Source organism: Aotus nancymaae, unplaced genomic scaffold (genome assembly GCF_030222135.1).
Source record: "Aotus nancymaae isolate 86718 unplaced genomic scaffold, 86718_ANA_hifiasm-v0.15.2.pri h1tg000015l_1, whole genome shotgun sequence".
NCBI classification, from domain to species: Eukaryota; Metazoa; Chordata; class Mammalia; order Primates; family Aotidae; genus Aotus; species Aotus nancymaae.
Genome location: NW_026988427.1, coordinates 11,689,485 through 11,974,320, shown reverse-complemented (window position 1 = coordinate 11,974,320; position 284,836 = coordinate 11,689,485). Strand labels below are relative to the sequence as shown.

The following is a 284,836-nucleotide window of genomic DNA, read 5'->3' as shown; positions in this document are numbered from 1 at the left end:
GCACCGGGGGAGGCCGGGGTGGGAGGCTACACCACCCAGCACCAGGGGAGGCTGGGGTGAGAGGAACACTTGAGCCCAAGCGTTTGAGACCAGCCTGAGCAACATAGTGAGACCCCATCTCTACAAAAGACTAAAAAATTAGCCAGGTGTGGTGGCGCACACCTGTAGTCCCAGCTACTCGGAGGCTCAGGTGGGAAGATTGCTTGAGCCCAGGAGGTCAAGGTTGTACTAAGCTGAGATCATGCCACTGCACTCCAGCTTGGGCAATAGAGTGAGACCCTGACTCAAAAATAAATAAATAAAAATTGAGAAAGTCGCACAGGGTTTGCACATTCTGTGAGGAGAGCAGGGCACGCATGTTTCCCAAAGCCCCTTCCCACGGTGGTTCCAGGTCAGGGCTGGCCTGGACTTGGGAAGAGGAGCTAGTGTGGTGTCTGGAGGAGGTATGGGCCCCACAGGGAGGGCCTGCTGGCCGTCCGGGTGGTACAGGAGAGCAGCCAGCGCCACCGGCTCCCGCAGGCGTCACCCCGCAGCCCTTCTGCGCCCTGGGCTGGATGCACGTGTGCGCCACATCCAAGGCCCCGGCTGTCCTGCGGGGGTCTGGCTAAGACGGGAGCAGCAAGAGAGAGAGATGGGGACACGCCAGGTCCTCTCAGGGCCCAGCCTGACTCCACTGTCTCCCACTCCATGTCTCCTATAGGCTGGATTGTGCCCCCAAAATATCCATATGTCCACATTCTAACCCCCAGTCCCCCGAATGTGACCTGATTTGGAGACAGGGCCCTCGCAGATGTGACTGAGGGAAGATGAGGCCTCTGGGGGCCCCGATCCGGTAGGACTGCTGTTCTCACGGAAAGGGGGAATCTGGACCCAGAGAGGAACAAGCAGAGGGAAGAGGATGAGAACAGACACAGCAAGACGACGGCCGTCCAGAAGCCAGGGAGAGGGGCCAGGATGGGGTCTCCCTCCCCGCCAGGAGGAGCCTGCCCTGAGACACCAGGGCCCTGGACCTCTGGCCCTCAGGGTGTGAGAGAATCAATCCCTCAGAGGCCCCCAGAAATCCGCCTTCCTTCTCCGCCTTCCATTCCCACGGGCCACGCGCCTGCCCCTCGGCCGCTTCACTGCGCCCAGGCCTTCCTGACAAACGGGGACCTCACATGGCTGAGCGCCGTGTTTCCCATCAGAGGAGTCCTAACGGCGGGGGCGGGAGCTTTCGGGGCCTCGCGCCTACGGTGGCAGGAAGCATCGAAAGCCTCCCTGTGTCTCTTTTAGGAGAACAGCGCCGGCAGCCACCGTAGGCTTCAGGGAAAATGGGACCAATGGGGCTGGACCCCCGTGTCCCTGGGAGAAGTGCGTGTTCCGGCTGCCTCCCGCCCTGGGCACGTGTTTCAGGGGACTCAGGGGCTGCGTGAGACCCTCCGCCGTGGCCACTGTGGCGGAGCCTGCATGTGCGACCGGGTGGGGGCCCACAGCACTGAGTTTTGTTTTTTTTGTGATTGTTTTGTTTTTGAGATGCAGTTTCGCTCTGAACCCAGGCTGGAGCGCAGTGGCGCGATCTAGGCTCACTGCAACCTCCACCTCCCAGGTTCAAGCTTTTCTCCTGCCTCAGCCTACTGACTAGCTTACAGGCACCTGCCACCATGCCCAGCTAATTTTTGTATTTTTAGTAGAGACGGGGTTTCACCGTGTTGCCCGAGCTGGTTTTGAACTCCTGACTTCAGGTGATCCGACCACCTTAGTCTCCTAAAGTGCTGGGATTACAGGCGTGAGCCACCGCGCCTGGCCTCACTGCTCCTTTTATCACTTTAAAACACACAATTAATTCAGCCATTTCTCCTGACCCCAAAATGTCTGAGGAGTAGAGCAACTAGATGAATTATTCCTATTTGGAATCCATACTTCAAACACATGCATAAATAAACTGGGTTTTCCTTCTACAACAGGGCCGATTCACCTGGGGGGCTGCAAGGGAAAGGCAGCCCCGGGGACCAGGAAATGCCGCCATCATCTCGGATCGTTTCGGACACTGGGGGGACAGTGACCCGGGGGAGGTAGACACAGCGAGGCTGGAGTGAGGCCGGGGCGCCAGATCCCCATGCAGGGCAGCCGGGGGGTGTCCTCATCCACCGCCTTCTGTAGCGTGAGCTTGCTGAGCCGGATGGTGACGCAGGGCTCCTGAGACTCGGCCTGGAGTCTGTGACTCTACGTCAGAACTTGCCCAGCGGCTGTCCTTGTGTTCATCTGAGGTGAAGGTCTGGGTCTCTCATGCATGAATCTCACCCAGCGCAGGAAGTCTTTGCTGCCCTTCTGAGTCACAAAGTCCCTCCCAGAGGAACAGCACCCTTCAGGGCTATGGGAAGGACCAGGGTTTCCCAAGGAATCTGGTTTTGCGAGGGAGGGAGGGAGGGAGGGAGGAGGAAAGGAAGAAAGGGAGGAAGGACAGAGAGGGAAGGAAGGAAGGAGGGAAAGGGGAAAGGAGGGAGGGAAGGAAGGAAGAGAAGAGGGAAGGAGGGAGGGAAGGAAGGAAGGGAAGGGAGGAAGGAGGGAAAGGGGAAAGGAGGGAGGGAAGGGAGGAAGGGAAGAGGGAAGGAGGGAGGGAAAGAAGGAAGGACAGAAGGAAAGGAGGGAGGGAGGCAGGAAAGGGAAGGCGTGAGGGAGGGAAGGTGGGAAGGGGCAGGAGGGACTGGTGCGGTCAGCACTTTTTCTCTGGCGTCTGATAGCCGTGCAGTGCCGCCTGATTGTAGCTTTACTTTGTCTTCCTAATGGCAACTGATGTGAATCAGCTTTCCACGTGCTCCTCTGCCGTCCGCGGATCTCCTCTGACGAAACGCTGGTGATGTGTGGACAGCTACTCTGCCAGGCTCTGTGCCAGGCTCTGAAAATCTATGACAGAGACAAACAAGACGCCCTTGCTCTCTTCATGGCGTTTTCCACCTCGTGGGAGAGGCAAACACGTAAATAAACACGGCGCCTCAAAGGTTTGGAAACAGAGTGACAGAGCTTTGGCAAGGGCCGAGTGGGCCGATCCCTCCCTTTTTGGCCCCTGGGCATGAGACCCAGCGAAGCTCCGACTCCTCGTCTGTGAACTGAGGGTGGGACCAGCACCATCTGCGTCAGGCGGCCCAGTTAGAGGCACCAGGGGCCAGGACAAGGTTCGTGGACCTCTGCTACCATTGCCTCCGCCACAAATCACCCTCTGCCAGCTCTGAGGACCCCCAGAGACGGTGCCCCTCCCGTCAGGTTCCCAGGCAGTGACACAGGATCGTCTGCACCAGGCACCACTTCCAAGCATTTCAAGTTAGCTTTGTTTTCCAGAAAGCCAGTTCTGGGGCCAAGGTAGCTCCAGGTGAGACAGGCACTGGGGGGGCTGGGCTGGCCACTCATATCCGCCATCCCCCTGCCAGTGGGCAGGGAAAGCCCCCCAACCTCCGTTCCTAGAAAGCAGCACGCCCCATCTAAGGGAAGCCTTGAAACTGGAGTGTGGGGCTCTGGTGAAACGGCCACGGGCAAGTGCCCTGGGTGGGGGCGGGGGGCTGGTCTCTGTCCCTGGAGGAAGAGGCTCCTGGACGTGCATTGCTGTCCCCACACACCCAGCTTGGGAGGGAGATTACCCAGCCAGGGCCGTCTGAGCAGAAAGATAGAGAAACTCTCTCCCTCAGACCAGGAAGCAATGTTTGGGGCACAATCACCCAGGTAACCCAATGAGGGGCCCCGGGAGGTCCCAGCCCTGGACCCGCACTGACAGGTGCTTCTCCAAAGGAAGGACTTGTGATGGGGGCAACGACGGGGACGGGCGGACAGCCCTGGGAGTCGAGGCAGGGGCAGCTCAGCCAGGCAGTGCCAGGAGGTCAGGCTGAGGAGCAGGGTGGGGCAGCATGGGGGACAGGACATCCGGTGCCTCCACACCCACCCCGGCGAGGACAGGAGGTGCCCCCGGCGCCCGAGTGCCTGCTGACCGCAAGCTGTTATCTCCCTATGTACGCGTCTGCCCCTCAGGGCTCTCTAGCTGCCAGCCTCCCCGAGAGACCCCAGGCTGAGCCCACCTGTCCCTTCCAGGCCCTGAACACCTCATCCCCAAGCAAGGACTCTCTGCCCAGACCCCTGGCTTCAGGCCAAATCCAGGCTGCTGCGGAGCCCAAGCCCAGGCCTGGGGGGGGTGGAGGAAGTGTCAGGTGCAGGCCAGGTCACTGTCGTCTGATTGGCAGGAACGGAGGGCCAGGCAGGGCCCCTAGGAGGGCAGGGAGGAGTCCAGGTGGAACCTGGGAGAGGAGGCAGCCAGCCAGGGCTCTGGGGAGCCTGAAAACAGCCCCTCTCCGAGGCCAGGCACCTTCCTTCCTCTCCCCTCAGGCCATGGGCTCTCACAGAAAGGCCAGGTCAGAAGGCACCCGTTTACGTGTGAGCTGCGGATCTCAGACCCGCCAACTGGGGACAGGTTCCCCGGAGCTGCAGGAGCTCCAGAAAGGAGTGAGGAGGAAGGCCGCGGCGGGGCCAGCCTGGCAGGACACAGGCACTCAGTCCCGCTGGTCAATTGCCTCCAACAGGCTCTGAAGAGCGGCCGGGCCCAGGAACGCCCCCTCCAGACAACGGCTCTCCTCTGAAGACCGACTCTGTCTAACTTTTAAAGATCTGGACACTGACAGTGAACCGCTCTTAGTAAGAATCTCTCTCTCCTCCTTCTTGTGTGCAGCTCATCTGCAGGGCTTGGTGCCTCTGCGGGGGCAGGAGAGAGGGCAGCCCTCCTCCCCTCCCCATCCTCCCTCCCTCCCTCCCTCCCCACGGCTAGGGCCAGTCCTGCTTCTTAGAGCCCGCCCGCCTTCAACAAGCACTGCCCACACGCTGGTCCTCCTGCCAGCTCACCTTCCCTGTGCTTCACCGGCATCCCTTGCTGGTTCTTGGGTTCAACAACCCAAGAGCCTCCCGAGATCCCACTAGACCAGATCACGGGCCCTTATGGACCCTCCCCACCCACCTGAGAGGCAGAATACCCTAGAGATTAAACACTCAGAAGGGCCAAGTTCACATTCTGACTCCTCCACTTACAAGATTTGGTGTAAGATCCTTCCTGAACCTATGCCTCAACCTCTCCAGCTACGAAGCATAGGTCTTTGGCAGCACCCACCCATGGGTGGCTGTGAGAATTAAAACATAAAGCATTTAACATACCATCTGCCCCCAAGTACTAGTCATTGCTGTCATTTTCCTTCCTGCGCTTACTTCAGTCTGCAATTATGTTCATTTGCATGTATGATTAATGCCTGACTTTTCCTCTGAATGGTTAGCTCCAGGAAGGCAAGAATTTCATGGTGTCTGGCAGAGTGACAAGTCCCTGTTAGGTGTTCAGGAACTTAAGTTGGAAGGATGAAGGGACAGATGGATTGATGGTTAGATGAAGGATAGTTGGATGGATGGATGGATGGATGGATGGATGGATGGATGGATGGACTGGTGGATAGTTGGATGAATGATAGATGGCTGGACAGAGGGATGGTTGGATAAATGGATAGGTGGATGGGTAGGTGAGTGGGTGGATAGTCGGATGGGTGATACGTTGTTGGATAGATGAATGAATGGATGATTGGATGGATGGGTGAAAGGGTGGGTAGATGATGGGTGGATGAATGGGTAGGTGAGTGAGTGGATAGCTGGATGGATGGATGCATGGGTGGATGAATGGATAGTTGGATGAGTGACAGAAGGTTGGACAGACAGGTGGATGGGTAGGTGGGTGGATAGTTGGATGAATGATAGACGGATGGATGGATTCATGGATGGATTCATGGATGGGTGGATGGATGCGTGAATGGATGGATGGGTAAATGGATGAATGGGTGCATAGTTGGATGGATGGATAGATGACAGATGAATGATGGTTGGACACATGACTGACTGGATGGATGGATGGATGGGTGAGTGGATAGTGGGACAGGTTGACGAGTGGATGGATGGATGAGAGGATCTAGGACCAGAGGGAAGGTTCCACCTTGTCCAGCCGAGGCCCCTGCAATAGGCACCATCTGATTTGAGGAAGTATCTCTGCTGGAACTGGCCGGTACTTGCGTCCTCACTGTGGAATTTGGGCTGAGTCTGGGAAGCTCCTCCAAGCCATTTGCAGAGGGGTCCCAGCCTTGGATCCCTAAGGGTTTCCAAAGAGAGGCTCCTGCGGTTCCCCGGGAACAAGGCGAGCTCTTCCCTGCTTCATGTCAGTTTCTCAGACAGGGAGGACGAGGTACCAACGTGTGCTTTGGAGGTGGCTGGGAGGCTCAGAGACTGCAGTAGGCAGGCGCCCGCCAGGCCCGACGTGGGGATGCTCACTCAGGGCCTCTGGGGCAGCGCAGGGTCACGGGCGATTTGATGAAGGGGTTAAGTGCACTTCTCTTTAAAAGCTGGAACACAGACAATGTGAGGCTTCCTCCCTCGGACCCACCACATCGGTGGGCTTTACTTCAGCCCTAGGCCCTCCCTCTGCCCCCTCACCCCTCCCAACTCCAAAACCCCCTCCCCGGACTACAGAGGGGCCGGTTCTTGCCAGAGTCGCGCTTAGCCGTTCTGTGAAAAATCCATTTATTGTCTTCATTGCTTGGGAAGTTATAATCTTGGGGCTGCAGCTTCCTAAGGCGTTGCCATGGAGATGAATTTTCTGTCATAAATAAAAGTATTCTGGGGTCAGGAGATCTCAAGCATAACTAGGACAGATTTTGAGGGGGAAAATGCCAGAATTTCTGAAGCACATGAGACGATTTGGGCTGCGTGTTCCGGAGGGTGTTTTTCAGGCTGTCACGGATCTGTCCTCTGGATGTGGGACCGACCCCCCCAACTCCCCCCAGCTGACACCATGTCTGCCTGCCCCTCCCCTCTCCCACCTGCTCAGGGCCAGAGTCTTGGGGGCCTGGCTTGGAAATCCAGGTTGGGGTGAGGGCTGGGGGTGTGCAAAGACAGGCTGGCTCCCGGCGTGTCCTCAGACAAGCCTTTCTGTCTCTGGCCCTAGACCCTGCCTGGGATGAGGGCCCCACTCACTCAGCCTAGGATTTTCAGAACATTCCTCACACGCCTCCTACGGGCCAGGGCTCACTCAGGTATTTCCCCTTGGGCTCGGGGTGGGCAAGGGGACGCTCCCACCCCAGCATGACTCCCTGCTTCCGAGGGCTCTGACCCCACCCCCACTGCCGCTCACTTCCCACCAGCCCCCATGGACGTTAGCTTTAGGGATTTCCTTTTGTGCAGGGTCACTGCAGGTCAGTGTTCAAGAAGGTGGGGATGGTGGGCCTGGAGCCCGGGAGGAAGGTACGCAGGGCTGAGGGGCCTCTGGACGCCACCCAAGCCGACAGCCTCCGCCAGCAGTCAAGGGCTGTTTGCCAACCCTCATGCACCCCCGCATTAGGTAAACACAGAGTCCTCCATCAGTACAGGGCCCCAGAGCCATCCCTCGCACAGAGGCGCCGGGGTCCCCAGTGCTCAAGGGCCCCCCATGACCCCTGGACTGGGACTACGGCACCCTGGGCCCTTCCTCCCAGCGCCCCCTCCAGGCTCTCACTGGAGGCCCCATCTTCCAAGGCCACCCCAATCCCAGGAGGCAGCTCCCGCCCCCAGGCCCAGTCGCTCCAAAAAAAAATGTATGGGGAGGTAAGGAGGGAGAAAAAGAAGAAAGGAGGGAATGAGGAAAGAAGGGGTCTAAGAGGCCATCCCTTTGGAATTTGGACCTCAGACTGGTCCGCTCACCCACTCCCCAGACAGCACCACCCTCCCCTTCCCACCTGGAAGGGTCCCTGTCCCTGGAGAAAGCCCACAGAGAGTCATTCGTGAAGATCCCTAACCCTAACCCTTGCAAACACTAGCAAAACACGGTCTTTTGATGGTGGAGAAACAGGCTCCCACTGCTGCCAGGGGCTGAGGTCCAGGATCTCAGGCCAGCAAGCCACGGCTTCCAGGCTGGGGGCTCCGTCTAGCCTCCCCAAGACCCGCTTCTGCCCGGGGTTCTCTGCCTCCTGATAACTGTGACACTGTTTGCCCACACCCCTCACTGAGCAGCAAAATCAACACAGGGCAGGCTGTGACTCGCCAGGCCTCGAGGAACTGCGGGACGTATACGCTGCATCGCACACACTCTGTGGGGCTGGAACCGCTGCAGGAGGGACACGGCCCCAGGAGCCTGCAGGGCATCCCATGGTGAGGGCCCGTCGGTGCCAGCTCTCATGGCATCTCACAAAGGCTGGTCCCAGCTCAGCGTTCCATCACCACAAGCTTGTGCAGCTCACACATGCCACCAAGAAGGGGCCAGGTGGGGATGCTGTGGGAGGGAGGGGTGGCTGGACAGGATAAGGGCCGTGGAATGCACAACCCCACCCCTGGAAGGCTGTGTCCTCGTCCACAGAACAGGGACAGGGCCACAGAAGGGCACTGTCAGAAGGCAGGCTTCCTGTACCCCAGTGACTCCTGGGAAGCAGCAGAAATCATGGTTGTGAAGGATCTGTAATCGGGGTAGGGCTCTTCTCAGAGTAGGAAAACCAGACGGCTTCCAAGGAGCACCCCACACTGTCCCGGCTGAGAAATGAGCACAGGTGCAGACCACAGCAGGGTCCTCAGTGAATCCAAGTGCCTGACTCCACGTGGGACTAAAGCATCCTTGAGGGTGTCTATGTGAGCCTGCGTGTGAATGTGTGTGTGTGTGAATGTGTGTGTCTCTGTGTGTGCCTGTGTGAGCCTATGTGAGCTTCCCTGTGAATGTGTGTGCCTGTGTGTGAGTGCATGTAAATATGTGTGAGCCTGTGTGTGAATGCTTGCATGGTGGACCCCTGCCTCACGCCACATACAAGAATTAACTGAAAGTAGACCCAAGACCTACATGTGAGAACTAAACTATAAACTCTTAGAAAAAAGTCACAGTCCTCCATGAATGCATCTTGTGTACAAAATTCTGGGCAACTCTGGGCTATTCTGGTTTAATTCATCCAACAGTTCAACCACCTTCGGATGAGGAAACTGGCTCAGAGAGGGTGAAGCTCTGCTGAAGCTCACTGACCCACCAGGAGCGGAGCTGATCTTCAGAACACCCCTCCCTTTCCCACACCAGGCCAACTCACTGAGCCATTTCGCTGTGCGACTCTGCTGAGCCAAGAACGAACAAACAAATTAACTTCTTGGCACGGTACAGTGGCTCACGCCTGTAATCCCAGCACTTTAGGAGGCTGAGGCGGGAGGATCCTTTGAGCTCAGGAGTTTGAGACCCACCTGGGCAACAAAGAGAAACCCTGAAGCCATAACAGTCCCACCGACTCAGAAGGCTGAGGCTGAAGGACGGATTGGGCCCAGGAGGTCGAAGCTACAGTGAGCCATGATCGCGCCGCGCCGCTGCACTCCAGCCTGGGCAACAGAGAGAAATCCTGTCTCAAATAAATACATACATATAAAAATAAACAAATGAACTTCTTGAGACCCATCAGCCACCCGGCCTCCCTGCTGTCCAGAGCGTAGGGTCTGGCCGTCCCATCCATCAGTGCTGGAGGAGGCCTGGCAGGCACAGCTATGTGGACGAGTCCGAGCTCTTGGTTCCTGGGGGAGGGGATGTTGGGAGCCGACCCTGCTGAGTAGCACGAGGCTGTGCCAGGGGGTCCGGGGAGCCCAGGACGGGGCAGAGCCTGGACTAGAGACAGGCAGGTGGTCCTGAGGTCAAGTGGGGTTCACGACTGAGTTATGAGTCTCTGCCTGACAAGCTTGAGAACCCTCCCACGCCAGGTGGCAGCTGCCTCTCTGGACCACAAGCCCCGGCACGCCAGAGCGGCTGCGTTCCCTGCTGAAATGCAGCTGTAGGGAAAGGCCCAAAGCTCCGACCGCTGACCCCTCCCTGGGGATCCAGCAAGAACTCAGAAACCCTGGGGCAGGCGTGCTGGGGATTATGTGTGAGGATACCTGCACCATTCCCCAGGTGCCTCTGGGGACCTGCCAGGGCTGAGCTGGGACAAGGAAGCCTCAGTGTTGGGAGTACCTGGATGGAAAGGTTCCCAGCCAGGCCTCCTTGGTGAGGAGCTATGGAAGGACAGCAGGAAGCACCAGAATGGGACTCCCGACCCAGCCTCTGCCCCACAGCGGGGTCTCCTGGCCCTCTCCAGAAGGGGTGCCACAGGTCCTCGCACCAATGGATCTAGCGGGCGGACAGGGGCTGTGAGGCTGGCCCTGCCCCGTGTGTGCTCTGGGTTTTCTCCTCCTGCTACTCAAGATGCCGTGCAGTCCCCTGAGGAAGTCCCCTGAGGAAGACAGATGGGGTCACAGCAGGCGCTCCATGGCCAGGGGGCATCTGCTGGCAGTGGTTCCCACAGCCTGGATCTAGGGCCTGCAATGGACTCCCCTGCCTTACTGGGGGTGCCTAGAAGTCAGAGGGGAGGGTGGCCGCGTTTCTGTCTGTCTGTCTGTCCTGAAGACCAGAAGACTCGGGTCACCAGGCTCCAGCTCAGAAGCCAGAAGGGCTGGGGATGGCTTCCAGACCCAGGGAGGAAGAACAGGGGCCTCAGCTGCCAGATGCTGGTGCGTGGCCGGGTAGCCGGGGGCTGGATCATAAATACTGCACATGTTTTTGGCAGCTCAAAGGCCAGGGTGGAAACAGTGGCTGTTTTATTCCGTAGAAACCACACACTTTTCGTCTGAGTACCCTCGGGAGTGGGGGTGGACACCAGCTGTGCCAGGCCAAGGTGGGGGTCCAGGGGATAGGCCAGCTCCCACTTGCTGCAGTCACCTTTGAGGCCACACCAGATCCTGACTCCCACCCCAGGGAGAACCGGAGCAGCCTCGAATGCTGACAGAGAGGACCCAGGGCCCCTAGATGTGCAAGGGCCTCCCTCAGTGCCCACTCGGGGCCAGGGCCTCTGCTAGGTGACCTGGTGTACCCAGAAGGAACTCTGCCTCCAGCCCTGCCACCACAGTCCTCAGGCTGGGGAGGGCAGACAGGGCCCCACAGCCACAGCAGCATATTCTGGCCTGAAGGAAGGATGGCCTGGGAAGTCCTTCGGGGAGAGCAGGCAGGGATGCTTCCAGAGCCTGGCATCTAGAGGCCACCTGGTCCTGGCCCACCCCACCGAGGGCAGCGGTGCCACCCAAGGTCACAGTAAGGTCATCCAATGTCACACAGCCGGGCAGAGCCCAGCAGAGCCCAGTTCTCTCACCCCACGCTTGGCCACACCCGGGGGTTGGCACCTGTCTCCCAAGCAGTCTGCCTCGCTGACCCCAAACCCAGACCAGGCCCACCAGGGACCTGCAGTCCAACTCACACCCAGGCCCTGTCGCCAGGCACGCTTGGAGGCCTGGGCAGGGGCTGTGGTTGCCAAGGCCCTGCAGACGGCCATCCCATAAACAGCCCTCCCCGGCCACTCACTCCATTTTCCCCGCTGCTGCCCCATCAGAAAAGTCCTGTCCTTTGACCCTGTTCCTTCCGCCTGGGCAGCCCCAGCTGCCCGGGTTTCCCCATGCCACAACCAAGCCAGCTCGGCTGAGGTCATGAGGTGGCAGACAGGGGACAGGGTGCGGCTGGGACAGTAAGGGTCAGGCGGGGCCCGGAGCCCTGGAAGCTTCTCAAGTTCATTCTGAGCCTCCAGAGCAGCAGGGGCCCTAGGAGGGGTGGGGAGGGCAGGGTGGCCTTGGGTTTGGGGACCACGACCCTGGCTCTCTTGGGAGAGCAGGTGGCTGAAGATGGCATGCAGATGGATGGGCTACAAGGTTGTCTGGGTGAGAAGGGGCCAGCTGTGGAAGGCTGGCACAGGGTCCTGCACAGTGGGGGCCATGCATACGTGTGGTCTGGACTCAGGCAGATGCACCCTGCTGCCCACCTCTGCCCAGCCCCTGCTGCCCACCTCTGCTCAGCCCTGCTGCCATCCAGCTTCTGCCCAGGCCTTCTCCAGCGCCTCTGGGGGGATCCTGGATCCTCCCGGCATTCATGCGTGTGCAGGCTCTGGGTCCTAGGAGTTGGAGCCCTGGACCAACTAAATGAGGCCTCCCACTTGACCATTTCACACCCCGGCCCCTCACTGTTCCTGGGATCCACCCTCCCGTAAACCATATGCCCACAAGTCTGTCCCTCAGGCTCTGCTTAGGGGACGCCCAGGCCAAGTCACCTCCAGCATCCCACTTAGTAGCCCCATCTGTGAAGGGCACACTGATTTCCTTGGGAAGCCCTGTCCTCCCCCATTTTCTGTCCTGTGCTTCTGATGGAAATCTGTCCAACAACAGAAACAGTACATGGGACCCAGACCCAGCTGATCCCAGGACTCGGCAAAAGAGCCAACGTGGAAGGTCACGTTTATCATCCCAGCACCTTGGGAGGCCGAGGCAGGAGGATCACGTGAGGCCAGGAGTTCGAGACCAGCCTGGCCAACATGGTGAAACCCCGTCTCTACTAAAAATATAAACAATTCGCCGGGCGTGGTGGCCCAGGCTTGGTGGCCCACACCTGCAATCCCAGCTACTTGGGAGGCTGAGGCAGGAGAATTGCTTGAACCCGGAGGTGGAGGTTCCAGTGAGCCGATACTGGCCACTGCACTCCGTCCTGGGCGGTAAGAGTGAAATGCCATCGAAAAGGAAGGAAGGGAGGGAGGAGGGAAAAGGAAAAGAAAGGCGAGGCGGGGCATTCGGAACCCTGGACGGCGGCGGAGGGTGACCCTGAGGCGGGGCTGGGGGGATTCACGACTCCCCTGGATCCAGGAGTGGGGGGCACTGGGAAGCGGGACCCCAGGGGAGCCCAAGCACTGCCCCGACGGTGGTCCCCCCACTTCCCCGTGCTGGCCCTTCCGACCCCTCCCAGGTGCCCCTCACGACTCTCCTGCCTCACCTCGGGGCCATGGGGGTGCCAGGTGGGGGCCGAGGCGTGCCCACCTCCAGGGTCCCCATCACCGGAGCCCGCCCTGCCCTCCCAGCCCGCGGGTCCCCAGGGAGCGGGAGCCTGGAACCGAAGGCGACCCCGAACACGGCGGAGGCGACCGTCAGCTCCGTCCTGGGCACGCAGGGCCTCACAGCGCTCCCGGGGCCTGTCACCTCGCCGGGCGCCCCGGACCCCGCGGAACCCACAACTTCGGTCCAGCCTCGGCCACCGGCCAAGTGGGATTATCAGGAGCCTGTCAGGAGCCCAGGGTCCCCGTTCTCAGGATCGGGCTTGGGTCCCCTTCCCCTGCCCATCCCAGGAACCCCGACACCCCAGGAACAGGACCGCTGAAACGGCTGTACAGAGGGAGGTGGGGATCTGTGAGGACACAGGGCGGGGGGATCTGTGGGGAGACAGGGGATCTGTGAGGGGATGGTGGATCTGTGAGGGGATGGGGGATCTGTGAGGGGACGGGGGGATCTGTGAGGGGACGGGGGATCTGTGAGGGGATGGGGGGATCTGTGAGGGGGTGGGGTGATACGTGAGGGGATGGGGTGATCTGTGAGGGGACGGGGGGATCTGTGAGGGGATGGGGGGATCTGTGAGGGGGTGGGGGGATCCGTGAGGGGACGGGGGATCTGCGAGGGGGTGGGGGGATCTGCGAGGAGATGGGGGAATCCGTGACGGGATGGGGGGATCTGCGAGGGAGTGGGGTGATCCGTGAGGGGATGGGGGGATCTGTGAGGGGATGGGGGGATCTGTGAGGGGATGGGGGATCTGTGAGGGGATGGGGGGATCTGTGAGGGGGTGGGGTGATCCGTGAGGGGACGGGGGGATCCGTGAGGGGACGGGGTGATCCGTGAGGGGACGGGGGGATCTGTGAGGGGATGGGGGGATCCGTGAGGGGATGGGGGATCTGCGAGGGGGTGGGGGGATCTGCGAGGAGATGGGGGAATCTGTGACGGGACGGGGGGATCTGCGAGGGAGTGGGGTGGTGCGTGAGGGGACGGGGGGATCTGTGAGGGGATGGGGGGATCTGTGAGGGGATGGGGGAATCTGTGAGGGGATGGGGGGATCTGTGAGGGGATGGGGGAATCTGTGAGGGGGTGGGGGGATCTGTGAGGGGACGGGGGATCTGTGAGGGGGTGGGGTGATCCGTGAGGGGACGGGGGGGATCCGCGAGGGGACGGGGGATCTGTGAGGGGATGGGGGGATCTGTGAGGGGGTGGGGTGATCCGTGAGGGGACGGGGGGATCTGTGAGGGGACGGGGTGATCCGTGAGGGGACGGGGGGATCCGTGAGGGGATGGGGGATCTGCGAGGGGGTGGGGGGATCTGCGAGGAGATGGGGGAATCTGTGACGGGACGGGGGGATCTGCGAGGGAGTGGGGTGATGCGTGAGGGGACGGGGGGATCTGTGAGGGGATGGGGGGATCTGTGAGGGGATGGGGGGATCTGTGAGGGGGTGGGGTGATCCGTGAGGGGGTGGGGTGATCCGTGAGGGGACGGGGGGATCCGTGAGGGGACGGGGGAATCTGCGAGGGGACGGGGGGATCTGTGAGGGGACGGGGGGATCTGTGAGGGGATGGGGGATATGTGAGGGGGTGGGGTGATCCGTGAGGGGACGGGGGGATCCGCGAGGGGACGGGGGGATCCGCGAGGGGACGGGGGGATCTGCGAGGGGAAGGGGGGGATCTGTGAGGGGACGGGGGGATCCGTGAGGGGACGGGGGGATCCGCGAGGGGACGGGGGATCTGCGAGGGGGTGGGGGGATCCGTGAGGGGACGGGGGGATCCGCGAGGGGACGGGGGGATCCGCGAGGGGACGGGGGGATCCGCGAGGGGACGGGGGAGCTGCGAGGGGACGGGGGGATCCGTGAGGGGACGGGGGGATCCGCGAGGGGACGGGGGGATCCGTGAGGGGACGGGGGGATCCGCGAGGGGACGGGGGATCTGCGAGGGGACGGGGGGATCCGCGAGGGGACGGGGGGATCCGCGAGGGGATGGGGCGATCCGCGAGGGGATGGGGGGATCCGTGAGGGGGGGATCCGTGAGGGGACGGGGGATCCGCGAGGGGACGGGGGGATCCGCGAGGGCACGGGGGGATCCGCGAGGGCACGGGGGGATCCGCGAGGGCACGGGGGGAACCGCGAGGGGACGGGGGGATCCGCGAGGGGACGGGGGGAGCTGCGAGGGGACGGGGGGATCTGCGAGGGACGGGGGGATCCGTGAGGGGACGGGGGGATCCGTGAGGGGACGGGGGATCTGCGAGGGGACGGGGGGATCTGCGAGGGGACGGGGGGATCCGCGAGGGGACGGGGGGATCCGCGAGAGGACGGGGCGATCCGCGAGGGGACGGGGCGATCCGCGAGGGGATGGGGGGATCCGTGAGGGGATGGGGTGATCCGTGAGGGGGGGGATCCATGAGGGGATGGGGGATCCGCGAGGGGACGGGGGGATCCGCGAGGCGACGGGGGATCCGCGAGGGGACGGGGGGATCCGCGAGGGGACGGGGGGATCCGCGAGGGGACGGGGGATCTGTGAGGGGACGGGGGGATCCGCGAGGGGACGGGGGATCCGCGAGGGGACGGGGGGATCCGTGAGGGGACAGGGGATCCGCGAGGGGACGGGGGGATCCGCGAGGGGACGGGGGGATCTGTGAGGGGACGGGGGATCTGCGAGGGGACGGGGGGATCCGCGAGGGGACGGGGGGATCCGCGAGGGGACGGGGGGATCCGCGAGGGGACGGGGCGATCCGCGAGGGGACGGGGGGATCCGTGAGGGGACGGGGCGATCCGCGAGGGGACGGGGGGATCCGCGAGGGGATGGGGGGATCCGTGAGGGGGGGGATCCGTGAGGGGACGGGGGGATCCGCGAGGGGACAGGGCGATCCACGAGGGGATGGGGGGATCCGCGAGGGGATGGGGGGATCCGTGAGGGGGGGGATCCGCGAGGGGACGGGGGGATCCGCGAGGGGATGGGGGGATCCGTGAGGGGGGGGATCCGCGAGGGGACGGGGGGATCCGCGAGGGGACGGGGCGATCCGCGAGGGGGACGGGGGGATCCGTGAGGGGGGGGATCCGTGAGGGGATGGGGGGATCCGTGAGGGGATGGGGCGATCCGTGAGGGGGGGGATCCGTGAGGGGACGGGGGATCCGCGAGGGGATGGGGGGATCCGTGAGGGGGGGGATCCGTGAGGGGACGGGGGATCCGCGAGGGGACGGGGGGATCCGCGAGGGGACGGGGGGATCCGCGAGGGGACGGGGGGATCTGTGAGGGGATGGGGGGATCTGCAAGTGGATGGGGGATCTGTGAGGGGATGGGGGATCTGTGAGGGGATGGGGGGATCTGCGAGGGGACGGGGGATCTGTGAGGGGATGGGGTATCTGTGAGGGGACGGGGGATCTGTGAGGGGATGGGGGGATCTGTGAGGGGATGGGGGGATCTGTGAGGGGATGGGGGGATCTGTGAGGGGATGGGGGGATCTGTGAGGGGATGGGGGATCTGTGAGGGGATGGGGGATCTGTGAGGGGACGGGGTATCTGTGAGGGGATGGGGGGATCTGCGAGTGGATGGGGGATCTGTGAGGGGATGGGGGATCTGCGAGTGGATGGGGGATCTGTGAGGGGATGGGGGATCTGTGAGGGGATGGGGGATCTGTGAGGGGATGGGGGATCTGTGAGGGGATGGGGGATCTGTGAGGGGATGGGGGGATCTGTGAGGGGATGGGGGGATCTGTGAGGGGATGGGGGGATCTGTGAGGGGATGGGGGGATCTGTGAGGGGATGGGGGATCTGTGAGGGGATGGGGGATCTGTGAGGGGACGGGGTATCTGTGAGGGGATGGGGGGATCTGCGAGTGGATGGGGGATCTGTGAGGGGATGGGGGATCTGCGAGTGGATGGGGGATCTGTGAGGGGATGGGGGGATCTGTGAGGGGATGGGGGGATCTGTGAGGGGATGGGGGATCTGTGAGGGGATGGGGGATCTGTGAGGGGACGGGGTATCTGTGAGGGGATGGGGGGATCTGCGAGTGGATGGGGGATCTGTGAGGGGATGGGGGATCTGCGAGTGGATGGGGGATCTGTGAGGGGATGGGGGATCTGTGAGGGGATGGGGGATCTGTGAGGGGATGGGGGATCTGTGAGGGGATGGGGGATCTGTGAGGGGATGGGGGATCTGTGAGGGGATGGGGGGATCTGTGAGGGGATGGGGGGATCTGTGAGGGGATGGGGGGATCTGTGAGGGGATGGGGGATCTGTGAGGGGATGGGGGATCTGTGAGGGGACGGGGTATCTGTGAGGGGATGGGGGGATCTGCGAGTGGATGGGGGATCTGTGAGGGGATGGGGGATCTGCGAGTGGATGGGGGATCTGTGAGGGGATGGGGGATCTGTGAGGGGATGGGGGATCTGTGAGGGGATGGGGGATCTGTGAGGGGATGGGGGGATCTGTGAGGGGATGGGGGGATCTGTGAGGGGATGGGGGATCTGTGAGGGGATGGGGGGATCTGTGAGGGGATGGGGGGATCTGTGAGGGGATGGGGGATCTGTGAGGGGATGGGGGATCTGTGAGGGGACGGGGGATCTGTGAGGGGACGGGGGGATCTGTGAGGGGACGGGGGATCTGTGAGGGGATGGGGGGATCTGCGAGTGGATGGGGGATCTGTGAGGGGATGGGGGATCTGTGAGGGGATGGGGGGATCTGTGAGTGGATGGGGGATCTGTGAGGGGACGGGGGATCTGTGAGGGGTGGGGGGATCCGTGAGGGGACGGGGGGATCTGTGAGGGGACGGGGGGATCTGCGAGGGGGTGGGGGGATCTGTGAGGGGATGGGGGGATCTGTGAGGGAATGGGGGATCTGCGAGGGGACGGGGGGATCTGTGAGGGGACGGGGGGATCTGCGAGGGGGTGGGGGATCTGTGAGGGGACGGGGGATCTGTGAGGGGACGGGGGGATCTGCGAGGGGGTGGGGGATCTGTGAGGGGATGGGGGATCTGTGAGGTGATGGGGGATCTGTGAGGGGATGGGGGATCTGTGAGGTGATGGGGGATCTGTGAGGGGACTGGGGGATCTGAGAGGACTGGGGATCTGTGAGGGGATGGGGAGATCTGTGAGGGGATCGAGAGTTCTGAGGGGATCGAGGGTTCTGTGAGGGAATGGGGCTCTGTGTGTGGGTGGGAGAGTTCTGTGAGCCCTGCCACTTGAGTTCAAATACCTGCTCTTCCTCTGGACCTGGAGGCCGTGCCTTTCCTGGGGTCCGCATCTTGGCCCTTCCTGAGCCCGTTAACAGGGAGCATGCAGAGGCAAACCTCTCGGTGAATCTTGGCCCTTTGTTGATAGGTGCAGGCTGAGCACCTGCACAGACACAGCCCAGGAAGAGCCCGGCTGGCCCTGCTGTCTGCAGGCACAAGGGGAGCTCCAGCCTGGATGCTGCTCCAGAGTCTGGGGCCCAGCTCACACCTGGGGCAGGGCACAGTCAAGGCCCAGGAGACAGGAGGGTCCCTGGACACCCAGCCACAGCGCAGGTCCTGCCACTCCGTGTCCTGCGGCCCTTCTGCTTGGGGCCCCCCAGGCATCCAGGGCATGCTAGGGGCACAGCTCCCTCATCTTTAAAATAGGAGCCACACCCTCAACTTCCCTCCCCCAGAACCCTTGGAGAAACCCGTGGCTAAGTACAAAGCTCAAAAAACCCAAGGAGCCCCGGGGAGGATCATGGCTTCTTGTGCCCGGCCAGAGGGCACAAACCAGGAGGGCCTCTCTCCAGAGCGGGGTCTCTGAGCCTGGCCCAGCCCAGCGACTGCTCTGTGTTCAGGATCCAGGTGGAGACCCACACCTGCCTGGCCTTGGGCCTCAGACTCCCCTGCCACTGGGAATCCCAAGACAGCTGTAGGGGCCCAGGGCTGGAGACCACCGGCAGCCACAACCCTCCCAGCCAGGTCCAACCCCCTCCCCAGCAAGGATGAAGAAAAGGAAACGCTCCCAAGCTAAAGGAGGAGCCCAGCAAAGGCTGGCCCCCAGCTCTCCTGACACCTGGCAAGGGCACGGGTGACCAGGTGCACTCAGCTGTCCAGGCAGGTGCAGGAACCTCATTTCGACACCATCAACGCTCAGCAGTCCCTGCAGCCAAGGGCTTGGTCCTTCGCAATGCTGGGGCCTAGAAATACTACAGGCTGGAGTGAAGTCCCAGCAGGAGAAGGCAGCAGCCAGATCCCACACCAGGCATGTCAGTGGCATGATATCCTCACCCTGCCTCAGTTGCAGCTCCATTTCACAGATGTGCACGCCGAGATGCGGACAGAGGCCCCTCGGTCAAGGTCACAGAGCTCCCAAGACATGAAATGCTGACCCTGGGCAGAAAGCCGTCTTCCTGGGCCCCAATCCAGGTGAAGCCCAGGGCTAGGGGCCGGGGAGGGGGCCCAGGCAGGAGCAGAAATGCTGGGAATGCAGGGCAGAGCCGAAACAAAGGCTGCAGGCCCACGTGGGCGGATCCTGGCTCGGAAAGGATCCAGCCTCAGACCACAGCCTCCGCCGAGCTGCAGCCCTTCCCGGCTGGGGTAGCCTTCATCCTACCTGCCCCTCTCCAGGGCTCTCCTCATGCAGGGCAGGAGGGGCTGGCACCAGAGCCCTCACCTGCATGAGGGAGGAAAGGAGGGAAGGAGAGAGGGAGAGAAGGAGAAAGGAGGGAGAAAAGGAAGGAGACCCGAGTTCTCACCTCCGCGGCTACCTTTGCACCCCTGGACTCGATACCTTTGGTTCTTACAGAATTCTCGCTTCCCCAACAGCACACCTGGCTTTTCTGCCCATCGCTTTATTGGACACAGCATTACACCAGACAACTTTACACAAAAAGGCAAAACGGACCATTGTCACCAGCATCTCACGGAAACAAATACACGTTATATTGTCACAGGTCACATCCAAAGCACGTTCCTGGGCAAGGCGCTGTGACCAGTGTGGGGCTGGACAGCAGCCCACAGGCCTAGGCAGGGCCCCAGCAGGCGTCCAAGGAAAGGAAACCAGGATGCAACTGCCTGGCCCTGAGCTTCCCCTCCAACCTCCAGGCTGCCCTGATGAGGATGAAAACAGCAGCACAAGGATGAGCTGCGAGGACAATCCTTCTTAAGAACTTTCCATCAGCACATTGCCGGCCCACGGATGGTCCTCAGAGAATGTGGGGTCAAGATTGAAAGCGACCTCGATAGTCTGTCTCGTGGGCCTGGAGGCAGTGGAGGGGGCAGCCCGGGCAGGGCATGGTGGGCACTGCACATGGACACACAAGGTCAGGGGGTTCCCTTCTTGAATGAAACTCTTCACGATCTGGCTGCCCTGACGCTGTGGACTGGCTCGTCTGACCCGGGGAGTGGAGCCTACAGGATGCCCTCGGCCTAATCCCCCTACGTGCTTAAGTCCGAGGCAGGCGGGCATCCCACAGGTGCCTACCATGGAGGCAGGTCCAGGGACCCCGCCCAGAAAGCGCTGACCTCCATTTCCATCCTCCCCTCACATCTGCAGAACCGTGTGACCTGGTAAACGGGGTCTAGACTCGGTACCACAAAACGCTTCTCATGGGCATGGGTTTTGTTGGTGGTATTTTTTAATTTTGGATCAACAAAAAAAGAACATAGCAGGTTCTCAGGTATATAAAACAGGTAATATTAGGTAAACATACAAACTTCACCTTTACAAAAAAAACAAACCACACACACACATTTCTGTTAATACACGTAAAGCACAATATATTACCAAAAATAAAGCATCTGGGTTCTGTCCAAACACTGGCAGCAGAGGGAGTGCCCGCCACCACGGCACCAGGGCACGTCGACAGCACAGCAGTGGCCACGCACCGCACGTGCCGCGTGGGAACGCAGCGTTCTAGGTGGGCGCTGCGGGAAACAAGGTGTCACCCAGCCACAAACAGGGGCTTTAGGGCAGGTGCCGCAGGGACGGCACACGATTGGTTGACGCATATTTCTTTCCAAATGGCTTAAATTAAAAATAAAGCAGGGTGAGGGAGAAACACAAAGCCAGAAACATTTAGGAAATGATGCATAGGTAGGTATACCATGTTTATTTTAATACATCTCATTAGTTTGCATCTTGCTAGGAAAAATACCGTCACACTGTCCTGACAGTTACAGCAGCCTGTGTGTTATCGGTGTAAATGTCATCCAAGAGATAATTAAAAAAAAAAAAAAGCTAGGCAAAGAGTAAAAAGGAAAGCTTAATAATCACTTCATGGTGTAAAAAAAAATCCACTTAAGGCTCTCAGGAAGGTTTCTGTATGGGCTTAAATACTACAGCGAGGAGGTGTGGTTTCTAAAGTTCGTGTGGCGGTTTCCGAGACGTTCCTGCTCTCTGTGTGCCCCTGCGGAGCCGGCCAGCATCCCTCTGGAGTCACTCCCAAAGCAGCCTCTGCATCCTCGGCAGAGAAGCCCGTGTGACCACCCGGACAGAAACGCAGTCTGCTGAGACCTCTGCACTTCCATCCCGCGGGAGCGACCCTCCACCCCGTCGAGGCTGGATACGTTTGTGAGTCCGTTTCGCTTTTGTCATGTTTTGTGGTTTTGTTTTCTCTCTCTCTCTCTCTGTGACAAGGAAGCTTCTCACTGCTTCACCGAGTGCTACAATAGTTGCTTTGATGTCACATTAAACAAATGTGCGCTGTCTCTTTGTTCTCCAGGGTGTTCTCGGACACAGTTTTTCACGGAGGAGAACAAAGACCGCACGCTGGCAATAGAGCACCGTACATAGTAGGTTCAGGAATGTAACACGCCATGTACATCCATGTCCCAGGAAAGGGCTGCGGCTCATCCTCACCTCACATCTGCAGGAAGACGGGAGAGACAGACACTGAGACCACCGACCAAGGGAACCACCCAGCACACACATGGCCGTGTAGGAGGCAAATAGGGTGAAAACATTTAACCCAGTCAGGGGCACACAGGGATTTCAAGTTTTCATGAAATTTCCAGAATCGCATTTGCCAACATTAGCCATGTTGCAGTACCCTGACCGGAACTGGGATTAGCCTCACAGCATCTCACAGAAGAACATGTCTGAAGACCAAGCCCCATTCTCCCATTGTACAGATGGGGAAAACTGAGGCCAAGAATGGTTCATTTGCCCTTCTCCCTGACTTTCTTTCTTACAGCCTAGGGCCTAGATGTGATTTCTGGAGCTCCAGCAGCCGCCTTGGGCCAGCAGACAACCCTGAGGTGGAGGCCACCAGCCAGACAGAAGAGTCTGCAAACTAGGCAGACGTATGCTGATTCTTTAAGAACTCTTCCCCATCCTATGTGGCCCCTCCATTGCACACTCCAACACGTGGGCCGCCTACAGGCTGAGCGTAAGTGCCAGCCAGGCATGATTAAACAGGGGTACCAGCCTCTCACCATGGGGTCTGTCACCAGCAGGCCCATGGAGGCCAGAGCCTAATGCTCTGGAGAAACAGGACCCACAGGCAGGCACAAAACCACCCACCACGACACATTTTGGGTAAACAAAACCAAGGCTGACCAGCCGTCCTGGACTGCTTCAAAGACCCACCCAAGTGGACAGTTTCCTCCCAAGAGGCTCCCCATGAATGGACGTCACCCGCAGGCCCAGGTCCCACATTGCAAACAGGAGCCAGGGCTCTCAGACACCCTCTCTCTGAGAACCTCCTCTCTTCTAAAGAAAGTATGTGTTTTGGCCGCCATGGAGTCCCACATGCCGGGAGGAGGAACCAGGCCAGACAGGGCTCCAACTTTCCCAAGCCAGGCGGACCAATGCCAAGGACCGGGAAGGCTTGAAACTGCCTCCTCCGTGATGGCGGTAGCCGCCTAGGTCCCATTTCCACCTGGGAAGCAACGTGTCTCGATAGGAGACTGTTTCCCAAGCTCCCTTGCAGTGGAGGGACGGCAGCCCAGAAAAACACAAAAGTCACTGGGAGGGATTTCCAGGATAGCTCTCTCAGGTGTTATTTTGCCCTTTCCCCCCCCCCCCACTCCTTCTTCCATCCTGGAGCACAGATGTGATTTCTGGAGCTTTAGCAGCCACCTTGGGCCACGAGGCAACTGAGGACGGATGCCATCAGCCAGGCAGAAGAGGGACCCCAGTGGTACCTCAGGACTACCCTCCCTGCTCTGCAATCCCACCTTTAGATGAGTGTTATGAAGCTCGACCTTATCTCGATCCCTATTCAATCTGGTGTTATTAGCAGCCAAATGCAATTTCCAACACAGTAGCCAACAGCCCTGCATGCTTAGAAAGGGTTTCCAGATCTATTCAGCCTCCAGCAGTCCTTGTCTGTAATCTCAGTTAAGCCTCAGTTTTTTCATCTGTCAAATGGGGTGGGTGATTCCGAGTGGCCAGGTGGTCAGAGCTGTCCCACCGCTGCTCAGACTGCCCAACCTGTCCCATTCGCGTGTATAATGCTCCTGCACCCCGATCAATGACAAAGAGAAGGCAGAGCTAGAGGCAGGCTCCCGAGCAGGACCAGCCGCGGGCCAGGGCGTTGTGTGAGGCAGGAACGGACGGGGAGCGAGGAGACCCAAGCCCAGCAGACACCATCAAGGCCAATCAGGGCCACGTCCCCGCCGCAGCCGGCGAGGCAGGAAGCGTGATTCGCTGGTGTGATCGGTCGGTCGCACCTCCCCGCCCTGCAGGACTCAGCGTGTCTGGCGGACGGCTCCTACCTGGTTGGCCGCTTTAGGTGGGTTTTAACCTTTTTCTTTTCCGTTTTTTACCTGACTCCCTAGGCCTTCCTGTTAACAAAAGGGCAGGGCGGTGAGTGGACTGAGGGACGGCCATCAGGGTGAAAAACCGAAGCAACACATAACCTAAGGCTTTTCTTTGTCTTTCCAGAAGAGAACACCAGCACCCAGGCGTGGAGAAACTTCTGAGCTCCCTCGTGCTCCCGGGGCTCCGACACAGCAGGGCACAGAGGCCACTCCGCCCTTAGGTGGAGTCCGCCCGTCAGGGTGAAAGAGACCCCGGCTGGCCAGCCGACACGGCTGCAGTCCTTAAACCCGTTCCTCCTGCCCACCCCGGCAGGCGCCCTTCTGCAGACTCTTCTCAGCTCAGTCCTGCAGCCCACCGATGAGTCGGGCGTCTCAGGCACTCCCAGCCCCACTCAGTGAGGCCTGAACCTCCTCTCCCGCCAATGCTGCGGCCCGAACCACCCTCCCCACCGGACACCTGCAGGCAGGGAATCTGCCTCCCCAGCAGACATCTGGCCTGGGAGCCAGCCAACGATCCTTCAACAGCAGCCCAGACGCTCACAGCAGCGAGCATCGTGCTCCAAGGGCCACCTAACACACCAAAAGCAAGCTTCCAAGGACCCGTTCTCCAGCATAGATGCCGATGAAGGCAGCCACTCACCCGTGTCCTCTTCCCGATAATCCGGATTCAGGCTGGTGGTCGCGCAGGCGCACTCCAAATGCTCCTCTAACCTCACCTGGACTTCTTTTAATTTTGGCTTCTTCCTGACGTACTCCACCTTGGCCACCTGCCCGAGAGAACAGAGCCCGGCCATGAACGCCTGCGTGGAGCTTCAGATGACACGACACGCTGGAGCCGGGGACAGGCCGGCAGGCAGGAGAGAGCAGCCTGACCCCTGACTTCTGACCTCCTCCCGGGAACGCTACCTTATCGTGGGGCATGAGGGAGCAGCAGGTGAGAAAATGACAAGCTGCAGTGCAAGAGTGTGTGTGTGTGTGTGTGTGTGTGTGTATGTGTCTGTGTGTATGTGTGTGTCTGTGTGTGTGTGTATGTGTGTCTGTGTGTGTCTGTGGTGTGTGTGTCTGTGTATGTGTGTGTGTCTGTGTGTCTCTGTGTGTGTGTGTGTATGTGTATGTGTGTGTATGTGTGTCTGTGTGTGTGTGTCTATGTGTGTGTGTCTGTGTGTCTATGTGTGTGTGTCTGTGTGTGTATGTGTGTGTATGTGTCTGTGTGTGTATGTGTGTGTGTGTATGTCTGTGTGTCTGTGGTGTGTCTGTGTGTGTATGTGTGTGTCTGTGTGTGTATGTGTGTATGTGTGTGTATGTGTGTGTGTGTCTGTGGTGTGTGTGTCTGTATGTGTGTATGTGTGTGTATGTGTGTGTGTGTCTGTGGTGTGTGTGTCTGTATGTGTGTATGTGTGTGTATGTGTGTGTCTGTGTGTGTATGTGTGTCTGTGTGTCTGTGTGTGTCTGTGTGTGTATGTGTGTGTGTCTGTGTGTGTGTCTGTGTGTATGTGTGTATGTGTATGTGTGTGTGTGTGTGTGTGTGTTTTAGTTTTTTTGAGTAGGCTCTCACTGTGTCACCCAGGCCAATCATAGCTCTCCGCAGCCTCGAATTCTTGGGCTCGAGTGATCCTTCCACCTCAGCCTCCCACCTGTATCACAAGCCACCACGCCCAGCTAATTGTAAATATTTTTTTGGTAGAGATGGGACCTCATTTATGTTACCCAGGTTGGTCTTGAACTTCTGGACTCAAGCGATCCTCCTGCCTCAGCCTCCCAAAGTGCTGGAATTTCAAGCGAGAGCCACCAGGCCTGGCGTTGGAGCATGATATTTTGTAGCTTTGTCCTATTTTTGTTTAAAATAAACCCAAAGGTTCACATATGCCTGGGGGCCTGAAGGAGATACACACAGGCAAGGTATGGGAGTTTCAAACACATGGTGGCTCATGCCTGTAATCCCAGCACTTTGGAAGGCCAGGGTGGGAGGATCACTCAACTCCAGGAGTTCAAGACCAGCCTGGGCACCACAGTAAGACCCTGTCTCTAAAAACAATTTAAAAAATTAGTGAGCCATAGAGGCACCTGTGTAGTCCTGGACTACTCGGGAGGCTGAGGTGGGAGGACGGCTTGAGCCCAGGAGTTTGAGCTGCAGTGAGCTGTGATCACACCACTGCACTCCAGCCTGGATGACACAGCAAGAATCTGTCTCTATTAATGGAAAAAGAAAAGGAAAAAATGTGGAAGCCGTGGCCCAGCAATGGGGCTTGTGGCTGTATCCTAGCTCGAGCTTGCTGTGGACTTAAGAGTCCAGGTGATAATCCCAGCTACTGGCCTGATGAGGGCCCCACCTCCCCACCAACCCCCAGGCAGCAGGGCCAGCAGACCCACACCCAGCGTCCCCTCATGGTTCCCCCAGGTCTGAGGCTCTCCTTGGGCTCAGAGAGGCCTGACCTGGGAAACCTGGGCCAGGGACTCTGGGCTGTCACCAAGGCTGCACAAGGCGACCCAGGAGCATCACAGCCTGGCTGGCAATGGCTGCCAGGCACGGAGAGCTCAAACGCGAACCAAAGCTCAGCTGGGCGCCCATCTTCCGACTGGACTGTACCTGTCTGCCAGCCACACCGGCCCTCAATTCTCCAGGAACAGAACCACAACCTGGGGGTCCTGACTCCACAGCCCCTTCCAGTCTAGTGTCCAGAGAGGGGAACTTCAGGCGTTCAAGAAGGGCGGCGAGAAATCACTCACACACACACACATACACGTACAATGCACACACAGGCACTGTCACGGGAAGGCAACTCCGCCCCACACACACGTATACACATGTACAATGCACACACAGGCCCCGTCACGGGAAGGCAACTCCACCCCACACACACACATACACATGTATAATGCACACACAGGCACCGTCACGGGAAGGCAACTCCACCCCACACACACACATACATATGTATAATGCACACACAGGCCCCGTCACGGGAAGGCAACTCCACCCCACACGCATTCATGCATGCATAATGTACACATGTGCCCCATCATGGGACTCCTGCTACACACACACAGTGTGCACGCACACACACTCCTGGCATCAGCAGACCCCTAATGCATGGCCAGGAACCACGGGGGTAGAGTATCGGCTCTCCCAGCCCAAACCCCAGCATTCATTCAATCCCCCCAACCACCCGATAAGGAGGCAGGACTGGCACCTCCATTTACAGGAAAAGAAACTGAGGCACAGGCAAGCCCTAAGCCTGTACCTAACCGCTGGGGTGTCCCGCCTGCCCCCTGGTGCACATGCCAGGGAACAGCCACCACCTTCCTGCCCTCCCAGGCCCTGGGGAACCAGGCGCCCAGCAGGCACTCCCTCTGTGCCCACGCAGGGTCTAAGTCCAAGATCAGCCCCTATAGATCACCCACTTCACCCCTCACTGTTCATGGGGAAACTGAGGCTAGAAAGGAAACAGAGGCCGGGTCACCCCCTGAGCACAGGGAGGTGGGGGAATGCATGCCACCAAGTGAATGAGGAGACCCCAGCCAGAGGCCAGACACCCACAGCCTAGTGGCGCTGCTTCCCAGGCCGTCGGGAGGAGGGGAATGTTTCCTGCCCTTCTTCGGAGGGAGGGGGCTCTGGAGACTGGGCGTCAGCAGGAGCCCCCATGAGAAGGTCAGCTCTGCACCCTGGGACCAGGCAGGCTCCGAAAGTAAGCCAGCCCCTAAGGCACTGGGGACCAGGCCTGTCCGAGGCTGAGTTACTGAGTTAATGGTTAACCCACAGTGCAAAGGGTGCCTGCAGGCGTGTGAAGTGGTCTGGACTGCCTGGGGCGTGTGCACACAGCCAAGTATGAGCTCAACAGGTGCAGGGCGTGGGGCGCCTGGGGTCAAGAGCCAGCTCAGAAACACGACCTGGCCTGGGAGGTTTCACTGCGTCACAAAGCGTGAGAGAAAGCGGCCGGGACACCGCTGCTTCCTGGATGGGGCTGTTCCAATCGGGAGGCCTTGGACCGGTCCACCAGCTCCCTCAGCAATCTGCCCCTTTCCCCAGGACAGAATCCTCCAGAGAGAGAGCTCTGCAGACCGTGCAGACACCTCCACCTCCCATCTGTAAAAGGGAAACTGATCACACCCACCCAGGGATTGTGGCAAGGAACAAATAAGGCTACACACGCAGAAGCGCCCAGAACCTAGAACAGAGAACAGAACAGAGCCTAGAACAGAGCCAGCCTTCAGGAGTGGGCTGCTGCCGGCATCTATTCTAACACAGAGCCCCGAATCCAAGGCCGCTCCCTGACTCCAGAGCCAGCCAGAGGCTATGCCTGCAGGCCCAAGGCCCCTGTCCCCCAGCTCAGCACAGTACCACCCCCAACCCTGGAGTCGCGGCCATCAAGCTCTGCCTTCGCTCCGCGCACGGCCTCAAGCCTCAGCTCCGTCCAGGCCAGACCCCTGCCGTCCTCGGCTGGCATCTCATCCCCATGGTCCACGTCCATGCCCACGCTCCTGTCCTACCGCCCAGGCTTGGGTCTGGAGAAGACTCGGGTGTCCAGGGACCAAGCACTGACCACCACAGGAAGAGAGTGGGTCTAGTCACCCTCCCACTAAGGGCCTGGGTTGGGAGAGGCCCAGCCTGAGGATGAACTTCAGCAAAGTCCTAGGAGGAGCAGCAAGGCCACCCTGGACCTCAGCCACCCCCAGCCCTCCAAGCATGTCCTCGGCCCTCTCTGAGTCAAGAACTGCCCAGGTGGGAAGGAACCAGGGATTTCAGTGCACACAACCAGGCCCAGCCTCCCCTGCCTCTGCAGGGGCCGAGAGCCTTCCTCCCCTCCCCTGGAGGCCCTGGACACGGGTCCCAGCAGGTGAAACAGCACCAGCCTCACATTCTGCCATCTCCCCAGCTCAAAGCACCCACACTCTGCTGCTCCCGACCACCCCGATCTCTGCAGGGGCTGCCAGGTGAGGCATGGGGCAGGTGGGCTCTGAGATCTGGGCTCGTGGGGATGGGCTTGGGCAGGGCACTGTGTTCTGCTCCCAGCCCTGACCCTCCGGGTGGCACAGCCTCTTTGGTCAACAAGCGGCCTCACCTAGTTCCCTCGGCAGGGCAGATACCGGGGCCCGGCTCGGCAGGGACGGCCCGTCTGGCCAGACACCAGATGCCCAAGCGAGGGGCAGGCTCGCTCTCGTCCACTCGAGACGGCCGGCCGGCGAGGGCGCGTGGGCTCCCAGGACACAGCAGAAACACTGCCCCTCTGGGCACCGTGTGAAACGCACACGGCACAGCCGCTTGTCTGGGAATCCACTGTCTCTTCAGACAAGCCTGTTTTTATCAAACAAAAACAAACAGCGATTTATGATTGCACCTGTTTCTGAGTATGCCAGGATTCCAGGCCGTTCCGCCACCTCTGTCTGGCCAGGAAATAGCTACATTTTTCTCCCAAGAACACATAATGAATATTGGATTCTCACAAAAACCTCCTCCATGAAAGAAGGTCAAGTCCAAAGAACAGAGATGATTACGTCCTTAGGACCCCCGGGGGGTTGCCCTGACCCCCAGACCCTAAGCTGAAGCCCAAGTCGTGGGGGGCCCCATGGCCCTCCCGCTTTTTCCATCCCAGAGATGTGTGCTGTACCTTATCACACCAGACATTCCGATCCCCGAGGTGAGTTCATCTGGGACATAAGCCACCCCAACTCAACACTCCTGGGACGATAACCCAGAGATGCCGTCATCCCTCTAGGCCCGGGAGGCTGATCCCTGCTACTACGAAGCAGCCCTGAGCCTGCAGAGACCCCCTGAGGAGGGGTTCGGACGGCCACTCCCTGTGGGGGAAGCCCCCAACTCCAGGTTACGGCCTGACCCTTTCAAAGCTCCAAGACAACGTGTTAGCCATGAAAGAAATCTGACTGACCGCACGTGCCCGTCACTGTAACCCTCACAGCTACCCCGTGAGGACACCATCATGGTCCATTTTAGAGATGAGAACACACAGCAGAGACACGGTAAGCCCCTTGCCAAGGGTCACCCAGCCTGGGCTGCCTGTTACCTCTTTCATGGAAAGGAAGCCCAGACTCCAAAAGAGCAGAGCCCTGGCCTCACGGCCCCGGCCGGGGGTCTCTGGACAGAGTCAGAATGTCACTCAATCTGGATGCTGACTTGGGTCAAGAAAATCCTGGCCGGGTGTGGTGGCTTGCGCCTGTAATCCCAGCACTTTGGGAGGCCAAGGCGGGCAGACCACCTGAGGTCAGGAGTTCGAGACCAGCCTGGCCAACACGATGAAATCTGGTCCCTACTAAAAAATACAAAAAGTAGCCAGGCGTGGTGGTGCGCGCCTATAATCTCAGCTAGTCAGGAGGCTGAGGCAGGAGAATCACTTGAACCCAGGAGGCAGAGGTTGCAGTGAGCCCAGATTGGGCCACTGTACTCCAGCCTGAGTGACAGAGAGAGATTCTGTCTCAAAAAAAAAAAAAAAAAAATCCCTCAGACCGGTCAAGGGGACTCACACCCGTGATCCCAGGAATTTGGCACCAGCCTAGCCAACAAATCAAGACCCAGGCTTTATAAAAAAAGAAAAAGAAGATCCTACCTCCTTCAGCACCAGCCCCACGTCCGCTAAGAATGGAAGCAACGCCCCGGCGTCAAGCTCGGGTAAGAGGCCCCCACCCAGCCTGGCTCAAGAGGACCCCCACTCTGCCCACCTAGAGACTACTACACCAGACCCCAGAGAGTGATCAGAGACGTGGCTGGGAGCGCCTCACCCGGCACACCCCAACCGCTCTGTTCCAGCGTGCAGAGGCCCATCCCGTACACCAGGTGAGCGCACATCTTCTGGAAGCCTCCGGCCCAGCAAGGTGGGTTCAGAGCCAGCTCCGTCCCTGACACCACAGCAGCTCCAGGGCAGGCAGGCCATGAGTCGCAGTGGACGGCCCTGGAGTCACGGCCACGAAGCTCTGCCTTCACTCCGCACACGGCCTCAAACCTCGGCTCCATCCAGGCCAGACCCCTGCCGTCCTCGGCCGGTATCGCATCCCCATGGTCCACGTCCAGGCCCACACTCCTGTCCTACCCCCAAGGCTTGGGTCTGGAGAAGAGTCAGGCGTCCAGGGACCAAGCGCTGACCACACCAGGCAGAATGCGAAGAGACACCCACCCAGCTGGGAACCCCGGCCATCTCTCCCCCGGGCTGCCGGTCAGTTTCATCCTGGTGATCCCAGCAGGGCCTGAGCTGGGCAGTGACCACTCCCAGCTTCACTACTATCTGCTAACAAGAGACCTCTGAATGTTGACCAGAAGGGCATAAAACTGAAAGCAGGAGGCGCCATTCCCAGCGTGGGTGGACAGACTGCGGGAGCCCCTCCCGGCCAGCCCCAACTCTGATGACCTCAGCCGACCCGACGCCCACGCACGGGCACCAAGTCCCAGGCCCTGGGGCCCATCTCCTTCTCGCCGGGTTGACAGCCACCCCCATCCCCAATGCGGCAGGACCAGCCTCCTGGCTCAGCCTCCACAATGGGCCTCCTGTTCCCTCTGACCTCTGTCCCCTCAGCCAGAGCCCCCCGTGTCTGAAGCTGGATGTTTTCCTCCAACCCTCGGATGGGTGGGCAGGGAGAAGACGCCTCCCAGAAGGGGGAATGTTGCGGGGGCTGGGTCTGAGGAGGTGGAAACCAGGCCGCCCAGCTCTGCTGCAGGACCCAGCCCTGAGGCCTTAGGACACCCTGTCCCCTCTTGGGCTGACCAGGATCCTGTCCCGGCAGATGAGACCCAGAGGCAGAGGCCTGGTCGCGGCTCTACCACCGCACAGAGCAAAGCGGGAGCCCCTGCCGGGCCGGGGGCGGGAGCAGGGAATCTGGCTCTCACCCCACCCAGCCTGCTCAGGGGGCCGGGGGAGGGAGGGCTCAGCATTGCCCAGCGGGGCCAGCCCCACCTACCCTCACCCCATGACAGGCAAGGTGGGAAAGGCGGGGGCTGCCCAAGGCTGAGCCCATGGGCCGAGACCCTCTCCCCACACCTCCAAGGCTCCCCCCACACCCAGAACCAACGTGAGAATCCCTCATGAGAATAAGCCACAGGTATCCCAGACTCCGAGTTCACAAGGGCCTCCGACATACAACCAGGGAGGACGCCAAGACCCACAGAAAGGCAGAGTCTGCACCCCAGAGAGGCAGACAGGATGGGGGTACAGTGCTAGGCTCATGTCCAGGGGACCTGGGGGCCCGAGTTAGACCCTCCCTTCCCTGACCCCCCAGCGGTAAATATCCTCTGAGGACAGAAGGCTTCCCCAGATAAACACGCGGGGCTTTGAAGGGGAGCGCTTGGCCTTGGGGATCCCGGGCAGTAAGATGTGGAATCTGCTTACTCAGTACCCAGGGCACCACGCAGGACCAAGTCCCCAGAGGCCAAGATAAGTCCCAGTTATGGGTCTAAAGTGCCCGGTCATGTGACAAGGAAACGGCCCAGAGTTGGCTGCAAAGTCCTTCACAAAGAACCCTCTCCCCCCGTCTCCCGCCGGAGCCTGGAGTCACAACAGTGGGGCAGGGAGGATGTGAAATAATTCTTTTCTAAAGTCAAAGAATGGTTACTAATGTAGCCCCCAAACTGAAATCGTCAAACATCATTTCAGTGACCGCATATTCCAGGAAGAGCAGGCTCAGTCGTCACCAAATCCTCAGCTGACTTGAGCCCAGGGGGTCCAGACCAGGCAGACCAGGCTGGGTAACACAGCGAGATCCCAGACTCTACAGATAATTTAAAAATTAGCCAGGCATGGTGGCATGCACCTGTAGTCCCAGCTACTTGGGAGGCTTAGAGGGGAGGATCGTCTCAGCCTGGGAGTCCGAAGCTGCAGTGAGCCATGATCGCACCACCACGCTCCAGCCTGGGCGACAGAGCAAGACCCTGTCTCAAAAAAAAAAACAAAAACAGAATCTTCAGCTGAGGCCAAGCCAGATGACTCTGCGTCAAAACAATGGCCTCCTGGACTGGGGGCTGCGCCCGCCTCTGCCCACCTGCACCTGCTGCTCAAACCCATGGGTCCTGCAGCCCAGGTGGGAGAATTAACAGCACTTTAACCCCACTGAAGCCAGTTTCCAGGGAGAGGAGCCCTAGGAGAGCCCACCCTTCCCAGATGGGAGCTCTGGGGACATGCCAGCCCCAGGCCTCACGGAAAGCAGAAGACACCCTGCAACCCGTCCCAAAAACAGGAGACCAATGTTCCCATAGGGACTGACCCCAGACGCAGGGAACCTCCCTTGCGAACAGGACGGCAGCAGCCTCGGCTCTCTCAGACCCACTGCACAGGTGAGGAAAATGAGGCCAGAGAGGAGCAAACACAGGTTAAAGCCAGCCCACCCAAGATGCTGCACCCGTGGGTCTCCGGGCACACTTCCCTGAATGCAGGGGGAAGGGGCCCAGCCAGACAGCCCTGGTCCAGGACCTCAACAACTCAGAACGCTACGGCGAGCTCACTCGGCTGCTGTTCCTCCCACAGCGCAACCCGGGGAGGAAGGCCCTGCTGTGGCGGAACCCCAGTGCCCCCAGGATTCTTCCGCTGAAATCCCAGCTTTAGGGGATAGCATTAGGAGGCGGGGTGTCTCGGGGAAGCCATTAAGCGCCCCACCCCCGGCCATTTTTTCTTTTTAAGAGAGAGTCTTGCTCTATTGTTCAGGCTGGAATCACAGATCACTGCAGCCTCAGCCTCCCAGACTCAAGTGATCCTCCCACTTCAGCCTCCAGAGTAGCTGGGACTACAGGCACGCGCCACCACGCCCAGCTAATTCTTTTTTTTTTTTTTATTTGCTAATAATTTTTATAAAATCCTCTTGTGAAACCATGTGAGCTTGATGTTTGGATGTGGGCTCGCCCAGCTAATTCTTGTATTTTTTGTAGAGATGGGGTCTTGCCATGTTACCCAGGCTGGTCTCGAACTCAGCGACCTCCAGCCTTAGCCTTCCATGGTGGCTGGGACTGCAGGTGTGAGCCACCTCACCTGGCCTGATCAGGTCCTAGGAGTGGAGCCTTCATGAATGGAATTAGTGCCCCTATAAAGCAGCCTAGGGAGCGTGTTCACCCCGTCCCTCACTCTGAGGGCAGAGCAAGAAGCCATCATCTATGAACCCAGAAAACAGGGCCGCAGCAGAGACAGAGTCTGCCAGCGCCTTGATCTTGGACTTTTAGCCTCCAGAACGTTGAGAAATCCGTTTGTTGCTGATCAGCTCCTGGTGGATGGAATTCTGCTACAGCAGAGCCAGGCACCAGGGCTGCTTAAAGAAAGAGGGGCTCACCCTGGGATCCCGCGGAGGGAAGTCTGGACTCGAGCCCACCCCAAGCACTCTCTCTCCTTCTACTGGGTTGCTTTAGCGGGGCAACTGGGGGGACCCCGCAACAAGTCAGGCACTTCAAGAGGTAATGCAGGCTCTGAATGCCCCCCACCCCTCCTGCCATGAACCACGGTCCCCCACTGAAGAGCCTGCAGAGGACTCCCAGGGCCCAGAGATGCCAGACACCTTCTGGCTAAGCAGCTAGACACCCTGCAAGGCCCAAAACGGCCCCCCGACTGTGGTCTGGAGCATGAAAAGAAGGTCTGACTCATCGCTAGAGAGCAGAGTGGAAGCCCCAGCCTTTCCCTGCACCCCCAGGCACTCCTCTCCTCCCTGGGCCTCAGTGTACCTGCCAGGGAGATGGGAACACAGCCGTGCACCCCCCACCACCATGCCAAGGGCACCCTGTGGCCTCCCAGGAGGGACCGTGGCTGCCTGGCAGGGGCGGCGCTCGGGCCTGGGGGGCAGGGCTCACCTTGACGCTGCGGTGGTGGACGCGGGAGGGCTGACACTTGACGCTGCTGGTGTTACAGCAGCCGCTGCAGCGCTTCACCTCCACACACGGGGGCCAGATCAGGAAGTTGGCAGACGTGGGGTCCACCTGGCTCCGAGGAATCTCATAAATGACCGTCCTGGTCTTGCAGACGGCGGGGACAGCTTCCTCTGCAAAGGCGGAGGCACAGTGAGCAGCGACCCAGCACAGTGTGGCCCGGCGTGGGCACCGGCCTCTGTGACCACTGCCCCACCCCATGGCTGCGGCGGCTCCAGCTGGGACTGGGGGGCAACCAGGGTGAGCCACAGGCCGGGATTCTCCCCAGGCAGCAGAGGTGCAGAGGCGGAGACGGGGACTTAGGCCAGGTGGGGCCGGTGGCTGAGGGGGCAGAGGGGAACTTAGCAGCAAATCTTACAGCACTTTCTGGGGTACTCTGGCCTTCAAGACTTGTCTAAAGGGTGCAAAATGCAGAACCCCCACAGCAAACGTCACCTGGGAGGACCAGTCACCCACACGTCACACTTTAAGGTGGAGGATACCAAAATCCATCTTCCTGGAGGAAACCACAGCTCACAGAGGGGGGTCCACTTGCTCAGGACCACACAGCCATGAACACCACCAGGGCTCAACCCCAACAGGTGGGACCCCAGAGGACACAGGACTGGGGTGTCAGACCCCACCTTGTCCCAGGCAAGAAATCAGGGACTGGCCCGGAGCCTCCCGAACCCGCTAGTTCCTTCTCAGGGGGCTGCTCTGTAAGAAGGGAGAAAATATCCCCCAAATGGGTGCCTGGGAGGAGCCCCGGAGCCAGCCATGAATGGGGTAGGGCACTCGGGGTGCAGCGAGGGCTCTGGGGTGGGTGGAGGGGGCAGCCCCTGGGCACGCAGGGGCACAGTGCCTACACCGCAAACTGGAAATTAAGCACAGCCACGTTTCCAGCAAGGCTCCTGGGGACAGGCCCCAACAAGATGGGGCACTTAAGGAATTTATGATGGCTCGTCTCTCCTGGAAGTTCTCTTGGCCCAGACTAGGACTCCAGGAGGAACAGGCAGGCTGGAGCAGGAGACATCCCCGAAGGAGGGAGACCTCCAGAGAGGCCAGAGCCACAGGCACCAGGGCCAGGCCTGTTTTAAGGAGGAGGAAGCTGGTGGCTCGCTTGAGGCTGCGAAGCTGGGAGAGTGGGTGGCCCCTCCCCACCCGGCCCTGCCCTGCCCACATTGGCCTCCTGGACTCACCGATACTTCTCTTCCTTCGAATGGGCAGGGGCCGCTTCTCAGGTGCATGCTTGGTGGCATGGACCCCGTGAGCTCTCAAGCTGGTGTCCAAAGCATCCTCACTCCCTGCAGGCAGAAGGAGAGCGCCGTGACTGCTCCAGGCCTGTGCGCTGAGCCCAGGGCCTGCCCAGCCGTACGTCACACAGACCAGCTTTCGGAGCCACTGGGGAACAGGGATTGGGCAGTACAGCCCCCCTTCTCCACCATGAGGGGCAGAGGAGAACCTCTGTTCCCACCAGGGCTCTTCAGATATGCAGGATATGAAGCTACAGAAAACGCCCCATTAGCACAGAGGTCCCCAAATGCAGGGACCTGTGACAAAGCTGAGGGCCCTTCAGGGAATGGACCGTAGGTGGTCTCCTCTATGGCGCCCCCTCCAGGTAGCCCAGGTGAGGGCTGCACCGGGTCAGGAGAGGCCGAAGGCCGCCCAGCTCACCCCACCTCCCTGAGGGGCGCAGGGCTAAGCAGAGGCAGCTTTGGTTTCTGCAGGTGCCTGAATGTCTCCCTCCCTCCCCGTCTGAAGCGCTCCTCGAAGAAGTGGCTTAACCTTTAAGGGGCACTGGAAGCCGCCAGACTGGGCTACGGGCCAGACCCTACTCCTCCCTGAAATGAGTCTACTCTAGGGCCAGTGGCCGTGAGGAAAGGCAGGAGGGCACGTGGCCTCTCATGGAGCCTACAGCGAGGAGTCCCCGGGGCCTGACAGAGGGAGGCAGCCTGCGGAAAGGGGTTGAGAACGGCCTGCATCTGCCAGGCGTGTTTACAGCAAGGCGGCCAGGTGTGGGTGGGGCAGGCGCCCAGAGCCAAGACCAGCACTGACCCGGGAGCAGCACCAAGAACCCTATTCCCCACCCCCACCAGTGCACACACCTCCCGCTGACAGGCGCTGACCGCCCCCCCACCATGGTGCACGTGCCCCCCCCCCACCGTCACGGGCTACGACAGACAGGCTGGGGGAGTCTCAGCTCTCTCTGATTCCAGCAGCAGGAAGAGGACCCACAGTCCTGCCCAGGGACAGTGCGCGAACCTGGGCACCGCAGGTGGTTCTGGGCCTCCTTGCCTTGGCCCCCTGACACCAGCTCAGGGGTTTCTTCCCATCTCCCTCCATCCTGCCTCCCCAGTATATAACCGAGGGCAGACAGGCACTGAGACGGTGAGCCTCACAGCCAGGATGTCCCAGAGGCACGCAGATCTCTCCAACCCCTCCTAGGAAGCTCAGGACGGCCCAGTCAGCAGCCCAGATGGCTAACGGGCTCTGCACCTCCTGGGTCCGGGACGAGCAGCCCGAGGCCTCTCTCCCCAGCCCACCGAGGCATCCATGACTGTCCAAAAACCCACCGGAGAAACCTCAGCTTCCTCCACGTCTTCCCAAGACGCCGAGACCTGCAAACCTCACATGAGGTGTGAATGGCAAAGACGAAGCCTGCCCGGAGCCTTTTTACTGAAAATGACTCAATGTTCCGATGTCACTAATTTTGTTTGAGACCCAAAATAAGATCAGAACTACTCACGCAATAAGAATTTCCCATCAGCCAACTGTTACAAGCAGCGGTTTTTGTTTTTTTTTTATTAAAAAGTGACACTTCTGAGTCACATCCTGGTGGTGGCCACCTTGCCGTGGCCAAACCAGAGCGACTGGTCCGCTCTCCAGTCGAAGGAGAAAATTCAGTAGCAACACCTCTGCGTCCGCTGCTTTACCAATGAGTCAGTTTCTACGTGTGCGGGGGCTGCTATCACTTCTTTCCATCTGAGGAAACTGAGGCCCAGAGAACTAGAACAGGACAAGGAGGAGCGGCTCGCAGGAGCCTCCGTGGTCTGCGTCCACAGCGCACAGGCCCCACGCCCCACCAGCCTCTAGCCCTGGCTTAATAACCGGAGAAGACAGCACCCCTCCGAGTTCACTGACCCCTTGAAAGCCTGAGCTGGCGAATTTCTTGAGACGAGAGACAGAGGAGGAATAGCTGCCCCCGCTTTGCCCTGGCTCAAGATGCCAAGAGTGGACCACGCTTTCCAAAGCCGCCCTTCCGAGCTACGCCGGCTGGGACGTCGCTCATTGCGGCAGCCGCTCACAGCTCACCAAGCACGGCCCTGAGCAGCCCAGGCCCAGGCGGCCTGGCCAGCAAGAATCACTCCTAAAACTGCTCCCGGAACAGTTAACCAGGAGGCTTTGCCTTTTGTGTTTTAGGCACAGACGTCCCAATGAGAACTCCAGGACAGGGAGAATCTTCCAACCATCAGTCCTGGTCTGACACCACTGGCCCGAGAGGGGGATATTTATGTTATCAGTCCCTCAATGATCCACGGGCGGGCGCCAGGCCACACTGCTCAGGGGAACAGAGCTCCCCAGCTGCCCCTGCACACAGGACGAACAAGCCCTAAATGCTGGCTGCCTATCATTAAAAGACCACATGCTGGCTTCTGATCTACAAGCCACAGGCGAAAACCTTCACCCTTCACTGCAGCACACCCTCTGCATAAAATGCTCCGGCTCTGGCAGGATGGTGAGGAATCCCAGGACCCCTGCTCCTCCAGCCACAGCCCAGGAGGACCCAGACCCCAGCCAGTGCCTTGCTCAGTGTCCCCAACTGTACAATGGGACACAGCCTGCAAGCTTGCAGGAGCCAAATGCCAGTCACAAAGCCCCACCCATTGGGGGAGGAGTCAGCACAGCTGGGGAGCACACCTGGGGTTCCTGAAAGCCTCTTTTCTGTTTCCTACAGCGTAGGCCTCAGAGGCACCCAGAGTCAAGCATGTCGGCCTGGAAGCGTCCTACGGGAATTCCAAGGGAAAGTTCGTCACACTGGGTTTCTCCCAGCACCCAGTCGCTTCCTCATGAGCCCTGCACTGTCCCCGGCCCGTAATAGACCAGAAGCCCTCTAGATCTAAGAGGGAGTCCAGGAACCGGAGGGACACTTACCCCACGAGAACTGACCACAAGCAGTTTACAACCCTCCCTGTGAGAGAGCAGGAGGGGAGGAAAAGACACCCCTACAGGCTCAGGCCAGAGACCGTGGGTTCCTCTGGTCCCGTTTCCCGCCAGACCTGGGGAGGGGGCTGGACAAGGATGAAGGCGACGCCCCTGAGTCACAAAAGATCTCCCACCAGGGGCAAGGCTGGGGGCGAGAGAGGAGGCAGATGCCACCCCCATGTCCAGCCTCCCAGACACAAGGAGAATCCCATTCAGACCCCAAAACATCTCACGGAGACCGGAGGGCTGATGAGATATGCCCTCTTCATTCCCTGGGGCAGGAGGAAAGCGCTCCCGGGACGTGGCTGCAGGGGGAATTTGAAACCGGCCGGGAGGACTAGCTCAGGGCCTCCTGGTTGTTTTCAGTTTGGACCCCACGACCTAGAAGTCCCCGGTCAGGAATGCCATCAGCATAAGCCCACGGAGCCACAAGGCTAAAGGCGATAATGGGTGGGGGTGGAGGAGGCGGGGCTGCCGAGACCAGAATAAGAATAGTCCCAGCGGAAAGTGAATGGCCCATTTCCCTGCGGCTCCCAAAGACAGTCCCAGGAGGAGGCTCATCTGCGAGCACCACCCCCGCAAAAACCGCCCTGAAACCTTCTCCGGGAAGCAGTCTCCCACTTTTCCAAACCCATCCCAGACCAGGGAGATTCAGACAAGTGTTTCCCCCCGACCCACAAACCAGAGCCAAATCCTTCTCCCCAGAGTTATCCACGGAGGGACCCGATCAAAATCCCCGCGCCCAACTGCGCCCTGGAGTGAAACACACCGCCCCCGATAAGGATCAGCCCAGAGATTTCCTGGGTCAAGAAACTACAGAAACCATCGGCCTTGTTAGAAAATGCGTTTGGCATGAAACGAAAATAGTTCAGGCCTCTCCACCACCATAATTAGGTACAAATTTCCAAATGACTAGACCATGTGATTTCACTTAATCCCCCCCACACACCCCCCCTTTTCCAGAGTCCTCTGCAGGGAGAGAGAAGTCTTCATTTCACGTAACTTCTTCCAGTTCTGCCGCCTTTAGCTGCTCTTCTTAACAAGTTTATCGAGGCCCCCTTTGGAAACCAGCTAAGGAGTTGTGCCACACGAGGCTTTCCCTAGTTAAAGCTCAGATTGGAGTTCCCCGGCCAAGCGTGCATTTTGGAAAGGGCGCCACGAGGACCTGGAAGGAAGACCTCGCCTTCTGGGAAGGGGCTATCTAGCCCTGAGGGGGCGGGCGGCCGCCCTACACCCTCGCCCCTCCCACCCAACGCGGCCCACCGCGGCCCCCCGGGTGTGAGAAGCCCCTTTAACCCTCGCCAACCCGGGTCTAGTCCAGCTCTGCAGCTGACACTTGCTCCAAAACTCTGTGCTTGCAAATAAACTGTTTTCTTTAGTGGCTCGGCCTCAGGGCCTCAGGGTGAGACGCAAAAATAGCCGCCAGGCAGCAGATGCGTCCAAGGCCCGGCTTTTTATTAGGTAGTGAACACAGAAAGACACCGGCCTCCCGCAGCCACAAAGGCCTAGCCCTGCGGCAAGAACGCGGCACCAGCTCCCAGGGATCACAAAGGGGCCGGGCCCTGATCCGGGGCCGTCTCCGCCCGCCCGTGGGTCCGGGAGCCGCGCCTGCCCTTGGGGCCTCGCTCCGCGGGCTGCCCGCCCGGCGCACTAGCCAGGGCTCTGCGCCCAGGGCCTGGGCGGGCTCCCGACGCTCCTCCGGCCCCAGGGCAGGCGCGGGGCCGGCGCACCTGGCGAGGGCGCCGCGGCTGAACTTTGTGTGACACCCGCGGGGTTTTCCTTCAAGGCGAAAACAGTCCCCGGGCGAGTGAGCAGCCCTCGGCCGCGACTGGGAGAGAAAGTGGCGACTGAAAGAGAAACTCCTGACTCATCCGCCCGGGCGCTTAGGGCCGGGGATTGGATTCTGACCTTTCGATGCGCTGCGCGGCGCCCCGCCCGGCCCCAGCTCCCGGCGCACGGGGTGCACAGGCCGCCCGCCCCGCACCTCCCCGCGCGCGGAGGGAAGGGGCGCGATTTACCTACGGAGTCTATCTCCAGGAGTCGCTGGAGGTCCCGGATGCTGTGGATCTGACTGTGCGCCAGCCTCTCGATCACCTCGCGGGGGATCTCGGCTTCCTGCAAGCAGAGACCACACGGTCAGCGCCCGCGGCCCAGGGCCCGAGGAGACCCCACGAGCGCCGGCCGCAGCCCCGGCCCCGGACCCCGCGGAGCCCTCGCCCGGGCCCTGGAACCAGAAGCCGGGGGTGGGGCTGGAAGAAGACCACGAATTCTCCACCCCCATCCATGGTCTGCCCTTGGCAAAATCAAAGTCCCCCCCGCGCTTTACATTTTCAGACAAAAGCCCCCGCACTCCGGCCCCTCCGCCCGGGGTGTCAGTTACAGAAGATCTGGGGGCAGCTATAGGGGGCCGGGAGTTTCTGATTTAAGAGTGAGATCAACATCTAGAGAGATCAAGTTAAAATGCGTCACGGATCGGCGAGGGTCACGGCAGCCCTCACACTTTAATCCAGGCCGGGCTTAAATTTCACGCCCGGAATCCCGGGCCGAAGCCGCGGAGAGGTCTCTCCGTCTCACAAACACACGCGCGCGCGCAGACACACGCGCACACACGCTCGCACACACATTCACTCACACACTCGCCCCACCCCGGGCTCCGGCCCAGCCGCGGCCCTAGCGCCGACCGAGACGCCCAAATCCAGCCTGCGGGCGGCTGGGAGAAGCCTTCAGGGAGAGCGAGGGTTAAACTTCCACCTCGCGCAGCTCTCCGGGCCCCGCCGAGACCACGCTCCCCTCTGGCCTCCCCCACTCCCCTTCCTGATCTTTAAGGAGAGTCGGGGGTCGCCGGGAGCCTGAAGCACTCAGTTCCCACGCCGGGGGCTGTGGAAAGTCATTCATCACAGCAAAGCTCCGGGGGACGGGGACGGGGACGGGGACGGGGGTGGGGGGGCGGGGACGCCGCGGTGGGAGGGTGCGGGCGCCTGGCCCGGCCCCAGCTCTCCTCGCTCAGCCACCTGTAAGCAGGCCCGGGCGGGCGGGACTGCGCCGGCCCCGCGCCCCGCCGGGCTTGGGCACCGGGAACCGGGGGCTGCGGCTCGGCGCTGCCCACCTTTCCTGGCCAGGGGCTTCCGCAGCAGCCGCCCCGACTGGTTTGCCGGGCGCCCTTCCCTCCTCCCCAGGCTCCGGCGGCTCACACACACAGACACACACACACACACCCCCTTCCCCGCTCCCCGCACCCCGCTGCTGCGGCGCTCGCAGAACCCCAGCTCCCCTTCCCCGGAGAGGCCTCCGCGCCCCCCGAAGTTTCTCCCCACTCGTCCACCTCGCTGATCCCCGGTTTCCCCCGAGGCAGAGCGACGCAACACGCTGGAAACTCCCCACACACACTTAGGCATGGCAGAAAATAGGACCCCGTTGGGAAAATTTAAACACCGACCACCCTAGCAGAAACCAAAATGCTCACTGCAGAGTCCGTGGCGTCCCAGCCGGTGGGCGGGCGGGCGCGGGGGGTGTGCGCCGGAGAGCCGGCGCAGAGACTGGGCGCGGGGGCGGCACCCACCTCAGCCACAGCATGGGCGAGGTATCCGCAGCCGAGGAGCAGCAGGCAAGCCCAGGTCCTCATCGCGTCCCGAGGCGCTGGCGGCTCGGCGGAGAGGCGAGGCCGCGGGGCGGGCGCTCCAGCCGGGCTCCTGTGGCGGCGAAATTCAGTACCATCCCTTAGGGAGCGCGGCCCAGAGGAGGGTGGCGCGGGGAGCACGGAGCTGGCAGAGCGCGCCCGGCGCGAGCAGCGAGTGCGGAGAGGCAGGCAGCGCCAGCCAGGAGGAGGAGGAGGAACGGAGTGCGCGCCCGCCGCGCGGGGAGCCTCCTGGGCCGCCGGGTAGGGGGTGGGGACGGAAGGGGCGGAGGGCGGGGGCTGGGCTTCTTCCTTGGTGCGTTCCCGGTGCTGGCCGCCGCCGCGCTCGCTCCCCGGCGCTGGCTTCAGGAGCGACCCGGCCGGTAATTCTGCATATTTGCGGGCATCGGTCCCCGAGAAGAACTCCGGAGGGAGGCTGGGGCCGCCGCGGCGCCACCGATCACCTGTCTGGACGCCCGGCCTGGCCCCGGCTGCGGGCTCGCGCTCTCCCTGCGGGCTGCCGGCGGCCCTGCGCGCCCACCGCCGGCCCTGCGCTCGCCTCCGGCCTCCTCTCGCAACCGCCGCCCGGCCGGGCACAGCGCGGCCCAGCACGGCGCGGCCCGGCGGCCTGCGTGCGCCCCTCCGCGGCGCGCCCTCGGCTCCGGCGCCGCGCTCCGCCCTCCGCCCGCCGGGGCCGGGCAGCGCCCGCGGCCGAGCTGCCTGGCAGCCGCCACCCGTCCGGGACCTCGTTGCGCCGCCCGCGCGGGCCTGAGGGCGGGCGCAGGGCCCAGCCGGCGCCTCCGCCGCTGCAGCCGCCGGGAGAGGAGGAGGAGGAGGCGGCGCAGGCAGGCCCGGCTCGCCGGAGTTGGGCGGGCTCCGCAAGGCGCGCGTGTGGAGCCGGCCGGCGGCGGGGAGAGGGTTATAGCGCCGCCGCCGCGCCCCTCCCCCGCCCCCGCCCCCCCCCGCCTCCCCCGGATTCCGGGCCCCGGACCCGCACCTCGGAAGCACGCGGGGTTCGTGCGGACCCGGCAGGGCCCGGGCGCCGCCGCCGCGGCAGGGAGCACACACGCGCTCGCGCAGGCAGCTAAATCCATCAAAGCCCCGCGCCCGGCTCCGCGCCGGGGCTCCGCGCCCCTCCCTCGAGCTTGCCCACCCTCCAGTGCCAGCTGCAATCCTGCGGCACCGGGTGGGGAGGGAGGAGGCCGCCGCAGAAGCGCCGCCGTCGCCGGCTCGCCTCTCTCGGGCCCCAGCGGCGGCAGCGGGCAGCGCCCAGAGCTGCTGCGCCAAAAAGGGCGAGAGCGCCGGCCCCCGCCCCCGCCCCGGCGCTCCGGCCGCGCTCCACGGTTGGGATCCAGGGCCCCAGCCTTCCCCTCGCCATAAAAGGAGGGGGAGTCAGTCGTTGGGGAAGGCGGGGGACGGGTTTGGGGCACTCACCTGGCGGCCGCCACGCGCCCCCGCCCCGGATCCGAAGCCCGGGGCATCTGAATGAGGACCCTCCACCCACATTTCCACTTGGGAACAAACCCAGGTCGGGGGAAGGGGCTGCAGCCCGTCTCGTCCCCACCCTGGAACCTCGCGCCCCCCAGACCCCTACTCCCGCGCCCAAGGCAGGGGCACGCTCTGAGCTGGGAGGTCGAGGGGGTGGAAGAAAAAGGAGCCACCGGTGAGGGTCCCCGGGTTCTGAGCCTCCCGCGTCGGGATCCGCGGGACGCGCAGAGCGCCACCTCCGGCCGAGGCGCAGCTCAGAGCGCTATGCGGGGGAGGAACGCGCGCCGAGGCCGAGGTCTGAGCGTGGCTAGACGGCTCCCACGCCGAAAAAGGGCGGGTGCGCCGGGGCGGGATGATTTCGCCTCCCTAGACCAGGTGGGATTGGACCCGAACTCCGGGTCTAGATGCCCGTCAGTGCCCTGCCGGGGGGTCTACGCGCCCTGGTACCGGGTTCAACACGGAGGTTGGGGGGAGCGCGCAGTGCAGACCCTCAAGCTAGACGGCCTAGGCCCCTGGAGACTAGGAGACGCTCCCGTGGGTGGGCAGCCGAGGAGAATTACGCCCGCCCCAGCCGCCACCCCCAGTCCCGTGGATTAAGCCCCCGCCCCCGCTGCAGCCGCCCTCCCTCCAGACAAAGGCGGTTAAGGCGCAGCCCCGCGGGCGGTCTTTCATCCCCAGCTCCGCCGGTTCTAGCATTTCAAAGGCCGAGTCCGGAGGGCGCTTCGGGGGCGCTCGCCTTCCCCCAAGTATGTGGCAGGCGGGGCCTCTCCCACTGCTCCCAGTCAGTCGCGTCTGCTTGCGCCCTTCCACACACCTGCAGGCCGCCGCCCCAGCCCGCAACCCCCTCTGGGTGGTCAGGACCCAGCGGGACCCGGACAGAAAAAAGGGAACCTTGGACACGTTGAGAAGCACCTGAAAGCCGGGTCTCGTCCCTCCGGGGGGACCTTGTGCGGCTCGGGAGGGGACACCCACTGGATGGCTTCTGGGAGGAGCCAGGCCCGGCCTCATTCCTCCGTCAGTTATTCCGGAGTCGCACGCACCCTGTCCTGCTAGGTCTCGGACCCCTCGCGGGCAGAGGGGGACGGCGTGGAAGGCGCGGAGGAAGGTCGCGTTGTGTTGGGGATGGAGGACCCGTCCCAGCTGGCGGGGTCCCGGCGGTTCTCGCCGCCTCTTGGGGGCCTAGATGGGTGCTTCCCTCGGCTCCCCTGCCCGGCCTGGAGCTACGGGTGTGCACAGCTCGAGCTTAGGGCCACCTGAGGACGTGGAAGGGGCGCTGGAGCGACGCGGGGGCTGGGGTGGGGCTTGGGTGCATCACCCGCGGGACGCAGAGCTTAGGCGAAAGCGGCGCAGGCATCTCTCTAATCGCCGGCCGCTATTAAAATAAAACCGCGACCCGTCGCCATGGTGACCACGACAACAGCGGCCGTGCGAGGGAGGCAAAAACTTGTGCAGCCGCGCGACAGCCGCCTTCGAGGGAGACTTGGGGCACCGCGCGCCCCAGAGCCCCGCGGCCCACACGGCGTGGGACAGGGACCCCCATCAGACCCGCCCCATTCTCCGCCGGGTCCCCAGAAAAAATCAAGGAGACATGGACCCCCACAGGCTTTTCTCGGGGGCTGGGCGTCGAAACCGCAGGACTGACTTAACCAAGAGGTCACTGGCTTGGATGAAACCCGCGCCAACGTGGAACCCCCTCCCCGGCCTCCGTTTCCATTCACACTCCCAGCGTCCTCCTTTCAGCCCCGGGAGAGCGGGGCGGAGGGAGGAGGTGGGTTTCGGGCGCCGGCCCAGGAGGGGACGGTGCGACCCGAGCCCGGCCGGCGGGTTTCGCGCGCCGAGGCTGCAGCACCTGCCCCGCCCGCCCCGAGCGATCCTTGCGGATGGGGGCGGTCACATGCCTCTTTCTGGCTGGGAATCGAGTTTCACTTCCAGCCGCTATTAGGCGGTTCACACAGTTCACTGCAAACATTTGATAATGAGGCTAAATATACTCCCGCGTCGGAGGGGGCGTGGGTGGCCGCGGCCCGAGCGCGTGGGCACTGCGCTCAGGGCTCCGCGGAGCGTCCCCGCCCAGGCCCGGGAGACAGAGGCGCGGACCCGGGGTAGCTGGCTTTGTGCAGGAGGGAGACGCGCCCCGAGCGCCTCCCCCGAAACACTCCCGCCCCGGGCTGCGGCGCGCGTCTGGGAGGCCGTGGGCGCCCCAAGGTGTGCCCGGGGCCCCTGGTGGAAGTGGCGGCGCTGCGGGGAGCTCCCGGAGGGGGTGCGGGGAGCTGCTGGTGGGAGGCGCGGGGCACCTGGCGGCCTGGGATGTCCGGTCGCCCCCGGAGCCGTGCTTCCTGCCTCTCCCGGCGCGCCCCGACGTGCTCGCGGGTCCGTAATTACCGTGAGTCAGGTGACCCAAATAGGCCGAGCGAGGGGGCCTGTCGCGCGGCCGGGGCGGGTGGCCGGACGTCTGCCCGTGACTGGTTCCCTCCCGCCCTCCCCGGGACCGACCCCGGCACCCAGGGAGGGCGGGAAGAGCCTTGGCCATTTCTCAGGGTAGGGGGCTGCAGAGGTTTAAGAGACTGTCGCCGAGCCCAACCCTGCTCCCTCGTACCCACTGAGGCTGCGCGTCCGGGGCCGTCCCGGGCTTGGCACCAGTGGGCGCGGAGCTGTCGCCGTCGTTGGGATTCAGTAGTAGTCGTAATGGCTGACATTTGCTGCGACTTCGATTGCAGCAGGTGCTGAGCTCTTTCCTTGTGTAATTTCATGGACACTCACATATCAACGCGAAGCGCAGACTTGCTGCCTCTCATATCACCGAGTCCCAAGCAGCGGGGCTCAGCACCCCGGGGCACCTCTGCAACCTCGATGAACAGATAGGACCCTCAGTTCTCAGGGGCGTTTATACCTGGAGTGGACACTCGGGAACCACGTAGCAGCCGACACTGCCCCCCATCCCAGTTCCCTCTGCTCTCTGCCCCTTGACCTTGGCCTTGATGAGATCTGTCCCTAGACTGCCCTGGGTGTCCGTTCCCTCCTCTGAAACATGGGAGGCCGACAGCCCTCACCACGCGCAGCTGTGTCCTCTGCCAGGAAGCCTTCCTCCCACCCACCCGCGCAGGAAAAGCTTCACTGGGCCGCCCCGGGTAAGGGCACTCCTGGCCACCTGCCTGTCCCTGGGGTGGGGGTGGGAGGGCCAGCTGGGCGCCCGAATCCAGGCCCCCGTGCCAGAGCAGATTTCAGAACAATTTGTAATGACGAAACCCCACGTTCCCCTTTATCTCTGGGCAAGGCTTTCTTCCTTCTAGGCAATTAATTCAAAAGCAACCCCAGCCGTGGGCTGGACTCCTTGAAGATCAAAACTGTCCAGCGCGGGCGTTAATTAAGTCATTATCTCAGGCCCCCAGCGACTAGGGATCAGGCCTTTCCAGTTCACACTCCCCAGAAAGGGAGATAACCCACCCCACCCTCCCTATTAAATCATTTTATTTTCTTTTAAATACACAAACAGAACTGACGTTGAAAATAGCACACGAGCCCACAATCATTTTGTGAACATTCTGTGAATGAAGACATGTATGAAAGGACACTCGGTGGCTTCAAGAAATGAAAGCGCAGAGTCCAGCTAAACCAGGGCCATTCTGTCCAGGAGGGACGGCCACGCGTGGCCGCTGGGCACATGAGACGTGGCAGGTCCAAACTGCACAGTGGCAGCGTGGTTAAGTGCAGGATGCACGCCAGCCTTGGAAGGCTGAGTAAAGCATGCACAATTTCTCGTTGGGAATGATTGTGTGAATTGCAGCTTGAAATAGCATTTTGGATATAAGGAGTTGGATAAACATGATTACAATTAATTTCGCTGTTAGCCTCCTGGAGGCTCCTCTTGCTCCTGCGGGCCACAGCCAGCTCAGAGGCTTGCTCTAGGAAATACCCACATGTTCTTCAACACACGTGTATGTGCCAGGCATGGTGCCAAGTGCTGAGGACACAGTGCTGAGACCAGGCCCTCAAGGAGCTCTCAGTCTCTGCGGGGAAGCCATAAGTGAGAGACAGACGTACAGGTAACGGACTTCAGGCCGAGGTCAGGGAGACCTCATCCGAGGTGTCTGAGAAGAAGCCACTGAGAACATCTAGAACAGCTAAGTCGGGCATTCCAGGCAGACGCGACAAGGCAGGTGCCGAGGCCCCGGGGTGGAAACAGCTTGGTTTGTTCACAGACCAAGGAAGCAGGCCACCTGGTCTTGGGACGAAAGAAGGGCTCTGGGTTTTATTCTAGGAGCAGTGGAAGCCATTGCAGGCCCTCAGGCAGGAACACGCAGTGTAGTTGCATAAAGGAAGAAGGGGCCAGGCACGGTGGCCCACCCTGTAATCCCAGCACTTTGGCAGGGAGGCCAAGGCAGGAGAATCGCTTCAGCCAAGGAGTGTGAGACCCGCTTGGGCAACATAGCAAGACCCCGTCTCTACTAAAACGATACAAATCAGCCATGGTGGCATGAGCACCAGGTCTCAGGTTCGAGGAGACTAAGGCAGGAGGGTCGCTTAAGCCCAGAGTTTGAGGCCGCAGTGAACTATGGCACCACCGCACTCCAGCCTGGGTGACAGAGGGACCCTGTCTCTAAGAACTAAATAAGTAAAGGAACAACGATCAGTTATTCTCTATTTCTCACATCTGGAATTCAAGATGGGCTCAGCCAGCAGGTTCCGGCTCGGGATCTGTCCTGCAGTCAGGGCTGGTGGCTGGAGCTGTCATGGGGAGCGGTGGGGTTGGGGCTGGCCAGCATCCCCCATGTTCAGGTGGGCTCAGGACTCTGTCCCATGGCCTATCGGGGGCCAGCTTGAGCTTCCACACGGCATGGGAGTCAGGTTCCAAGGACAGGCTGCCTCTAGGAAAGCAGAGGGCTTCATGTGCGTGCTCCTGCACCACAGGGGAGGTGATACGCTCTCCCGATCCAGCAGTGTAAGTCTGCAGCACCACGCCTCTGTACGCTCTCGGCCTAAGCTGTCCCCAGCCTTCCTGGACACTGGAGGAGGGCACACAGAAACTCCATCCCGGACAGAGGGAGTGCCAGGGTGTGCACAGGCAGGTTCTAACACTGCTTCGTGGTTTCACAGCGATCCCTCGTGGAGAAGGGGCTGGAGGAGGACAGGGAGGTGTGCAGTTGTCTGGATGAGAAACGAGGCTGGTGGACTCCGGAAGGCTGCAGTGCACGAGGTCAGACTTCTGAAAGGCCCAGCAGCTTCCTGGGAGCTGCAGACACTGGATTCTTAGCACTTGCCAATTGCTGGGGTGTAAACACTCCCACCGTCACTATTTTAGGCTTTGCTCCTTGCCTCCACTGGGTCTGGCCCTTAAAACAGCAAGAAAACAACTCGGAAGCTGAGTCAGCCCTGTCTCCCGGTCGTCCCCACAGATCCTTTCCTGTTCCAGAGTTCCCGTCAGCAGCCGCCTTGGTTCACAGGGGGCGTCCCCAGGTCCTGTGCAGTGACAGGAAACCAAGGAAGCACCTTGATTTCACCTAGAAATTAAGGTCATCACATCTGACACCTGCATTTCACAGGTGAGGAGGCTGACATTGCAAGTAGTGATGGTGGTGAGATTTGAACCCGGATCCCTGTTCTCTGGGAACTGCCGTTTGCCTGAGAACTGTGGGGTTCTGCAGAGAGACACAGAAATACAGACCCAGATGGCTCCCTCGGAAACAGAGTCACCCCCAAGGGCAGCTGGAAGGGAGTGGGCGAGGACTGGTCTTCAGGGACCTCCACTCTCCCCGCCCCTCCCCCCACCCCATCCTCTCCCTTCCTGTCTCCAACCCCTGCCGTCCCTTTGCGGATCCTGCTTCCGGAAGCTTTGATTTGATGCCTGGGTGGGGAGCGATGTTTTCTCGGTAGATGTTTTGGCTAGGCAGACTGATCTTTGAGAAGCAGCTGTGGCAGACTGGGGCTAGAAAGTGAGGGGGTTAGAGAGCCTGAAGCTTAGTGACCACCGCCCCTCCCAGGCCAAAGCCACAAACCCCTCCCACCCCCAAGGGCTTCAGACTCAAGGCCCAAGTTCCTGCATATTGGATGTGAATTCCAAGTTCCAAGGTGGGGCAGGCATGGGCCTGAATCATCCAGCAGTTCACTGCGGTCACTGGGGTCACCCAGTTAAAGCACAAGCCAACCCCAGAGCTCTTCCCCTGGGCTCTGCCCACAGCCTCTGTCCCCCTTGTGACCATGGACGGGTTGGGAGCAGCCTGTGGTCCCTCATTCCATCCGGTTTTGAGGGCCTCACCCCCGTCAAAAGGTACAGGTTAGACATGGGGAGAGACGAAGGAGCCAGGACAAGCCCCTGTGCCCCTGACCTTCCTCGGCCTCTGCTGAGGGAAGAGGATGAGAGGCCGACCTTTCCCCATGGAAGAGACTCCACACCAGGGCGACCAGCACCTCCTTTGAGCAGAAGCACACATCTGACCTTCACCAGCAGGGCTGAGGCAGAGGGGACCCCAGCTCATGGAGCACAAAGAAGTGGCCTGTCAAGGCCAGACAGAGAGGCAACCAGAAAGCCACAGCATGTGTGCATAGAAAGCACAGAAACTTCTAGAACAAAGAAAGTATGGGGGAGGAGGAGGAGGAGGAAGGTTAAGCAAATAGTATTTTTATTTACTTATTTGAGACAGGGTATCTCTCTGTCACCCAGGCTGGAGCGCAGGGACACGATCTCAGCTCACTGCAGTCGAACCTCCCAGGTACAAGCAATTCTCCCACTTCAGCCTTCTGAGTAGCTGGGATTACAGGCATGTGCCACCACGCCCAGCTAATTTTTATATTTTTAGTAGAAACAGGTTTTTGCCATGTTGGCCAGGCTGGTCTTGAACTCCTGGCCTCAAATGATCTGCCTGCCTCCACCTCCTAAAGTGCTGGGATTACAGACGTGAGCCATCACGAGACCGACCATATTTTAGAGCCACGATAATCAGAATAGTGTGGCATCGACATGACCAGAGACCCCAGAAAAGGCTCTGTTGTAGATGAAGAATTTTAAAAGATACTGAAAGGATTGCATATTAAATGCAGCTGAAACTGTTCTTAAAAAAAAAAAAAATCTGATGAAATCCTCACTTTACCCCACACTAAATACACTTCAGATGGATTTAAAAATTAAGTTGTTACAAAAAAAAAAAAAAGCTTAGGGATAAACTTGGACCACGTGAAGCAAGGATAGGCACACATCCCCTGCTGCGATCCTGCCAAGGATGTTTAGCCCTGATCTGACCTCATGGAAACAGGGAGACAACCCAGATTGAGAGACATTCCATTAACACCTGGCCTGACCTGCAAAAGCATCATTGCCATGAGAAAAACACCAGAGGGCGACTGTTCTAGGCCAGCAGGGACTTAAAAGGTCTGACAACTCAATGCCACATTCCATTCTTGATAGACTCCCACATTCAAACCAGCAGACAACTCAAAGTCTGACTGGGACCCCTTGGGAAATATCAGATACTCTGATGGTGGTGCAGGGGGACCTCCTTGTTCTTGGGTGATGCCGTGGCAGTTGGGGTAAAGTGTCATGATGTTTGCAGCTTATTTTCAAATGGTTGGGAGGGGAGTATAGATGACGGATAGATAAATGATGATTAGATCGGTGACAGGTGGAGGGATGGCTAGATGATGAATGAAAATATGATGGATGTGTAGGTGATGAATGCACGGAAAGGTGAATGGATGGATGGTGATGGATGGATGGATGGATAGATGAGGCAAGGATGATATATGGAAAGATGATGGATAAACAGATGATTGATGGATGGATGGATGATTAATGAATGGATGAACCGATGACGGATGGGCCAGGCATGGTGGCTCATGCCTGAAACGCCACCACTTTGGGAGGCCAAGGCAGGTGGATCACTTGAGGCCAGAAGTTCGAGGCCAGCCTGGTAAACATGGCAAAACCCCAACTATACCAAAAATACAAAAATTAGCTGCGTGTGGTGGCACGTGCCTGTAATCCCAGCTACTTGAGATGCTGAGGCAGGAGAATTGCTTGAACCTGGGAAGCAGAGGTTGCAGTGAGCCAAGATTGCACCACTGCACTCCAGCCTGAGTGATGTAGTGAGACTCCATTTAATAATTTTTTTAAAAAGATGATGGATGGATGGATGATGGATGGATACATGGATTATGGATGAATGACTGATGGATGAATGGATGGATAGATGATGGATGTATAAATAGATGATGGGTGGATGGATAAAGGATAGATGGATGGATGATGGATGGAGGGATCAATAGATGATGGATGGATGATGGATGGATGATAAATGGATGGATGGATAGATGGATAAGTGATGAAGGAATAAATGATGGATAAATGGGTAGATGATGAATGGAAGGATGGATGGATGATGGATGGATACATGGATTATGGATGAATGGGTGATGGATGAATGGATGGATGGATAGATGATGGTTACATGATAGATGGAGGGATTAATAGATGATGGATGGATGAATGCATGGATGGATGGGTGATGGATACATGACAGATGGAGGGATTGATAGATGATGAATAAATGGATGGATGGATGGACGATGGATGGATCGACAGATACATGACAGATGAATGAATGGGTAGATGATGGAGGGATGGATAGATGGGTGGACGAATGGATACAAGATGGATTGATGGATAGATGATGGATGGATGGACAGATGATAATGAATGAATAGATGACAGATGGATAGGTGATGATGGATGGACAGATGCATGATGGATGAATGGATGGATGATGGAGGGATGGATAGGTGATGGATGGAGGGATGGACAGATGATGGATAAACAGGTAGATGAATGGATAGAAGACAGATGGATGCATGAGTGGATGGATGAATATTTGATAGATGGGTGGATGGATGGATGAGTGGATGTATAGATGAGTAGATGATAGATGGGTGTATGGCTGGCTGGCTGGCTGGATGATGGAGGGATGGATAGATATGGATAGATGAATGGATAGATGATGGATGGATGGATAGATGAATGGACAGATGGATGAATATATGATAGATGGGTGGATGGATGGATGGATGAGTGGATAGATGGATAGATGGTAGAGTGATAGATATAGGTAGAGATAGACATGGATAGAAATGAGAGATAAAATGGGGACACCTGGTGAATGAGGTGAAGGGTATACAGCTGTTCGTTATACTATTCCTATGACTTTTCTGTAATATTGAAGTTTTGAAAATAAAAAGTGGTTTAAAAAAAAGCACTAATTCCTATTTCCTAGTTTTCCCGTAGTTTATCAAACTCTAAAATGGAGAAAACTTTCAGAACGTAGAAGGCATAGAGCAAATCCCGAATACAAGACTAGAAGGAGTGTTAGGTTTCATGTTTTCAGTTAAAAGAAAACACCATTGGCTTCGACAGTATCATCAAAGGACCTAGTAAAAACTTTGAAGCCTAAACAGATAGAATCATTCAGTTTTGTGTTACATTTAATTTCCAGTGTCCCTGTGTTCTTATCTGTATATATAGAATGATAACATTTGCCAAATTTTTAAAGCACATTCATCTATCGGGATCTCTGCTCATGCCCAGAAAACTGCTGACAATACATGAGAGAATCACAGCTGGGAGGAAACGCAGGAGGACGTTCACCTTCACCACCAACCACAGGCTCCCCTGGGGAGGCCTGGAGCACGCGCTACGTTCTGGGCTCCTGTCAGTTGCAGGCCAACCTGGCGGCAATCTGGCACCAGGAGCCATCAGCGTGGCCTCGGCCCCTGACCCTGTCATCCCACATCCGGGCGTCCAGCCTAAGAAAATGATGCATTTGCTCCAGAAGCTCAGAGCAGCAAGATTTAAAACGCAACGACTGGAAACAACCTAAGATCCCAGGTGCTCCAAGATCAAGATGCCAGAAAATATGTAAAATAAAGTAAGATCCCGGGCACAAATGGCCCTTGTTTTCTTACCCCTTCTCCTGGTGTTGGAAATCGAGGCTCCATTCGTGGGTGGACAGAAAGGCAGCCTCCTAGCGCGGGGCTTGCAGCCTCCACGTGCTGTTCTCCCCGACTCCCTCGCCTGGCGCTCCCGTCCTCTGTGCAGGACACAACGTTGCCCACCGAGGCGTCAGAGCGCGGGGCTGATCCTTGCGTTTCCTCCGCACCCGGTGTCCGGATGCTCCATGACGTGTTCATGTTGCTTCTCTAAGAAACGCCATTGCTTCTGCTTCGTAAGACGTGCTGGGGCGTGAGAAGCCACGGCTCTGGCGGGCTGCCTACCCGGCAGGTCCTGCCCGGCTCAGGAGCCCGGGTGCCCTCTGAAAGCTGCCCCCACCACCATTTCTGGGCCAGCAGAGCTGGGCTTCAGAGTTCACCTCCTGCTGACTGCGTGCCCTCAGGCAACTCACGCTGCGGCCGTGAGCCTCAGTTTCCCCGTCTGGGATGTGATGACTTCCATTCCAGTGCTGCTGTGGTGGGGAAACCCTAAGTGGCGCTGAAGACTCCTGGGCCCCTGCAGACTTGCCACCGGCCTGGTCCGTGTTCCCCCAGCTCTGGAAGCGGGGCCCTGCAGGGGCAGGCGGGGCTCAGCGGGCGGGTCGGTTGATCGGGCGTGGCTGTCCTGTGGCGGTGCCATACCTCGGTGGGCCAGCCTGTAGGGGAGGCCGGAGGGTCTGGGTGACTCCTCTTCCTGGCTGAGAGAGACTGCTTCCTTGGGGGCCAATGAGGTGTGGGAGTAAATGGCTTTCTTGTGAAACAGACTCCGAACACCCCCGGGGGTGGTCACCAAACCATGCTGAGGAAAAAGGAGCGGAGAGGTGGGAGGGAGACGAGGAAAGAGGAGGGAAAGGAGGCGAGTGGGGAGGTGAGCCCCAGGCAGGGGGTAAAACAGAGAGAGGAGGTGAGGGAGGAGTGAGCTCGGGGTGGGGTGAAACAGAGAGAGAAGATGGGGTGAGAGAGAGACAGGGAGGAGGTGAGAAAGAGAGGAGGTGAGAGAGGGAGGAGATGAGAGAAGTCGGGGAGAGGTGAGAGAGAGAGGGAGGAGGTGAGAGAGACGGGGGACAGAGTGAGTCAGGGAGGGAGCCCCCATCCCTGTGCCAGCTCCGTGGCTGCCTGGTCTTTTCCCTCAGCCCACGCAGGGAGCAGCAGGGAGCTGGTCCTCCTCCCCAGTGCCCGTCAGGACCACGTTCAGGTCACTGCAGCAGATGGGACTGCGTATGGCACAGTGCCAACCACTGGGACATGGAGACACCATCTCTCTAACCCCCAAACGGGACCTGATGCGTGCAGGGGTTCTAAACCAGACAGGACTCCCCAGTCAGCCCTGCGGGTGCGAGGTCAAGCTCCAGTTTGCAGCAGGGAGCAGGTGAGGAGACCCATCAATGTCCGCGCCCCTGGCAACCTGGCCTGGGAGCTCAGGGGAGAAGCCAGATGGGGGAACTCCTGAGTCCTTGCTTCTGAAGCTCCACGTTGGGAGCCGATGGCCTGAGTGCTTAGTCTCGTGCAGAAGGACCCAGCTGCCTGTCATTCATCTCCATCTGTGAGCTTCCAGACAGAAGAGAGAAAGTCACAGCCCACCCCACCTGGGGCTATCCTTAGACAGCATGACTTGGCTGTAATGACAAGAACCCAATGCATTCTGGCCCCAGGAAGCAGGAGAATGCATCAGTCCACGTACCTGTCAGGCTCAGGAGTGAGCAGCTTCAGGCATGGCTGGATCAGGGTGCCCAGCCCATGTTTTCAGAGCTGTCTCCTGCCCTTATCTCCCTTTCACAGTGGCAGGACCGCAGACACTTGCTGCCCCCAGACTCTTGGAGCTGCAAGGCTGCATCTCACCATCTATGTCTGGGCTTATGCTGCCGCAGGTCAGTGAGCATGATCAGGGAGAATGCTCCGATTGGCCAAGTCTTGACACAGCGCCCGGGACTCCCAGGGCCACCAGTGAGAAATAACCCCCAGCCCTCCAGGCAGAGAGAGCACCACGCCCTCCCTTCCCAGGCCTGTCCAAGCGGACTTCTCTGTCCTCACCCAGCTGCAACTCCTATACTGTCCTGGCTGGGTGACCTGTGACCCCTGGCGACCTGTGACCCCAGACTTAGCTGACAAGCACTTAGCTGGAGCACTAGGGAATGGGATGAGAGAGACCTGGGGCTCAAATCTCCCCTCTGAGTGACCTCAGAGCACCCTTCGTCCTTGGGGTCTCGGCCCTGGCTGTTGGCGAGGGTTTTGGTGAGCAGTGGGTGAGCTCTGAGGTCCCTCCCCATCTGGACCCCTGGAGAAGCCGTTTTAACCTGGGGCTGTTTTTCTGGACAGCAGAAAGCAAAGTACATCGTAAAATCTTATCATCACCTCGCTGTGACCCGAGGGGCACCTACGGGCTGTGGCGAGCCTGTCGTGGTGTTACCGTAAACAATTCGAGGTGTCCCTCTGTTGGGACAGCACCGGTGAGGGGCACGCAGACCCCTGCCCTTCGTGGAAGTGCCACAAAGCACACATCCCCAAGCTCCCACAATGTCCAGTCCCACTGGGCGCCGATGTGGGTGGAGGGAGGGAGATATCAGCTGCGCCCTGGCTGGCTCTGCACCTCGGACACAGACACGTGGCGTCCTTCTCTGAGCCCTAGCGGCCTAGAGGTGACAGGGCGGAATGCAGCCCACATGGCTGATAGTTAGGGCTGTTTACTCCCCACAGGCTTGGTGCATAGCCCAGGGCACCCAGCACGAGTCCTGGCCTGGAGGAGAGGGCTGCACGCAATGAGGGGTGCACAGATCCGCTGCCTGGCATACAGCGGGTGCCCAGTGAACAGGAGTGATTCCACCCAGCCCCGGTGGGACGGAAGCCGGGTCAGCGTCCTGCTCTTCACAGCCTCCCCTGTTGGGCTGAACAGCAGGCAGCCCCCACTGAGCTGCAGGTGCCCGGCGACCCCACCTAGCACAAAGCAGCCCTTCCAAGCGATCAGCTGCAGCCAGGATCACAGTGCACCCCTCACCCTCGAAATCCAAAATAATCCACACAGCAAACTGTGGTGTATGCTGAAATGATCCCTAGGTCTGCTGACTGACCGTGAACTTCTGGATGGGATTATCAGAGAGGGTCTGTGTCTCTGTGTCCCCCCCCTCTATCTCTGTATCTCTGTCTCTGTCTCTCTCTCTCCCCCTTCTGTCTCTCTCTGTCTCTGTCCTCGTCATCTCTCCATTTCTCTGTCTCTCTCCATCTCTCCCCATCTCTCTCCATCTCCCCGTCTCTCTCTGTCTCTCCCCAGAGCTCTCTCTCTGTCTCTGTCTCTCTCCATCTCTCCCCGTCTCTCTCTGTCTCTCCCCGTCTCTCTCCATCTCTCTCTGTCTCTGTCCTCGCCATCTCTCCATTTCTCTGTCTCTCTCCATCTCTCCCCAGAGCTCTCTCTCTGTCTCTGTCTCTCTCCATCTCTCTCTGTCTCTGTCTCTCTCTCCTCTTGCTTTGATGTGACTTAAGACACTTCCTTTCAATAGTATTTTCTTTTTAAGTTTTTGTAGCAACAGGGTCTTGTTAAGTTGCCAAGGCTGGTCTTGAATTTTTGGCCTCAAGCGATCCTCCCACCTCAGCTTCCCAAAGTGCTGGGATTACAGGGTTGAGTCACTGCACCCAGCTACAGTCAACGGTATTTATTTTGCACCCACCGTGTACCATGTGTGCACCCTGTTCTAGTCAGAGGACACAGCAGGGACGTGTCCCACCCTCACATGACTGGCCATCTAGAAGGTGGTGATGGGTGACAAACACATGAACCAGGAGCTTACACTGCCTGTTGGATAATCTGCCTATCTCAGCCGATGCGTTCAGCTCCAGGAAATAGGAACTCAGCCTAAACACGGGGATCTTACTGAGAAGCCCAAATGTGGGATTCAGGAGAGGTCTGATCAAGGGTCTGGCTGCACGTCTCCATGCTCCTCTTGGGTTCCCTCATGGTGACCAGATGGCTGCCAGGAGCAGCTGGAGAGCCCTGGTTCATGTCAGGAAGAAAGAGTGAGAACCAGGCCGGGTGCGGTGGCTCATGTCTGTAATCCCAGCACTTTGGGAGGCCAAGGTGGGCGGCTCACAAGGTCAGGAATTCGAGACCAGACTGTAACCCCGTCTCTACTAAAAATACAAAAATTAGCCAGGCACGGTGGCACACACTTGTAATCCTAGCTACTCGGGAGACTGAGGCAGGAGAATGACCTGAACTCAGGAGGCGGAGGCTGTAGTGAGCTGAGATCGCGCCACTGCACTCCAGCCTGGGTGACAGAGCGAGACTCCATCTCAAAGAAAAAGAAGGAAAGCACAGCAAATGAGAACCAGCCCCTCTGCTGACTGGTAAGATGGTAGACAAAGCTCTTTCTCAGAATGCAGTCCTTGGCCAGGGGGCTGAGACGGCCACTCCTGAACTGCCGTCCAACCCACCGACGCCCCGTGGTGAAGAGCCCCACGGCCTCCCCGGCGCTGACCCCGTTTGTCGTCCTCTCCCCTCATCTGACTTGATGTCACTGCCTTTCACACCTGCTCCTGATGTGCCTTCTTCTCCTGTTCGAGGACCCCTGGCCCTGTTTTCTGGAGTCAGCCGCGGCCATTCCTTCCCTTCCCGGCTTCCTCCTCTTTTCTTTATTTTTCTCTTTTTATCTTGTGAGAAGGGGTCTTGCTCTATTGCCCAGGCGAGGTGATTACTCCCACCTCAGCCCCCCAAGTAGCTGGGACTACAGGTGCGCGCCACCGCGCCTGGCTAATTTGTGAATGTTTTGTAGAGTTAGGGTCTTACTGTGTTCCCCAAGCTGGTCTCGAATTCCTGGGCTCAAGTGATCCTCCCGCCTAGGCTTCCCAAAGCGCTGAGATTACAGGCGTGAGCCACCGCGCCTGGCCCGGCTCCTCCTCTCCACGCTGGAGAGTCCAGGGCTCACTCTTAGCTGTCTTCTCTCAGGGGCAATGCCACCTCTGTCCTGACAACTGGACTCAGGTCCAGCTCTGCTCAACACCTCTGCATGGGTGAGCTGACTTCAATATGACCCAAACAGAGTCCCAGCCCCAGCCTCGTCCCCCAGACAACGATGCCACGTCCCAGCCGCCCGAGCCAGCAAGGGGCAGCCAGCCTGCACCCTCTCCCTCACCCAGCGCCTCTGGTCTGGGGAAGCCCCGTTCACTCAACCTTTGAGCCTCTCCCGTCCAGTCCCACCTCTTCTCTGGGGACAGTTGTCTGTGGCCTCTCGTCAGCTTCTCCCTTGCTCCCTACAGTCAGAGTGAGCCTTAATTTTGAAACTTAAGGCAGCCAGGCCACGGCTCTGCTCCATGATTACCCAAAAAGCCCAGGGAATGGGGAAATCCACCTTAAGATGCTAAAAGGAGCCCACTCCCTACACACACCCCCACACCCACACACCCCCCAAACCTCCCACACACCCCTCCCCACCCCCGGCGGGAGAGGTGAGGGCCTTGGCTCCTGAAGGCACCGCCCTTGCCGAGTCTGGGGCCCTCCCCTGAGTGACAGAGCACTTCCCTGGCAGATCACAGGTTATAAATAATTCTGTCCCCCCTACACCCAGGCTCTTGTCGGAAGAGCTGATGGGGGCAGAGCCCAGACCCACTTTCCATTAGCAAACCTCAGGGGCTAGGTCTGGCCTGAGCCCAAGCTGGCCCACCCGGTCCCTGGAGAGCTCCCAGGAGGCAGCACTGTCCTCTCCCGCTTTTCAAAGCCATCACGGTATTCTGGCCCATCAGCGAGGTTCTGTGTGAAACCAGGCTGGAGGGGCCTCCAGGAACCACAGGGTGTCACCCAGAGCCTCCAACAGAGGACCCAGAATTCCAGAGGGGCCATGAGGTCCCACGGATGCCCCCAGTGCAGAGTCTCCTTCCAGCCTGTGCCTGAATGAGCTTGTCCTCAGTATCCCAGAAGTGGTGACGTTTGCCGCCGTGGTTCTCTACTGCTGCCTGATAAGCAGCCTCCAAATGGAGAGGCTCAACCCAAATGGTGCCGAAGATTCACGGCAGGCACCACGGCTCACGCCTGTGATCCCAGCACTTTGGGAGGACGAGGCGGGAGACCACCCGGGCCCGGGAGGTCGAGTCCAGCTTGGGCAACACAGAGAGACCTCAATTCTACAACACATTAACAAGTTAGCCAGGCGTGGCAGTGCGTGCCTGTAGTCTCAGCTACTTGGCAGGATGAGGTGAGAAGGGCGCTTGGGCCCGGGAGGCCGAGGCTGCCGTGAGCGGTGATCGCACCACTGGACTCCAGCCTGGGCAACAGAGCAAGACCCTGTCTCAAAAAATAAAAACAAAACACGTTCATGACTTCATGGTGTCTGTGGGTCAGGAATTCAGAAACAGCTCCCCCGGGATCCTGTGGGCCGGGACGTGGTCGCCAGGAGGCGTCGCGTTCTCGCCCTGCAGCTGTCCTCACAGCATGGGGGCTGGCTTCCCTGGGAGCCGGTGGCCCACATGGCAGGGCCAAAGCCGGGGCATCTTCCCTGATGGCTCCTGAAAGCCCCACTCCAGCGTGGGCCCTATCATGGCAGGAGGGGCTACAGGAGGGCACAGACACCCGGAGGTGGGACCACCAGGGCCCACCTGGAGGCTGGCAGCCACCCTTGACTTAGAGCTTCGGTGAGGATGAAATGAGCCAGTGCCAGCGCTTGGGAGTTCTGTCACCACTGGGCACCCCCAGCCTCCCCTCCTCCAGAGTCGTGCAGGGGTCCAAGCTCATCCATATTCATTTCCAAGAAGTGGGCTGTGGGGCCCTACAGAGTGGGGAAGCAGTGACTGAGGGGCCTAGGTATGGTGAGGGGTCTTGTTCAGGGCCGCGGGCACACCCCTTCACGGTGGTGGAAGCCCCAGGGACAGTGAGTCTGGCTTTCCCTCTCCTGAAGGGCCCCCCTAAAAAAGACATTGGCCCACCCAGCTCCCAGGTGGCCCCAGCCAGGCAGGAGCCAGACGGCCAAGGTGGGAGAGGGGCTGCATTGCTTCCAGGGCCAGGCTTTCCCACAACTGGCCTCAGTATCCCTGGCTGTAAAATGGGGCTGATTTGCCTACACTCAAGGGAAATCGGGAGTAGAGACTGAGTTAATCCACGGAGAGGGCTGGCAACAGCGCTGGGCACAGGAGGCACCGGGAAACCAAGTCAGGACACACCCACCCACCCACCAGGCCGGCCCTGGCCAGTCCCGCAGCCTGTCCTTTTTCTCACACGCCCCCTCCCTCCACGCCTGGCCACCAGGCTTGGGTACAGGAAACATGCCCACCCCAGCTCCATGGGTGTGGGAGGCCCGGCCAGGCCCAGCTTAGGTTCCTCACAGCAGAGGTGTGCGGAGATGCTGTGCATCAAAGCCATGGAGGGCCCAGCCCAGGACCGACCGGACCAGAGCCCAGGGAAGCCAGGGTCCTGGAGGAGGGTGCCCTTGGTCCACGGGCTGCAGAGGAATCTGAGAAGGCTTCCAGGAGGAGGCGGCACTTGAACACAGCCTTGAAGGACAGCAGCAGCTGTCCAGGCCTGGAATTTCCTCTTCCCGTGCAGCCGGGCCCCACCCTCTTATCTGCCTCCTGGAGGAGCTGGATCCCAGGGACCTTCCCGAGGACAGCCCAGCCTGGCCCCGCCCCACCCCAAGGCCGCAGGCTGTGTCACCCGCTTGGAATGCACTTTCCAGACCTCTCCCTCCCTCCCCCATGCCAGCCCTTCGCTTCCTGACCTGGCCAGCCAGGCCAGCCCCCGGGCCTCAGAAAATCTGGGGGCGCTCTGGACCTCCCTGTCACCCCAGCAAGGTGTGGGGAGAAAGGAGGCACCCCCCAGACAGGAGAGAGGAGCTCCTGAGACTTTCACCCCACGACCCCCACATGGGAACAGCAGGCCCTCAGCGTCCACTCCTAGGCCGCAGGGAGGCCAGACTTGCTGAGAGGGACACACCTCACACATCCCAGAGCCCCCACCCCCCCACTGGGCCGACGGGGGCTCCAGAGGCCTCAACATGCTGTGGTGTCTCCAGCGGCTCCTCCAGACTGAACAGGTGGGCGTGGCCCCAAGGTGTTCGGAGCCGGCCAGAGTCCAAGACCGGGGTCCCCCATCCGGCGTGGCTGCCCGCCCTACCTCAGACTGGAAGGTCCCAGAAGCCGGCCTGGAGGTCAGAGGAGGAATACTCAGAAGCCTGTGGAGTCAGCAGGGCTCTGGGCCTTCCCCACGCACGCAGGATCCACCCTAACCTGCCACAAGGGCCAACCTACCGCACGGGCACCTCCCCAGGCCCTGAACTCAGAGCTCAGCTGCCCTCTCCTGTGCGGGAGGTCCTGCCCGCCTCCCCCTGACTTGGAAGGCCCTCTCAACTAGCCAGGGGCTCTTGTTTGGGGACAGTGCCTCAGCTTCACCGGAGCACCCGAGGGCCCCCGCGTCCCCAACACTGACACACAGGAGGCGCTGGGGAGTGTCTGCGGAATTAAACCAACACTATGTGCATGTCACATGGTCAGTGGACTCAGGCCCAGGGCCCCCTATGCTGGGCCCCTGCTGTCCTAGGTTCTCAGCCTAGAGCTGGAGGTGGGCGGGTGCGTGGCCTCCTGGACAGGCCTCCCCTGCGCCGGGGGCTGGGTGCTGAAGTGGGGTACGGGGCTGCCTGGATGCACTTAGCCTCCTAACAGGCTGGAAAGAGCCTGGGGCCTGAGAACGCCAGCCGCTGTATCCCCGGGGTGCCTCCCACTGCTCACAGGGCCTCCCACACCTCCAGCCACCTCACTGGGCCTCCAGGCGGCCGCCCTGCATGGTGTGGAAGGGACTCCCGGAGGGAATGAGGCTGGCCTCCTAAGAGGAACCTGGCCGGGTTCCACAGGGGTGGTGGCCCGGCCCATAAACAGGAGGGGTTTATGGCCCAGTGACAGGCAAGGCTGGCGGGGCAAGCCTGGGCTCGATCCCAACCCCAAGCCAGGGACAAGAGGATCCCAGAGTGGGAGCAGGAAGGTGGTGTTCCGTGGAAGCAGCCTGGCCCCCCGCCTCCCCAAGGGCCCTTGGGCCAGCCTCCCCCACCCCATCTCAGGGGCCCGGGCCCCAGTCCCAGAGCACCCAGGGCTTGGTCCTGGGCGTGGTCACAGCTTGGGCCAGGGGCACGCTGCGGCCACCCCCACCCTGACCCTAGCCAAGCCTCACCCCCCTCCAGAGGGGCCCCTCACCGCCTCGGGATGGGAGCAGGGTCTCTGCTCTCCTTCAATGCGGAGAGTTTATGCCAGGGTTTGTCTACATTCATGAAAGCTTCCTGCTGTGATTCCTTCAGCCGACCGGAACACGTAAATGTGGGTTCCTAGGAGAAGCAGCGTACGACAGGGACCCTGTCCTCCTGAAGCATGTGAAGTTTGCTTGAGTGTATTGAGATCAATGATAATGAGACCGAGAGAGGGCAAAATGACAGGACTCAGTTTCTGACTTGGGTAGCTGGGAACATTATGATCCCCAATTCAGAGACGAGGCAGGCAGGCTCACAGGAGTTGAGGAACGTGCCTGGGGCCACAGCGCGGAAGAGCTGGGACCAGAGTTTTAGGCACATTAGGGGACCGTGTAATTCTGTGCTTTGCCCAGCATAGCGCTTGCCGGCCTGGGCCAAGCCGGGGAGCGCCAGGCTCCTTCTCCAGTGCGTTCCTAAAATATAACGGCCCAATTTTCCTAACTGCAAAAGTAAAAACGATGTTGGCGGGGGGCTGTTAGTCTGATTCTACGGCACGTCTCCAGCAGAGGGACACAGGGTACTGTCCCCAAGCAGTCCCTCTGCTAGGATCAGTGGAACCCTACCTGGTGACCTTCTTCCTGGCTGAAGGAAAGTCCTATACGTGGATTAAAAAGCCACTGCATACCTGCAAGGTTGGACTGTAAAGCTGTTCCCATAAAAATGTTCTGAGGGCCTCACAAGCACGCCATGGGCAGGCCCAGATTTAGAGACGAGGCGACAGCCTCCCTGCACTCGGGCAGACGTTAGAACCAGGCCAGAGGCACCCCTGAAGAAGCGAAATCCTTTGACCAACTGGAGGCGGAGCTCGGGCAGGAAAGTCACTCACCAGCCTCCTAATTTGGTCACATTCCAGGAGACAAGAACGCCCCAAGAGGGGAGAGAGAGGTCAGCATGGCTGGTGGCTCAGGAAGGGGCAGGGATGAACTGGACTCTGACGAGGCCAAGGCAGGCCCAGGTCCCATCTGGACTGGGGAGTCTCTGAGACCAAAGTCCTCAAGGCCCGAATGAAGCTCTCAGCGGGGGGCCCAGGATCCTGGAGCCACCCCTGCCCAGGGCCTCCTGGCCCTGCCTCCAGACATGAAATCACCCCCAAGTCCCAGGCCCCATATGGTGGGATCTCCCTGTCTCCCCAGCGTGGCAGCCGGGGGCCTGCCTGGGAGGGAACCGTCTGACCTCAAAGTGAGTCACCCCCCCTGGCTGATTCAGCCACCCTGAGCCAGGGGAGGTGAGGCTGGGACTGTCCGTGGTCCAGAGGGGCCAGCTCACCCCTGCAGGGTGTGTGGGCTGGTGCCACTGTCCAGCCTGGGACCCTGCCGAGCCTCTTCCCGCCAGCAATTAGCTCATTTTACCACCATCCTGGATGGGTCATGACACCCATCTTACAGATGGAAAGGCTGAGGTCCCAAGAGATCCAGACGTGGGGCCCATATCAGGCAGGGCTGGGCGGCCCCAGGCAAAGTCCCTGCATCTAGAATAGTGACAGGAGCCTATGGTTACCTGCTGGATTCTGGACCCAACAGAAGGTCCATCCTCCTTGGAATCCTTTGGCCAGAATTCCAGCCTCCAGGAAACTGTCTCTCTGGGGAGAGCTAGGCCACCTCCCAGCTGCCAGCAACGTGTGAAAGGGGCTCAGACTATAAAAGGAATCAGGGAATGAGTGAATAATTGAGTGAAGGAAGCAATGAACTAATAAATGAAGAAATAAATGAATGGCTAAACACATGGACAGATGAATCAATGAATGAACAAACGAATGAATGAATGAATGAATGAGCAAGTGAATGAATGAATGAACAGGTGAACAAGTGAGCCAGTGCGATGCCAGGACAGGACAGGAAGGTGTATGAGTTCCCCACTGCCTCTTTCCCCAGGGAAAGTGGTTTCCCTGTCCCCACAGCCAGCGAGGGGCAGAGACCAGAGAGGTTGTCCATCCTGGATGTTCTCAGTGGCTCCAGACCGAGTCCTGGGGACCCGCCCCAGGGCCCAATGTCTGCTGTGTCCGTCAGAGACTTGGTTGGTGGCACCACACAGGCAGGTGGGGCCAGGCTGGCTGAGGAGCAGGGTTCCCAGTTGCACCCGTCTGGGTGGCCCTCGGCCAACCTCTGCACGCTGGAGCCTCTGTTTCCTCATCTGTTCCTTGCATGGGGCCTTTTGCTATTTAGCAGCCTCACACCTGGCCCACAGGATGCTGGGAGTCAGACTGTGCAGGGCAGGCAAGGAGTTCGGGGCTCCCAGATGGCCTCCCCAGGCAGAGCAGCCTCTGACTCTCTCTGAGGCTGGGGCCGCCTCAGGTCACCCATTCCTCTCCGCACCACAGCCCCAAGACCCAGGCCTCACCTGGGCCCCACCTGAGCCCACCCCAGGTAGGGCTTCTTGGGCAAGGGAAGGTTCCCACTTCATTCTCTTCCAGACACACTGGAGAGGGGATGTGCATTCCCAGGCTACTTCAGAGTGGGGAGGGCGAGGCACAGAGATGCCAAGGAGTTTGGAGAAACTCACACAGCAAGGGCAGCGGGAAACATGGGCAGGGCCTGCAGGGCTGGAAAGGGGGCTTTCACGGGGCTTCAGGACAGAGGAGGGGGCGCCTTCACTAGAACGTCAGCCCCAAGGCAGCGGCTTTCTGCTGTACCCCTAGGGCCGACCTCAGTGCCAGGTGCGTGTTGGGAGTTCTGTAAACATTGCTTGGCCACTTTGAAGCAGGAAATTATTTTTTATTTTTATTTATTTATTTTTCTGAGACAAGGTCTCACTCTGTCACCCAGGCTGGTGTGCAGTGATGTGATCATAGCTCACCACAGCCTCGACCTCCTGGACTCCAGCAATCCTCCTGCCTCAGCCCCGAGTAGCTGAGACTACAGGTGTGCACCACCACTCCTGGCTATTTTAAACACATGTATTTATTTATGTATTTATTTAGGCATAGGCTCTCACTATGTTATCCAGGCTCAAACTCCTGGACTTCTTCCTACCTCCGCCTCCCAAAGTGCTGGGATCACAGGCATGAGCCACCTCGTCCGGCAATTTTTTAAAGAGGACACCGAGCCACAAAGTACAAAGCAAAAGGTGGATAAATTGGACTCTACAAAAATTAAAGACTTTTGCTACTTAGAAGACATCATTTGAGAAAATAAAAGGCCAGCTGCAGGCTGGGAGGAAGTATGTGTGGTGCATGCGTCTGACGAAGGGGCTGTGTCTAGAATACATAAAGACCTCCTCCAGCCTAGTAAGAAGACAGCCCAATTTTTGTAAATGGGCAAAAGATTTGAGCAGACATTTCACAAAAGAAGATTTGCAATCAATACAGACATGAAGAGATGCTCCACGTCGCCCGTCATCAGGAAATGCACTTTACAACTACAGCAAAATAGGACTGTACTCATCAGAACTGCCAAAATTAGAAAGCCTGATTACACCAAGTGCTGGTGAGGACGTGGGGCACCTGCCACACCCCCACACTGCTGGCAGGAAGGCAAAGTGGTGCAGCCACTTTGAGGAAGGGTTCAGCAATTTCTTGTAAGTTAAACACACACTTACTATGTTCCATGCTTCAGTTTTGAACCAAGACAAGTGAAAACATATGTCCTGGCTGGGTGCAGTGGCTTATGCCTGTAATTCCAGCACTTTGGGAGGCTGAGGGGGGAGGATCACTTGAGCCCAGGAGGTTGAGAAACATGGTGAGGCTCCGTCTCTATAAATAATATTAAAAAAATACATTAGCTGTGCATGGCAGCACATGCCTGTGAACCCAGTCTCAGGAGGCTGAGGTGGCAGGACTGCATGAGGCCAGAAGTTTGAGACCAGCCTGGGCACCATAGTGAGACCTTGCCTTTTAAATAAAAAAATTAAAAAATTAGCTGGGCATGGTGGTGACTGTCTGTAGCACCAGCTGCTTGGGAGGCTGAGGCAGGAGGATCGCTTGAGCCCAGGCGGTCAAGGCGTCAGAAAGCTGTGATCGCGACGGTGCATTCCAGCCTGGGTGACAAATGGAGACCCTGTCTCAACAACAAAAGGAATACAGAGAGACGGGTGCATCCTTCACCCAGGTCCCCCCCCAGCCCACACCACAAGTGGTAACATCTTGCTGAGCGACCTCAGCATACCACAGCCAGATCCCAACACGGATGCCCGAGCCACAGAACAGCTACGGCTGACTTTTCATTACTTTTCTTTTTTTAGACAAAGTCTCGCTCTGTTGCCCAGGCTGGAGTGCAGTGACGCAATCTCGGCTCGCGGCAACCTCCACCTCCTGAGTTCAACCGATTCCCCTGCCTCGGCCTCCCACGTAGCTGGGATTGCAGGTGTCCACCAGCACACCTGGCAAATTTTGTATTTGTAGTAGAGACGAGGTTTCACCGTGTTGGCCAGGCTGGTCTTGAACTCCTGACCTCAGGTGATCTGCCTACCTCAGCCACCCAAAGTGCTGGGATTACAGGCGTCCACCACCACACCCAGCTAAAATTTGTATTTTTAGTAGAGACGGGGTTTCACCATGTTGGCCAGGCTGGTCTTGAACTCCTGACCTCAAGTGATCCACCGGCCTCAGCGTCCCAAAGTGCTGGGGTGACAGGCGTGAGCCTCCACACCCGGCCCAGCTACCTTTTCATAGCCGCACCACCTCCTCCCCAGCTGCCGGCCCCGATTTGGGTATCCCTAGAATGTCGTGTAAATGGAACTGGACAGCGTATGACTCTTTTCACTCAGCATCATTCGCTGACAGTTCCCTCCCGATCGCTGGGCACAGCACGAGTTCCTTTTTGGTGCCGAATAGCATTTCGGGGCACGGGTGTAGCACGGTTTGTTCTCCCCGCTGAAGGATATGATCGTTTCCAGCTTGAGGCTGCGTCAAGCTGCTGTGTTCACGGGTGTGCAGGTTTGCGTGAGCATCTCTTCACCCTCGGGGGCAGGTGCCCGAGAATGCCGTTTGCTGTTGTGTGGTAATTGCACGCTTAGTTGTTTCTGTTTTGTTAAGAAACTACCAGCTGTTTTCCAGAATGCCTGTCCCATCTCGGGCTCCCACAAGCAGTGTCTGAGCGACCCTTCCTCTACACCCTGGCCAGGACGGAGTGCTGCTGTTGTTCATTCCACCCATTCTCACAGGTGTGCGGGGTGTCTTACAGTGGCTTTAATTTGCATTTTCCTAGCGGTCAGTGGTCTGATCTCTTTCCCTGTGTTGACCGCCATCTGCGTGTCCTCATGGGGAAGTGCCTCTTCATAACCTAGTGGAATCGTCTGCATGTTTATGGTTGAGATTTGAGAGTTCTTTTATTTATTTATTTATTTTTGAGGCAGTTTCGCTCTGTCGCCTAGGCCGGAGTGCGGTGGCATGATCTCAGCTCACTGCAACCTCTGCCTCTCAGTTTCAAGCGATTCTCCTGCCTCAGCCTCCCGAGTAGACGGGACTACAAGCACCTGTCACTACGCCTGGCCAATTTTTGTGCTTTTTTAGTAGAGACGGAGTGTCACCATGTTGGTCAGGCTGGTCTCAAACTCCTAACCTTGTGATACACCCGCCTTGGCCTCCCGAAGTGCTGAGATGACACGTGGGAACCACCCCCGGCTGAGAGTTCTTTACTGATGCTAGACATTAGTCCTCGCTAGGAAACCCGTGGTTTAAAAATCTTTTTCTCCAGTCCGTGGTTTGTATTTTCATCTTCCTCACGATGTCGTTTTCAGGGCAACAGTTTTTCATTTTGATGAATTCCAATTTATCAAATTTCCTTTTTATGGACCGGTGTCAAGTCTAAGAACAATTTCCCAGAAGAGTTTCTCCTTTTTTTTCTGAAAGTTGTAGAGTTTTGTGTTGATGTTGAAGTCTGTGATCCGCGTTAATTTTTGCATACGGTGTGAGACTTGTGTCAAAGTTCGTGTTTTTGGCCTGTGGGTGTCAGAGCCTGAGGCTCCCAACTTTTCTCTCCTACGACCCTTAGCTTATTCACTGCTGTTTATTTATTGCAATGCTTCCTGCAGGCCTACTCAGAGCCCAGCTCGCAAGAGATCCCGGGAGCCTGCAGTGCCCCAGTGAGCTGTGCCTGCCCTCGGACCCCGAGTTTACCATCCCATCCAGAGGCTGAGAGCACCCTGGCCCTGGACACACCGTGACCCCTCCCAGGGCAGCCTTGGGATCTGGGTGTCCACATCAGGGCCCACAAACAGCCACAAGGAACAGGGCCACCTGGGACCACCTGTGGACGCTTGCAGTGCAGAGACAGGGAGCTGGGCCCCGTCCACTTGGCCACCCCAGGACATGGCAGTGGGCAGCATGGACCCTCATGTATACTGGTAACACTGAGAGGAGAATGTGTGGGTGCCCTGGGCTACAGAAGGCGGGAGAGTGTCTCCCCGGGGCTGGGAGCTGCGGAGCAGGAGCTGCTGTTTAACGGGCGCAGAGTTCCGCTTGGGACAACGAAAGGGGCTGGCCGTGGCGGCTGCACCGTGATGTGGATAACGCCGTGCACTGGACACGTAAAAGTGGTTCAAGTGGTGGCTTTTGTGTTATGTATATTTTACCACCATAAAAAATAAGAAAAAGAAAAAAACCCTTATCTACAAAAGACTTCAGACCAAAGCCTCCCGAGCCGGGAAGAGGTACTTCATTGTACATTTAATGGTTCATGCAGCATTCAGAGCGGAGATAAGGAGGGGAGGGCTCACAGGTCCACAGGGACATCACAGGCAGGGGAAGACACGCGACACGGCCGGGGCTGGGCGGGGAGGGGCCCACGCATTGTAACCGCCAGCAGGGGAGGGGCGGCCTTGGACCAAGGACAGCCTCCCCGGACGCACGCACGGGACGGGACATCAAGGAAACTGCACGACTCCACTTGTCTTTCGGGGCGCCCAGGAGCCACTGGGAAGCTCTCTGCACCGGCCTCACCCCTTTGGGCCTGGCTGGCTCACATCGTCACCGCTGGATCCAAGACGCAAGTAAGGGTCAGGTTGGTTGATCAGCTGGAGGTGTGTGGGGCCTGAGGCTGCCTTGACTTCTGTTTTTCCCTAACATCATGAGAACTGGGGCGTGGAGTGGAGGCCACCAGCTCCGGTCTCCTGGAGGCTGGGACTTGGGTGTGTCTGCCGGGGAGCGGCTGGGAAGGGGCACATCCCGGGACTTTATCAGAGTGCGTTTTAGAAATCTCTCCTCTCCCTGGCGAGGTCTCCGAGACACTGCTTCAGAAACAAGTGGAAGCAGACAGTCTCCAGGACCCCCCAACTCTGAGAGAACAGGGACCCCCAGCCGAGCTCGCTGGATCTGGGCAAGTCCCAAACTTAAATCGTGTTTTCTTCTTGCCCCGGGTGTCGGCCCAGGCAGGGACTGCAGACGCCATGGACCCTCAAGCATCTGTCAGTGTGCCCAATCCGCCGTGGAAGGGCTTCCTAAGAAAGTGAGCACAGACCGCTGGAGTCCTGCCAGCCCCTCCCAACGGAACTTCCAACACAGCCTAATGGGGTCTACCTGCGGCCACGGCCCTGGCTCCCAAGGCAGGAGCCCTGCCTGTCTCGGCACCGGGCTTCCTCTCCAGTTACAGGCAAGATCAACCTCACAGCCCAGAGCCCCTCCCACCCTGGTATCCACAGCGGGACCTCTGGGGAGGTGGGGTGTGGCAGGGGGTGGGGAGGGGTGCACATTTGAGGGAGGGGCCTCAACTTCTTTCTTCAGACTTGACTCCCTGCTCTCAGCCTGATCTCCCTTGTGGACAGCCCCTTTTGACACAATCTCGCCCACACTCGGACCTCAATCTGGGGGCCTGATCTCACCGGGTCTCCAGGCCTCAGGGGCAGCGTCCTGGCCTAATTCTGGGAGGTGAGATACTCAAGCATCTCCAGGAGACTGGGAGGGTTGGGTGAGCCCCCCAGGACGAGCCCGCAGAGGCAGCCCGGGAGATGTGTGGGGAGGAAGCTGGCCTGTCCCTTCCTTGCTCTCGGGATGAGTTTTGTCCGCTTGTCCTTTGATTTGGAAATGCACAAGATTATTTATTCCAGAAAGTGAGTCCGGGGAAGGGGCAGTCCTCACGCCGCAGAGACTCGGCCCCACCGGCCTGCATCTCACACAGCGTCTCCCGGGCCCCTGACACAGACGAGCACGGCACGGCCGCCACATGGGGAGCGGGGGCTGCGGGGCAGGGCTGCACTCAGACGGTCAGGGAGATGAAGCTGTTGTAGCGCTGGATGTTCCTCTTGAGGATCTCGGAGCAAGGGCCCAGCACGCGCTCGAAGCGGGGCCTGTCCAGCTTCACGCACTTGAGGGGTCCCCGGGCCACGACGGTGGCCGCCCGGGGCCGGTTCAGCAGCAGCGCAATCTCCCCTGGGGGGTGAAGACAGAGGTCAGGGCCTGGCCTGGAGGCCTGGGGGTCCTGAGGCTGCAGCCGGGAGGGGTGATGCCCAGGACCCTGCAAGCTGCTCCCCCTTTGAGGAGAGGAAAAACCACCACCAGGCACGTTCGAATTTCAAACAATCCAACTTTTAGCGTAAGTATAGCCCAGGAAACATTTGGGATACACTTATGCTGATGAATTATTTATTAACTGAAATTCAAGTTTAGCTAGGCCTTGTCCTGCACTTTTTTGAGATGGAGTCTCACTCTTGTTGCTCAGGCTGGAGTGCAGTGGCACAATCTCAGCTCACCGCAACCTCCTCCAACTCCCGGATTCAAGCGATTCTCCTGCCTCAGTCTCCCAGGTAGCTGGGACTACAGGCACGCGCCACCACGTCCAGCTAATTTTTTTTGTATTTTTAGTAGAGACGGGGTTTCACCAAATTGGCCAGCATGGTCTCGATCTCCTGACCTTGTGACTCGCCCGCCTTGGCCTCCCAAAGTGCTGGGGTTACAGGCATGAGCCACTATGCCCGGCCTGTCCTACGCTTTTTTTGGGCAATCCTGCAGGAATACCCAGGTGTGCCCAGGCCTCCCTCAGGACCCAGACCCCCAGTTGCAGGAATGCGGGTGGCTGATGGCTACACTGTGCCCCCTCATCCCAGAAGTGGGAGGCTGCCTCACCCAAAGCAATACCCTCTGAGGAACCCACATCCAGGGCTGGTTGCTCCTGGGGACCCAGGCCTGGCCGTGGGACCTCAATTTGGGGGAATAGGACTGGGCCTTCTGTTCCAGCCACACTGGGGTTCAGCCAAGCCCCCTGACAAGGCCCCAGGGAAGCCTCCCGGCAGCTCCTCCCTCCAGGACCCTCACAGGACCCTGAATGAGACACCCACAGCTGTGCCAGGGAGGGGAGGCCCACTGGACTCACCGAAGTAGTCAGAGGGCCCAAGGCGCCCCACCTCCACGTACTCCTCATTGGGGGACCGGCGCTGGAGGACGGATGCGGTGCCCTGCAGGTGGAGGCGGAGGGATGTGAGTGCTGCCAGGCGGGCACGGGGTGGGGCGAACGTGAGGGGTCACCCTGCAGGGGGCCACCGCCCAAATCCCCACCTCCCACCTGCTCCTTCCCCGGGAGCCTCTGCCACCACCACACCCAATGCCGCTGCTTCTCTGCTTCCTGGCACCTGTGGCCAGGGTGTCCGAGCGCCGCGGGGCCCGCCCAGAGACCACCGTCCGGCCTGGCCCAGCTCCCGCTTTTGTTCAGTCAGCCTCCTGTGCCTTTGCCGAGGTGAGCGGAGGGGCTGGGTGGGGACACGCTGGGACATCCCCTGGGGGTCCGGATCTTTGTCATGGGCCGGCAGGCTCCAAGCTAACCTTGGATTAACTTTCAAGGACTGGGAGCACGTCCAGGCAGCCGGGGACAGGGGGCCCGCCGTCTCAGAGTCACACACCCGCTAAGCACCCTCTCACCCCCCCCGCAGGGACGTGGGGAGGGTCTGCAGGTTGCCACATCAATTATTAACAGAGGCCGCGGGCAGAATATCACCGGGCACCGCCGCAGAGCATGCTGAGCAGTAGAGATTCAGCCTGCGAACACCTGGGCCGGAGAAGCCAAACGTCCTCTGGACTGGCGTCCCTCCAGGGCCCCGGGTGTGGAAGCCGTGGCCTGGCACAGGGAAAGTGCGGGCTGTGTGGCGAGATGCGGCCCCGCCGTGTCGCTGTTCCCCACCTGAGACGCCCCTTTCCAGGAACCCAGGAATCCTCCCACGACGCCCAGAGCCACGGCAAACACTAACATTCCAGAGGCTTCCTCTGAGCAGCCAGAGAAACGGCCCGTCCCCAACACCAAACTCCCCCCGCAGGTGTGGGTGGCTGTCGCCCTGTAGCTGGGCCCGGCAGGCCGTCGGTCTCAGACGCTTCTCAAATTCAACTCTGAGCCACTCTCGGCACCACGCTCTGACCCGTCCCCAGGCCCCAGAGGTAGAGCCCTGTGTCTACTGCAGGAGTAGCCTGCGTGAGGAATGTCACCGTCCCATTTTACAGCCGGGAAACTGAGATCCAGGAAGGCGGCAGCACCTGCAGCCTGGCCCTCCAGGGTCGGGAAACGGCAGCATCCGGGTACCCAGGGACCACGTCCCCTCAGCCGGGCTGGCCTGGCAGACCTCGGCCCTCTCAGAGCACCCGCTCACGGGGAACGAACATTTCGTGTCCAGGTGGGCTCGGTCCAACCTGGCTCACCCAGACCTCATCAAACGTCAGCCAGGCTGTGCCCGGGTTAATGAGTAACTCCCACCTAGCAACAGTCTGGGAGAGGCGCGGGTCAGGAGACCCTGCTGGTGCCCGCCGTGCCTGGAATCTCCAGGCCCCAATTGGCAGCCCCTTTGAGTCAGACCCCCGCCCTGGGCCCCGCTCCGGAAATGGGGCCACTGGGCTCCCAGGCCTCTGCTGTGTTTATGAATCCAGCTGACGGATGAGCAGGACGTGTAAACAACAGACCAGGCGGCTCAGTGCCGCCACCGTGGCCAGGGGTAGACCAGGCGCCCACAGACTCAGACCCAGGCACTGGGGAGAGGGAGACTCCTTGGGCCCCCACCCACCGGCGCAGCTCCCGGCCGTCCTCCCGGCTCTCCTCCCAGTCCGGGGTCTGGCAGTGGCTCAGGCCAGTCCCAGGCACAGCTCTGGGCTTTGGGGCCCATGCAGGAGCAAATGGCAGAGGGTGAAACGCGTGGGCTCTGAGGCCACTGGCCCCAGCCTTCCCATAGGTGAAAATTCCCTGCCTCCTGGTCTTCGAAGCTGTGGCCACTCTGAGAATCTGGTGTAAGAAAACTCGGTTAGACGGTGTCTGGAGCAGGCCGACCCCCTTCACAGGAGACCTGCTGTGAGAGGCATTAGCTGTCTCGATAGCCGATGGCACTGACCTTTGCGGACACACGTTAATGAACATTTCCTTCGTTGCCATTTTTAACAGTTTTATGTTTTATGGCTGGAATTATTTTCCTCTCTCAGAATCCAGGCGATGAACCTGCTGGCCTGATTCACAGGATGACTTGGGGAAGCCTGGCTGTGGAGCCATGTTCAGCTGCTTTTTTTTTTTTAGATGGAGTCTTGCTGTCGCCCAGCCTGCAGTGCAGTGGCAACCTTCACCTCCCGGGTTCCAGCAATTCTCCCGCCTCGGCCTCCCGAGCAGCTGACTGTACAAGCACGCGCCACCACGCCAGGCTACTTTTTGTATTTTTTACAAAATACGTTTCACCATGTTGGCCAGACTGTTCTCGAACTTCTGACCTTGTGATCCGCCTGCCTCAGCCTCCCAAAGCACTGGGATTATAGGTGTCGGCCATGGTGCCCGGGCTCAGCTGCTTTTGACCTCACATAGCAGCAAACCCAACTTTAGGCTGCTCGGGTCTAATAAAGCCAACCTCTCCCACAGAGCAGAAGACACGGGAGGGCTCCCAGGCTCAGTCCGTGGCTCGGAGGTGAGGCAGGGACCCAGCCTTGGTCTCGCCTCCTGCTCTGGGACCTCAGGGAGGTGCAAAGTCCTCAATGAGGTCCCTCATGGTGGCATAGAGGCTGCCATGACTCAGGGAGTCACCACAGGCCACCCCACACCATCAGCAGAAAGAGAGAAACTCCTGGAAACGTCCCCTTGCTCCTCATTGGCCAGACTGGGTCTCACGCTTGCCCTAAACCAGTTGCTGGGGAATACGACCCATAGGACTAGATGTGCCTGGCTCTGGGGAGGGCTGAGGATTGGGATTCCGCTGGCAACGAAGAGGCAGGGATGGGTCCAGGGAGCCCCCACGGGGCTGCTGTGCCACTCACTCCCGGATACGTCACGCTCTGTCACTTGTCAGGCTGTCTGGATACAAGAGCACACTGGCCATGCTCCGTCGTCTCTGGAATCTGGTTTTAAGTGACAGCATTTCCTAGAGGCCATCTGGAAATCGGCAGCAGGTTGGATGAGACGACGTAATTACCATGCAGATAATTTTATTTTTTTGAGATGGAGTTTTGCTCTTGTTATCTGCAGCCTCCGCCTCCCGGGTTCAAGCAATTCTCCCACCTCAGCCTCCCAAGTAGCTGGGATTACAGGCATGTACCACCACGCCCAGCTAATTTTGTGTTTTTAGTAGAGACGGGGTTTCTCCATGTTGGTCAGGCTGCTCTCGAACTCCCAACCACAGGTGATCCACCCGCTTCAGCCTCCCAAAGTGCTGGGATTACAGGCGTGAGCCACTGCGCCTGGCCAACGCAGATACTTTTTTAAACGGGGGATTCTCAATCTTCACACGCCCTGATGGGAAAGGCTGCATGAGCACCTTCGGGATGGCCTCTTCTCTGAAGCTCTGGAGAGATGTGGTTTGTAAACCTCTGCTGTCTTCCCCTCCAGCCCAGCCAGGGAGGGGCCGACCAGCGTCTGGGCAGCTGCAGCCCACAGCTTCACCTGCCCCTTCTTTCAGGGGTCTCTTTCAGGGACCCCTGCATGTTGGGGGGCGGTGAATTTCTCTACTTCACAGATGGAAACCCAGAGAGGTTGAGAAACTTGGCCACGCCACACAGAAGTGGAGCCAGATGGAGTCCCACCACCTCCACGAGCAGATGGCATCTGCTTAAGGCTGTGGCCACCTCTGGTGGAGGCCAGCGCGCCGGCCTCGAGGCTGTGGCAAGAGGAGAGTCTGGGAGGCAGACCCAGGCGGTGCGGGCTTGTAGCCAGGCCCTCCACCTCGATGCACACCCGGGCGCCCCCTATCTGGCGGCTCAGCCAGGTACAAGCTGTCTTCATCCCGTCCATGCTCATCCCCCTCTACTCCAGGCCCCTGTCTCCCTCTTGCATCTGCCCTGGGAGCAACCAGCATGAATTTTACTGCAAGGACACTTGGCTCCTGGCTATCTCTCCAAGCTCCCAGGCACCCCCAGCCCACCCTGTACCCCGAAGCCTTTGTGAGGACCACCATGAAGCCCCTCATCAGAACACTGCTCGGGGTGGGGGCGTTTGTGCTTCCCAGCAAGAGCAACTGGATGCCTACCACGCACCAGGCACTGTTTAAGGCCACGGAGGAAACCTCTGGAAACTGACCCTTCAGAGGCATCCCAGAGACCACAAAGCAAACCCGCCCACCCCCCACCCCAGCCACCCCCAAACCCAGCTTCACCACCCCAGCTGTAGAGAACCAGGCAAAGCCCCTCTCACCCCTGGCCTGGGCTGGGCAGCTTCCCTTTTTAGCCAGAGTCAGGAAGGAGCTGGGAGGAGGGGATGGTCTCCTCAGCGGAGCCTGGTGGCCACGGGACTCCCTCCTCCTGCCCTCCCATCTCCACCAGGATCAGCAGCCAAGGAGGGAAAGGGGCAGGACCCTCCGAGTCCAGCAGACCTGGGTTCAAATCCCCTCTGCACATCTCAACACACCACGAGTCAGGAGGGCCACACAGGACAGACACTCATCCACTTGACACACACAACCATTGCTTCTCAGGAAAGGGAGACATTTCTCTGTTCTTTCCACCACACTGTTGCAGGGACTGTTTGTTACGGCAGCTCGGCCTCTCTCCCTAGCTGATACACCACCCTGCACTCTGACAGTGATGACAGTCCCCAACCTGTGCCTGCCCACCCATGGACATCTGTGCCAGATGCTTGAGTCCAAGAGCAGGGAGATAGGGGACAGCAGAGTTGGAGAAACGGTACAGACACGGACCAGGACGGGTACCGACCTCCGGCTGGTGGAGGTCAGCACTTCCATGACACGGGCGGCTGCTGCAACCACCACGTACCCTCAGTTTCCAGGCAGCCCAGCCTGAGATGCGCCACGGTCTCCCAAGCCCTCGAAAGCCTGGAAATAAACGCTCCCATCCAACTCCACTTCCCAGACTGCCATGAGGCAGCACAGACACTCTCAGGAGGATTGAGAGTCTGGGTTTTTTTTTGGGCTGGAAAAACACGCTTTGCCAAAACTCTAGGTCATACTCCCCAATTTTCTCACATTGATTCTAACCCGACTCTAAAAATAACCCAGTGACACAAACCTGGGAGGAGGCGCCGCGGAACGTCCTGCCTGCCCGTTGTCCGCAGCAGGGGAATCACAGAGGGTTCATTTTCCTTGCAACTACTTCGATTTTTTTTTTAAATTTCCTACAAAATCAGGTCAGACGTGGCGGCTCACGCCTGTAATCCCAGCACTTTGGGACGCTGAGGTGGGAGGATCGCTTGAGGCCAGGAGTTTAAGACCAGCCTGGGCAACATAGTGAGACCCCGTCTCTGCAAAAAAAAAAAAAAAAAAAAAAATACACAAAAATGCTGGCGTGTGGTGGCACGTGCCTGTGGTCCCAGCTACTCAGGAGGCTGAGGTGGGAGGATCGCTTGAGCCCAGGAGGTCAAGGCTGCAGTGAGCTACGATTGCACCACTGCACTCCAGCCTGGGCAACAGAACTAGACCCTGTCTCGGGAAAAAAAAAAAAAAAAAAAAAAAAACAAAGAAGAAAAAAAATAGTAAAACTACAATTTTCCTAAAAGTCAAAACCGAAATCAACTTTTTGATTGTCTACAATGGGCAGGCATGACTTTGATCAGAAGGAAAATCAGGCTGGGTGCGGTGGCTCACGAATATAATCCCGGCATTTGGGAGGCCGAGGTGGGCTGTTCACCTGAGATTAGGAGCTCGAGACCAGCCTGGGCAACAAGGGCAAACCTGAGGCAGGAGAATCGAATGAACCCGGGAGACAGAGATTGCAGTGAGCAGACATCGCACCACTGCACTCCAGCCTGGGCAACAAGGGCAAAAGTCCATCTCAAAAAAAAAAAAAAAAGAACAAGCAGAAGGTGAGGAGGAGGAGGAGGGAAACCCAGCGAGTCTTAGCATCAGCACCCCTGGAAGGCAGGGCCCCCTCGCCTAGCCGTGAGCCTCCAACACTTTGGCTCAGAGGTCAGTCGGATCACAGAGCTGGGAGCAGATGGGGAGTCGGGGTCCCTCCCCTTGGGTCCAGTGCTCCGGGGGCGTGGACAGCGGCCCTGCCCCGGCCCAGTTCCCGCGGACACAGCTTCTTTGCCTCCTCGGAGTCGCCAAGGCATCTCCCTTTGGTCTGTTCTTCCAGGCATGCCTTCAGTCACTTCTGCTCTAGGGCTGGCTACGACCGTGAACGAGGAATCCACACCCCTGCTAGCACCAGGACTTGGCACCTGGAGGGGAGGCAGAGGCAACCCACAGCCTACAGGTGCCTGACGACGGGAGAGCCGAGAATCCATCCGGGGGTAGCCAGTGAAGGGCCAGCCACCAGCAAAGTGGCCTCTGAGCTGAGACCTCACGGGCAGGAGGAGCCAGCCGGAGAAGACCTGGGGCTGCGTCCCAGGCTGAGAGAGGGGCTGGTGCCTCCGCTGGGAGAAGAGGCTGGAGCAGGGGGCATGGCCGGGGCAGGAGCTCGGGCAGTCAGCAGGGGTCTGCTCCATGTCAGGGCTGATGGCTGCACTTTTGCGTGCCTGGCACAAGCCCCTAGTGGTGCAGGATGGCTCCCCAGTACAAGAGGACCCTGATCTGGGGCCGACGCCAGGCGGGTACCAGATCCCAAGCCCGCTGTGCTCACAGTCCAGAACAGAGACTGCCCAGACACTCCCCAGGAGGAGACACGTGAGGAAGCCAATCCCTTCCTATAGGGACGCCACATTCGTGTGCAGGCAGTGAGCAGGAGTCCTGAGACACGCCACGGAGTGAGGGAGGCCAGGAAAAGGCACATACACCCCAAGTCCCTTACGCGAAGTTCTAGGGGAGGCAAATATGTCGATTTTATTTAAATAAATATTTTAGGCTGGGCATGGTGGTTCACACCTGTAATCCCAATGCTTTGGGAGGCCAAGGAAGGAGGATTGCTTGAGACTGGGCAACATGGTGAGACCCCATCCCTACGAAAAGTAAATTAGCTGGGCATAGTGGTGCCTGTGGTCCCAGCTACTCAGGAGGCTGAGGCAGGAGGATCACTTGAGCCCAGGCATTGGAGACCAGCCTGGCGAACAAAGCAGGACTGTCTCTAATTATGACACCGTTTAGCCGTGTCCCCACCCAAATCTCATCTTGAATTGTAGCTCCCATAATCCCCACGTGTCGTGGGGGGACGTCACTGAACCATGGGAGTGACGGTTTTAGAAGGGGCTTTCCCCGCTTTGCTCAGCTTTCATTCTCTTTCCTGCCACCCTGTGAAGAGGTGCCTCCCACCATGATTGTAGGTTTCCTGAGGCCCTCCCAGCCAGGCAGAATCGGGAGTTGATTAAACGTCTTTTCTTTATAAATTACCCAGCCTCAGGTATTTCTTCATAGCGGTGAGAATGAACTAATACAAAGAATTAGTTTAAAAGAAACTTAGTATCACTAACATAAATGGGAACTGGTATCACTTTCCATAAATTAAAAAGTAACTAAAAGATTAAGCACAGCTAGGCAGGAGCTAGAAAGGCGCTCAACACACAAGCTCCACCCCACCTTCCTTCTGACCCAGCCAGGAATGAATGGGACAGAGGAGGCTCCTGTCCTGCACTTTGGGGCGCGCCATCAGCACCAAAATCAGGCTGCAAACCAAGAGCCAAAGAGTCTGGGTCCGCCCCAGCTCTGCAGTGCGCCGGCCAGTCTCAGGAGAGGCCCATAACGTCTCCAGCCTCAGCTGCCTCATCTATAAAATGGGACAACGCCAGCCAACGCTACAGAGCGGTGATGAGGCCAAATGATCCCAGCTCCAGGCATAGTTCCACGCACAACGAATGAGACAGTCACCAAGAGGGCAGCAGTCTTGGGTGAACCTAAGAGTGAACAGACACCAAATGCCCAGTCTCGGCCACAGCGGCCATGACACGCACCTCCCTCCAGTGGGACTCCTCAGAGCCTGGAAAATTCGGGCTTCCTCCAGTGCCTTTACATTTCACGTGCACACACTGCCTGCCTGTGTGCTTCTGGACTTAGGCAGAAGCAGAATCCTATACACGCACACACGTGTGCAAACACAAACACATGGGTGCGTATTGTGCACACAAACACCTGCGTACATATGCACACACAGGCACACACACCTGTGCACACACACAAGCACACACCTGTGCACACACTGGTACATACACACATGTACACACATAAATATACACCTGTGCACACATGCACAAACAGGCACACACACCTGTGCGCACACACACACTGGTACATGAATATACACATGCACACACCCCACACATGTGCACACACACACAGGCACACATCCCTGTGCACACACACGTATCCACACACATACACATACACCTGTCCACACATACACAAAAACAGGCACACACACCTGTGCACACACACATGTGCACGCACAGGCACACACACACAAACAGGCACACAGACACAATCCTGTGCACACACAGGCACACACACACACCTGTGCACACATGCTTACCTAGGTGCACACACACGCACAAGCACAGGCACACACACCTATGCACACATGCAGCCCCGGCCTCTAAAGCACTCCCAGGCAGCTCTGTGATTTCCCCTGAATAAATAAACTCCACGGATGCATTTTTTTCTTTTTAAACCGATCGTTGGAATAACTGTTTTTCCCACGCGGAAGGCAACTTCACTTGAAACTCCCTTCCGCCCAGATCCCCTTCTCCCTCAGGTGACGTGGAGCACTCCTGAGCTGGGGGCGGGCTCCGGGGGCCTTGGGGGTGGCCGAGCTGCTGCTCCTGCTGTTTGTTTAGAAAGGCTGAGCCACTTCCCTGCAACAGCCCCTCGCCTGCTCCTCAGGCCCGGTCGGCTGAATCGGCGCTTGTGCACGTCACATAGCCGGGGCTTCAAACTGTCCTCGGAACGGCAGCGAAAACACACTTCAGCTGGTGAGCTGCCCAAGGTCAGCTCCTGTGCCAACGTTTAATAGATCATCCGTGAGGTCTGGGGCCCAGCAAAGGCATGGTCCAGCAGCTTCTGTGGGAAAACAAGCTGTTCCCGTGGAAGTCGGCGCCAGGGCTTGGGGCAGGAACAGGTGCAGGGCTGTGTCTGCCCCCGCCTGCATGCCAGAGTGAGGCAGGCCCGGCCCCGTGTGGGACGAGACTTCCCTTCTGCAAACCAGTTATTCGCTCGGTTCTCTCTGCAACCGGGCACTGTCCGTCCCGGGACCCACGTGGCTGTCATGGAAGCTCTGGTGGGTGGACCCAGTGCGGCCGGAGGGCATGAGATGTGGTTGGGTGCCAAGTACGGAAGGAGGAAGGGCATGTGGCTGCTAGGGCCCTGCCCTCAACGCCCTTCCATGGCCCAGTTACTCCTGGCCATCTGCTTGGGAGTCTCTGCAGGTCCCGGGGAACCAGGGCGAGCACAGACCCCAGGCTACAGAGGCTCCTGCCGCCTGCTAGGTGGGGAGGCACCTCTCAGGGTGGGAGGGGGAGCTCACTGCCCATCACAGCCCCGCATGAGGTCCACGTGGCTTCAACCCCAAGTGTCCATCCGAGTGAGGGCCCAGTCACCTCCAGCTCGACAGGCACGACCCAACTCTTCGTCTGCCCCGGCTAGGCATCTCTGTCCACAGGACTTCTCGCAGGTGATGGCAGGGCTTAGGAGAGTGGCCTGGAGCCTGGACACCTCCCTCGGCCTCATCTCCCAGCCAGGGGTCACCAGCACTGAGGATTCTGCCTCCTGCAGAATCTGGACACATGGACCTTCCAGCCCTCTCCCAGGCCTGCTCCCATCTCCTGGAGGATGGCTGAGACCTCGCCTCCCGAGCCTCACACCCTTTCCTCCATCACTGCCCCTCCATCTGCAAGGTTGCCCCAGGTTCCAGAAAGAGGTCTAAGAGGGTCTTGTCACACGTGGATCACAATCAATCTGCCCATCACAGCTCTGAGGCCAGCAACATTCCCTCTTCCCTTCAGCTGTTCATTTCCTCCCTGGATCTCCTTCGCAAGCCCTCGAGGTCCATGCCTGCAACCAGGACTTTATGCTGACCCCTAGCCTGGATGTCTTGACCCCAGCGGGGATAACCTGACCCCAGCGGAGATGCCCAGACCCCAGTGGAGATACTCAGACCCCAGCTGAGATGTCCTGGCCCCAGCTGAGATGTCCTGACCCAGTGGAGATACTCAGATCCCAGCTGAGATGTCCTGGCCCCAGTGGAGATACTCAGACCCCAGCTGAGATGTCCTGGCCCCAGCTGAGATGTCCTGGCCCCAGCTGAGATGTCTTGGCCCCAGGTATGTGTATGCACTGTGTATGTACGTGTGTGCTCAGGTGTGCATGCACGCATGTCTGTGTGCATGGGTGTGTACATGTGTGTTAACTGATGTGGACATGTGTGAGTGTATGCACAGGTGTGGACATGTGCATATGTCCATGTGTCCATGGGTCAGTGAGCATGGGTGTGTGGACACGCATGTGTGTCAGAGTGTGCCTGTCAGCACGTGCATGGGTATGCAAGTATGTGCACTGAGATGTGTGTGTGTGCGTGCAGGTGTGCCTGTGTGTGTCCATGTGCACACGGATCTGTGTGTGTGCATGGATTCTGGGCGTGTGTATGTGCATGTGTGTGCGTGGGTTACTATGTGCCTTGGTGTGCATGGCTGCAAACTTGCTGTATATGTTCTAAAGAGGTAGAAAGTGCTTTCGAGCTTGGCCTGGCTCCAGCCTCCTCCATTGACAATTCGGCAACCACCTCCAGCTTCAGCCCGTCCAGTCTCAGGGCTCCTCCCAGGTCCTCCCATGGCTCCATGGCCAGCCTCAACCTCCACCCTGGTTCCCTCTGGAAGGACTGTGTGTTCCCAGCAATCCTGGAGCTGTCTCCGTGGCTTGAAGTTTTCCGTCACCTTCCAGGCAAGCCCATGCCCTCTCCATGTGGGCAGTGGCACCACACTCACCTCCCCGCCCCCTACACTCAGGCCCTCGAGTCCAGCCACAGTGACACCTCTGTGCCTCTGCACACACCGCTCCCTCAGCCTGGAGGGGCTCTTCCTGCAGCACCCCCAGAAACTCCCCAGGGTGCCAACAGCGACTCTGGCAATACCCGGATGCATCTAAAACTCATCGCAACTCAGGGGAGGTGGGATCTGTTGGCCAGGGCCAACATGCCCAGGGCCCAGGGCAGGGCCTGGCCCCCGAAAGCGCTTCCAGAGTGAACTCCTGAGACGAGCACGTCAACTTCGAAGGGAGGAGGTGTTGCATGTGGATGCCCCCTGACCTTGCATCCGAGAGGGGGACCCAGGGGTGTGTTTTCACTGCCCCTGAGTGGAGATTTATCGAGCTGCTCTCCCTGGGAGCCACTGTCTGGGAACCCAGGACTGACAAATGACAGGCGTTTGCATCTACCTGCCGGCGACTTCCTGAGCTTCCACCCAAGGAGGGATGGTTTGAACTTGCTCAGCCAGGAGTGGAAGGAGGGTACAATCTAACCACCCGCTTCATTTCACTCCTTCAGGGTTTAGCAAGAGGCGAGAATAAGACCAGAATAATTCCAACAGACACTCTGGCTGTCCCTCACGGACCACATGTGCTCTTGGATACTGAAGAGCGGGCTGGGGTGTGGGGCATCCTTTAGTGGCTCTTGGGGCACCAAAGGTGTTCAGCTTGGATGTCTCCAGCACCAGATCTTTCTGGAAATCCAGGACGCCAAGGGGGAGCACAAACACTGGTCTTAGTACTATGTAATGGATCCCTCGGATCCAAAGAAGAGCAGGTGACCCAAGTGTAGCCACAGCCAGCTGCCACCTCCCTGGAGTCCTTCATGAAGCACTCAAGGAAGAACACATTGCTGCCTCAGCCCCCTTCAAAGCCCAGCCCCAACACCACGCCAGGGCATCAGCTCCTCGGACACTGCCCGTCTACCCAGGGAGAGTCTCGTGCTCAGAGAGGCTATATATACATCCAGGACAGTCAAGAGTGCCGTCCCCAACCAAAAGAGCTGAGCAAAAGGTGAAAGAAACCTCCCATGGCAGCAAATTCACTGATTTTTATCTTGCCTGAATTGCTATTTAAAACTGGTCTGGTCACTGTGGGGAGTTTCTGAAGGACTCAGCAGGATGGATGAGGCACATGGGACGTTTTCTGGGCCCGTGTGAACCGCACTGCTTGACTGTGGTAGCTCGGGCTCCATGAGGGTCTGGACTTCAGACTCGGCTGGATGGCAGAGGACATGCTACCTCACTTCTCCAAGCGTCAGTTTACCCACGTAAAGTAAATTTATCCAGAATCCACCAGGTCCTGGAGAGATTTAGGCAAGGATGTGGGTACCCCTGGAACATTGCCAAGGGCTTTACCATCTGCAAAAGGCTGGGGGTTATCAGCTGGTGAGGTCTGAACTCACGGAATTTTCCTCTCAGTGTGTTTTCTCACCAGAAAAATTGGGATGATAATGGTGATAACCTCAGAGACTCATAAGGATTAAATGAGTTAAATATGGAAATAAACGTTTGAGACAGAATGAAAGCTAAAAAAGTGTTAGTTACCACCTTTATCATCACCTTCATCATCATCACCATCCTCACCATCTCATCACCTCCACCATCACCACAACCACCACCACCATGGCCATCTTCACCATGACCATGATGATCATCATCACTATCATCACCTTCATCATCATCACCATCCTCACCATCTCATCACCACCACCACCATCACCTTCATCATCACCATCATCACCATGTTCAGCATTTCATCACCTCACCACCATCATCACCATCTTCATCATGACCATCATCATCACTATCATGACCCTGAACATCACCATGACATCATCATCACCATCCTCACCATCTCATCATCACTATCATCACCATCACCTTCATCATCACCATCATCACCATGTTCAGCATTTCATCACCTCACCACCTCCACCACCATCATTATCACCATCTCACCATCATCACCATTACAAGCATCATCGGCATCTTCACCATGACCATCATCATCATCACTATCATCACCTTCATCACCTTCATCATCATCACCATCCGCACCATCTCATTATCAACATCAAAACCACCATCATCACCATATTTACATTTCATCGCCTCATCACCTTCACCATCACCGTTACCACTTCTACCATCATTATCACTAACACACCATCATCACCATCACCACAACCATCACGGTTTTCCCCATGACCATCATGATCAACACTATCATCACCTTCATGGTCAGCATTATCACCACCACCATCACCATCATCTCCAGCATCACTGTCACTCTCATCACCTTCACCATCACCATTGACATCACATCACCTTCATCACCATCACCTTCATCATCACCATCACCGTCATCACCATCACCTTCATCACTATAACCATCATCATCACCATCCCCATCATCACCATCACCGTCATCACCATCACCATCAACACCATCACCATCATCACCATCACCTTCATCACTATAACCATCATCATCACCATCACCTTCATCATCACCATCACCAGCGGCAGCAGCAGTAGCACCAAATAAGAAACAGGTTTGGCTGGATAAACACAACGTGGGCCATCCAAACAACAGGATATTATTCAGCCTTGAAAAGGAAGGACGTTCTGACACCTGCTACAACACGGATGGCCCTTGAGGGAACGACCCAAGTGAAATAAGCCAGTCACAGAAGGACAAATCCTGTAGGATCCTCCTTATGCCAAGCAGTACAGTTCAAACTGACAGAGACAGAAAGTGGAAGGGTGGTGGTTCCCAGGGGCTGGGAAAGGGGGACGGGGAGTGTGTGTTTCATGGGGACAGAGCTTCAGCTTGGGAAGATGAGACATTCTGGAGATGACGGTGGTGAAGGCTGCATAGCAATGTGACCTGCCTAATGCCACTGAATGTACACCGAAGAATCAGGATGACAGTAAATTTCATGTTATCTGTATTTTATCACAATTTTCTTTTCTTTTCTTTTCTTTTTTTTTTTTTTTTTGAGATGATAGAGTCTTGCTCTGTCACCCAGGCTGGAGTGTAATGGTGTGATCTCAGCTCACTGCAACCTCCACCTCCTGGGTTCAAGCGATTCTCCTGCCTCAGCCTCCCAAGTAGCTGGGATTACAGGCACGCACCACCATGTCCAGCTAATTTTTGCATTTTTAGTAGAGACAGGGTTTCACCATCTTCGCCAGGCTGGTCTCGAACTCCTGACCTTGTGATCCACCCACCTTGGTCTCCCCAAATGCTAGGATTACAGGTGTGAGCCACCGCATCTGGCCATTCTATCACAATTTTTAAAAATAAAACATTTTTAAAGGGCCTGGCCACTGGAACCCCAACTCACTCCACCTGTGGCCTCAGCCCACACTACCCCACAGTCTCACACATGCTCGGGGGTCACAGCCAGGGTAAGGCCACAGGTCCCCGTGCCGCTAAGCACCCCTGGGTCTGGCCCCATGCGTTCCCCCGCCTCTGTCCCGGAGGCATGGCCAGGCCACAGGGTAGGTGACCTTGTGTTCTGCTCCTGGAGAAGCTGCCCCCCTTAGGAGCCTTTTCACAGAGTTCCTCCAGTGGCTGACTCTGAGGATGGACAGCGGGGCCAGGAAGCCACAGCTGTGGGACTGAGAACTTGGCTGGTGAATCAGAGAGACATGCGTGGCCAAATTTAGAACACAAGAGGACAACTTCCTCCCAGAGACCCACTGTTCACCACCTAGAGCTGGCCCGCCCCAGGCGCACAGACTTCCCAGAGGGACCAGGTGCCCAAGGGCCCCAGCCTCACTCCACGTCATCAGAAGGTCTGGGAGGAGGGGAGCAGAGGGGCCGCCCCCAAAAGGCATGGGATGTCCACGACCCACCGCTCGCACGACCACAGCCACCATGGCCAGCCCTTCGCTTCGGTGGGTGGATGGCCGTGGGGTGCGGCGGTTCAACAGCCCCGCAAATTGATTTGTCCAGAACTGCGCATCTGTTAGGATTTTCCCAGCCAAAACATCCGTCTTTATGGCAATGGTCTTTGCACGGTGCTTAACTCTCCCCACTTTGCTGCCAGGAATCTGGCCGGGGTAATCCAGGACCTTGGAACCGCCCGCTGCATTCCACATCTGTCTCGTCTGGGAACGCCTGCGCAGCGGTGCCCCGAGATACGGGTGGGAAATAAGATCTGGAAACGTCTGCCATGGAAAGCCGGGGCCCGAGGGGTTTTTTTGGTCTCTTAGCTGACGGGTAGGGGGGTGTTGAGGGGAAGGAGGAAGATGGTGTTTTTTATAGTTTTTTTTTTTGGTGGCGGAGAGGGTGTTAAACTTTTTATAATGTTACATTAACAAAAATAATCAGAGAGAAAATATCAAGGCAGAGGCACTTGTCAAAGGAACCACACAAATCAGACCATCCTTTGCTGAAGACACGTCAGCCGGCATCCCTGTCTCCGTCCACAAGTGGCATTTTACTTGAAGCATTACTTTTAAGGTTGTCTCCCGGTGCAGAAGCCCCAGGTTTGAGCTGACCGAGGCCTCGCACCTGGTCCTCCATCCACATGGAGAACAGCCTGCTGGCCAGCTGCCCCAACTCACATAAACACTCACTCACACTAAAAGGCAAGTGAAGACATCCCAAGCATTTGGGAAAGCGGTTGACCTCTCAAGCCATCTCACAGTTCAGCTGGGCGCTAGGAAGCTCTCCCCGGCCCCCAAGCCACTGGGCCGACCGTCCAGCTCACTGGGAGAGGGCAGTCGTGATGTGCCCGGGACACAGCCTGTTGTGCACAGGCCCTGGGAGAACTTTGCCTACAAAGGGGGGTTTCGGGGGCATGCAGCCGCCTCCCCTGCACTCAGGGGGCCCTGCAATGATAGGGATGCAAGTCAGAGCCAGGTGGACCTGTGCGTCCCGCTCAGGACGGCTGTGGCCACTGGAGCACCCAGCAGCCCACCCCAGCAGGGTCCGAGCGGAGCAGGGGGCACTCGCAGCCCAGGGGAGGCATCCTGGCACCTGGTGGGCAGCAGACAGGGTGAGGCCAGAACCCCTCTAAGCCCTGATGGAGCTCTCCTACCTATAATGACCCCGGCCAGCAAGCCCACAGACCCCACGAGCAGGGCCACCTCAGGGCCAGAAACCTAGGGCCCCGAAACCTTCAGTGTCCCTGTGCAGATGTCCGTGTGCACACAGCCCACACGGGGCCCAGGTGGAGGCTCAGAGCCGAGCCCTGGGGTTCTGGAAAAGCATTTCTTCCAGTCCAGCCCAGAAGGAATGTTTTTATTTTCCTGCTGGAGGCCAGGCCAAATGGGCTCCTCTTCAAGATGCTGAGATTCCCCTCAGACGGGGAAGACTTGGCACCAACCCACAGTGACCACTGGGCACAGACCAAGCCCGGCGCCTTGGTGGGTCTCACCTGCCCTGACCCTTGAGAGGAGGGAGGACACACGGCCGGTGCAGGTTCCGACACAGGCAGACACCCCCAAGCCTCTGGAAGGTCGACCGCAGGCTCCTGGGGGGCCCTGAGGCCAAGGGTGGGCCGGGGACGTGGTTCTGAGCACTTCTCGTTTGGCTCTCGGAAGAGGTTTGTGGCATCTGGGCAGGATGTTCCAAAGTGACTTTCACACTCCTCATCAAGGAGCTTCGGGGTGCGGGAGACCCTCCCCTGCCTGGGGTTTGCAGCTCTGCTCTCCGGAGGCCTCGCCCCACCCTCCCCCAAACCCCTGGGCTCCTGCGCTCGGCTCAGGCCTCCTGTGTCCCTGCGGCTGTCAGGATGCCCTCCATCCGGTAGACTCCTACTTGTACTTCAATACCCAGTCCCCTGCTCCCCTGCCTGCCCAGCAGTGCACGAGCCTCCCCCATCCCCCCTGCCGTCCCCTCAGGGTGACTGCCCTGCACTGTGGCCAGCCTGCTCCTGTCTGGTTTATTCTCCAGGCAGCAAGGCCCTTGGCAAAGCAGCTGGACTGTTTCCCTCCTCTCCAAGTCAGCCCCCAACTACTGCTATTGCGGCCGTCACACCCAGAGTAACACTGGTGTTCCAACCCCGGTCAGTGGAACTCTGCACCGGAGCCCCCAAGACTTGCCCTGACTGCACCCCTCCCTCCCAGTATCCAGGCCCCTGCCCCACAGCCACTGCCCCTCCACCCTCCCTGCAGCCCGAGCAACGCCACTCCTGGCATTCTCTGCGTCGGGTCCCCTTCCTGTCTCTTCCAAGCCCTCACGTCCTTCCAAGGCATCTCATGCCCCTCGAACGCCAGCCCAGGAGGGAGGACGGGGCACGCCTGCAGCCCACCGCCTCTCTCCAGCAGCAGGACTGAAGCTGATGCCTGGGAAACACGCACGGCTTAGACCCCTGCAGCTCCAGCACTCACGCAGAGCCTCCTCCAGACGGCGACCCCAAAAGAGAGACGCGTAGGAACCAGAAGGGCCGCCGTAAGTGAGCAGAAGCACTTAAAGGGGTGAGCGTGGCATGGGCACTGTCCGAGAGGCCCCAGCCAGGAGCCTCGTGACGGAGGCCAGGTTCGTCCGAGAGACTCCAGCCCCAGAGCCTCATGGCGCACGCCGAGTCCATCCGATAGACCTCGGCCCCGGAGTCTTGTGACGCAGGCTGGATCCCAGATGACCCCACACAACGACGGGGCATGCATGGGGTTCCCCAGGGGTCCTGTTTTGCACAGGTCCCCTTCCTAAAAGCATCCAGCAGCGACCCATGGATTCTGAACAATCGGCCGCCCCCTGGTTCAGACGGGGAGGAGGCACGGGGCTCTGAGGAGCCAGGAATGTTGTTTTGCAGTTGTTTCAACGTTGTGGACATTCATAAAGTTAATTTGCTAAGAGAGGAGATAAATCCAATCTAGTGTTCCCATGGCAACGCCTCCCAGGCCCCGTGTGGGAGAGAGCTGGGGAATTTCGGTCTCGGGATTTTTACGGGGAACCGGCTCCCAGGGTCCAGCTGCCCCCAGGCTGTGGGGAGGTCTCTGGGAGGGGAACTCGAGGGGCCTGGAAAAGCAGGCGTGGAGGCCCAAATGGAGGAATGTGCGGAGGGAACCTGAGCCGGTGCAGGGCGGGCGACGCCCCACCAGCCCTGGCCGAATGCCACTCCACTCTCCTGCCCGTGGGGAGGTGACAGAGCAGCTGGATGGTCCCCGCCTCTGGGAGCCTGCGCAGCCCTGACAAATGCTGCCACCTCTCCACCAGGCCCTGGGTGCCGCTCTCACTGGGAGTGAGCCAGTGTCCACCCGACGCAGGGCACAGAGATAACGCCTCTGCCCCACTGCTATAGAACCGAGGACTCTGTCCCCATTTCGAGCTCCTGGGGCCCAGGGCTGCTCCCCAACCTTTGGTAAGAGCCCCTAGAAAGAGCCGGCTCCCCTCACCCCAATGTCGACGGCAGGTGCGGGCCTCGCAAGGACGCGGAACACCCAGGCCCTGGGGCTCAGGGCTCCGCTGATGCCTGCCGTGTGGTGGGCACAGCAGCGTTCCATCTCCACAGCACAGCTCCCAGGTCCACAACCCACAGGCCTGCAGAGGACTGACCTCGTTCCAGTCCACTGATGATATTTTCCAACAGCTGTGGGGATAAGGTGCCTGAGGGGGCTGGCAGCTCCCCACAGCTTCAGAGATAGCAGACATGACCCCATGGGGCCGGGGACAAGGAAAGGCAGCCTCCACCTAGGCAGGGACCCGGCCCTGTAGAGAGACTCTCGGGGGTCCAGGGAGTTGGGGTTCCTGCCGCCTGGCCCTCCCTTCCTGGCTACCCCCATGGCGCCCAGCTCAGCTCTGCAGCGGAGCCACCCCAGGCCTGCAGGTGTTCATCCCTCACAGGTGTGTGCAGGGGCTGTTCTCCACACACGTGCGGGGCCGGGGCCGGGGCCGCCACACCGGAGGGAAATGAGCTCCTGAAACAATCACATCTTCAGGCAGAGCAGGAGCGAGACACCGCAGGCCGCTGTTGCAGACTGGGCCAGCCCTCGCTGGCGTCCACCCCGGAAAGCCAAGGGGAGCAGGAGGCCCCGGTGGGGGCGCTGGGAGACAGGTGAGGCGGAAGCTCCGCGGCCCCCAGGGCTGAGGCCTCACGCACGGGGTATCTGCCTGCGACTCGCCGCCAAGGCTGTGATTTACAGAACGATGCGCGTTAGAAACCGCTGGAGGAAGAATGACGTGACCAGACAGGGCAGGACGCCGGCCCCAGGGAGAGCGGGGACCGGCATCTCCTCCGTGCACTGCTTCAAGGAAAACAGAAACGCGCCCGCCCAGGAGAGCAGCCACCAAGCCTCCCGCGCCTGCCGAGAAGCCGCCCCGCGGCCGGGGAGAGCCAGGGGTGGCAGCCTGGCGCCGGCACACCTGTCTGATGCCGTCGGTGGCCGCCCGGGTCGAGCCGTCCACAGCTGGAAACCGCAGAAGGCTCCGAAGCGCGTCGGTTCTGAGCCTCTGATCCCTGTACCCCGGGGTCGCGCTGTGACTTACCAAATTTGGCTGATCACAGAGGAAAAGCGAAAAAAATCCAGGTTGCCAAGGAGACCCCTTCAAATACATTTCACAGTGCTGTGAAAGCGACACCTTCCTCTCGGGTCGGGTTTCGTTCCGGAGGCCGCGCAAGGCGCTGTTTTACGTGTATCTGCACGGCCCCCCTCGCCTCCCCCTCCCGACCCCCACACACGCTCAGTCAGTGGTCAGGGCATCCGGCAGCGCTCCGCTCTCCCCACAGACACCAGCAGGCCCCGCACCGAATCCCCGCCTCGAAGCCTTTCTGGGAACCTTCTGTGCCCAGCGCGCGGGGGCTCCTGGGGAGGGGGCAGCCAGCGTCCGACCCGGGCACCCCTCGCGGGCCTCTGCAGGGAGCCTGTAAAACCTCTGGGAAGCAGCTGTCCCCGAAACAAAACCATCTGCCCAGAGCCGGGTGAGCCCCCCGAGATGACCACAACAATCAGCCGTAGTGGCCTTTAGCGGATGCGCCTCTGCAGGGCCCGGCTCCTAGAGCCAGCAAAATACACAAGGAAGTAAAACCCCAGTTGTCGGCAGGGAAAAGGACTGGGGGCAAAAGGCAGAAAACGCCAGAAGTGGCGCTGGCGGGCAGCTGGGCACGCCGTGGCGAAGGCACCTCGGACAGAGCCTCCGGGTTGTGGGAGGCGGCGTCTGCCCCTCCCCAGGTCTGTCCTCAGCCAATGACCCTAGCGTGGATGTGGAGGGCACGGCCGGCGGAGCCCCCCGCCCCCACCCGGAGTGCTGTCGGGTGGCTCCCAGGATACCAGGCACACCGTCAACATGCAAACATGCTGGTGCGACTCGGTGACCCCTTCTCCGTTCCAGAGTGAGAACACCGCGTGCGCTGCCTTCATCTGCTCTCCGTGACGACGCGGGCATGATCTGTGCCCGCCACACACATTCTCATGATCTTCCTACACGGGGCCTTGGACGCAGCGGGAAGAGGGGCTTGGTCCACGGAGAATAATGGGTGATTGTCCGAATCAGTCACGGCTCCTCGTTTTCTCAGTTTCAAGACAACTAAAACCGAGGCTGCCAACTCAGAAGTCCCCAAGCGCCTGCAGAGACAGCTGAGGACCCAAGAGCAGGTCTGGGTGAGGCTGTGGAAAATGGGGACCCCTTTCACACCAGAAGCATCTGCCTCTCAGCTCCAGCTGGGGATAGCCTGACGGGGCTGCAGGTCCAGTGTGGCCAGATCTCAGATTTTTTAAAGAGAAGTAAGAGATCCAGATTTATTTTTTCTTTTTTTGAGACAGGCTCTTGCTCTGTGGCCCAGGCTGGAGTACAATGGCATGATCTCAGCTCACTGCAACCTCTGCCTCCTGGGTTCAAGTGATTCTTGTGCCTCAGCCTCCCAGTAGCTGGGACTACAGGTGCCCACTACCAAGCCAGGCTAATTTTTGTATTTTTAGCAGAGACGGGGTTTTGCCGTTTTGGCCGGGTTGGTCTCAAACTCCTGACCTCAAGTGATCCACCCGCCTTGGCCTCCCAAAGTGCTGGGATTACAGGTACGAGCCACCTCACCTGGCCAGAGATCGAGATTTTTATGTGAAATCTCTTGATCGTAAAATACCAAGTAATTCAAAGGTTTAAAAAAACACTGCAGAGGCCAACACAAGTTTGTGTCTGGGCCAGATTCAGCCTGTGAGCACCAGTTTCTTGTCAATGGGTGTAAAACCCAGAGCAACTAAAGATACCTGCATTTCCACCTGTCGCCGCAGTCACCCTGCTGGCATGGGGTGGCGGGGAGAGCCAGGAAGGGCTCTACTTACGCAGTTACTCCAGTGGCGGTGACTGGGGAGAACCGAGAAGCCATTCCCGAGCAGCCACTTCAACCGCGATGTGTCGTCATCCCTCACAGTTTCGGGGGTTGGTGGGGCTCGTCCAGGTGGCTGCAGCCAGCTGGAAGCGGGGGCGATGACCTCATCGGACGGCTCAGCTGGCGGGAGGTCCGAGATGGCGGAGTCATATGGCGGCTGTTGACAACGGGCGTTCGTGGCTGCGCCGGCTGGGTGGGCGTCTCAGAGCACAGCCACTGGGCTCCAAGGACAGCGTCCTGGGAGAAGGTTCCCAGAGGCTATGGTGGAAGCCGTAAGGCGACGGAGGACCCAGTCTTGGGTGTCCTACCGCATCGTTCGCCTGCATTCTTTCCGTCAAGTGCGTAACTAAACCAGCCCAGCATCAAAGGCAGGGGGTTAATCTCCACTTTTCCATATGAAAGGCAGCCAAGAACGTGAAGCCATCTTTTTGTTTGGTTGGTAGGTTCTGGTTTTGGTTTTGAGACAGGGTCTCTCTCTGTCACCCAGGCTGGAGTGCAGTGGTGCAATCACAGCTCACTGTAGCCTTGAACTCCTGAGCTCAAGCCATCCTCCTGCCTCAGCCTCCCAAGGAGCTGGGACTACAGGTGTGCACCACCACACCCAGATAATTTTTGTCCCATCTTATGGTGCTAATTAAAAAAAAAAAATTTTTTTTTTGAGAGGGAGTGTCACTCTCGTCGCCCAGGCTAGGGGGCAGTGGTGTGATCTCAGCTCACCACAACCTCCGCCTCCCCAGTTCAAGCTAGGCCCTGCCTCAGCCTCCCAAGTAGCTGGGATTCCAGGCACCCGCCATCACGCCCGGCTACTTTTTGTATTTTTAGCAGAGACAGGGTTTCACCATCTTAGCCAGGCTGGCCTTGAACTCCTGACCTCATGATCCACCCACCTCGGCCTCCCAAAGTGCTGGGATTCCAGCGTGAGCCACAGAGCCCAACAGCCACCTTTAATACACCAGATTTCAGGGGTGGGGTTGTGATGCATGGATGGCTGAAGGGGGCTCCCTCCACCTGAGCACAGACCCCCATTGTCTTAACTGGAGGACTTGGGCTCATGGAGATGCCCAGACAGTGTCTCCCCCAGGTCACTGCTGCAGTGAGATGCAGACAGAGCCAGAGGAGAGATGTTACTGGAGAATCAGGAGGGCAGGAGCCTGTCAGAAGAATGAAAGGCTGGTCGGTGAGATGTAGAAACCCTCACACTGATGGTGTCTGGATGTGGTCACACAGGTGTCCATGGACACTCCGGGGGACCATCTTCAGGCGGAGATGCTGCCCCACCCTCCCTTCGGCTCTACGGTGACGTCAGGGCATGAAGAGCCTTGTGCTGGAATGGCCTTCAGATAACCGAGCAGGCCCCGGGCTCCCACCTCAGACAGGCAGCAGAGTCTAACCGAACAGAAACATGGGCCTGGAGGCGCCCTCAAAGCTCTGAAATAAAAGCCCCGGCACAGCCCTAAGTGAAGCCCTCAATTTTGCACCATGAGGCCATGCCCAGGGATGGTCTCTCCGCCGTGCCCAGGGATGGTCCCTCCTCTGCACACGGGCGGGCGTGCCCTCTGGATCCTGTCCTCTGCACGCGGGCGGGCGTGCCCTCTGGATCCTGTCCTCTGCACGTGGGCAGGCGTGCCCTCTGGATCCTGTCCTCTGCACGCGGGCGGGCGTGCCCTCTGGATCCTGTCCTCTGCAAGCGGGCGGGCGTGCCCTCTGGATCCTCTCCTCTGCACACGGGCGGGCGTGCCCTCTGGATCCTCTCCTCTGCACATGGGCGTGCCCTCTGGATCCTCTCCTCTGCACGCGGGCGGGCGTGCCCTCTGGATCCTGTCCTCTGCACGCGGGCGGGCGTGCCCTCTGGATCCTGTCCTCTGCACGCGGGCGGGCGTGCACTCTGGCATCACAGCTGGGCTCACTCCCCTCTCGGGGCCCCGTCAGAGCCTCCTACGCTGACCAGAATCATCACGTGGGCTGCCCGTGGTTTCTTCCTTTCCCTCCTCCTTTTCTCCTTTTAAAGAAGTGTGATTGTGGAACGAGTCCCCTACTGTACAGACCGGAAATATTGCCTGAGAATCGCTCCCCAGCGGGGACCCCTTCGTGAATATTCGTGCAGCCTGCCGTATGTTTCGGTGAGAGACAAGCATTCTGGGATATGGAGAGGGGAGTGACTCGGGTTTTGGGATCCCAAATCCAGCACGTGGAGCTCCGTGAAGGTGGCTGCCCCGAGACCTGCCTCGGTGCTGCTTCCGGGACAGCAGAAATTTCCCGGTGCCTCCGATGCCCCAGCCAGCCTGGCTGCCTCCGGCCTCTGCCATTTCTCCTGCTCTGCCCCAGCCTTCCAGATCTTTCTTTATAGGAGTGCCGCACTGGGAAGCACATGGGATGAGGGGCAGGAGAGACCCTGAACGTGGCCCTCAGGGAACGGAGGTGAGGATTTGGTGCAGGGGCCGAGTCTGGGTCTCCAGAGAAATGCACATTTTCTTCCTGGGAACTCCGCCACCCTGACTCGAGCATTTCCCGATGGCAGGCACAGAGTTGCGGCGCGTGCTCAGGGAGTGTGCAAGCGTAAGATTCTGCTTGCCCTTGAGGGCCAGAGACGTGGGGAACATGTCAGACACACAGGAGCACACACGTGGTTCTGCAGAGCCGGGCAGGTCACCACACGGCCTGGACGGGTCACCCATTCCTGCCCGGGGCCACTCGGGGAGGGGATTCCTCTCAGGGAGGCCACGGCCCAGGCACAGGCTCCGGGGGATGGACGCGCTGCCGGCTCTGGGGTTCCGGTCCAGGTTCTTCCAGCATTACTCCATAGAGGGCTTCAGATAACAGGGCGGGCCAGAGTACAGGTAACCACGGGGCCCAGGTGATGCAGGGCGGGTGGGCACCGAGGTGGGGCTTAGCCTGCGAGCGTTCTTGGCTTTGCCCGGAAAGGATTCAGGGACAGCTTTACTGAGCCGGCCGCGTTTGGTGCCACAGCTCTGAGCTGCTCCTCCGAGGCCACACGCCGAGGGTAGCGACTGGCAGTCCCCCGATGCCCACTTTTAATGACATGCACATGAAGGGCTGCATTATACAGAGATCTCTGGTCATGGGCGGTGATTTTCGGGGTCATAGGCTCGTTGCCATGGAAAGGGGCGGGAGCTCCCAGGCATCGCCATGGCAACGGTAAACTGCCACGGAGTGCTGGTGGGTGTGGCTCGGGGGGAGCTGCTTGCACCCTGGCCCTGTTTTCGCCAGTCCTCAACTAGGTCCAGTGTCCACGCCGCACCTCTGGAGTCCAGTCCCACCCGCTAGCTCACAGGCACGGAGTCCCTCGCCAGCGCCTGGAATGGGAGTCCACATGCACATTCCTTCTCTGTCCCCGCAACAGCTGCTCAGCCCACCCAACAGTCTGAGTGCGGCCACCGTGGCCCGCGGCTCCAGCATGTCCCAGGGGCTCCGTGGAGCCACCTGTCGCCCGCCCGTGGTGGGGCTGTGGTGTGAGACGGCAAAAATGACTTCCACATGTCCAGGTAGAGAAGCTGCCGCCGTCTTTTTAAAATTAAAGTTTTAATTTTGCCATCATCATAGATTTGTGTGTAGTTGGTAGAAATAACACAGAGAAATCCTGTGTACCCTAAATGTACACAGTGCCCCCAACAGTGACCCGCTAGGTACACACGGCGCCACGCCACAGCCGGGACACGGACGCGGTGCCACCTCCGACGCCACTCCCTTCCTCAGCTCTACTCGCCCTTGCACGCCCTGTGTGCAGGTTTCAGGCAGGTTGTTTTCTTTTTTGAGACAGAGTCTCACTCTGTCACCCAGGCTAGAGTGCAATGGTGCAGTCTCGGCTCACTGCAACCTCCACCTCCCGGGTTCAAGCAATTCTCCTGCCTCAGCCTCCCAAGTAGCTGAGCTTACAGGCACCCACCACCACACCTGGCTAATTTTTGTATTTTCAGTAAGACAGGGTTTCACCATGTTGGCCAGGCTGGTCTCGAACTCCTGACCTCAGGTGATCCACCTGCCTCGGCCTCCCAGCGTGCAGGGATTACAGCCACGAGCCACTGAGCCCGGCCAGTTTCATGCAATTTTATCACCTTTCTAAGAAGGGAGCCTTTCGATGCTTGAGGACGGGGAGGAACCTCGGTGGCAAGAGTGTGAGGCCACGGCCCACCCACCCCGTGGAGGCCCCAGACGAGCACGTGGTCACAGAGCGGCACTGACTCCAGAGGGAGGGTGAGGCAGGAGTGGAAGAGGAGCAGGTAGGACGCCCCCCACCCCAGCGCACATGCACAGCGCCCGCGTGGGAAGTGTGTCTCACCTCCGTGATGATGTAAAAGTCGTCCCCAGGCTCTCCCTGGACCACAATTTTCTCTCCATCTTCAAACTGGACAGGCTCCAGTGCATCAGCGACGGTCAGGCGCTCCCACTTCTCCAGGGACTCTGTTGGGGGAGGACAGGTCATCCCGGGGTCCACACCTCCCTGGCCACAGCCCAAGACAAGAGCAGTCGCTCTTCCCGAAAGATATCCTCTGAAGCACCCACAGCACCAGCTCCGTGACCAGCAAACTGCGTAAAACAAGGCCGTGACACTGGCCCCCAGCACCTCTGTGCCAGGGGGCCTGGGTTTTCTTGCAATCAGCGGGTCCCGGACCCACGTGGCTCATCTGCCCTCTTCAGCAGATGCAGAGGAAGCTCTTCTGACACTTATCCCTGGCTTAATGTAAACACCCGGCAGTGAAAACTGGCTCCAGGTTAACTCAGTATGAAAATACTTGTTATCTTCAAAAGAAAAGAGTTGCTTACATTTTTGCAAACAATGGAGTCCCAGCTAAGCACAAAGGCTACTAAGTGATTTAAAATAATTCAGAGGCCAGGCACAGTGGGCTCAGGCCTGTAATCCCAGGACTTTGGGAGGCTGAGGCAGGATGATCGATCCCTTAAGTTCCGGAGTTCAAGACCAGCCTGGCTAATACAATGGGACCCCATTTCTACAAAAAATGTTCTAAATTAGCCACGCGTGGTGGCATGTACCTGTAGTCTTAGCTACTCAGGATGCTGAGGTAGGAGGAACGCTTGATCAAGCCCAGGAGTTCAAAACCAGCCTGGGTAACATCGTGAGATCTCATCTTCACAAAAATTTAAAAATTAGCCAGCTGTGGTGGCGAACACCTGTGGTCCCAGCTCCTTAGGAGACTGAGGTAAAGGATCACTTGAACTCAGGAGGTCAAGGCTGCAGTGAGCTATGATCACATCAGTGCACTTCAGCCTGGGAGACAGAGCAAGACCCTGTCTCAAAAAAAAAAAAAAATGAATAAAATAAAATAATTCAGAAAGGTAACTTCCGACTCAAAAGAAACACCGTTCATCAGGGGACCGATCAAAGAACACAGGACTGCATTTATGTTGCAAGATTAAGGCACAGAATACTTCGTACTCTTTTAGGTCAAAATGCTTAATTCCCATGCCAAGTTTATCTTTAATTGCTTGCAAATTCAGTGTATCTTTCTACCCTTCTCACGTCTTCCCTTCCCTGTCTTTATTCATCCCTAACCCTTGGAAGAAAAAAAAATTACTAATATGAGATATTATAAGAAAACAATGATCACCTGATTAACTCTTTTTTGACAAAAAAAATATATATATCTTTCCTGGCCTATACAAATCAGATGCTACCTATGTAGGTCAGAAGCTAAAAATAAAAAACAAAGCATTTATTTTAGATCTAGGTTAGGAGGGAGATTTTTCTCCTTAAAAATCCCTGCTGACACCACGCGTTGCAAAGGAAAATGCTTCCCGCGAACCCCGGGGCCGGGGCAGATTCTGCAGCCCAGGGAAGGGGGGTGAGGCCCCCACAACCGGAGTCGCTTGACCAGCTTCCTAAAAACAGGGTCTGTACCAGACAGAAGCTGCTGAATAATTCAGAACCCGGGCGTGCTCCCAACCAGGTCAACGCATCAGTGTACAGCTCACAACTGAATTATGCAGGTGATTTTTGAGTGCGATTATGGCTGGCATTCAGGATGCAGAATGAAACCAGCACAGGAATTTGGAGTGTTTTGTTCACTGGTTTGCTGACAAGGACAGGAAATAGAGGGATTTCATTTCACAAGTCAGCTACAGTTAGGAAGTTCATTTCCACACATGTGATCGGCCAAATGCTTATTCTATTACATTTGAGACCTGTAATAGTCTGAGTTCTGAAAACAAAAATGATCTTCCAACTACATAAATCTTGGATGAAAACTGACAGAAGAAATCGTGGGGAGGTGGCACTTTTGGCCCCAATTTTTTTTAAGAGACAGTGTCTTGCTCTGTCACCCAGGCTGGAGTGCAGTGGCATGATCACGGCTCACTGCAGCCTTGAACTCCTGGGCTCAAGTGATCTCCCACCTCAGCCTCCCAAGTGCTGGAATTACAGACATGAGCTACCACACCCAACTAATTTTGTTTTTTTTTTTGAGAGACAGGGACTCAATATGTTACCCAGGCTGCTCTCAAGCTCATGGCCTCAAGTGATCCTCCCACCTCAGCCTCCCAAACAGCTGGGACTGCAGGCATATACCATCATGTCCAGCTAATGTTTATTTCACAGAGATGGGAGGCATTTCCATTCACTGTGCAAACTGTGCAGAATAAACGCAGGAAAGTGTCCCGAAAAGGACCTCACAAGGTCAACTTGCAGCCAAAGGACAAGACATCACAAGGCTGCGTGCACCTGCCCAGGTGGAAAACCCATCTCCGAGCTCTGAGCTGGAATTCTGCAGACTCACAGCTCGCATGCGGGCCGTGCTGATAGTACAGGGTCTCCTGTCCTGGGGGCCGAACTCTGAGTGTTCGGAGAAGAACGTGGAGTCTCAGGAGCGCCAAAGCACAAATGCCGTTCCCAGGTTTCTAGTGTGGGGACAGAAATGCCAAAACCCACAGCTTCAGGCTCATCCAGGGCCATCCTGTCTGCCAAGCTGGCTGCGGAGGCACCGTCCCGCCAGCCACTTTTGGGAGGACTTTGTGCTGATGGTGACTGGGGGAGAAAAGGGAATAGTGTCTTCTTGTTATTCTTCTGAGAGGCCATAGAGAGTGGCATGTGTGTGCATGTGAACGTGTGCATATGGGTGTGCACATCCATGAGCACACACACACCTGCTCACATACATGCACACACACGCATGCAAGCCCATGTGCACACACATGCTCTCACACCCATGCACACCCACACACACGAATGTACACACATCCATACACACGTGTGCACACCTATGTGCGCTCACATGCACACACATTCGTGCACACTCACCACCCACACACAACCACACATGCACACATTCGTGCACACTCACCACCCACACACAACCACATGCACACACATTCGTGCACACTCACCCACACACAACCACACATGCACACACATTCGTGCACACTCACCACCCACACAACCACATGCACACACATTCGTGCACTCACCACCCACACAACCACATGCACACACATTCGTGCACTCACCACCCACACAATCACATGACACATTCGTGCACTCACCACCCACACAACCACATGCACACACATTCGTGCACATTCACCACACACACAACCACACATGCACACACATTCGTGCACACTCACCACCCACACACAACCACATGCACATACATTCGTGCACACTCACCACCCACACACAACCACATGCACACACATTCGTGCACACTCACCACCCACACAACCACACGCACACACATTCGTGCACACTCACCACCCACACAACCACACGCACACACATTCGTGCACACTCACCACACACACAACCACATGCACACAATTCGTGCACTCACCACCCACACACACAACCACATGCACACACATTCGTGCACTCACCACCCACACACACAACCACATGCACACCCACGCACACACCCACACACACGTGCATGGTTCTGGCTGCAGGAGCTCAAGGAGCCCCACTGGCCCGGCCAGTGCCATGGCACATAACTCAGGGTTCAGCAGCGTCTTCCTCGCAAGACCGCTGAGCAGGTTCACCTGGGGTGAAAGGGCCACGGCACATCTCAAACACCTGCCTGCCCTGTTATCCTTCCCGGGACTGGGATGATGGTGGCGTAGAAAGGGCAGAGATGGCTCCCAGAAAAACCACACTTAGAAGGGAACCAGAACAGTCGGAGAAAGCAGCTCAACCCGGCTCGCACGTGTTCGGGGAAGTAACACTGGCTTTCAGCTCAACACGGACTGGCGTGGAGGGAAGGCTGGGGACGTGACTCTGATGGCAAAGGGAGAGGCAGACACAAAGCACACAGGATGGCAGAGACGCTGAGAGGCAGGACAGCCACGCCCACAGGAGAGGATGCGGGCTCCTGGGGTTTGCCAACAAGGACAGTGTGTCTGTGCACACTCATGTGTGTGTGCATGCATGCATTTGTGTGTGCAAATATTTACATATGTGCACGTGTGCATGCATGTGTGTGCGTGCGTTTTTGTGTGCACATGTATGAGTGTGAGCATGCGTGTGCACTGCATCCCAAACTTCCACAATACCAGCAACACTCAGTTTTCCAGCCATGCAGGGAATGGGGAAGAGGTGGGCTGGACGGCAGGCGCCCAGACGTCCGCGCACAGCCGTGCAGGGTGGAGCCGCTGACCTAGGATGGAGACCTTGCTGAGGAACTCCTCGTACATCTTGCGTTTCCTCAGCGTGCTGCCCTGTTTGGGAGAAAGGAAAAACAGACAAAAAGGTGAATCTCCGTGCCTCAATCATCCTGACGTTTCCAGATTTCCCCAAAGGAGACCCTCCAGGCATTCTCAGTCCCAACAGCCCTCAATGATCCGGAGGCTGTGTGAGCTGCCACGGTGCTCTATGTCCCCTGCTTCCCTCCTCCTGGGGCTCCTGGAGCAGCTCTGTCATGGTTGCTAAGTGCCTTTGCCAGCAGCAGAGTTCCCCACCCAGTCGGGGCCAGTGGTAGGTCCACGCGGTGAGCACAGGGCCAGACAGAGCCTGAACCCGGGTTTCTAGCCATGAAGGGGAGGGAGCTCATAAACACATCTGGAGAAACGGAGGCAACACAGAGACTCAAGCACCTGATGCAGAAGGGACAGAGTGTGGCTGACATCAGCTAGGACCCTGGATCCAGCTGTGCCTGAAGCTGAATCCTTCGCTGTTAAAGCCAACGCTTGACTTCCCTCACCCCTGGGAAAAGCGTACCGATTAATACAACACCAACAAACAGGGCCCCGTCAGCATTATGTGAATTCGAAATTAGAATTCATTCTAGACACTAGGACTACAAATTTGAATTAGAAAAACACACCCCTTCTTCAAGCTGATGTTCCAGCATGCTGATGGGCCCCGGTGCAAACAGGAATGAGGCCCCTGCTCCAGGCAGTCGGCTCCAGCCTGGTGCGCGGAAAGCAGCCTGGGTCTCAGCCCCTCTCGGCCCTGTGCCCGGGATTTGTACAACTCAGCACCGCACACTCAGAAAACAGAGACACGCAGTCTCCTTGGACAGCAGCAAGCCTGATTTTGCTAAAATGCAAATGGCCTCATCCACGGACAGAGGCCACACGTTGGAGTAGGGTGAATGCCAGGGTTTGAGCCAGGCCGAGAGACGACACGTGCTAGCGACGAGGCTTTTCTGTGACCCTAGATAAGTCCCCTGGGGTGTGGAGAGAGGAGGGAGGAGGGAACCTGCAGGGTCGAACGCCCACTCCAGATAGGGGAGGGGGTCCTTGGACGTGCTGACCCACATCGACCCTGCAACAGACAGGGGAATGTACTCTTGCCCTTATTTCCAGAGGCAGAAACTGAGGCTCGGCAGGGCTGAGTGACCGCCCTAGACAGGAACCGTGGAACCAAGAAGGAAAACCCAGGCTGGGCTCTAAAAGCCCCAAAGCTGCCCCTGCCTCTCTGCCTGTCAAATGGGGACGTAGTTTACTCCTTCCTGACGTGCGATTTCACAGATTCCCATAACGCCCTGAGACAGAAAACCACAGTGAGCTGAGCAGGGTTTACCAGCTGCCTCCCACCTGTGCATCTGAGCACGTGCTGACGAGGGACATGCAGACACAGTGGCATGTGCAGTTTCAGAACACGCCCCTCTCCTCTCCTCCTTCCTGCTCTCTGGCATGTGGAGATGATGGCTGGGGCTGCAGCAGCCATCCTGGGCCCTTGAGGAGCAGCAGTCAAAGAGAGCCGGTTCCCGGGCCCCACGGAACAACGCACCCACTCTAGACAGACTCCTTCCTGGGCGTGAGAAGCAGTCGCGTGGTTTAAGACACGGCATTTTGAGTATTTCCGTTCTGTCTGGCATGGCAGCAGCCAGCCCCTGATGATCCTCGCTTGCTTCCTGGTGTCCACACCCTGCGTGGTCTGTCCCACGATGAACAGCGCTGACCAATGCAACTAAGACCACAATGAATAGGGCTGACTGGGCTGACCGATGCAACTCCGAGAATGTCCAGGAAATGCATTTGAGATTTGCAAAGCCAGCTTGTAAAAGACACATTGGCTCCTGCCCTGCCCTCTCCTGGATGGCTCAGCTGCAGAGACGCTCAGAGGAGGAGCACTGCCCTCCTGCCTCCCTCCAGCACGGTGGGGAAGCCGCCACAGCAGTCCTCCTCTGCCCCGTAAGACCTTCGGATCCCCACAGCCCAAGGAGAGTTCCAGGCCAGAGCCGGGCAGCTGGGCTGCTTCCTCCATGACCCACAGGAAATGTAACAAAGGTGACATTGTTGACAGAGGCCACTAAGCTTGGGGAGAATTTGTTATGCAGCCATAGCTAACTAACGCATCCAGCAAAACCTAATCCTAAGGGTTAGGATAGGCTAGGAGACCTAGGTTAGGACAGAAATCTATAAACTCTTCTGAGGCCTACAGCAGGCTGGCTAAACATCCCCCTGCCAGGCACCCTCCCAGCTGCCGCAGTGCCTGGGGGCAATGGTGAAGGACGGTCATTTATTTCACCTTCTGAGCAATGTATGTAGGAAGGAGAGATGGACTGGATGTGAGAAGCAAGATCCCTGACCCTCAGAGGAGCCCCCCAAATGTGTGTCAGTCTCCCCAGACCTTCTTCTCCTGAGGGGTGCTGTTCAGAGCATCTGCCCATCCGCTCCAACCACTCATGAAAAGGGAAATCACAACCAGACTCTGTGTGATGTTTACCAAGCACCCTGGACAGGGGCGGGGGCCGTGCTCATCACATTTTCACAACTCAGAGAGCCAAGGAGGAGGAGAAAGCAGAGGAGGTGAGTGCTTCAGAGGAGCATGACTGAAGCTACCCCACCGCCGTGGTGATGCGGGGTCTGCCTCGGCCCCACCTCCGGGGCCTGTGCCCACCCACTGCCCCTCTCCCGTCTATCAGTGCCACCCACAATCAGATGCAAACTCGCTTGTGTCTCCTTTAAAAAGGGACCCCTTGAGCACAATGAAGGCTGCCTCATCACATGGGGAAATGAGGGGCCACCACAGAGCCCCTTCCACAGCGGGGGGCGGGGAGAGCAGCCCCGGGGACACAGAGTGAGCCGACGGAGGGGCAGCCTGCAGCCCTCCTGTGCAGCCCTCCTGGTTGGGATGGAGCAGGACGCCAGCTACTGAGGGAGGAGGCCCTGTGGGACCGGGGCAGGGGATGAAGGGAGGGAGATGGATCGCTGGGGAAGGAAAACAGCTCGGGGGAAGGGCTGGAGGAAAGGCGCATGAAGCTAAATGCCTGTCCCTGGAAAACTATGACAAACATGCAAGCTCCAGTGAAATGGGGGAGGAACGGCGGGCGTGCAAGTCCCAGGGCACAGCGGCGACTTCTGCGGGCCTCAGGCCAGGTTTTTCCACAGTTGCTTATTCTGGACCCTGGTGGCGAGGCTGACCTTTCCCACGGGCACATGTCATTCCCGGTAGCGTGGCCCTCCCCACTCACTCCCAAGCTTCCCTCAATGTCCAGAAACAGACTCCTGGGCCAAGCTTCCCACTCACAGAACAGACGACTGAGTCCAGCGAAGGTGTGGCTTGAGCCCAACCTCCATGATGGGGATGAGGACCCTGACGACACCCACCCTCCCCTGCCTTCCAGGGCCTCAGCATGGAGGGCAGAGTGGACAGTCCACTCGACCTGGACAAGTACAGGGTTAAATGTGTCACCTGCATCACTGAGCCTTGGTGAGAGGAAATCATAAAAATCCCGGCCTCACTGGGCCATGATGAGAACCAAGTCTCAACAAATGTGACGTTGCTGCTAATGATGATGAGGGTGAGGTTGGTGAGGATGGCGTGAGTGGTGACGGCGATGGCGGTGGTCACGGTGATGGTGACGATGGCGGTGGTGATGGTGATGGTGATGATGGCGGTGGTCACGGTGATGGTGACGATGGCGGTGACGTCAATGATAGTGAGGGCAGTGGTGATGATAGTGACGGTGGTGATTATGGTGCTGACGATGGTGATGGTGACGATGGTGGTGACGGTGGTGATGGTGGTTTTGTCAACGATGATAGTGAGGGCAGTGCTGATGACAGCGATGGTCCCGATGATGGTGCTGATGATGGTGGTGATGGTGGTGGTGATGGTGGCAATGATGATGGTGTCGGTGGTTCTTACTGAGCACACAGAAGTGTGATGATGGGGAGAGTAGGGACATTGCAATTCCACCCCCAGCCTGCCCAGGACTCCCCATGCCCTTGAACTAGTCTTGACCCTGTGGTCTTCACTTCCTCCATGAGAAGAGTGACTGAAACGAGCAGCCGTCCTCCATCCTCCCAAGTTCCTCACCACCGCACTGCTGGTGCCGTGTCCACCACGGCCCTCGTCTGCTTCGCACTGAGTCGCAGGGGGACATCAGGTCCCTGTGCTCAGATATGGGGTTAGACATCTGTGCAAACAGATCTCTGCAAACACGTCACCATGCCCACTCCTCACATGACACTGGAGAAGGGCACCGCAGGACCCAAAACGTGCCCAGGCTGCCCGGGACAGAGAGGAACTGGGATGGTCCAGCCCCTGGGGGCTGCTTTCATGCTGCCAACACCATGCCACAGCCCTGAGATGGTTGGGCAGCTCTGGACGTGTTCAATGGCACAGGGCCGCTTTCAGATGGAATCTGCTGCATGCAGAGGGGGCTCAGAGCCACGCAGAGAACCAGAAACGTCAGCGGCCTGGCTCCCCGGGCCCTTCCTCCCCAGTGCCTGGAGACCAGAAGGCAGCGGCGGCTCCAGCACTCTGCCATGCAGCCCCGAGCCCTTCAGGAGACTCCAAAGGGAGCGCAGCCCCCACCACCCTGAGCACCAACGCCGCAGTAAAGGGTGTGGGGCCAGAAGGGGACTCTGCTCCGAAATACGTGCACGTAAGCACAGCGCGGCAGGCCTCTGTCGCCCAAGGCACACACAGGTGAGGAGAAAAGCCGTGGCTAGAGCACAGAGCTGAAGGTGGCCGCGGGCCTGGTGGGCACAGCTGCCTTTGCAGCCACGGAATCTGGGCTGGCGGCACTGACCTCACCATTTCAACGTGTGGCCCCAGCATGCCCAGTCCGGGGGACCCGAGAGGCCGGCACCTGGGGAGAAAACACCCCTAGCCTTGCAAGTCACAGCGGATGCAGGAAGTGCAGGCGTGACCCCAGCCCTGTCCTGATCCCCGGTCTCAGTTTCCCCACAGGAAGTGCAGGCGTGACCCCAGCCCTGTCCTGATCCCAGGTCTCAGTTTCCCCACAGGAAGTGCAGGCGTGACCCCAGTCCTGTCCTGATCCCCGGTCTCAGTTTCCCCACAGGAAGTGCAGGCGTGACCCCAGCCCTGTCCTGATCCCCAGTCTCAGTTTCCCCATCAGCTCTGGGTCACAACAGCACTAAAAAGGCTGTGAGACCCGATTTTAGAGTCTTGGGGGTGTCTTATCTTCCGCCAAAGCCCTCTCCAAGCTCCCCTCTTTCCAGCAAAAGCCCAAGGAAACCTCAGGAACTCGGCCCAAGACCACGATGGTGCAGACGGCGCTTCTCCGCCCGCTGTGGGTGCCTGAGCAAGCCGGGCTTCCTCAGTGACAAGGGTCCTTTCGGAAGTGCCACACCCGGGCGCATCGGTGGCAGAAAGCGCCGCGTGTCTGTCCCCGAGAGCGGGCCGGACGCCCGGGGCAGCGGCAGGCACAGTGACCCAGCCCAGGCCGTTTAAGATTTCCGCCAGCCATAAAAAAAGCATTTCTTTTGAAAAATAATTTATAATTCACACTGACTGCCCAGCAATTACGCCCAGCCGGAGGAATGTGAGCGTGTTTTGCCCGGGGAACCTCAGACATGAAAGCCCCGTGCGCCCATCCATCTCTCACAGCAGAGTGACAGCTGAAGGCTGCCAGGAGCCCCAGGGGAGGGCCCGGCCCCAAAGGCTGCCCCTTTTGGGATCATGTTCCTTCTGTGGCTGAGACGTCTGGTGAGGCAGAGCTGGGAGCTGGCCTCTAGTAGGCCGGTGGGCACTAGGACCCCCACATGGGGGCTTTGAAGCGTGTCTGCTGGCACCCCCAAAGGGCGCTTTGCGTGGGGGGAGGCAGGTGCCTCCCATTTCCAGGTGCGGGGGAGGGCGGGGGACCTGGAAGCGGCTTCCTAACAGCAGTCCTGCCCACTCCTCATGAGTCAGCCCCGGGCACAGGCCTGAGTCCCGGCCTCAGCTCCACGTCTCTGTAATGAGGAGTCAGACGGACCGACAGCCAGAAGCAGAGGTGGAAGGGCGGCCCCAGCGCTCCCCTCCAGGTGTCTCCAAAAATGTCCCTGTCCCCGCCACACCCAGGAGGGGGGGTGTCGGAGCTGTGCCCTGGGTGGCAGCAGGGTGAACAGCAGCCCTCCAGGGACCTGGGAATCTCTCCAGCATATACACACACAGAGCCGGGAAAACTAGCAGGGAAACCAGAGTGTTGATAGCGGCTGCCGGGCACGCAGCTCACGCCTGTAATTCCAGCGTTTTGGGAGGCCAAGCCAGAGGATGGCTTGAGCTCATGAGTTTGGGACCAGCCTAGGCAGCATAGCAAGACTACGCCTCTATTAACAGAAAAATATTAAAAAGAAAAACATACATACAACAGCCACTCACGGCTGGCCCCTTTCTCCAGCCTGGAGACGTGTTTACAGTGGGGTAAAAAGCTGCTGTCACCTGACCCTCCCCCACAAATGGTCCCAGATGGCTGCATAACGGCTTCATTCCCTTACACTTCTAAGCCAGGATGAGCAGACTCACACCATAGCCGCGCAACCCCAAAACCATGAGGTGAAACCCACCAGAAAGCCAGTCCCGGCTCCCACGCACGGCTGTGGGGTCTGCAACTTCCGTCTGAAGGTGCTGCTATGAAACCCAGTGTGACAGACCCCGGGCCAGTGAGAGGAGGAAGACGCCTGGGCAGCTGGAGCGGGGGTCTCGAGCTGTGAACGGTGCCCAGGAGGGACTGCCCACTCTTCCTCCCGCCAGGGCCTCCCCGAGGCAGACATGCTTGGCAGATCCTGGCTCCAGACCCCCCTAGGGATCAGGGTCCCCCATTTGCACCCTTGTGGGACCCTCAGCACGTCACAGCTACCTCAGAGCTCCTGAGCCCACCGTCCCGCCTCAGAGTGAGGCTGCGCACAGTCCCTCCCAGGCTGTCGTGGGCTCATGTGGACACTGTGGGGCACTGAGCCCAGGCCAAGGCTCAGGGGACCCTCCATGTGTCCTCAAGACCACAAGTGACAAACTACTTGTGCTGAGAAACAGAGAAGCCATGTCCCCTCCTGGCCCTACTGGCTGTGCAGAGTCGCTCCGGACGCGCGACGAGAATTCTTGGGTCTGCAGGGGCCGAGGGGCAGGAAGGAGCGCGCCCAAGACTCAGGTTCCAAGGGGGTCTTGGGCTACCCAGGGAGGAGGGCTCAGGATACCCCAGGACAGCCTCCACCATAGAATTCTGCATCCATTGCTTCCACACACTGGGGTCCGGGGTAAGGATCAGGGTGAACAGAGGACCTTGAAGCTTATGAGAAAGAAAAACAGGCCAGGCACAGTGGCTCACATCTGTAGTCCCAGCACTGTGGGAGGCCAAGGCAGGAGGATCACTTGAGCTCAGAAGTTCGAGACCAGCCTAGGTGGCATAGTGAGACCCCATCTCTATAAGAAAATTTTGTTTAATTAGTTAGGTGTGGTAGCACACACCTGTAGTCCCAGTTACTCGGGAGGCTGAGGTGGGAGGATGGCTTGAGCCTGGGACGTGGAGGTTACAGTGAGCCAAGATTGTGCCACTGCACTCCATCCTGGATGACAGAGCAAGACCCTGTTTAAAAAAAAAAATTTTTTTTTTAAAGTAAGAAAGAAAAAGAAAGTTTAGGGGGTGCTGGCTTCGGGCTGGGTCCCTGCCTGGGAGCCTAGAGGTGGGGTCAACCCCATCCTTCCTCGGATAAAACGTGAAGAGGTGGAGGGAAGAGATGGGCGTCGGGGAGCCTTCCAGATCAGACACTCTGGGATCCTAAATTGGAGTCCGAGCTCACATGTCGGGCGGTGTGCTTCCTGGAGACCCTGGGCCCGGTCTCCCATGTCCCCCGCGTCCCAGCACATGCCAGCTCGGGGCTGATACAGAAACAGACACCATCCCGCGAGTGCTCCCGTCCAAACCAGCCCGGCGCAGGCAGCTATTCTTAGGGCACAGGGACCCAAAATAAAAACAGAGGAAGTGCCAGCTCCCTCGGCGGTTTGGGAACTTCCCTGAATATAAGGTTCCAGCCACAAAAATCCCACAGCCGGGAGTGACAGGGCGTCAGGGATGGCGGGGAAAGGGCTTATGCAACACTGGCCAGGTGCGCCCAGAGGGGACGGGAACTGCCGTGCCCTCTTCCTGCCTCAAATCCGCTGTGGCCCCTCTCGGAGGGAGGGTGTCTCAGAGGATCCCTCCCACGAGGTGAGAGAGGCCTCCTGGTGACGGTGACGGCAGGAGTGAGCAGGTTCAGATGGATGGAAGGGCGAGAGCGTGGGACGCACCAGGACTCCTGCAAGGAGGCTGCACATCACCTGCTCTGTGTACCGGGCATCCTCGGCAGTGCAGGAGACCTGGGCCCACGGAGGGCACCCAAGCAATGCCCTATAGGTGCGTGAATGAGGATCTCATGGGGTGCAGAGCCTGATGAAACATCGGCCCCCAAAGACTGTGTGGAATGCGCCATCCAGAAAACATGAGAGCCAGCACCACCATGGGGCCGAGACAGGCCGGCCCTGGCAGGACCCCGGCTCTCAGCCGGCCCTGGGCCATCAGATCCTTGTTCCCCAGTCAGACGCCACACTCCCAAGAGGGAAACCCGCAGCTGAACTTGTCATCCAAGCTCAAAGGGCTCCATCCTAAACCATCCCATGGGAATCTCCTCAGGCCTCCCCTCGGGCGTCCTGGAACTGCAGCGCCGTCCTCGTGAGTCACAGCCACCCAGGCTGACCTTCCCGGAGACAGCGAAGCCCCCCAGGAGACACCAGACCGTTCAGCTCCTGCCAGAGCCACCAGGCTGGCCTCGGGCATGGAGTGGAGGGAACCGTCCCAGGGAGGGGACGGAGGAGAGGCCAAGGACCCCGGCAGCAACCCACCGGGCTGAGCCCTCCTCGGCTGGGCTGGAGCCCAGGAACCCAGGCCCCGAAGGAGACGGCTTGGAGCACACGCTGTCTGGGGTTGCCCTTGGCAACAAGCCCACCACTGCCAGGTTCTGCTGCGTCACCCCCAAACAGTTCAGAGGAACCCCTAGCTCCGTGGTCACAGCTGGGTAAGGACAGAGAATGGAGCGGTGCAGCCCCCCACAAACCACAGGTGCTGGCTCCTGGAGGTCTCTGCCAAGTGATGGGACAGAAGGAGCTGAGGACGAAACCTGAGGCCGTAAGACCCAAGCTATGAAGGAACCCCAAGACCATGAAGAGAGCTCTAGACCACGAGGTGACCCCCCAGACCACAAGGGGAACACCAAACCATAAGGGGACCCCCAGATCATGAGGGGACCTCAACCTATGAGGGGACCCCAAGACCATGAGGAGACTCCCAGACCACAAGGGTACCCCACGCTATCAGGGTACCCCAGATCACCAGGAGACCCCCGGCCACTGTGGCAGGCCCAGAGCCCCCATGGCCGCACAGGCTGCTGTCTGCCCTCACTGCATGGCCCCAGGCCGGCCCAGGGAACCAGCACATCAGCTGTGGTCATTGCGGCCCTCAAGCTCCCACCATGGCTCCCACGCACTCGGCCAGCATGGTTCCTGCGGAGGCTGCAGGTCCTCAGCCTGGAGCTCTCCCCGCCCTCTCTGGACGACACCCCACTGCCCCATCTGGGAAGGCCCCGCCCAGGCCTGTGGTGCTGTTCCTCGGCCCCAGGCGTCTGGGCCGCTTCGGGCACCCGGGCGTCCTGCCCCAAGGTTCTGCCTTGCAGCGGCGGGGGAGGGGGTCTCTGAGGCCTCCACAGAAGGGCAGCGCCGCCCACTGCTCCGCCGCCTGCACCCGCTTCTCGGTTTGGTCTTTCTCCACAGGCGTCGCCCTCTGGGGCCGGGTGTTCACGGCCGCCTCCCCCAGGACCGCACTCCGACTGCCCTGCCCAGTGTTCTCCGTGGACCCACACCCAGAACAGCGCCTGGCACGTGAGCTGTGTGCAGGGAGGGCGTGCAGGGTCTCCTCTCCCTGGAAAGGGTGCTCCCCACCCCCAAGCTCACCTCCAGGAGCCCCTGCAAACACCAGCCAAGGCAGCTGAATCGGCTCCCAGCCCCCCGGCCGCCCACAGCTGGCTGCACGGGAGCACAGGCATGCCCACGCGTGTGCACACAACACACACAGCACAGGGAACGCCGCTCGGACTCGATTTGGCGGCACATAAGAAGAAAACCAAAAGCCGGAGAATCAGTGCCCACACACAGGAAGCCTGGGGTGAGCCGCCTGCCGTGTCAGCAGGGAGCCAAGCTCCTCACACCTCTGCTCCGCTGCCATCGTGGTGAATGGGTTTCATGCTCAAAGTCACCTCCTGGCCCAATAGGACAGCTGGAGCTCCAGCCATCACAACCACAGTCCAGACAGTGGAAAGGAAAAAGGAGAGGAAGGTGAAGGGACCGCCTCAGTCACCTGCCTGTCTTCTAAGAAGCCTTCCAGAATCCTTCCAACGCTTTCCACTCCTCTCACAGGCCAGATCTATCAAGGAGGCTGGGAAATGTCTTTTCTCCAGGCGCACCCCCTCTTTGAATAGAGCTAGGGTTCCCAGGGACGCCGGGCCGAGGGTGGGCATTGGTCCTCTCTGGCCCTGGGCAGCCTGGTGATCGGGTACCACTCACCATGAGGATGCGCCGGTAGCTGTCCCGGTCTATCCCCCAGAGCTTCAGGTCTGTCTTGGCTTTCACGGTCGCAGCCCTGGGGGTGCCATAGATGAGCGCCAGCTCCCCGAAGCTGCCGCCCTCGCTGATGTTGGTCACCCACTCTCCGTTCACGTACACCTTCGGGGAGCAAGAGAGAAGTGTCATGGGGGTCAGGCAGGGTGACCTCTGCACCCCGAGCAGAAAACCCCTCTTAGCTCTCTCCAGAAGGGGTTCCATGCAGGGTGGGGCACAAACCCTTTTGCTTGTGGGTGGAACCCTGCATTCCCCAGCAATGGGCCTGTGGACCCCAGGGCCCACCCCACCCCCATTCCCACCCCCGCTCAGAGCCACAGTGGGACCACATCAGACCCCCAAGGCAGGAGGGCCCCAAGCTGCCAGTGCCGATGAGACAACCACAGCAGAGGCAGAAGCACCCGGCCCTGCCCTGCAGCACAGCGGCCCCAGCCTGCCTCCTGGGCAGTGTCTGATTCAATTCATCAACTTTTCACTTGGCCTCCCTGTGCCTCAGTTTCCCTAGCTGCACCACAATGAGTTGGAGCCTGTGATCTCCACGGGGCTCTACTCTGGAGCCCTGTCTACCTCCTGTCCTCTCCAGGGCCTTCCTCTGTCCCCACCTCCATCGGCACCTGCCACTGGGCCCAACGGAGCAGGGCTGTGTCGAGTGCACACCTCTCCTGCCAGGGCCTCCCTCCCTACGGGCAGTGCCTGAGCTCCTAGGGCTGGAGTCTGAATGGGCGCCCTATGGCTGGGCACCACGGCTGAGCTGCTCCTGAGGAGGAGCCCAGACAAGATTCCCTTTCAGCTCGCGTGGGCTTTTGCTGCCGCCCTCGCACAGGGCGCCCACTATATGCCTTGACCATGCAGTCGGTGTCCGTGCAAGAATAGTGCAGATTGTTTATTATGCAGTGATTATGCAGATTCGGTTACTATAAATTGACACAATACTCGCTTTATCCCCTCAGCGTGTCAATGAGCTTAAAGAATAGTTCCCATTGCCAAAGCAGTTCCCACTGTTTGCGTATCGGGAAAGAATGGATTGCGATGAATCATGGAATCAATTCTTATTGAAATCAATGACTCATTATCCGGATAATAACTGAGGCACAGAGTCTTCTATCTCAAAGAAAACGCCACGCAGGTGGGACTCCACAATTAGGTGTAAGCGAGGGCCGGGGAGAACCGGTCGGCCATGAGGTTTCAGGGGCTCGGGGACGACCGCTGTGCAAAGGCAGACTCCGCCTGGGGGGAATGTGGAGCGGTTTGCATCCATCTCCACCTGGCCCACCGGGCTCCCCAGTTCCTGGAGGGAGGCTGCAGCAGGATTATGGGGCGGAAGAAACACCAGCTTCCCCCCAACGATCCCCTCCAGGAATCAGAAGACAGCTCCTTCCGCGGAGCCAGAGAGCGCCCACCTGTGTGTGCAGGAATCTCTGGAAGGGGCCGCAACTCCAGCGTTTTAGGGGCGAGGGGACCTCAGAGAACACCCTCCAGAACCTCTTCCTCTCGCTTCTCAAAGGGGACCCGGAGCTGAGGGAGCGCCAGCGATGGCCTAGGCACAGCCTGGCCTCCCACCTCACAGCGGACATTCCCACTTTGCCTGCGTTTCTGTGACCAGTTTATGGAGGTATAACTTACAAATAGGAACGGGCCCGACTCAAGCGTGCAGCATGGTGAGTTTCACGTTGCTTATACGAGGTCCCCCAAACTCCCAGGGGACTCTTCCCCAGAGGGATCGGAGCTCATCCTGTGAGTCTCACGGTGTCTATCTGTGCTACGGGTGATGGATTCCAGGGTGCACAGCGCATCGTGCTGCCAGGAGCATCCCCATTTGTGACGTGCACGCCTGGGGTGGCCCTCGCTGCTGGCTCAGCTTCAGCAGGCATTCTGCACTAAACGCCATCGCCTTCCAGCACTCTGCACAGAACGCTGTTCAACGGGGGCGCCTCCCTCCAGCACCCTCCCAGCTAAACACCGGCACCCTCCCTCCAGCACCCTCCCAGCTAAACACGGTTCCAGTGGGGGCACCTCCCTCCAGCACCCTCCCGGCTAAACAGGGTTCCAGTGGGGGCGCCTCCCTCCAGCAGCCTCTGCACTTCTGTTCCAATGCAGAGGCCTCTCGCTGAGCCAGGAAAGCAGTGTGAACTCAGAAGATGTGAACTTGATGTCGGGAGGGGTTTGCTTGACATGGGAGAGCCAGGGAGGTGGGTGAACCTCTCGGCCCCTTTAGAAAATGAGGACACCATCCCCTCGAATGGCTGCCCAGGCAGGTGGCGGAACACCCCCATCCCCTGGCAGAGAACCTGAGAGCCTGGGGGTCCTGGGAGCAGAGAAGGGTGGGTCTCCACAGAGCCAGCCCGGGATGGCTGCAGCTCCCGCCTTTCTGGGGTTCAGCCACCAAGAGGGGTCCATGGCTGCCCAGGGAAGCTGGGCCAGGACGTGCTGCCCGTGAGTCCTGGAGAAGCCCAAGGCCTCCGAGTACTCCCTCCGAAGCCTCAGAGGAAACCATTGTGCGGGTCCCGCAGACAGCCAGGGCCGCACTGTGCCCGGCGGCCCAGAGGACAAAGGGGCCATCCTTCTCAGGACACTGGCCACTGTCACCGCTCCCGGCACAGCGCGGGCCCCACCCCAGCTGGTACGCAAAGGGGCTACTGCTCGTTGTGGCTCATTTTTTTTTTTCTCTTCTTCTTTTAAAAAAAAGCACGATGGGGGCCCCGTGGGGCAGCATTTGCACCCCACCATCACTGCAGCTTCCCTGGCACAGCGCCCAAGCTCACACCCGGCTCTGCCCTGCTCCCCTCCCACCTTCCCTCGCTCAGCCTGTGTGTTTAGAAGCAGATAGTGGGGCGGGGGTGCCAGGGGCTGGGGGAGGGGCACGGGCAGGGAGTGTGTCGTGGGGACAGAGCCTCGGTTCAAGAAGACGAGAACATTCTGGACATGGACAGTGGTGATGGTTGCAACACATCACGAATGTGCTTAACGCCACGGAACAGCACACTTCAAAATGGTTAGAACAGTCAGTGTTGGGCTGAGGGCGGTGGCTCACACGTCATCCCAGGCCTTTGGGAACCCAAGGAGGGAGGATTGTTCAAAGCCAGGAGTCTGAGGCCAGCCCAGGCAACACAGCAAGACCCCGTCTCTATAAAAAAATTAAAATTAGCTGGACACGGTGGTGCATAGCTGCAGTCCCAGCTTCTCGGGAGGATTGTGTGAGCCCCAGAGTTCAAGGCTGCAATGAGCTATGATCACCCCACAGCACTCCAGCCTGTTTCCAGCAACAGATCGAGACCCCATCTCAAAAAAATAAAAAACAAATTTTAAAACCACACCGAACACAGGACACACTCTGGGTAACATCTGACCCTGACCCCAGGATCCGATCACCAAGCCGGGGTACCCTGCTCTGGGGGTACACCCAGCTGCCTGGTGGTGCCTCTCTAGCCCCCCAGAAACAGCTCTTCCCCAGAAGTGTTGTGTGGAACCGAGAGAAGCCCGGGACGGCAGACGTCAGCGCGGACCACAGCACGCCTGGGACAGGAGCAAAAGGAGGGAGTCCCGGAATAACAGGGGCCTGAAAACATCAGGGGAGGAACTGAGCCCCAAACAGGGCTTGAAAGGAAGCTACGTTCCTGGGCCCATGAAGTTGGCAGCTGAGTGTCCTTTTAAGTAGAAATGCTATGTTCCACGAATAAAATAAATTGGAAGATATTTTTATACTTAGAAAAATGGATTATAGCTCTTGGCAACACACAGACGGCAGCAGGCACTTCCGGAGTCTCTGGAAAACCACAATTTAAACCGAACCTGGTGCTGGTGGCATTTGGTCACCTGGCCGTCCCCTGGGGCGCTGCTGGTCAGAGGGCAGTGTCCACCCTGCAGTAGTGGGTGATGTCCACCCCCAAGCCCTGCTGGTTTAAAGGGCCAGGGCCGGGTCCTCAAGGGGATGGCTTCCCGCTGGCCCTCGGGCACTTGGCCACCACAGCTGTCTGTCCTTTCCCACCACCCGGAGAAAACCAGGGTCCTACTCTCCTCAGGAACCCACTCGGGCCCTGGGCAGCCCTAGTTCTGCAGCCCTGAACCCAGGTACATCCATCCCATTGCTCCAGGGAGGCAGTTTACAGAAACCAGCAAACAAAATGCAGCGCCCAGGGCTCACACAGCAGCTGGACCAAGCTGCCTGGGGCCGCCATGCGGCAGTTCCCCCAGGCGCTGTAATAACAGTAATTATTGTAATACACGTGTCCATAACTCAGCCCTGCTACCCGACATGGCACTTTTTCATTCCAGATTCCTCACTGAGCATCCTTTGATTCCCTTAAATGTGGCCTTCACCCACATGGCCCCTGCATGTTTACGCGGCACGGGAAGGGCCTCCCACATCACAGGAGGCCCTGCAGGCAGCTTCCGTGCCCAGCCCCACCCGGCCCCGCCGGGCGCTCCCCGCCGCCCACCCTGCCTCGGCTGGAAAATCTGAGATTGATGGAGGTACTCAGCGTTTGTGTACAGCCGCCAGGGACTCGAGAGATGGCCCCATAAGTCACAGCCCGTCCCCGCGGGAGGCCCGGCCATCCCACGCTAGCCTGGAGCCAGAAAGCGGGCATCCACCCATGGGGCTCAGACATCCTGGCTCTGGGGGGCTGGGTCCAGCAGGGGCCTTGAAGCTGCCTTTGTGCCTGACCCAGGGGCCAGGGAGGTGGCAGGAATGGGGCAGGGGGAGGGGGAGGGAAGGGATTTGCCAGGACAATGTATTTGGGAAACTCCAGTTACACGAAGGTGACCTCACTCTTTCCTTTCACAAAATTGCCTCCCAACATCCCGAGGCCCTGCAAGAAGCCAGCCAGGATGCCACAGCGAGCCGTGTCTGAGAGAAAACCTTCCCCTTCCACTGAGGCCCCACGATGACCAGGCCCCGGCTGGGGCTGGGGCTGGGGCTGGGAGGGGACCCTCTAGCTCAGGGCTTGAGGAAAGGTTCCCTGCTTTGAAGTGGCTCCAGGACAGGCCTCTACCACCGCCCCGTCATGTACAAAGGAGTTACAGACGGCGGGTCCCGGCGCGGCAGGGCAGGTTTGTCCTGCTGGAAGGATGGAGGGAAGGGAGATGCCTCGCTGAGTCCAGAGGTGGAGAGGCGGGCGGGGACTCTGTGAGGAGGAGGAGGAGGAGGAGCTCCCTCCGGAGTTCCAGGTTCGCCAGGACAGCAGCACCTCCTGGCCCCTTGGCCGTGGTCCTGGCCCAGGTGGGGCTCCCAGGAGCCTTGAGGCCAAGAACGGAAAGACGGGCCTGATTCCTCCGGCAGTCACAGCCCCCGGGCCCTCGCACCCTCGCCTCTCCTAGGAAGTCCTCAGCACGCTGCTGGCTGGGGCCTGACACTGGGGCAGGAGGGTGGCCACCAGCACCAGGGATTAGGACAAGGCTGTGCGTGGGTGGAGGGCGTTTCCTCTGAGGGGTGGACAAGGCTCCTGTGGGCGCATTTGTTGGGGACGTGAGGTGGGGTGGGGCAGCTGCCAGGTGGCCAGTGGGTTCCTGAATGAAGGGGCACAGGAGCCATATGGACAGAGGTCCCGTCACCCCACACCAGGTGCTGTGAGCGGAACCTTAGGAGGATTATCTCAGAGTCTTCCCGGCAGCTGTGAGCTCTGTTCATTTCTCTGAGTAATATGGAAATGGCGCGACTCGGTGACACAGGGGCCTGGGCAAGATCACGGCCAGCAAAGAAGAGAGCCTGGGTCCTCTGAGCCCCAAGTCCACGTGCTCCTGAGCCGTCCGCCACCCTCCTTGAGACACTGGTTAGGAGGGGACAATTAGGCAGGAACACCCCTGGGGAGCCCCATGTGGGCGTCAGGCTCCGTGAGGGAACTCTGGGTAAAGGGTTCGTCTCTTCCACATCTGCTCATTCAGGAGAAGCGAAGAGCATGGAAAACAGAATTCCTGGGGGCGGCCTCGATCCCAAGCTCTGCTAACGCAAACTGTCACGTTGAAGATGCCACTGGAATTTATCGGGAAGATTTAAATGACATCAGCAGACACAGAAGAGGGAGAGGCATTCCACGGGGAAGTAAAGGCCTCAGTGGAGACCTATGAGGCTCCCAAGCCCACTGAGGGGAGGCCTGATCCTCGGTCATTTGCCGAAGTCAGTATCTATCAAAGCCGAGCAGCACACAGATGAGCTGGGCCTGGCGGGGTCTTGTGGGATGCGTAGGAGTTTGTGAGGCCAAGCAGGAATGAGAGCAGAGGGAACAGGAGAGGCAGAACCACAGTTAGGACATTCATTGGTTAATTTCCTGTTCTTGGTCCCTCTCCCCCATTAAGCCACACCCTCCCCCACACCAGGGCAGGCACCAGGTCCTCCCCCTCACAAGTGCCAGACACAAAGCAGGCACTCAATAGACATCCAGGAAAGAGAAGGCAGGAGAGGAGGGGACACGGTGACTCCAGGACCCAGAACGGAGAGGGCGGGGGAGGAGAGGACACCAGGACCCAGAGTGGAAAAGACAGGGGAGGGGACACAGTGACTCTAGGACCCAGAGTGGAGAAGATGAAGGAGGAGGTGACAGGGAGACACCAGGACCCAGAGTGCAGAGGACGGGGTGGGAGATGACACAGTGACACCAGGACCCACAGGGTAAACTGGAAGAGGAGCTGTGAGCAGCATAGATTTGGGGCTGGGTGGAAAGCAGTGAGTCCAGTTCACCCACCTACCCCACACCTCCCACAGAGGCAGCTCTGCTGACCACTAGGCAGGCCTGGGCTGCCAGCTGTCTCTGGGATCAGCCCTGCCCCTTCTGCTGGGGGCTGAGCCCCATTCCCTGTAGCTCCCCCATCAGGCCCTGGTGTCTGGACTCAGGGCACAACGGGGCCACCTCCTGGGACGGGCCCAGGCCCCAGGACGATGCCCAGATGGGACTCTGGCCGCATCCTCCTCTGTCTTCTCTATTTCCTGGGCTAGGATTTTTTTAAACCCAAAGCAAAGCCAGCAGGAGATGACTCTGTGGCCTGGCATCTGAGCCCAGGATTGACCCGCCGCGCTGCCCTCCGGCCTCCCCCTCCGCACTTCCTCTGAGGTCAGGCAGTTCCCGGGACCTTTGGCACCTGCCTCGGTTTCCGTCTTTGGGGGAGACAGGAGCACCCCACTCCCAAACACAAAGGTCTGCCCCAGAGGCCCGGTCTAGGGGCTCAGCTGTGGGTTCCAGCTCAGGGCAAAGAGAAACCTGGTTCTTTCTCTGCCTGCGCAGGCCGGGCCCGAGGCACGTGCCCCTCACAGGGAGGTGGGACCCCTGAGTCATTTCCTGTGCTATCAGCTCCGGAAGCAGAGTGGGGCTGTTCAGGTTCCCAGAAAAACGGCAGTGATGGGGGACAGACACCACGGCTGCCACGGAAATGAATGAGTAAACGGCCTCCCCAGAATAGCGTGGCCTGGACAGATGCACAGCTACCGGAGGCCAAACCTCGAGACGGCTCACGCTGGGCACCGGGGGTGGCATCGCCTGGACAGCGGAGTGCAGAGGCCGAGTCCTGGGGCAGGTGGACGAGGAGAAGGGCATGCAGGCGCCCCAGACTGAGCAACTCAGCCAGCCTGGGAAGCAGTGACCGTCTGCACTGGGGGCTTCCAGTCTGTGCAGAAAGGCCATAAAGAGATGGTCTCATGACATGCCATCACCATGAGCCGCAGAGGGTCCTGCGAGGGAGACGAGGGACATGTCTGCTGACACCCACTGGGAAGTGACATTTAACAGAGAGCAAAAGGGGTTCCCGGCAGAGGGGGGAGTGCACGCCGAGGCCCTGGGGCGGCCAGTGCAGGCAGATTCCAGGAACGGAGGGAAGATGGTGTCACTCAGGCCCTTCCCTGCCGATTGCGGGGAAGTCAGAGGCTCCGGCCTGATTCAAAGGGAAACAGACTCCTACGGGGTGTTTTCCCAGAGACCGCACCATCAGCTCTGTGCAGCAGCAAGGTCAGGCTGCCCCAGGAAACCAGTGGGGGCTGAGGGGCCTCAACGCCTTCACACCAGGGCACCAGGGCTCTGAACCGGACGTCGGAGAAGATGGGAGTCGGGCTCTGGAGAGGACCCGGCTGCGGGGCCTGGGGTGATGCCAGTGTCCCGGCCTGGCCACAGGGCATGAGACGGGATCTCCAGGGGAGGGGACGCTTCTCCTTCCAGAACAGTGGGAGCATCTCATAGAAGTGTGGGCCCCTTCAGTCTTGAGGCAAGCATGGGAAGATGACAGTGAGACTCGACTCAGGGCTTGGGCACTCCGAGTGGGGAGCCGAACGTGGGTGCAAAAGGCAGCTGTCATTCGACCGTGAATGGCCCTATGGGGTCTGGAAGCACACGACTCTCCCACCCACTTTGAGATGTTAATGTCCCACGTGGTGGGTGAGCCTGGTGTATTCACTGGCCTTTGATCTGGAGACACTGTTAGGTCAAACAGAACCCTGGCCAGCCCCCAGCAGTCCCAGCTCAGGGCAAGCCAAACAGCATCCCTGAGCCGCACCTGCCAGCATCGCCCTCGCTTCGCCCTGCACTTCTGATCCCCATCTTCTCCTCTAAGTGGCAGGAATCACTTTTCTGGATTAAAACATCAGAAACACTGCACTGCTGGGAACCTGGCGCTGCACAGAGGGTGAGTCTTCAAACTGGACATGCTCCAGAGACAGTCAGTATACTCACATCTACTTCTCCTTGATCAATTACATAGAAGTTGTCTCCTTCATTCCCTGTAACAAAAGAACCACAACAGATACAAAGTACATCAACACATATAAGTTACAGAGTTTCGCTTGCAAACAACTTTGCAACACTGTTGCATAGACCCTTGTCAAGCAAAATCCTGGGTGTAGTCAATTCTTTTTTAATGACAAGAACATTATGGAAACACTGAGTTGATTTGCTAAAGATCCTCTTCTCAAGTTTCATTAGTGAACTTTCTCTAGACAATGAGAGTTGGGTTTTTTTTTTCTGGTTTTTGGGTTTTTTTTCTGAGACGCAGTCTTGCTCTGTCACCCAGGCTGGAGTGCACTGGTGCAATCTCGGCTCACTGCAGCCTCCACCTCCTTGGTTCAAGCAATTCTCCTGCCTCAGCCTCCGGAGTAGCTGAGATTACAGGCACCTGCCATCACACCCAGCTAATTTTTTTTGTATTTTTAGTAGAGAGGGGACTTCACCATGTTGGCCAGGCTGGTCTCTAACTGGGATTACAGGTGTGAGCCACCTCACCCAGCCTAACAGTGAAAGTTTTATACATGTATGTGTGCATGTGTGTGTATATATCTATATATAAATACACAATTGTATATGACTTTGGTTTTATACACATATGTATATATTTTATTGTTACTTTACATTCAGCGTTATAGATAGATGTATCTTTTATACATACACATGTATACATGTATGTGTACACATACAGTACATATATGTACACATGGGCATATTATATGTGTGTGTGTAAGTGTCTATATATATACTTTTTAAATCTGAGACAGAGTCTCTCTCTCTGCCACCCAGGCTGCAGTGGAATATTGGGATCTCGGCTCACTGCAGCCACCTCCCAGGCTCAAGCATTTCTCCCCCAGCCTCCCAAGTGGCTGGAATTACAGGCACCCGCCACCATGCCCGGCTAATTTTTATTTTTAGTAGACAGGGCTTCACCCCATGTTGGCCAGGCTGGTCTCGAACTCCTGACCTCGGGTGATCCGCCCGCCTCAGCCTCCCACAGTGCTGGAATTCCAGACGTGAGCCATCACGCCCAGCCTTATACTTTTTTTTTTTTAAGTGCATAGTCCATTTTCCCCCTGTGGGCTTTGGCTCAGAGAAGCAGGCAGAACGTACCTTGCTGTATAACCGTCTCCCCAGCAATGTGAGTAACAGGAAACATGGCATCGAATATGTCACTGAAAAATAAAACACGCCAGATGAGGGCTGCAGGCGGCACGGGACCATTTAAAACCCTCCTCCCCTCACTTCACAGTCCCATTTAAATTGCTTTATAGTCATCAGGGGAAACGAGAAAATCATCAGAGCCTGAAGAAGAGAGACGGCGCTCTGAGCCCCAGCCCCGCCGCAGTGGTGCACACACAGCTTGCTGTTCTGGTTTTTACAGAAATGGGTCACACTGTACATGCATTTTGAACTCCATTTACAAAAACAAAAGTAACACTAAATTGTGAACATTTCTCCCATCCGTAAATACAGTTCTACTAGAATACAACCAAAAATCATGATGACGTGTTTTCTGCATTTTTTTTCCTTCCAGGGAGAACACTTTCAGTTGAAGGGGAATCCTGGGGCCCTCGACACAGAAGTGAGATGTGCGTTCGGAGCCTCTGTGGAAAACACAGCCGCTTTGTGACACGCAAACTCGAAGCAGGTGGGGCCAAGCCGAGGCTGTGCCAACCGAGCAGCCTGGACGCCAAGTGGACCATGCAAACGGGACCCAAGGGGCATGGGGGAGCTGGCAGAGGCACCCGGGAGAAGTGGGGAAGCACCTGTCAGCCAGGAGTCGAGGAGCACCTGCCCCAGAACACGGTGCTGGCGTCACACTCTTACCAACAGATGCAATAACTACCTTTGGAGACCAGGCCCCTCCGTGGGCCCTCAGCACCCCCAACATGATGCAGAGAAACCAGAGACCCAGGCGGGGATTGCACCCACTGAGACTCTCCCAGGACGGCCTCCTGCCTGCCCTGATGACTTAAAATGGACATTCTTGGAAACCTTTGCCACGCACAGGTGCTCCCTGACTCCCGGGAGTGGGAGCTGAGCTACCCAGGAAACAAACCTGAAATCAAAGGTCCAGACAACCCTGACCCTCCTGATGCCAGGGTCCAGAAATAAGTCATTCTTAAAATAGTGGCTGTTTTCTCTCTATTTAAGAAATGCTTCTTTTTTGAGTCCTTGTTCCCAACTTCACTGTCAACCCAGTTTCCTGTTTCCTCCGAGAGGGGGGCAGAACTATAGGAGGGGTCAGCGAATGGCAGGGCTGGGGGAAAGTCTGGGGGCCTCCACTGTCCTCTCACCTGGGGAGTGGTCAGCTGGTGCCAGGGCTGGGGCCACCACTGTCTTCCCACCTGGAGAGGGGTCAATGGTGGCAGGACTAGGGGAGACCTGGGGGGCCTCCACTGTCCTCCCACCTAGGGAGGGGTCAGTTGGTGCCAGGGCTGGGACCCTCCATTGTCCTTGCATCCGGGTGCTGGGGGCCTGGCCATGCTGCCCCAGCCCCAGCCCCGGGCACCTGGCCGCAATGGGAACGTTTTCTGGCCACGGCCTCCCTGCTGCACATCTGCAGGAGCTGTCCTGGCACTGCGTTCCAGCTGCATTTCTTCAAAACCACAAAGTCCGGGTTCTCAGAATGAACAGATCTTCAAGAAATCATTTCATAACTCCTCCCTCTTTTTAAAAAAATTTCAACTTGTAATGGTAAAATATTCCAGTAAATGCCATAAGTAATCAAACGGACACTGTGTACCCCTCGCCACCCAGCTTGGGACTACGCTGCCTTGGCCGCTCTCTCCTGGAAAGCTGACCGGCATCTCTGCTGCGGCTCCAGCCTTCTCCGGGCCCGGGTGTGGCGGGCAAAGGCCGCCTCCACCACGCTGGCTCTGTGTTGCCACTTCACACATTGTGGGCATCCATGATCACACACGTGTGCATCTGTGAAAAGGGTGCATTTCTAGTGACGTCTGTATCGCTGTGTGTCACTGACATAGACACCCTTTGCAATTCTGTTCTCTCTCTTCACACATACTTTCTGAAATGCACCTGGATAAAAACACAAATCTGGTAAGCTTCTTAACTCCTCTTTTTTTATTTTTAAGATGGAGGCCCCGCCTTTCACCCAGACTGGAGTGCAGTGGCGCTATCTCGGCTCCCTACAACCTCTGCCTCCCAGGTTTAAGTGATTCTCCTGCCTCAGCCTCCTGAGCAGTTGGGACTACAGGCGCCCACCACCATACCTGGCTAATTTTTATATTTTTAGTAGAGATGGGGTTTCACCATGTTGGTCAGGCTGGTCTCGAACTCCTGACGTCGTGATCCGCCTGCTGGGATTACAGGAATGAGCCACCGTGCCTGGCCTGCTCCTTTCGTCCTTCACGGCTGCCTAGTATTCCTTTTTCTTTTTTCTTCAGATATAGGGTCTCATTTTGCTGCCCAGGCTGGAGTGCAGGGGCGGGATCACAGTTCACTGTAGCCTTGAACTCCTGGCTTAAGGTACCCTCTCGCCTGAGCCTCCCGAGTAGCTGGGACTACAGGTACCTGCCGCCACACTTGCCTATTTTTTTCTTTTTTTTTAATAGTTGGGTCTCACTACATTACCCAGGCTGGTCTCCAACTCCTGGCCTCCAGCGATCCTCCCACCTTGGCCTCCCAAAGTGCTGTGATTACAGGCGTGAGCCGCTGCACCTGCCCCACCTGGCACTCTCTATATGAACACCCTTGTCCCTTTACCTGTTCCTGCCCAGATGGACGTTTCCAGTGCTTCCAGCTCCTGCCATCACAAGCTGGGTCATGATGGATGTAACGGACTCCCCGTGAAGAGGGGGAAGGTGAATGTGGCTGCACCCCAATAATCTGAGCCTCACATTCCACTCATGGGCTTCTCTGGAGCCTGAGCAAAAGCAGTGGTTGGCTGAAACCTTTCCTGGGAGGCTTCAGTCTCCAGACAGGGCTGTTCAGTCCTTGGTATCAATGAAAAACGGCTTTCCACACACCCAGGTGCCTGGGCCTGGCCCTGTTCAGACACCCACTCCTGGAGTGTCTGGGGTTTTTTTGTTTGTTTGTTTTTTGTTTTTTTGAGACAGTCTCACTCTGTCTCCCAGGCTGGAGTGTAGTGGTGTGATCTCAGCTCACCACAACCTCCACTTCCCGGGTTCAAGAAATTCTCCTGCCACAGCCTACTGCCCCACCCCACCCCCAAGTAGCTGGGATTACAGGCATGCACCACCATGCCCTGCTAATTTTTGTATTTTTAGTAGAGACAGGGTTTTTCCATGTTGGCCAGGGTGGTCTCGAACTCCCGACCTCAGGTGATCCACCCTCCTGGGCCTCCCAAAGTGCTGGGATTCCAGGCGTGAGCCACTGCCCCAGTCAGAGCGTCTCTTAAATGGCCTCACTGTGTCTGTCTGTTGGCCACACAGGTGTCCCTCAGCCCCCCATGTGTGAGCCTGCAGAGAAGCACAGTCCCCAGCTCTGAACAGCAGAGCCCAGAGAGCCCAGCCTCATCTACCAAAAAGGTCTGGGGGCCCCATTTTCCTTCAGAAGAAACTTTAATACCCCTATGTTGCCACCTCATTGCCGACAAAGGCCTGAACACAGGCGTCTCCTGGCAACGGCCCTGAGCTGCGGTCACTCTGCCCACGCCCCCACCACACGGCTTCACCCTCCTTTTCCACCGTCTGCCCCTTCCACACAAAACCCCAGGCCTTCCTCTCAGCACTTAATGGTATTAAAAGGCCCCGGTCTCTTCTGTCTGTAAAAAGAAAAACAGTTTTCTCTTCTAATCCAGCAGCCACTCTGAGAGGTTAAGTGAAGCAGCTGGCTCTGATTTTAAATCATCTCACATGTGGGTTGCCCCCCCCCCTGCCCACCACACTCCATCAACAAACACAGGTTCTGCATCGGGGCTGTGCTGGGTTCTGGGGACATAGAAAGCCCCCCAGCACTCAGGCCTGGTGAGAGGAACAAGAACGTGAAGACATTCCAGCCAGAGCTTCCTGCAGGGGCTGAGGGCAGAGCCCCCGGTCTGTCCCTTGCTCCATCGTCACCGGCCCCATGAGGTCAGAAGTGCTGTTCTGCCCACTTTCCAGATAAGGAAACAAGACACAACATAACTTCAGTCAAGGTCAGGAAGCCAGGAAGACATGAAGCCAGACTCCAGCCCCTGTCATCAGCGCTCCTGGACGGTCTGGATCCCCTGGGTGCACAGCCTTCCTCCACGCAGAGAACATGCCTCCCTCTCATCCATCCCTCCCTCTCTGTCTCTCTCCCTTCCTCTCTCTGTCTCTCTCTCCATCTGTCTGGCACGCTCTCTCCCTCTGTGCCCTGGACTGGTCTCTAAGCTGGGGGCTGAGAACCCGAGTGTCTGGGACGGACACCCCAGCCCTGTTTGGGCAGGCACCCAGTACGGAGCCCCTGCTATTTGGGCCAGGGCTGCCCAGCAGTGCTGGGTCAGGATGGTCTCCAGGAAATGGCCCGTCTTGGGTCCCAGTCTCACCTGGCCTGTGGCTCAGAAATCACAACCCTTTGAAAGCCCCCACCCACACCACTCCAGATCCCAGTGCCTCCCCTCCTGTAACACCTCACTCTGCGGATGATAGCTTTCGCCTCCCACAGCTGACTGAGCTCTGAGACGGAGACCACATGCTCACTGAAGGCTGCAATGTCCAGCCCAGGTCTGACTCAGAAGGTCCTCAGCACAATATGGATGGTTGAATGGGTGGATGGGTGGGTGGGTGGATGAATGCATGAGTGAATGGACACATGGATGGACAGGTGGGTAAGTAGATGAGTGGGTGGGTGGATGGACAGGTGGGTGGATGAACAAGTGGGTGGATAAACAGGTGGGTGAGTGGATGGATGGATGAATGGATAGATGGATAGATGGATGGATGGATGGATGGATGGACAGGTGGGTGAGTAGACCGATGGATGGATGGATGGATGGATGGATGGATGGATGGGTAGATGAACAGGCAGGTGAGTGGATGGATGGACAGGTGGGTGGACGAACAGGTGGGTGGGTGGATGGATAGATGAATGGATGGACAGCTGGGTGAACTGACAGATGATAGATGGGTGGATGACAGATGAGAAGAAGGAAGGAAAAAGGAATGGAAAATAGATGCCTGGAAGGATGGATGGAAAGATGGCACTGCCTCTTTAAGGACATTGCAACAAATATCAAAAGCTGTTCGAGTGGCCACCCTTGGGACCATCAGTTCCACATTTGGGAACTTAAGGAAACAATTAGATGACTATGAAGAGACGTGTGCATCATAATACTCACCGAAGCACTATGTGCATTAGACAAAAGCCCAAATGCACAGCAATAGAGGCTTTACTAAGTAAATCACAGCGCTTCTCAACAGCAGAACATTGTATGGGGTAGATACCAATAATGAGGAATAACGGTGTTGACAGTGTTGACTGTGAAAATAGGGTGTTGATGAAGGTGTACAATTTAAAAACACAACCACAAAATAAATAACCTGCAGGTTACACACCCTAAGCCCAACAGCAACTGTGGGGTGGAGAGGGGATGAAGTTGGGTCATTTTAATGTGCTTTTCTCTCTCTCTCTCTCTCTTTTTTTTTTTTTGATTACTTTACTGAACTGTATTTTCTAGTTTTCTGTAATTAAGTTATAAATCTATGTAATTTTTTAAATGAGGCCATTCATCATTGGAGAAAACCCTACACATATTCTTAAGGGCAGACGTGAGGCTCTTAACATTTTTAAAGCAGCCAAAAGAGGCAAAATGTGCTTCTCTGAGTGTGGCACAGACGCCAAGCCCACGACGCCCGAGGACGCGTACGGGATCAGAACCAGCAGCCCCGTTCACAGCCAAACTCGCCTTCAAAAGGCAAGTAGACAGCGCGCCAAGCTCAGCCCCTGAAATCACACACACAGAGTTGGACGTGAGTAACTCAGCCGATGCTTCTGCTCTGTGAATCCGCTCCAATACCTGCAGAGACGGGCCCAGCTCCCAGCACGAGGGGCGACCGATCCACATGGCACGCAGGGGGTGGAAAAGCCACGACGAGGCCTGCCTGGAAAACGCCACCATCTCCCAGAAATGCCACTTCCTCCTCCAGCAGCTCTGGGCCTCCCGAGCCAAGACAAGTGCAGGTGGGGACTTGCTCAGGAATGCTCACCTGAGAATGTTCCAGAAGCCCCTCCCCAGCCTGCAGAGACCTTCCCCAGCCCGGGGACAGGGAGGCCTGTGGAGCCAAGTGGGTGCAGTGCTGAGGTCCCCGCAGGGACAAGCAGGGCTGCCACCAAGTGGGCAGGGGACACCCAAGGACTCATCCACCACCCAGGGAACCAGACTGTGAGGTTCAGGTCAGCATGGGGATGGGAGGTGCAGGGCCCGCAGACGGGAGGGGAGCCAGGCCCAGACAGCAGACACCTGCAGACCGTGCACCCCACACCAGGACAGGCCAACGCAGGGCTGGGCACCTCTGCAGAGTCACAGAAAGCCTTTGTCCATGGTCAGGCTCCATCTGTCCAACCTCGGCCACTCAGGACTGTCTGCACACAAAATGCTCAGTAGCACCTACGACAGGATTCAACCGGCCTCATCAGCTCCAAGATGGTAGCACACAGCTAAGACCCGGGTCTTCTGACAAAAGGCTGGATTCAATGCCTTCCATCCGAGAACGCCCCATTAACACTCCCTCCTCTGAGCTTCACCGCCATGGGCTCCGTTACTGCCCCACTTCACAGACAAGGAGGCTGAGGCTTAGAAAGCTGATGTGGGCTAGACGTGGTGGGTGGCTCATGCCTGTCATGCAAGCACTTTGGGAGCCCGGACACCACAAGGAGGTGAAAGGATCACTTGAGCCCAGGAGTTTGAGACCAGCCTGGGCAACATATAACCAGACCCCAACTCTATAAAAAGTAAAAAAAAGAAAAAAAAAAGTTGGCTGGGCACAGTGGCTCACACCCGTAATCGCAACACTTTGGGAGGCCGAGGTAGGTGGAGAGCAAGAGTTTGTCTCAAAAAAAAAAAAAAGGAAAAAAATTAGCTGGGCATGAGAGCATGTGCCTGTGGTCCCAGCTACTCAGGAGGTTGAGGCAGGAGGATCACTTGAGCCCAGGAGTTTGAGGCTGCAGGAAGGCGAGATTGTACCACTGCACTCCAGCCTGGGAGACAGAGCAAGAGCCTGTAACTAAAAACAGAAAGAAAGAAGGAGAGAAAGAGAGAGAGAGAGGCAGAAAGAGAGAAAGGAAAGAAAGAGAAGGAAAAAAGGAAGGAAGGAAAGAAGGAAGGAGGGAGGGAGGGAGGGAGGGACGGAAAGGAGGGAAGGAAAGAGAGAAGCGAGCAAGCAGATGGCTGAGGCTGAGGCTGGGCCCAGACAGGGGCTGTGCCCTCCCACTGCCGAGACCCGCCCCCACCCCCAGCCCAGCCCTGCCCGCGGGTGCACACGCAGAACACACTGAGTGGGTCTCGGCCCCTCGTGGCACGACTGGCTGCAGGTACAGGCCCTGTCTGGAGCAGTGGGTCTTCGTCACGGGTCCCAGCCCCTGTGCTGGAGGCAGACACCCCGCTCTCACTGGCAAAACGAGGTCTCTCCAGACAGGTTCTCAGGGCCTGGGGGGGTCACAGCTCTCCATCAACCACAGACCACTGCGGATGGGGGGGCCTTCCTTCCCCCTCCACCTGCCCAGACTCATGTTTCCACCTCTGGGCAAACGTGGCCACCACCTGGGCCCCCCAGGCATGCCCGGCTCGCTTTGTCCTCACTGATCTGGGGGACCAGGGGACCAGATGGGAAACTGATGTGGCCCAGGGTCTTCCTGGAGACCTGTCCTGCCAGCCGGCAGGCTGTGGTCCTAGGAGCGCACTGTACCCAGTTCTGCTGCGGCGGCCACCAGACCCCAGTGCCACGTGCCGCCTTGGCTGAGGGTCCGTCCGCCTCCCTCCCTGCTGACGGCCACAACTTCAGAGCCCAGTGTTTTCCCTCCACACCCAGCTCTAAGGTATGGTTCCCAGTCGTTCCCACGGCATCAATGTTTTCAAAGGCACATTCAGGACAAGATCCGACCCTTGAGGCCAAAAGCCACCCATGAATTCCAACCTCATGTATTTTTAGGGAAAAATAAAAGTGCGCACGGGGTGAAGCATCTCAGGCCTTTTATTCCCCATCCAATAAAAACAGCCAAATGCTCATTGCAGGTAATTTAAACAAGGAAAATTTGGGGTTTTCTTGTTTATTTTAAAATCTAAACCCCACTACCCAAGCGCCTTTTTTTTTTTTTTTTTTTTTTTGAGACAGAGTCTGGCTCTGTTACCCAGGCTGGAGTGCAGTGGCACCATCACGGCCCCCTGCAGCCTCGACCTCCTGGACTCAAGCAATCCTCCCACCTCAGCCTCCCAAGTAGCAGGGACCACCAGCCCACACCACTGGCCCACACCACCACCCCCAACTAGCCAAGTGCCATTTTAAAAGCAAGCTAATTTTTGGCATGCAGATAAATGTGTTGACTGCAACCTGTTGGTCAGTCACTTGCTGAGATCATACTAGTATCAGGCCAGCTGGTCAAGTCCCACCCAGCCCTGTAGGTAAGAACAGTCACACTGGGTGATGAGTCCTTGTCACCAACTGTCACCCTGGTCTGTTCCAGATGCTCTCCTGGCCCCAGCCTTCCATCTGCTTCCTCCATCCTAGCAGGAGACAGAGCCTGGGCCTGTGAACTCGAGGGGTAGCAGCGGGCACCAGGCCCCTCCCAGAGCAGAGCCCAGGGCGTGGCAGGTCTGATGGAAAGCAAACCCCTCCTGGGCCCCATGCAGTGCTCACCCAGCTGGAACTCGAAGCCTCCCTCTGGGCAAAGGGCTGTATGGGAAAGCCTAGACGCCCTTCCCCGCCCACCGCACAGATGCCCCCATTTTCCTCTTAAAACATAGGCTCTTGAGCTGTGTTCACTTTCCCCAAGATGGGAGAGCCCCAGGGAAGCAAAGGCCCCACCCACTTGCCCCCATCCTCCTCCTGGGACCCCTTACCGTCCCCACCCAACCCAGGACCAGTGAAGGCTCCTCCCCTCCAGTGGTAAGTGCGGGGATGAGGGTAGGAGAGGTGGAGGCAGGGCAAGGTCCAGGAACACAGCCTGTAGACCCATATCCCTGCACTCAGCCACCCACTCAGTTCACAGGTGGCCACTGACACTGGGGCTGGGTCCTGCTGGGGCCATGGGGCAGCAAACCCCACTGTTCCAGACAGGATCACAGACCATGCATCCAGCAACGCTTGTGTTTTCTGGGACATCCTATTCCAGCATCTTTTCTTTAAACCTCAGGTGCAAATATGGAGCCCTCAGTTCATGACGCGCCATAATCTGTTCTTGTTTTATCTATACATTTATTCCTCTCTTCCCACAGCCCTCTTGGTCCACAGGCTCACATCTGTAATCCCAGCACTTTGGGAAGCTGAGGTGGGCAGATCATGAGGTCAAGAGATGGAGACCATCCTAGCCAACATGGTGAAACCCCGTATCTGCTAATAATACAAAAATTAGCCGAGTGTGGTGCTGGGTGCCTGTAATCCCAGCTGCTCGGGAAGCTGAGGCAGCAGGAGAATTGCTTGAACCCGGGAGGTGGAGGCTGCAGTGAGCTGAGATCGTGCCACTGCACTCCAGCCTAGGTGACAGAGCAAAACTCCGTCTCAAAAAAAAAAAAAAGAAAATAAAATAAAAAGATATCCGAGGTCTCCCCTTTCGTTTGTATGTTTTCTCTTAAAACACAGAATCTTAAGCTGCGTGCATTTAACCAAAAAACGGTATCATGCTGCAGATTTCATGCTGTTTCTTCATTTTCTTCATGGAGTCCACATACCCTAGATCTGATCTGCCCATGTGACCACGCTGCCTGCCACGTGGGGCTGCGGCTGGGAACTGCTGTTCGTGTGTGTTTCCGTTCCCCTGATCCCTAAGCGCAGAGCTGCTCTTCAAGGGCTTCTTCTCTGTTGTGCTTCCTCTGCTTCCTGTGCATATCCTGTGCCCATCTTGATAGCGGGGTTGGTACCTTCTTTCCTGCTGATTTGCAGAAATTTTTCAAATGTTTTAGATACCAGTTGCTTGTTGAGTTCAGATAGTGCAACTATCCTCTTACACAGTCACCTGTTAACTTCTCCATGATGTCCTTCATTAAGCAGACATCTTTCCTCTGATGTAATCTCTTTTTTTGATTTATGGTTTGTGCTTTGTGGGTTTTATTTAAGAAAGGATTCCCTGGTTAGGCGCGGTGGCTCATGCCTGTAATCCCAGCACTTTGGGAGGCCAAGGCGGGCGGATCACAAGGTCAAGAGATTGAGACCATCCTGGCCAACATGGTGAAACCCTATCTCTACTTAAAAATACAAAAATTAGCTGGGCGTGGTGGCGTGCGCCTGTAGTCCCAGCTATTTGGGAGACTGAGGCAGAAGAATTGCTTGAACACGGGAGGCAGAGGTTGCAGTGAGCTGAGATCACACCACTGCACTCCAGCCTGGCGCCTGGCAACCGAGCAAGACTCTGTCTCAATTTTTTCAAAAAAGAAAATGAAAAAAGAAAAAAAGAGAAAGGATTTTGCCACAACCAAGTAATGAAATACTCTCCAACATGTCTGCCTGGGCTGCCATCACAGAACGGCACAGGACTGGCAGCAAGACCCTGGCTCAAAAAACAAGGGAGGTCACATGGGAGTGGGGTGGGCCCTAATTCAGTATGATCGGTATCCTTATGGAAGGAGGAGACTTGGACGCACACAAGGGGAGCACAGTGTCCACGCACAGTGAAGAGTCAGACGCAGGTGCAGGGGGAAGCTGATATGGCCCCTACAAGCCAAGGAGAGGTCGGGTCAGATCCCCACATGCAGCCCTCAGGGAAACCAGCCCTGCCCACACCTTGACGTCTGGCCTCTAGAAGCATGAGACTCTAGATCACTGCTGTTGAGGCTGAGTCTGCCATTCTGTTATGGCAGCCCGAGAAATGAATAGTGTTTTAAGCATAGCTGCTCATTTAATTCTCACAACAACCTTGTGGTATGTATGATCATCACTCCCCCATCCTCACGTACACATGGGAGCAGGACGAAAGAGCACAGAGAAGTTAAGGAACCTGCCCAAGGTCGCACAGCTAAGGAATGGTGGCGCCAGGATTCAAAACCAGGTGATCTGGCTCCAGAGTCCTTGTCTTAACCACTACCCTAAACCGCCTCTTGCATCTATTACATGTTGAGCACCCACGTGTGCGTGCAGCACCTCTCAGCTCTCCGTCCCGCGCCACTGTTCCGCCATCCCTTCCTTCAGGGCACCTGGCTCCTGTATGACCAGGGCTTCCTGCTGAGCCGCAGCTCTGGGTAGGGGAAGCTCCGTCTTCTTTGTCCTTCTGTTTCAAAGATGACTTAGCTGTTTGCAAACTTTATTCTTTCCTTCCCTTTTTCTTTTTGTTGTTTTATTTTGTTTGTTGTTGTTTTTTAGGGACAGGGTCTCATTCTGTTACCCAGGCTTGAGTGCAGTGGCAGGATCATAGCTCACTGCAGCCTCAAACTCCTGGGCTCAAGTGATCCTCCTGCCTCAGCCTCCTGAGCAGCTGGGCCTACAGGCACGTGCCACCATCCCCACCTACTTTTTTTTTTTTTTTTTACAGAGATGGGGTCTCGCTGTGTTGCCCAGGCTGGTCTCAGACTCCTAGGTTCAAGCAATCCTCCCGCCTCGGCCTCCCAAAGTGCTGGGACTACAGGCATGAGCCACTGCACCCTGCCCATTCATATTTCTGAATGTGTTTACTGCCTCACAATATTCCAGCTGCAGTTTCAAGCGGGGTTTCTTTGAAGGTAGAGATTAATGTGAGGGAGAAATGACATCATCACGTTGAGTCATCCCGTCCAAGAACACAGGTCGCCTCCCCCTATTCAGATCGCGTTTTAGATCTTTCTAGAGGTTTAAAACTTTCTCCCCAGAGTCTCACGTAATCTGTGTCATGCACATTCCCCTTTTCAGCGGCTGCTGCCCTTGTGAATGGAATCGTTTCAATTCTATTCTCCCCATACTTCTTGCCTGAATCTCTTCTCTCATTCCCTGCACCCACCCAGCCCCCGGGGTTTCCTTTTGCTTTTTTCTTTTTCTTTCTGTTGAGACAGAATTAATATCTTCATTGTGATGGGAAGGAATCTATATCTTTTAATTTTTTTTTAATTGACAAAGAAAAAATGTGTATTTTTTGTGTGGATCCCTCGAGCTTCTTAATGCTGATTTCTGTAAGCTTGCACCAACCCTGCTGAACACGCATAAGAATTGAAGAGCTGTTCTGTGTATTCTATGCTGATATTTCCATAGAGATGATCAAATTTGTCTTCTCTCTTCCCTTCCAATTCTGACTCCTTTTATTTTTCTTTCTTTATAGCATTGCCAGGACCTCCCAAAGCACATTTAAATCATGAGAGCCATGAGAGCCTCACCGTAGCCCCTCCCTTAAAGAGCATGTAGCCAAAGAGTCTCCATGAGAACGTTTGCTCTGTGCTGGGTATGTATGACCTTTACCGAGTTAAGAAGTGACCCTGTTCTTAACTTGCTAAGAATTCATGCAGTAGTTGTTGAGCTTTATCAAAACTTTTTCCAACACCCATGTGGCGTGTCATTCACTCTTTCTCTACAATCTACTAGTACGGTGATTTGCGTGGATAGAGTATTCTGAGGTTGAACCATCCTTGAACTCTGGATAATCTCCACCTGATCACAGTACAGCACACACAATGATGTAGCAGCTTCCTCTGGTTTTCTATTTTGTCTAGCAATTTGAGAGGAACAAAGAGTTTGCTGACGATGTTTGAAAGAACTCACCAGTGAAACCACTGGGAAGAAGCCTTTGGAAGGAAAGGTATTTGGTTACTGTTTCAATTTACTTAAATGCTTCCAGATCTCTTCGGGTTTCACATTTCTTCATGTGCCGATACTGATGCTATTTTCAAAATCATCTCCCAACACTTAAAAATTGAGAAAATTCACGAAATCCAAATTGTTGGCTTTACTTTGAAAAAAGAAGATAAAAAGGAAAGTCTGGCAACACAGGGACCTTGTACTCCCAAAGCAGGAATTCAGCTCAACCCCACTTTGGAAGGAGCATGACCCTCTCCAATCTGCCACAATTCGCAAGAGCTCCACATTTTCCACTTAATTCCTAAACCCCCAGGATCCCAAGCTTGCAACCCTTCCCTAAAGGGCTCACTACTGAGGGGGTGACAGATGCTTATGTGGGGTGACAACACACGAGGTGGGGTCTTCCTTCCTGGCCGTCACCTCACCACGTCTGGTACAAGTCCCAATGTTGCCTGGAGGGATGCAGGGGACTGAGTCTCTGAAAAGTTAATCCATCTGTAAAATGGGCAGCACAGTAACACGCTCAGCCTCTAGTGCTGCTGGGAAGACTCAGTGATCACGAAGCTTGTGAAGTGCTTGGCAGAATAAGGGGCTCCCACGGTCAGCAGCTGCTGTCGTAGTTTCTGCTGGTTCCAAGTCTCACGCAGCCGCTCCCCCAGTGCTGCTAGAAGGTTCACACATGTCCCAGAATCCCCCAGGAGTGATGCAAATGAAGCAGCCTGTGCCCGGATCTCAGCCAGTCTCGCCGCCTTTCTGGCTTTTTTAATCCTTTTTATTGGCTTCCATTGCTAATATATCATGGAACTGCAGCCTGAGGGCCCGACAGGTAAACACCTCCCTGCCCTCACCCGTGCAGAGAAACCCGCCGAAGCAAACAGGTTCAGCCAGTTTGCAGAGCCGAGGCCGCCTGAGGGGGACGGCGGAAAGGGCGGGGACCCACAGCCCCTCAAAGCTGCACCTCAGACCTGAGCCCAGGTGCTGCCAAGGCTGGGGAGGCAGTCAGAAGCGCAGCGAGGTGGGGGTGCGGCGAGGACCCCACGGCACACGGGGCCTCCGGCTCGCTCCTCCCACTCCGACAATGTCTGCCTGAGGCTAAAGAAAAAAAGAAAGAATTTTTGTGACTTTTAAATAAAAGCATCGCGACACTGACCTGGGAGAACATGAACGTGCCGGGATCACATCCGGTCATGAAGGAGGCAGACTGAGTTATTAGCACTTCCAACATTGCTGATCTTTAGGTTGTTTATAACTCTCTATTTTGAAAATCTTTAAACCTTCTTAGGGATGGAAGCGGGGTGTCAGAGCCAGGACACGTGTTGACATCCGCCCTCCCATAATGTCAAAGAGCAAAGCACGCAGAGGCACATATGCACCAACAGCAGGTCTGCAGAGAATGCACATATGTGAACTGACAAGGAGCAGACGGGAATGATGAGTGAAGAAAACAGGAAAACAGAACGTTTACAATAAAAGGACCCCAGCGAAAGTAGAACACTTGTTCCAGTGCATACTAATACGTTTTCTGACTTTTCCTGGTTTTCAACATGACACTATCGGGGGGAAGACCGGCTTGCCCCATCTCCGTTCTCCTTTAGAAGTAGTTCTAGGCAGACAGCCCTGGCCATGGAAAAACCTCTCTCCACTGCTGATTTAAACGTTAGGTCAATGTTACTTAAGGAAAGGAAGTGCCCTAACCCTCGGGCAGACCCCGGGTGCTGGCATCACGGTTTCATCTCTTCTGTCCCAGCCCAGGATCTAGGGTTCCCATCTGCTGGGAGCCCAGCGCCCCCGACACAGCGTCCTGGCCTGTGTTTAGCTTCCTCCGCTGTTTAGGTAAAGGTCTGTTCCATGTCTCTGTTGACTGCAAGTTTCCAAATAATTCTCTCTAAATAACGTTAACTCGGTCCTGGCCGTCGTGGGAAGCAGGGCTCCTGCTCCCAGCTGGGGCATCGACAGCACAGCGTTCACAACCCCCGGGGACCCCTCGGCCACACTCTTGACTGTGCGTTTGGCTCCTAACCACAAATGTGTGGTAACAACAATTCTCAACTTGGCCAAACTTTAGTCATGTTCCAGAACCTTGTAGGCCCATCTGCACTTCCTTGTAAAATAATCCTGCCAAATCAATTCAGCCAGAACCGATCACCCACCATGATCAACATCTGATCACCTTCGATATCTGATCATCCTCGGTATCTGATCAGGCTCCTCAACCCTGCCATCCCCTGGGGAACGTCTGGTCACCCTGGCCTGTCTTCAGCAAGAATCCTGTTCGGTCAGTTTAGCCAGAACCCCCAACTCCTGATGTTTCCTCTTGGTCATTTTCCATCCACTGTCCCTTGGGTGGGAATTCCCACGTTCTCATCTCATATTCAGAGGCAAGCCAAGCTCTACCACAAGACCCCGTTGCAGTGGTCCCTGTACCCAGAGCAGTGGCCCGGAGTGCAGTCTTCTTTACCACGCTTTCACACACGTCACTGAATAACGTTTTCTTGGCATTAGAGAGAGAAGCATGTGAATGCCCAGAGTTCGGGGCAGGGAATGAATCTATGGAGTTCCAGAAGGGGCTTGTACCTAAAGGGAGTACCCCCAAGGGAGGTCCAAGCCAAGTGTCCGCTCTACCCTGTGGATCTAGGGAAGGAGGTGGAGGATGGGAAATTCCTTTGGCCCATTCCTGGCCTTCCAACCAGAATGGTCAGTCCACGCCTCTGGCTATGGCGCCCAGCCTTGGATGTTCACGGTAACTCCAGATACCCAGGCCAGCCTTGAGCTTCTGAATCAGAACCCGCTTTGGGTGGAGACCAGCACTTGCAGGCTTAGGTTGGCGAAAGCAAACTTTTATCTTAAAAATGTGCATGCTGGCTGGGCATGGTGGCTCACGCCTATATTCCCAGCACTTTGGGAGGCCGAGGTGGGTGGATCTCCTAAAGTCAGGAGTTCAAGACCGGCCCGGCCAACATGATGAAACCTGTCTCTACTAAAAATACAAAAATAATCCAGGCATGGTGACATGCCCCTGTGATCCCAACTACTCAGGAGACTGAGGCAGGAGAATCGCTTGAACCCGGGAGGCAGGAGTTGCGTGGAGTAAGGTCGTGCCACTGCACTCCAGCCTGGGCAACAGAGTGAGACTCTATCTCAAAAAGAAAAAAAAAAGAGTACATGCTCTTTTAATGGTTTTTTCCCCCCTAGTATTTCCTCTACAGAAGCAACTTAAAAATATATATAAGATGTGGCTAGCAGGCTGTTTATCACAGAGCTGCCTATAGCCATGAAGGTTTGAAATATGCAATAGTTGGTGATTAGTTAATTAAGTTACAGAATGGAATACAAGAGGGCCTTATAACACAGTGCTGTAGATACACATCCATGGAGACTGGATGATGTTCACTATGGGTCTGTTAAATTTAAAAATGGGTCATAAGGCAAAATCTGATCAAACTAGAAGGAGAAAAAGACGAATACACTATTATAGTTTAAGACTTTAACACCCCTCTGCTAGTTATCGACAGATCCAGTAGGCAGAAAATCAGTAATCTAGTTTGAAAAATTACACATAGAAAAATAAAAAAGAGGATCAGTAAGAACATAGATGAACCGAACAGCACCATCAGTTAACAGGATCTAATTGATATTTACAGACCCCTTCATCAAGCAGGAGCAGACTGCACATTCTTCTCGAGCTCACATGAAACACCTACCAAGACAGAAAACATTCTGGGCCATAAAATATCCCTGAACAAACGTAAAAGAACACAAATCACACATCGCATGCTCTCACACCAGAATGGAATTAGACTAGAAGTCAGTAACAGATAGATAGGAAATCCAAAATAGTGGGAGATTAAATAACACACTTCTAAATAACACATGGGTCAAAAAAGAAGGCTCAAGAGAAACTGAGAAGCGTTTTGAATGAAATGAAAATGAAAACAGAACGTGTCATAATGTGCAGGACGCAGCCAAAGCACTGTTTAGAGGGAAATCCGTAGCACTGAATGCATGTGTCAGGGAAAGATCCCAAATCAGCAACCTAAGCTTCCATCTTGGGAAACTACAGCAAGAAGAGGAAATTCAGTCCAAAGCAACAAAGAGGAAAGTAAGAATGAAACTTCAGACAGAAATAAACGGAATTGAAGATAGGAAAATACTAGAGAAAACCAGCGCAGCCAAAGCCTCTCTAATTTCAGAAATGAAGGAAGGGACATCACTACAGATGCTACAGACATTACAAATAAAATAATATTATGAGGCTGGGTGCGGTGGCTCACACCTGTCATCTCAACACTTTAGGAGGCCGAGGCAGGTGGATCACCTGAGGTCAGGAGTTCTAGACCAGCCTGGCCAACATGGTGAAAACCTGTCTCTACTAAAAATACAAAAAATTAACCAGGCATGATGTCAAGTGCCTGTAATCCCAGTTACTCAGGAGGCTGAGACAGGAGAATCACTTGAACCCAGGAGGCAGAGGTTGCAGTGAGCTGAGATCGCACCATTGCACTCCAGACTGGGTGACAGAGTGAGACTCCATTTCTAAAAATAAATAAATAAATAATCAATGGACATGAACCACCACGTCAACAAGCTGAAGAAAGAAAACCATATGATCACACCAATAGATGCTGACAAAGCACTTGACAAAATCTAATACCCATTCATGATTTTTTTTTTAATTAGCGAACTAGAATTATAGGGGAACCTTACACTTAACAGTGAGAACTCAAGCCTACCCTGCTAAGATCAGGAGCAAAGTAAGGATGTCCTTTCTCACCGCTCCTATTCAGTATCATACTGGAAGTCGTAGCCAATGCCATGAGACAAGAAAAGGAAGTAAAAGGCATACATATTGGGAAGGAAGAAATAAAACTGTCTTTCTTCACAGAGGACATGATCGTCTATGTAGAAAATACAAAAGAATCAACAAGAAACAAACAAACAAAAAACCTCCTGAAACTTGTAAGTAATTATAGCAAGTTTACAGTATACAAGGTTAATAAACAAAAGCCAATTGCCCTCCTGTGAAAGCAATGAACAGTTAAAATTGGAAATTAAAAACACAACACTATTTATATTAGCACTAGAAAAGAGAAATACTTAGAAACCTAACAAAATATACAAAAGATATATATGAGGAAAACGACAAAACTAGTCTGCTGAAAGGAATCAAAGATCTAAGTAAATGAGGAGATATTCTATGTTCATGGATAGACTCAACATTGTCAAAATGTCAGCTCTTTCCAATTTCTCAACAGATTCAACAAAATCCCTATTAAAATCCCATAAAGTTATTTTGTGGATATCAACAAACTGATTCTAAAGCTTATATGGAAAGGCAAAAGACCTGAATAGCTAAAACAACATTAAAAAAAAAAAAAAGACTAACACTACCCAACTTCAAGACTTACTATAAAGCTATAGTAATCAAGACAGCATGGTATTGATGAGAAAATACACAAACAAATCAATATAACAGAATAGAGAGCTCAAAGGTACATCTACACAAATACAGTAAGCTGCTTTTTGACATAAGAGCAAAAGCAAATTAGCAAAGAAAGGAAAATCTCTTCAACAATGCTGGAACAACTGAATATCCCCGGGAGGCAGGGAGATCAAGACACAGACCTTACACAAACTAACTCAAAATAGATCTCAGATATAACTAAATCTAGTAAAGCTTCTAGAAGATAACATAGGAGAAAATCTTAATTACCTTCAGTTTGGTGACAACTAATTTATTTATTTATTTGTTTGTTTATTTAGAGATGGATATCATATCATGCTGACCAGGCTGGTCTCAAACTCCTGAGCTCAAGCCTCCTAAAGTGCTGGGATTACGGGTATGAGCCACCACACCTGGCCTTGGTGACAACTTTTTAAATACAACATCAAAAGCACAGTCCCCGAAAAAAAATAAGCCAGACTTCATTGAAATGTAAAACTTCTGCTTCATCAAACACAGTTAAGAGACTGAGAAGACAAGCCACAAACTGGGAGACAATATTTACAAAATGCATGTATGATAAAGAGCTTATATCTACAATATGCAAAGAACTCTTAAAACTCAACAATAAGGAAACAAACCACCCAATTTAAAAATGGGCAAAAGATCTGAACAGACCCGTCACTGAAGATTTACTGATGGCAAATAAGCACATGGAAAGATGTTCCACATCTTATGTCATTGGGGAACTGCAAATTAAAACAACCATGTAGATACACTACACACCTATTAGAATGACCAAAACCCAGACACTGACATTGCCAAATGCTGGCGAAGGTATGGAGCAACGGGAACTCACACATTGTTGGGGGAATGCAAAATGGTGCAGCCACTTTGGAAGTCAGTTTGGTGGTTTCTTTAAAAAGCTAAACATAGGGCCAGGCACGGTGGCTCACGCCTGTAATGCCAGCAGTTTGGGAGGCTGAGGTGGGTGGATCACGAGGTCAGGAGTTAAAGACCAGCCTGGCCAACATGGTGATACCCCATAAAAATAAAAGAAATTAGCCAGGCGTGAAGGCAGGCACCTGTAATGCCAGTTCTCGGGAAGCTGAGGCAGGAGAATCACTTGAACGTGGGGAGTGGAGGTCATAGTAAGCCGATATCATGCCACTGCACCACAGCCTGGGTGACAGAGCGAGACTTAGTCTCAAAAAACAAAAGCAAACAAACACTAAACATATTCTTGTCATAAGATTCGGTAATTGTGTCCCTTGGTGTTTACCCAAATGAGTTGAAAATGTATGTCCACACAAAAACCTGTACATGGATGTTTATAGCAGCTTTATTCAGAAAAAATTGAAGCCGCCAGTTCAGTAGGAGAATAGATAAATAAACCGTGGGCCATCCAGACAATGAATATTATGCAGTGAGAAAAGAAAGGGGCTATCAAGCCACAAAAACATACAGAGGAACCCTTAATGTGTGTTGCTAGGTGAAAGAGGCCATGACTCCAACTCTAGGACATTCTGGGAAAGGCAAAGGGGAAGACGGGGTGAACAGGCAGAGCACAGAGGGGTCTCACAGCAGGGAAACGATGACTCTGTGTGATTGGATGATGGCGGACACACATCATTCTCTGTTTGTCCAAACCCACAGGATTACGATGGCTGAGCCCCAGTGCGAACTATGGGTTTAGCTTATACTGCATCAATATGGGTTCTTCAATGACAGAGGAAACTGAAGGGACGGAGTGATATGGGGACTCTGCACTTTCTGCACAATTTTTCTTTAAATCGAAAACTGCTCTAAAAAATAAAATCTATTTATTTATTTTTAGATGGAGTCTCACTCTGTCACCCAGGCTGGAGTGCAGTGGAGCAATCTCAGCTCACTGCAACCTCCGCTTCCTGGGTTCAAGCAATTCTCCTGCTTCAGCCTCCCGAAAAGCTGGGATGACAGGCACCCACCGCCATGTCTGGCTAATTTTTGCATTTTTAGTAGAGATGGGGTTTCGCCATGTTGGCCAGGCTAGTCTTGAACTCCTGGCCTCAAGTGATCTGCTTGCCTCAACCTCCCAAAGTGCTGGGATCACCGGTGTGAGCCACCGTGCCTGGCCACAAGTCTATTCCATTACGAAACAGGTTACAAAGCACTATGTGTGACAGAGCTTGGATCTGTGTCCCCACCCAAATCTCGTGTCTGATTATAATCCCCCATGTTGGAGGTGGGGCCTGGTGGGAGGTGACTGGATCGTGGGGGTGCTTCCCTCTTGGTTTCCCCCGTCCCTGAGACAGTGAGTGAGTGATAGTGAGATCTGGTTGTTTCAAAGTGTGTAGCCCCTCTACGCTCACTCTCTCTCCATCTTCACTCTCTCTAGCTCCTGCTTCCACCATGTGAGACGCCTGCTCCCCCTCACCTTCTGCCATGACTGTAAGCTCCCTGAGGCCTCCCTCCCCAGAAGCAGATGCCAGCACCATGCTTCCTCGACAGCCTGCAGAACTGAGTCAATTAAACCAATTTTCTTTATAAATTGCCCAGCCTCAGCTATTTCTTTATAGCAATGCAACTGACTAATACAGTGGAACACTCAGATTTTCCTAAATACATTTCCTAAATAAATACTTCCTAAATAAATACGGTAAATGGAAATTTATGCACCATGGTGTGGCCCACACTGGGCATAGAGGGTGACCTGGGAATCACGGTACACTTTGTATTTTTTTGCCCACAGAGTAGAATGAATAATGTACTCTCTGACTTTTCTTGTGACTGGCATGCATTACTTTTGTAATTAGAAAAAAATTAATCTGGCTGAGCGTGGTGGCTCATGCCTGTAATCCCAGCACTTTGGGAGGCCAAGACAGGAAGACCATTTGAGGTCAGAAGTTAGAGACCAGTCTGACTAACACAGTGAAACCCTGTCTCTACTAAAAAAAAATTTTAAAAAAATAGCCAGGTGTGGTGGTGCGTGCCTATAATCTCAGCTACTCAGGAGGCTGAGGCAGGAGAACTGCTTGAACCCAGGAGGTGGAGGTTGCAGTGAGCCAAGATTGTGCCACTGCACTCCAGCCTGGGTGACAGAGTGAGACTTCATCTCAAAAAAGAAGAAGAAGGAGGAGGAGGAGGAGGAGGAGGGGAGGGAGGGGGGAAGGGAAGGGGGGAGGAGGAAGAAGAAAGAAGAAAGGAAGAAGAAGAAGAAAGAAAAAAATAAATCTGATCTTGGAAAGAAAGAAAAAGGAAAGAAAAAGTGAACTTTTCTTTTTTTAGAGACAGGGTTTCTCTGTGTCCCCTAGGCTGGATTCCAGTGGCGTGATCATAGCTCACTGCAGCCTTGACCTCCTGGCACCAGCGATCCTCCCACTTCAGCCTCTCAAGTAGCTGGGGCTACAGGTGCAGCACCATGCTCAGCTAATTTTTATTTATCTTTTTGTAGAGACGGGGTCTTGTTACATTGCCCAAGCTGGTCTCAAACTCCTGGGTTCAAGCAATCCTCCCACTTAGGCTCTCGAAGTGCTGGGATTCCAGACATGAGCCACAGGGCCTGGCCCCAAAAGAGAATATTTTAATCAGCATTGGCAGAGGGCCGCAGTGAGAGCGGAGGGATCTGGGGTTCACTAAGAGCTCACGGGGAGCTTTTGAGGGCTTCACTCTCACCGGACAACACCCTGTTTCACAGGGTGCTGAGGCTGAGACGCAGTCATGACTCCCCCATGCCTGAGGATGCATAATGACTGAGCCAGGTGCAGACCCAGGTAGTCAGACAGCAACAGCCAACTCTACACGGTTAGCCCCCAATCCGTCAGGAGTGCAACGCCAAACATCACACTGCCCGGGGCACCCCAGTACTGGGCTTGACAGCAGAGGATGCTTCCAATCGTCCTTTCTAAGGAGGACACCAACACCCCCCAGGGTGGGGCAGGGGCTCAGGCGCTCTCCATCCACAGCACCACCGCCCAGCTCATGCCCACCCTTCCCGGCCACTCAAGCTTGGGCAGCCTGGAAAATCCAGGCTACAACTGCCGGCACTCAACTCTACTCGGCCTTCACGGGTACTTTGAGTGAATGCCCGTTACCCAGGAGCAGGCCTGTGCTGGGCTCCAGGTGGCCAGGAAACAGGGCACAACAACTCCCGTCTCATAAAGGCACCGGCAAAACAGGGGTGAACGCCAAATGGGTGGGGCCCTTCCCTTCTGACTGTCATTCACTCATTCAACAAACACGGGCCGAGCCCCATCACAGAAGGAACAGCGGAGGGGAGTGGGACTGAACCACCCCTTGTCTCCCCAGAAACCCTGCGAAAGGGACCCGTGCCACCTCATAGCCAGCAATCCATGGCGACGTGGCTTCCTGGGCTCAGAGTGCATCAGACACCCCAGGGCAGCGAGCGGGTTTTGCTGTTTGCTCAACCAGACGCCGTGATGGGCTCTGCGGGCACCGGATCCGCCTCTGCATCCCACATGCCGGACCCAGCCCGGAGCTGGAAACCTCATGAGAACCTCTCGGTGCTGAGCAAGTCAAAACCGGGGACGCGGCACCAAGGGGAAGGGAAGGCAGGCTGTGAGGCAGGAGCCACCAACGGCCAAGGCAGGCTCAGGTCAGCAGAGGGCAGGCGGGGTCCCCTCCAGAGGCCTCTCTCCAGGCTGAGATGCAGGATCTTTCTTCTCCGAGGATTTCATTCCTGGATAAAGGAGAGTCTCAGCTTCCTGCCATCAAACCAGGTTGCCAGGTTGGAGCTCCTCCCAGGCCCATGTGAGGAAGAACAAAGGCAGGTGGGGGCTGGATGGGAGCAGTCACTCACTCAGGCCCAGGAACACCGCACAGCTGGAGGGCTCAATCGGGACCTCAGTCAGGCCAGCCAGGCGACTATGGGCAAAGCAGGCCCACTGTCCAGGCCTGTTTCTCAGATGTACAGTGGGCAGCCCCGCCTGACCCGGGCAGGGTTTGCAGAGCACACGTCCTTGTCCATTTCACCCAGCTGACCATCTCCCTCCCTCACCTTTTCCAAGAAATCCTCTGGGACTCCTCACCCACCTCCAAGTCAGGCTCAAGGACCCCCGTGGGTTCTTTGGGGACAGGGTGGAGGTGCACTGCTCTGCAGCCCATGGCGGGCACTCCTATTCTGAATCCAAGGTGCCTGCCACGTCCAGCGAGCCCCACGCTTCTCCGCCACGGTGGGACGCCATCGCCACAGCGCCGGTGTGTCAGATGTTACAGCCGACAGCGACAGAGCCCCCTCCGTGCAGAAGATGAGAGGCCTGAAGCATTCTCAAGCCTGGCTGCCTTCCTCAGCCATCACCTCCCAGGACAGAGAACGTTTTCCAGGGTAAAAGGCACCGTGCTCGTGGTGCCGTGACATGATTTTGGGCCGCCGGAGCCACTGTAACCCTCAGACTCTGGCTCCATGCGCGAGGCTGGAGAATGCCACAGGAGCAGGCCACACCACCACCCCGGGCTCTGTGAGCTGAGACGTGTTTTCTTTCCACGGCTTCTGCTTCAAAGCACAGGCCAGGCCTTGGACGTAGAGCACGGTGGAAGAGCCAGGCACACCTCCGCCTCCCCCTGCCAGGACCAGGGCACTTCAAAGGCGTGGAGGGGGCTGGGCCAGGCCTGGTGAAGATGACCATGGCTCCCAACAGGTGAGCAGCTGAAATGCACCTGAGGACGCAGCCAGCCCCGTCGGAGGGGCAGACCGCCAGGCGCGTGGTCCTGTGGTCAAAACTGGCCTGCAGGGAGCTGAAAAACAGAGGCCCAAACTGCGCCTGCGCTGGCAGGTGGCGGACAGGCAGTGGGCGGGCAGCGGGCAGGGCGTGAGGTCCTAGCTGGGGGCGTGAGGTTAGCCTGCATCTGAGACCTGTGGGTGCTCAGGGGGTGGCCTATCCCATTGCCCTGGGGGTCCCACGGCTCCCTGTACAACTCGGATGCGCTTGATTTTGTTATTATTGTTTGAATTTGGTGTGAGCCTTTGTTCTAGGTGGACAGGCATAGTTTTCCAAAGGCCAGACGGGTGAGGCTGGCCCCAGGCTGCCTCCCTCTTGGCCTCACTGCCAGGCTTATGTTAAAGGCGGCCAGGGATCCTCAGAGCTGGAGCCACCCTCAGGACCAGGGGGACAGACGGGGATTGTAAACGCAGCCACCCACGGGCCCAGCCAGATGCAGGGACGGGGAGCACACTCCCGTCTGCAGGGAGCACCGTCACCGAGGTGCAGCAGGCCCCACGGCAGCGTGACCTTCCAGGGAGCTCCCCTGCCGTTGCCCATTTTCCACATAGTGCTTGCGGCTGATTCTAATTGATTTTTTTTTTTTTTGAGACACAGTCTCACTCTGTCGCCCAGGCTGGAAGGCAGTGGCACAATCTCAGCTCACTGCAACTTCCACCTCCTGGTTCAAGCAATTCTCCTGCCTCAGCCTCCTGAGTAGCTGGGATTATAGGCACCCACTACCACGCCTGGCTAATTTTTGTATTTTTAGTAGAGACGAGGCTTTACCATGTTGGCCAGGCTGGCCTCAAACTCCTGACCCTCAAGTGATCCACCCACGTTGCCTCCCAAAGTGCTGGGATTACAGGCATGAGCCACCACACCCGGCCTGATTCAAACTGGTTTTTCAGAGCAGTTGTTCAAACAGCAAAATGGAAGGTGACAGTGGCCAGGTGCGGACAGCAGCCCACCTCTCGCCACGCCACACCACAGGCCTTGCAGAGATGGCACCTCAGGCCCAGAGAGGAGCAGTCGCCGGCCCAAAGCCACTCAGCACCTGACCTGGGCTGGCTCCGGAAGGGAAGCAGGCAGAAGCCAGTCACCTTGGCCGGGCCAGTTTCAGGGTTGGCAGGCACCCAGACCAAAGCCACTCTCACAGCCCCGGCACACACAGCCCGAGGGGAGAGAAAACAGCCCTGCAGAGGTGCTGCATGCAAAAGCTGGGCACGGTGTGCAGGCCCGCCGAGCACACCAGGGGTCCTGTGAGACCTGAAAAGAAGGGGGATGCTGGGCACGTTGGCTCACGCCTGTCATCCCAGCACTTTGGGAGCCCGGGAATTCCAGACCAGCCTACCAACTTAGAGAGACCCCCATCTCAAAAAAAGAAAGAAAAGGAAAAGAAAAGAAGGGAGGGAGGGAGGGAAAGGGAAAGGAAGAAAGAGAAAATGAAAGAAAGAGAGAAAGAGAGAAAGAAACAAGAGTAAGAAAGAAATCAGCCAGGCCTGGTGCTGTGCACCTGTAATCCCAGCTACGAGGGAGGCTGAGGTGGGAGGATCGCCTGAGCCCAGAAGGTCGAGGCTGCAGTGAGCTGTGATTGTGACACTGCACTCCAGCCTGGAGCACAGCAAGACCTTGTCTCGAAAAAAAAGCAGCGGGAGGGGAGCACCTCGTGTCCTGATCTAGAAAAATCTCCAAGAGAAGCTGTAGAGAGAAAAAGGCAGTTCGTGGAGCCATGTGTAGTGTGCCCCCAGGAAGACCAAGCTCGCGTGGGAGCCGACGTCTCCACGTGACCCTCCTGCACACGTGGAACTGAGCCTTGGGGGAGCAGGTGCCGGCCAGGGTCTGTTTATCCCTCGCTGCCTTGCCTGTGTGAACCCCGTGTTTCTGCTGCCTCATTCAAAATCATTCCTTTTAAACACTGTAAAATTCTGCCAGACGCCCTGCAGCTCGGCCCCGTAGAAGCCTCACGTCTTCTAAACTTCAAGGTGCGTGGAGACCACCCACCTCGCCATGGCCAGCACCGGCTTCGCAGAGACCCAGACTCGAGATGAATCCTCCTGCTGCCATCCCGCCCGTCCGCTGCTCCTCCACACACAGACCCCCGAGCTGTGGGCTCCACCGGGGGTCTTCCCACTGCCCCCAGCTCAGGTCAGGATGGCCAACGTGTCTGAAGGCCGCCAGTGTCACCCCCGCCGGGTCACGGCACTGATGCTCCCAGGAGCAACCGTCATCTATGGGACTTCCCTGTGTTCCGAGCACGTTGAGGGGGGCTCCCTTGGGATGGACAGACCCAGATCTTCAGGACACAGCAGCTCTCATGACACTGAGGCCTGCGAATGGCCTCAGTGCCTTCAATCCATTGCCGCTGTGGCAGTATTAGTAGAAGAAAGTAGAACGCTAACTGTTGAAGGATTTCTAACAGTCAGTACAGCTCATCAAGTCAGAGACGTCCTAACCAAAAAGCGAGACGGCTCACCAACTCCAGATTTTAAAATAGAAAGCTATCTTATTAAAGAAAGGCAATTTAACTATAACCACAAATAATTTGCTTAACTCAGTGGGTTTCTTGATGGGAAACCCTTGCTAAAAACAGAACACCTGTGTCTGGATTTAATTAACTGCCATACAAAGGTACGGCCAGACTTAGTAGAAACCCCCTTCAAAACAGGGCGGCACTTACTTACAGATGGTTCCTCCCCGGTGTTTGATAAAATACAGCATAATGGGTATGCAGCAGTCAATGGGGAGATTCCGCTCTATGGACTTCCCTGTGATCCGAGCACGCTGGGTGGGGCTGCCTTGGTGCAGACGGACTCAGGCCTTCAGGAAGGACACAGCAGCTCACACGACACTGCCGCGTGTTTGCTCTGCAAGGCACAGGGTGAGGCTGAGCTCACTCGGGTTCCTCCTCACACAGAAACGCCACACGGGCGGCACTCTCTCCCCGATTTTCCTGAGCCCCTGGCACTGCCAGCCACACTTCATACAAGCTACGGAGCCATCAGGAGGACTCCGTGGGCCACACCTGCAACAGGCCTGGGGCTCTGCAGGGCTATGAACTCGGCCACAGGCACGCCCCAAGGAGCCCCCGACGGCCGGCTCCCGGCAGCCATCCCGAGCCTGGGGCCACACTGCCTGTCCTGGAAGCAGACACCAGGTCCCGGCCTGCTCCGACGCCTGCCTGGCCTGCCAGGTGAGCTCGGCCAAACCTCCGCTTCCTCCTCTAGATAATGGACAGAGGGAAGCCCAGTACCAGGCTGTAGTGAGACCGGCTGGATGAAATCGTGTTGTGCCGGTGCAACGCGCATGAATTCATCCTCTGCTCCCACCGCTGCTCCGACTCTGGAATACGTTCAAAACCCTTCGCGCTGTCAAAATCCTCCCCCAGATATTGCTATAAACAGCAAAGATGTGATCTCCAGATCATAATGGCAAACGAAAAACACAAAGTGGAGAAAATCGTAAGGTGTAAGCCACCACACCCAGCCTGTGTGCAAGTCACTGGGGCGCAAGTCTCTAAGACAGGCAGGAGGGGCCGCAACTCTGTGTATTTGCTTATTTGAACCATGCACAGGCAAATCGACACACAAAATAGTAAAACAGTCACTCATAGGTGAAAGGGAGGGGCTCTGTGTACAGGAGGCGAGACCCAGGGATACGGCAAGACGTCTCTGAGATCCCACGACTTGGGAAACATATTAGTATTTTGTGTAATTATACAAACAAAATTTAAATTTAAAAAGTAATACAGGCTGGGTGTAGTGGCTTACGCCTGTAATCCCAACACTTTAGGAGGCTGAGGTGGGAGGATCACTTGAGACCAGGAGTTCAAGACCAGCCTAGGCAATACAGCAAGACCCCATCTCTACAAAAAAATTTAAAAATTAGCTGGGTGTGGTGGTGCACACCTGTGGTCCTGACTTTATTAAGCTCATACTCTTTGGTTAATAAGGCAACTGAAGGCTGGGATGCAGGTCAGGCCCACCTGGCCTCCTGGGGTTCCTGAGGTGATTTAAAGGAGCCGTCCGCCTTGGACGAAGGGAAGAAGTCAGGGAGGGGAGCAGTGAGGACACAGCTCCTGTTCGTGGCCTTCCCGGCAAAAGCAAGGCGTCTGTATGTAATCACGGAGAACAGGCAGACCCAAGGCCCCGGAAAGCACCTGCCCTAGGCACCTCAGGAATTGGGACCAGGCGGTGGCTCACACCTGTAATTGCAGCACTTTGGGAGACTGAGGCAGGGGACTTGCTTGAGCCCAGGAGTTCAAGACCAGGCTGGGCAACATAGTGAGACTCCACCTCTACAAAAAAAAATTGTTTTTAACTTAGCCGGTGCAGTGGCTCAGCTACTCAGGAGGCTGAGGCAGGAGGATCACTTGAGCCCAGGCGCTTGAGGATGCAGTGAGGTGTGACCTTACGTCTGCACTCCAGCCCAGGCAATAGAGCAAGACCCTGTCTCCACAAAAACAAAAAGAAAGATTACTCGATATATCCTCAGGAGTTTTTAGTTAAAAAAAAAAAGAAAGAAAGAAAAAGAAATAGGACAGATTTGAACCTGGGTGAAGGTCAGCTCAGGGTGCTGTATGGAGGGTGAGCTCTGTGCCTGTGATGATTCTCCTGCTTGTTCTCAGGAGACACGCAGTGAAGCATTTAAGGACTGGGGTCCTGGTATCTGCAACTTACTCTCTCTCTCTTTTTTTTTGAGATGGAGTCTCGCTCTGTCACCCAGGCTGGAGCGCCGTGGCGCCATCTCGGTTCACTGCAACCTCTGCTTCCAGGTCTCAAGCAATTCTGCCTCAGCCTCCCGAGTAGCTGGGATTACAGCTGCCCACCACCATGTCTGGCTAATTCTTGTATTTTTAATAGAGATGGGGTTTCACCATGTTGGCCAGGCTGGTCTCAAACTCCTGACCTCATGTGATCTGCCCACCTTGGCCTCCAAAAGTGCTGGGATCACAGGCATGAGCCACCACGCCCAGCCTGCAACCTACTTTCAAATGATCCAAATCAGAAGAGTAAAAGTAACAGTATGCAAATGTAGGAGACAGAATTGATCAAGCAATTGTCAAAAATACGCAGCAAAAATATGTCCTAAAATGCTGACTGGTGAACCTCAGTGAAGGGTGTGCAGGGCCTCACAATACTCTCCTTGCGATGTTTCTGTGTGACCTATTTTCAAAGTAAAATTTAAAACAACAAATAAAATTAGGAGATTTCACCAAAAAACCGGACTTTCAGCTTCTCTGGAAAAATCGAGATCTGATGTCCTGGGACACACATTCCACAGGCTGAGCACCAGCTGAGCAGGGGTCCCTGTGGGCCCCAAGGCCCAGCCCTCACCTGGCAGTGACTGCATCTCAGGAGCAGCCTGGCCCCGAATGTTCCAGTTCTGGGCCAGATGTCATGTTCGCATCCAGGCAGGTCCTGCCATCACTGCTCTGAAAACAGGAGCCAGAGTGGTAGAGCTGGGCCACAGAGCCTCAGAAGGATCTGAGTGGATGGCAACCTGCCTTCACCCCCGGGACTCCAGGAGCGCCCCCCACACCAATTCCATGGTCCTTTCCCAGCAGATGCACAACTGGGACCCGAGGGCCCCTTGGCAGCCCCAGGCCTCTCCCCAGGGCACTGGAACGCCGGCCTGGAGCCCAGAAGGCTTGGGACTCATCTACTGCCTCCCAGGCCCTCCCAGACTTTATCCCATGAACAGCTGCAGGATTCTCTTTGAGCAGGGAGGAGAAGGTAGAAGGAGGGAGACAGGGAAGCCTCAGGTTTTCTGGAGCTCAGTGCAAAGGCAAGGAGGTGAATGAGCTCTGGAGCCAGGAGACTGGGTCCAAATTGCAGCTCCGGCACTTACTGGCTGGATCTTCAGCAGGTCACTTAATTACCAAGCCTCAGCTTCCCAATCTGTGAAACAGAGCTACTGACAGCAAGTTCACAAAGCATGGTAAAAGTACCAGCATCGCGCCTGCACGTCCTCCACCAGACTGTGCCCGCACGTCCTCCACCAGCTGTGCCTGTAAGTCCTCCACCGGACTGTGCCAACACGTCCTCCACCAGCTGCGCCCATACGTCCTCCACTGGCACTGTGCCTGCACGTCCTCCACCAGCCATGCCTCCACCAGACTGTACCCACTGTGCCCACCAGATGCCAGGGCTCCTCCACCAGGGGTGGGGGGCTTCCTACCAGCCCTGCCGACGAGGGCTGGTCCTGGGCCCCCTCCCACCCCACTCAGAATGCTCCTTTCTTGCAGCCAATGCTCTGCCTCTCTCAACTGCTGGAGCACAGTGACCCCAGGTGGCCAGCGCCTCCACAGCCCATGGCTACTGTGAGGACAGCAGCCCGGACGCAAGCATTTCCATCCTCACAGAGGCTGCATGGTAGAAGCCTGCTGGAGAGGGGTGGGCAGGATCTGACGGTCAGGTCCGTCTCTCTCTGTCTCTGCATCTATGTGCCCCTCCCTCCTTGGTGAGAAATGGGCATCACATGCCAAACTCACTCCCATCAAGAGCAGCTCCTCGGTGTCTGCAACTCCCCCAACAGCTGTGACCACCAAACCACGGTGAGCGGGCAGGAGCAGCAGTGAGAGAAGGGGCCAGGTGCTGAAGGCGGTGGGTGGGGACACCAGGACAGGACAAGCTCCAAGACCAGTCAGAAAGCCTTGAGAGAGGTGAGGCGTGGTGGCTCAACGCCTGTAATCCCAGCACTTTGGGAGGTCAAAGAGGGTGATGTTTGAGCTCAGGAGTTTGAGACCAGCCTGGGCAACATGGTGAAACCCCATCTCTACAAAAACATACAAAAATTAGCCGGGAGTGGTGGTGTGCACCTGTACTCCCAGCTCCTCAGGAGGCTGAGGTGGGAGGATCACTTGAGCTTGAGAGGCGGAGTCCTGGCCAACATGTTAAAACCCCATCTCTAACTAAAAATACAAAAATTAGCCGGGTGTGGTGGCAGACGCCTATAATCCCAGCTACTGGGAAGGTTGAGGTGGAAGAATTGCTTGAACCCAAGAGGCAGAGAGGTTGCAGTGAGCTGAGATCAGGCCACTGCACTCCAGCCTGGGTGAAGGAGTAAGACTCTGTCTCCAAAAAAAATCATTTTATTAAAATGCTTTATACAGTCCTTAAAACTAAGGAAAACAGAACATGTGCATTTCCTGATATTTCTAAATCTTCAGTGCACCTTCAAAAGAACAAAGAGCAAAGAATGGGCTGGGCACAGTGGCTCATACCTGTAATCCCAGCACTTTGGGAGGCCAAGACAGGCAGATCACCTTCGGTCAGGAGTTGGAGACCAACCTGGCCAACATGGTGAAATCCCATCTCTACTAAAAATACAGCTACTGGGAAGGCTGAGGCGGAAGAATTGCTTGAACCCAAGAGGCAGAGGGGTTGCAGTGAGCTGAGATCAGGCCCCTGCACTCCAGCCTGGGCGACAAGCGTGAGACGCCATCACAAATAAATAAGCAAATGGGGAAGACAGTGACCGGAACAGGTGGCAGGAAGCTTGTGTCTGACGATGAGAGCCCCGTGCGGGGACAGCTCCATGGGGACACCCACAGAGTGTCTTCTGCAGCCTCTGAAGCGTGTGTCCTGTTCCTGTGATGCCCGTTGTTCATATCCTGCACCTCCCAGAGGAGAAGACGCAGGGCAGGACCCTGTGCCCACCTAGCGGGCAAGCACCAGCCGTGTCTGTGTGCCTGGCCCAGGCCCAAGCAGGCACCCGGCAGGCACTTAATAAACGCCTTAGAATGAGCCTAGGAGTGAAAGCCTAAAATATCTTCAGAAACTCCTATGAGTCCCTCGACCTGGCACATTTTAGTATGAATTTCAGCCCCACGCCCAGATACACAGCACAGCGAATGTCGCTTTTCCCTAAACGGGTCCCAGAGGCACGCTGAAGTCGGCGTGAACACACCTCACGTAATTAAAAGCCAGTCTGGAGAACTCCCCTGGCTCCCTGGGTGGACACAACACGGTTCACTGGGGCTGACGGATTGTTTCCCGGGGGCCTCAGGACGAGCGAAGCCGGCCCAGCGACTCCTCCGTGCACTCGGCCACCTGCCTCCCCGAGGGTTCTCCTGGACACAGCGTGGGGCACGCGGCTCTCTCCTCAGCAGGCCCAGACATTCTTGCCCACTGGAGACCCCTCCTCAATGCCACGGCCAGCAGGCAATGTCTTCTTTGTAATCACGTTGAAAGGAATGAGATACAGGGGAAACATTTACCAGAAGACATACAGGACTTCACTGAACACTACGAAATATTGCTGAGAAGTTAAACATCTAAACACGATCTTCATTGCGAAGACTCAATATTGACAAGACGGCAGCTCGACACCAAACTGATCTATCAATTCAATGCGTACGACGGACGAGCTGACTCTAACATTCACACGGGGCTGGGCACGGCGGCTCACGCCCACCATCCCAGCACTTTGGGAGGCCGAGGCAGCTGGATCACTTGAGGTCAGGACTTTGAGACCAGTCTGCCCAACACGGTAAAACCCTGTCTCTACCAAAAATACAAAAAGTAGCCAGGCATGGTGGCGCACGCCTGTAATCCCAGATACTCAGGAGGCTGAGGCAGGAGAATCACTTGAACCTGGGAAGTGGAGGTTGCATTGAGCTGAGATCACACCACCACACTCTAGCCTGGGCGACAGAGCATGACTCCATCTCAAAGTAAATACATAAATAAAAGTTTGAAAAACTAAAATTCATACAAGAATGCAAGGAATGCAGCAGGAGGACTTTCACTACCTGATCCCAAACTTACTGCAGAACCACAGTGATCCAGGCGATAGTGGTATTGGTGCAATGGATCTGCACTGAGAGGCCAGAAACAAACCCTTACATCTGTGGTCAGCTGACTTTCAACCAGGATGCCAAGGCAAGTCAATGGGGAAAGAAGTGTTTTCCACAAATCGTGCTGGTACAACTGGATACCCACAAAAGAAAAATGAACTCTGACTCGCTCCACACACAGAGGGTAACTAAAAATGGATGACAGGCCTACATGTAAGAGCTAAAACCATAAAAGCTTTAGAAGACGAAATAGGAGAAAATCTTCATTAACGTGAGTTAGGCAAAGAGTTTTTAGATGTAACCACAAAAGCACAATTGAAAAAAAGAAAAAACCACCAGGCACAGTGGCTCAGCCCGTAATCCAGCACTAAGAGGCCAAGGCAGGAGGGTGCTTGAGGCCAGGCGCCCATGGCCAGCCTGGGCAACAAAGTGGGACCCCATCTCTATAAAAAAAAAATTAATGACCCAGGCACGGTGGTGCATGCATATAGTCCCAACTATTCAGGAGGCTGAGGCACAGAACTGCTTGAGCCCAGGAGTTCGAGGCTGCAGTGAGCCATGATCATCGTGCCACTGCACTCCAGCCTGAACGACAGAGCAAGACCACGTCTTAAAAAAAGAAAATATTGGCCGGGCGCGGTGGCTCAAGCCTGTAATCCCAGCACTTTGGGAGGCCGAGACGGGTGGATCACGAGGTCAAGAGATCGAGACCGTTCTGGTCAACATGGTGAAACCCCGTCTCTACTAATACAAAAAATTAGCTGGGCATGGTGGCGCGTGCCTGTAATCCCAGCTACTCAGGAGGCTGAGGCAGGAGAATTGCCTGAACCCAGGAGGCGGAGGTTGCGGTGAGCCGTGATCGCGCCATTGCACTCCAGCCTGGGTAACGAGCGAAACTCCGCCTCAAAAAAAAAAAAAAAAAAAAAAAAAAAAAAAAGAAAATATTGATAAGTTGAACTTCATCAAAATAAAAATTCTTGCACTTTAAAAGACACCATTAAGAAAATGAAAAAAGCAAACTACAGACCAGAAGAAAATATCTGCAAACCCTATATCTGCTAAAGGACTTGTATCCAGAACACACAAAGAACACTTACAGTTTGGCTGGACACAGTGTCTCATGCCTGTAATCTCAACATTTTGGAAGGCTGAGGTGGGTGGATCACAAGGTCAGGAGTTCAAGACCAGCCTGGCCAAGATGGTGAAACCCCGTCTCTACTAAAACTATAAAAATTAGCCAGGCGCGGTGGCAGGCACCTGTAATCCCAGCTACTTGGGAGGCAGAGGCAGGAGAAATGCTTGAACCTGGGAGGGGGAGGGTGCAGTGAGCAGAGATGGCACCACTGCACTCCAGCCTGAGCGACAGAGACACCATCTCAAACAAACAAACAAAAAACGCTTATAACTCAACAATAAGACCAAGAACCCAATCTTAAAATAGACATATGATTTGGATAAACATTTTACCAAAGAAGTGATACAAGTAACTAAGAAACGTCTGAGAAGATGTCCAACCCCGTTAGTCATTAGGGAAATGTGAATCAAAACCACAGTGAGGCCGGGCGCGGTGGCTCGCGCCTGTAATCCCAGCACTTTGGGAGGCCAAGGCAGGCGGAACACCTGAGGTCAGGAGTTCGAGACCAGCCTGGTGACATGGTAAAACCCCGTCTCTACTAAAAATACAAAAATTAGCCAGGTGTGGTGGTGGAAGCCTATAATCCCAGCTACTCAAGAAGCTGAGGCAGGAGAATCACCTGAACCCAGGAGGCAGAGGTTGCAGTGAGCTGAGATCGTGTCACTGCACTCCAGCCTGGGCAACAAGAGCGAAACTCTATCTCAAAAAAAAAAAACAAAAACCACAATGAAATACCACTTGGCACCCAGTAGAATGAGTACAAGAAAAGACAGACGGTATCAAACGCCAGCAAGGATGTGGAGAAATGAGAACCCTCATATGTCACTCGTGGAAGTGCAAAATGGTGCAGCCACTTTGGAAAAGAGGCAGTTCTTTAAAAGCTGGTAAAAGACCCAGCAGTTCCACTCCAAGGAATCTATTCCGGAGAAATGAAAACGTACGTTCACACACAGACACGCACGAGACTGTTCACGCCGGTTTGTTCCTAATAGCTCCAAACTGAAAGCAACCTGAGAGTCCATGGCAGGGAGCAGGGGACGGCGAGCAGATCAACAAAATAGGGGAGATCCGCACAATGGGATGCTGTCCATTAAAATAAGGTACACACACGCACTAAAATACGGATGAACCTCAGAAACATCTTGAGTGGAAGCACCGAGACAGGAAAGATCACACACTGCACGACTGCACGGATCTGTGTATTTACTTCTTTGTCGCTATTTTGTATATTTCAGTCACTTTTTACACGACCGCATTTATTTACTTCTATTATCAACAACTTTTGTTTATTTTTAGAGTCACACATTGAATGAGTCGGTTTATTTATGTACTTGTTTCCTGTCATCACTTTTTTTTTGAGACCGGGTCTCACTCTGTTACCCAGGCTGGAGCACAGTGGCACGATCACGGCTCACTGCAGCCTCCACCTCCCAGGCTCGAGCTCTCCTGCCTCTCAGCCTCCCAGCTAGCTGGGGCCCTAGGCATGCACCACCACACCCAGCTAATTTGTATCTGTTTTGTAGAGACGGGGTCTCCCTATGTTGGCCAGGCTGGCCACCATATTTATTTCAAATGTCCAGAAAAGGCAGGTGGAGGTAAGGATTAACCGCAAACAGGTACAAGAGAATGTTCTGGGGTTACGGAAACGTCCAAAAATTGGATCGTGGTGATGGCGGCACAATCTGTGAAATCGCTAAGAGTCGTTAAATAGGCGGCTTACAGTGGGCGAATTTTATTATGTATGAACTTTACCTCCGTAAGGCTGTTTAAGAAACAAACTCTGCTTTCGGCCACAAGACCCCAGTCAACCCCACTTCCTAAAAGCCAGCTGGTTTATCAGGCGGCACACTCTGTTCACCACAGCAGGACATGGGGAGGCAGTGAGACCACGGGTCGCAGTCATCTGTCCTGGTTTCAAATCCCTGTCCCGCCACCGTGTCCTGAGCAGTGACTTTGCCACTCTGAGCCTCCATTTCCCCTTCTGTGAAGGGTGGATGGTGCCAACCCTGGACTGCCCTGGAATTGGCATGGGTCACCTGAAATTATGTGTACAGCAGAGCCTGGCACATAGCTGGTATTCTATCAAGCGCTCAGCACACTGGTTGTTGCTATGAATGCTATAATTAGCTTGAAAATAATCAGATTCTGCCATTGCAAAAGAGAAAGACAACGGTCTTTAATGCTGAACTTCCCGACACTGTATTTTGTCACTCTCTCCTACCACCTTCAAACAGCATGGCACGACAAGTCACATTTATAATTTTGTACGAGAAACTCCGCAAGATTTACTGACACCTTCCACCTCTGAGGACACACTTTAAAACCGTGAACTTAGGCAGCGCGAGGCACAGGGAATCCCTAAAGGAATAAGACCGGGACCCTGCCTCCTTCAGGAAGGAAAGTGTGCAAACGACTGCATGATCCTTTGCAGCTCATTCATAAAATGTCACAGCTTTGGCCGGGCACGGTGGCTCATGCCTGTCATCTCAGCACTTTGGGAGGCTGAGGCAGGCAGATCGTCTGAGGTCAGGAGTTCAAGACCAGCCTGACCAACATGGAGACACCCAGTCTCTACTAAAACTACAAAAGTAGCCAGGCATGGTGGTACATGCCTGATTCCCAGCTACTTAGGAAGCTGAGACAGGAGAATCGCTTGAACTGGGGAGGCGGAGGTTGCAGTGAGCCGAGATCACGCCATCGCACTCCAGCCTAGGCAACAAGATCAAAACTCCATCTCAAAAAAAAAAAGAGTTTCAGCTTCCTGGAACACCAGCTATTAAAGCCTGGAGCTACCAGGGAGGAGGCTGACAGCTGAGGCCGCCATGTTGTGAGGGAGCCCAAGCCCCCAGGAGGCCTCACACAGACGCCAAGTTCAGGGGCCCAGAGGCACCTCCATATTATGCCAACCCACAGCCACTCCAGTCGCCCAAAGTCACACCAGCCTTTCCAGCTGAGGTCCCAGACATTGCAGAGTAGGGCTAAGCTATCCACACTGTGCCATCTGAATTCCCACCCACAAACCCGTGAGCATGACGAAATGCTGGCTGCCCAGTGCCACCAAGCTTGGAGCGGCTGTTAAATGGACGCCATGCTACGCCCTGGGTCTTTATCTTGCAGACAAACGAAGGCACTAAGTCACGAGCCACCTGTACCCCTCCTGTGCCCTCACCTACGCAGGAAGGCAGCACAGGGCACCAACAGGCAGGACACTCAACCTGAATCGAGGTGAACCCTCAGATGACAGAACAACTCCCCTGTTCAAGGCACCCTTGAAATGTCAGTGATGGTCTTAAAAATCCTGCTTGAATCACTCCCAGCTCCTGCTGCACCCCACACTGTGAGGAGCTGGAGGCGCACACTGAGGTGGGGAAACTGAGGCACCCACATTTGGAACGGGGTTTTGCTCGTCCTTGGGTGGGCAGATGCTGAGGGGGGTCTCCACAGGAAGCCCTCTCTGCCTGCAGGCTCTCACTCGGATGCCACCCTGGGGCCCAGCATCGCTCCCTGAGGGCCCACCCTCCGCTCTCCACTGCCAGGGAGACTCCCAGCAGCTGAAGGAAGTGAGGCAGGGCCCTGTTCTCAGCCTCAGCAGCTGAGCGTCCACCCCCAGGCATCCGGACAGGGAGACTTTCAACTCACCAGGGCTTGGGTGTCTGCACCACAGCCCAGCAAAGGGCCAAACTCGGCTCTCACTCCCAGAGGGCTGGCACCAGGGCCAGACCCTTCCCCATAGCCTTCCAGGGAAGAGGGCCCCAAAGAGGCTGGGCCAGGCAGTGCAGTCGGCCAGAGGGTCCCGCTGTGATACAGAGCTGAGCCCTGGGCCTGCTCAGAGGCTGCCCAGGCCACCCTGTCTCTTGATGGGGGAGATGTGACCCTGAAGAGGTGACCCACGACAAACCTCTTCTCCGAAACAAGCCATCTCTTCAGCCTCTATAAATAAGGCGCCGTTTGGACGAGTGACGGTGAAGGGCCTGTGATTCACTGCAGATCCCTAATTTAGAAATGCAGAAGAGAAATCTGGCAGGGACGCTTCCTCCACCACATCCTCCCCTCACGCCCCCCGCAGAGGCCAGAGAGGGCAGTGCCTGCCCAAGGTCACTCGGCAGGCAGCCAGGACAGAACAAGAACCCGGCCCGCAGCGCCCACGCCCTGGTCCTCTCCTCCTACAGAAAGGAGCAGGAAGAGCCGAAGACACGGCAGGACGGATCCAGGCACAGACGGGAGGTATTTCTGAGCCAGGCTGCATGCTTCTGAGATCACACTTACGCAGATTTCTTAGAAGAGAGATCAATCTCACTCACTCTGTTCACTCTGGGCTCGGTGGCTCGTGCCTGTAATCCCAACAATTTGGGAGGCCAAGGCAGGAGGATTATTTGACCCAGGAGTCCAAGACCAGCCTAGGCAACATAGCAAGACCCCATCTCAACTAAAAATAAAAATAATTAACTGGGTGTGGTGGCGAGCACCTGTGGTCCCAGCTACTCAGGAGGCCAAGGTGGGAGGATCCCTTGAGCCTGGGAGGTCAAGACTCAAAGCCAGTCCTGCAGCCGTCACAGAGGGAGAGGCTGTTTCTCTGAAGTTGTTCAGGGCATAGAGTCTGGGAGGGCCTGCGAGGCAGGGGGATGAGTCCCAAGCCTTCCAGGCTCCAGGTCTGTGTTCCAGTGCCCTGGGGAGAGGCCTGGGGGTCTCGGGGGGCCCTTGGGTCCCAGATGTGTGTCTGCTGGGAAAGGACCGTGGCGTCGGCATCGGGGGAGCTCCCTGAGCCCCAGGGGGTGCAGGCAGGTTGCCGTCAACTCACCAGTCAGACCCCTCTGGGGCTCTGTGGCCCAGCCCTCATCTGGACCCCGTTTGCAGAGCAGCGATGCCAGGGTACCGGGGAAGAGCAGGAGCTGACAGCAAGATCCAAGTGTGCGCCGGACCCGACAAGCCTCCTTCCGCACCATCACATTGCTCGGCAACCTCAACCGCAGACTATTTTTTTTAAGAGACAGAATCTTGCTCTACCCCCCAGGCTGAAGTGCAGCGCTGCAATCATAGCTCACTGAAGCCTCAACCTCCGGGGCTCAAGCAGTCCTCCTACCTCAGCCTCCCAAGTTGCTGGGACCACAGGCGCACCACCACACCCAGCTAATTTTTGCATTTATTGTAGAGACGGGATCTTCCTGTTGCCTGGGCTGGTCTCAAAATCCTGGATTCAAGCGATCTTCCCACTTCGGTCTTCCAAAGTGCTGGGATTACAGGCATGAGCCTCCACACTGGCCCAAGTATTGCTTCTTAAGAGAACAATTTCAGTGATTCTAGATGGGTGGCGCATAAATTCTACACCCGGGGAAATCCAAATTCGTGAATTTTTTCTGCTTCTGCAATTCCAAGTGCCAAGTGGCTCAATGGTGGGGCAGGAAAACAGAAAATGTTCCTTCCTTTTTCTTAGGCCCGAGCTAACGACAGCTATGACGTTACTGTAAGAAGAGCAGAGTTCTTTTCTTAATGGGGCTGCTTGCAGAGTCATGGTTATTTCCACAGAATTAAACGTCGTTTTCCATGAAAACGTCACTTGGAAATGGCTTAGTGCTTCTCCCTCCAAACCCTTGAACTTACAATGAGATGCACAAAATCGCACGATGAGGAAATTGCTCAGAGATGCTCAGCTTCCCACGGCAGGGCCAGTACCACACAGGTAATTAAGACCAAGCCATGTTAACCAAACTAAATTAAAACCAAGATTTAAATGCTTCAATTGGCCATCCGCCTAATCATAACAGAAAGAGGGTTCAAATCCAAAAAGGCCATTAGCTGAGCTCATACCACGCAGGAGCAGAGACAAAGGTCCCCAGGCTGAGAGCGGCAGCGGTACCCCTGGTGGGGAGCCGGGGAGTCTGGCAGAGGCGACGTCGCCCCCGCGCCTGGCCCAGGCTGCTCAGCTTCCCCAAAAGTGAAAGACCAAAGGGGCCACCAGGAGGCAGGAAAGAAATGAGCGCGGGAGGTGACGTGACCAGCCAGAGCCACACAGCCAAGCACCTGCCACCTCTTTCCCACGTCCCACAGGCCGCCCAAACTCTTGTGGCCAAGAGGGGTTGGGGGCATCAGCAACCCCTCACCTGCGAATCAGCCTTCCTCGCTCCCGTCCTCACCCTCCCACACCAGCTCCTCAGCAAAACCCGTTGTCCAACCCGGGGCCATCACCCAGTCTGTCCACTGTCCCGTCTCCAACCACCGGAGCCAGCATCACCTCTGGCCAGGACAACTCGCCTGGCCTTTCCCGGTCCCCGCAGCCTCTTTGTCCTCCTACCCAAGCCTCCTCCACGATCCCAATGCCCTCAGCGGCTCCCACTCTGTCGCGTCTTTAATCCCATAACCACAAATAACCACCCCGATGCTACCTGAAGAATTTTCTTAAACCACGCACCTCCTCACATGTTCTTAAGTTAGCACCTAAAATGCTTCATTATGGCCGAGCACAGTGGCTCACACCTGTAATCTCAGTGCTTTGGGAGGCCGCTTGAGACCAGTAGTTTGAGACCAGCCTGAGCAAAATATCAAGACCCATCTCTAAAAAATTTAAAAAAGAGCCAGGGGTGGTGGTGCACACCTGTGGTCCCAGTTACTCGGGAAGCTGGGGTCAGAGGACTGCCTGAGCCTGGAAGGTTGAGGCTGAAACCTGCACTAAGCTACGATCACACCACTGAGCTCCAACCTGGGCCACAGATCAAGACTCTATCTCCAAAATTAAAAACAAAAGTTTTCTTCAGCTTCTTAAACTATGTACCCCTTCGCTTGTTTTTAAGTTAGCATCTAAAATGTTTCATTACAAGTTTAGGTGGTTGCAAAGAGGAGTAACTTCTGGCCTGTTGTAAAAGTTGGTATTTTAACTGCCCTTCTCTCTTTTAAATGTAGCCAATGAAATATAAACCCATAGGCCGGGCACAGTGGCTCCCACCTGTAATCCCAGCACTTTGGGAGGTCGAGGCGGGCAGATCACCTGACATCAGGAGTTCAAGACCAGCCTGGCCAACATGGCAAAATACCAAAAATTAGCCGGGTATGGTAGTGTGCCTCTGTAATCTCAGCTACTTGGGAGGCTGAGGTGGGAGAATCACTTGAACCCGGGAGGCAGAGGTTCCAGTGAGCTGAGATGGTGCCACTGCACTCCAGCCTGGGCGGCAACGGTGAGACTCCATCTCAAAAAAAAAAAAGAAAGAAAGAAATATACATAGGGGTTGGGCACCCACCAAAACAAGATATTATGGAGAAAATAAAAAAGCTCTTAACATTTGGCCGGGTGTGGTGGCTCATACCCGCAATGCCAGCACTTTGGGAGGCCACGGTGGGTGGATCACCCGAGGTCAGTAGTTCAAGACCAACCTGGCCAAAAAGGTGAAACGTGGCCTCTGCTAAAAATACAAAAATTAGCCTGGCGTGGTGGTGGGCGCCTGTAACCCCAGCTACTCTGGAGGCTGAGGCAGCAGAATCACTTGAATCCAGGAGGCAGAGGTTGCAGTGAGCCGAGATTGTGCCACTGCACTCCAGCCTGGGCAACAAGACTGAGATTCACTGAGGCTCCATCTCAAAAAATAATTTTAAAAAAATCTGAAAAGCTCTTAACATTTAGAACGTTTCCACTGCTCCTTTCCTCCTCCAACAGGTATTTCTAGTCTATTTCCCACAGAGTTTAACGCTTATCGATCTCCCTACCATGCTTCTTTGTAAAAGATGCGTTGAGTGTTTGGAGTTGGTTTCCCTGTGAACACGAGACTAAAGAATTACGTTTTTCTTCAGGATTTCTTTTTAGTATTAGCACGCAGTTGACTAAATGTTTATTCATTAACATTTTTGGTAAGTAATGATTAAATGGAAGAAGTAAACCTATGTTGGAACACACCACTTAGTGAACTTTATATTTACACTGATTTATATGGAGTGCCTTGGTTATTTATACTCATATTTTTGAGACAGGGTCTTGCTCTGTTGCCCAGGCTAAAGGGCAGTGATGACCCTGGATCACTGCAGCCTTGAACCCCCAGGTTCAAACGGTCCTCCCACCTCAGCCTCCTGAGTAGCTGCATGAGCCACCAGGCCTGGCTAATTTTTTTAATTTTTGTAGAGATTAGGGTCTTGCTATGCTGCCCAGGCTGGTATCAAACTCCTATGCTCAAGCGATCCTCCTGCCTCAGCCTCCCAGAGCTCTGGGATTACAGGCATCAGCCACCACGCCCGGCCTGTAATGTCTTGTTTATAAGATGCATCTGGCTGTGCCATTGCTGGGTGACTTGCAATCCATGCAGGCAGGACCCAGATGTGTGAGTGAGTGTGCCTCCTCTGAAGGAGAGGGCAGGTGGCCTCAATGGCAGTTCTGGGAACGCAGACCTGGGACGCTGGCCCCTGTCTGAGCAACCCTGGAGAGTCTGCATAGGGTCTGTGTGCCCCGCTGGAAACCACAGCCCCCTGAGCTGCTACCACCCCAACTCAGCCTCTCCATCCCCCCGCCCACTGTACCTGGTCAGTTCCAACCATGAAAGGCTTTTTCTGGCCCTCTGCCCTTCACACCGGCTGCACCTCTGAACTTACAGCTCTGGAAGCTCTGCCACCCCCTCCTCTGGGAACCATTCCCGGCTGTGGTGCCCTCACCCATTGCCTGCCTGGTGCACTTCCGGCACAGCCCCCGACCCCTGCACAGGTCCCGCCATCACCACCAGAAGAGCGTGGAGCACCTGGGAAACAGAGCCGTGATGGCAGTGGGTAGGGGCTCTGCCTGGGGACAGCCCCTTTCCTGCCTTCGACTGCGCTGACTTCAAGGATGGAGGGAACAGACCTGAAGCTCAGAGAGGTCACGTCATTTGCCAAGGTCACGCGGCCAGTAGGCAGCAGGCCGAGACCGAGCCAGGGGCGTCTGATGCAAAGCTGCTGCCTCCCTCCTAGTGGATCCCTGCGGGACTCACCCTGGAGCAGCCCTGGTTCACCGGCTGCCAGGAGGCCTGAATCAGCTTCTTCGGTGCAGCAAAACGGTCCCTCACATCATCACCGCTCCGGATCAGGAAGCTCAGGTCACAGGGGCTAGTCTAAGCCATTTAAGCCCTGCTGCCTTCTGGAAGCTTCCCCGGGCTCCTGCTTTGGTGCTGATACTCTCCCAGGTCCTGAATTCTGCTGAAAAGCCGGTGCCAAATCTACTGTGCCCTGTCCCCACCTCGCACAGGCACCCAGACAGGACCCAGCACACAGCCAGGCCCCAAGGGGCCTCCGGCCTTCAAATCCGCAGGGACCCGCCACAAGGGGCGATTGCAAGAGACAAACCAGGCCGTGCATGTGGAGTCCCTATCACGGGGAGGAAGCCTCGATCCATGTTGACGGACAAAGCCAGCCTGAAAATTCATACACATTCCATCTTCCTCGGAGAGGGCCCCGAAACACATGAGGCCTTACAGAGCTCTTCAACAAGGCTTTAGCAATCTCCGACTTCCAAGCCCGTGTTATTCATCACACAGCCAACAAAACATGCCCGCTAGGAACCTGGGCAAACCCCCTCTCGGAAGACAGCTCACGCCCACACGGGGGACTGTTTTGTAAATCTGGAGGTTCCGCCCTAGGGGCTAGTGGCCCAGGCTCCCCATTTGTGAAGTGGGAGGGTCTCGTTTTCCCAACTTGCTGTCCAAGGTCACTGGAAGAGATAGAGAGTTGGAGCCACAGACAATTCCCAACCCATTCAATAAGCATTTCTTGGCTCCAGTAACTGGTACTAGGGTGTTTTGGTTATTTACGTGGTTCTGCGGGTTGACGGGGCAGGTCTTCTCCCTCCCATGGTGTTGGCTGGGGTGGCTGATTTCCACGCAGGGAAGTTGGTGGTGGCCACTGGCCACTCAGGGGTACCACTGGCCAGAAGCCCCAGCTCCACCCTCAGGAGTCCCTCCACATGACTGTTGGGCTTCCCCATAGCATGGCAGCTGGGCACCAAGAAAGACCTGCCCCAGTGGGCAAGGGCTTCTCTAGCCTCTGTTTGCATCACACTTGCTAATGTACCATTGGCCAAACCCAGACACACAGCCAGGCCCAGAGCCAACGCAAAAGGAACTACACAAGTGGGGACCCAGAGCAGCATCCGAGGTTCTTTGGGAGCCACCAAACTCAAGTACACCAGAGGGACCCTTGAGGTGGGCTGAATTCGGGAATTCAAAGACGCCTTCAAAGACCCAGGTCCCGTCCACTTCCGTGCTCTGCAGAAGCAGCCTCTTCCCAACGCTGCCTACCAAGCTTCCCATCCACTCACCTCACTGTTCAGAAGGAAGGTAAGGGCTGGCTTCCAGCAGTGTAGTGCTCCCCAGCGAGCAAGGCTCCCTTCCCAGACGCCTTTAGGAAACTCTCTGTACGTCTCATGGGACCCCTGCTAAGCAAGACCACCTGGCCAGGGGGCAGGGCCTCAGGAACTGCCCTGAGCTGGCTGAGTCTTGGGTTACCTCATCCAGCCACAGTCACTGATGGATGGACACATCCAGGATGGGTTAAAATAAGGTCTGCTCCAAAGGCTCATGGTATAGATTCAATCCCTTCCCAAACCACACGGTGCTACATAGTGGGGGAGGGCGGGAATGGTGGGGAATCAACTCCAACATCCATTGCAAGTGATTTATAGGAAGGCACCCTGAAAGGTCAAGTGGGTCACATACACCTAACGTAGTGTTCATCACCCTCATTACCATGATGATTATCGTCATCATCGTCACCATCATCATCATCACCATCACCTTAATCACCACCGCTACCATCATCACCATCACCTTCACTATCGACATCCTCATCACCATCATCGTCCCCATCATCATCACCATCATACCTTCATGATCACCATCATCGCCATCTTCACCACCATCACCATCATCACCATCCTCATCACCATCACCATCTTCACCATCCTCATCATCACCATCACCTTAATCACCATTGCTACCATCATCACCATCACCTTCACTATCGACATCCTCATCACCATCATCATCCCCATCATCATCACCATCATCACCATCCTCATCACCATCATCACCATCCTCATCACCATCATCATCCCCATCATCATCACCATCATACCTTCATGATCACCATCACTGCCATCTTTATCGTCATCTTTATCACCATCAGCATCTTCACCATCCTCATCACCATCATCACCATCCTCATCACCTTCACCATCATAACCATCCTCATCACCATCCTCATCACCATCATCGTCCCCATCATCATCACCATCATACCTTCATGATCACCATCATCGCCATCTTCACCACCATCACCATCATCACTGACATCCTCATCACCATCACCATCATCACCATCCTCATCACCATCATCGTCCCCATCATCATCACCATCATCGTCCCCATCATCATCACCATCATACCTTCATGATCACCATCATCGCCATCTTCACCACCATCACCATCATCACTGACATCCTCATCACCATCACCATCTTCACCATCCTCATCACCTTCACCATCATTACCATCTACATCCTCATCACCATCCTCATCACCTTCCTCACCACCATCTTCACCATCCTCATCACCATCATCGTCCCCATCACCATCACCATCACCATCTTCACCATCCTCATCACCTTCATCACCACCATCTTCACCATCACCATCTTTATCACCAGCACCAGCATTACCATCATCACCTCTAACATCACCACCAACACTCATTATCAACATCACCACCATCAACACCACTGTTACCATTGCCGTTGCCTCCACAGAATCTCCTAACCAAGACAGGAGCCCAGCACTGGAGGCAAAGCTCATGGCTGAACCGTCTCAGGCTAGACACAGCCCCTTTCTTTAGAGTCAACTAACCGCTTACCACCGCCAGTGTCACTTCCCTGATCCCAGACATCATCATCTCCTGCCTGGAATTAGCAAAGCAACCTCTTAACTGGGTTTTCCACTTCGGCCTTGTCCCCCTGACTCTTCTCAGAGAGTCAGACAGACCCTGCTAAATAAAACATGTAAGAGCTGACATGCTAGCCTTCTCAGGGCTCCCATCTCAGAGTAGAAGCCAAAGTCCTTGCAGTAACCCAGAAGGCCCTATCAGATCTGGTCCTGTTCCTCTGTGTTCTCATCGCCTGTCCCTGGCCTCTTCCCAGGCTCTGCTCTGGCTTCTCTGGCCTCCTTGTTGATTCTTGGACAACCGGGCATGCACCTGACCACAGGGCCCTTGCGCCTGCTCTCCTGCTGCTGGGGATGCTCTTTCCCCAGATACACTCCTGGTTCACTTCCGCTCTCCCCCAGGTGTTTCCTCAATCTTCCCTCCTCAGCAAGGGAAGGCCCCTCTCCAAAGCTGCATCCCACACCCTGCACCATCTTGTTGATTTCTGGCACCTCTTACTGCCTCATCCACCCTGTAGTCTAACAATTTATTTCATTTACTCATCGTCTCTTCCATTAGGAAGAAGCTGAGTAAAACCAGGGTGGTGGGGGCTGGTCTGTGTTGCCGTGCATCATCTCCCATCCTCGGGCAGGGTCTGGCCTGAAGGACATCCTCACAAAAAACATTTGTTGAATGAATGCGTGAGTGTAGCCTCCATCCTAGTGAAGTACCTCCAACTCCCACGTATGATTCAGAGTTGGTTCCCTGACTGATGAGAGCATGCCCCGAGTGAGTCTCTCCAGCCTCAGTTTCCCTCTGGGTGAGACAGCAAATGACACCCCTACTTCGTGGGTCCATTTGGGAGTTACAGGAGACAACGTGTAAGGCTGCTCTCTGGGATACAAGGCCTGCCCCCGCGTGAGTGGTTGGGTTTCTCACTGACTCAGAAAAATCCATTTATGAGCCTTTGAAAGACACAGATCCACCTCCACCTCCCCAGAGAGCCATTTTCTCCTTGGGTTCTCCTCCCACTCGTGTCTACATCTGTGAGCACCATTTCCAGCACCAGGCACAGAGAAGATTCAACCAGGATTTACTGGATGGGTGAATGAATGGATGGATGCCTGAGCGAATGTCTGCATGGATAAGTGAATGAATGGATAAATGAGTGAGTGGATGGGTAAATGGGTGAATGCATGGATGGATGAATTAATGAGTGGAAAAATGAGCTAATGAATGAATGAATGGGTGAATGTATGGGTGAATTAATGAATGGATAAATGGCTTAAAGGAATAGAAGAGTAAGTGATTGTATGAATGGGCAGATGAATGAATGGATAAATTGGTGAATGAATGAGTGGGTAAATGAGTGAATGAATGAATAAATGGGTGACTTTATGGATGTATGAGTGAATGTGTGGATGGATTGCTAAGTAAACAGATAAAGGGGTGAATTAGTGAATGAGTGAGTGAATGCATGGATGGATGGATGGATGGATGGATGGATAAACGGGTGAACAAACAAATGGATGCATCAGTAAATGTGCAGATGGATGAATGAGTGAATGCATGAGTGAATGGATGTATGGATGGATGAATAGATGGATGGATGAATGGGTGAATGAATGCATAAGCAAATGCGTGGATGGATGAATGAATAAATGGATGCATGAGTGAATGCGTGGATAGATGGATCAATACATGGGAGAATGAATGAATGAATGAGTGAATGTGTGGATGGATGAATGAATGGACACATGAGCGAACAGATGCATGAGCGAATGCCTGGATGGATGGATGGATGCATGGATGGATGGATGGATGGATGGATGGATGGATGCATGGATGATTCATGCTGACCTCTTCTCCCTCAACACCCCAGATTTAGCCTCTATTAACTCAGAGGACTCGGTGTCTCTGGTCAAGAAGCAAGAAAGCATTTTTTTCACCGTCAGAAAATACGAAGCTATGGGGGTGGTGAACAGGGACGGGGGCAGTACCCAGCGGCGCCAGGGGCTGAGGCGCCGTTTCGGGCGGTCTGAATATTTGGACTCAGCAGCTGACAGGACGCCCTGTCCCTCCACAGCTGTTCCTGGGAGTCAAAGCACATCTTTGTTTGTGGGACTCTTAGCAACTGTTGCTTTTTTTGAAGGACAAGCATGAACCAGCTGTCACCTCACAAGACGTAAAGCAGAGAATGTCAAGTCTTCAGCAACAGGCTTGTAAAGCAAGATGAAAATCATTGTCTGAGCTCAGGGATGCTTTCGTTTCTTCTCACAGCCTCTACCTCCTCACGCGCCAGCAAGGCTTGCGTAATGCTCACTGAGCCCAGCTTTGCAGCAGCAGAAAAAGGCTCAAAAACAGACCCACCACCCTCTAAAGCGGCTCCCAATTAAATGCAGAGAGAAATGCAAACCCGACAGGCAAGGCCTATGTCAGAGACACAGGCCGCAGACGGCAGCTCTGCGAGGCAGCACGTGGATGACGAACCTGCTACCCCAACCTCGCCTATCTGCGGCGACGTGATTATGAAGGCAAGAAACCAGATCAAAAATCAGCAACTTGGTGGAGTGCGGTGGCTCACACCTGTCATCCCAGCACTTTCAGATGCCCAGGAGGGAGGACTGCTTGAGGCCAGGAGTGCAAGACCAGCCTAGGCAACGCAGCGAGACCCCATCTCTACAACAAAGTTAACATTTAGCCAGGCATGGTGGCGCCCACCTGTAGTTCCAGCTACTCGGAAGGCTGAGGCAGGAGAAGCACTGGAGCCCGTGAGGTGGGGGCTGCTGTGACTCGTGACTGCACCACTGCACTCTGGCCTGGGCGACACAGAGAGACCCTGTCTCAGAAAAAAAACAAAGTCAGCATCTTACACTGAAATATCCACAGACAAAATGATCTGATGGCTGAGGTTTGCTTCGAAATAGGTCGGGGTCAGGAGAAAGTGGGAGAGAAGAGAGAGGAAACCGGACTGAACGTGACCTCAGGCTGCGGAAGCCGGTGTTACGAGAGCCACCCGTCTCGCGTGTACTTTTGAAGTTTTCCATGATAAAATGTTTTCTGGTTTTGGATTTTTGGTTTTTTGTTTTGTTTTTAGATAGGGTCTTGCTCTGTTGCCCAGGCTGGAGTGCAGTGGTGCGATCTCAGCTCACTACAACCTCCACCTCCCTGGTTCAAGTGATTCTCCTGCCTCAGCCTCCCGAGCAGCTGAGATTACAGGCACCCACCACCACGCCGGGATAATTTTTGTATTTTTAGTAGAGACAGGATTTTGCCATGTTGGCCAGGCTGGTCTCAAACTCCTGGCCTCAAGTGATCCACCCACCTTGGCCGCCCAGAACGCTGGGATTACAGGCGTGAGCCACGACGCCTGGCCCTAACATGTTTTTTTAAAAAGTATTATCTTGCAGCCATTTGTAAGCTAAGAAAGAATCACCAAAATGGTTCTCATGACACCAGGCAAATAAAATCCTCACACACACATCACAGTCACTCCAAGGGTATGTGCCGGACTGCTCACAACTCAGGAGGATGACAGTCCTAAGACGCGGGTCTCGGCTGCTTCAGGCCACATGCCCCAAAGTAACATCAAAAGGAAGGGGAGGGCACCCGCATGGCGGCCACACACGCGTCCTGAGGCTGGAACATTCTGCGCCTGGAGGCAGCCACGGAGAAGGGAGCTGGGAGCCAATGAGGAGAGGGAGGAACCGCCGACTAGGCCAGAAGACAACGTATGCAAAAACCAACCCAGGGAGGGAACCCCAGGCGCTGATCATGGGTGCCTGCAGGAGGCCAGAGTCTGCTTCCTCTACGGCCCTGCACTTCCCGGAACCCATGCGCTGATCATGGGTGCCTGCAGGACGCCAGAGTCTGCTTCCTCTACGGCCCTGCACTTCCCACTTGCAGATCCACGGGCTTTGTGGGGGTTTTGGTTTTTTCGTTTTGAGACTGAGTCTCGCTTGTCGCCAGGTTGGAGTGCAGTGGCGCAATCTTGGCTCACTGCGACCTCCACCTCCTCTCAGCCTCATGAATAGCTGGGATTATAGGCACCCACCACTATGCCCTGCTAATTTTTGTATTTTCAGTAGAGACGAGGTTTCACCACGTTGGACAGGCTGGTCTTGAACTCCTGAGGTGGGTGGCCCACCGGCCTCGGCCTCCCACACTGCTGGGGTTACAGGTGTGAGCCACCACACCCGGCCTTTTGTTTGTTTTTTGGTTTTCGTTGAGTCGGGCTCTTGCTCTGTCACCCAGGCTGGAGTGCAGTGTCACAATCCCAGCTCACTGCAGCCTCCACCTCCCGGGCTCAAGAGACCCTCCCACCTCAGACTCCTGAGTACTTGGGACCACAGGCTTGTGCTACGTGCCGGGCCCAGATTCCTGGATTTTTATTACAATAAAAAAATGTAATGTTAAAAAAGAGGAGGAGGAGCTGCCCCCAACCCTGCAGGTCTCCCTAGTGAGCAGAAAATGTTTCAGCCCTTGAGGCACGAGGAGCCAGTGGCCTCTCTCACTTTGGTGACAAAGGTTCCGGGCTCTCCCAGCAGGAAAGAGGGGCAGCTGCCTTGGGCTCTCCATCCCTACTCAGTGCTGGCGGGGAAGCGACTGCCCTCCCCAGGATAGTTCCCTCCTGCAGAGACGGGAGGAGCCCACGAGCCCATCCCAGCCTTCTCCCGGCGCCACGATCTGGGTTCCTGTTGCACCCGGGCCTGGCATCCCTTTCCTGCTCAGTCTCCTTGGGGACATGGGCCAACCGGAGTTTCCGTCTGCCACAGCTCGACAGGGCCCAAGTCTGTGAGCCTGCTGCCTCTCAACACCTCCCCAGGTGCCCCAGGCCCCCCAACCCCAACAGGTCCAAATACCTACTCTCCCCCCTCCAGTGTCCCAGGCCCCCCGACACACCCCAACAGATCCAAAATACCTACCCTCCCCGCTCCTGAGTTCCCTTCCAGTCTCATGGATGCCCACAGCAGAATCTGAGTGAGTCTCCTGGGACATCGTCCAAGCAAAGCTGAGTCCTAGGCCCAGCCTCCAAAACTCCCCCTCCGCCTGGGGCCCAGGCTCTCACCCACGAAGCGGCCACAGGACGGGCCTCCGAAAACACCACCCAGGCTTCATCACTCTCTTCCTTCCTGAAATGTGCTGATGCTTTGAAGCAGACTGAGACCAAGACGCGATGGAAGAACGGGACGCAGTCCTGAAGGAGGCCCCGAGACACTCAGGAATCTAGTCTCCCCTCCTCTTTGCCTGGAAAGTCCTCTACCCACCCTTGAGGATGTGGCTGAAGGCTCACTGGGTCTATGAACAAGGGACCCGCCCCCCCAGGGAAATGGCCCCTTCCTCAGTCATCCAGCAACAACCAACACAGCCATGAGACACTTTTATATTTTATATTAATATACTTTTAATGATTAACTTTTAATAAACTTTTAATAAATAATTAACTTTTATATTTTATATTAATGATAACCCACTTTTTATTTATTTGTGTCGCCCAGGCTGGAATGCAATGGTGCAATCACAGTTCACTGCAGCTTCAACCTCCCAGCCTTAAGCGATCCTCCCACCTCAGCTTCCTGAGTAGCTACAACTACAGATGCATGCCACCATGCCCAGTTAAAGCTCTAATTTTTAGGAGAAGCGTAGAGATAGGGTCTTGCTATGCTGCCCAGGCTGGTCTCAAACTCCTGTGCTCAAGCAATCCCCCTGCCTCAGCATCCCAAAGTGCTGGGATTACAGGCGTGAGCCACCGTGCCCAGCTCACCCACTTTTAAAGTACTGGTCCCTTCTAGAAAAGGCTCCCAATCAGGAGAGGAGGAGACGGCTGTGTCCCAGGGTCCTGGCCCTACACAGACAGTGGTCAGCCCAAGGTGCATGTCGTGGTCTGGGCAGCAGCAGTGGCCCCAGGGCAGGTGGCCACAGCTCCCCGGGTGTCAAGTCCTCACCTGGAACCGGGGCACGATGCTGCCATGTGCTCTCAGGGCTGCTGTGAGGACAGGCGACACCGCGCACTCACAGCTCTCAGCCACACACCTGACCCCAGGCAGAGCTCGGGGAGCGTCAGCAATTGGAGTGGCTTCCTCATTCTGCGGGGAGGAGAGAGGCAGGCGTGCAGGGCCTCATCTCAGGAGGACTGATATTTACCCAAGGAAAATGTGTGACCTGGGCAAGCCACACGCTGTCTGAGTCTCGGAGTCTCTGCCTGACAAATGGGAACAGGGTCATCAAATTGCTGACGAGATACTTCGTATGACAAGGAGCCCCGTGGGGATGGGACCCCTCAACGGTCACATTCTCCTCTAGGGAGGGCCCTCCCCATGCGACCTCCCTTTGCCTGGCTTCTCTCCACAGACCCCCATCCCCAGCCAGCTGGTGAATTCTTCACACCCTCTGGCAGGCAACAGGGCTATTTTTAGTGACCGGGGCTCAAGAATAGAGCCGTACCAGGACCCACGGCACCCGTCAGAGTGTGAAAGCTGGTGCATCCCTCCTTCCGGGCACCACGTACTCCCTGTGGCCAGAGCACAGTGGCCAGTGCTGGACCAGGGCTTAGCCTCGGGCCTGCATGAACCAGCCTCTGCCCTGGCATCCTCCGCCTAAAGGACAGCCCCACTCCCTGCCTGGGACAGGGGGACTTCTGCACCTTCTCTGGACCTTGGGTCCCCATCCACATACTGGGTGCTGAAGGCACGGCACATGTGGCATCTCAGTCCACACATCTGCAGGGGCTTGTCAGTGACGACAAAACGTGAACCAGCTGGGGGTCCAGGAGCTGCGGTACTGGAGACCACACAACTAACTTCACAGGTTTCAAGATGTTACAGCAGCTGCCGGGTGCAGTGGCTCACGCCTGCAATCCTACTTTGGGAGGCCAAGGCAGGAGGATCGCTTGGACCCAGGAGGCTCAAGGCCAGCCTGGGCAACATAGCAAGATTCTCTCTACAAATTTTTTTTTTAATACCTGGGCGTGGTGGTGCACACCTGTGGCCCCAGCTACTTGGGAGGCTGAAGCAGGAGGATTGTTTGAGCCCATGAAGTCAAAGCTGCAGTGAGCCAAGATCATGCCACTGCACTCCAGCCTGAGCAACAGAGCAAGACTCTGTCTCAAAAAACAAAAACAAAAACCTTACGGCACCAAACAGCCAGGACCACAGGCAAGATCCACGCAGACCGCCATCACCTCCTGGGTGAGAAAGTCCTGAGGTCCTCTCTACCCACGAGTCGGACAAAGCAAGAGGCCTTGTTGTCACTGTGGTCTTAGCGCCAGCCCTGGAGACCCTTTCAAACAGGCTCCATGGAGAGCTGCCATGGTCCTGCAGCTCCAGACCCCCACAGGACTTACTAGCCAGAAAATGTGAAGCATGTGGAAAATGACTGTCCTCTTTAAAAGGTTGTTGGCTTTTCCCGGAATGTTAACGAGCTGTGTATGCGTTCACGGTGGGCAGGTCCGCCCTGAGCAGCCACATCTCAGCCAGGTCCAAGTCCCAGCTTCTTCTCCTCCTAGCTGGGTGGCCCCAGGGAGCCGGCTTAACCTCTGCCTCCCCTGCCAAACAGCAGCCTCAGAGGGCCACTGGGGAGCTCTAGACGACACGGCTGGGCCCTATGGCCCAGGGACTGGCCATCGCACACGTCATCTGACGCAAACTTCAAAGCCCAGGCTTCGGCCTCTGTTGAATTCAGCTTCTAAAGCCTCCTGGGCTCAAGTGGCCCGATTTGTTCAAGGCCTCTTCTGCCGAGATCCAGCCGGGTTTTCTGCAAACGGAAACCAGATTCTCTGCATGTTCAAGCCATCAAGCATCTCCTCAGATGAGGCCCTGCATTTTCCAAAATGCTAGTTTTGTTTTTTCCATGTTGCCCGAAAGGGAAGCAGAAAGTCCCAAAGCCCAAGCCAGAATTGGGAGGGGGCAGCGAAGGTTCAGAGAAGCCAGGACACAGCCCCTTTCAGCTGTCTGTGAATTCGACAGACCGGCATGTCTTTCCCATCACCTGAGGATCCAAGGCAATTTGTGGAAAAACAGACCGCAGAGATACGCGGGTGGGAGGAAGAGAAACAGCGACAGATGATAGAGACAGCAGCACAGGCCAGCAGCACTGCTCAGGCCAGAGGCCTGTGTTTTAATTAGGGCAGCAGAAAGCTGGAGTCGCTGCCAGGAAGGCCGCCCCAAGGGTGAGGTGCACTTGCCCGCACCCGTCTGGCGGCTCCAGTAATGAGGTCCCCACCGGAGGCCCAATGCACAAACACACATGGTGCCGCCCAATTACCACGCTTCTTGGCTCCCAGGAGCTCAGCGATGCTCCCCCTCCAGGCTCCCTAATCAGGGCAAGCTGGGAAGGGACCACCTCCCTCCTCAAGGCCTGGAACACACCCTCCAGGGACGGCCTTCATGGTCCTGGCACATCCCAGGGCCCCGGGGCATGCGGGGCTGCTTCCTGAAGCTGCTGAGATCCCTGGCTAAGGCGTAACTGCCCTGGGCACTCCAGGGAGGGTGCAGAATCGCTTCACTCCACTAGCTGACAGCAGGTGAGGAGACGGCACCTGCCACCACCCCAGGGCCCACCCTGGGAGCTACTCAACTCTACAGATGGGCTGTGCAGGTGCTGTCCCAGGGGATAAGGACACTCCACTCCAGCCCCAGGAGGACACGTGCTGTGTGGATCAGTGCAACAGGCCAAGGCCCCTCTTACTGGGTCTCAGAGCTCTGCTCGGTTCAGTGACGTGGGGACAAGGCGGCCTCCTAGGGATCTTCCTGCTGACCGTGGGTGCTGAGAGGCTCGGAGCAGCCTATTTGCTAACTCAGGCCCAGTGTGGAGCAGAGGACGACTCAAGGCTACACCAGCCTCCTTCTCATTGAGTGGGCCTGTGTGATCCCTCTGGATAGCTGGGCCAGCCTACAAGGGGCAAAGCATCGCCCAGGAAAAAGCCCCTTAATGGACTCCGCTGCCATACAGCCAAAGGGCCACAGAAAGATGGTGATGACGATGACTATGACAGTGATGATGAAGGTGAAGGTGGTGGGGATGGTGATGATGGTGGTGGTGGTGATGGGGATGGGGATGGTGATGATGATGGTGGTGGTGATGGGGATGGTGATGATGGTGGTGGTGGTGATGGGGATGGGGATGGTGATGATGGTGGTGGTGGTGATGGGGATGGGGATGGTGATGATGATGGTGGTGGTGATGGGGATGGGGATGGTGATGATGGTGGTGGTGGTGATGGGGATGGGGATGGTGATGATGGTGGTGGTGGTGATGGGGATGGTGATGATGGTGGTGGTGGTGATGGGGATGGGGATGGTGATGATGGTGGTGGTGGTGATGGGGATGGGGATGGTGATGATGGTGGTGGTGGTGATGGGGATGGGGATGGTGATGATGGTGGTGGTGGTGATGGGGATGGTGATGATGGTGGTGGTGGTGATGGGGATGGGGATGGTGATGATGGTGGTGGTGGTGATGGGGATGGGGATGGTGATGATGGTGGTGGTGGTGATGGGGATGGTGATGATGGTGGTGGTGGTGATGGGGATGGGGATGGTGATGATGGTGGTGGTGGTGATGGGGATGGGGATGGTGATGATGGTGGTGGTGGTGATGGTGATGGGGATGGTGATGATGGTGGTGGTGGTGATGGTGATGGGGATGGTGATGATGGTGGTGGTGGTGATGGGGATGGGGATGGTGATGATGATGGTGGTGGTGATGGTGATGGGGATGGTGATGATGGTGGTGGTGGTGATGGGGATGGTGATGATGGTGGTGGTGGTGATGGGGATGGGGATGGTGATGATGGTGGTGGTGGTGATGGGGATGGGGATGGTGATGATGATGGTGGTGGTGATGGGGATGGTGATGATGGTGGTGGTGGTGATGGGGATGGTGATGGTGGTGGTGGTGATGGGGATGGTGATGGTGGTGATGAGTATGATGGTGATGGTGGTGATAACGGTACACACATAGATTTTACTGCTTTGTATTCTCACAACAACCTCAAGGTCAGTTTCATCATCCTCATTTGACACCTGAGGAAACTGAGGCTCAGAGAATGTCATTACGTATAAATAACATCCACAACTCTCTCCTTCCAAAAGGCGTTTTAAATCCTGTGGTATCTGAGTGAGATTGTGTGTGCATGATGGTGTGTACACGTGTGCCTGGGAATAAGACCACCCAGCCCAACACCTGTGTGATGAGGACTGCTGGTTCTGTCTCACCCGGAGCCATCTCCCTACAGTTGCAGCTCGCCCCAGGACACTACGGACCCACACACTGACAATGCCTAAATCACCCCCTCTCAATCTTCCGTCCTCACACAGGCGGCGGGGGCAGGCGCAGGTGACATGTCCTCACCAGGGGAGAAGCACAGCTTTAGGTGCCCAAGAACTTGAGCTGGAACCCTGGCCCTGCTCCTGAGGAGTTTGGGGACCTTGGACAAGGACCTTGGACAAAATGAGGCAGTGAGGTTGGCACTACGCCTCTCACAGGATCCTGTGCAAGGGCCCGGGGAAAGCCTTTGATCAAGGCCAACTAGCCATACCACCATCCTGGAAGGACGTGGCCCAGGGGAGTTGCAGCCTCCCCCACAACCACATTGCACTATCTCCCTTTAAGTCAAAGGTCTTACACATCATTTCCACCCTTCTTCAAGCTTACGTGTCTCCCGTGCAACCTAGGAAAACAGTGATAGCAAATGACAGGAGCAAAGTCACACAGCCTGTGACAATGGGGAGATCTGTCTTTTTTTAAATTTGTATTTATTTTTATTTTTTTAATTTTTGAGACAAAGTCTTGCTCTGTCACCCAGGCTGGAGTGCAATGGTGCGATCTCGGCTCACTGCAACCTCCGCCTCCAGGGTTCAAGCAATTCCCCTGCCTCAGCCTCCTGAATAGCTGGGATTACAGGCGCGTGTCACCATGCCTGGCTAATTTTTGTATTTTTAGGAGACACGGGGTTGGTTTCACAGGCTGGTATGTTTGGCCTGTTGGCCAGGCTGGTCTCAAACTCCTGTCCTCAGGTGATCCACCCACCTCGGCCTCCCAAAGTTCAGGGATTACAGGCATGAGCCACCATGCCCAGCCGCCATGTAAACGCCTGGGATGTCTGTGTTGAACCTGAACGTGGATGGAGGGTCATTAGGCCAGCAGGTGTGCACACTCCACAGGTGGATGTACCTGCAAAGGATTCTCTGTCGCACTTTTCCTAAGCGGGGAAGCAGAGAGGACAGCAGGCAGCCTCAGAGTCAGGGGTGTGCCAGACGCCCTGCAAACTTGGAAGGAATTTTGCTCTAGTTGCCAAACCACAGCTGAGCAGAGGCAAAGCTATGAAGCTCAGCTTCTCATACACTGGAAAAAGCAAAGCGTTTGGATGCTGCACAGGAGAGACGTCACGTGAAAGGTCGAGAGACGATGCCTCCCCCGCCCGCTCCCTCTGGAACCGGCTGCCTGAGCCATCGGTCTGTTTCTTTAGAGACCACAGCCAGAAAAAGGAGCCCATTGGGCTTTCAATATGGAAAGTGAGTTTTCCTATGTGCAAAGCAAAAGGCATGACACAGACACACACGCCCTGTGCAAACACTTCCTTTTCAAGCCAGCCTTACAAAGAGGGGTTTTTAATCTAACCATCTGCTTCCTCTGTTTCTTGTCCCACCTAGCTCTTGGATCCAGAGGGGTCAGAGACAGAGGGCACACATGGTTCTGATTCTCGGGGCCAAGGGCACAGGACCCAGCGCAGATACTTCCTGCACACAAACAGCTGAGATGACCCAGAGACATCATTTGGCTCAGCTCACACTCAGCAGTCAGGCTGGCTCTAAAATAAGAGCTTCACTGAACCTGCCTAGAGCCTGGGAGCTGGGGAGGGGCCGGAAAGGATGCGAGGAGTTTAGACGAAACACAGTTGCCACCAAGGGGGCACAGAAAGGAATGGGAGGCTCCAAGTTCAGTCAGGCTGGAAAGGAAGCAGAATCTGTGGCCCCTCAAAAAGCTAAACTTGGATCTACCAAACAAGCCAGCAATTTCATCCACGGGCATCTGCCGAGAAGACTCAAACAGACACCTGCACACCCCTGTTCACAGCAGCACTAATCACAAAACCAAAAGGTGGAAACAGCCCAAGGGTCTATCAACAGACAAATGGATACACAAATGCGGTGTGCCCATGGAGTGGAATATTACTCAGCCCTGAAAAAGCAAGAAAGCGTTGCCACACGCTATGCTGTGGATGTGCATTGAAAACACTGTGCTTAGTGAAAGAGCCCATCACAGAAGGTCGTGTGTCATGATTCATTTTAGTTACATGACAGCTCATACAAAATACTTAGAATGAGGCAAGCTCATAGAAAGAGAAAGTACATTGGGGTCCTCAGGGGCCCAGGAGGGGGAGATAGGAGTGACTGTGTAATAGGTTTTGGGCTTCTATATGGAATAATGAAAATTTTAGAAGCAAAGAGTGGTGATGACAGCACAATATTGTGAATGTAATTAATGCCACTGAATTAAACACTTAAAAATGGTTAAAATGGGCTGGGAGGCAGTAGCTCACGCCTGTGATCCCAGTAGTTTGGGAGGCCGAGGCGGGTGGATCACCTGAGGTCAGGAGTTCGAAGCCAGCCTGGTCAACATGGTGAAACCCTGCCTCTACTAAAAATACAAAAATTAGCTGGGCATGGTGGTGGGTGCCTGTAATCTCAGCTACTCAGGAGGCTGTGGCTGGAGAATCGCTTGAACCCAGGAGACAGAGGGTGCAGTGAGCTGAAATCGCACCGCACTCCAGCCTGGGTGACAGAGTGAGACCCTGCCTCAAAAAAAAAAAAAAAAAGTTAAAATGGCAAACTTTATGCAACATGTATTTGCCACGATGAAAACGAGAGCCAGAGAGGAGGCCGGTGGGCAGGTCCACGTGCCCGTTTTCAGGGTTTGGATGGAAACGCTGCACTTGCAGGGACAGAGATGGTAGGAACGAGAAGCAGCTACAATATCATGAACTCCCACTTCATATTCCTCCCGCAGCGCCCAGGAAACGGCCCTGCCCAGGGTCCCCGCAACCAGGCCAGGCCAGGCGACCAGGCATGGCCCGTGCTCACCTGTGACAGGTGACACTTCTGGGCTGAGGCCATGACAAGCCTGTGCCTCTATGAACAAGGAAGCCCGGGTGGACAGCCAAGCCCCGGAGCTAGGCAGCCCGGGCCTCTGAGCTACCCCACGGCACGGCGTCCGGCAGAGGGGCTCAGGACCACGGACGCGGCATCGGCCCTAGATGCTGGAGATGATCGCTGCTGCGGCCCAGCCCAGCCCGTCTTCAGCCAGAGCCTCCCAGACCTCGGCGCTCTCAATGACCACAGGCTCATCGGCCAGAAGATAGGGACACAGAGACTTCGTGTGAGTGGGTTCTGTCTGACAACGGGGTCAGGAACTGAAGCGACAGTTCACCTCCTTCTTCCTCAGGTTGAGGACACGAGGATTTCTAAAGGGCCCTGAACCCCCAACTTCTCGATCACTCGGTGGCCTTCACTGAGCTCCGCAGAATTCAGATTCTGAAGATGGGTGTGGATGTCATCTGGCCAGAGCCCGGCTTTGGATACACCGTCAGCTCACCGGGCTGCCTCTGGAGGGAGAAAAGCTCAGGGGACTCCCAAGGCCAGAGCATCTGCCTCTCCCCACGGCTACTTCCACAGGAGCAAGCCATGCAGAGGGACACGGGAGCCCCAAAGAAGCACCAGGACCCTTGGGAATTTCAGGCACCTATTTGGGTATTTAGGTGGGTTTTTGTTTGTTCTGAGATAGGATCTTGCTCTGCTGCCCAGGCTGGAGTGTAGTGACATGATCTCCGCTCACTGTAGCCTTGAACTCCTGAGCTCCAGCACTCCTTTCACCTCAGCCTCCTGAGTAGCTGGGATTACAGGTGCGCACCACCAGGCCCAGCTAATTTTTGTATTTTTAGTAGAGACGGGGTTTCACCGTGTCGACCAGGATGGTCTCGATCTCTTGTCCTCGTGATCCTCCCACCTCAGCCTCCCAAAGTGCTGGGATTATAGGCGTGAGCCACCACGCTCAGCCAGGCCTGGCTAATTTTTTTAAGAGATGGGGTCTCACTATGTTGCCCAGGCTAAGACACATATTTGAATCCGAGGAAGATTCTGAGATATCCATTTTCCTGGCTACTCTCTAGCAATGCCTTCTTCCCTGTGGCCCCAACACCCCCACAGGCGGCAGGTTCCTGCAGAAATGAACACAGCTGAGCCACCACGCGTTCATCAGCTCTCCCGTGCCCAAGTACAGCAGGTCCTGAGACAACAGCAATGTTTCCTTCTGCAGTTCTGGAGTCCAGACATCCAGATCCGGGATGAGCAGGTGGAAACCAAGATGCTGCAGGGCCCGGAGGCCCCGGGCAGGCCCCTCCTCATCTGTTCTGGTGGCTGCAGCCCCCCCTTAGCCTGTGGCCACATCTCGCCAACCCCTGCCTTGTGGTAACATGGCCTCTTCCCCTTCTGTGTAGAATCTCCTCCTGCCTCCCCTTATGAGGCACATGTGATGGTGTCAGGGCCCTCCTAGGAAAGCCAGGACTACTTGTCCACCTCGAGCCTCACTTCATCACATGGGCAGAGTCCCTCTGTGCCTCTCAAGATGACACATCCAGGTCCCAGAGACTATGCCATGTGTATCTTGGGGGGCCTGGACACCTCCCAGGATGGAGTAGCCATGCCCAGCTACTCCAGTCACATCTAGCTACTCTAGTCATGCCCGGCTACTCCATCCGTGCCTAGCTACTCTAGCCACACCGAGATACTTCAGCCACACCCAGCTATTCTAGCCATACCCAGCTACTCTAGCCACATCTAACTACCCCAGTCATGCCCAGCTACTCCATGTATACTCTAGCCACACCCATATATTCCAGCCACAGCCAGATATTCCAGCCATGTCCAGCTACTTCAACCAAACCCAGCTATTCCAGCCATGCCCATCTACTCCAGCCAAACCCAGCTACTCCAGCCACACCCAGCTACTCTAGCCACATACAGCCACTCCAGTCAGGCCCAGGTAACTCTATCCAAGCCCAGCTACTCCAGCCACACCCAGCTTCTCCAGCCACACTCAGCTCCTCCAGCCACACCCAGCTTCTCCAGCCACACCCGGCTTCTCCAGACATGCTCAGTTACCCTAACCACTGCCCAACCACAGAAGCAGGAGCTGTTCCTGCTTGGGGTAACTGGGCACCCTGGACCCAGAGTATCCAGCCTGAACTGGCCACACACTCCGGACAAGGTAGGGTTTTCAGCATGATATGAGCAGTTGGGAGCCAAGGCCCCCGAAGGCCATCCTCCGCATAGCCCCTGCAAGCCCTTCTGGGTGAGATTCCAGCAACATGTATCAAAAGCCTGTTAAAAACACGCACAGCAGCACCCACCGGGATCTTAGCGGGCCCATCTCTGACCCAGCAACCTGAATGCCGGGACTCTCCTGCCTAGCGGCTGCCTCACTACTCACAGAAACACTGTAGCGCAGAGAAATGAGAAACCTCCCACGCGACCTCGGCAAAGGCGGCCGTTAATAAACTCTGATTCATCCTTACAATGGAACACCGTGCAGATACTTGCAACAATTAGATTTGCGCTTACATGGAAGGACTTCTTAGACCCGTCATCGGCAAGGAGCAGGGCCAAGAACGAGGTGTCTAGTGTGTTCCCGGGGCCCCCACCTGCATTCATGGGCACACACCTGCAAACACACAGGGCGGCTGGAGCCTCCCGGGACCACCACGCGGTCACCCTCAGGGGAAGAGAGAAAAAGACACTTTCTCTTTGCATTTTATACATATGGAGGTCACTTAGATTTTATATAGGACTGGTATCAAAATGTGTTCAGTTAATCTAATGAAGAATTATAATTTGTCAAAAAATTGTTTTTTATCTTATTTTATTTATTTATTTATTTATTTTTTGAGATGGAGTTTCGCTCCTGTTGCACAGGCTGGAGTGCAATGGCATGATCTCGGCTCACCGCAACCTCCGCTTCCTGGGTTCAAGTGATTCTCCTGCCTCGGCCTCTGGAGTAGCTGGGACTACAGGCACTCACCACTACGCCCATCTAATTTTGTATTTGTAGTAGAGACGGGGTTTCTCCATGTTGGTCAGGTTGGTCTTGAACTCCTGACCTCAGGTGATCTGCCTGCCTCAGCCTCCCAAAGTGCTGGGATTAAAGGCATGAGCCACTGCAACTGGCCTAAAAAATTATTTTAAAAGAGAGAATTTTCAAAATGTTACACATCCTTTGATCACATCAAGAAATTTATCTCAAAGAAAGAAATAAGCAAGTACTCCACGATGAAAATGTGAAAGGATGACTATCAAATGTTTATAAAATAAAAAATGCAGGCCGGGCATGGTGGCTCACACCTGCAATCCCAGCACTTTGAGAGGCCAAGGAGGGCGGATTCCTTGAGGTCAAGAGTTCGAGATCAGCCTGGCCAACATGAGGAAACCCTGTCTCTACTAAAAGTACAAAAATTAGCCAGGCATGGTGGTGGGCGCCTGTAGTCCCAACTACTCAGGAGGCTGAGGCAGGAGAATCGCCTGAATACGGGAGGCAGAGGTTGAAGTGAGCTGAGATCACACTACTGCAGTCCAGCCTGGGCAACAGAGCAAGACTCTGTCTAACACAGTAATACTAATAACAGAGATTTTAAAAATGCAAACAGCCACAGTAGGAAAACAGCCGATTCACAGAGAAACTGACAGCACGGACTGCTCTGAAACCCTTGCTGGCAAGGAAAGGTGCTGAGGACACCGTAAGTGTGACAAACGGTGTAGAATGAGAAGCGGTGATAGACAGGATCTGTGCACAGAGAAACTCCTTAGGGACAACCCCGCAAATGTCCCCAAGGACTATTTCTAGGCATCAGATGGAAACATTTTTGCTTTAAATCTTTCCCAAATCATCTTCATTTTTCCAATTATGTCTAGGATCAACATTCCCACACATGGCATCCGAGCTCCTTCACACTCGGACCTCTCCCTGAATAACCCTGGCCTCCTCTGTCCCCTCACTGCGACCCTGCAGACCTCATCAAGCTGCCACCTCCTGCCTCAGGCTTCCAAGCTCCCAGCATTGGCAGGAGCCTTGGGAAAGGTGCATCCCGGCCCCATCTCCCCTACAAGGCGATGAGTTTAACAACGGCAAGGCACATCCACGCATGCCAAAGAGGCTGGAACACAAAGCCCACGGTAATCAGACCACCCAGGCCTTTCTAGGTATAGCGTGAGGGGAAACCACAGACCCAGACCCGGTATTTGAGGAAGGCAGCCTGGCTCTCCCAGAGCAGGGACTCAGTTCCGCGGCAGGGCAGCTGCATGCAGCACAGTATTTCGGGAAGCCACCCCTGCCTGGTGAGCCCACATTTCCAGAAAGCTGTAACACGCTTCTCCTGGAGCCGAGCATTCCATGATCCACGGCCCGTGAGTCAGACAAATGGCAAAGCCTCCCTGGAGGCCGGGGAGGGTGGTGGTACTGCTGGGGTGGGAGACAGGTCTGCCCACCTCCTGGAGGCCAGGGAGGGCAGCGGTGATGCCGGGGCGGGGTATGGATCTGCCCCACCTCCTGAAGGCCGGGGAGGATGGCAGTGATGCCCTGGTGAGCAACGGGGCCTGCCTACCTCCTCTCGTTGTCATCCAGGTGAGCGAACAGCACATTCTTGGAGATGGCCTTGGCCAGCGCAGTCATGGTCTTGTAGTCCTTGGGAATCACCTGAAGGGAACAGGAAACATCAGCACGTGAGCCACTCTGTCCTGATGCTGTGACGCGGCCTGAAATCTCCCTATTCGGCCCTCAGCTTGGTGTTATCAGGCAATGGTAAAAATAGGCATTTGGAGTTTGATGTGTATTTCACCACTCTGTTTTTTTCTTTTTTTCAGACAGTGTCTTGCTCAGTTACCCAGGCTGGAGTGCAGTGGTGCAATCACAGCTCACGGCAGCCCCCATCTCCTGGGCTCAAGTGCTTCTCCTGCCTCAGCCTCCCAAGTAGCTGGGACCACAGGCGTGCACCACCACACCTGGCTAATGTTTTTATTTTTAGTATAGATGAGGTCTCGCTATGTTGCTGAGGCTGGTCTCAAACATCTGAGCTCAAACAATCCTCCCTCCTCAGGCTCCCAAAGTGCCAGGATTACAGGCACCTGCACCCGCACCCAGCCTCTTACTATTTTTGCAATGCAGTCACATAAGACTTAATGATGAGAAGCATCCTGAGAAATTCATCATTAGGCAATTTCATCATCCTGCAAACATCACAGAGTAACTGACACAAGCCTAGCTGGTACAGCCCACTGCGCACTGAGGTTATAAGATGACAGAGCCCATCTCTCCTAGGCTGCAAGTCTGTACAGCATGTGACCATCCTCAACACTGCAAGCAGCCGTAACACAGTTCAAGGTGTATCTAAACATATCTACACAGTCGGGCACGGTGGCTCACGCCCGTCGTCCCAGCACTTCAGAAGGCCGAGGCAGGTGGATCACGAGGTCAGGAGTTCAAGACCAGACTGGCCAACGTGGTAAAACCCCATCTCTACTAAAAATACAAAAATTAGCCAGACGTGGTGGCGGGCACCTATAATCCCAGCTACTCAGGAGGCTGAGGCAGGAGAATCACCTGAGCCCAGGAGGCGGAGGTTGCAATGAGCCAAGATCGGTTCACTGCACTCCAGCCCGAGTGACAGAACAAGATTCCACCTCAAATAAATAAATAAATAAAATAAAATAAACGTATCTACACAGATAAAAGGTTCAGTAAAATACGGTATCATAATCTTACCGGACCACGTATATGCAGTCTGTCAACGACCGAAACAGTCACGCAGTGCATGCCTGTATGCAATAGTCTGTTACGGACTGCAGTCACCCTACCGTGCAAAGATCTCAAAACCCATTCATCCTGTCTGCCTATCTGTCTGTAACTTTGTACCCTACGATCAGTAATTCCCCATTCCCTCTCTGGCTGAATTCTATGAGCACCTCAGTTGCCAAGATATCCCCCACTTAAAATAAAACCATGCAGGAAGGTCTTTTAGGCCACACTAGCTCGTGTGGTGCTTGGGACGCCCAGGAAGTCCCTGTCAGTCCAGGTACAACTGCAGGCCACACAGGTTTAAGCATGCTGTGTGTTTAATGCAGAGAATCCCTGTGCAGACGTCTTTGAGGGACAGCACTGAAATCTCCTAAAAAGCGACACTCCCGGCTGGGAGCAGTGGCTCATGCCTGTAATACCAGCACCGTGGGAACTGCCTAATTGAGGTGGGCGGATCACGACGTCAGGAGTTTGAGACCATTAAATGGTGAAATCCTGTCTCTACTAAAAATACAAAAATGATCTGGGCTTGGTGGCGCACCCCTACAGTCCCACCTACTCGGGAGGCTGAGGCAGAAGGATTGCTTGAACCCAGGTGATGGAGGTTGCAGTGAGCTGAGATGGCACCATTGTACTCTAGCCTGGCAACGGAGCAAGACTCCACTACCGCCCTCCAAAAAAAGGAAGAAAACTGTAAGTGTGGGTCGGGCACGGTAGCTCATGCCTGTAATCCCAGCACTTTGGGAGGCCGAGGCAGGCAGATCACGAAGTCAGGAGTTCAAGACCAGACTGGCTAACATGGTGAAACCCCGTCTCTACTAAAAAACAAAAAAATGCGAAAATTAGCTGGGCATGGTGGCTCATGCCTGTAATCCCAGCTACTTGGGAGGCTGAGGTAGAATTGCTTGAACGGGGACCCAGGAGGTGGAGGTTGCAGTGAGCCAAGACTGTGCCACTGCACTCCAACCTGGACTACAGAGTGAGACTCCATCTCAGAAAAAAAGAAAATATAAGTGTTAACCGGACACAGTGGCTCACGCCTGTAATCCCAGCACTTGGGAAGGCTGAAGCAGGTGGATCAACTGAGGTCAGGAGTTCGAGACCAGTCTGGCCAGCATGGAGAAACCCTGTCTCTACTAAAAATACGAAAATTAGCCAGGTCTGGTGGTGGGCACCTGTAATCCCACTACTCGGGAGGCTGAGGCAGGAGAATCGCCTGAATACGGGAGGCAGAGGTTGAAGTGAGCCAAGATGATGCCACTGCACTCCAGCCTGGGCAACAAGAGTGAAACTCCATCTCAAAAAATAAATAAATAAATAATATATATATACACACATACACACACATATATACCTGTGTGTGTGTGTGTGTGTTGTTTTTAGTTTCTATTTACAGAAAAGTTGCAAAGATCATTCCCATGCACCTTGCAGGTTCCCTGATGTGACCACCTCACATCCTATGATGCATTTATCACAGCTGGGGAGGCAATGCCAATATATGACACTGAGCCCCACACCGAGTCTGTTCTTCCTCTGCTTTCCCTGAATGCCCTTTCTCTGTCCCAGGACCCCATACTGTCTCCCCAGTGCCCTCTGGTCTGTGACAGTTCTTCAGACTCTCCTCATGTGCCGTGAGCAGGGCTAGTCAGGTATTTTGCAGAGCGTCCTGCTATGTGGGTTTCTTTGAGGTTTTTCTCGTCGTTAGACTGAGGTTCTGGGTCTCGGGAAGACCCCAGAGGTGGAGTGCCCTAATAAGTTTTGAATAATGCTTGTGCTGGCTTTAATTAGCTGATTATAAAAGCACTAAGTACCAGGGAAAGGAATGGGGAGTGCGTGTTTAGTGGGGACAGAGTGTCCGTTCTGCAAGGCAAGAAGGTTCTGGAGATGGTGGTGGTGACGATGCCACAGCAATGAGAATGTGCTTTATGCTACACAATCGTGCACTCAGAAATGGCTCAGAGGGTACTGAGCACTGCACTGTTTCTCCCCAAAACTCACATGTGGAAGCCCTAACCAGCCACGCAGTGATGTTTGGAGAGAGGCCTTTGGGAGGTGGCTGGGGTTAGACGGGGTCATGAGAGGAGAGCCCTGATTAATGGGATTCGTGTCTGTATAAGGAGAGACCAGAGAGGCTCCAGGAGCATGGGAAGCACACAGCCCAGGACAGCGCCTCTGCTGACTCCAAGGACCTGGGTGCCAGTGAGTCTCCTGCCTTCCCTGAGCCTGTGAGGATCCTAAAGCCGCCATGGGGCTGCAGAGACCCCACACAGAGCTGCTTCCATAAGTTCAAGCTCAATTCATCTGGCAAAGACAGTAACAAACCAATCCTGCCCAGCACTGCCTCTGCCATCACCCAGGTAGTCCTCCCTCTGACCAGAATGACACTGAGGCCCCCAGGAGGACGACGGTGCCCCTGGGGTTCCAGGGAGCTCACGGGTGACAGCCACATGCCAAGGCCTGGGGACAGGAACCCCACGAGCCTCACCTTCCTGACGTAGGACACGGCGTCCTCCTCGGTGTACACCTCGGCGCTCACACCCCCTCGCCGATGGCGGGCCTTCACCACGGGGTTCGGAGGGGTGGGCGACACCTCCTCGTCGTGGGAGTCCGACTGTGAGTTCGACTTCTGCCGTGCCAAAATCTGCCTGTTTTCTTCCTGCGTGGGCGAGGAGAACACAGAAAGCAAGTGAGAACCTAGATGTTGCGGCCGGGCACCGGGCTCATGCCTGTGATCCCAGCACCGTGGGAGGCCGAGGTGGGAGGATCGCTTGAAATCAGGAGTTTGAGATTCAGGTACACTTTGTGTCCCCATACAAATCTCACCTTGAATTGTAATCCCCATAATCCCCACGTGTCGAGGGCGAGACCAGGTGAAGGTGATTGGATCATGCGGTAGTTTCTCCCATGCTGTTCTCAAGACAGTGAGTGAGTTTCTCACAAGACCTGATGGTTTTATGAGGCTCTTCCTCCTTCGCTCAGCACCTCTCCTTCCTGCCACCTTGTGAAGAAGGGGCTTTGCTTCCCCTCGCCTTCTGCTACGATTGTAAGTTTCCCGAGTGCTCCCCATCCATGCTGAACTGTGAGTCAATTAAACCTCTTTATAAACTACCCAGTCACTGGGCGCGGTGGCTCACGCCTGTAATCCCAGCTCTTTGGGAGGCCGAGGCGGGTGGATCACAAGGTCAAGAGATCGAGACCATCCCGGTCAACATGGTGAAACCCCATCTCTACTAAAAATACAAAAAATTAGCTGGGCACAGTGGCGCGTGACTGTAATCCCAGCTACTCAGGAGGCTGAGGCAGGAGAATTGCCTGAACCCAGGAGGCGGAGGTTGCAGTGAGCCGAGATCACGCCATTGCACTCCAGCCTGAGTAACAAGAGCGGAACTCCGTCTCAAAAAAAAAAAAAAAAAAAAACTACCCAGTCTCAGGCAGTTCTTTATAGCAGCATGAAAACAAACTAATACACCCTGTCTCTACAAACAAACAAACAAACAAGAATTAGCTGTAAGTGGTTTCACTTAAAGTCATAGTTTCTTTTTCTTTTTTTCTTTTTTTTTGAGACGGAGCCTCACTCTATCGCCCAGGCTGGAGTGCAGTGGCACAATCTCAGCTCACTGCAATCTCTGCCTGCTGGATTCAAGTGATTCTCCTGCCTCAGCCTCCTGAGTAGCTGGGATTACAGGTGCACGCCACCACGCCCAGCTAATATTTTTAGTAGAGATCCTGACCTCATGATCTGCCCGCCTCTGCCTCCCAAAGTGCTGGGATTACAGACGTGAGCCACCGCGCCCGGCCTAAAGTCGTAGTTTCTAAGAACCTAACAACATTTCTGTGTATGTAACAGTTTTGTGAGACATTAAGAAATAAAGTGAGTGAGGCTCTCCCGGTAATTTTTATAACTGCATATAAATCCACAATTATCTCAAAATTAAAACCGCTTTTTACAGCAGGTGACAGGCTGGGCTGCTGTGGGGTTTAGGAGGCTGCGATGACAAGCCTCTGGAGGTCTGCTGAGAAGCGGGACTGGAAGTTGAGCCCCGAGCCACCGTGCAACGACCATGGTTGTGTCTACGTGGGGTTGGGTTGTCTCGCCCACCCTGCCTTGAGCTGTGGATGGCAGGACATGCCGCCCCTGCAGGCCTTGCTCCTGTGCACAGACGCGTGCACCCACCACTGCCCACAGCTTTTCAGTCACTCTAAGCCTCGGGCATCCGCCGTGGCCTTAGGCAATCTGTGCATTTCAATCCCACCAGGCCCGATGTGCCTTTCCTCCTAGGCCTTTGTATCTCCTTCCTTGACTTTCAAAAAACATTTTTTAAGCAAATGGTTTACTGATTGGTTCCCAATATCAAACCCAAGGACTTCTGAGTATTGGCCATTTAAAGTCAGCCAGATGCATCGGTCCAGGTGGGTAAGGTGGCCGCCAGGTCACACGAAGGTACAGGGTGCAGGAGAGGGCTCTGACTTCCTGCAGACTCTGTAGCCATCCCTCCTGCTCCAGGAACTTCCGGCAAACACAGGACTGTCTCCCCAGCCTGTTAAAACTGGGACATGGTGGGAGCTCCTGCTGAATGCCAGCCGCCATCCATCCTGTGGGTGGTGGACATGAGTGAGGGATCCCCACAGCCCAGAGTGGGCCTGGCCAACGCCAACATGGAGCAGCGGGACACAGTCACAGCAACGCCCTGACCGACACTGGCCTCAAGCCCCACTCCTCGCCCACCTGCCACGTGCAAGGCACGGTGCCCACTCCCCGAGGAAAGGCGGCCTGACAAGCTGCTTGTTGCTCTCTCAGCAAACAATCCCACCAGCTGCCCACCCAGCCCAATGCAGTCATCCGTCAATCACGGCCAAGGGCAGTTTCCCCAGGGGCCCCGCTTGTTCTGCCGCCGATGCCCACCTCTGAGTGCACCAATGCCCACCTCTGCGTGTGCCGGCCAGTTCTCCCTGTCTCCTCACTCACCTGTCAGATGCTAAATGCCCAACTAGGAAGCCACTGAGTACACAAGGATCGCCAGGTGCAGCTTTATGTGGTTGTTTAAATATATCTTGATGGAGCTTCCCCAAAAAAGATGGCAGATGGAAGGTCCTATTTTCCCTTTAGAGACCTCTCGAATGACAGTAAAGTTAAAATATATGCATATCTACATCTACCACAAAGACCAGAACGTCAGGAACGTCATCCGAGATTTCTGAGAAACAGAGCAAGCTGAAGCACGGAATTTGACATCTGGACAAAGTAAGAGGCAGCCTGGGGTGTGTGAAGCAGGTTCTCCCCAGTCCAGAGAGGGAACTGTTCGTGCTGCAGAACCCCACGGGGCAGAGAACAGAGGTGGTGAAAGTCATCAAGATTCAGACTCAGGACCACAGGAGCCCGGGAGCCAAGAAGCCCCCCAAGGCCAGGAGCCCAGGTATCCTGTTGCTGCTCCTCCTCTTCCCTTTTACTGTGGAAATTCCCAAACTACACAAGAGTACAGAGAGTAATTCAATGAATCACCAAACACCCATCACCCACCCTCGACAATTATCAAAACGGAGGCAGTCCTATTTCATTTCACTTCCACTCCCTTCACACACACACACACACACACACACACACACACGGGATGGAAGCAAATCTCAGATACAGCATTTCATTTTAAATACTTCAGTATCTATCTCTAAAATACAACTTGTTAAAACATAACCACAATCCCGGGACATTATCATCTGCTATGAGTTGGATACGACTCGTCCCTCCTGAAATTTGATCCTCAATGTGGTGGCGTTGGGAAGTACATGAACGCAACTTTTTATATTAACGTAATTCATGTTACATATAAAATATAATATACATATAACAGTGGGAAGATGCACCATGAAAATATCTAAAAAAGAGACAAAAAGACAGAGAAAAAACGTGTGTGTGCATATATGTGTCTGCATATATATATATAACATGTTTTTACATATATACATGTACCAAAAACATCCCAGGAAGCTCAGTCTGATGAATCGCAGTTCCAGAAGACAAAATAAAATAGAAACTTGCCAGAAATAAAAGAAAAATTTCCCTAAACTGAAGAATATGGGTGTCTTGGTTGACAGAGCCCACAAGATTTTCAGTCCTAGTAAAAGGACTTCTAGGGATGAGAATTTTCCAAAAGCCCCCGTAGAGAAAAGTCAGGTGACCTACAATGGACTGACAATAAGAATGACTCAACCTTCTCAGAAGAAACACTAGATACCAGAAGACAATGAAACGAAGCCTCCAACATTCTGAAGGAAACTTCCTTTCAGCCTAGACCTACATATCCAGCTGAATTAGCCTTCATGTTTGTAGTTATAATAGACAGTATTATATTTGACCAATATACTCGATTGATAATTTTTACCTTTCAGAATGTACTTACAGACAAAACATAAAAGGCATAACTCTAGTTTTTGAAAAAATATGAATTTTAAGGAGAAGACAGAAACCCAGAGAGGTGAACACAGCGCTTGGAACCAGGAGAAGTATCTAGAACAAGCAGTCGAGAAGCTGACAGGCTCAGATTTACAGAGGTAGGAAGGACCAAAACTGAAACTCAGGGCCTGCCTAGAAAAAGAAATCCTTGTAAATCCTCCAGATTTTGTGCTTTGGCCTAAAAGATTTTGTGTGGACACTGGAAGGAAGGATGAGCTGGGATTAAGTCAGCCTCCCGGAGACTGAATCCCAACTCAAATCATCTTAGTCCCTAATTGGATCAGGGTGATCCAGGATTGCTAGTACCCCTAGGTTAGCCATGTTTCCAAAGCAATTATAGATTCTCTCAAAAGGAATATATCAGCCTCAAATTTGCTCTTTCATTTTTCACACGTAATGTTGGGAACCCAATCAAAAATAACTCGAATGCAAAAAGACAAGATCATGTAACCAAAACCCAAGAGAAGCAATAGATAATACAAAGATCTCCCTTCAGGGGATGCAGATCATGGAATTAATGGACATAGACTTCAAAATTATTATGCTCAGTATGTTCAGGGAAATAAAAGATGAAATTGAGAACACTGGCACAGAACTAAGGGAAAAAAACTTTAAGCCAAATAGAAATGCTAGAATCAAAAAAACATAATAATTGGAACTAAGAATTTGGTGGATGGGTTTAACAGCAGATGAGAAACACAAGGAAAGAAATTAATAACCTGGAAAACAGATGAAAATATTCAGACTTAAGTACGAAGACAGGAAAGGAAAGCAGGTACAGAAAAGTGCTGAATTCGGAGCATGTGAAATACGGTAAAAACTCCAGCTGATGTGAATTGAATTCCAGATGGAAGCGACAGAATATGGCAGAAGCAATGTTTGCAGAGATAATTAAGAATTTTCCTAAACTAATAAACGACGTCAGGCCATAGAGTCAAGCAGTGCACACACTCCCATGCAGGATAAACCGGCGCAGCATGGTGAACCACAGGAGCCAGAGACAGAGAAAAACCGAAAATGCAGCCAGAAAAAAAAGACATTACCTTCAAAAGGGCGTCACAGACCTGATGGCTGACTTCGCAACAGAAACAAGAGAAACCAGAGGACAAGAAAGACAGCGGTGAGGTTCTACTCCTGATTCAATAACCGCCAACCTAGAATTCTATACCCAGTGAAAATAGCCTTCAGAAATGAGGCTGAAATAAAGACACTTGAAGACAAACACACTAAGAAAACCCATTACCAATAGGCTGCTGGCAGGAAAACACTAGGAGACATACCTCAGACAGAAAGAAAATGACCCCTGGGGGAAACCTGGAAACGCTGGAAGAAGTAAACCAAAGGAAGGGGAAGCATGGGGGTAAATCTCCACACACGCTAGCCACGTAAAACGCAACACAGGCCCGGGGCAGGGGCTCATGCCTAGAACCCGATCACTTTGGTAGGCCGAGGTAGGCAGATTGCCTGGCCAACATGGTAAAACCCTGTCTCTATTAAAAACACAAAAATTAGCCAGGCATGGTGGCAGGCACCTGTAATCCCAGCTACTCAGGAGGCTGAGGCAAGAGAATCACTTGAATGTGGGAGACAGAGGTTGCAAGGAGCCAAGATCGCACCACTGCACTCTAGTCTGGGTGACAGAGCAAGACTCCGCTTCAAAAAAAAAAGAAAAAAAAAAGGCCGGGCATGGGCATGGTGGCCAATGCCTTTGAAAGGCCAAGGTGGGTGGATCACCTGAAGTCAGGCTTTCAAGACCAGCCTGGTTAACATGGTAAAACCCTGTCTCTACTAAAATACAAAAAAGGTGCTAGGCATGGTGGCATGTGGCTGTAATCCCAGCTACCCGGGGGGCTAAGACAGGAGAATCACTTGAATCCCGGAGGCGGAGGCTGCAGCGAGCCAAGACTGCACCACTGTACACCAGCCTGGGCAACAGAGTGAGAGTCCATCTTAAATAAAGAAAAAATACAAGACAGATTGCACAGTCCCCTGCTCAGTGGAACCCTCCAACGGCCTCCGATCCGAGTTGAAACAGAACTGTTTTTGTCTGCGGGCAAGGCCCTGCATGATCTGCCCTGAGCCCCATTCCCCTCGCCTGCCCCAGGGCTCTCTGCTGTCCTCCTACAGAAAACACACTCCCACCTTTCACTTGTGATTCTCTGCCAAGGGCAGCCCTCCTAGGTATCTTGGGGGTCCCTCCCTTCCCTACCCAAGTCTCCACTCAAATGTGACCTTCTCAGTGCAGGAAAACCTCCCAATACAACCATGAAACAAAAGAAAAAGAGGGAGAGGAGGAGAAGGAGGGAGGGGGAAGAGAGCCTGCATATAAAAAAGAACCCAAAGAGAACACATGTTTTAAAGAGCTGAGGGAGGGAGGCCGGGCACAGTGGCTCACGCCTGTAATCCCAGCAGTTCTGGCAAACACATGGCCTTTGGGAGGCCAAGGCAGGAGGATCACTTGATGCCATGAGTTTCAGACCAGCCTGGGCAACATGGTGAAACCCTGTCTCTACTGAAAACACAAAAATTAGCCGGGAGTGGTGGCGGGCGCCTATAGTCCCAGCTACCAGGGAGGCTGAGGCAGGAGAATCACTTGAACCCAGGAGGCAGAGGTTGCAGTGAGCTGAGATTGCACCATCGCACTCCAGCCTGGGTGACACAGCGAGACTCCAACCCCCCTCAAAAAACACACCTGAGAAGAGAAGCGGGTGAGAGTTGGAAAAGCCTGTTGGGTGCTATGCTCACTACCTTTCTATCCGTGAAAAGAGCGTGCGGATGATGGAGAAACCTGGCCAGACAAAGATCAGGAACTCTCTACCAACAGAGGCGTCTCCTCTAGAAAACAGTGAGATCCTACCTGGGTGGTGGGATCACTCACACCCCAGACCTCAGCGTCACACAACATCCCCACATAAGAAACCTGCACATGTACCCACGAACCTAAAATAAAAGTTGGAAAAAAAATTAATAAAAAGCCATTAACAACAACAAAGTAATTCCCAAGTGCTGAGCAGTTGGTATCGGGCGGAATTTCTTCAACTTTGTGCACGTTGGTATAATGTGAACGCAACACGAATTAACTGGAAAGAACTACGTCATAATAAAAGTAAAATACTGTGTGCCACTGTGCAGACATAAATACCACTAAAACCACCTAAATAAATAACAAGTCCCAGGAGCAATGCCCCCGCCAGCTGCACACAGGAAGACGGGGCTCCTCAGGAAGGGGCTGGGGCTTCTCAGACACTCAGAGGCCTGAAGCCTGGGCTGCAAAACAACACAGCGCCTAGCAGTCCTGTCTCCAGCGGCACTGAATGGGCGCCAGCTCCCAGGGTGACTGGTCTCCACTGCACCCTCCTCACCGGGCCTGGCGGCTTGCGTCTCCACAAAGGGTCCCGCCCAAAGGGTCCCGCGCCCAACCCAAACTGGCCAAGGGAAATGGGTTTCCATCGGTGAAATGAGCCTGCAGATGATGGGGAAACCCGGCCAGACAAAGATCAGGAACCCTACCAACAGAGACGTCTCCTCTAGAAAATAGTGAGATTCCAAATCCCCGGCTTCCTCGGGAGGGTGCAGGAGAGTGGCTTTGATGGAGAGGGAGTCTCTCCACTCCCATGGATGAAGACGCTGCCAGGACCGCCCAGCGCACCACACCCGTCCAGGGAGAACAAAAGATGAGAGCCAAGCGTTACTGGTGGATCCACGTCCACACATCCTTCCGCCTACACGCGGTCCTTTCGGACACCCCAAAGTGGGACGGAAGCCCTGCTACGTGCTGAATAGCACGTGGCCTTCGTCCCAATCTCCACGGAGGTGGCAAGCCCAGCGCTGTGACCTCACACCGTCAAGAGTGGCTCTCTCGTGGACAAAACCCCAGGGAGGGGAAGCCAGGGGGCCGAGGGGATAGACCCGGGGGCTCTGCAGATGCCGGCAATCGCCACCCATGGAGGATGGTGTGTCCCCAGAACTCCCTGCCAAGTAAACACCTCACCACTCTCTGGTCACCATGGCAACGGGCCATCTCACAATCTCGCAGAATGGCACAGAGCCTCCCTTGAGCTGCGAGTTGCTTGCTCACATCCATCCCCAGGCTGAATCACTGGGAGATGCTGCAACCATGTTCTCATGCCTTTGTGTCCTTCCAGTCCGCCCGAGGGACTGGCTGTATGGGGCCTGCTTTAGGGAAATCATCACGTCATCATCGACTGCTCCCGCACAAACCGGGAGGTCGCACTAGAAATGGCAGGTGGGCCGGGAGCGGTGGCTCACGCCTGTAACCCCAGCACTTTGGGAGGCCAAAGTGGGCAGATCAACTGAGGTCAGGAGTTCGAGACCAGCCTGGCCAACATGGTGAAACCCTGTCTCTGCTAAAAAATACAAAAATTAGCCAGGCGTGGTGTCAGGCGCCTGTAATCCCAGTTACTCAAAAGGCTGAGGCAGGAGAATTGCTTGAGGCCAGGAGGCAGTGGTTGCAGTGAGCTGAGATGGTGCCATTGCACTCCAGCCTGGACAACAAGAGCGAAACTACATCTCAAAAAAAAAAAAAAAAGAAAAGAAAGAAAAGAAATGGCAGGTGCATCTCAAGTGAGGGTCTCTGAGCCTTTGTATAAATTACTAGAAATAGCAGCAGTAATAGGTGTGAGTCGGCAGGAACCTGAGACCTGGGAATCGAGAGAGGTCGGCTGAGACCGCTCCCCGCACGGTGCTGCAAATTGTTTATATCAACACCAAGGCTCTGCAGTCGCCTGGGAGAAGCAGAAGTCAGCAGGCAAAATTGCACTCATACCAGAGTAATTTTCAGGCAGTTCACATTGCCTCCTGGAGGGCAGGGAGGCAGGAACACAGCCGGAGGCTGACCCGGGGACTCGACGCAGCCTCAGTGGACGGGGAAGGGCAGGTTCTCGACCTGATAGTAGGAAAACCCTGAGACTTCATCCCAGATGCCCTGCAGACTGGCGGGGTCCGAGAAGAGGAGTTCGTTTGAGCAAGTGAGTGGGATTTTTTTTTTTTTTTGAGACAGAGTCTCACTCTGTCACCCAGGCTGAAGTGCAGTGACACAACCTCGGCTCACTGCAACCTCCGCGTCCCAGGTTCAACCAATTCTCCTGCCTCAGCCTCCCGAGTAGCTAGGATTGCAGACACCTGCCACCACACCCAGCTAATTTTTGTATTTTTAGTAGAAATGGGGTTTTTCTATGTTGGCCAGGCTGGTCTCAAACCCCTGACATCAAGGGATCCTCCTGCCTCGGCCTCCCAAAGTGCTGGGATTACAGGCATGAGCCACTGTGCCTGGCTGGAATTTTTTTTTTTTCCTTTATTTTATTTTTTATTTTTTTATTGCGTTTTAGGTTTTGGGGTACATGTGAAGAACATGCAAGGTTGTTGCATAGGTGCATATGTGGCAGTGTGATTTGCTGCCTTCCTCCCCATCACCTATATGTGGCATTTCTCCCCATGCCATCTCTCCCCAACTCCCGACCCCCCGCTGTCCCTCCCCTATTTTCCCCCAACAGACCCCAGTGTATAGTGCTCCCCTCCCTGTGTCCATGTGTTCTCATTATTCAACACCCGCCTACGAGTGAGAACATGCGGTGTTTGATTTTCTGTTCTTGTGTCAGTTTGCTGAGAATGATGGTTTCCAGGTTCATCCATGTCCCTACAAAGGACGCGAACTCATCGTTTTTGATGGCTGCATAATATTCCATGGTGTATATGTGCCACATTTTCCCTGTCCAGTCTATCATCGATGGGCATTTGGGTTGGTTCCAAGTCTTTGCTATTGTAAACAGTGATGCAATGAACATTTTTTTTTTAAATGGAGGTACAGCCTGTAATCCCAGCACTTCGGGAGGCTGAGGCGGGTGGATCACGAGGTCAAGAGATCAAGACCATCCTGGTCAACATGGTGAAACTCCGTCTCTACTAATACAAAAAATTAGCTGGGCATGGTGGCACGTGCCTGTAATCCCAGCTACTCAGGAGGCTGAGGCAGGAGAATTGCCTGAACCCAGGAGGCGGAGGTTGCGGTGAGCCGAGATCGCGCCATTGCACTCCAGCCTGGGTAACAAGAGCGAAACTCCGTCTCAAAAAAAAAAAAAAAAAAAAGTGGAGGTACAAGTCATATAACTCAAAGTAAATAATTAACTGTGTTAACATGTACAATTCAGCCACACTGACACATTCACAGAGCTGTGCCTGCGTGGTTGAGGCTGCAGTGAGTTATGATCACATGACTATACTCCAGCCTGGGTGACAGAGCAAACACCTATCCCAAAAACAAATAAGTAAATAAAAATAAAAATTAAAAAGCGCTATTGAAACCACCAGTGGCTGGCTAAGGTGCTTTATTTGGTCACAATTTCTGTAGCTTGCTGTCTCTCATGGGCTCTGTCTTGTGACCTTGCCCAGCTCACCTGACACTGTTTCTGCCTCCACTCCAATCTCCATCATCAACGCTAGGTCATCATAACTTAGATGGTGCTACTTAAGTTTGGGAATACGGCATCTCTGACCCCTTCCTGACCAGCAAGGGGCTCTCTCTTTGGTGAGCTGAGGTTGGCAGAGATCCTCCAACCTTTCTCGCCGGCCACCTGTGACCCTGTATCTTCAGCCCCGAGACTGTCCCTGTACCCACCTAAAGAGCAACTTTGAGAAGCTGAGTGGTTATCTGTGATCATGACAGTTTATATAACGTGAGGATGTGGGGCTCTGACTTGTCCCGACTACATTTTTGTTCATTCGCTCATTCATTTCGCATTTTTTCACCTGTTTTTTTTTTTTTTTTTTTTTTTGAGATGGAGTTTTGCTCTGTTACCTGGGCTGGAGTGCAGTGGCACGATCTCGGCTCACTACAACCTCCACCTCCCGGGTCAAAGCGACTGCCCTGCCTTGGCCTCTGGAGTAGCTGGGATTACAGGTGCCCGCCACCACATCTGACTATTTTTTGTATTTTTAGTAGAGATGGGGTTTCATCATATTGGCCAAGCTGGTCTCAAACTCCTGACCTCAGGTGATCTGACTGCCTCGGCCTCCCAAAGTGCTGGGATTACAGGCAGGAGCCACCGTGCCTAATGGGACTTTTAATGAAGCAGCCGTGAAGGGTCACAGACCCACAGCCAAGCAGAAATATCCGCAGCTTTTGAGATCCGTGCCTGAAAGTAGTTCACGTCATAGAGGAGAGACTGGCCAGGGCCTCACAACTCCGAGAGGACCCCAGGCTCCCCCTGTGAAGGAACCAGAAGCCACTTTCCTTCGAGGAACAAGGTCAGGGTCCCATTCTCTCGGCTGAGGAGCTCGGCCTGTCCTGGCACTACGGGACTTCCCATCTTTGGCACGTGAAGGGTCAGACTAGGCAAGATATGGTAGCTCCAAACACACAGGCCACTTCAGGAGACCTTGGGAGAAAGGCAGGCAGCCAGCAGGGCTCCTCCCCAGGGCCACCACTCGGGGGTGACCCCTCACTGGCTCTGCCTCCACACATGCCAGACCGTTTTTCCCCTTCCCGTTCCCCTCTTGGGATTCCGGGAAGGCCTCTAATGTTGCAGCCCCCACTTCCTGTCTCCTGTTTTCATGCTGAGGCATTGTCTGAGCTGCAGGATAGGCTTTACAGCTCAAAGGCATCTTCATAACAACGCTGTGGGAACAGGGTTTCCAGAAAGCTCCCTGGCCAGAATCTGCCCCAGAATCAAGTAATCCAGCCCTGGGGATTACCCTGGTCCCGTCCTATCCTACACGGGAATGAAGTGCAGGTGTCCAGCCCAAAAGAGAAACTCTCTGGGTGGGGCCTGGGGTGGGGGTGGAATCTAAAGAGATTTTCTGGACCCGGGTTGATCCTCCCGAGAGTAGGCTGTACACAAGAATTACTGGCAAATGGAATTCCTCCGTCGCATCTGCAGCCCGGTTCTCGCTCCCACGAGGACACGGCTGCCCCCTCCCACTGAAAGGGTTTTCTGAGAGGCGGCTGGTCCACCCAGCCTTGATGCCTTTGATAGAGGGTGTCTGGACTTCCACGGGGCCACCCACTGCGTGCTGGGCAGGTGTGAGAGGTGTTTCTGGACCATGTCCCTGGAGCAGTTCTATGAGCGGCCCTAAGACACCCCCTTGGCACTCTGTGAATCCCTAAGTCTCAAGGGCCAGTTGTATTTGAGGCCAGGACCCACAAGCCCACCTCGCAGGGGCAAATCATCCCCAGCCATGATGCAGGGAAACTGAGGCCCAGAGAGGGTAAAGGATTTGTTCAGGGGAAGCCAACCATTCAGTGGCAATGTTGGAAGAGAGACGCAGGTCTTGAATCATTTACTGAGCACTTACTGTGTACCAGCCCTCAATGGAGAGTACAACAAACAAAGAGAGAAAGGAAAGGAAAGAAGAAAAGAAAAGAATTAGAAATTAACAGGCTGGGCCGGGCACGGTGGCTCGCGTCTGTAATCCCAGCACTCTGGGAGGCCAAGGCTGGCAGATCACTTGAGGTCAGGAGTTCAAGACCAGCCTGAGCCACATAGGGAGGCATCATCTTTATAAAAATATTAAAAAATTAAAAATTAAATTAATAAAATAAGATAAAAACAGAAGATGAAGATGCACATCCCAGTGAGGCTGGGGACAGAGTTTACACAGGAGGGTGTGAGCACAGGCGAGGGCCCCTGCTCACCTTCAGAAGCAAATGGCATGTCCGTATGTGTGCCCATTTGCACGTCCAGGTGAGTGTATGTGTCAGTGTGTATGTATCTAGGTAAGTACACGTGTGGGCATGTGCACACGTGTGAATGTGTACGTGTGTGTCCACATCCAGGTAAGTACATGTGTGTGCATGTGCACATCTAGGTAAGTACACGTGTGGACACGTACATGTTAAGTATGTGTGTCGGCGTGTGCACATCCAGTTGAGCATGTGTGAGCATGTACATGTGCATGCAAACACACCCCTTGCATCCACCACCTCGGAGTACATTGAGCATGTCCAGGTGTGTGCACAGCTATGCATCTGGGTAAGTGCATGTGTTTTAATGCACTTACAACTTGGAGTTGTGCACACACAACTCCATTTCCTTCCCCCTTAGTGGCAATAGTACAGCCTTGCCTGTGTGTGCACGTGTGTGCATCTGGGCAAGTGTGTGCACGTGTCACTCACACAGACATCACACTCGCTCCTTCACCCGCCATGGCAGCTGTGCCCCCACACCACCTCTCCCTCCTGGAGGACGGCACTTCAGCCCCAGCCTGTGACACACAGGGGCACCAGCCTTGCAGGGCAAAGGTGGAAACGCCTGAGTGCCTAGGAATGGAGGATGAGAAAGAAGCAGAAGGCAGGGGGTCCACCATCAGGGCCAACCCCAGGAGAACCCCACACCCTGCCCCAGCAAGCCAGGGGCCAGGGCCTACAGGCAAGGAGGGAAGGGTGTGGTCTCAAAGGCATGTGTGGGTTTGCGCCCAGCTCCGTGACCTTGGCGGACCGACACTCTCCCTCCGAACATCCGTTTTCCCATCTGTGAGATGGGAGTGTAAACAGCTCATCTGGCTAGGCCTGCATGAGAATTCAACGAGATAAAGTACGCAGAGCACCAAGTGCAGTGTCCGGGTGTTCCTGCATTGGGAGGGACTGACTCCAAAAGCAGGAAGGCGCTGACGGTCAGGTCCCCTCCCAACACAGGAACGCCCGGGGTAGGAAGGGCAGAGGGCACAGCTGGAGGAAGGAGTAGGCAGATACCATCTCAGCACAACACACAGTGTCATGCTCACCAAGTAGTGAGCTGGGAGGGTCAGAGGGCACTAAAGACTCTCCCTCCCTTCAAAGCTGGGACTTGGGGTTGGAGCTGAAACCGAGATCTCCTCCTCTGAGCTTGCCCAAGGCAGGGTTGTGGTAAGAGGCTGTCCGAGGAGGCAGTCTTGGCCCTAAAGCAAGTGCTGAAGAGTGGCCAGCTGCAGGAGGGGTGTGGAGGGCATTCCAGGTGACAGGACAGTGCTGGCCGGAGACCTTGGGTGGCTGGAGCCCTTGGGTGGCTGGAGTAAAAGTAAGGGACAGAGTGGCGTGGGCTGCAGTGGAGAGGCAAGCAGGAGCGAGACTCCATGAGGCAGGAAGGAGCTTAGATTTGTTAGGAGAGCACTGGGAAGGTTTTAAGAAGGGGATGGAGTTCGATTTGTGTTTCTGGAAGATGGCTCTGGCTGGGACTGATGTGAAAAATGGAGCATGGGGCCTGATGGGAAGCAGAGAGGCTGCTGCAGTCATTCAGCTGAGGGGACAGTGGCTTGGGCTAGGAATGGGGTGGCAGGGTGGGAAACAGGCATATTTGATTTGTGTGCTGGAGGTAGGATCTCTCTTGGATGGAGAGTGAGAGAAATCCCACAGAGGAGAAAGGACAAAATGGGGGTCCCTGAATTCCATGAAACTGATACAAGTGAGAGGTTCAACCCCAAGTTTCATACGCACAGTAAACAGAGAACCATAGCAAAGGTGCTGAGGACCAAGCTGCAAGTAAAACAATGTCCAAGTCCCAGAGCAGCCCCCAAGCAGCCCACACAGGGCTGCACCAAAGCAGTGCGGCAGAGGCTCAGAAATGGAACTCATGTTGGCATCGTCACCCACAAAGGGCGGCAGCCATTCAGAACTTGCAGTCTGAACCTCATCAGTTGATTTCCTGCTAAAACAAACAAAAATACCAACCTTCTCCATAGGATTTTAATGGGACCCAAAGCTTGACAAAATAATATAGAAAATGTCCAGAATACAATCCAGTTGCTTGACAAATTACTCAACAGATCAAGGACTAGGAAAATCTGACCCATTCTCAAGAGAAAAGACAATTCATGACTAACAACCTCAAGATGCCAGAGATCATGGGATTATCAGATTAACACTCTAAAGCAGCAATTTTAACTATTTTCCATGAAGTGAAGGTGAATACTCTTGGAATTGGTGGGGGAATTACCAGCAAATAAATCAAATTTATTTCAAAAGAAAAAAGGAAGAAGAAGAAAGAAGGAGGAGAAGAACAGGAGGAGGAATAGGAAGAGGAGGAACGACTAAATAAAAAGTTTGGAACTGAAAAATATATACAAATTTTCAAACTAAAAAATAAAGTAACAAAAAATTTAAAATTCACTAGATGGGATCAGTCGCAGAAGGGATATAACAGAAGAAAGAGTTGGTAAGTTTGAAGACAGATCAACAGAAATCATCCCACCAAGAAGACAGGTGAGCAGGGCATGGTGTCTCACGCCTGTAATCCTAGCACTCTGGGAGGCCAAGGCAGGTGGATCACCTCGGGTCAGGAGTTTGAGACCAGCCTGGCCAACATGGCGAAACCCCATCTCTACTGAAATACAAAAATTAGCATGCATCTGTAATCCCAGCTACTCGGGAGCCTGAGGCAGGAGAATCACTTGAACCCAAGAGGCAGAGGTGGTGGTGAGCTGAGATCGCACCACTGCACTCCAGCCTGGGTGACAGAGTGAGACTCCGAAAAGAAAAGAAAAGAGATTTAACAGAGCCTCAGGGAACTGTGGGAAAATATTTAAAAATCTAAGATATGTGTCACTGGAGTCCCTGAAAGAGAGGAGAAAGAGGGTTGTACAGAAAAAAAAAATTGAAGACATGATGGTTGAAAACTTCTCAAATATGTTGAAAAGAATTAATGTACTGATTCAAAATCAAAGGAAAACAAGATAAACTCAAAGAAAATGAAACTCAGACACATTGTACTCAAACTTTGAGAAACTAAACACACAGGAAAAATCATGAAAAAAGCCAGAGAAAAGAAACATAAAACAAAGTGAATGAGGCCAAAAGCCTGATTTGTCATTGGAAACCATAAAGTGGAACAACGTCTTTAAACTGCTGAAATAAAATCACTCTCCACTCAGAATGCTGTATCCAGCAAACATGTCCTTCAGGAATGAAGGCAAACCAGAGAGATTCTCAGATGAAGGAAACTAAGAATCTGTCACCCGCAGTCTTGCTCTGAGAATGCTAAAAGCAAGTTCTTCAGGCAGGGGGAAATCATCCCAGAGGGAAAGAAAAACACTTCAGGAACCACAGACGAGCAACAGAAATGGTAAATACCCAGGTATGTCTTCTAGACTCTTTTCGCCTCTTAAAGTATGTGAAAATGTTCAAATAAAAACGTAACATTGTCAAGGGAGTGGGGGAAGGTTCGACACGTGTAAACATGGTACCTACAATAACCAGAAACAATACGGGGAGGGTAAATGGGCCCACATGACGGCAAGCTTGTATGTTTTACTTGAAATGGTAAAATATTAACTCTAAAAAGTCTGTATAAAGTTATTATTATATTGTAATGCCTATAGCAATCACTTAAAGAAAAACAGTAAAAAAGACAAGCACTAAAAAATAATCAAATAATCTAAAGGAAGGAAAAAAGAAACACAGGAAGAAAAGCCAGAGAAAACAAATAGAAAAATAATTAAATGCGAGACCTAAATCCAGCCATATCAACAATTACATCGAATATATATGACCTATAAGTGAGGTAAGACATATAAAAGTAACTATCTTAAGAAATAATGGCTGAGAACTTCCCAAATTTCTTCAAAGACACAAATGTATATGAAGATCTGCAAAGGGCAACAAGACAAACTCAAAGGGAAGTCACACTAAGACACACCACATACTATACTGTACATACTGTATGTACTACACACACAGAGCAATAAACAGTGTTTTCTTTTTAAAAAATGTGAATAGTCTAAACATACCAATTAAAAACAGAAACTGTCAAATTCCATAAAAAATGAGAACCAAGTACATGCTATCTATAAGAAGCACACTTTATCGATATAGCTAAAATAAGAGGATAGAAAAAGATTAATCACATAAATCCTGTTAACGTGGCTGTATTAATATCAGATAAAGCAGACGTCAGAACAAGGAAAATCACAAGGAACAAAGAGAAACGCTTAATAATGATAGGAGGGTTTATCCACCAGGAAAACATAGTAATAATCCCAAATGTATATGCAACTAATAACAGCTCCAACAGACATAAAGCAAAAACTGGTAGAACTAAAGGAGAAACAGACAAATATTCAATTATAATTGGCAGTTTCAATGCTGTTCTTTGCAGTAAGCATAGCAAGAGGCCAGAAAATGAGCAAGAATGCAAAAGACTCACCTGATCAACCCCTCAGACCACTAGACCTCACCAACATCTACAGAACACACCACCCAACAGCAGCACACGGTGATTCCAAGGGCACATGTGACATTCACCAAGACAAAGCATATCATCAGCCATAAAGCACACCTTAACAAAATAAAGATTTAAAACCATACAAAGTATGTTCCCTGACAGTAATGGAATTAAACTAGAAATAAATAACAGAGAGATACAAAAAAAATCCCCAAATATTTGGAAATTAAACAACAAATTTCTAAATAAGATGAGCCGAAGAGGAAATCTCAAGGGAAAACAGACAATATTTTGGGCTAAATAGAAAATGAAAATACAGCATATCACAATTGTGAGCTGTAGCTAGAACAAAGCTTTAGAGAAAAATCTGTAGCATTAAATATTTCTCTCAGAAAAAAAAGTCTCAAATCAATTATCTAAAATTTCACCTTAAGAAATTTTAAGAAGAGCAGATAAAACCCAAAGACTGCAGAAGAAATAAAATAATAGAAATAAGAGGAGAACCCAATAAAATCTAAACGAAAATAGAGAAAATCAATGAAATTAAAATCTAACCCTTTGAAAGGATCAGTAAAATTGATAAACCTCTAGCCAGACTGATCGGGCAAAAAAGAACATCCAGAAAGTACTATCTAAGGAGTGAAATAACACAAGCACTACAGACATTAAAGGGGTGAGGTAACATGACCCAAATCTCTATATTCATAAATTTAACAACTTAAGTGAAATAAAACAATTCTTTGAAATAGACAAACTATGGCCAGGTGCAGTGGTTCACACCTGTAATCCAGCACTTTGGGAGACAGAGGCAGGTGGATCACTTGAGGTCAGGAGTTTGAGACCAGCCTGGCCAACATGGCAAAATCCCGTCCTTACTAAAAATACAAAAAATTAGCTGTGCATGGTGGCAGGCGCCTGTAATCCCAGCTGCTCAGGAGACTAAGGTAAAGAATCACTTTAATCCGGGAGGCGGAGGTTGCAGTGAGCCAAGATCGCACCACCATACTCCAGGCCTGGTGAACAAAGCAAGACTCCATCTCAAAATGGATAAACAAGCCAAACATTAGAAGAAAATATTTTATAAATTAAATATCTGACAGTTTATAAAAAATTCTGAAACTCAGTAGTAAGAAAACAGATAACCTAATACGAGAAATGGACAAAAGACATGAACAGACACTTCACCAAAGAAGATATTTGGGCGGAAAATAAGCATATGAAAACATCCTCAACAACTTTCGTCATCAGGAAATGTAAAATAAAACCACTTCAGAGTGAGTCGTGGTGGCTCACGCATCCCAGCACATGGGAGGCAGAGCTTGAGCTCAGGAGCCTGGCCAACATGGTGAAACTCTGTCTCTACTAAAGATATAAAAATCAGCCAGGCATGGTGGTGGGCGGGTGCCTGTAATCCCAGCTACTTGGGGAGGCTGAGGCAGGAGAATCACTTGAAGCCAGGAGGCAGAGTCTGCAGTGAGCCAATATCACACCATTGCACTCTAGCCTGGGCAAGAGAGCAAAACTCTGTCTAAAAAAAAAACACACACACACACACACACACACACACTTTAAGTGCCACCATATATCTATTAGAAATGGCTAAACGTTTTTTAAAATTGACAATATTAAAGGGTGCTGATACTGAGGAACAAGAACCACGGGTGCTTGGAACACAAGATAGGACAGACATTCTGGAAAACAGCTTGGCAGTTTCTCATAAACATACACTTAGCCTATGACCCAGGAATTTCACTACTTAAACACTAGATTTAAGTGAAATAAAAACCTACTTCCACACTGAAAACCTCTAAGATGAATATTTATAGCCCCTTTATTTGTAGTCAGCAAAAACTGGAAAGGTTCCTAGACTGGGCACAGGATAGGCAAGCTGCAATCCATCCATATAACAGAACACTGCCCAGAGATAAAAACACAGGACCTGTTGATGCCGAAAAACACAGATGAGCCGGGCATGGTGGCTCACGTCTGTAATCTCAACATTTTGGGAGGTCAAGACGGGCGGATCACCTGAGGTCAGAAGTTCAAGACCAGCCTGGCCAACACGGTGAAACCCCTTCTCTACTAAAAATACAAAATTAGCCAGACATGGTGGCACATGCCTGTAATCCCAGCTACTCGAGAGGCTGAGGCAAGAGATTTGCTTGAACCCAGGAGGCGGAGGTTGCAGCGAGCCGAGATTACACCATTGCCCTCCAGCCTGGGCAACAAGAGCAAAACTCTCTCAAAAAAAAAAAAAGAAAGAAAAGAAAAACAGATGAGTCGGGCACCGTGGCTCACATCTGTAATCCTAGCACTTTGGGAAGCTGAGCAGGGAGGATCGCTTGAGCTCAGTAATGTTCGAGACCAGCCTGGGCAACATGGCAAAAACCCAGCTCTACAAAAAATACAAAAATTAGCCAGGCATAGTGGCGTGCTCCAGTAGTCCCAGCTATTCAGGAGGCTGAGGTGGGAGGATGGCTTGAGTCTGAAAGGTGGAGGTTGCAGTGAGCTGCAATCATGCCACTGTACTCCAGCCTGGACAACAGAGCCAGACCCTGTATCAAAAAAAAAAAGATTGATGATGTTGTCATTTTGCATAATCTTCTGAAAGATCACATCTTGCTGAGGAAACTTCCATGCTGTGTTTTGCCATCAAATAAGGAATAGTTTGTCAGCTTAAGTCACCACCACAGAAGAACTTATTCATGAAGGCCGGAGCACCAGAGGCCAAGCCCAGCTGGCATGGATGGCACTCTGAGAGCTGGGCCACCCCTGCCAGTCTGTGTGGGTTTATCCCAGGTGCTTTATGAAAGCCTCACAAACATGCACCCTGCTTGGGATACAAGTGGAGAAAAACCCTCCATGGAGGCTTCTTCCTGCCACTCAGCCCTGGCTGGCCTCGAGGGGGTGGCTCAGACCCTGACCCTCTTTACCAGGGCTGCCGCCTTGCCCAGAGACACGCTTCCTGGTTCTATTGCAAGCATGCCATAGCACCTCACTGGTCAAGAGAACGCAGCAGAAAATGAGACTCCCATGGAATTTTAGGCCCCTGTTAGGTGGTTTATATTTTGGGATCTCAGCTCCATTTGAGAAGCCACTGCAAGCTAAGGGGCATTCTTCCCAGTTAAATACACCCACACACAGAACATGTATGCGATTTCAAAGACTTCACCAAAGCTCCCCAAAGGCCTGTCTCTATCAGCAACTGCAGAAAACAGAAACAATAACCTGTAATCGTGCCCGGAGACACCACTCTTCCTGACATTTTGGTGAATGCCCCTCAGATTTTTTTCTTTGCCTATAGACGCATTAGCACTGGCATCACTTTGAAGAAAAAGGGAACTGTACCATAGATCATATCTTGCAACCTGCTATTTTCACTCAGCAATGGCTCGCTGCTGGAGAAGGGCCTGAGAAAAACTGCCCTGCCCAGGCCCAAGAAGGCCACTGGGATCGGTGAATCGTGTCCCCAAAAATAGACACTCTGGAGTCCTAACCTCAGAAGCTCAGAAGTTGACTTTATTTGGAGACAGGGTCTTGATGGAGGTGATGATGTTACAATGAGGTCATTAGGGTGGCCTTGATCCAGGATGACTGGTGTCCCTATAAAAACGGGAAATTTGGACCAGGCGCAGTGGCTGACGTCTGTAATCCAAGCACCTTGGGAGGCTAAAACGGGTGGATCTTGAGGTCAAGAGATTGAGACCATTCTAGCCAACATGATGAAACCCCATCTCTACTAAAAATACAAAAATTAGCTGGGTGTGGTGGCATGTGCCTGTAGTCCCCAGCTACTTGGGAGGCTGGGGCAGGAGAATCACTTGAACCCGGGAGGTGGAGATTACAGTGAGCAAGATCACGTCATTGCACTCCAGCCTGGGCAACAGAGCGAGACTCCGTCTCAAAAAAAAAAAAAAAAAAAGGAGGGGGGATTTGGACCGGGGGCACAACACCATGTGAGGATGAAGGCAGAGACCTGTGATGCGCCTGCCAACCTGGGCAGCACCACCCAGCGCTGGGGAGAGACACACAGAATCTTCTACCGCATGGACCAAGAAGGCGCTATCCTGCCACACCTTGATCTCAGACTTCCAGCCTGGACCACCGAAGATCCCCAGCACCAGCCAGAGCCAGGGCTAGGGGCGGGGAGACGCAGAACTTTCTTCCACATGGACCCAGAAGAAGCCATCCCCCTACACCTTGATCTCGGACTTCCAGCCTCCAGAACCGTGGGAGGAGATTTCTGTTGTTTAAGATGCCCGGTGTGTGGTACAGTCATCCACTGGTATCCATGGGGGATGGTTCTAGAATCTCTAAGGGTACCAGAACCCGTGGATGCTGATGTCCCTGATATAAAATGGTGTCATATTGGCATGTAACCTGCACACGTCCTCCCATATACTTTTTTAAAAAAAAATTATTTATTTTTGAGACGGAGTCTCACTCTGTCGCCCAGATTGGAGTGCAGTTTTGCAATCGGCTCACTGCAACCTCCGCCTCCCTGGTTCAAACAATTCTCCTGCCTCAGCCTCCCAAGCAGCTGGGATTACAGGTGCACGCCACCACTCCCAGCTAATTTTTGTATTTTCAGTAGAGACGGGATTTCGCCATCTTGGCCAGGCTGGTCTCCAACTCCTGGGCTCAAGTGATCCACCCACCTGGGCTTCCCAAAGTGCTGGGATTAAAGGCGTGAGCCACCGAACTCGACCCCAGGTTTTTGTTTGTTTGTTTGTTTGTTTTGAGACAGTCTTGCTCTGTTGCCCAGGCTGGAGTGTAGTGGCATGATCTCAGCTCTCAGCAACCTCTGCCTCCCAGGTTCAAGTGATTCTCCTGCCTCAGCCTCCTGAGTAGCTGGGACTACAGGCAGCCACCACTACACCTGGCTAATTTTCATATTTTTAGTGGATTACAGGCGTGAGCCACCAAGTCCATTAGCCCCAATATTTAATACAAAAAAAAGGAAACAATTGTACACTCACTCATGGGGGAAAGGTTGAAAACCCTTAGTATATCTCTTCCACAGAACATTATGCAGTCACTCAAAGTGAAATCTTCAAAAAGCATATAAAAAAACGAAAAACATAAAACGCAAATTGCATCTATAAGGTGACTGCAACTAGGACTCATGCATGTGTGCACACGCATATATGTGCATGTATGTGTGTATGTATTCCTGAGACAGGGTTTTGCTCTGTCACCCAGGCTGGAACTCAGTGGTGTGATCCTGGCTCACCACAGCCTCAAACTCCTGAGATCAAGTGATCCTCCAGCCTCAGCCTACAGGTAGCTGGGACCACAGGCAGTTGCCACAACATCCAGCTAATTTTAAAAATATTTTTGAGAGACAAGTTTGAATTCATGACCTCGAGCAATCTTCCCACCCTGACCTCCCAAATGCTGGGATTACAGGTACAAGCCACGGTATCTGGCCTGCAACTATGTTTTTATAGAAACAACATTTGAGGGGAAATTTGGTGGAGAGGAGTCGAGGGCATTTTTATTTTTTCTTTCCACTTCTGAACTTTTCAAATTTTCCTTAACAGGCATGCATAACTTTAAAGTGTTTCTTCATGGATTGTTTCCAAGCGAAGAGTTAAATTCATTTCTTTGGGTTAAGGCTACGTGATCGCAGGAGGCCCTGTCGAATGCATCAACACCGCTGGACGGGGACCAGGTGGCTCACAGGCGCTTCCCAGGTTCCCATCTGGCCCCCTGGAGAGATCGGCACAGCGGACAGTTAATTTGCGTTAAAGGACCAAGAGGAGAAACCTTAGGGGATACCCAGAAAGCCTGGGGTGGGGCCCAGAGCAAGGACTGGAGGAGCCCACAGCGAGGGGAGGGGAGGGGACGCAGCTGGGTCAGCTCGGGGGCTCCTGTCCCAGCCTCCACTTCCCAGCCATGCACTTCTATGAAAAGAGCCCAGATGCAGGAGGCCAGGAAGCGGGTGAGAGGCGTCACTCCCGGAGGAATGAGGCATGGGGTAGAGAAGAGCGGGAGCGGGCCTGGGCTTCTCCCACCACACACGCTGAAGGGCGCTTTCCTCTCCCACCGCCGCAAGGCCTCAGACATACACATTAACGTGGAATCTGACCTCAAACATCCCACGTCACCTTAGCCATGGGAGCTATTTTCTTCCTCTTCTTTTCTTTTTTTTCATATAGAGTCTTGCTCTGTTGCCCAGGCTGGAGTGCAGTGGTGCAATCTCGGCTCATCGCGCCTCCATCTCCCAGTTTAAGCGATTCTCTGGCCTCAACCACCCCAGTAGCTGGGATTACAGGTGCCCGACACCATGCCAGGCTAATTTTTGTATTTTCAGTAGACATGGGGTTTCGCCATGTTGGCCAGGCTGGTCTCGAACTCCCGACCTCAGGTGATTTGCCTGCCTCGCCTCCCAAAGTGCTGGGATTGCAGGCGTGAGCTATCCCGTGGGAGCTATTTTCTTTTATCCCAAGTGCCGACAGCATCTATAACTGACCTGGCCCTCATCTCGGTTCCTCGAGCTGAAAACTGTCGATAAGTCCCACAAGCTAACAAAATACCTGGACCTAAAACCCTGAACCGCCTTCCCCAAGAGCTCTGAAGACCGAGAACCCACTGGAAACAAGGGAAAATTCTGTGGCACGGAGGACCGAGCCTAGGAGGGATGACTCTCAAGCGATCGAACAACGGAGGGTCGGTCCCAGGTTGGCCTCTCTACCCACGCTTCTGGAAGGACCTGTAGGATGGCAGGCGTTCTGTGGGGCACCCAGCCTTGGAAAACCACAGGATGGACGGAAGGCTTCTCTGGCTGCTGCCTCTGCCCCAGGACACCTGCGAAGGGAAACCACTCACCTTCTCCAGCTTCTCGAAGCGCTCCCGGAGGAACTTCATGGGGCGCTCGGGCTTGGAGATGCAGAGGTGCACGATGCAGTCCTTGAGGACCTGCTGGATCCCGTGCAGCTGCACGTACAGCTCGCAGCCCTTCAGGCTCTCGTCCTCCTCCGAGGGGCAGGCGGGCGGGGAGGCCATGGCGAGCGCTGCTGCTTCCTTCCTGTCCAGAAAACAAATCACCGAGGCCTGAGAGCGGCCCAGGGCTGCGCGCCGCAGAAACGCAGGCGGCGTGAATCAGGCTTCTCCAAGGAGCCGGTAAGAAAGTCACTGATTCCGCATTTGTCAAAGATCTTCCATTCCGCGGGGCCAGGTGAGTTGTGAAACGTAATGACCCCCAGAGCTTTCCCTCTCAACAGACCCGGCAGGGGTGGAGGGGCTCGGACGCAGGCGCACGCGGCAGAGAAGCCCCTTCTGCGGCTCCGAGGATTCCGCGGTGGGAGGAGTAGTGGGGCCCGGCGCCCTGAGGGTCCATCACGGGGGTTACAGGGCCTCGCCCTCCTCCATCCCCCCTTTCTGGGGGCACTCGTGTGAAACGTGAATGTTGGGGGGCCCCTGCGCGCAGCCTCGGGGGAGGGAGAGAGGAGGGTGAGGCTGTGGATGGGCTGGGCGCGCCTCTTCACAGGAAAAAGCAGAAACGCAGGTAAACAAGGGGAGCCGCGCGGGGGGAACGTGGGGGGGGGACAAATGCGGCGGCCGCGCAGGCGAGGTCACCATGGCCAGGCCCGGCCGCGCCCGCCCCTCACCGCAGAGCGCAGGACCCCAGCCCAGCCAAGCCGCCCCCGGGGAACGCGGCCTCCACCCCAAGACCCCGCACCCCCAGCCCCAGCCCCGGCCCCTGCGCTGGGGACCCCTGACTAGGCGCCCCAGGCCCGACTCCGCCCCGCGCGCCCCTCCCGGGGCGGGGGCCGAAGGATGCCCGCATGCCCAGGGAGCCTCCCAGGCCCCGGGGTCCCGGCACAGACCCCAGCCCAGCCCCACGTACCTGGATGCGCGGCGCCCGAGGCCAGGAGGCGGCTGCGCGGGTACGCGGGGCGCGGGAACGACGGGCGAGCGAGCGAGCGGGTCCCCGCACTGCAGCGGCGCCGCCCTCCACGCCCGCCCACGCGCCGCGCGCAGCCGCTGCACCCCCCGCCCCCTGCCGCCCAGGCAGGCCCGCAGCCCGTCTCCCCTCACCACCACCTCCCCGCGGGGCCCCCAGTCCCGGCCCACCCGGACTCTCCCCTCCCCCGCCGGGCTCCCCGCCCCCCCATCCCCCACCGGCGCAAGTTCATGCGCAGCACGGCCTGGACCCCCGCTCTTGCCGCCCCTCGCCCCCTCCACGCAGACCCTGAGTCGCCCAACACAGCTGGTGCAGGCCGTGGGGCTGCCAGGTGATGATCTGGGCACCCACACACACACCTTCACGCCCACCGCAGCCGCCTGAGCTGCTCACACCTGGGAGAGTCACATCCCTGCGTCTATAGGACACCCGTACCCAGCAAGCATGCCTGTTCCCTGGGTCTCGTGCTCCCTTAAGGGCCAGAAGTGGGTGGCCAGGTGGGCCCAGCACTCCTACCCCAGCTGACTCCCACCGGTTAGGGCCACCACCTTCACCCCAAAGCCCAGTGGGAAATCGGGGTCCTCCTAAATTCTTTCCCACCTTCCCTGGAGCCTAGGAGGAGCCTCTTGGTGACATCCTAACTCACAACCACGACCCCTCAGGAAAGGGAATCATCCTTATCCTCCCACCGCACACTGCCCTATCCTGCCAGGGTGGGGGCAGAAACTCCATCTCCCCTTCCCCAGAGGCTCTAACACCAGGCAAGGGGCGGGCAGTTCAGGCTGTGAAGGAGACGACATCTGCGTCCCTCTCCACATTCACTTGCCCAGCCCGCTGGTCCCCCGCTCACCTGCCCCGCTCTCCCCTACACTCCCAACTCACCCATCTTATGCTCACCGGTTCCACACTCAACTGTCCAGCTTTCTTGTTTATTGCTCAGCTGTCTCACACTCATCTGATCCATGCCCATGTTGCCCCACTCACCTGTACACACTCACTGTCTCCCATTCACCCATCCCATGCTCACCTGGTCCACACTCACCTGTCCAGCTTCCCTATTCCACACTTACCTGCCCTGTGCTCACCTGTTCCCCCACTCACCTGTACACACTCACTGTCTCCCACTCAGCCCTCCCATGCCCCCCTGGTCCACACTCACCTGTCCAGCTTCCCTGTTCCATGCTCACCTCTTCCAAACTCACCTGCCCAGTGCTCACTTGTTCCCCCACTCACCTGCCCGCACGGGCACTACACAGGTCACCAGCCCTGCCCAGCATGCTCCCCAGCAGGGCTGACACTGCCCCGGCCTCTTCCTGCCAGGGTGAATGTAAACCAAACACGCCACCCTCGGGGGTCAAACACGAAGCTCCCTGGTCCTCAGCCCTCACCCTCAGCACCTACTGGCCCCAGCCCCGCTCCAGGCAGACCTGCGTTTGTCCTGAGCCTTTCTCAGGAATCCAGGCCCAGTCTCTGATTCAGAACTCCAACCCACGACCCTCTCAGACTTCTGGCTTCCCCAGCCCGGGCCTGCCTGGAGCTGCCACAGACCAGCGGTGCCATCGTGTGCTCCCCGCAGCCCCTCCACTCCCTCCTCCTCCCCTAATTACTGCTGCTCCTCCAGGGTGGCCTGGTGAGAAGGATAGCACAAAAGGCCCGGGTTTTGTCACCTGACCGCGGCGGTGTCTTGCTTTGGGGGCAGATGCTCCAGGGCTGGCTGCTTCTCTCCCAGGCTCTCCTGGGGTTCTCTGGAAACCCCCTATAAAGACTTCCCCCGCACTGTGCCTCTAGCAAGGGTGGAGGCCCCTCTCCAGCTGACCTCACAGGATAGCCCTCTGATCCCAAGGCACACGCACAAGCCCTCCTTCTGCTGCGATACCTCTCCAGGCAGAGAGCCTCCTCAACCTGTGTCCTTTAGAGACAAGGACCGCCCAGGTTTGGAGGCTGGCTGCTGGCAGCGTGCACCTGGCCCACCAGACATGCGGCCCCTGGCCCCAATGAGCTGAGGTCCTCTCCTCACCGGTACGACAGAAGCTCCCACTGCTTCTCACTTTCACACTTCTCCTGGTCATTCAGGTCCCTGTTCCAGTGGCCCCCAGCCCCTGCAAGAACTCCCTCTCCAGACTGGCTCTGGTAGCAGTTCGACGCGTGGCCCCCACCGCCCCAGCCTGCAGACGACCTTCTGCCTGATCCCCGGGCCTCTCCTGCTGCAGCCTTACTGGCTTGAGCCGAGGCCAGATGGTTCCGTAGTGTCCCGCTCACTGTCTGATCAGTCCCGGAGGATGAAATCAACACAGAAGTGGGAAGAAACAGGATCCTGGAGAAACGGAGCCACCGCCGTCCTCAAACCAAACCTGAGGCTCTCCCCATATCTGGACTTCCCAATTCTGTTCATCAATAAATACCTTCAGCCAGGCACGGTGGATTGCACCTGTAATCCCAGCACTTTGGGAGGCCGAGGCGGATGGATCACCTGAGGTCAGGAGTTCGAGACCAGCGTGGCCAATATGGCAAAACCCTATCTCTACTAAAAATACAAAATTAGCCAGGCGTGGTGGCACATGCCTATAATCCCAGCTACTCGGAAAGCTGAGGCAGGACAATCACTTGAACTTGGGAGGCAGAGGTTGCAGTGAGCCGAGATCGTACCACTGCACTCCAGCCTGGGCAATAAGAGCGAAACTCCATTTCTAAATAAATAAAATAAATGCCTTCTGCTGCCTGAGCCAGTTGACTTTTTGCTTTTTGTTAGTTGCAACTGAGAACATCCAAGTGAATACACCCCAGATCTTACATAATCTCCCCCAACACACACACTGACAACCCTATTAAATGGTCCTGGATTAAGACAGAGGGAGGGGTCCAGTGAGCTCAGAGGAGCTGTGCTTGGTCATCAAACCATGTGGACCTCAACAGGTGGGTCACCACAGTGACAAATCCTGGCTGTCACACAGCACCTAAGCAGCTATGCCCTCTACTGAAAATGGGCAGCTGGCGATTGGGTTATCCATCCAAAAGTCCCAGAAAAGTGCCCTCTGCCCACAGGGAAGGACCCACCCTACATGCTTGGCCCTATTATTTTTCCCAGCAAAGGGATTCGCATTTCTAAGCCCTGTGGGGTCTTACTTCACCCTGGAATGTGCCTGTAGGATTCACTGTGACCGAATGTACCACAGTGACCATGCTTTGCAAAACTCCAACCAAGGAGCCACAGTCTTTATGCTTTTGTTTTTTTAATCTTTTTGCTATTGTTTTGAGACAGGGTCTCACTCTGTCGCCCAGGCTGGAGTGCAGTGCTGTGACCACAGTTCACTGCAACCTCAAATTCCTGGGCCCAAGCCATCCTCCCACCTCAGCATCCTGAGTAGCTGGGACCACAGGTGTGCACCACCACACCTGGTATTTAAATCTTTTTTTTTTTTGGTCGAAATGGGCTCTCACTATGTTGCTCAGGCTGGTCCTGAACTCCTGGCCCCAAACAATCCTCCCCCCAGCTTCCCAGACTGCTGGGACTACAGGCATGAGCCACCGCACCCCACCAAAGCCACATTCTTTTCCCAGTCATCACGCACCTCTAAACTCTGTGCTCTGTCAGCTCCAATTCACCCTCCAAGAATCAACCAAAATGTTACTTACACAGAGAAATTCCCTAAGGCACCAGCACCGCCTCCAGAGGGCCCAGGGTTCCCGGTACTTCTCCGTGGTAGCTTTCGTCACAAGTGCAATTGAATAATGATGGGCAAGGCTGCTAGCTCAATTGCTGTCTCCCCTGCTATGTCGAAAGCACCAAGTATTCATGGATGGTGTTTGTCTTATTCTTTATTCACTCAGCATGGCAAAGAGACAAACACAGATATTTTCCGGGCTACAGAAAGGAGACAGATTCTTTGTTAAGTTGCTCTGGCCACTGGGGAGGTTGCAGAGCGTCGTGGTTTGAGATGGGATCTGTACGTGGGCTTCCTGGATGCGGCCACTGAGCCTCCCCCAGCCAGCTGCATTCACTGGGCAACGTCCGTGGGCTCTCTGAGCTGAGGATGGAGGAGATACTGCAGGTGATTGTGGCTAATGGGACAGGCCACTAATCCTCAAATCTGGGCGGACATACGAGGACTGAGGGATGAGAGGCTGAGCATGGGGCACGCAGCTCGTAGTAGGAGTCTAGGAACCATGAACAATAATTATTATTCTCTGGCCGTGTGTGGTAGCTCACACCTATAACCCCAGCACTGTGGGAGGCCTAGGCAGGCAGATCACCTGAGGTCAGGAGTTTGAAACCAGCCTGGCCAACATGGTGAAACACAGTCTCTACAAAAAAAAATGCAAAAATTAGCCAGGTATGGTGGCAGGCCTGTAGTCCCAGCTACTCGGGAGGCCGAGGCAGGAGAATCATTTGAACCCGGGAGGCGGAGGTTGTAGTGAGCTGAGAGCATGCCACTGCACTCCAGCCTGGGCAACAGGAGTGAACCCCTGTCTCAAAAAAATGAAATAAAAAATAAAAATAAACAATGTGGCCAGGCATGATGGCTCATGCCTCCAATCCCAGCACTTTGGGGGCCAAAAGAGAATCATTTGAGCCCAGGACTTCAAGACCAGTCTGGGCAACAGAGCAAGACCCCGTCTCTACAAAAAAAATACAAAAATTAGCCAGGCATGGTGGCGCACATCTGTAGTCCTAGCTATTCAGGAGGCTAAGGTGGCAGGATCACCTGATCCTGGGAGTTCAAGGCTGCAGAGAGCTATGATCGTGCCACTGCACTCCAGGCTGGATGGCAGAGTGAAATCTTGCCTCAAAACACCCCCCGCCCCCACACACACACAGTGCTCTCTAATATTCAAGTTTTGCATTGTTCACTATGTAGGTAAGGGATGCATCATTTCACTGAAAATTTTGCCACAGGCCAGGCTTGGTGGCTCACACCTGTAAATCTCAGCACTATGGCAGGCAAAGGCAGGTGGATCACAAGGTCAGGAGCTTAAGACCAGCCTGGCCAAGATGGTGAAACCCCGTCTCTACTAAAAATACAAAAAATTAGCTGGGCATGGTGGCAGGCACCTGTAATCCCAACTACTCGGGAGACTGAGGCAGAGAATTGCTTGAACCCAGGAGGCAGAAGGTGCAGTGAGCCGAGATCGATCCACTGCACTCCCGCCTGGGCAACAGAGTGAGACTCCATTTACAAAAAAAACAAAAAAAGTTGGCACAAAACTTCAATGTGGTGGGCACTCTTGAATGGCCGCAGGGTCCCCACGTCCCAGTGCTCATGCCTTGTGGGGGACCCTCCCCTTGAGTGTGCGTGGGTCCTGAGGCTCACCCCTGCCCAGTGGGGTACAGCAGAGGGGAAGAGTGAGCATCACATATGACTTATGCTAACATCTGCCTTGCTGCAGGACTCTCTCCCTTGCTGGCGTTGAGGAAGTCAGCTGCTATGTCGTGAACAGCTGTAAAAGGACCCCGTGGCCAGGAGCTGAGGGCGGCATCCAGTCCACATCCAAGGAAGTAAATGCTGGAAACAACCAAGTGCACTTGGGAACGGACCCTTCCTCAGTCGAGCCTCAGATGAGAACGCAGCCCCAGCATGGATTGCAGCCTTCAGAGGACCTAGTAAAGCCATGTGTAGATTCCTGACCCACAGACACCAGGCCTTCACTAGGGGAAGCTCTCTCCATATATTTATGTATATACACACACACAAACACAAGCATATATATATCTATATACACATACATATATATACATACATATATATTTATATGTATCCTTCTCCATCAGCCTCCTTTTTTATTTTTCACACAGTCTTGCTCTGTCACCTAGGCTGGAGTGCAGTGACACGATTTCAGCTCACTGCAACCTCCACCTCCTGGGTTCAAGCGATTCTCCTGCCTCAGCCTCCCAAGTAGCTGGGACTAAAGGCACACACCACCACTTCTGGCTAATTGTTTGTATTTTTAGTGCAGTTGGGGTTTCACCATGTTGTCCAGGTCTCGAACTCCTGACCTCAGACAATCCACCTGCCTCAGCCTCCCAAAGTGCTGGGATTACAGGCTTGAGCCACTACTCTTGGCCTGAACCATTTTTAACTCTAGAAAATGTGTCTTCATTATCCCTTCAAATATCTAATACTCCCTACTCCCCACTTTTATTTTGCCTTCCTGGGACATCTATTAAACAGATATTAGCATTGCTGCTTCTGCTGTTCATACCCCTGATATTTTCGCTTACATCCTTCTTATTCCTGTTTCATTTTGGTAAGATATAGAACTTCATCTCTTTTATAAGCTTTTTTTTTTTAATGTCTCCCTCTGTTGCCCAGGCTGGAATACAGGCATGATCATAGCTCTTGACAACCTCAACCTTCCTGGCTCAAGTGATCCTCCCACCCCAGCCTCCCGAGTAGCTGGGCTTACAGGTGCACCCCACCACACCCAGCTAATTTTTTTTTTTTTTTTTTTTTTTTGAGATGGAATCTCACTCAGTCACCCAGGCTGGAGTGCAGTGGCACGATCTCGGCTCACTGCAACCTCCCCTTGCAGGTTCAAGCAATTCTTCTGTCTCAGCCTCCCAAGTAGCTGGGACTACAGGTGCCTGCCACCATGAATGGCTAATTTCTGTATTTTTAGTAGAGAACGGGGTTTCACCTTGTTGGTCAAGCTGGTCTCAAACTCTTGACCTCGGGTGATCCACCCCCCTTGGCTTCCCAAAAGTGCTGAGATTACAGGCGCGAGCCACTGTGCCTAGCCATAACTTTTATTTTTTTGTAGAGATGGGGATCTCACTATGTTTCCCAGGCTAGTCCCAAACTCTTGGACTCAAGCAATCCTTCCACTTTAGCCTCCCAAGTAGCCAGGACTACAGGTGTGAGTCACTGCATCCAGCTAAGTTTCTGGGTTTTTTTTTTGTAGAAACAGGGTGTCACTATGTTGCCCAGGTGGCCTTGAATTCCTGGCCTCAAGTGATTTCCCCATCTCAGCATCCCAAGGCATGTTTCATTTGTTATAACATGTTGGCTATTGTCCCTGCTTCTGAAATCCAGGTTATAACTATTCAGTCCGACAGTGTGTCTTGGGAAAGGGGAGAGGTCATGACCCCTCTGGGTATTCGTGCAGTTGCCACCACAATCCAGGTACCTAACTGCAGTGGCACCATAAACAAGGCTTCCTCCTAGTGACCCTTTATAATCACGCCATCCCATCCCTAGATCCTGGAGATCAGTCATCTGTTCTCTATCTCTGTTATTTTATGACTATCATACAAACAAAACCGTAAAATACCCCTTTGGGATTGGTTTTCATCTGCATAATCTTTTATAGTTTCTTTCAAGTTGTTAAAGGTAGCAATTGTTTCCATTTCTGAGCAGAATAATTGTCTAATTTACACGTGTGAAGATTTTCCTGCAGTATGCTGCTGATGTAAGTTTGATTCCATTATTGTCAGAGAAGGTGATCTGTGCAAGTTTTTTTGTTTTTGTTTTTGTTTTGAGACAGAGTTTTGCTCTTGTTCCCCAAGCTGGAGTGCAATGACGCAATCTCGGCTCACTGCAACCTCCACCTCCTGGGTTCAAGCAATGCTCCTGGCTCAGCCTCTCGAATAGCTGGGATTATAGGTGCCCGACACCACGCCCAGCTAATTTTTTCTATTTTTAGTAGAGAGGGGGTTTCACCATGTTGGCTAGGCTGGTGTTGAACTCCTGACCTCAGACGATCCACTCACCTTGGCCTCCCAAAGTGCTGGGATTACAGGTGTGAGCCACTGCACCTGGCCCTCTGCACAAGTCTTTTACATTTGCTAAGGTTTGCCTTATGGCCCAGGATATGGTCTATCTTGGTCTATGTTCTGAGGACACTAGAAAAGAATGTGAATTCTGCGGTTGTTGAGTGGTATGTTCTGCAAACATCAATTAGATCCTGTTGGTTGATGGTGTTGCTTGGCTGCACCTTGATGACTATCTGCCTCGTCATTCTACCAATTGCTGTCGTCATCAGCTACAACAGCAGCCTTGTCTCATTCTCCTTTCAGCTCTATCAGTTTTTGCTATACGCATGTTGAAGGACTGTTGTTTGCTGTGTGTGTATTTGGGATTGCTTTATCCTCCCAATGGGTTCTTTTATCATGTAATGTCCATCTTTTTCTGGAGGAATTTCAACAGCTACTCCTGCTTTTTAAAATTAATGTTTACATGATACACTTTTGCCATCCTTTTACTTTTGATCTGCCTATGTTGTTACGTTTGAAGTGAGCTTTAGCATATTCATATAGTTAGGTTGGGTTTTATCCATTCAGCCAACCTCTGTCCTCTAATGGGTATGTTTAGGCCATTTACATTTAGTGGTGTATTAGGGCTTACACCTGCCATTTAATCATCTGTGTTTGTTGTCTTATATTTTACTGTGGGACACTAGAATGTTTTTCAGAATTCCACTTTATGATGTTTTTGAGGACATCACTGTTACATATGCAACCCATCAGTCTATCGGCATCCACGATTTAGCACCTCGAGTGAGTGTAGAAACCTGACTTCCACTTAAGTCCCTTACCCTTGTCTCTGTTAGATATGTGCTTGTAGATATTTCCTCCGCATACATCAAGCACCTTATCAGTGTTGTAATTTTTGCTTCAACCATCAAATATGATTAAAGAAACTCATTAGGTGAAAGATGGTCAGTGACATTTACTTCTATTTTTATCCATTCCATTGTTTTCAACTTTCTGGAGGCCCCAGTCCTCTTCTGTTAAAATTCTCTCTCTGTTTACAGGGTATCCTTTAGGCATTCCTTAAAGGTAGGTCCCCTAGCAATACATTCTATTAGTGTGCCTGCCTAAGAATATCTCTACTCCTCCTCCATTCCTGAAGGATAGTTTTGCTGGGTAGAGGACTCACAGTCAACAGCTCTTTCCCTTTTACAGTTGAACAATGGTGTGTCACTTCCTTCTGGCCTTTTGTGGTTCTGGTTGAGAAATCTGCCTTCATTCAAATTGGTGTTTTTCTCTGGAAGTTAGTATTTTTCCTCCCTCTGTCTTTAGTTTTCAGAAGTTTAATTGTGGCGTCTTAGTATGGGTTTTTGGAGGGCTTATCCTATGAAGGCTTGTTCAGCTTCTGGAATATGTGGGTTTACGTTTTTCACTGAAATTGAGGAGTTTTCAGCCATTATTTCTTCAGCAATGTTAGCCCCACACTTTTCCTCTTCTTGTTCTGGGACACTGATGATACAAATTACTGTGCCACAGATCTCTGAGACTCTGCTCATTTTTTTCTCAATCTACTTTCTCTCTGTTGCTCAGATTGAGAAAATTCTACTGCTCTATCTTCAAGTTCCCTGATGATCCTGTTAACTCCATTCCATCACTGTGTCTGTCCAGCAGAAGATATAACATTATTTTATTCTATTTTTTCAGATCTATGATTTCCACTTGATTCTTTTTATAATTTCTATTTCTTTGCTTAAATTTTCTATTTTTTTTTTTTTTTACTTGTTTAAAAAACTGTAATTACTTTTTTTTGAGACAGAGTCTTGATCTGTCACCCAGGCTGGAGTGCAGTGGCACAATCTTGGCTCACTGCAACTTCCACCTCCCGGGTTCAAGCAATTTTTGTACCTCAGCCTCCCTGAGTAGCTATGATTACAGGTACCCACCACCACGCCTGGCTAATTTTTGTATTTTTAGTAGAGGGGTTTGCCATGTTGCCCAGGCTGGTTTTGAACTCCTGACCTCAGGTAATCTGCCCACCTCAACCTCCCAAAGTGCTGGGATTACAGGCATGAGCCACCGTACCCAGCCTGGTTCTTATGACTGCTTTAAAATTCTTGGCAGATGATTCCAACATATGACTCATCTTGGAATTCACATCAGTTACCTTACTATCTTCAGGTTGTGGCTTTCCTGGTTCTTTGTATGACAAGTGATTTCCAGATGTATCCTGGACATTTGGTTTACGATGTCTGGAGACTCCTGATCCTACTTTAATCTATTTTAGCAGGCAGTTGCTCTGTTCACGTTCAGGGTATAGATTTCCGCCTATTTTTGTGGCCTGTCATTTCAACAGTTTTGTCTTCAGAGCCCTGGCACTGCCCTCCTGGTCTGCTTTCCTCTTCTGGCTCTCCTGGGGCTGTTGCTCATTTCCCATTGGTGCCACCTGCAGGGGTGAAAGGTACCTCCCTGGGCTGCCTGGCATCACTGGGCCACCTTTTGCTGCAGCACGAGGAAGAACATGCTCATTCTGGGTCTCTTTGTTCTACGAGGAGGAAGGCCACACTTCACACTCCTCTGACACTACCAGTGTGGTGCAGACTCCACTGGAAACCCAGGTCCTAGGCACAGGTTACTGGGCCAGCAGCTTTAAAATCATCCCTGAGAGCAGATTGTGGCATGGAGGTGGTAGCTACCCCCTAGAAACTGTTCCTGAGAGTAGATTGTGGCATGGAGGTGGTAGCTACCCTCAAGAAACTGTCCCTGAGAGCAGATTGTGGCATGGAGGTGGTAGCTACCCTCTAGAAACCATCCCTGAGAGCAGATTGTGGTGTGGAGGTGGCAGCTACCCTCTAGAAACTGTCCCTGAGAGCAGATTGTGACGTGGAGGTGGTAGCTAACCTCTAGAAACTGTCCCTGAGAGCAGATTGTGGCATGAAGGTGGTAGCTACCCTCTGGAAACCATCCCGGAAAGCAGATTGTGGGGTGGAGGAGGTGGTAGTGGTAGTTACGTTCTAGAATCTGTCCCCAAGGGTAGATTATGGTGTGGAGGTGGCAGCTACCCTCTAGAAACTGTCCCTGAGAGCAGATTGTGGCATGGAGGTGGTAGCTACCCTCTAGAAAATGTCCCTGAGAGCAGATTGTGGCGTGGAGGTGGCAGCTACCCGCTAGAAACTGTCCCTGAGAGCAGATTGTGGCGTGGAGGAGGTAGCCTCCCTCTAGAAACTGTCCCTGAGAGCAGATTGTGGCATGGAGGAGGTAGCTACCCTCCAGATCTCTGTGGGGCATGCCCTTCCCAGGGCTTGGCCAGAGAGAGGAGGCTTTCGCTGGAAAATTTTTGTCTGCGACTGTTGGTGGTTATGGGCTGCAGGCTTCCCTGGGGACTAGTGCAGGAACATATGAGACAAAGAAAACCTGGGGCACCCACCACACTGCTGTTCCTCCAGTCCGGAGGTCTCTAGCCAGTCTGTCTTACCGACAACTCTCAAGGTCCTTTCCTCGTTGCCTGTTGAATTATGTGCAGGGTATTTTGCTGTATTTCAACAGGAGGAACAAGGAAAAGTGAAGTCCCACCATCGTAATTCAAGCACTTATAATTTCTTCTCTTCACCACTCCCACAGCCCTCCAATGGTTCCCAACCAATCTGTTCCACAGAAGCCAAAGGGGTCCTTGAAAAATACAGGCCTGATCTTGCCAATGCTCCCACCTTGAAATCCTCAGTCCCCTATGTTTTAGGACAAAGGCCCCCATGGCCTGGCTCCATCCACCTGCTCACTCCCTGCCTACTCCCATGAGAGCGTCAGCCTCCCTCTGTGTTTGCTACCTGGGGCTGCCATAACAAAGCACCCCAGGCTGGGTAGCTGAATGAGAGAAACTGATTTCTCAACATCAAGGTGTCAGCAGGGCTGGCTCCCCGAGGCCTCTCTTCATGGTCATACTTCATTCTCCCTGTATGCGTATCTATCTCCAAAATGTCCCTTTACGAGGACAGCAGTCATATTGGATTAGCACCCAACCTAATGACTTCATCTTACCTTGATCACATCTACAAAGACCTTATCTCCAAATAGGGTCATATCCTGAGGTATGGACTGTGTCCCCACCCAAATCTCATCTTGAACTGTAGCTCCCACAATTCCCACATGCTGTGGAAAGGACAAAATGGGAGGTAACTGAATAATGGGGGTGGCTCTTTCCTGTGCTGTTCTCATGATAGTGAGTAAGTCTCACAAGCTCTGATCATTTTGTAAGGGGGAGCTTCCCTGCACGAGCTCTCATCCTCTCTGCTGGCCGCCATCCATGTGAAACGTGACTTGCTCCTGCTTGCCTTCCACCACGATTGTGAGGCCTTCCCAGCCATGTGGCACTGAGAGTCCACATGGACCTTTTCCCGTATAAATTACCCAGTCTTGGGTATGTCTTTATTAGCAGCGTGAGAACAGACTAATACGATGTTTACTTCCTCTTCATATCTTACCTCTGCTATCATCTATTCAGGGAAGCCTCACAAGTCTAGTTCAACATCCCTCAACATTCATTCTCTCAGGACCACCGCAGTTGAACACAACGGAGAGATATTAATTTCTCTCTCCATTAAGGGCTATCTCATCCTGCAAGACCCTAAGATCTGGGAGAGCAGGAACTGCGGCCTGCTTCTACATCATCGTCATCATGTCCCATGTGTTGCAGATAGTGCCTGGTCAAACAAATGCCTATTGGAGGAAACAATGAATGAAGGTTACTGAATGCTACAGAATGACATTTAAGAAACACCGATGAACGCCACCATTTCACAACACAAACATCAACAACAAAAAAGAAGGTCAAGGCCGGGCACAGTGGCTCACACCTGTAATCCGAGCACTTTGGGAGGCCAAGGCAGGCAGATCACCTGAGGTCAGGAGTTCAAGACCAGCCTGACCAACATAGAGAAACCCCGTCTCTAATAAAAATACAAAATTAGCCGGGCATGGTGGCGCATGCCTGTAATCCCAGCTACTTGGGAGGCTGAGGCAGGAGAATCACTTGAACTTGGGAGGCGGAGGTTGCAGTGAGCTGAGATCACGCCATTGCACTCCAGCCTGGACAACAAGAGCGAAACTCCATCTCAAAAAAAAAAAGGGTCAAACTTGAAGTTTAGTCCTACAATTACACACATTCTGCTTTTAGAAAACTCAGTGCATCGTCACAGATGAGAGGTGCCTGGCTAACCAGACTTGGGGACTCCTGGTTTGCAGTGAGCGCTGTCAAATTTGTGTTCCAGGCTGGGCTCACACAAACTCCGCCACCATGCCATTCAGGCGCCTCTTATTCAAGGTCACTACTGTGAAACAGTCTTGCTTCTAATTTCCAAGCTGCCTTGTTATTTCTTGGGAGGACGCCAAGCTACCTTTAGGAGGAACTTAGTTTATAGTTTAACTTTGAGACAAAGATGATAACAGCCCTTTCCTGAAGCCCAACCTCCTTCTTGCCTGGGGACCAGAATGCCTTTGTAAGACTAACACATGGGCCACAAGATTCCCAACCTCCCCAATTGCTCCTTAGAGTAACATCAATACTGCTAAATCTAAGATCGGTGCTCTAGGTAACTTTCAGACTCTGCATTCTGATGCACCAGCTGCCACCACCCACACCAGTAATCTGTCTCAACCAGTTCTGTGATCACACCCAGGAACAAAAGCCAGTAAGAGAACCAACTTTGACTCTCTGTGGTTTCATCTCCAACCCGACCAATCAGCACTACACCCTCTCCCTGGCCCCCTACCTGCCTAATTATCCTTAAATGATCCACCTCAGAATTTTCAGAAGCTGCTTTGAGTAATAAAAATCCAGTGTCGTATTCAGACAGTTTCTGAATGCATTAAACTCTTTCTCTATGGCAATGCCCCTGTCTTGACAAATTGGCTCTACCTCGGCAGCAAGGCAAACCTACTGGGCTACTACACCTGGGATCAAATCACTGGCTGCACGTGAAGCGCAGTCCAGGCACCTTGTCTTGCACCACGGGTGGGATCCAGTCCGCAAAACCAGCGCCATTCCCTCCTGGAACGGCCCTTCCCAACGCCAGAGGGGCTCTAGGCGGCTCAGGGAGGGACTCCCCGGCTACCCTGGACCCAGGCGGGACACCCAACCTCTCCAGGCCGCAGGGCGGGCTTCCCTAGGGACAGGCCCAGGCCTGGAGCCCGGCGCCGTCATCTCGGGCGGGCTGCACCCTTCCCAGACCGTTTCCATCCGTGTAATGCGGGCAAGGCAAGGCCCAGCAGAGCGGCGGGCGGGGCCTCTGGCGACAGAGCATGGCAGCGGTGGAGCGCTGCTGGACAAGGGCCCAAGGCCATGTGCGCACCAGCGGGGAGGAAGAAACCCGGCGTCCCGCCCCCCGCGCAGGCCGGAAGTGCTGCCGTAATCCGCGCCGCGCGCCGCAAAAGCGCCGCCGTTCCCCTTAGTGACGGGCGACGCGGGCAAAATGGCGGCGCCGGGGGTGGCGGAGGCGATAGCGGCCCCACAGCCGGCCGAGGGGGCTGAGACCGCGGACGCGGCGGAGCTGAGCCGAGCCCTGAGCCGCCTGCTGCCGGGGCTGGAGGCCGACAGCAAGCCGGGCCGGCGGCGCGCCCTGGAGGCCCTGCGGCGCGCGCTGGAGGAGCCGGGCCCCGCCGCCGACCCCGCCGCCTTCCAGGGCCCCTGGGCGCGCCTGCTGCTGCCGCGCCTGCTGCGCTGCCTGAGCGACCCCGCCGAAGGCTGCCGCGCGCTGGCAGTGCACCTGCTGGGTCTGGGCCTGCGCCGCGCCGCGCGGCCCCACGACGCCCTGCCGCGCCTGCTGCCTGCGCTCGCCACGCGCCTGGCCGGCCCGGAGCCCGCGCGCCGCCCGCCAGAAGCCTGCGAGGAGCTGCGCCTGGCGCTAGTGCAGCTGCTGAGCCTGGCTGTGGACCTGGGCGGCGCCGCCCTCGCGCCCCACCTGGACGACGCCCTTCGCGTGCTGCGCTGCTCCCTGCTCGACCCCTTCGCCGCTGTGCGCCGCGAGAGTTGCAGCTGCGCTGCCGCCCTGGCGCAGGCCACGCCTGGTGAGCGCCCCGGGCCCCGCTCGCGTCCCCCACCTCACACCCTCACCCCCACCTCCACTTCCGCGGCCCCTCTCACAACCGCTAGGGCTCGGCCCCGCCCCTTCCACTCCCGCGCCTCCCCAACATCCCTGTCCCCCCATGTCCCGCGCCCCCCACCCTTCTGCTCCAAACCCCCCCGTCCGGTCCCTCCTCTCACCACCCCTCAGTCCCCTGCCTCACGTCCACCTACCAACTCGCCCTTCACCCGCTCCCTTGCCCTCTACCCCCGCATACCTGTTCCCTGCACTGCCACCTGCTTCTTCCCTCCCCACCCCTCCCCGCCGCCGCCCGGAACCCTGTTCCCTCCTGGCCCCCTCTCTTCTGACCTCCGTGTCCCCCTGCTCCCCGCCTCCACCCTCCATGCCCCAAGCCCCGCCCCCCACCTGTCTGCTCCCTGTGCCCTCTCCACCTGCCGGTCCTATACCCCCTGCTTCCTCGCACCCCGCCCTCCCTCAATCCTCACCTCCCACCCTTCTGCCTGCCTGAGCCCCCCACCCAGACCCACCAGCCAGCCCTCCTGTCCAAATCCCTGGAAACCACCGCAGAAATTCTTGTTAAGCGGGTTGAGGTGGGGGTGCGCCCTGATCGCTGTCCCCTTTCCTTCCCCCTGGGGGGCTTGCAGGATTTGCGCCTGGTTAAGGGGACTCGCTGAAGGGGGCTGCAGGGCAGGCTTCCCGAGGGGCAGACCAAGGCCTGGAGACTCCACCGTTTCTGTCCTACTCCACTGCCTTCCCTCTCTGGCTTGGACCACTGTCCTAAGTGGAAAGAGGCCCCGTCTCCACTCCGCTTGATAATATTCCGTGTCATTTTTAGAGCTCTGATCTGATTCGGATGTTCCCTTTCCTGAACTCACCATTCCTGCAGGGTCTTGCCCATTCCCTCCCCTGGCTGGGATGTGGAATGATAGCAGGTGCCTGCTTCCTGCTGGCGGGAAGGCTTTCTGGAGGAGGGAACACTGAGACTGTAAATCCTTGGGCGGCAGCGGGCAGGAAAGCAGTGAGGGACTTGGCCAGCGCAGGCCGCCCCAGTGATGTCCCAGTGATAGTTTGACTGTAGCGGGAAGTGCAGGGGTTGTCGACGGGAGTGGCAGACCCGGGTTCAGCTTCTTAAAAGATCACTGCAGCTGCATGGAGAATAGGTTCCAGAAGTGGCAGGAAAGAGGGTGAGGAGGCCATGGTTAATCCGAAGTTGAAGGGATGGCTTGGGCTAGGGAGGACTTCTGCTGATGGAAGAAAGTGGCTGAGTGTGAAACTGACATGACTTCCTGAGGAACTAGGTGAGGAGGCGGGGCTTTGGGATGGACAGGAAGAGTTGGACTTGGGGAAATGCCGAGATTTCCATGTTAGTTAACTTTGGGTTTAACATGGTCCAGAACTCCTCTGGAGCTGTGGGAAGAGCCGTGGGCTGGACATGGCCATTGAGAATTCCCGGCATTTCATGTATTTCTCTTTAACCCTCGATCACTTCCTTACCGGGCCTGTGCATCAGCCCAATAGGCTGCTTCTGCTTCCTTCAGGGAGCTCCTCCCGGCCTTGCCATGTTCCCTCACTGGATCGTAGGTTCCATAGGGCAGCACCGTGCCCACCTGTGCCCCAGCCCCGAGCTCAACCTGCCGGGGTATGTGCTCACTGGTTGCTGTGGGGTGAGGGACTGTGCCTTCTGCCTGAAGCATCCCGTCATCTCCAGCAACTGTGGTCCTCCTCTTCCCTGAGAGGGGGTGCCTCACCTCTGGCCCTGGTCACACTGAGCAGTGGCAGAGAGGTTGAAGAGCTCATCCAAAGTCTCATTAGAATAGCCATTTCCCAGACAGGCCCCCGGTAATGCAGAGCTGAGGCAAGAGGTGGCCTGGATCCCAGAGACCCTCTGGTTCTGACTTGATTTTTTTGAGACAGAGTTTCACTCTGTCTCCCAGGATGGAGTGCAGTGGCGCGATCTCGGCTCCCTGCAACCTCCGCCTCCTGGGTTCAAGCGATTCTCCTGCCTAAGCCTCCCAAGTAGCTGGGATTACAGGGTCCCGCCACCTCTGGTTCTGACTTTTTTCAGGGACTTAACAAATAGGAAGTGCCGTGGCCTTGCCTGGAGTGGTGCTGGCCCAGCTTCCCAGAGGAGCCTGGGGTCTGGTCTCAGGTGCGGCTGGGAGTGGGGCCTCGCCCACGTCCTCTGGGCTCAACTTCTTTCCTCCGGCCGCTGTCCTCCTCAGACCTCCACCATGGCTTCAGCAGGTCCAGGCTCTCCTGTCTTCAGCCACAGTGGGATTGCGCCCCCACCTTTCCTTGCTGGTCCCCCTAAGTCTCTGGGTTGCACAGGTGTCACCAGGTTGGGACCCTTGTCTCAGCCTCTTCTTGTGCTGGGCAGTGCAGAGCTCTGCTTGGCAGCCTGGGTTGTGTGCTGTTCCCACAGCAAGGACCTGGAGTGGGAGAGGAAGGGAGGTGAGGAGCTCACAGGGCAGGCTGCTGTCCTCTGGAAGCCCACAGAGCTGGGCCTGGGCAAGGTGTGTGGGAGCAGCTCCGGTAACTGGGGCCTCCCTGTCCCGCAGACCACTTCCACATGCAGTCGGAGTCTCTGATCGGGCCCCTGATGCAGACCATCTCCCACCAGCACTGGAAGGTCCGTGTGGCCGCCATCGAAGCCACGGGCACGGTGATCCAGTTTGGCAACGGGAAGTCCGTGGACGACGTGCTTTCCCATTTTGCTCAACGGCTGTTTGACGACGTCCCGCAGGTAACGGGTGTTTTTCTTGGACAGTCTGTTCCTCGCTCTACCGCAGGCGGGCTGACGTGCTATTTTTAACTGATTCACTTGTTCTTTTTTCAGAATGCTGCATGCACCAAATGTCCTTTCATTGTTCCTAGTCACAGAATATTCCTATTCACATCTTCGAAAAACTAGGAGAGAGCTGAACTGGTTTAATGTTTGTTGTTATTAATGCCAAGGGATGTGAGAAAGGATGGCTGGCGTCCTTACTGTCTGTTAGACACGGTGTGCACTTCAGCGGTTGCAGAGGCTTCCTGAGTGTGCCCATCCATCAAGGTGCACTTTCGTGAAAGCCACTGCGGTTGGTGGACCTGGCCTGGGAGAAGAAGAGTGGAGTCGGGCTGCCTCGGTTCTGCACTGCCGGGGGCCTGGATCCCAGTTGGTTTGCTGGGGATAACTAAGCTGTTGGGCTTTGGAACCCACCGAGAGGCAGGCAGGAGGCGTCCTACAGGTGGGGCTGAGTATTGGCTTTACTGCTGGCAGAATCACCTGTTGGGCAAGTCTTAGATCTGAGGCCCCAGTGACTTGCTGAAATGCCACACACTGTGGCACAGGGGCAGGTCCGCTTTGGGTTAGTGAAGCTGAGTGGCCTCTGATTGCTGTGTGTCTGAGTTTGTCAGCGTAGTCAGACGTGTGGTCTTTTACGTCTGGCTCCTTCACTGGTGCATGTTCCTTCTTCCGGGTTCAGCCTTGCAGAAGGTAGGTTTCCTGATGGGAAATGGCATGAAGGTGATGAGTTGAAGAGTCTCTCGGGGTATTCTGGGGCCAGGATGGAAGCCGTGACTCGCTCCCTCGTCTGTGCTGCCGCGTGCTGCTGGGGTCCACGCGTAGGACCGGCTCCAGGAGCGACACAGCACCTGCTCAGGACACCCCTGCTCTGCCTCCATGCCCAGGCTTCATTCTCTGGCTCTCTCCCTCGGGGCAGCGTGGCTGCCTTGAGGCTGCGCACAGAGACACGGGGGACCCTTTCCCACCAGGAGCCTTTGTTCACCCCCTTGGTCTCGTCAGGCCAGCAGAAGTTGAGTCACCATGTACCCTTGCTGGCCCCTCCTGGAGCTGGCGTGGGGTCAGCACCAGGCAGCACAGAGGGCCCCTGAGCAAATCAGGCTCTGCCCAGCAGGGAGGAAGCGGGCAGAGTGTGGGGTTGGTATCCATACTGCCTGGCACTTACAGCAGGCGCTTCTGGCACTGACCAAATGCCTGGGCTGCGGAGCACAGTTCAGGGAGCCAGGGCAAGAACAGAGCCCAGCAGGAAGTGCCGGCAACCGGCTGCTTTCTCCGCCACCTTCCTTAAGCCTGAGGCAGAGCATGGCCCACAGGAAAAGTGGTGTCTGTCATGGACCGAGTCTTAGTCCTCAAAACAGTGCGATGACTCTGTGTGGAGAGCTCTGTGTGAATACTGAAGCTCAGTAGCTCATAGCTATTGGTGTAACCCTCCCGTAACTGTCTAAAATACTGTAACTGTATCCATAGCCGTCTATAAATACTGGAACTCTGTGGAGCACTCGCTGCAAATACTATAACTCCGTAGCTAACAGTGTAACTCGGTGTTAACTGCACTGTAACTCTAAAACCATAACTGCGTGTCGATGGTTGTCTATAAATGCTATGACTCTGTTGGAAGCTATGCGTAAACAGCCTACTCTGTATCAGTAGCTGTCTGTTAGAAAGCTGACATCACACTGTTGATCTAAAGCAAGCTTGTCCTACCCACGGCCCGTGGGCCACACGCGGCCCAGGATGGCTTTGAATGCTGCCCAACACCAATTCATAAACTTTTTAAAATGGTATGAGATTTTTTGTGTGTGATTTTTTTTTTTTCTTTTACTCATCAGCTATCATTAGAGTTAGTGTTATTTTGTGTGTGGTCCAAGACAGTTCTTCTTCCAGTGTGGCCCATTTCCTCCCAGTGGGGTTTGCATTCTGTTAGACCCTGTACTGCCCTTCACGTGAGTTTCATGTGGAGTCGCGGTGCTGCCCTGTTACCCTGATCAGCCCTGTGACCCTGGAGCCCACTTTGGGCTCCTTGCAGACACCTCAGCCCCCTCAACAACCCAGAGATTGGTGCCCCCGGACCCCATGCCCTCTGCACAGAAGGCCCTGACTGTCTTCTGACTTGTAGGAAATTTTCCAGCAGCCTGCTAGACTCGGCTTAGATCACTAAACTTCACTGGGAGGGCCCAGAAATAACTTTATCTCCTCCTTAAAGGCTCAGAGGGCTCAGAGCTCGCTCAGGTAGCACAGCCAGGCAGTCGAGCCGCCCTGGAGCCTTAGGCCCCAGGATGGTGTCTGAGGTTGCGGAAAGGGGGTGTCCCAGCGCGGCAGGGGCTGATGCGTCTCCTCACGCCCACGTGACTGCAGCCCCTACCTGATGTCACTGACCGCATCCAGAACCCCCATGAGGCAGGCGGGACGGACGTGTGGCCGTGCAGTTGTGAGGGAGGCCCTGAACGAACGGCCCTGTGCCGCTCTCAGGTGGGTGGCTCCTGGCCTTCGCCCTGCAGGGGTGCCCCGATTGTTGCCAGGCCTGCAGTCAGCAGCTGCTCGGCTCTGCTGAAGTTTTCCTGCTCAGCGTGTGCCACTGGTGAGACCACCAGGTCTGTTCTTGTCAAGAGGGACCTTCCAGGAACAACAAACGTTACAGGAGAGGCTGGGGCTGCATGGACGGCTTTTCAGAGATGAGTATTTGTCAAGTTCCTACCAAGTTCCTGTTTGCCATTTGTTTGCGTTCTTTTGAGAAATGTCCGTTCAGATCTGCCCATTTTTTAATTGGATTATTAGATGTTTTTCCTACTGACTTTGCGCTCCTTTGGATCTGGTTGTTAGTCCCTTGTCACATGGGCGTTGGGGCAGATGTGTTCTGCCGTCCTGCGGTCGTCTCCTCACTATGTTGGTGGTTTTCTTTGCTATGCAGAAGCTTTTAAACTTGATGTTATCCCATTTGCCCATCCCTGCGTTGGTCGCCTGTGCTTTGGGGATTTTACTCAAGAAACCTTCGTCCAGATGACATCCTAGAGAGTTTCCCCAGTGTGTTCTTGTGGTGGTTTCATAGTTTGAGTTCTTAGATTTAGGTCTTTATTCCATTTTGATTTGATCTTTGTATAAGGTGAGAGACGGGTCCAGTTTCACTCTTCTGCATACGGATATCCAGTTTTCCCGGCATCATTTATTGAAGAGACTGTCCTTTCCTCAGTGTATGTCCTTAGCACCTTTGTGAAAAACGAGTTCGCTGTCGATGTATGGATTTAGTTTCCGGGTTCTCTGTTCTGTTTCGCTGGTCCGTGTGTCTGTTTTTGTGCCCGTGCTGTGCTGATGTGCTTGCTGTAGCTCCGTACTATAAATTGAAGTCAGGTAATGCGATTCCTCCAGCTTTTTGTTTTTGTCTTGTTCTGTTTTTTGCTCAGGATGCCTTTGGCTATTCAGGGTCTTTTGAGGTTCCGTATACGTTTTAGGATTAGTCTTTCTATTTCTGTGAAGAATGTCATTGGTATTTTGATAGGGATTGCATTGAATCTGTAGATGCTTTGGGTGTATGGACATTTCAACAATACTGATTCTTCTAGTCCATGGACGTGGAGTATACCATTGTGTGTGTGTGTCGTCTCCAGTTTTCTCACATCAGTGTTTCCTCGTGTTCATTGTAGAGGACTTCCACTTCTTTGGTGAATTCCTAGGCATCTTTGTTTGTAGCTATTGTGAATGGAATCCCTTTCCTGACTTCTTTTTCAGATTGTTCACTGTTGGCATATAGAAATGCTACTGATTGTTGTTTGGTGACTTTGTATCCTGCAACTTTACTGACTTGGTTTATCTGTTCTAATAGTATTTTTGTGGAGTCTTTAGGTTTTTCCAAATGTAAGATTATATCATCTACAAACAACGATAATTTGACTTCTTGCTTTTCCGTAAGGTGTTGAAGTCTACAGCTATTACTGTGTTGGAGTCTGTCTCTCTCTTTAGTTCTAATTACATTTGGTTTACATATCTGGATATTCCAATATTGGGCGCATATATATTTAAAGTTGTTATATCCTCTTGCTGAATTGACCCCTTTATCATTATATAATGACCTTTGTCTCTTTAAATGGTTTTCATCTTCAGAATCTGTCTTGTCTAAGCATAGTTACTCCTGCTCTTTTCTGGTTTCCATTTGCATTGGAATATCTTTTTGCATCCCTTCATGTGCAGTCTGTCTGTGCCTCTTGGTGACGTGTTTCTTGTAGGCAGCAGATAGCTGGGTCCTGTTTTTGACCCATTCAGCCACTCTGTCTTCTGAATGGAGGGTTTAGTCTACTGACATTCAGTATTACTGATAAGTAAGGATGCACTCCTGCTGTTTGGTTTTGTGGTCTGCTCTTCCTTCCTTCTTGACTTCTTCTCTTCCTTTTTATGAAGATGATTTTCTCTTGTGGTTTGTTTTAATTTCCTTTGGGTGTGTGTTTGTTATCTGTTGTAGGGTTTTTGATTTGAAGTTACCATGAGGCTTGCAAATAACATAACCCATTATTTTAAACTGATGACAGCTGAACACTGATTGCAAAAATAAAGAAAAAAATGAATAAAAACTCTATACTTTAATTTCATCCCCTCTGCATTTTAACTTTGTGTTGTTTTTGTTGATATCTTATACTTTGTTTTGAAAAGTTGTTGTAGTTATTTTTATCTTTATTTAGTTATTTTTATTGTTTTATTTTTGAGACAGTCTCACACTGTCACCTGTGCTGGAGTGCAGTGGTGCGATCTTGGCTCACTGCAATCTCCGCCTCCTAGGTTCAAGCGATTCTCCTGCCTCAGCCTCCCGAGTAACTGAGATTACAGGCATCCACCACCACACCCAGGTAATTTTTGTACTTTTAGTAGAGACAGGTTTTCACCATGTTGGCCAGGCTGGTCTCGAACTCCTGAGCTCAGGTGATCTGCCCGCCTCGCCCTCCCAAAGTGCTGGGATTACAGGCGTGAACCGCCGCTCCTGGCCAGTTACTTGTTTTTCATAGGCTCATCTTTTAGTCTTTCTACTCAAATGTGAGTAGTTTACACATAACAGTTGCAGTGTTACAACATTCTGTGTGTTTCTGTGCGCTTACTGTTACCAGTAAGTTTTATTCCTTTAGATGCTTTCTTATTGCTCCTCAGCATCCTTATTTTTCAGATTGAAGGACTCCCTTTAACATTTCTTGTAGGGCAGGTCTGATGTTGGTGAAATTCCTCAGCTTTTGTTTGTCTGGGAAAGTCTGTCTCCTTCACGTTTGAAGGATTTTTCACTGGATATACTATTCTAGGGTAAAAGTTTACTTTCCTTGAGCACTTTAAAGATGCCGAGCTACTGTCCCCTAGCCGGTGAGGTCTCCACAGACGTCATTGCCAGGCATGCTGGAGTCGCACCACGTGTGATGTGTTGTTTTTTCTCTTGCTGCTCTTAGGATCCTTTCTTCATCCTTGATCTTTGGGCATTAGATTTTTACATGTCATGAGGTAGTTTTATTTGGGTTTAATCTGCTTTTATTTGGGTTAAGCCTTCTTGTACTTGAGTACTGGCATCTTTTTCTAGGTTTGAAAAATTCTTTGATGTTATCCCTTGAATAAATGTTCTACCCCGATCTCTCTCTCTGCCTGCTCTCAGATGCCAAGAACTCTTAGATTTGCCCGTTTGAGGCTGTTTTTGAGATCCTGTAGGTGTGCTTCATTCTTTCTGTTCTTTTTTCTTTTGTTTTCTCTGTATTTTCAAATAACCTGTCTTCAAGCTGCTCACTAATTCTTTCTTCTGCTTCATCAGTTCTGCTAAGAGGCTCCATTGCATTCTTCAGTATGCCAATTGCATTTTTCAACTCCAGAATTTCTGCTTGATTCTTTTTAATTATTTCAATATTTGTTCATTGATCTGAGATTCTGAATTCCTTCTCTGTGTTATCTTAGATTGTGCTGGGCTTCCTCAAACAGCTATTTTGATTTTTCTGTCTGAAAGGTCACATATCCCTGTCACTCCGGGATTGGTCACCAGTGCCTTATGCAGTTCACTTGGTGGGGTCATGTTTTCCTGGATGCTCTGGATGCTGGTGGCTGATGGTCGATGTTGTTAGACATTTACTGTAGCCTGCAGTCTGGGCTTGTTTGTATCCATCCTTCTTGAGAAGTCTTCTAATCCATTTATTTTGCTTTTTTAAAAAAAATTTGAAAAATGTCCTGCTTTGTTAAGCTGTTACATGGCAGTTCGGTATTTAGTGATGTTTTTGAACTAAAAAGGGATAATTTGTCTCATGCTAATTGGAATTTGCAGGTTTCTTATGATACTAACTAGAGATTAATAGAAAAGGGGGCCATTCCTGAGACTGAGGGGCAGCCCCAAAACCTGGCCCTGCAGCTGTCCTTGCTCATGAGGTGAGATGTTTGAAGCTCCTTTCTACAAAAGAGGCCTATCTGTAGGTTCCAATGGACAGGTGGCCGTCCTGAGCAGGGCCCTGCAGAGCCTGGCACCCGTGCACGATTTGCAGGAGGTCAGGGAGGAGAAGCAGCGAGGCCAATCCCAGCGAGTTCAGGCTGCTCCCCGGCTGCCGGCCTGGGGCACTGTGCTCGGGCCTTGCCATGTGGCCCTGGACGCCTGCCCGTCTCCCAAAGGGAGCCCCATCCCTGTACACGTTTGGGCGCAGGGCTGGCTGCAGTCTGGCTTATCTCAGTCACACCCTTTGCCCAACAGGCTTTCCAGCATCTTAGCACATGGCACTGGCTGAGCTTTGAGCTTGCCACTCACCTAGATTAGCTTTGTGGCAGGCGTGGCCGTGAGTGGTGCCTGTCACCTGCATTCAGCCCTGGGGCATCTCTGCTCGAGACCTGCCGGGCACTGTGCTTGAAGACAACACTGACAGCTTATTCTGTGGGGATCTCTACCCGGGCGGTGGAGTGGCCATGGTGCTGATCTGGGTTTCTCTTGGTTGTTATCTGAGTCCTTGTATCTTTGGTTGCCAGTAAGACCTTGTGTCAGTGAATAACCCTCACAAATGCACCACACGTTCCTGTGTCCCCTCGTCCGCTTTCCTGCTGTTTGCACGCCCAGAGTCACCTGTGCACACCACACAGGGAGCGGGAATCAGGTGTGGTGGGCCTCTCCTTACATGAACTTCTCCACTCCTCACGGGACCTCAGTGACAAGCCCTGTCAGTCATTCTTTCTCATTTTCCAGGTGGGAATGAACCCTGGAGAGGTCAGGCCAGGGCCCAGGGCCCAGGCCAGCAGGGGCAAGGCCTCGGTGCGATCTGCTTGGCTCTGTGCCTTGTTGGGCGCGGGCAGAGCAGCCTCTCCTCTGAGTCCCAGCCAGTGAGCATGCCATGGGCACAGCTGCTGCTCAGCTTCCCTGTACCTACGAGCAGCTGTAAGTGCTGTTGCTAATGGTGCGTGGCTGGGCAGAGACACTTCACCCACAGTGTCAGGAGGAATGAGGCTCCTGCATCCCACAGTGCGGCCAGGGGCTGATGACACCACAGAGTTGGCCCCCGTTGTCATGGGGGACGGCTCTGCAGCTCGTCCATGCCCCAGAGCTCCCAGGAACAATCTGCGGCTGTCCAGCTTTTTCCTGGCCTGTCCCACTTCCCTTCTTTGAGGAGTGTTGGCGCTGGTCCCCGTCTCAGGCGCTGCCCTTCAGAAGCTTAGCTGGGGCACCTGGTGTATGTTAAGCTGGTTTCCTCCGCTTGTGTAGGCAAGGTAGGCAGAGGCGCAGGTGCCCCCTCTTCAGGCATCTGGGGACCCTGCTGGTTTCCTCCAGAGGCCCTGGGCTCTGGGACCAGAAGTCTTCGAGGCATGGCCACTGTGCACCACACTTGCTGTAGCCATGACCCACTAAGCGCCCAGGGTGAGCCAGGGCCCAGCCTGGCCAGGAGGTTTTCATGCAGAAGACTTTGAACATGCGGCACAGTTCGTGCAGCAGCTAGGGTAGCTGCTCTTGCCAGTCGGACCAGGCCAGGGCATGAGGGACGTGCGCGAGCCTTCAGGACAGCAGCATTCCTCTCCAGCCCAGCCAGTGGGGGCCGGCAGAGCTGCCTAAGGAGCAGGGGCCAGGCTTGTGGCTCCCAGGGCCCCGGCCATGCGCCTCTGCCTCGGGCGGCGCCCGCATGGCAGCACTCAGAGCTGCACCGTGGCACCAACCGCGGCATCCCCTCTGCCTACACGCATCCTCACCCCTTCTTCTCGTGCACAGGTCCGGCGGGCGGTGGCTTCTGTGGTGGGCGGCTGGCTGCTGCATCTGCGTGACCGCTACTCCTTCTTCCACAAGCTCATCCCTCTGCTGCTCAGCACCCTTGATGACGAGATGCCCGAGGTCAGGTACGTGGGCAGGCATCCAGCAGGCAGCCACGAGCTCTGTCGTCTGGTTTATCAGGGACTGGTTTTCCTAAACAGTAGTGCCCAACAGTGGTTGTTTCTCTTCGCTCGGAATCTGTCACAGAAACTAGCTCATGTCCCCTCGTCCCTGTGCTCTGAGATGGTATGCCATACAGTAGGCCTCTGGCTTTATAAATATCACTTCCTGTCGTTTTAACATTTGACTGAGCACATGAACAGAGATCAGATGGCCCCCTTTTGTACTGTCAATGAAGTGCTCACAAGATGAACAGAATTTCTGGTCCACCCTTTCGGGGGTCGGGGAGCTTCCCGCTCTCACACAGTGAGGTCTGTGGGCGACCCGCATCCTGGCCCAGCCCTGGGGCCTCCTGGACGTCCTTGGGAACTTGCAGGGCCCTCCCCCGTGTGCCCTGCCCTGAGCTGCTGTCATCTGTCTGTTGTGCCTTAGGCAGCTGGCTGCTAGCCTCTGGGAGGACGTCGGCCTGCAGTGGCAGAGGGAGAATGAGGAGGACCTGAAGGACAAGCTGGACTTTGCCCCTCCCCGCCCACCCCATTACCCTCAGCATGGTGAGTAGCCACGGCAGAGGCAAGCACCGGGAGACGAGTCCTTGTTGGGTGGGAAAGGGGCTTCTGAGCCTGAAGGAAGCTTCAGCTCTTGACATTCTGAGCCCAGGCAGATTTGTGGGTAAGGGACAGGCATTCTGAGCCCAGGCGGCCACGTCAGGAAGGTGCAGTCGTCACCCCACATTGGGCTGGGACTCCTGTATCCCAGGTACCTGGGACCTCCTTGCATCCTGGGCAGAGCACATCTCTCCTCAGCATCTAGGAGAACCCATGCATCTTGCAGTGACCTCTCCCCTCCTCTAGGCCAGCTTTATTTTTAAAAGGCCATGGGCTTCCTAAAGCGTCCAGCGCACAGCTAGACAGTGTCCACCCCGCTCCCTTGGCTGTGCACGTGAGGGTGCATTGAACTCTGGGTTCCTGGGCAGCTCTGCTGGTGGTCAGGGGATGTTGGAAACAGTGGGATGAGGGGCTCATCATTTCACCAAGACAGAGCTGGGCACGAGGGCCACAGATGAGGTGAGGTCTTTGTGGTTCCATGTGATTTCCGCTCTGGGAACAGGGTCCCCTGCTGTGTGGCTTCCCACCCTTCCCATGTTTACTCCCTGGCCACATTGCAGGCACCCATGTGCACCCATGCCTCTGTCTGTGCAGAGTCCAGCAGGTCTGTCTGGAGGTGCCCAGGCCCAGCACACTTGCTCTGCCATGCTGCTAGCCCACCTTAGCCTTCATCTGTTTTAGAAACCACTCTCCTCTTGGCAGGGGGGCGGGGCGGGGGCGAGGGGGCTGATTATCTTCTACTTGGATGCAGTCAAGTGCTTTCAACACTTAGTCTATCTGCAGGGTATCTTCTCAAAAGTGAATGGTAGATACGCCCTAACAAGGACAAAAAGTAGGTGAAACGAAGCCCAAATCAGATGCACAGCCCAAATCAGATGATCCCCCAAATCAATCAGATGCATAGCCCAAATCAATCAGAGGCCCAGCCCAAATCAGATGCCCAGCCCAGATCAATCAGATGCATAGCCCAAATCAATCAGATGCCCAGCCCAAATCAATCAGATGCCCAGCCCAAATCAGATGATCCCCCAAATCAATCAGAGGCCCAGCCTAAATCAGATGCCCAGCCCAGATCAATCAGATGCCCAGCCCAAATCAATCAGATGCCCAGCCCAAATCAATCAGATGCCCAGCCCAAATCAGATGCCCAGCCCAGATCAGTCAGATGCCCAGCCCAAATCAATCAGATGCCCAGCCCAAATCAATCAGATGCCCAGCCCAAATCAGATGCCCAGCCCAAGTCAATCAGATGCCCAGCCCAAATCAGATGCCCAGCCCAAGTCAATTAGATGCCCAGCCCAAATCAGATGCCCTGAGAGATTTGCAGCATCGACTTCCCATGTCACCTCCCTGGCCTAGTCCAGGCACTGAAGTAGCCCCGGGGTCAGGTCACTGTGCTGGAGGTAAATGTTTTATGCTGTGAAATACACACTAAAGCAGCTTGTTGGCCAGGCACGGTGGCTCACGCCTGTATCCCATCTACTGGGGAGACCAGGGTGGGAGGATCACCCTGAGCCTGGGAGTCGGAGACCAATCTGGCCAACACAGCAAGACTCCGACTCCACAAATATTTTAACAAAAACAAAACAAATTAGCTGGCTGGTGATGGTGCACACCTGTATCCCAGCTGCTCAGGAGGCTGAGGTGGGAGGATCACTTGAGTCCAGGAGGTTGAGACTGTAGTGAGTTATGGTCACGCCCTTGCACTCCAGCCTGGGTAACAGAGGCCCCGTTTTAAAACAAAAAACAGTTTCTTGTGTTTGGTATTGTTATTCAGTGTCATGTTAAATCTGCGCCCACAGAGCCGTGGCTCCCTCCCAAGTCTGTGAATCACAGGGCTGCCATTCCTTCCAGTCGGCATTCTCAACCGCACGGCCTTGCCCCACACTGCACAGTTGCTGTAACGGGAAAGCACATGTGTTGGGAAAAGGCACAGAAGTTAGTTGCAAGCAAGGTTTATTCTGATGGAGTGAAGCCAGTTTGAGAATGCTTGATCTTTTTTTTTTCAGAAATGAAGTTTCACTCTTCTTGTTGCCCAGGCTGGAGTGCAATGGCTCAATCTCAGCTCACTGCAACCTCCACCTCCCAGGTTCAAGCGATTATTCTGCCTCAGCCTCCCAAGTAGCTGGGATTAGAGGCATGTGCCCCCACACCTGGCTGATTGAGTATTTTTAGTAGAGATGGAATTTCACCATGTTGGCCAGGCTAATCTTGAACTCCTGACCTCGGGTGATCCACCCACCTCGGTCTCCCAAAATGCTAGGATTACAGGTGTGAGCCACCACACCCGGCTCCCTCGATCTGTTTTAAAACGTAGGACTTAGATACGAGGCCACTTACGAACTCACTGTTGAACTCACACTCTGTCTCCACACCAGCAGTGGGAGTGGGGTCCCACAGGCGCTGTGGGTCTCTGTCAGTGTCTCTCCCTCCAGCCGCTTTTGCCTTGGTCAGACCTAGAAGCTAAGCTGTGGGTTGTGTTTGCTCCTGAAGATTTCAGCTGGGCTCTGCTCACTGATGAGGAAATGCTGCTTCTTAGAGAGGGTCCAGCCTGTCTGCCTAATTGATGCTAGACAGAGCCCAAGCTGCATGGCAAATCCTTCTCCACATGCTCACTGAGAAGCCAGTGCAAGACCCTTCAGGTGTCAGTGGGGCAAGAAGGGCCGTCCCCAAGACGTAGGAGGGTCCAATCCTTCCCCCTGTCCACCAGAAACGGAGGCACATGGGGGTGGGGACTGTTTCTGGAAGGTACAATCCTTGGAATGCAATAAAGGAGGAGGAGAGAGTGAGGCGCACACATGCACACAAACACATACACATACACACATGCACACATGTGCATACAACACTCACATACTCCCGGCCCAGCCCCCTCTTCCCCTCCACCCTTCCCCAGCCAACTGGCTGTAGGTTCCCAGAAGGGGCTTCTTCCCTGTGGTGGAAACACGGGCTCTTTTGATGCTGCCTGATTTAGAAATGGTTCAAGGACTTGGGGATGTTCCTGACTGATAATTGTAAAAAGACAGTTAGTTACACATGCCGAGGTGTGGAGAATGTTAGGCACAGAATTTTTGTTTCAAGTAGAGCAGAGTAAATTTAGAATTGAATTACAATCAAAGTCAGTGGCATAAGCACTACATTTTGTTAGATTTTTGGCATTTCCCCTAAATTACTTTTCTTCAGTCTGTAGATTTGAATTTTAAATAGGATTCCTCAGATTTTTTTCTACAATATTTTTAATGTCAGATCAGGAGATTATTTGAGTCTCTTTCTCAAAAGTTTGCACTGACCTTGTCTCACCAAGCACACGCCCTCCTTACCATCCTGCCACCCACTCACCCACCTTGCCCAGGGTCCAAGCACACGCCCTCCTTACTATCCTGTTGCCCCCTGCCCACCTTGCCCAGGGTCCATGACGTCCCTTCCCCCAGAGACCACATCCCATTCAGCCTTCTGGGATGCAGCTCTGTGATTTTTGAGCAGCACCGCCTCTGTCTTCCTGACGTGGGTATCTCTGCCACCCGGAACTGCCCTTGGGCCCTGACACTGCTGCCGTGGGCTGTGTCCCGTGCATCCCTTCCAGGGTGTCACGTGCATGAAGCTGTGGGAGCGCGGCTGCTGGTGTCTGCTCCTTCCTGTCTGCGTGGCGCGTTGGAGGCATCCATGTCACCTGTGTCCACTCCTTCCTGTCTGCGTGGTGCATTGGAGGCATCCATGTCGCTCCTTCCTGTCTGCGTGGCGCGTTGGAGGCATCCATGTCTGCTCCTTCCTGTCTGCGTGGCGCGTTGGAGGCATCCGTGTCACCTGTGTCTGCTCCTTCCTGTCTGCGTGGTGCATTGGAGGCATCCATGTCGCTCCTTCCTGTCTGCGTGGTGCATTGGAGGCATCCATGTCGCTCCTTCCTGTCTGCGTGGTGCATTGGAGGCATCCGTGTCGCTCCTTCCTGTCTGCGTGGTGCATTGGAGGCATCCGTGTCTGCTCCTTCCTGTCTGCGTGGTGCGTTGGAGGCATCCGTGTCTGCTCCTTCCTGTCTGCGTGGCGCGTTGGAGGCATCCATGTCTGCTCCTTCCTGTCTGCGTGGCGCGTTGGAGGCATCCGTGTCACCCGTGTCTGCTCCTTCCTGTCTGCGTGGCGCGTTGGAGGCATCCGTGTCACCTGTGTCTGCAGCACTTTCCCTCTTGGCATGAGTCACATTCCCTCCTGTGGACGGACCATCCGGTCAGCAGGAGCACATTCAGGTCCTTTCTAGTCTTCAGCAATCACAGATAAAGCTGATGTGAACACCCGCAACCTGGTTTCTGTGCGAGTGTTTTTTATTGGATAAACACTCAGGTGTGGGTCTTTGTTGGAAACTCACCCCGCTGTTTTCCTCACCCTCCATGCCAGGTTCATCCCCATCCGCACTGGATGAGATTTCCAGGGGCCACGCGTGCAGTCAGGCAGGCATGTGGGGTGGGGTTTGCTGTTTTTACTGTGTCTGGTTGGTGTGCCCCAGTGGCTCGCAGGGTTTAGTTTTTGATTCCCTAATGACATAGGGTGCTGGGGCTGTTTCCCGTGCTGCATTGCACGCCTGCTCACCCATGCGGCATCTGTGGTGGCCGTTCACATCTGCCATGCATTAGATCAAGTTCTCTGTTTCTGAGTGCCGGGTTTGAGGACCCCTGCTGTGCCCTGGATGCAGGTCCCTCATCAGACTGTTTCAGGCTCCACAGCGGGGCCTCAGCTCCGGCTCTTGCTCCCCTCTTCAGAGCTCTGGCAGCTGCCCCCTGCCCTACCCCGCCTGCTCTGCTTCCTCCTGCCCGTCACACCAGTGGACCCAGATCATGTGCCCACCTCACTGCTCGCTCCAGGGGCCAGTCCGTCTGCTGCCATCCCTAGCACCCCAAGGTGGTGAGCCAGGCTCAGTGGCTCTGTGAGCACCTGGTGAGCCGATGAGTGGCTACGTGGCCTGTCTTACCTGCAAGAACAGACAGTTTGACCATGTGGTTGGGTCGCAAAGAGTGTAAACAGGCAAAGTTTGGTCATGTTTTTAGATTGCTGCCAACACAGGCAGTGTTCAAAAGTTATGACCTGTCAATAAGGAATTCACATGGCCTGGATCTGAAGTTTCATTGGAGCCCAGTTTTCCCATTTCCTAAGAAAAGAGATGAGCATGATGTAGAAATATAATTCATACCATGTAATTTGCGTTAGCATTGCAAACACTGCGTAAGTTTCCAGTTAACAGCACTGAAATAAACCTCTGCCTTCAAAACCAAGCTTCGTGCCGGGAGGATTGGGAGGGCATCACTTACCGTCCTGAAGTTGGTTACTTACCCGAAGAGAGTGCCCTTCTCAGGCGGAAGCACAAGTTCACATGTATCTGACGATCACACTGCCAGCCGCCAGCAGCAGATGGCTCGGTGACAGCAACTCCAGAGTTCTTCCTGCTTTGAGATCACCCCTCGGAAGACTGTCTTCCTTGGCGATGCCTCGAGTATAAAGGAAGGCGCCTCTTGGTGCTGGTGAGTGGCCGGCCAGAGCTTTTCACACAAGAGGACAGAGTTGGAGAGTTTGCTCTTCTTAAAGCCTGGCTTCGAGACGAGCAGGATTCCCGGTGGATGAACTCTATAGCGTGATGGCCTTCCCCTCCACCCTCCATCCTCCTGTTCTGCGTCAGAGCTTGTACCCTTTTTGCTTTGCTTGTATGTGTCATGTGTGTTTAGAAAGATGGAAGCTTGAATGGAAATTGTCAGAAATGCTACGTTGTGCAAATGGACTGGAAAACCTGGTTAGCATCGTTTGAAGCCAGCGCGGTCCCACATGTGGCGCATAGACCCATTCTGAGTTAGCCTGGGGTGTTACAGAAGAAGGAACTTTTCTTTCTTTCTTTCTTTCTTTCTTTTTTTTTTTTTTGAGACAGAGTCTTACTCTGTCACCCAGGCTGGAGTGCAGTGGCGTGAACTCAGCTCACTGCAACCTCCACCTCCCAGGTTCAAGCGATTCCCCTGCCTCAGCCTCCTGCGTAGCTGGGATTACAGGCATGAGCTGCCACACCCAGATAATTTTTTGTATTTTTAGTAGAGACAGTGTTTCACCATATTGGCCAGGCTGGTCTCCAACTCCTGACCTCAGGTGATCTGTCCCCCTCAGCCTCCAAAACTGCTGAGATTACAGGCATGAGCCACCGTGCCTGGCCTATGTCTGCTATAATATTAAGTACAGAAAAACAGGCTTCAGAGCCATATAAGCCCCTGTGCTGCGTAACAGCATGTGAGTCCATGACACACTGCATGGGAAGGGTGTTCCCCTCAGATGATATCACTGTGTTTTCCCTGTACCTTTTCCGTGTTTAGAAACATAAACGGTCACCGTGGTGCTGCAGTTTCTGCGTGTTCACTGCAGTCACCTGCTGCACCGGTTTGTCGCTCAGGAGCCTCGCGTAGGCTACATCGCACAGCCCAGGCGTGGAGGAGGCTGCACCATCTGGGTTTGTGTACGTCACTGTAGGATATTCACATGGCGACGAAATCACCTAGCAGCGTGTTTCTCAGAATGCATTCCCACTGTTCAGCAGCGCATGACTGCACCCAGAACTGTGGTCCCCCACCTTGTTGGCACCAGGGACTGTTTTTGTGGAAGACAATTCTTCCATGGATGGGGCAGGGAGCAGGGTGGTCTCAGGATGAAATTGTTTCACCTCGGATCATCAGACATTAGATTCTCATAAGGAGCGCACAACCCAGATCCCTCCCACGCACAGTTCACAAGAGGGTTTGCCCTCCTTTGAGAATTGAATGCGGCCACTGATCTGACAGGAAGTGGAGCTCAGGCGGCCATGCTCATTCGCCCGCCACTCACCTCCCGCTGTAGGCCCAGTTCCTAACACGCCACAAAGCAGTACCAGCCTGTGGTCCAGGGCATGGGTACCCTTGCCCAGCACCATCCAGTATTTCTTTGGAAACACCCGTAAGCCTAGGTACCCACAAAGCTCTGTTCAGCTGTCAGTGAACCCCTCCCTGCCTGTTCTTGGTCACGCTTCCCTCATTTTGCAGACTTGCCACAGTGGATCGTCATCAGGAAGAAAGGCACGGCCGGGCATGGTGGCGCACGCCTGTAATCCCAGCATGCTGCAAGGCCAAGGCGGGTGGGTCGCCTGAGTGCAGCTGTTCAAGACCACCCTGGCCAATATGGTGAAACCTCGTCTCTATTGAAAATACAAAATTGGCCTGGTTTGTCTTTTCATTTTGTGGCGAGATGTTTGGAGATTACGTATGTGAGGACTTGTCTCCAGAATATAAAAAGAGCTCTTAAACTCAGCAGGAAAACAATCCAGTTTTCTAACTGTGCAGAAGACAATTTGGAAAGACTGTTGTTCACTAGGGAAGATGACACAGGCGCATGAAGAAGACGCTCAACGGCTTTAGTCCTCGGGGAATGCAAACGAAAACCACACGGAAACGCCGCGGTACCTCAGACGCGTTTCAGTTCAAGACCGACTGCGCCACGTGCAGGTGAGAATGAGGAGTGCAGACTGGCACAGCCACTTTGGAAGATAGCTGGACAGTTTCTGAAACGGTTAAATGTGCACCTTCCGTGTGACCCAGCCCTTCCACAGCTGGTATTTTCCCCAGCACAGCGAGAGCACAGGCCGCACAGACTGGCCCTGGAAACCACTCGAATGCTCCTCCACAGAGGACCGGGCAGTAAACTGGCATCTCCACTGAACAGCAAACCACGCAGAGTGAAAGAAGCAGAGAAGGAAAGAGTGAACGACAGGCCTCCACTTGCGTAAAGCCCTGGAAAGTGCAGCCCAGTCACAGGACTCCGGATCCAGGGTTGCCGGAGTGCAGTGGGGGCCGTGCTGCAGAAGAGCGGAGGAAGCCGGGCGGAGGATATGGCCATCGCCCCCAACACAGCGATGGCTTCGCAGGCATGTCCGTGCTGAGACCTCGGTCTGATTATCCATGTCAGCCCATGTGGCGAGTGTGTTACTTGTATCTCTGTGTGGCTCTAAACGTTTGTTGTTTGAGACAAGGTCTCGCTGTCATCCAGGCTGGAATGCCACCTCAGCCTCCTGAGTAGCTGGGACTACAGGTGTGCACCACTGCACTTGGCTAATTTTTTTGATTTTTATAGAGATTGGGTCTTTGCCGTGTTGCCCAGGCTGGTCTTGAACTCCTGGGCTCTAGTGATTTGCCTGCCTCAGCCTCCACAGTGCTAGGACTGTAGGCGTGCACCGCCCATGTGAATGTTCTCAATGAATGGCACATTTGGCAGCTTTGCGCCCACCCCGAGACTCATTTTGAAATTGTGAGGCTGAAACTCACAGGTATCCCTTAAATGCGATGTGCAGTAAGTTGAGTTGTTGAAGTTTGGCTTGTGAATTTCTCCTCCTCCTATATCATTTTCATCCCAGAGCATCGCCCTGTGCTGGGCTGTCGGGAGCTCGTCTTCAGGAACCTCTCCAAGATCCTCCCCGCGTTGTGCCGTGACATCACCGACTGGGTGGTGGGGACGCGAGTGAAGTCAGCACAGCTGCTGCCCGTGCTGCTGCTGCATGCCGAGGACCACACCACACAGCACCTGGAGATCGTCCTCCGGACCCTGTTCCTGGCCTGTGCTGACGAGGAGACAGCCGTGGTCCATAGCGTGAGTGGCCACGTTCCAGTCGTGGTTGCGGAGCTCTAACTCAAGCTAAGATCCTGCCCCTGCGGCGTGCGGGGCCTGAGGCTGTGACAGACACGGTTGGGAGGTCACCGCTGCAGCCGAGACAGCGTTCCCCTCATCCCCGGGTTGCAGCCCCTCCCCACGCCCAGTCCCTGGGGACCACTGGTCTGTTTTTTGTACCTGTAGGAAACAGTGTGTTGAGGGTGGATCCTCCATGCCCGTCTTCAAGCATACTCAGGCATGCAGTGCCAGCTGCGTGTTGTGTAAATGAGCCGTGCACCAGACGGGGCCCGGGCTGCTGACGCAGGACCCAGACACTGGAGTGCAGCTTTGACATTCGGGCAATACTGAGGGCCCTTTCTGGCCTTGCAGGGGCTGTGGGGGCACCCGGCTGGGGGGTGGGGGGTGTGGCACAGCCTCAGGTGTCCTGCATGTGGCACCCCTGGTGCCATCCTCTTTCTTACTCTCTGTCCGCATCCGGCTGGTGGTTATCGCCTCTGTGAGGGTGGGTACACACAGGGAAGTCCCATGCTCGGGCCGCTCCTCCTCAGCCAGGCCACGCCTTGTGCTAACAGTCACCACCCGGGGGTCTTTACACCCACCCCACAAGGACGCCTCCTAGCGCTCTGGAGAAAAACTAAAGCTGTCAATTAAGGTTTAGGTCCAGAATATCCTGTTCTTGAATCTTTAGTTCCATCACAAAGACACCTTGCCAGTAGCTTTTCCTTTTATTAGCCGGGCATGCTGGTGCACACCTGTGGTCCCAACCTGGTCAGGAGGTGGAGCAGGGAGGATCGCTTGAGCCTGGGAGGTCAAGGCTGCAGTGAGCTATGATTGGGCCACTGCACTCCAGCCTGGGAGAGAGAGAGTGAGACACTGTCTCAAATAAAGCAAAAAAAATTTAAATCATTGTTACTGATTCAAAGTAATGTTGCAGCTTCCGTGTTTAAAAACAGATTATATTAAGCTTGTAATTTACATATCATGTTTCTACTTTTCGAAAACTACCACAGATTTAAAATCGTCTGTCGTCCTCTGTGGAATCTATGAGGGAGCGAGAGACATGGCGGGGGGTGAGGTGGAGACCGGACGGGAGACGTGGCTGTTCAGGGTAGTGCGTGGGAGCCCCCGGGCAGTCAGCATCCAGCCTGGCCTCTGCGCTGGGCTTCTCCCCAGTCGGGCTGGGTTTTAAACTCTAGCAAGTGGAAGTTGTGTGAGAGGGGCTTGAAGGTAGGCATTTGAGTTTTGACTTTTTTGTATTTTGGGGGATGGAGGTTAGTTGATTTTTTTTTTTTAACTTTCTATTTTGAAACATTTCCAGTAAGTTGGGTGAAATTGCACAAAGAGCCCCCTGTGTCTTTGCCCGCTGTCCCGGGGCTTCCACCTTCCCTGAGCAGGACAGTATCAAAACCAGGACGTGCGTGGCTGCTGGTCTGCGTTTAGTGGTCCCACGGGCCCCTGGGGCAGCCCCTGCTGTCACACCCCCTCCTTGGCACCACGCACCTGCTCTCCTTCCCCGTCCCTGGGTCATTGTGAGCGTGTTTTATACGTGTACTTAAACACTGTGCAGTAATTTTGGCCTTGGTTTTTGTCACTTGTCAGAAGGGTCTGAGATTAACCCATGCAGTCGGGTGGTCAGCCACTGTTCCTTTTCATTGGCAGTGGAATTCCATGGTGCAGAGGGCCTGGTGTGTATTGATCCACTGTGGAATTCCAGGTGCAGAGGGGCTGGTGTGTATTGATCCACTGTGGAATTCCAGGTGCAGAGGGGCTGGTGTGTATTGATCCACTGTGGAATTCCAGGTGCGGAGGGGCTGGTGTGTATTGATCCACTGTGGAATTCCAGGTGCGGAGGGGCTGGTGTGTATTGATCCACTGTGGAATTCCAGGTGCGGAGGGCCTGGTGTGTATTGATCCACTGTGGAATTCCAGGTGCGGAGGGGCTGGTGTGTATTGATCCACTGTGGAATTCCAGGTGCGGAGGGGCTGGTGTGTATTGATCCACTGTGGAATTCCAGGTGCGGAGGGCCTGGTGTGTATTGATCCACTGTGGAATTCCAGGTGCGGAGGGGCTGGTGTGTATTGATCCACTGTGGAATTCCAGGTGCGGAGGGGCTGGTGTGTATTGATCCACTGTGGAATTCCAGGTGCGGAGGGCCTGGTGTGTATTGATCCACTGTGGAATTCCAGGTGCGGAGGGGCTGGTGTGTATTGATCCACTGTGGAATTCCAGGTGCAGAGGGGCTGGTGTGTATTGATCCACTGTGGAATTCCAGGTGCAGAGGGGCTGGTGTGTATTGATCCACTGTGGAATTCCAGGTGCAGAGGGGCTGGTGTGTATTGATCCACTGTGGAATTCCAGGTGCGGAGGGGCTGGTGTGTATTGATCCACTGTGGAATTCCAGGTGCAGAGGGGCTGGTGTGTATTGATCCACTGTGGAATTCCAGGTGCGGAGGGGCTGGTGTGTATTGATCCACTGTGGAATTCCAGGTGCGGAGGGGCTGGTGTGTATTGATCCACTGTGGAATTCCAGGTGCAGAGGGGCTGGTGTGTATTGATCCACTGTGGAATTCCAGGTGCAGAGGGCCTGGTGTGTATTGATCCACTGTGGAATTCCAGGTGCAGAGGGGCTGGTGTGTATTGATCCACTGTGGAATTCCAGGTGCAGAAGGGCTGGTGTATTGATCCACTGTGGAATTCCAGGTGCAGAGGGGCTGGTGTGTATTGATCCACTGTGGAATTCCAGGTGCAGAGGGGCTGGTGTGTATTGATCCACTGTGGAATTCCAGGTGCAGAGGGGCTGGTGTGTATTGATCCACTGTGGAATTCCAGGTGCAGAGGGGCTGGTGTGTATTGATCCACTGTGGAATTCCAGGTGCAGAGGGGCTGGTGTGTATTGATCCACTGTGGAATTCCAGGTGCAGAGGGGCTGGTGTGTATTGATCCACTGTGGAATTCCAGGTGCAGAGGGGCTGGTGTGTATTGATCCACTGTGGAATTCCAGGTGCGGAGGGGCTGGTGTGTATTGATCCACTGTGGAATTCCAGGTGCAGAGGGGCTGGTGTGTATTGATCCACTGTGGAATTCCAGGTGCAGAGGGGCTGGTGTGTATCGATGCGCTTAGTCATGGGAAGGTTGGGTCACTGGCATCCAATGGAGGCACCTGTGGTGAACGTGCTGCTGGGACACAGACTTCCTTTGGACCAGACTTCACCTCCTGGGGGACGTGTCCCGCTCGCTGGCTGTGAGCCTGGCCTCAGGATTGTTCTAAGATCACACGAGGACTCTTGTGCCTTTCGTGAGGGCTCTGAGTGCATGCCAAGGACTCACTCCACTTAACACACGGCTGTGTCTGGTGCACGGGAGGCCACAACACTGAGAGCAGGAGGCCAGGCTGAGACCTTTGGGTTTGGGTCTGAGTTTTCTCATATTTTTTCTCACAGTGTTCAAGATCCGCAGAGCTCATCGGGACTTTTGTCAACCCTGAGGTATTTCTGAAGCTGATCTTACCGATGCTGAAGAAGGGGCCTTCCACCTCCGGCCTCCTGGTGCTAGCGTCCACCATTCGGGGTTGCCCCCGAGAAGCCCTCCAACCGCACCTGACAGCCATTGCCACGGAGCTGGCACAGGCCCATATCTGCCAGGCATCTGAAAACGTAAGAGTACTTGGGTACTTGGCAGTGGGGAGTAGTGGAGAAGAGGAGGAGCCTCCTCTGCTGGGCCATCTGCCATCATTCCCACGTTTGTGGGTCCGCCCCGTGCCTCCAGGCTGGGCCGTCAGAAATACCAGTGGGAGTGGTAGCCGTAGCCGGAGTGCCCTTAGCTGGGGTGCCCTTACCCGGGGTGCCCTCACTGAAGCCCCTCATCGGGGGGCCTCGCCCTGTGCTGTGCAGAGCTGCCTCAGTCCCAGCCCTAGCCCCAGCCCTAGCTGCAGGTGGCCACTCACATTTACATTGGTTGCTGCCCCTTTTTTGGCCATGCTGGCCATGGTTCACGTGTTAGATGACTCAGGACGTGTCCACGGCTGGGACCCGCTGGCCCGTGCTGCTGGGAGTGGATGCAGGGTCCATGTCTTCCCACCCCTGAGGAGTGCAGTCGCATGTCCGCTGTCCCACCCAGTCCCCAAGGTATCTGCACAGATTGTACGTCTCAGGGTGCACTGGCAGCGTGTTCTCCATCAGCACTGCCTGGCATTCTGATCTGTGCTTCAGACAGCCCAGCTGCAGATTTGCTAGAAACATTTGTTTAATTTTAAATTGAGCAGCAAAGCCTTGACCTCAGAAGATGAAATAGCCTAGGTAGTTGGGCTTAATTGTTTGGAATACTCCATGATTGTTTTCTATGGAAGAAGAAATGATGACTTTCCTTTGGTTTGGAGGTCATCGGTCCCCATCTATGTGTGTGTTGAACCCAGCACCCCAGACCTTTTTAGGACACAGGGCTGCCCTCACTGGGTGGCCATGCAGAGCTAGCCTCAGTGCTTGCTCCAGGTCGATCGTTTCTGGCAGCTTCTACAGCCCCAAAGCTGGACGGGCTGCTGGGACTTGCATCTCTGCTGTCAGCCCGGCCCATCCTGTGTCAAGCCCCCTCTGTCCTCAGAACGAGAGGTGAGGCTATTCACAGTCATTATTATAAACTGTTTTAAGAAACCTGTAAGCAGTTCCTGGAATTCACAGAGGGAAGGAAATGGAGCTAGGGTCGGGAAGGGAGCGGGGCTGGGCTGTGTGCTCACGGCATTTCAGCCACGTTTCAGCTTTTCCCAAAACCTGTTTTTAGCACATCATCAAATCTGTGTCAGTTCTGCGCTTTCCTTTTACTCACAAGGGGTTCTGAAGATGGTTTTGATTCCTGTATATAGATTTATAAGCCAGAAGCATTTTTTTCTTGAGGGATATAACTTGAAAATGTGCACAAGTGCCTAAGTCCTCATCTTACAAACTTTATAGCCAAGAAAATGTGATTTTCACATCTTCACATTGGTTACAGGAAAACGGAATTATGTAGACCCACGGCTATGCATTTGGCTCCCCATCTTCCAGTGTTATGGAGGAAAAATTTATTCAGCAGTTGTTCAGACAGAGACCTCTTCTGACAAAGTCCAGTCACACAGGCACCCTGGAGAGCCAGCCTCAACCTCCCAGGCTAGGAACATCTGTGGGCCCTTTGGCCAAGGAGCCAGTCACAGTGAAAACCCAAGACATACATTTCACTGCTTTCTATGTTTGTTTTTTTGTTTTAGAATGATCCTCCCACCTCAGCCTCCTGAGTTGCTGGGACAACAGGTGTGTACCACCACACCCGGATACTTTTCTTATTTTATTTATTTTTATTTATTTATTTTTGAGATGGAGTCTCACTCTGTCACCCAGGTGTAATCTCAGCTCACTGCAACCTCTGCCTCCGGGGTTCAAGCAATTCTCCTGCCTCAGCATCCCAAGTAGCTGGGATTACAGGTGCACGCCACCATACCTGGCTAATTTTTGCATTTTTAATAGAGATGGGGTTTCACCATGTTAGCCAGGCTAGTCTCGAACTCCTGACTTCCAAGCGATCAACTCGCCTCGGCCTCCCAGATTGCTGGGATTACAGGCATGAGCCACCACGCCCGCCTCCTTTTACTAACAGACTTAAATTTTTGGCAAGAAAGGGTGAACGCGCTCAGGTGTCAGGCCCGAGGCTCCGTGCTCTTTTCCGTGGCTGGCCAGGCTTTGTTTGTGTCATTTGGGAAGTCAGTTATGTTTCCCACTGTTATTCTCCAGTAGCCATGATAACAGGTTAAGAATGTCTTTCAGGAACAAACTGAAATTGTTTTAAAGCCCTGTGTTAAACAGAGACGTTGTGAAGATGTATTCTAAACCGAGCCTGACTTCACTAAGCCTCCCTACCCTGGGTTCACTGGGAACCTGATTTTAGCAGTAGGTACTTCCCAGGTGTCTTGGGCCCAGTAGGGAAACAAGCTTGACCAAGGGGAACCGGAGCCTCCTGGGAAAGAGTTTAGCACAGGCACCTGAAGTAAGGAAATGGGTATCTCACCAGTTCAGTTCTCACGCAGGGAAGCCGGCAGTTCTGGGATCCCCTTGCCAGTGCTAACAAAATGAGTCTCTTGTACTTTAGTGAATTAAAAACTTTTGCAATCTTGGATAATGCTGTTTAAGAAAGCAGTGTTTGAAATACTATTTCAAAAAATACTGAAAATTATTTTTTGCTGTATCTTTTTTCTTTTTCATTCTGTCTGTGTGTGGGGAGAAGACACTGAAATTATCTGGTCATATATAGAGAAATCTATGAATGTTAAGTCTTGTCACTTCCGCAGAGACGGCGCTGCATTCGTGGCGGGAGGGTGGTGCTTGCTGCAAAGGATGCCTGATTCCCTGTGAATTCCTGTGGAATTCCCATGTCCGGAGGTGCTGTCAGCCAGGAGCGGCTGTGTCTTCTAAACTCGACTGCCTTCTGATTTTAACCGAAAAGATGGTAGCTCCTGAAGTGTACGTGACAGGTCATTCTAGAAACTAGCCAGACAGCGTCCTCAGAAGTCAGTCAGTCAGTCAGTGCAGGCCTCAGAGAAATTGGGCCTTGGGGAAAATCAGGAATGGAATAAAAACAGAAATCCGTGGCTTGTGTGGGGATTGGGGCAGTCAGTGCTCACGGCCGAGCTCCGAGGTAGATGCTGCCACGCAGCTGTGCATCTTCTGTGGATCGGGCCAGGGGCCTGGGGTGCAAAGACTGAACACTGCTGTGATACGGTGGGAGTGTTTTGTTTAGGCTTTCGTGATTTAGATCAGTGGTGAATGAGTCATAGAGTTTTAGAACTGATTCAGAAATTTAGAACCAACCCATTGTCTGGTCAAATAATTACCAAACTTTTTTGAACTCACACCCCCGTTAGTAAAAACACCTTAAGCATAGACCTCCTGTTGATAAATCATGTGTTTAAATTATGTACATGACCACTGTCCTGATTCACTCTGTACTTTATGAAACATACATAAAATAGACATTAAGGGACGTTATAAGAGGTAACTACAGGCCAGGCCTGGTGGTTCATGTCTGTAATTCCAGCACTTTGGGAGGCCAAGGCAGGAGGATCACCTGAGGCTACGGGTTTGAGGCTGCAGTAAGCTGTGATTGTACAGCTGCACTCCAGCCTGGGTGAGAGAGCAAGACCCTGTCTCTAAATAATAAATTAAAATTTATTATAAAAGAATTAAACATATATGCAAAGTCTTAGGGATTCTTGGGTCCCCTCCAGCACACACATGCTGCGTTGCAGGCTTCAGATCCTGGCTGATTCTCAGTAGATGAGGCTGGAGCCGGGAGCGGAAGCCGTTCAACCAGCACAGGCTCAGGTGCAGAGCCAAGACTCTACCTCCCCATCAATCAGGAAACCTTTGTTTGTTTTTGTTGTTGTTGTTTTTGAGATGAAGTCTTGCTCTGTCACTAGGCTAGAGTGCAGTGGCATGATCTCAACCCGCTGCAACCTCTGCCTCCCGGGTTCAAGCGATTCTCCTGCCTCAGCCTCCTGAGTAGCTCGGATTACAGGCACCCGCCACTGCGCCTGGCTAATTTTTTGTATTTTTAGTAGAGATGGGGTTTCACCATCTTAGCCAGGCTAGTCTCAAACTCCTGACCTCGTGATCCACCTGCCTCGGCCTCCCAAAGTGCTGGGGTTACAGGCGTGAGCCACCGCTCCCAGCCAGGAAACATTTTTAAACCATAGAATTTTATCTTTCTTAAAATTTAGTGTTATAGAAGTATCCAGAAGTGCACAGAGGAGGGACGAGCAACAGAAGGAAGGCCCGCTGGCTTCAGCGCTGACCAGCTCTTTGCATTGGTGTTCTGCCTGCCTGGGGCCACTTTTCTTTTTAACTTTGGAGGGTGGGGAGAGCCCGGGCGTATCATAAAGCGGATAATGTGATGCCCCGGCGTTTCACTTACAGATACCACTGTGTGCATCACTAACACAGCATCTTAACCACACAGCTAGTGGCTGTACCCATTTCATAAAATAAGTACAAAGTCCTTAGCTCCCAGTCTACGTTCAGTTTTCCATGGTCAAGCACGCCCTTTTATGGTTGATATGCCAGAGCCCCTATCCGGCTTCTGGGGCTGTCCCTGCGGGGGTTTTTCCCATACCCGCTGCTCCTCGTGAGCCCCCCATCCGGTGCCTGGGGCTGTCCCCTTGGGGGCTCTCCCATACCCGCTGTTCCTCATGAGCGGGAGACCAGGAGCCCCAGGAGGCTCTGTCAGCCCTGGTGCTGGGGCCAGGGGCTAGAGCCCCGTCATTAGTCCATTCTCATGCCGCTAATAAAAACATACCAGAGACTGGGTAATTTATAAGAAAAAGAGGTTTGATGGACTCACAGTTCCACATGGCTGGGGAGGCCTCACAATCATGGTGGAGGAGCAAAGTCACATCTTACAGGGTGGCAGGCAAGAGAGCATGTGCAGGGGAACTGCCCTGTGTAAAACCATCACATCTCATGAGACTCACTGTCATGAGAACAGCACGGGAGAAACCCACCCCATGATTCAGTTACCTCCCACTGGGCCCCTCCCAGGACACATGGGGATTATGGGAGCTATGGTCAAGATGGGACTTGGGTGGGGACATGACCAAACTGTACCAAGCCCTGACAGTGCTGCTGATCTCTTCCAGGACCTCTACCTGGAGCGTCTGCTGCTCTGCGTGCAGGCCCTGGTATCTGTGTGTTGCGAGGACTGCAGCACAGCCAGCTTGCAGCTCATGGACGTGCTGCTGACCATAATGGCCCTCTCAGGTTCCACCAGCCTCAAGGACAAGGTAAGGCTGACGGCCTAGTGGAGCTCACAGCTGGAAGGCATCTCTCTCTAAGTGAGACAAACCGTCTCCCACACATCCCCTCTGCGCTTGAGCCTCAGGCCTCAAGCATGTCTGACCAGCAAAGACTAGGGATTGAGAACCTTGTGGATGACTCCCTGGGCGACGGCCTTCAGGGCAGCCCTCCAGCTCCCAGTGTATTCTGCCATCAGGGAGTGAAGACAGCTATTTAAGTTTAGGGTCTACAGCCAAGAAGCAAACAAGAAGTTAAACATGGTAACCTTTAAACCTGTGCGTTTGGGATTTAATAGTCCACAAGTGACTGTGAGTCTGGGGAGAAGATGCCATGATTTCCCGCTCTAATTGCAGCACAGCTTTCGAAAGTATTTGCTGCCCATCAGCTCCCTGTTTATGCCCCCAAATCATCTTTTTTTTTCAGTGGAGTCTCGCTCTGTCGCCCAGGCTGGAGTGCAGTGGTGCGGTCTTGGCTCACTGCAACTTCTACCTCCTGGGTTCAAGTGATTCTCCTCCCTCAGCCTCCTGAGCAGTTGGGACTACAGGCACGTGTCACCATGCCCGGCTAATTTTTGTATTTTTAGTAGAGACAAGGTTTTGCCATGGTGGCCAGGTTGGTCTTGAACTCCTGACCGCAGGTGATCTACCCGCTTCGGCCTCCCATAGTACTGGGATCCCAGTCATGAGTCACCACACCTGACCATTATGCCCCAAAATCTTCTAACCCCAACCTCCCCATGGGCTCCTGGGGCCCCTGGAGGCCCCGGTATCTGCCTCTCCTGAAGCTGAGACTCAGTTCTTCCCCCCATTCTGTCTTTGTGGACGGTCCCTCTCGGCAGGTTCTCTCTTGGGAGATTCACGGCCTTAATGCGCCACGGAGAACGTGGAGGAGGCTGCTGCTCCCCCTTCTCTTCTTGGGGTCTCTTTAAAAACAAGCTTTCCAAGGGCATGTGTCTCAGCAGACGCTGTCACTGATGGGGCCTTAGGTACCAGCAAAAGTAGAGTCTTTGCCTGCCGGCTGTTGGGGAAGAAGCCAGGCAGCCCCAGATTCAGACTCCAAGCTTCAGGCAGTGGCCTCCGGGGAGCCTCAGCTCTTCCTCTGTTTCTAAGCCCCCAAAGAGAACAGCACAGCCAAAAGGTAGCCGAGGTTGTCATCTCTGTCCACCAAGTTACTTTTACCTGGAGGTCTGGTCTGCTGGGCTTAACTCTCTAAGCCACTGGCCCACGCCTCTCTGTCTCTCACTGCCTCAGAGTAGCTCTGCCTGCCCAGGCAGATGCCCAGGGACCCCCTGTGCTATGTGCGTCCTAGGCACGCACAGCGCCTGCTTCATTATTCACTGCAGAGATGGCGTTAGCGCAAATGGGATCAGGGTCTCGCCCCGCGCCCACAGCCCTCACTCTCCTGCACCCTGGGAAGGGCTCCACGTGGCAACCTCCCTCCCGATTATCCCACCAGGCCCAGCCTGCGTGGTTCTTACGTGAGGGGGATGGTCAGTCCCGGCAAGGAGGCTTGAGCATTGGAATCGTCCCAGCCTCTGACTTGTAACCTCCAGGCACAGGAGACGATGGACTTGCTGGCCACCGCGGAGGGCATCGGCAGCTGCCAGGACCTCTACCGCAAGCACATGGGCCCTCTCCTGGAGCGGGCAACCGCGTCGCACCTCGACTGGACCGCGTACTCGCCGGAGCTCCTGCAGTTCAGTGTCATCATGGCACAGTCAGGTGAGCTCTCCCGACAGCCAGCGAGCCGTGCCTGGCCCCGCTCAGGCCACACACCTGCTCCCCCGGGGGTTCAGCAGATACCGGCATCAGCCAGCTGAGTTGTGGTCCACTGAGGCATGTTTTTAAAAGTACCCAGTAGTCACTCTTGACTGTGGAGAATGAGCGTTTTCAGGAACAAAACCTTTTAAAAGCTCCAGGAACTTCACATTGAAGACTGGGATGCAGCTCTTCCAGGCGGCCTGGGCGCACATGTTCATGTAAACCTTCAAAGTATGGTTTCTCCTGGCCTGTTTCGTGTCCTGGCTTCTTAAATACGTCTGGATTTTGTTGCAGAATGCAGATGTCCAGCCATGTGGGTGCTGTGCGTGTGTGACGTGGGGGCCTCGGCCCCCACCCCTCTGAGACCGGCATTTCTGTGGTTCTGCCTGAGCCTGCGGATCGGCCACTCTCCTGGGAGGGACACTGTGGCCCGATGGGGCTTCAGAGCGGGGCAGGATCCGCTGCAGAGCTCTAAGGAGGCGGAGGTGTCCATTCAGCGGCCGTAGTGCCTCGGGACACGTGGCCCGTGCTGCTCCCTGCGGCTGTGAACACGCCGCGGTAGCTTTTACTCGTTTGCTTCCTTGGCTTTCCCGCTCCCGTGCACAGCTCCGAGCGCCCCTGCCTCCTGTTGGATGCGTGCGCCAGGGCGGCCATGTTCTGTGTCTGAGGACACTAAGATCGTTCTTATGCCACCTCTGTGCCTGGTAGGGACTCACCACTTTTTCTGAGACCTGGAAAAATACCCAGAATTGTTCTTCATCAGCTGCATTGAAGATTTTGCAAATTAGAAAAGCCAATGCCGTGTGGCTCAGTGGCTCACGCCTGTCATCCCAGCAGCTTGGGAGACAAAGTGGGAGGGCCACGAGCTCGGGAGTTCACAACCAGCCTAGCCCACGTGGCAAGACCTCTACATCTACAAAAAGATGAAGAACAAAACCCCGCATGTACCTCAGAATCTAAAATTTAAAAACAAATAAAACACAGCCAGGCGTGGTGGTACGTACCTGTGCTCCCAGCTACTCAGGAAGCTCAAGTGGGAGGATCCCTTGAGCCCTGGACTTGGAGCCTGCAGTGAGCTGTGACTGCACCAGTGCACTCTAGGCTGGGCAACAGAGCAAGACCCTGTCTCTAAAGCCAGAAACAGAGCTGAGGATTGCTGGCGTGCACTCAGGGCGCTAAACGCTTTGTGCCCAACGCTGCTCTGTGAGCCTGATGGCCGTCAGCTCGTCTCCCCTCACAGCTGGCCTGTGTGGTAGGAACTGTGACCCTGATTCACAGACGAGGAGACGGCATGGAGAACTCCCGAGGCAGCGACCCCAGGGCCTTCCCTCAGCCTTTCCCACGGGCCTCTTGGGAAGGGGGCCCAGCGTATTCCATGTCACATTTTTACTGAATGTTACTCATAACAACTCTAGCACCAGATTACTGCAGCCTTCACCTCACAGTCCAGAAAACTGGGCACGCAAACCCTGAGAGACTCAGCTTACGGTGAAGCCGGGACTCGCGTGTGCGGCAGCTCTGGCGGCTTCTCTACCACCTGCTCTTCCTCTTTGCAGCTTTTAAAGCATTTCTTACGATGTTGGCAGAACCGACTGGCAGCATGGAAAATGCGTTTATGTGGGCCCACATCTCCTGTCATCCACTGAAAGGCAAGAAGACTGTGCTGTTCAATGTCAAGGGCTGGGTATAAAACTGCAATTTTTTTTTTTTTTGGAGACAGGATCTTGCTCTGTCACCCAGGCTGGAGTCCAGTGGTACAATCACAGCTCACTGTAGCCTTGAACTCCTGGGCTCAAAGGATTTTTCTGCCCTAACCCCCTGAGTAAATGGGACTGTAGGTGCCTACCACCTGGCTAATTTTGTATTTTTTGTAGAGATGGGATCACGTATGCTCCCCAGGGTAGTCTTAAACTCCTGGACTCAAGCCATCCTCCCACCTCAGCCTCCTGAGTAGCTGAAACCACAGGTACCCACCACCATGATTGGCTAAATTTTGTATTTTTTGTAGAAATGGGGTCTCTATGTTGCCTAGGCTGGTCTCAAAATCCTAGGCTCAAACAGTCTACCCACCTCAGCCTCCCAAAGTGCGGTGATTACAGGCATGAGCCACCGCGCCCGGCCTAAAGCTGCAGTTCTTTAATCCCAGTGGTTATTTTCTCTGAGCCCCATCTGAGCTCACACATGTGAGGTGCGCGCAGGTATCCGGGGCACAACCTCACGTAGAATACGCTATTTCCAGCATAGTGTCCTTGGGAGTACTGATGATTTTTGTTTTCTTTTTTCTTTTTCTAAGTTTTCTCTAATGAGCATGAACTACTGTAATAAACAAAACAAAATGATTCAAACAATTTTTTTAATAGGAGACTTTTAATTTCTCATTTATAGAAGTTCTGTGGGAAGATACATTTTAAATTTTAATTTTTTTAAACATACAGAAAGGGGCAACTTTCTAAACTTTGAGAGGATGGGGGAGCTGCAGAGACATCAATTTGACTGTATACATTTGAGCCAAAAGAAAAGAAACTTACACTTAGGAAAATATTTCCAGTAAGGATGACAGTGAGAGATCTTTGGTATATAAAGCTGGCACAAAGTGAGAATAAAAGTATTCAGAGTTTGGCGTGGTGGCTCAGGCCTGTAATCTCAGCATTTTGGGAGGCTGAGGCAGGAGGATTGCGTGAGGCCAGGAGTTGAGGCTTCAGGGGGCTGTGATTGTACCACTGTACTCCAGCCTAGATGACAGTGAGACGGTGACTCCAGAAAACAAAAAGCATTAACTCCCAAACAAATAGGCAAAATATCCAGATTTTATTAAACAGAGTCAATACAACTAACAAGCAAAGAGAGTGGGAAATATCCAGCCCTTCTAGTTACAAGGAAATAGGAATGAAAGGCTGTAGGCTGCCATTTTTTCGTTTATCCAATTAGGCAAAAATAAACAGCTTCTGCCCAGGGTGGTCCAGCTGGGAGCCTGGCAGTGCTGGGAGTGCCTTGGTGCTTTTGGAAAGTGGTCGGACGGTGGGCATCTGGAATTACCAGTTTTGGACAACCCTCGGACGTTGCGCTTCTGGAATCGCCAGTGTCTTCACTCCTTTCATCCAGCAGTCATTCATGAGAATCTGTCCATCCTAAGGAAATAATTCTACTTATGGAAAAAATGATGTACCCAAAAATATGCATCGGGGCTCCATTTAACAGCAGAAATTGGAAGCGACCCAGATACCTCATAGGAAGTTAAATACGTAATGATATTTCCACAGAAGACATGCCCTAGCAGCCATTAGAAACAATTATCCTAAGCCTTTATAACAAAATGGGAAGACAGGCGTGGCGTGAAATGAAGGGAAGATGAAGACAGCGGAAGCGTCGTGCTCTGAGCAGGAACGCTGTGCTGGGAAGGCAGACACGGGACCCAGGCTTCGGGTTTGGGTTTTCAGCGTTCTTGATGCCGAGGGGCCCACCTGTCAGCACGCCTCTTCCTTCCATCCTAGCAGTTGGACGTGACCCGTGGACATTTGGCTGTTTTCTGTATTTAAGCCAGAAACTCTGCCTTGTTTCTAGTTTAAAATGTAGAGAGCGTGAAACAGTCAGAAACTGGGTCAGAAGCAGCATGGTTCTCCAGGCAGGGGAGCACTTGACCCACGACTCCTGCCCTGGCGGGGCTCAGGTCAGGCGTTGCAGCGGCTTTGATGCTACCCCTCCTGCCTGGCCTCGTGGGGAGGCTCCAAGACACCAGCTGATCCCACTGCGGGGCCTGAGCCAGGCCTGACCTCGAGCCGGAGCAGCAGGCGTGTGGCGTCTCCCGTGTGGCAAGGGCAGGTGGGGATCTCCGAGTTCACAACTGAACAGCCTGCTCTGATCGGCGGTGCCAGACAAGGCTTGAATCGCCCGGCACCTAGCGACGGCCCAGGGTCATGCACAGATGCTCAGATAAGCCATCGGATGCTCCCTCCACACTGGCCCAGGGTCAGAGCACCTCCCTCTGTGGCCTCACCCGGTCCCCACCCTGAGCCTTCAGCTCCTGGGCCTGCAGGGTGAGCCTGGTAGGAGACGCTGCAGGAACCCTTGGGGCTGTCCTTGCCCTGTGGTTTGTGGAGACTTACAGGGAGATGGGGTGGCCTGGCTGCAGCGGGGTCCACTCGGGGCGTAGGATGCAGATTGTAGGCACCCGTGCGCCTTGCGCCCACTGGAGAGTGACCCTGACTGTGGATGGGGTGACGCCGTAATGCAGAGGGCAGATATTAAACAACTTCCTTCATTGGAACATTTGATGTGGGTTGTTCTTTCAACTATTGCTTGACTTTGATTTTTCAAAACAATTTAGAAAAATGTAAGAAAAATAGAAGGTTTTCATATGGAAGTGTGATTTAGGGGAGTTAAAATCTGCTTTTCTGTGATAATTGCCTCACTGATTCAGAAAGAGGAAGGGGGGAGGTGGTGGCCGATAGAGCCCTCTCCCAGGTGGGAGCACCCGTGCCTGGGCCTGTGCTGGACGGGGCCGCCTCCCGTCTCCCGAGGGCCGTGCACAGGAGCCTGTGCTGTGTCTTGCAGGCCCTGCCCTAGGAGAAGCCCTGCCGCACGTCATGCCCACGCTCAGGGCCTGTCTGCAGCCCTCCCGAGACCCGCAGATGCGCCTGAAGCTGTTCTCCATCCTGTCCACTATGCTGCTCAGAGCCGCTGACACCATCGACTCCCAGGGGTAGGTCCAGGCTCTGCCTCTGCACGGCCCCCAGCTGGGGCTTGGGCCAGGGGTCCCCACCTCCCTCCCACATAGCTCGCTTAGCATGGGGGTCCCCACCTCCTTCGCCTACACTAAGTCTAAGGTGGGCTGGGGGTCCCCACCTCCTTCCCCAACACTGAGTCTGAGATGGGCTGGGGGTCCCCACCTCCCTCCCCAACACCAAGTCTAAGGTGGGCCAGGTTTTCCTACCTCCATCCCCAACACCACTCTGGGCAAGGGGGTTCCCACTTCCCTCACCCATACCACACTGGGCGAGAGGGTCCCCACGTCTCTCCCCAACATTGAGTCTAAAGTGGGCCAGGGGTCCCCATCTCTCTCGTCCACACTGAGTCTAAGGTGGGCCAGGAGTCCCCACCTCCCTGCCCCACACTGTGCTGGGCAAGAGGGTTGACACCTCCCTCCCCGACACTGTGTCTCAGGTGGGCTGGGGGTCCCCACCTCCCTGCCCCACACCGAGTCTGAGGTGGGCGTATGCAGTGATCCCTGAGCTTCTCTGGCCCAGGAGCAGCCTGTCCATCCTCACTGGGTAAATACAGGCTCTCAGCAGAGAATGCAGAGAGAAACACTAAGTCCAAGTTATCTCCGTGTGGTCATTAAAATTCCAGTGAATGAAAAAGTTTAGGGAACATTAACTATTAATGGCTTATATATTAGCTGTTCTGTGTTTTAAAAGCCTTTTGGTATCTTTCAAACCTAACAAAGAATCGACTGAATTACCACTGATGGTCAGAGCGGTAGAAATACCTCTCTATGATCTAAAAGAACTTTTAGGTGGCGTTAAGACATCAAGGGCCACCAGTTGTACAGCTTTGAGGTGTGGAAGAGAAGCACGGGTACCCCCTGGACACACTGGAAGGGCGGTGGAGGAAGAGGCCCCGCCTGGGTGCTGCTGCCCCCTGAGACGGACTGGGAGGGGCGGTGGAGGAAGAGGCCCCGCCTGGGTGCTGCTGCCCCCCAGATGCACTGGGAGGGGCGGTGGAGGAAGGGGCCCCGCCTGGGTGCTGCTGCCCCCCGAGACACACTGGGAGGGGCGATGGAGGAAGGGGCCCCGCCTGGGTGCTGCTGCCCCCCGAGACGCACTGGGAGGGGCGATGGAGGAAGGGGCCCCGCCTGGGTGCTGCTGCCCCCCGAGACGCACTGGGAGGGGCGGTGGAGGAAGGGGCCTCACCCACCTGGGCATTGCTGCCGAGGCTGCTCTTAGGGCCCTCCTGTGTACTTTGTTACATGAGCAAAACGTGCAGGCGCCCGGGTCCCACCCCAGCCTGTGTGGCTGGATCTGGGCTGCATCAGCACCGGAACCCACCCCACACCCGCCCCCCCACCGGGAGCAGATCCGTCAGTGAAAGGCAGTTCACACACCAGAGCTTCATCTGGAAAGAATCCAGGCATTCAGACTTTTCTTTGTGACCCTCGTGTCTGCTCTCGGGCCTCAGCTTGCCCGTCGTACTGCAGGAAATTTTGTTTTCCTGCTTGTCTTCAGAAACTTCAGGGCTTAGAAGGAACCATGAAAAGATGTGAACCGAGAGCTGTGGCAGCTGTCCAGCTTGCAGGCCAATATTCATGCAGATAACACCACGGGGCCCAGGCGCTTCCCTCTGGAACGCACACCCAGTATTTTGGGAGGAACCATGGGGCGAGTTCTGCCCAGGAACAGTTAACTGCGGAGCAAGCTTCCACGTCTGGCTGAGTTCCCAAAAGAAAGTGCACCTCACGACTTCTTGTGGAGAGAAGGTGGTATCAGGAGAAGTAAACTGTTCAAATTACAGTGATTTTAGTGAACTTATTAGCTATTTTAATAGGAAAGATTTTTTAATCCATTTGGTTTTTATTTTTAGAATCATAAAATAGCAAATTGGCTGTGCCTAAATAGAAGCGATGGGTGGGAGTCGGTGCTGACCGTCACCTGCGCGGAGCACTTTCCCGCTGCCAGCTGCTGTGAGCACCGGCTGTATGCAGGCACCTGAGATGGCTGAGGGCCGTATCTCCCACGGTGGGGCTCTCAGGGCCTCCGCCTGCAGGCTTTCTGTGTCTTATCTGAGACGCCTGGGACTAGCAGTGTTGAGGTTTTTAAAATTCTGAAGTAATTGCATTGTAGAACGTCCCTAATCCAAGCTTCAGAAATCCAAAATGCTCCAGTGAATATCTCATTTGAGCATCATCTCGGTGCTCAGAAATGGTCAGACCCTGGTGCACTTTGGATTTTAGGGTGAAGGATGCTCAGCCTGTGTCTGACAGAAGCTCCAGAGAAGTGGCTGGGAGTTCAGGACGAAAGGCTCCTTGCTTTGAGGATGCACTGTTTCCGGGAGCCAAGCCCCATACTGTACCTCAAGTCCGTCTATGAATAGGGTGCACTCAGGCAGGGAGCCCGGAGCACCTGCCGCCGGGTCCCCTGCTGGCCTCCTGGCTCCGTAGCTTCCTGGGGTCCTGCAGGCCCGGCTGTGCCCGGCCCGGGAGCCCATGGACGCTGTGCTGAGGGCGCTTCTGTCTCTGTTTGTTCTTTTCCCTCGGGGTTAGGCTGGCCAGGACGCCCAGGAAGTTTCAGGGTAGAGACCGTGAGGCTGCGGCTGTCAGCTCCATGCCTCACAGCTGACCGCTGGGAAGATCTGACAACCTCAGAGTAGAAGCGCTCGCTGGAGATGGCGACGTGCACAATTTAAGGAGGCGTTTTGCCCGCCCCATGCGGTCGCTCGGTGGAGCAAGGCGCTGCCACTGGTGCTCGTGGTTTAAGGACCCTCGTGGGCAAGTGTCCCCGCATTGCCTTGTTTTAGCGGCGACCGGTCCTGGCACAGGTCTGTGTCTTCCTGAGCGCAATGGGATTCGTGGTTTAGAAGGAATGTGCCTCATTCAGTGGTTCGATGGTGGTTCTGATGGACACGCATGTGGCGCACCCGGCCCACACTCAGGCCTTCGCACCCTCAAGGCCAGAACTTCCAGGCCATTTCATGTGGTCACCCTGGAGGCCGGCACCGGGTTAATTCATTCCAGAGGGTCCTCTTGTAAGTCATGGTGCCAAAAATGGCAACTCTGCTTAAAAATGAAAACCCGCTGGAAACCTCACTGAGTGCGTGTAATTCACCCTCCACCAACCTCACTTCTCATGTCTGCTCATCCACTGGGCTGGTCCTGACATGGCCCCTGCTGGGAGCAAGCAGCCGGCAGCTTCAGGAAAGGAAGGGACACTGTGCAGGCTTCATGGACCTTCCAGTGCCGCGGGCTCCGGTCTTGGAGACCAGACCCACCTTCAAAACGTACCTTGGGGTGGTGTCTGGATGGAAAGTAGGGAGTGTGTCATTTTGCTTTGATTTTTGTCTTGGTGGCATGTTGACCTGGCTGGTCACTATCAGAACAAAGTCACAGACAGGGTGGGAACTGCCCGTCTCTGAGCTGTGGCCCTCTCGTCCCGCCTGTCTCAAACCACGGCAACTGTCCTTGCTGGACGGAGGGACTCGTGCTTTTTGTGGGGGAGGGACGCAGGTGGGAAGAGGCTCGCTGGGTGCTGCCGACACCACCACGGCTGCCCTCCCTCAGGCGTCACTCAAGCCTCCTTTTGGAGCTAGGAGCAGCGAGAGGCTGAAAGTGCACCCTTGGCCCGGGCCTCTCTGCTCTCTGGAAAACAGGACCCATGCAGGCCGCAGGAGAGGCTGGCGGCGAGAGCACACGGTCTCCTAGGAGGGTTGGGCCTGCGGGAACCTTCTGCTTTGCACTGAGAAGCAGCACCTGGGAGGAGCCCAGTCTTCCTATTTGGCCTCCCCTCAGCCCCATTCGTCCCCAGACTGAACCGTTCCCTCCGAGCACCTGGCCACTCCTCATCTGCCCTCTCTGCTCCATTTCCAGGCAGTTACCCAGCTACCTTGAGATGGTGACAAAGGACATCCTGGCCCCCAATCTGCAGTGGCATGCAGGGAGGACAGCCGCAGCCATCCGCACGGCCGCCGTGTCCTGCCTCTGGGCGCTCACCAGCAGTGAGGTCCTGTCGGCCAAGCAGGTACGGGGATCCTTGTGTCCTAGACGGACACCGACCGGGGCTGCACAGACTTCCTGGTGCCCAGGGCTCCCTGCATCCTCGGTGGACGCTGGCTGGGGCTGCACAGGCTTCCTGGTGCCCTGGGCTCCCTGCATCCTCGGTGGACGCTGGCTGGGGCTGCACAGGCTTCCTGGTGCCCTGGGCTCCCTGCATCCTCGGTGGACGCTGGCTGGGGCTGCACAGGCTTCCTGGTGCCCTGGGCTCCCTGCATCCTCGGTGGACGCTGGCTGGGGCTGCACAGGCTTCCTGGTGCCCTGGGCTCCCTGCATCCTCGGTGGATGCTGGCTGGGGCTGCACAGGCTTCCTGGTGCCCTGGGCTCCCTGCATCCTCGGTGGACGCTGGCTGGGGCTGCACAGGCTTCCTGATGCCCAGGGCTCCCTGCATCCTCGGTGGACGCTGGCTGGGGCTGCACAGGCTTCCTGGTGCCCTGGGCTCCCTGCATCCTCGGTGGACGCTGGCTGGGGCTGCACAGGCTTCCTGATGCCCAGGGCTCCCTGCATCCTCGGTGGACGCTGGCTGGGGCTGCACAGACTTCCTGGCGCCCAGCAGAACTCTCGCAGCAGGAACTCAGGGAGGCAGCAGCTCCACCTGCACCTGGGGCCTGCACTCCGAAAGGCTCTCCCCACCCTGGCAGCAGAAGGCCAGGAGCTGGCAGCAGGGCTGCAGTTGAGACAGCAGGTGGGAGAGCGGGAGCCTGGACAGCCCCGTTGTGCTGCGGGTTTTGCTGCCTCTGATGAGTGTGGGGTTTCTCGGTTTTGTGGCCAAATGCTGGCTATAAGACCAGGAGTCAAATCCCAGGATCCAAGCTCAAGGACAGGCCTGGGCTTTCCACGTCATTTCTATGAACACCTCCAGCTGGTCCCAGGCATCAGAAAACAGACACTGATGCCTGTGCCCCGTCCTGGTTGCCACCTGCTGGGAAGGCACTGCCCCAGGTGTCTGCGTGGCGTGAGCGCCACCTCCTGGTGCTTGCAGGGTAGTGCTCAAGCTGAAAACCCCACGGCCGTGGGGTGCGAGCCAGCCATTACACCCCAGTGTAGGGTTAGTGCCTCACCCGGGAGCTGTAAACCATGTGTGTATTTTAAAAAATCAAGTAAGCAAGTTAAACAAAAATTGTTCAAAATCTAAATTTTACAATCAAGATTCAAGCCTACTTAGGTAAAGCTTTCAAGCCCCGTAAGTCCTTCCAGGCAGGAGTGCACGGATGGTGAGCCCCCCAGGACAGATGCGAATCACGTTGCTTGTGTTTGCTGACTGCAGATCCGAGACGTGCAGGAAACACTGATGCCTCAAGTCCTGACCACGCTGGAGGAAGATTCGCAGATGACGCGGCTGATCTCGTGCCGTATCATCAACACGTTCTTAAAAACCTTGGGCGGCGTGATTGATCCAGATAAACTCATCAAGATTTATCCTGGTAGGACATTTCTGTTGTTCACAGTGTATGGTATACAGTTGGCCCTCCATATCCCTGGGTTCCGTCTGCCTCCATGGAGTCAGCCAGTCTCGGATCAAAAATATCTGGGGCTGGGCATGGTAGTTCACACCTGTAATCCCAGCACTTTAGGCAGGGGGATTGCTTGAGCCCAGGAATTTGAGATCAGCCTGAGCAACATAGTGGGACCCCCATCTCAACAAAAAATTTAAAAATTAGCCAGGGCTGGTGGCACACCTGTAGTCCCAGCTACTCAGGAAGCTGAGGCAGGAGGATCTCTTGAGCCCAGCCTGGACAACAGAGCAAGACCCTGCCTCTAAAAGTGGATTTATGTATAATACGTGTGTATGTACGTAGCTACGTATGTATAAGTATATGTTGGTGTATTTATGTATTTATACATACAGTACAAACTTACATGTACATTCGTATATATAAATATGTATGTCCTGGGGGCAGAGTTCCATAGTTCCAAAAAGCAGAGCTTGAACGTGTTGAGCACCGAGTACAGCGTTGAACCCATGTGAAGGAAGTGTTGTGTGGACATTTTCTGAGGCGTTCAGAGTCATCTCAAGGTGATTTAAGGTGTGCGGGAAGATGCGTATGGGTTGTGTGTAAATACTATGCCTTTTTTTATCAGAGACCTGAGCATTTGGCGATTGTGGTATCCAGGGGGCGGGTTCCTGGAACCAAACCCCACAGATACTGAGGGATGGCTGTATTTAAGTTTGACAGTGCTTTGTTTTATAGAAAAAAATAGAAAATGCTACTCTTTGACTTCTGTTGAAGTTGCTACTATAAGAACAAATAGCAGTGACAGATGAAATACCACAAATAAATAGCACAGCAAGAAGCAAGGCAGATGTCTCCGAACCAGCAGTGGGTGGGGGCAGCAAGGCTCAGCTTTCACGTGGCTGGGAGCGGGGGCCTTTAAGGACTGCAGGGTCCCCCTAGAGCAGTGCCCGTGGTGTGGGGCGGCTGGAGCTGCCTGTGGGGCAGACGGGGCCAGGCCACCTGCAGCAGGACTGGGGCACAGCCTCAGTGTTGCCGCCTTCTGAACCTCAAACCCCAAACCAACCCCTGGGGAGGGGAAAGGGGTGGTCAGCTTGAAGCCCTAGAAGAGAACACTGAGCAGAGTCATAAATTCAGAGAGGGCAGAGTCCCTCACTCAGGGGAGCCTGCACACAAACCCCTCAGGACAGGGGTCCCCAACCACCCAGGCCATGGACCAGTGCCTGTCCGGGTCCTGTTAGGAACCGGGCTGCACAGCGGGAGGTGAGAGGCGGGTGAGCAAGCGAATCTTCATCTGCGTTTACGGCCGCTCCCCATTGCTCGTGTTACCAGCTGCGCTGTGCCTCCTGCCAGATCAGCGGTGCCATTAGATTCTCACAGGAGCACGAACCCTACTATGAAGTGCACACGTCAGGGATCTAGGTTGGCTGCTCCTTATGAGAATCTAATGCCTGAAGATCTGTCACTGTCTCCCATCGCCTGCAGATAGGACCATCTGCTTGCAGGAAAACAAGCTCAGGGCTGCCACTGATTCTCCGTGATGGTGAGTTGGAGAATCATCTCGTTCTCTATTACAATATAGTAATCATAGAAAGTGCGCAATAAATGTAACGCACTTGAATCATCGTGAAAGCATCCCTCACCCCCGGCGCGTGGAAAAATTGTCTTCCACAAAACCAGTCCCTGGTGCCAAGAAGGTTGCGGGCCGCTGCCTCAGAACACAGGAAACCCGGCGCCAAGGCGGCCTCGCACCCAGCACGGGAGGGAGGCGCAGATAATAGAACCACCTCAAAGTTACCTTTTTAGAGGCATGTTTAAGATCCTCAAAAAGCTAAAAGAATAACATCCACCGAAAAACAAGTTGAGAAACAAGAAGGCAAGCAGGAATAAAGAACAGATGGAGATGGAAACGATCTGCTGGGAATTCCAGAATGACATGGAATGGCGTGCTCGCACTGCTTTCAGGAAAGGAGTTACCCAGCGAGGGAGGAAGGAGATGGGGTGGATGGGAAGCGGCCACTCGGGTTTCCTGATTATCTAAACTTTGTGTTTATGCCAGAAGTGTTTAGCAGTTTTTAAAAGATGGTTCTTACTAATTCCTGGAAATGAACCGTAGTCAATGGAACTTCACACTCTGCATTGGGTCAACTCTAGACTGAACATGGCTGAAAACAGAGTTAGTGAGTTGAAAGCCAGAAATGTGGAATTCCCCGAGGACACAGGACAGAGAGGAGCTCGAGGCCTGGAGCTGGAGAAGGCTGCCGCCTGGGCTGAGAGGCTCCTGGGCTTTTCTGAATCCCAGGAGATGAGAATGGAGGAGAGATGGTGCCTCAGAATTTTCCAGAACTGGAGACAGATGTGAATTTTCAGGTTCACACTACACACAGTACTGGGCAGGAGAAGCGGGCGCCTTTCTCGCTCATTCTTTCAAGTTTGCTTTTCTGTTTCTATTGTTGTAGTAACAGCCATCTTGTTCCCACGGGCTCGTTTGAACGAGTTCGATCAGTGCAATTTGTTGGGAGTTCACTCACTCTAAAACAGGAGGCGGCGGAAAGACCGCACATTTGGACGTCTGGGCCGCAGCCTCCTGTGTGGTGATTTTCACTACAAAAGGCTCCTTGAGAGGCTCCTTGCCGGCTGGTGCCAGCTCTGGGCTTCCCGGGGTGAAGTGTTGGATGAATTGTGGCCTCCTTGGCCGGGAAGGGAAGGATATCCTGAGATGGGAGCTCAGGCACCCGAGCCTCCCGAGACAGACACGAGCGCGAAGGGCAGACAGGCCAGTGTGAGCTGATTCCACCGGGCTTGGCCACGCACGCAGGGATCCCTGAACTGCTACAAAAGTGGACTTGCAGGCAGCCGGGGGAGCGACCCTCATAAGCACACAGTAGCCAGCACTGCTCTGCAGTTCCGCGGTCGGCCAGGCCAGCAGGAAGCCTTGGAGGATCCCGTCACGCCCATAGACGTTTGCTGGTCGGCCAGCCTGGGGTGAGTTGAGTCTCCGACTCCATCCTTTCTCCCTGAGACTCATGCAGTGAGTGCACCCGCCGTGCGGGGCGGCTCCAGGTCTGGCGCGGGCGATGCCTGGACACGCTCCGCGACGTCCTCCTCGGTCCCGTGTTTGGTGGCTGGAAGGCTCAGCACCCTCAGGGAGGCACCTGGCATCTCCCAGAAGTTAGCCCAGCAGTCCCGCTTGTCTCGAAGCCTGGCTTGGTGGGCCGTCCTGAACTTTGGATGTTTTTCATGCCTTTCGTTAGGCAGGAACGGCTTGCCGAGGGTAGAGCATGCCCTCCGTGTATGAAAGCAGCGGAGACCCAGCCCACCTTCGCATCTGTGGTGGGAACATGGGCCTCCCCTCCCAGCATCGTCCACCTCCAGGTGGTTTTGCAACTCAGTGATCTCCAAATCTCCAGATGATGCACAGAGGGGGTGCTAAATATCTTTTTAAGATGATGTTAAAAAAGCATAAATTTGATAAAAATTGTATCCATAAACCTCATAAGTTTCTACCCATCAGGAAGAATTCTTCTGTTTTCAGCAGCAGAAAACTGACCACAGTAGGGGGTTGTCTGTCACTGGGTCCTCAGCTCTACCCCAGAACCCGTGGTGAGTGGGAGGGCAGGGTCGGAGCTGGACGGGACAGCCAGCTCAGGGATCTGAGCATCTGGGAGCCGGAGGTGGAGGGCCAGCAGGGAGGCTCAGGTCTGCTGCGCCCACAGGACAGGTTATTACGGGGCCACAGCAGGGCCTGGGATGCCTCCACACTGTTGACTGGGGTCCAGGGGGCCCAGGGTGCAGGAGCACCTCACGTGTGGCTCAGGATGCACGGAATCTCCCATGAGCTGTGGGTTTCCTAGGACCCCAGCACAAGTGCCCCACAGGAGTGAGAACTAAACACCTCTGTGCACGTTTAGATGTGAAATGTCTGCCCTAGACTCACACACCTGTCTTGCCCCATCCTTCCAGAACTCTTAAAGCGTCTAGACGACGTTTCCAACGACGTGAGAATGGCAGCCGCCTCCACCCTGGTGACCTGGCTGCAGTGTGTGAAGAATGCCGACGGAAAGGCCTACTATCAGAGCAGCGTCCAGTACCTGTACAGAGAGCTGCTCGTTCACCTTGACGATCCAGAGAGCGCCATCCAGGACGCCGTTTTAGGTGAGACTCGGATGGCTCAGGCTGCGTTCTGATGCCTGCTCTCAGTGCCTGCCACGGGTCTCTAGCTGAACCACGTGACCAGCCACAGGGCCCTGGGGCACAGGAGGGGCCCTCAGCTCCAGCCTGGCACACTCTTGAACCCTTGTCTTTGTGGTGATGGCCGCTGACATTTCCCATAACAGAAATCAAAATCGAAAGCATTTTAGAACATTTGTGAATTGTTTAAAATAACAATAGTAAGCTCATTATATATTGACACAAATGACTTGTGTTTTCAAAAAACATTTTCCAAAACAAAATCATCTGCAAGAACAATTTTTAGAAATCTCTTCAACGTGTAGCTTGATGGCAGACACTGGACTTTGGCATCTGCTGCACACCATCAGTCATGATGTATATGGCTCTTGTTGAACTACGCAGAAAATAACCTGGCCTAACCTGTGGCTTCAGGTGTAGTTAGACGAGAGAAGAGTATTTTAGTAGCCTTTTCAGATAGGCATGAGCATTCTTCAGTATCACAGCAGCAGAACACAGGCCATCCCTTGAAGGTCACTCACAGTGTAGACTCAGGCCACACCCCGGAACCTCCCATGCTCAATGTGTTAAAATCCACCGGTCCATCCCACACTTGGAATATAATGATTTTTTTATATATATATATATATTTTCTTCTTTTTTTGTATGTGTTGTTTAATGTAATGACTTTGCTTTTTTAAAAAATAAAATTTGTATTTTTGATTTTTATGGGTACACACAGTAGGTGCATATGTTTACAAGGTATTTGAGATACTGTGATAGAGTCATGCGGTGTGCGTGATCATATTGGGAAAATGGGGTCCCCATCACCTCAAACACTTACCGTTTCTCTGTGTTACAAATAATTCAGTTATCTGTTAGTTATTTTTAAAGGTGTTATTATTGACCATGGTCACCTTGTTGTGCTGTCAAATACTAGATCTTACTCATTCTGTTTTTGGTAACCATTAACCACCCCTCCTCTCCCCACAGCCCCATTCCCCTTCCCAGCCTGTGGTAACTATCCCTCTGCTCTGTTTCCAAGAGTTCAGTTATTTTTATTTTTAGCTCCCACAATTGAGAACGTGCGGAATTTGCCCTTCCGTGCCTGACTGACTTCAGTTAACATAGCGATCTCCGCTTCCGTCCGTGTCGTTGCAAATGACTGGATCTCATTTCTTCTATGGCGTAATAGTATTCCACCGTGTGTATGCACCACATTTTCTTTCTCCCTGTCGTGGCCAGGTCTCGTTATGCCATGTCAGAAACTCGGATCTCCCTGGCGTGGCCAGGTCTCGTTATGCCGTGTCAGAAACTCGGATCTTCCTGGCGTGGCCAGGTCTCGTTATGCGATGTCAGAAACTCGGATCTTCCTGGCGTGGCTAGGTCTCGTTATGCCGTGTCAGAAACTCGGATCTCCCTGGCGTGGCTAGGTCTCGTTATGCAATGTCAGAAACTCGGATCTTCCTGGCGTGGCTAGGTCTCGTTATGCCGTGTCAGAAACTCGGATCTCCCTGGCGTGGCTAGGTCTCGTTATGCGATGTCAGAAACTCGGATCTCCCTGGCGTGGCTAGGTTTCGTTATGCCGTGTCAGAAACTCGGATCTCCCTGGCGTGGCTAGGTCTCGTTATGCCGTGTCAGAAACTGGGATCTCCCTGGCGTGGCTAGGTCTCGTTATGCCGTGTCAGAAACTGGGATCTCCCTGGCGTGGCTAGGTCTCGTTATGCCATGTCAGAAACTCGGATCTCCCTGGCGTGGCTAGGTCTCGTTATGCCGTGTCAGAAACTCGGATCTTCCTGGCGTGGCTAGGTCTCGTTATGCGGTGTCAGAAACTCGGATCTCCCTGGCGTGGCTAGGTCTCGTTATGCCATGTCAGAAACTCGGATCTTCCTGGCGTGGCCAGGTCTCGTTATGCGATGTCAGAAACTCGGATCTTCCTGGCGTGGCTAGGTCTCGTTATGCAGTGTCAGAAACTCGGATCTTCCTGGCGTGGCCAGGTCTCGTTATGCCGTGTCAGAAACTCGGATCTCCCTGGCGTGGCTAGGTCTCCTTATGCCATGTCAGAAACTCAGATCTTCGTGGCGTGGCTAGGTCTCGTTATGCGATGTCAGAAACTCTCATGTGTGAGCACCAGTCTTAGAAGAGTCCAGGCTTGTGGTGGCAGAGACAGGCTTTGGATAATTCTGATTTTTTGTGTGAAAGCTTGACGTGTATTCTCGGCCACAAACACTGTTCGTTGTTCTGGGAGTGAGGGACTCAGGTCATTCACTTTCACGCCCTGCTCTACCAGATCCCCGCGTCGACACAGCCAGAGTTTGTGCACTGCTTGTCCCCGTCCGCCATTCTTCCCAGGAAAAGCAGCTCAGTCGTCCAACCCTGGTCCTCAGTGCACAACAGGGCACCTGGTGCCCACTCGCCACACGTGTGCTTGAGGGTGAGTGTGGCAGGGGGCACAGGCCTAAGATGGCTGCTCCCACATCTGCGCAGGTGTGAGCACAGGGACAAGCAGGCTGGGCATCTCTGCGTGTGACTACGAACCTCGCTTTGACTCACAGACCCCGCGAAGGGTCCCGGGGACCCCAAGGGCCTTGGAGCACATGTCGGGAGCCCCTGCCTTGAGTCGCGAATCAGCTTGTCTGCCAGTGAGGGAATGTCCCAGAGGCCAGTGCTCTCCGGGTTACAGAAAGAAGCTAGGAAGTGGAGTCTGATTGGAAATTGTTTAAAAGGAGGACAGCAGCCGATGTTCAGGCCTCGCTGAGACAGCCCGTCCTGCCAGATCCACCCCGCGCCCCCAGCTCCCCACAGTCCCTGGCAGCTCCCAGCCCTGCCCATGCCCCGCCAGCTCTCCTGCCCTGCACCACCCACTATCAACCCGAGTTCTGAGCCTCCTGCATCCTCAGCCTCAGCCTCAGCCTCACTCACCCTCAGGAACTTGCTCTAGGCCAAGGAGCCCAATGCCCCTGTGCCCCAGCTCAAACCGTAGCCCCGGCCCTCTTGTCTCCCCAGGACCACACAGGGCATCTCCCTACCCCAATGTACGGTCCAGACCGTTCTTCCTCCTATCTTTAAAAAAAACGAAACAGATTCCCTAGACACTGCCGCCGGCTTCCCCCACCGCATGTCCACCTGGCGCTAGGCCCCCTGGGAGCAGCCCGCCCTACCCCTCCTCTAGGTCCTGGGCCCTGGGCCAGCTGCCGTCCACCTGCTTGCACCTCCGAGCAGTGCCAGGCACGGCTGGCAGCCATGCATCCTCCTCTGGCTGTGGGACGCTCGGGCTCAGCCTCCTGGTCTTTGCTTCACCCGTGTGGGCCTCTTGCTTGTCCTCTGCTGTGTCCCCACCACTCCCTCAGGGCGTCTGTCCTGGCCTTCGCATAACCCTGTCCTCAGCTCCACACAAGTGTGGCTGCCTGATGTTGAACCCTGGGCCACTGCCCACCCCCACCCTGCCTGCCAAGTCCCTCCCACCCTCGGTGGCTTAGTGGCCATCTGTCCTTGAGACTGAAGGCAGAGACCTTGGGGTCCTTCTGGGCTCCCTCTTAGACACCCGGCAGAATCTGATAGGCTCCCTAGCCACTCCAGCACCCCCCATCCCACCGCTTCCTGCCTCCGCTAGACGTGCCCGGCCCCCACCCCTGCAGCTCCCACTGTCCTCATCACACACATCACCACAAGTCCCCGACACGTTTGCCTTCCCCCTGCTTCCTGATGAACCCGCCATGAGCATGGGTTCATTTCCTGCTGTGTCCGCGGTGCCTGGCCTATGGGAGGTTTGCAGTCACTGCGGCGGGTGAATTGGCATCAGCAAATTGGGTAAGAAAGTGGTCTGTTTTCTGAGCCTGTTTATTTGCTCCTGCAAGACCTGTTTCTAAGGCCAAAAGTGCCACCTGAAGACCCCGAAGGACATCATTTCATGGTCTGCCAACAACTGCCAGGAGGCAATTTGGAGTTCTTTGTGTCCGGTTGTGACTGCCGTGCACCCACACAGCAGCGTCAGGTCACTTGAATCCACACTGTGACTCGGGTCATGCGTATCCACATTGTGAGTGCTGTCCATCCATCCAGCAGCGTCAGGTCACTTGAATCCACGCTGTGACTCGGGTCACGCGTATCCATATTGTGAGTGCTGTCCATCTGTCCAGCAGCGTCAGGTCACTTGAATCCACGCTGTGACTCGGGTCACGCGTATCCACATTGTGAGTGCTGTCCATCTGTCCAGCAGCGTCAGGTCACTTGAATCCACGCTGTGACTCGGGTCACGCGTATCCACATTGTGAGTGCTGTCCATCCGTCCAGCAGCGTCAGGTCACTTGAATCCACGCTGTGACTCGGGTCACACGTATCCACATTGTGAGTGCTGTCCATCTGTCCAGCAGCGTCAGGTCACTTGAATCCACGCTGTGACTCGGGTCACGCGTATCCACATTGTGAGTGCTGTCCATCCGTCCAGCAGCATCAGGTCACTTGAATCCATGCTGTGACTCGGGTCACACGTATCCACATTGTGAGTGCTGTCCATCCGTCCAGCAGCGTCAGGTCACGTGAATCCACACTGTGACTCGGGTCACACGTATCCACATGGTGAGTGCTGTCCATCCGTCCAGCAGCATCAGGTCACTTGAATCCATGCTGTGACTCGGGTCACGCGTATCCACATTGTGAGTGCTGTCCATCTGTCCAGCAGCGTCAGGTCACTTGAATCCACGCTGTGACTCGGGTCACGCGTATCCACATTGTGAGTGCTGTCCATCTGTCCAGCAGCGTCAGGTCACTTGAATCCACGCTGTGACTCGGGTCACGCGTATCCACATTGTGAGTGCTGTCCATCTGTCCAGCAGCGTCAGGTCACTTGAATCCACGCTGTGACTCGGGTCACGCGTATCCACATTGTGAGTGCTGTCCATCCGTCCAGCAGCGTCAGGTCACTTGAATCCACGCTGTGACTCGGGTCACGCGTATCCACATTGTGAGTGCTGTCCATCCGTCCAGCAGCGTCAGGTCACTTGAATCCACGCTGTGACTCGGGTCACACGTATCCACATTGTGAGTGCTGTCCATCTGTCCAGCAGCGTCAGGTCACTTGAATCCACGCTGTGACTCGGGTCACGCGTATCCACATTGTGAGTGCTGTCCATCTGTCCAGCAGCGTCAGGTCACTTGAATCCACGCTGTGACTCGGGTCACGCGTATCCACATTGTGAGTGCTGTCCATCTGTCCAGCAGCGTCAGGTCACTTGAATCCACGCTGTGACTCGGGTCACACGTATCCACATTGTGAGTGCTGTCCATCTGTCCGGCAGCGTCAGGTCACTTGAATCCACGCTGTGACTCGGGTCACGCGTATCCACATGGTGAGTGCTGTCCATCTGTCCAGCAGCGTCAGGTCACTTGAATCCATATTATGACTGCGGGGCACCCATCCGCAGCATCAGGTCGCTGGTATCCACATTGTGACTACTGTGCCCTTGGCCACCTGCATCGGACCATTTGTATCCACACTGTGAGTCAGGTCACTCGTATACACACTGTGACTACCGTGTACCCACCCAGCAGCATCGGGTCATTTGCAAATGCTTTTACAGATGCTTGAACTTTAATACAAAGCTGATTTGCATGAGAAGTAACATTGGTTAATGTATATTTCTGGCATGTTCAAGGTGTTTTGCTGTTTTACAGAGGTCCTCAAGGAGGGCAGCGCCCTGTTCCCAGATCTCCTGGTGAGGGAGACAGAGGCCGTCATCCACAAACACCGCTCGGCCACCTACTGCGAGCAGCTACTTCGGCATGTGCAGGCCGTCCCAGCCACGCAGTGACCATACCCTCGTCCCCACCTGAGCCAGTGTTTGTGGCCTTTAAACCTCATAAACAAGGTACCTCTGTGCCAGCAGCGAGACTGTGACAGCAAGAATGTTATTTGTTCAGTTCATCAAGAGGTCGCCCCAAAGTCTACAGCTGATTTGAAATTAAAAGTAAGTTGCAGCTGCTCCCCCTGCAGCCGAATCAGCATTGTCTTGGTTTTTAAGCCTCATGTGCGCAGCTGGGCTCATGGATTATCGGTTCCAGCCTGCTTAGATGCCCACCAAGAAAGTTTTTACCTATCTAACAAAAAAGAAGAGAGCCAAAGTGATTAGAAGACATTAATGAAATCTCTTTTTGGGGTGTGTTTCCTGAAATTTAATGGTGAACAGACTAAAAAGAATTGGAATCTTAACAACTTGTCAGTTAGATTTCTCCTGTTTTAAATATTCTGGAACTTTAAAGGTTATATATCCAGTCGCCATACATTTTAGGTCAGTAATGCTAACAATGCTGAAAACAGTATTTCATTTGATGTAATTTTGGTCGCCCCTATGGGTAGCAAGAAAGGAAAATTGTATTTCCCTCTCGCACATTCTACACCCAAGTGCCTAGAAGATCTCACTGTAAGTGGGTTCCGTTACTGTAAGCCATTGTGTTCACACAGGGGGAAATGCTGTGTCTATTTTCCCACAGTCAAATGTTAGCGTTTTTACTTTCATGTCTGAAAATTTAATTAAATATATTTATTATAATGATTGTATATGCCTGACTTTGTGGGTCGGTAACTAACTGACATGTCAGGCAGGGACCCCAGCCTAGAGCATTTTAGGGTTCCTCTAAGGGCTTTTGTAATGCCCCCTCTGGACACCAGGGGGCAGAAGCTCCCAACACGTTAGGGCGACACCCTCGGCGAGGAGGGCCCATAGGCCTCAACTTGAGAGGGGCTGAGTGTCAGGGTGGGGCCAGGTGTGCCTTGGGGGGCATCAGGTTGGGGGCAGGTCAGCCTTTGGTGGTCGTCAGGGTGTGGGGAGACTGGCCTTGGGGGGCATCAGGGTGGGGGCAGGTGTGCCTTGGGGGGCATCAGGATGGGGGCAGGTGTGCCTTGGAGGGCATCAGGGTGGGGGCAGGTCTGCCTTGGAGGGCATCAGGGTGGGGGCAGGTGTGCCTTGGGGGGCATCAGGGTGGGGGCAGGTGTGCCTTGGGGGGCATCAGGGTGGGGGCAGGTGTGCCTTGGGGGGCATCAGGGTGAGGGCAGGTCTGCCTTGGAGGGCATCAGGGTGGGGGCAGGTCTGCCTTGGAGGGCATCAGGGTGGGGGCAGGTGTGCCTTGGAGGGCATCAGGGTGGGGGCAGGTGTGCCTTGGGGGGCATCAGGGTGGGGGCAGGTGTGCCTTGGAGGGCATCAGGGTGGGGGCAGGTGTGCCTTGGGGGGCATCAGGGTGGGGGCAGGTGTGCCTTGGGGGGCATCAGGGTGGGGGCAGGTGTGCCTTGGGGGGCATCAGGGTGAGGGCAGGTCTGCCTTGGAGGGCATCAGGGTGGGGGCAGGTCTGCCTTGGAGGGCATCAGGGTGGGGGCAGGTGTGCCTTGGAGGGCATCAGGGTGGGGGCAGGTGTGCCTTGGGGGGCATCAGGGTGGGGGCAGGTGTGCCTTGGAGGGCATCAGGGTGGGGGCAGGTGTGCCTTGGGGGGCATCAGGGTGGGGGCAGGTGTGCCTTGGGGGGCATCAGGGTGGGGGCAGGTGTGCCTTGGGGGGCATCAGGGTGGGGGCAGGTGTGCCTTGGGGGGCATCAGGGTGGGGGCAGGTGTGCCTTGGGGGGCATCAGGGTGAGGGCAGGTCTGCCTTGGAGGGCATCAGGGTGGGAGGAGGTCAGCCTTGGCAGGGGCGTCAAGATAGGGGCAGATTAGCCTTGGTTGGTGACTGGAATGTCCAGGTACAGATAGGTCAGTCTGGATGGGGGATGGTTTTAGGGTTGGGGGAGATCAACCTTGGAGGGGGGATTTGTCCAGGTGGAGAAAGGTCACCTTTGGGTTTGTCTGGGTCGGGGAGGTCACCCGTCGGGGGGTATAAGGGAGGTGAGGTCAGCCTTGGGGGGTGTCAGGGTGGCCACAGATCAGCTGTGGGGATGACTGAGGTGTCCGGGTTGGGGAGGTCAGCATGTGTGGCTGCGCCTGCCCCGTGGACTCATCGCCTGCCCTAGACACCTTCGCCACCCTCTGGTCCCCTTCAGAGTTGTGCCCTCATGCCTGTTGCCTGCATCCAGCTTCTGTGACTGGTGGCCACGGATTTCAGGTGCCCTCAGGGGTGGTCCTCCATCTGTTCCTTGTGTGCTGTTTGACCTGTGTAGCGTCCGCCATGTCCTTGAAGGGCCCTTCAGGGCCCCTGGGTCGGTGGTCCTCAGTGGTGACGGAGCCAGCAGCAGCACATTGCGGGGCATCAGCCCAGACCTGCTGATGCAGACACGAGTGGGCCACAGTGATTCTTGCAGATGATTCTGAGGCTGTGGCCTGGGAGGACCCCCACCTGTGCACCGTGCTGCTCCTATCCAGCTTCCATCCAGCGTGAGAATGGCAGAGGGCTTGCCCGAGAGGACACACATGTGGAGGAGCCCCTTGAACCCCCCAGACGCAAGTGCACCAACCCCTGACTGTCCCTCGCCCTGCATACCGGGGCCACAGCATGGGAGGAGACATCAGCACTGCCGCTCCGTCTCTACACATCTTTAAAGGGAGTTCCCAGGGACCTGGCACGTCCACAGGTGCATGTGTTCAGAGAAAGATGGAAACCCAGCCTACAAGTGTACGTAGACACCAGAGAGGCAATACGTCCCTCTCCAATTAGTTCTTTGAAATTTTTATAGGCTGGGCATGGTGGCTGACATCTGTAAATTCCAGCACTTTGGGAGGCTGAGGAGAGGATCACTTGAGCCTGGAATTCAAGACCAGCCTGGGGAACAGAGGGAAAACCCGTCTCTACCAAAAATTTTAAAAATGAGCCAGGTATAGTGGTGGCTCATGCCTGTAATCCCAGCACTTTGGGAGGCCAAGGTGGGCAGATATCTTGAGGCCAGGAATTCAAGAGCAGCCTGGGCAACATTGGGAAACTGTGTCTCTACAAAAAAATTATTTAAATGAGTCCGGGCATCCTGGTGCACACCTGCAGTCCCAGCTACTCAGGAGGATGAGATGGGAGAATGACGTAAGCCTGGGAAATCCGAGCTGCAGTGACCCAAGATTGCACCACTGCCCTCCAGCCTGGGCAAGGGAAGTGAGACCCTGTCTCAAAAGTAAATGTTTATAAATCACGTATGAATGGATTGACATACACTTTTTGTCTTGCTTCTTTCACTCGGCAGTTTTGAGGTCCATCCATGTTGGATGTCCATCAATAGTTCGTTCCTTTTTTGTTGCTGCATAATATTCCATTCTGTAGATATGCCACAGTGTGTTCACCCACTCAGCTGTTGACAAGAGTTTGAGCTTTTTTCAGATTTTGACTTTTACAAATAAAGCTGCTTCAAACATTTGTGTACAAGTCTTTGTATGGATTGGTACTTTCATTTTTCTTGGGTAAACATCTACTAAAATGGCAGTCATGGAAGATGTATACTTAATTTTTAAGAAACTACGAATCTATTTTCCAGAGTGGTTGGACCGTTTCTGCCAGCCCTGGGCACGAATTCCAGTTCCTGCTATATTTGCCAACACTAGCTACATCAGTTTTCAATTTTAGCCGTTCTAATAGGTGTGTAGTCATATCCCATTACGGTTTTAATTTGTGTTTCCTTTTGGTTTTAATTTGCATGTCTAATGATGCTGAGCATGTTTTCATATGCTTATTTGCCTTCTGTATATCTTTCTCGGTGAAGGGTCTTTTTACATATTGACATGGTTTGGCTGTGTGTCCCCACTCAAATCTCACATTGAGCTGTAATTCCCAGTGTTGGGGAAGGGACCTGGTGGGAGGTGATTGGCTCATGGGGATGGATTTCTCCCTTCTATTCTCATGACCGTGAGTTCTCATGAAATCTGGTTGTTTGAAAGTGTGTAGCATCTCCTCCTTCACCCTCTCTATCCTGTCGCCATCTGAAGACGTGCCTGCCTCCCCTTCACCTTCTGCCGTGATCGCGTTTCCTGAGGCCTCCGCAGTCTTGCAGAACTGTGAGTCAGTTAAACCTCTTTTCTTCATAAACAGCCCAGTCTCAGGTAGCTCTTTATGGCAATGTGAGAACAGACTAACAAACACCTTGCCCATTTAGACAAAACTGGGTTGTGTTCTTGTTGAATATTGAGAATTCTTCATATATGCTAGGTCCAAGTCCTTTGTCTCATATATAAGATTTGCAAATCTTTTCTCTCATTTTATAGCTTCTCATTCTTTTCACAATGTCTTTTGAAGAATATAAGCTTTTTACTTTGAATGAAGTCTGATTTATCAGTTTCCTTTTTCACGGGTTGTGCTTTTGCTGTTGTATCTAAGAAATCTTTGCATAAGCCAAGGACACAGAGGCTTCAG

The 284,836-nt window shown here is 55.0% G+C and overlaps 3 protein-coding genes across 6 annotated transcripts; 1 reads left to right on the top strand and 2 right to left on the bottom strand.

The window, feature by feature from the left end:
- Positions 1-20,878: 20,878 nt before the first annotated feature.
- PDGFA (platelet derived growth factor subunit A) lies at positions 20,879-53,913 on the bottom strand. 3 transcript variants are annotated; one of them, XM_064376654.1, is made up of 7 exons: positions 53,626-53,913; positions 40,598-40,694; positions 35,576-35,680; positions 34,323-34,510; positions 24,198-24,324; positions 23,513-23,581; positions 20,879-21,660 (listed from the first exon to the last, which is right to left on the bottom strand). In XM_064376654.1, exons 1-6 carry the CDS (start codon positions 53,848-53,850, stop codon positions 23,526-23,528), a joined length of 798 nt encoding a protein of 265 aa, XP_064232724.1. In that variant the 5' UTR covers positions 53,851-53,913; the 3' UTR covers positions 20,879-21,660; positions 23,513-23,525. The 3 variants fall into 3 exon arrangements, with proteins under 3 accessions (XP_064232724.1, XP_064232726.1, XP_064232725.1); XM_064376656.1 differs by lacking the exon at positions 53,626-53,913 and adding an exon at positions 42,139-42,202; XM_064376655.1 differs by lacking the exon at positions 23,513-23,581 and having other exon boundaries at positions 53,626-53,907.
- Positions 53,914-69,428: 15,515 nt separating this feature from the next.
- Positions 69,429-229,471, bottom strand: PRKAR1B (protein kinase cAMP-dependent type I regulatory subunit beta). Of its 2 annotated transcripts, none has more exons than XM_021676288.2 (11): positions 229,456-229,471; positions 213,365-213,563; positions 189,423-189,593; positions 185,748-185,839; positions 122,434-122,495; positions 121,273-121,319; positions 112,571-112,729; positions 101,961-102,021; positions 97,637-97,758; positions 72,095-72,176; positions 69,429-71,154 (listed from the first exon to the last, which is right to left on the bottom strand). In XM_021676288.2, exons 2-11 carry the CDS (start codon positions 213,539-213,541, stop codon positions 70,982-70,984), a joined length of 1,146 nt encoding a protein of 381 aa, XP_021531963.1. In that variant the 5' UTR covers positions 213,542-213,563; positions 229,456-229,471; the 3' UTR covers positions 69,429-70,981. The 2 variants fall into 2 exon arrangements, with proteins under 2 accessions (XP_021531963.1, XP_012306977.1); XM_012451554.3 differs by lacking the exon at positions 229,456-229,471 and adding an exon at positions 214,802-214,820.
- Positions 228,588-281,227, top strand: DNAAF5 (dynein axonemal assembly factor 5). The gene is made up of 14 exons (XM_064376539.1): positions 228,588-229,789; positions 231,577-231,650; positions 231,758-231,942; positions 240,161-240,285; positions 240,752-240,870; positions 249,323-249,555; positions 253,018-253,230; positions 258,231-258,374; positions 259,940-260,108; positions 264,699-264,846; positions 268,723-268,873; positions 270,174-270,330; positions 274,324-274,515; positions 280,204-281,227. Exons 1-14 carry the CDS (start codon positions 228,588-228,590, stop codon positions 280,338-280,340), a joined length of 3,249 nt encoding a protein of 1,082 aa, XP_064232609.1. The 3' UTR covers positions 280,341-281,227.
- Positions 281,228-284,836: the final 3,609 nt, after the last annotated feature.

Coding starts and splice junctions, on each gene's coding strand:
- PDGFA (XM_064376654.1), bottom strand. CDS start 53,850: ATGAACACGTCATGGAGCATCCGGACACCGGGTGCGGAGGAAACGCAA. Junction 40,695..53,625: donor TTCCAACACCAGGAGAAGGG/GTAAGAAAACAA, acceptor CTCTGCTTGCAG/GAAGCCGAGATCCCCCGCGA. Junction 34,511..35,575: donor TCGAAGGAAGAGAAGTATCG/GTGAGTCCAGGA, acceptor CCGCCTTTGCAG/AGGAAGCTGTCCCCGCCGTC.
- PRKAR1B (XM_021676288.2), bottom strand. CDS start 213,541: ATGGCCTCCCCGCCCGCCTGCCCCTCGGAGGAGGACGAGAGCCTGAAG. Junction 112,730..121,272: donor TTGATCAAGGAGAAGTAGAT/GTGAGTATACTG, acceptor TGCTCCCCGAAG/GTGTACGTGAACGGAGAGTG. Junction 97,759..101,960: donor CAGCAAGGTCTCCATCCTAG/GTCAGCGGCTCC, acceptor CTCCCCCAACAG/AGTCCCTGGAGAAGTGGGAG.
- DNAAF5 (XM_064376539.1), top strand. CDS start 228,588: ATGGCGGCGCCGGGGGTGGCGGAGGCGATAGCGGCCCCACAGCCGGCC. Junction 240,286..240,751: donor GACGAGATGCCCGAGGTCAG/GTACGTGGGCAG, acceptor GTTGTGCCTTAG/GCAGCTGGCTGCTAGCCTCT. Junction 270,331..274,323: donor ACTCATCAAGATTTATCCTG/GTAGGACATTTC, acceptor CCATCCTTCCAG/AACTCTTAAAGCGTCTAGAC.